This window comes from Schistocerca piceifrons, chromosome 2 (assembly GCF_021461385.2).
Source record: "Schistocerca piceifrons isolate TAMUIC-IGC-003096 chromosome 2, iqSchPice1.1, whole genome shotgun sequence".
NCBI classification, from domain to species: Eukaryota; Metazoa; Arthropoda; class Insecta; order Orthoptera; family Acrididae; genus Schistocerca; species Schistocerca piceifrons.
Window position 1 is genome coordinate 289677086 of NC_060139.1, and position 249147 is coordinate 289926232.

General features: G+C 42.7%; 1 protein-coding gene and 1 pseudogene across 1 annotated transcript; both read left to right on the plus strand.

Annotated features, from left to right (window-relative positions):
- The first annotated feature begins 63714 nt into the window (after positions 1–63714).
- Positions 63715–230352, plus strand: LOC124777977. The gene is made up of 2 exons (XM_047253540.1): positions 63715–63812; positions 229868–230352. Exons 1-2 carry the CDS (start codon positions 63733–63735, stop codon positions 230106–230108), a joined length of 321 nt encoding a protein of 106 aa, XP_047109496.1. The 5' UTR covers positions 63715–63732; the 3' UTR covers positions 230109–230352.
- Positions 154417–154534, plus strand: LOC124778364 (annotated as a pseudogene).
- Positions 230353–249147: the final 18795 nt, after the last annotated feature.

The following is a 249147-nucleotide window of genomic DNA, read 5'->3' on the forward strand; positions in this document are numbered from 1 at the left end:
GCTGCCATCATGAACAGAATACCACGGGGTGTTTTCTATCGGGATAACGTTCGCCTACATACCGCTGTCATAACCTAATATGCTCTACGGAGTGTAGGCATGTTGCGTTGGACTCCTCGATCACCAGATGTGTCTCCGATCGAGCACATATGGGGCATCATCGGACAGCAACTCCAGCGTCATTCATAACCAGCATTAACTGTCAGTATATTGAACAACAGGAGTGGAACTCCATCGCACAAACCGACATCCGGCACCTGTGTTACGAAACGCATGCACGTGTGGATGCTGGCGTTCAACATTCTGGCGGTTACACAGGTTATTAACGTACCAGCATTTCAAAGTTGCAATGGCTTATCTCGCGTTTACATTAACCTGTGATCTTGCAATGTCAATCACTTACATATGTTACCTAGATACGTGAACTACCAAAATTTCACTACTCTACATTAATTATTTTTCCGCCATTGTAATTGAGGACTACTCTCAGATCAAAGGGTTTGGCACGGGATAGGAATTCTTGGTGGCTGGCATCAAACCAGTTAGAAGCCTGATGGCCTAACCAAGGATGTGTACTGCGGTGTCGTCGATAGTTGATAATTCGCACCGAGGTCGACCACCGCAAATATGCTTCAAGTCCAAGCAGTATCTTCGACGGCGCCCATCCGGATGAGGCTACAACCGCGTCTCTCAGAGTTACCAGGCGCCACCGCAGCGCACCTGTTACGAAATATGGCCTCAGGGGCCAGGAGAGAGAGAGTTCTGCGCGCTTTTGGACTTGGGTTACATCTCCAGTGAATATTCTCTTCCCGCCTCCAGAGTAGTCATTTCATCGCTCGGCCGAGCTATTGGCAGACTTGTGTTCAGAGAGCGTGTCAACTTGTGTCATACGGACAAGTGGTGCGGTAGTTGTATTCAGACACTCAGACTGGTTATTTTACACAGCTCTGTGCCTACGGCTGTTTCTTGACTATCAAGAGTTGTATTTATATATACTGTTCCACGTGTGCTTACTCCAGCCCCAGTATTGGAGATTGATAAGTTTCATTTTATGCTTCATAAAGTGTCTTGTTGTTTGGCTGTTGGTGTTACTAAGCTTATTTTGCTCTGTGTTCACTTTCGTATACAAGTACACATTACAACATGTATGTAAAAAAAAGAAAACACAACGTTGGCACTGTCTGGACACCACTACCTCACATCATTGTTTTGTCTACGAGTGGTTAGGATATATCTTCTCAGTCTGTAACTTCGCCACTATATTTGTTTCTTTCTGAAATTTAGCCCGACTTTACCAAATGGTTCAAATGGCTCTGAGCACTATGGGACTCAACTTCTGAGGTCATTAGTCCCCTAGAACTTAGAACTAGTTAAATCTAACTAACCTAAGGTCATCACACACATCCATACCCGAGGCAGGATTCGAACCTGCGACTGTGGCGGTCTCGCGGTTCCAGACTGCAGCGCCAGAACTCCCACTCTATAAAAGTTTACATATTACCAAAACTATGTCCCCACAAACTGTTATCCAACTGAAACTCGTGTGCTAACCTTTGACTAAAGAGAATCTAATTTGAGCTGAACTGTAACCGATCAGAATGTAACTTGTCTTTATATTAAATGCACAGCTGAAATGAAACAATTATCTGGCCTTAATCAGAATTTCCACTTACCTCGCGTCTTGACAACATCGTTGCAGATTTCTCGAAAGCACAACAGCAAACACCAAGCAGGCAGCGGTTAAGATAGATATCTGTTTCTAAATACATATGCAAACTATTGCATGTGATAATGTGTACTGATAAACAGGGGGGTGGGGAGAGTAACCTTTCCTATGAAATGATATTCCAAGACAACGATTTTAGAATTAAGTATGTATTCAAAAAGACAGAGTGAAACTTCGCTTGATTTTCACACAAAACATTGGTTTGTACAACACTATGCTTAACAAAATGAGCAATGACTTGAAAAAGGTACAGTGTACAGTGTTAGCAGAGAATTTCTATAAAAATCAAACAGCTTAATCAATTAATATGCAAATCCAAGACTCAGGGAAGTAGGGTGGTCTTTCTCTCAGCTCTGAGCAATTTAACCAGCTGACAAGACTGTTTCAGACTGCGCAGAGGCAAAGATTGTGCCACGACAAAGACCAAAGATTGTTTAACAAAAACGTAACTTGCTCTCTCTGTGATCTGCACATCGATGACATACAAAAACCAAACGACATTACCACCTTACAAGTCCTTCACGATGATGATGATGAGATTGTGGGGCGCTCAACTGCGCGGTTATCAGCGCCCGTACAAAGTCCCAACCGTTTCTCAGTCCAATCTTCCACTCACATGAGTGATGATGAAATGATGAGGACAACACAAACACCCAGTCGTCTCGAGGCAGGTGAAAATCCCTGACCCTGCCGGGAATCCAACCCGGGACCCCGTGCTCGAGAAGCGAGAACGCATCCGCGAGACCACGAGTTGCGGACAAGTCCTTCACGAGTAGCTCAGCCTCGTATACTGCATCACTCATATTATCGTTTTAGGTTTTTCGTTGTGTCCCTAAATCAGTGCAAGCAAATCCAGGAATATAGAACGAAAGTAAATGTGAGGATCGATCTATATGTATGCCTAAAGCTGGCGTACACCGCCTCACAATTCGGCGCGCATGGCCTCCTGTAACCCAATCCAGCAGAGAGCGATTTCAAATGCGTCGACGTACAGAGCGACAACTGGTTCTTACTGGGGGCACTTGGACTCCGACGCAAAAGAACTGAAGAACGAATTCCGAGAAAACGTCTATATGGCTCCCGATTTTAAATTAGGACTCTTCAGTAAACGCAAACTCAAGTACATTCACCAACCAAGAGCTGGTCCACCTGTTGTGCTCCGTCCTTTTTGTGCTGTTACGGCTAGCGAAATAGGTTGTATCGTGGGTAAACAACCTATTTCCCGACCTCTCCAAAAGATAAGTGCGATGATTCTCCCGGTGAAAGACAGTCTCGGTTTCATAATCCCTGGAATTTACGACGCTCCTGGTCAGTACGGGAGCAACTATTCCTGTCAGACCGTCCGTACAACTTCACAAGGAACAGTCCCCTTCTAATACTAGAAGGCCCGTTTCACCTTTATGGCATTAATATGGTGGTCAATGCAATTTAAGAATCACACGAGATGTTGTACTTTATTTTACAATAAACTTCCTACGCCACCGTAGAATAATGTAGATACGGAGAAACTTGGAAGAGTGCTGAAGAATCTAAGCAAACAAAGCTTAAATCATCTACATATTCAAGAAATGACTCAGATTCAGTCTTGCTAAACACAAAAGAATGATTCTAAATTAAATGATCCGCACTGGCTGTAAAATACATTTTATTAAATACCACCCGCTTCGCGTCAGTCCTCAGGTGATAGAGATTATTTTTAACAAGTCATAGCGGAAAGATAACTGCCTTAGAGCCTCTCCCCGTCTTTCGCGTCAACTTATAAACAATTAGCGCGCTAAAAGCGGTAGTCCGTGGTCAGCTATTTGTTTATAACTTGACGTGAACAATGGGGAGTCGCTCTTAGGCACTTATCTTTCTGCAATGACTTGTTGAAAAGAATTTCTGTCACCTGAGGATGCGTCTTGAGTTGACGCGAAACCGGTCGCGACTTATAATAAAAAATATTTTACAGTCAGTGCGGATAATTTCGTTCAAAATGTGGAAATCTGGCTGCGATTACCTGCAGTTTAAAATTACATGCTCACAGAAGACTGAACCTCATAAACCTCGAAAAGAATCTTTTCACAATACACTTTATAAATGTAAGAGGCGAGCAAGACTGAGAAGAATCGAAAGGCCCGCCGTAGCACAGTTGCCAAGGCTAGAAACTTACCTGTAAACAGCAAGAGTTTTGTCACAGATTAACGCGAGGTCAAAGCCAAGCTGAGCAACAAAAGCTGGATGAAGCCCAAATTAGCGTAAGGAGAGCCATGCGAGAAGTGTTCAAGGAACTAAAAAGTACAATTCTGCCGACTAATTGACAAAAGAAAGGAAAACAATATCGTAGGAAGTTTTCCTGTTAAGTCAAAATATGGTTCAAATGGCTCTGAGCACTATGGGACTTAACATCTGAGGTCATCAGTCCCCTAGAACTTAGAACTACTTAAACCTAACTAACCTAAGGATATCAAACACATCCATGCCCGAGGCAGGATTCGAACCTGCGACCGTAGCGGTCGCGAGGTTTGAAGCGCCTAGAACCGCTCGACCCTGTTAAGTCAGTTAATGGATCAAAGCCATCTATTGAATCGCCCGGTAACTGTACTGGCTCCGAACGGAAGATGACAGTGTCGAAATATGGAACTCCATTTTCCGAAATTGTATCATTTCAGAGGATTGTACGTAATGTGTTTCTTCGATTTGATCATCGTGCGAACGCTGAAATGGCAGATATTGAGATAAGAGGACGGAAAATCAACCAAAGCGGCCCAGCTGTGGAGAGGCATCTGCATCAGGTCACATTTCTCTGCGGTTCTACATAGACTATGCCACCTAGCAATAGTTCATCGTAGGCTGCTGAAGCTACGACCGGTTGCAAGTGGTTGGGAGAGAAGCGAAGGTCGTTCCCGTTTTCTAGAACGCACGTTATTATAGGTCTGTATCACTGACGTCAATCCGTTATGGAATTACACGACACGTTTCAGGCTCATGAGCTATGGCGTTTTCGTAAAAATAAAATATCTTCTGTAGGACTCAACATGGATTTCATAGACAGGGGTGTTGCGAAACCCAGCTCGCTGAAGGCTGAGGGCTATCTACACTACTGGCCATTAAAATTGCTACACCAAGAAGAAATGCAGATGATAAACAGGTATTCATTGGACAAATATACTATACTAGAACTGACATGTGATTACATTTTCACGTAATTTGGGTGCATAGATCCTGAGAAATCAGTACCCAGAACAACCACCTCTGGCCCTAATAACGGCCTTGATACGCCTGGGCGTTCAGTCAAACAGAGCTTGGATGGCGTGTACAGGTACAGATGCCCATGCAGCTTCAACGCGATACCACAGTTCATTAAGAGTAGTGACTGGCGTATTGTGACGAGCCAGTTGCTCGGCCACCATTGATCAGACGTTTTTAATTGGTGAGAGATCTGGAGAATGTACTGGCCAGGGCAGCAGTCGAATATTTTCTGTATCCAGAAAGGCCCGTACAGGACCTGCAACATGCGGTCGTGCATTCATCCTGCTCAAATGTAGGGCTTCGCAGGGATTTATTTATTTATTTATTTATTTAAATGTCAAGTTCCGTAGGACCAAATTGAGGAGCAAATCTCCAAGGTCATGGAACGTGTCAGTACATGAACTTACAACATAAAAAGTAATAACAGATAAAAACAAATGTTCATGAACCTGAAAGAAAATCGGTCCATAAGTTTAAGCAAACGCTATCAGCAATACAATGAGAATGATCTTAATTTTTCAAGGAACTCCTCGACAGAATAGAAGGAGTGACCCATGAGGAAACTCTTCAGTTTCGATTTGAAAGCGCGTGGATTACTGCTAAGATTTTTTAATTCGAGTGGCAGCTTATTGAAAATGGATGCAGCAGTATACTGCACACCTTTTTGCACAAGAGTTAAGGAAGTCCGATCCAAATGGAGGTTTGATTTCTGCCGAGTATTAAGCGAGTGAAAGCTGCTAATTGTTGGAAATAAACTAATATTGGTAACAAGAAACGACAATAATGGATATACATATTGAGAGGCCAATGTCAAAATACCCAGACTCGTGAAGAGAGGTCGACAAGAGGTTCGTAAACTCACACCACTTATTGCCCGAACCGCCCGTTTCTGAGCCAAAAATATCCTTCTAGAATGGGAAGAGTTACCCCAAAACATAACACCATACGACATAAGTGAATGAAAATAAGCAAAGTAGACTAATTTACGTGTCGAAATATCACTCACTTTCGATACCGTTCGAATAGTGAAAATGGCAGTATTAAGTCTTTGAACAAGATCCTGAACGTGGGCTTTCCACGACAGCTTACTATCTATCTGAACACCTAGTAATTTGAACTGTTCAGTTTCACTAATCATATGCCCGTTCTGTGAGATTAAAACGTCACGTTTTGTTGAATTGTGTGTTAGGAACTGTAAAAACTGTGTCTTACTAGGATTTAGTGTTAGTTTATTTTCTACAAGCCATGAACTTAGGTCATGAACTGCTCTGCTTGAAACCGAGTCAATGTTGCACAGAACATCCTTTACTACCAAGCTAGTGTCATCAGCAAACAGAAATATTTTAGAGTTACCCATAATACTAGAGGGCATATCATTTATATAAATAAGGAACAGGAGCGGCCCCAACACTGATCCCTGGGGCACCCCCCACTTGACAGTACCCCACTCAGATCCCACATCATAGCCGTTATCAACATTGTGAATAATGACCTTTTGCTGCCTGTTGCTTAAGTAAGAGGTGAACCAATTGTGAGCTACTCCCCTTATTCCGTAATGGTCCAACTTCTGGAGCAATATTGTGTGATCAACACAGTCAAATGCCTTTGTTAAATCAAAAAATACGCCAAGCGTTCGAAACTTTTTGTTTAGCCCACCCAGCACCTCACAGAGAGAAGAGAATATAGCATTTTCAGTTGTCAAACGAATTCTAAAGCCGAACTGTACATTTGATAGCAAATCGTGTGATATAAAATGATCAATTAACCCTACATACACAGCCTTTTCGATAACTTTTGCAAACACTGATGGCATAGAAATAGGTCTAAAATTATCTACATTATCCCTTTCTCCCTTTTTATAAAGCGGCTTTACTACTGAGTACTTTAATCGCTCAGGAAACTGACCATTCCTAAAGGAAAAATTACAAATATGGCTAAATACAGGGCTAACATGTGCAGCACAGTACTTTAATATTCTACTAGACACTCCATCATAACCATGAGAGTCCTTAGTCTTCAGTGATTTGATTATTCTCTCAATTTCCCTCTTGTCTGTATCACAGAGGAGTATTTCAGACGTCAATCTCGGAAAGGCATTTGCTAAGAAATTTATATGATTTCCTGTAGATACTAAATTTTTATTTACTTCACCAGCAATGCTCAGAAAACGGTTGTTAAATACTGTACATATATCTGATTTATCAGTAACAGAAATATTATTACTGCAAACTGACTTTATATCGTCAATCTTGTGCTGCTGACCAGACACTTCCTTCACAACTGACCATATGGCTTTAATTTTATCCTGTGAATTAGCTATTCTATTTGCATACCACATACTTTTTGCCTTGCTAATAACATTTTTAAGCACCTTACAATACTGTTTGTAATGGGCTACTGTAGCTTGATTGTGACTACTTCTAACAATTTGATATCATTCCCGCTTTCTTCTACATGATATCCTTATTCCACTGATCAGCCAACCGGGCTGTCCATTACTGCTAGTACCCTGTTTAGAATGTTCTAATGGAAAGCAACTCCCAAAGAGCATGAGAAATGTGTTATGGAAAGCATTGTATTTATCGTCTAAATTATCGGCACTATAAACATCTTGCCACTCTTGTTCCTTGACAAGTTTTGAAAAACTCTCTATTGCTGTTGGATTAACTTTCCTGCGTAGTTTGTAATTAAATACGACATTGGTTAGAGTACAAAAACCTTTTAGTGTTAAAATTTGTGCATCATGGTCTGAAAGGCCATTCACTCTTTTACTAACAGAATGCCCATCTAGTAATGAAGAATGAATAAAAATATTGTCTATGACTGTGCTACTGTTCCCCTGCACCCTAGTTGGAAAAAACACAGTTTGCATCAGATCATATGAATTTAGGAGATCTACTAACATCCTTTTTCTTGCACAATCATGTACAAAATTAATACTGAAGTCACCACATAGAACTACTTTATGGTACTTCCTACAGAGTGAATCAAGAACTCTCTCTAGCTTAAGCAAAAATGCTCTGAAGTCGGAGTAGGGGACCTATAAACAACAGCAATTAGAAGTTTAGTTTCACTAAATTCAACTAATGCTGCACAACTTTCAAATATCTGTTCAGTGCAGTGTCGTGATACGTCTATGGACTTAAATGAAATACTGTTTTTTACGTACAGAGCCACTCCCCCACCCCGCAAGGAACTCCTTGAGAAACAGCCAGCTAATCTATAGCCTGGTAAAGGAAGCCTCTGAATGATCAAATTATTCAAGTGGTGCTCTGATATACCAATAATTTCAGAGTTAACATCTATTAGCAGTTCACTAACTTTATCTCTAATACCTCTTATATTTTGATGAAATATGCTAATTCCTTCTCTACTTGGAAACATTACATCCTCTGGAGGTGAGCCCTTAGTTAGAGGCACTTCCTTTAAGCAGGTATACCTATCAGCTGACTTCAGTCTAAAAAAGGTGCAGCTCTAACACCACCTACTATACGAATTTTTCCATGAGTGATACCACTACCACCACCACCACCACCACCACCACCCACTACACTGTCACCTATAAGCTTATCCAGCCTCCCCTTCCCATACCTATTGAGGTGCAGGCCATGCCCAGTGAAACCCCATCTACTGATAGACCCAACTGGCACGACTGAGATGTGGTCCATGCCCTCCGCCATCAGTGCCCTCCACAGCCCCACATTAACGCGCCTAACAGCCGCATTAAGGTGAGGCCGATCATGACGCTGAAACAGTTGCACGAAATGCACATTAGTGCCACCAGTTTGACTAGCTATCTTAACCAAGTCACCACTGACATCATATTCCCCGTCCCTATCGAGACTGTTCCCTGCTGTACCCACTATCATCACTACCTGATCCTGTTTCGTAAAATTCTTACATAACTCCCCTATGCTTTCAGTCACTTGAGCCAACCCTGCACTAGGCTTCACAATGCTGGTGACCTGGTACTCACTCCCAAGCACTTCCTGCAACTGCTGGCCCACACCTCTACCGTGGGAACTACCTAGCAGCAGAACCTTCTTTCTGCTAGACTTTGCAACTAACCTAGGCCTCCTAATTGCTGAGGACTGCTGCAAGTTACCTACATCTACGGCTACACGAGGCTCCTCTCCACTCAACTCTGACAGTTGGTCGTATCTATTGCATGTATGTAAAGTAAAACTGTCTGAGTACCTCCTCTTCCTAGCTACCTTCTTGCCAACTACCAGTTCCCATTCCCCACCACCCTTCACCCTCCTCAACCTATCTAGTTCCTCCTTTGCCCATTGTAACTGCACCTGAAGGGCACAGATCTTACGCTCCTGCTCCTCTATTAACTTGTTTCTACTACAGATTCTACATTCCCAGGAGAGGATCTCCCTAAAATGACCACTGGCTTCCCCACTGCATTCCCCCCAATGAAAATACTTTGAACAAATCCCACACCGTAATCCACTACTCACAAACCTACGACAGAGGCCACACTTTTCACTCATGGTAAATTTTACAGTTACTGAAAAAAGCTATACGTCTACGTTACCAAAGTTCAGTTACACCAGTAGAGCTATTTAAGAACTAACAATAATGGTCTCGAAATTCTCTCCCTACTAAGAAAGCAGCTACTTGTATTAATACTACTACAACACAGCCGATACCAATACCAGCAAAACTTCACAAAATTATTAGCTACAACCAAAAAATTAAAACTACCACTGTAACACTAAGCGAAGTTAAAACACTATTGGAAAATTTTACTGAAATATTTCACTAGAAAGAATAATAAACGTCAGTTGAAAACTAAAGCACGAAAATTACTAACGACTTCAACACACAAAACTCTAAAACATAGCGAGCGATTACAAAAGTTTATTAAGTCGTTATTTCGCCACAAACGGCACGCAACACCGCTGAAATAGAGTGAAGGGAAGAGCCACGGGTCGTACCACATCTGAAATGTAACGTCCACTGTTCAAAGTACCGTCAGTGCGAACAAGAGCTGACCGAGACGTGTAACCAATGGCACCCCATACCATCACGCCGGGTGATACGCCAGTATGGCGATGACGAATACAAGCTTCCAATGTGCGTTCACCGCGATGTCGCCAAACACGGATGCGACCATCATGATGCTGTAAACAGAACCTGGATTCATCCGAAAAAATGACGTTTTGCCATTCGTGCACCGAGGTTCGTCGTTGAGTACATCATCGCAGGCGCTCCTGTCTGTAATGCAGCGTCAAGGCTAACCGCAGCCGTGGTCTCCGAGCTGATAGTCCATGCTGCTGCAAACGTCGTCGAACTGTTCGTGCAGATGGTTGCTGTCTTGCAAACGTCCCCATCTGTTGACTCAGGGATCGAGATGTGGCTGCACGATCCGTTACAGCCATGCGTATAAGATGCCTGTCATCTCGACCGCTAGTGATACGAGGCGCTTGGGATCCAGCACGGCGTTCCGTATTACCCTCCTGAACCCACCGATTCCATATTCTGCTAACAGTCAATGGATCTCGACTAACGCGAGCAGCAAGGTTGCGATACGATAAACCGCAATCGCGATAGGCTACAATTTGACCTTTATCAAAGTCGGAAACGTGATGGTACGCGTTTCTCCTCCTTACACGAGGCATCACAACAACGTTTCACCAGGCACGCCGGTCAACTGGTGTTTGTGTATGAGAGATCAGTTGGAAACTTTCCTCATGTCAGCACGTTGTAGGTGTCGCCACCGGCGCCAACCTCGTATGAATGCTCTGAAAAGCTAATCATTTGCATATCACATCATCTTCTTCCTGTCGATTAAATTTCGCGTCTGGAACACGTCATCTTCGTGGTGTAGCAATTTTAATGGCCAGTACTGTATGTTTTATACTCAGTGAGACTAAGTATTGGCATGTATTTCAAACTATTTGTTTGTAGGGAAGGTTGTTAACAATGTAAAACACCATGCGTCTATCTGACACCTCAAACATTACAATCCGACGACCGAGAATTCCTACATTACCTTCCTCTGTTGCAGTGGATGTCGAAGTGACAAATCGGAGAGACGTACAGAATACGGGCATTACCACCCGTTTGATTCAAAGAAGATCATTACTTTGAAAAAGATTTTACGGTTCAAAAGATAAACTTTAGCCTCCAAGAAGGCTTCGTTGCCAGAAGAATGTTTACCTATCAGGGAAAATCTGGTATTAAAGAAGGTTTCATGTTTTGAAGAGGAGTTTTATCTCTCAATTAGATTCTCTGGACTTTGTGAAGAAGCAGTTTATTTATTATTTTCAATCTTTAATGTTATTTCTTGTGAAAACTGGTTTGATTTCATTTAAAAATACGGCACTGAGCTGACTATATATAAGAAGCTGTGGGTTCATCCCGGACGCTGTATATTCTTCTTTTCTTTTTTCACGCAAAATTCCGTGGCATCCCATGTCGAATAATAATATGATGTATAGGGGTAACAGAATCGTGGAGTATCTTTAGACTACTTCCCACAAATTTTAATCCTCCCGCTTCCCGTTCGAAACTTGAGTATGGCGCATTTACCATGCGCGTAATGTAATGTTTTTGCTGTCAACGTACGAACAATGTACGTAAATGATGACCTTAATACGGAAGCCGACAAACTTCTGGAATTGACGAAACGCACCTACGATACCAGTAATTTTAACGAGCATGTCTGCTGTATAAACACCTTCACTTTAGAGCAAACTTGTCATCCTGTCTCGTCAGACATTCTTTTCGTGCACCGCACTTACAGCTTTAAAATATTTATGTCATGAAAGCGAGGAACACAATTACCACGGAGAGTTCATAATGAAAGATTGTACACAATCTTCGAAAATACATCTGTACTATATTTAAAAACAAGTGAAAAAAGTTGAAATCGAGAACTGTTACGAAAGGTAACAGAAGTAGTCATAATCTGTTCCTGTATTCAGACAGAAGAAGGTTCATCTAGATCGTTACTTTGAAGTTCATACCCAAGGGTTCGGCAGAGGGTTCATTAAACGACTTTGAAGGTATTTGTCTATCGTTCCGCTCCCATATAACACGTGGGAAAGATGAACATCTAAATCGTTCCGTGCGAGTTATGGGTTCTCTTATTACGGTGATTATTTCTCCCGATGTAGGCGGGAGCTAAAAAATATTTTGGCATTCGGGGGAGAAAGAATCAGTAGTAAGCCGGCAGAACTCTTAAAACAAATTCAGAAGCCAAAGAAGTTGAAGAAAAATCCAGTGACAACTTCATTCGGCGCAAATAACATTTGAAGACTTCTTATCTATGACAGTGAAATAAATGAAGAGGTAAACAGTTTTTGATGTTGCTAAGCAACAGTCATACAATAATTCTTAAGTGAACACACCGTCATTTAACTGTACTCTTTTTTATTTAATTACGGCCCAAGTTTCGACCTCTCATGCCATTTCAAAGTGATCGAGTTTATGTCATTAAGATATATTGCAGGACATCAAGTTTAGAATTGGCCACAAGCTAAGAAAAATATTCGCTCCCCACGAAATGCCAGATGTAAAATAATAAGCGTGTAAAAAGATCAGTAAATAACAGTGGGAGCACGTCATATTTCATAAAAACAGGTTTACTTTGGGATATAAAAGGATATGTGTTCATATTTTGTTATTATCTATTATTTATTGCTCTTATTACACGACGATCACTTTACATTTTAAGCTTGATCTCCTGCAATATATGTTAATGACGTAAACTCAGTCACTTGAAAATGGCATAAAAGGCCGGAACCTGGGTCGTAATTAAATAAACAACAATACAGTCAACTTACAAAAAAATTGTGAGCAAAAATTGTGTGAGAAACCGTGTGGAAACGGTACACTGAATAGCCACTGATCGAGACACCAACCACACACGCAACAGGACGAAAAAATCTAAGTACAGAAACCCACATAACCTCTATCCATGAAACAGTTCTTCATAAATACGCAATAATTTTCCTCTTGGCTAGTTTTCAGATAACATGCTTTCAAAAAATCGACGAAAAAGAGCACAAAAACCGCTGTATAATAATGCAGTTCATTTAGCGACGTAATTTTAAGGTGAGCATCGAAACAAAACAAAGCAAATTCCACATGTTGTAATTCTTAGGCCTACAATAGTTAAATTATCATAAATTTCATATTGTACTTTACAGAAATAAAAATTTGACCCATAGAAGATGACACACAGGTGTCGAAACATGTCTGGGTAAATACTAAAATAAACAAATTGTGTTTGCTTAAGGCTGATTTTCAAAACAACTCAACTACCCAATCTAAAAACATATGACTTGTAATAGCTATAATTATTAGCCGGTAAATGACATAAATAATGATGTAATGTTGTTCAGTAAACCCTCCTTAATCACCAAAAGAGAATTCTGCATTTATACAAGCTACATTCTGTATATAATAACACAAGTTTTTAAAGTTCTCAGGAATTGCCTTAAATGGAAATTAATGGTTTCTTCTCTCTAGAATAAAATTTAGAAATGTGTTTATGTTATGCAATTTCAGGATAATTAGATTTGGAGTTATTTTGACAGGTGTTATCAATAGCGAGAGGAAACAGCAGTTGTGTGTGAGGGAGATGGGGTGAGGGGGGAGGGGGACGGAGGAGAGCAAATGATATATCACTTGTGACGAAAAGTATTCTCGAATCAGCCCTGTTCTCGATGGTGTAGTTGAAGAAGAGCGGAATGTTAAACAAAACGAAAAGGAAGATAGGCATCTAATTATAAAAGAAAGAGGTGAAGTAAGATAAGAAAGATTCGAAGGAGAAAGACGAAAGTATCTCGAACAAAATGGAATGTACTTACAAAATGCAGTCAAATGCGGAAGCATTCTATCTCGCTACCTGTTAAGGGACTTATCGCGTGAGGTGTGCCAAGAGACGCCGTGGACAATATAGATGCAATGTTCGCAACGAAATAAGAACGATATCAATGCATCACTGAAAGAAAACCTGAACAGCAGCTACGTGAAAATTTCGGAATGCTGCTACGGTGACTTATTTGTGGCTCAGAGAGTGGTCCTGACCGGAAACACAAGTAATTGTGTAACAACGGATTTCTTGTGCTGTCGCTGAGATGGTTATATGGAATTATGTCTACACATCACGAAAGTTGAAACACAGCAATCAATCGTATGGCGCCGTTAAGTGAATAAGCATCGAAAAAATCTTCCGAGTTGCACAATTTTCCTTGCTAACTTATTACTTGTATAACACTGTTATTTGATTTACTGTCCAATATTTTAACGCTTAAGGAATGATCAATTGGCCATGATAATATTTATCTGCCGTTTCGCCACAGCATTACCGAAGACGTATCAGCTTCTATTACCGGTAGTGGATTGCAGCTTTGCTTGGCCGCAGTTTATCCTTACGTTCGAAACATTCAGTGACCTATATTTCGGTAAAGGTCGGATCTTTCCACGCCGTATTTCACGGCAGGCGTAATGTTCTGTGGAGGTAACTCATGCTCCGTATCCTTTCTGCCCTTCGTCGTTTTTACCGGACTTTTGAGATATTGCGTCTTGGATAAGTGCACAAGCAGGGTAATCAGACAGCGGTGCCTGTACCACCATGTTCTTAACCGCCAGTTCACTGGAGGAGAAATTCTTATCGTGTCTCCTCCGCTGTTCTCGTACGAATTTTGTATTCGATGAAATACGAGAGTGACTTCAAAATAAATGCACATTTCCTCAAAGATCCAACTTTGGCTCTACATCTTTGCTAGTCACGGAGGTCATAGAAACGTTTTTCCTGCTTGTATTTAAATTTAGTTCAACCTGTTCCCGCAAGTCGTGCTTTCGTAGCGCAGACTAAAGATGGCTACTGCACTTGATGTTCGCTTGAAGCAACGAGCTGTTACAGAGTTATTGTATTATGAAAACGAGACAGTGACAAACATTCACAAGAGAAGGAAGAAGCTGTAGAGCACTAACTTCCAAAGTGGTCCATATCGACCCACAGGGATCGACTGTAGCTTGCTAGCGGTCCATACTAGCGGGAAGAAAACTGGACGTGCATTAGATGTAAATGGGGCTCCATAAGAGTGGATCCCAAACCAAACTTCTGAATTTTCTTACACAGTTAAAGCTTGGCCCTGTGTGCGTCACTATTCGTCTAATTGGCTACGATAGAGGGCGGAACAACTTTTCATTTTTGCTCTCCTGCTCACAGAATTGAGCGACATAATGAATTCTTTTTCTAGCTCTGCTCTGAAAAGTACCACCCTTGTCCTTCTCCGAGGAGAGGAAACAGTGTTCTGGGGCTGTCTGTGGCGGGCCAGGCATCTCCATGTCAATCATCAAGAGTTGTATTAATTTTCAACGCAACACAATGCGACGTAACAATGGCCGGCAGATTGTAGACTGGCAATAAAGGAGAGGATGGACCCTTGTTAGGCAGGAAGCCAACGAGACAACTGTGAGCGTTCTGCGAATTTCCGAGGGGACAGGTAACTGGCGTCCAGACGTCCAGTCTCTGTAACAAAACAAATTTGTGAAAGCACGAGGCTTTTAGCGAGTTTATGGCCGTTCTTTGGAAACTTCGAAAGGGACGCAACAAGGGAGGTAACAAGCTTTTTATGGAGGGGTGCGGTTCTATCCTGGCCATGTTGTTAGCAAAAGACACGGTGTAAACGAGAGGGAAAGGGGCTGCGAAGCTGAATCTTTTTTCCTTTCCTCCCAGTTAACTTTAATGTCTTTGGTTGGTCAAATCAGTGTATGCAGAGCAAGAGGCGCTCTCCGAGCTTCAAATGCCACGTTCCAGCTCGTAATTGGCTTGTGCTAAAGTGGGGGAAGTGTAAGATGTAAATGGTCTTTTGCTACCGAGCTGAGGAGGATAGCAGACAGTAAGAGAAGATCACTCTTGTACTAGTCTTCGCTAGTAAAGAACTGCAGGTCTCTACCTAAACGGTGAGACTTGTGTCCTTTGCTAGTGTGCCACTTAGAGCCTGTGACAGTCACCTTCTGAACTGTCAGAGTTACTGCTTCTAGTATCACGCACACAGCGAGTGATGCATGGGTGTACTTATTTGTATAGAGTCAGCCGTCTAAACATTTTACATATTCCGTCACACATAGTCGTGGCACGGAGTCAAACTGGTTTGGCAGACCAGCAAACGAGTCTACCTGCACACTGGAATCGACCGAGGTTTCAGAGGCGTTCAGAATTAACCAAACACGAGACCGCGTACCTTCATTTTTCGGGCGCGCGGCATTAATAACACATTGCGGCCGTCCATGGCTTCAGTCGCCGGCCGCATCTTGGTGTACCACCCTGACCAGCAGGAGGGTAAAGTATTCGGTGCTTCGGCGTAGGGCTCCAATATAAGTTTCTCAGCACCCTATTCTTTCGAACCATTTTTTTTTTTTTTTTTTTTTTTTTTTTTTTTTTGAAGGTGTAAAGTATAGATGCTTGATGGTGTCGTAGTTTTTGTGCCATAACCCAGATTCGCGTGTATAAAGTCAGATAAAGCGATTAGTTCAAATGGCTCTGAGAACTATGGGACTTAACTGCTGAAGTCATCAGTCCCCTAGAACTTAAAACTACTTAAACCTGAATAACCTAAGGACATCACACACATTCATGCCCGAGGCAGGATTCGAACCTGCGACCGTAGCGGTCGCGCGGTTCCAGACTAGCACCTAGAACCGCTCGGCCACCTCGGCCGTCTAAAGCGATTAGTGTTCCGGTTAGTGTCGTGTGTCGATCCCCAGCCGATCACTTTGTCCATCATAGACCCCATGTCAGTGAAAGCGTTTGTCAAATAGAAATGTTTGTGTGACGTTTCTTTAGTCATTGTTGTTGTCTTGTAATGTTAAGGATGAATTAATCTATTGTCATTTAGATCATGACTTCTACCTGTGTCCTGATTAACAGTATCTTGCCATTTTTATTAAAGTCCAGATAAGAGTCCTGCTCGTACCTGTCTAGCTTTTTACATCCACTGTACCCTTTGTGATTTATCTCACCTCAGAACAATTAGCATCCTGAGGTAAACTCCATTGCAGCATTCCATCTTTAGTGCGATCTGGTTTACCGGATGAAATCACAATGTTCTCTCTGTTAACCATCGATCGACCATGTCTGACTGCCTCTGTTACGATTAAGAATCAACAAAATACAGCGGGATGGAGGTTAAAATTTTCGCATTGAAATAAGTTCTTCTTTCTTAATCTCCAGTTTCAAATGGTCATTGCCATTCTCTTTAGCAGTCGTCCGAGTATTAAAATTCTGCTACGGTAGGCAATTTCAAACCCCAAAATCGAAGCGACGCCATTTAATTCATCTCTATACACAAAGAGCCGCTACTGCATTGCCGTCCGTATATGATCGACGGCAGCGGATAAAAATGTCAAGCCTTGTTAAGAGCTATATCGGGATAATAATGCCGCGGTGTACTGGGAGAAGGATCTCCGCTAAATCTGGAAGCTGTGGGATAATTACCGTCGCCTTTAATACTCCGGCGCTGCGGTAACGAGCTCGTTTGTGGACGGATACCCGAAAAAAAACATTCCCTCTATATAAACACGGTTTTATATATACAGCGCTTAGGCCGAGGGCCGGACATTGTGCGAGGAGAGGGCTGTTTGCCTTCCTTCCAGTCTGCCCACTTAATGTCTACCCTACGCCCACGGGGAGGGCGAACGTATTGAACGCGAACGTGAACGCGCTCGGGACAAACAGAACGGAGCAAACAGGCGGACGACTGCCATACAGCGACGGGTCTTTGACATTCTGCCGACAGCTCTGACCCCAGGCATCGAACGGAGTCCCGACAAGGCAGCTTTGTGCAAGTACGCCTACCTTCATGTCGCAAACGGGAGTTCCGTAACGGTCGTTATCAGAAGAATTTACGCTGAGGGAAATTAACAGTGGTGCAGCTTGAGTGAGCTTTGTTGATTAAAATTTCACCCTTATGCGAGGTTATTTTCAGGAAAAAAAAAGAAAGCTATCCCTGATGATGAAGCACAGTGTGGCCACTTGAAGGCTGTTGGGTGTCTCTAGCGTTAGTGGAACTTTTCAGGTAGGGATCGAGACGAAGAATGCCCAGCTAATATGTACTTGCAACTAATCGCTATCTTTTGGACTTCTGGAATTGTCGAATTGATGACACGAGGGCACCATTACGAATGTGCCATAGATGCCTACATTTATTAAAATAATAATATTTCAGAATAAAATTCAGTCGTCAGTTGCAAATACATTCTATTTCGTGGAGGTTTCTATCGTCTACGCAACTAACTAAAGGCAGTCCTTAACATCGGTTTGTTGCAGGATTCTAGAACATATTCTCAGTTCGAATATAATGAATTTCCTTGAGACAGAGAATTTGCTGTCCATGCATCAGCACGGCTTTAGAAAGCATCGCTCCTGCGAAACGCAACTCGCCCCTTTTTCACATGATATCTTGCGAACCATGAATGAAGGGTATCAGACGGATGCCATATTCCTTGACCTCCGGACAGCGTTTGACTCGGTGCCCCACTGCAGACTCCTAACTATGGTACGAGCATATGGGATTGGTTCCCAAGTACGTGAGTGGCTCGAAGACTTCTTCAGTAATAGAACCCAGTACGTTGTCCTCTATGGTGAGTGTTCATCCGAGGTGAGGGTATCATCTGGAGTGCCCCAGGGAAGTGTGGTAGGTCCGCTGTTGTTTTCTATCTACATAAATGATCTTTCGGATAGCGTGGATAGCAATGTGCGGCTGTTTGCTGATGATGCTGTGGTGTACGGGAAGGTGTCGTCGTTGAGCGACTGTAGGAGGATACAAGATGACTTGGACAGGATTTGTGACTGGTGTAAAGAATGGCAACTAACTCTAAATATAGATAAAAGTAAATTAATGCAGATCAATAGGAAAAAGAATCCTGTAATGTTTGAATACTCCATTAGTAGTGTAGCGCTTGACACAGTCACGTCGATTAAATATTTGGGCGTAACATTGCAGAGCGATATGAAGTGGGGCAAGCATGTAATGGCAGTTGTGGGGAAGGCGGATGGTCGTCTTTGGTTCATTGGTAGAATTTTGGGAAGATGTGGTTCATCTGTAAAGGAGACCGCTTATAGAACGCTGTTTCGACCTATTCTTGAGTACTGCTCGAGCGTTTGGAATCCCTATCAAGTCGGATTGAGGGAACATAGAAGCAATTCAGAGGCGGGCTGCTAGATTTGTTACTGGTAGGTTTGATCATCACGCGAGTGTTACGGGAATGCTTCAGGAACTCGGATGGGAGTCTCTAGAGGAAAGGAGGCGTTCTTTTCGTGAATCGCTACTGAGGAAATTTAGAGAACCAGCATTTGAGGCTGACTGCAGTACAGTTTTACTGCCGCCAACTGACATTTCGCGGAAAGACCACAAAGATAAGATAAGAGAGATTAGGGCTCGTACAGAGGCATATAGGCTGTCATTTTTCCCTCGTTTTGTTTGGGAGTAGAACAGGGAGAGAAGATGCTAGTTGTCGTACGAGGTACCCTCCACCAAGCGCCGTATGGTGGATTGCGGAGTATTTATGTAGATATAGATGCAGTTTGTTTACTGCCATACGCGTTTCGCTTCTTTTATTTAGGAAGCATCATCACTGGCCTGAAATACATGCTTCCTTTTATACATACAATAAACGTGTAGTGGATATAATATACCGCTGTATTACATTTTGCCGCGTTTTGCTTTTGTTTTATAGATTCGAACAACTTTTGTAGCACAAATTCCGTAATGTGAACTTATCGTTAGGTGTTACTTACGATTTCCAGCGCTGTTAACTCACGTGTGTGGTCCTGGAGATGTATTCGTTAGTTTCCTTACTCTAGCTGGCCGATTTATGGTGTTCTTTCACCTACAAATGTCACGTCGCATATGTCACTTGCACTTTCCATTTTTGTGATCAACATATGTGTGTTTTCAGTGTGAAGCCATCCAAGCTCTGTTTGATTCAATGCCCATGCGTATCAGATCGTTATTACGGCCAGAGGTGGTTGTTCTGGGTACTGATTTCGCAGGATCTATGCACCCAAATTGCGTGAAAATGTAATCACATGTCATCCTAGTATAATATATTTGTCCAATGAATAGCCATTTATCATCTGCATTTCTTCTTGGTGTAGCAATTTGAATGGCCAGTAGTGTAATAACCCACACCATTTCAAAAATAACAGCGAAGTGTATAGCTACAACACTAGATGGAAGGATGATCTTCACAATTCTGGATTCAATCTGACTTTGGCTTAGAAAAGGGTGAATTATTCTGCCACAAAAATCATTAGTCATTTGTCAAATAGCATTAAAGGTCTGACAGACAGTCAACCAACATTGAAAAACAAATTGAAACAATTTCTGAATGACAACTCTTTCTACTCAATAGATGAATTTTTACATATGAAGTAGTAACTGTAAAAAAAATTATTTTTGTAAAGGTAACTTATGTTAAAGCGACACGTTCAACATCATTATGAAATGTCGTATTCATGATTAATGCAACAAGTATTCATGTGTGTATGTATGTTATTTGACACACACACAGTGGTTTCGGATCCTACAAGCCACACCACAAGTTGGGAAACGGGGCCAAATTTCTAGTAGTTTACTGTCGAGGTGAGATTTACTCAAATGTTTTATTCGTATCTTACAGAAACTAGCAGTACGGCAATAAGAGCCTTTTAAACATGCCTCTAACGGCAATCAAGTAATCTATAGCAATACAACAATTTAAAATTTTTTTTGAAAAAAACACAGAAGCTAGCAATACAACAATTTAAAAAAATTTAAAGAACATTAGTAAACAGGCTACTAAAGTAAATACAGAACTTTGTTAATAAAATATGGTGAGGTAGTGAAGCTACCAACATCGCCATAAAAAAAATTAAACGGGTCTCAGCAAACACACGATTAATGGCAATAAAAGGAATTTACAACCTTAGAGGAATTTAAAAAAAAAATTAAACAAAAGTGTCCTGGAATATCATTAGAACATAACAGATATGACGGACCCGTGTAAGGCGGCCACAAATCACACACTCAGGGATGCTCAGGCTAGACAGAATACTGAACAATTTAAATACGCCCGTAGACACAATTGCCACTCTCTGACTGGTCACTGCACCGATTTTTAGCCAGCGAAAACTTGTTATAAGATGGCTTAACGTGCTGACAGAATTAGAGCTAACTTCGTGCAAGGAAACATTACACCACACAGTCCTGAATGAGCGACCACATGATCAACCAACAAGAAGCATGAATTTACTCATAACACACGATAGAATAGCGAAACAATTAAACTGCCAAAACTACACCTCCCATCGGACAGTAACGAGAGGAGGAGGAAAGATCACTGTCTTCAATTACACCGGTGCCGGGGACAGGAAACCCGGTCGCCGGAGGCCACAAGGCAGAAGAGACGCTGGTTACACAAAATTATTACTTAATGATTAAATCTTCCACGAACTTAACTTGCAATTATGCTCGAACAGGCAGTACACGATCTCCGATGGCAAGGATCCACACATCCGACCGCGCACGCGTCGCCAGCGTACCCAACACGCCACGATCACGCGACAACACGCTCTGTCACCGGAGTTCACGTCTTCTCTGCAATGTTGACGCGTGGTGACCGCTCCTTCATGTTAGGTGTCTCCTTTTAAACTCCATTGTTGAAACGGAGGATTTAAAGAAGTTTGTTAACGTCCCATCAAGGCGAAATGAACAGCAACTACTCGTGGGGCGATTCTGTATACAACCAACACGCGGGGAGCTCTTCCGTCAACTCGACCCGCTCGTTACACACAACCGACATACATCACGTGGCGACCCGGTACAACCGACCACGCCTGCTTCGCGCTGGAGAGCCACACAGCCCTCCCGTGTCCACCACACTCTCTGCGCGCAACGCCCCTACTTCCGCGCAACCACACGAGGTTACAACCGGTCAAAGATCTCACTTCCTCCATAGCAGTTTCCCGGAAGCAAAAACGCAGATATCGATAGCAGAGGGAAAAGACAACCAAGCAGCCACTTAATGAAACAGACAACATATCAAACAAACATGTCAGAGGAAGAAAAGGAAAACCAATGCAATCTAAACACAAGGTGTAGCATGAGTCGATACACGGCTCATTATTGTACTTCTGAAACTTAACTGTGAAATTTGTCCTTTCATATATTTATAAATATAAAAACTCTTACTAAAAAGTCTTTTTTGGGGGTCGTGACCACCCCCACCCTCCCCAAGCCTCCTTGCTTGGATTCATGCTCATAGTTGACTGCAGGGCAGTGGGTGCAGAACGAGATGTGACAAGATGGATGCAGGATATCAATATTGCGACAGCTGTAGGGTTGTTCGACTTTCTCTGACGGTACGAACTAAATACCGGCAGAGGTTGCAGGCACGGTATCACCATGAACCGTCGGGAACACATTACTGGAAGCTGGATTGAGATCTCGAGTTGCCATGTATTGTTTGCCGCTGACACCATACCGCGGAGGCTTCCGTGTTGTAGAGCCAGAGTCAGCTGGGACACTGAGAGGCGCGCTGTGGTGTTCAGCGCTGGATGGCGCTTCGGTCTGTGGCGGTCAGAGCAACGCCAACGTGTTTGTTTGTAAACATTCTGGTAAAAGGTGAAAGGCAGCAGCAGCTCTCGATACACGTACCTCTCCAATTCCTGGATTCAACTTTTTTATTGTACTTATTTGGCCTCTATCTGCCCAGCTATGTAACCAGTTACGTTGTCCCTGAAAACGATTAAAAATACGTATCCATTTGATACGTTTACAGTGAAGTTTAGATACATCACACTCTTACTTAAATACTTATTAACACTCCAAATAACAGTTAAAAGCATTCTGTTTATAACAGTCTTATGTTGAGAAAGTTGACAACTGACAATCTACTTCACTCATAAAGTTTTTGGATTTCAACATTGGAGATAAATAACTGATATTGGTGGGAATTAACACTGAACACAAGTAACCGATTATAAATTAAGTACCGAGTATTTCTTCTTCTGCCATAGGTTGTCTGGTATGCACCTGCCGAACCAATTAAGTAATACGGTTGCTGTTGCTCTGTGTGTTCACGTCTTGCAATTTAGAGTTGGTTCTCCGTCTCTTCTTGAATATATCTTACAACATGGACAAAGATTTATTGGCTGTCGGGCAAGCTTCGTGACATTTGTAGGTAGGGGACCTACCAGTTTGATAACTACCTTATAGAGCGTAGCGGGAACAGAAGAGCGGTGGGTGACTCAGATCTGCCATTCTGAAAGACGATCTTCGCAATATGGAAAGTTAAAAATTCGATTCTCTAACATCCGCCTCCATTCCACTTTCTTGCTATTCATGTTGCATGACGTCGGGAATCTCTTAACTGTGAATAGCACGTTCTTTTAGGAATGAATGGTTGAAATTTCGCAAACTTTCACCCACTCGACATGTGAGAGGTTCCCCAGGATCATTAGTATACATCAAGTGCCCATTTAGATACTGTAGTTACAGAGTCCGTGTAAGACATCCCTTCCATTGCTGGTTAGGCGACTATTTTGTTGTCTATGAACCCGGAGTGTTCATTCACCTACAGAAGTCACACTTTTGCTTTGTTCGATGCACTGATAATTAGTTCCAGTACACTGCTGAAGTCATGACATAGGGAGCTATCGGATATGACAGCAGGACTGATCTGGTAATTATTGAAGGAAAACTGAATGCTAACCGTCATGCCAGAGGACCACAGGACATATTCCAGTAGAATACTGGAACACCCTGCACAGCAGATCACACCATGGACCACTGCCTGCCGTGGAAGATCCCATAATATGTCACTAATTGAGCATGTCCTTAATGTGATGGGAAGATGTATAATTTCATACCGCCCTCCAGCCTGAAATCGTCATGAACTGACATGACAGGTGTTTCATGAATGGCAAGAAATTCGTCAACATGACATTCGAAGTCTGTTTGTTTCCTTCACACACGGAGTAAGAGAGTGTATTTCTGTCCAGGTTTTGAAGGACGTCAGTCTCCAATGGAACGAAGGTTTAAACATGATGTGATGAACATCGGGACAAAGTTTGATAATGTCGGACTTATTCTTCATCGTGTAAAACTTTTCATTTCCCTCAGTGTATATGTACAGTTCGTCTTTAATCACAAAAAGGTATTGCTTTATACTACCCACGATAAAACCTCAGACCATGTTGATCCACGTCCAGGTGCTTCGGTTGCTACACTATTTATAGTCTACATAAATCCTTCAGCTGTCAAGCAAAATTTTCAAGATGCTTTGTAACACCACACACACACACACACACACACACACACACACACACATATATATATATATATATATATATATATATATATATATATATAAGTTTGGTTGCAGAGTATATATATATACTCCGCAACCAAACTTACAGTGTGTAGCAGAGGGTACTTCGTGTTCCACCTACTCTTCCATTGGCTAATGGTTCACGGAAGAACGATTGCTGGTGAGCCTTCGTGTGGCTCGAATCTCTCTAATTTTACCCACATGGTCTTTTCCCCAGAGGTACGTAGGGCGAAGCAGTGTATTGGTTGACTCTTCTAGGAACGTACGCTCTCGACGCTTTAACAGTAAATCAGTGCGTGATGCAGAACGCCTCATTTGGAGCGTGTGCCACTGGCTGTTTTCTCACACTCCATCATTGACTGCCAGACAATGGTGTGATCCAGACGTCCATTCTCAGAAATTTCTTCCTCAAATTAACGATTTCTTTAGGCTGGAAATGTCCTTTTCGCGTATGCTAGTTTTATTTTTGTATCCTCCTTGCCTTAGTCTGTGGTTTTTGGTTCCAAACTAGCGGAATTCCTCATTTCGTCTACTTTGTGCTCCCCAATTTTTATGTTAAGTTTATCGCTACTCTCATTTCTGCTACTCCTCATTACTTTCATACTCTTTCGTTTTACTCTCAATACGTAATACGTGTTCATTCAACGTGTCCTACGAGTCATCATTTTCATTGAGGATAACAGTGTCGTCAGTGAATCTTATCACTGATAGCCTTTCATCTTGAATTTTAATCCCTCTCTGGAACCTTTATTTTGTTTCTATTATTGCTTCCGTGATGTTTAGGCTGAACTGTAGGGGCTGCAAGGACTACACGCCTGACGTAGACTTTCTAATACGAGCTCTTCGTTCGCTTTGGGTTCTAATGTTATTTTTGACCCTCGCTCGGCAAACAAGTAACGTATGTATGTACATCAAGACTGCTCTCCACGTGGGAAGACATCAGGCTCCAGCACTGGGCGCTGAACTCAAAACCTACGTCACGGAACATCTAGTTGCGCCGCCTAGTTCCTAGGTCTCCAGTCTTGTGGCACGTAATCAAGGCTAGAACAAAGGGCCGGCGGGCCCTCAGAAAGCGTAATGAGAAGCGGAGGCCGCCCTTTGAAACTGGCCAGCCACGCGCCCTGCTCCAGTGGCCTGCCTCGGGCTGATCTAGCGCTGTGCCGCCGGGGCCGACTCGCCCATTACCGTAGCGCACAGTGGCTGCAACGGCGGCGCCTCTGTTCTTCGCTGCTCCTCAGTGCGGGGCGGCAGTTCTCGGTAAAACGTGTGGCTCTGCTGCCCCCGCACCCCCGTAAAGAGCTACCCCACACCTCACAGTGGCCAAACAGCAGCTAGCTCCCTTGCTGCATCCACTTTCTTATGTGGTGTTTCACATTTCATATTACGGTATTCTAGGTGCTGTAGAGGGTACGTAGTAGGTACAATTTTAATAAGGATCCCACGTTCCATATGTATCGTTTCGATGTAAAATAACTTTGAAGTCGAGATCGCTTTAAAATCTCCTGTTAAGTGGTACCCACACAGCTGACATAATGAGCCAGGACGTGGATGCTCCAAGGGCGTGGCGACCCTCCACCCTGTGCCACAAGGTGTATCACCTTTCATACACACGATCCACAGAGGCTGATGTACGTCCACAGAGAGCCGCAGTCACCCCTCATGATTGCGAATGCTCTTGCAGCTGTTGTTATATTCGGAGGAAAATGGTATGTGATGGATTGAGACGATCAGGAACATGTTCTCCATACAAATCCTATGTAGCTCTACCATTACGTACTGTACCGAGAGCTGCGAAAGTGATTCGATCTTCAGACTTACAAACATGTTTTTATTGGGTCGGTTTCTTCTCTGTCTCTCTGTTCAGCACAAATGTTTTAATTGATTTTAAACTAACTTCTCCATGAGTTAGAGATCTGAAATTTGAAATATAGCTCAGAAGTGGATGACAGTGCAACATTTTGTAGGTCTGTTCGGTAGGGGTAGGGGTGTGGACGGAAAAGGCTGCTAACACCTGAAATCTCGGCTGCTCTGCAGTACGCGTGTGTGTTTTGCGTAATATCAGAATGCATTCCAGGCGGTGTGTGAGCTGATGGGTATGGAAGAGCAGAGAGAAGGAGGGAGGGGGGGAGAGGAGATGGACAGAGAGAGGGGAGGACGAAATGTGTGCAATATATGTTACATAAACAACTGAAGCCACAGATAAAATGCTAGTATATACATAAATAATTATTGAAATAAAAAATATTATATCTTCAAAATGTTTAAAATCCGTTGAGAAATTTCACACATACAAGACTAAAAATCAGGAAATAATTATTTAAATACTATACATGACACTTTTTTTTAAACCGAGTGAGGTGGTGCAGTGGTTAGCACAATGGACTTGTATTCAGGAGGATGACAGTTCAAACCCACATCCGGCCATCCTGATTTAGGTTTTCTATGGTTTCCCTAAATCGCTTCAGGCAAATGTCAGGGTGGTTCCTTTGAAAGCACACACAGTTCCTTTCCCCAGCCTTCCCAAATCCGATGGGACCGATGACCTCACTGTTTGGTCCCCTGCCACAAACCAACCGACCAACCGTCTAATGACCTCGCTGTCGATGGGACTTCTTTAAAACGGACTAAGAAGTACAAAATAATTTCTCCTAACCCCATATAGAATCCTGACGCCACACAGGTAGTCTTGACTATTTGTGGATGTGAATTTTTAATAGTTGTCACAAAACTTGTAAGATTTAAAATAAAAATTGTGGGGTGATGTAATAGATAATAGTAAGGAGTGTAGAGAGTACCCATCATTGAGAGGAAACATGCCACAGTTCAAATCATTTGCTCTGCAATAAAATAGTTAATGACATGTTTGGAAAAGGGTGGTAACACCTGACGTCTCTGTCACACTGCAGGACCAACATGTTATGCAGGTAGTATCAGAATGAATTGCAGGTGCTGTGCAAGTGAACAGGAACAGCTGAGCAGAGAAGAGGGAAGAGGAGACGGACAGAGAGAGGGAGAGGAGGAAATGTGTGCAATGTGTGTTACGCATACATCAGTTACCTGTTGCATGTGCCTCACGTTCTTCAGTTTAAATTTTACAAGTATTGTTATAGCAATGAAAAATTCACAACCACGAATTTTCAAGACTCTTGATATGGAGTTATGAATGTGTATGGGGCTAAGAGAAATTATTTTATACTTCTTACTCTGATTTAAAAACGTTTTCAATTAAAAATTTATTTTTATGTTTATATTTATTTTACATCCACAGAGTACATCTCCGGACAAAACTTCCTTACCAGATCTTTGTCTACTAAGAAACCTTTAGAACCACTAGAAGCCTGTAATAGGAATAGTGAAGTACCTTGTATATCAACAGGTACATGGATATATCGCAAGTCACGTTACGCTGTGTGGTAGAGAGTTCTTATTGTGCCCAATTTCCTGTTCCACTCACGCTTTGGCGGTTGCGGATAAAGACTGTCGGCAAAGTTCTGTGCTAGCTATCTCTTCTAAGAGCGTACACCTCCGTGATGCACACCACCTTTCTACTAGCGTCTGCCACTGGAATTTTGTTGAGCATCTCCGAGGCGCTCTCGCACTGACTAAACTATCCCGCAAGAAACGGTGCCGCTCTGCGTTGGATCTTCTGTACCTCTTCTACTGATTCTGCTTGGCAAGCGTCCCTGAAACATGAACAGTACTCAAGAATCGGTGGAACGAGTGTTTTGCAGGCTTACATTCCATTTTCTTAAGTTATGCTAACGAATCTCTTTCTGGTGTTGTGCTATTTATGTTGATTATTCCACTTTAGGTCACTCTGGACGATCGCTTCAAGGTATACTTCCGATGTTCATTTACATTTGTAGATTTTCTTACATTACGAACGGAATGTTGCGTTCTATCTGCAACGAAATCAAAAATATGGTCACAGTGGGTAAGCTCATATTTTCTTCACTACATCGCAGTGCGGAATTGTATCGCATGCCTTTCAGAAATCAAGGGGCACGGCATCAATCTGTGTACCTCTGTCTACGGCGATGTAAATCTCATGAACGAACAGAGCGAAATTTGTTTCGCAAAATCTCTGTTTGCGGAAGCCATGTCAGTTTTTAAAGAGGAGATTTTCGTTCTCCTTAAACTCTATAATTCGTGACAATAAACAATAAAACACATTTTACGTAATGTGTAGGACGTATCAGGTTTTCAACGTTTCTGATAGTCACGATGAACAAAAGCGACAAGTCTTCACAAGAAACTACACTCACACGAGTAACAGGAAGAACAGGACTTCTGGTCAGAGGAGTACAGGATTAGCAACACAAATTCAATTAGGCCTAATCCAGGGGTAGGTCTAACAATGAATAAGAAAACAGGAAGCTACTGTGAACAGCACAATCAACGCATTATTGTAGGCAAGATAGACACGAAGCCAATACCTACCACAGTAGAAAAAGTCTATATGCCAACTAACACCGAAGGTGATGAAGAGGTTGATCAGATAAAAGAAATTATTCGGATAATTAACGGAATTTAATTGTCGATACTAGAAAAACCAAGAGAAGGAAAAATTGTAGGTGAACATGAACCCGGAGAAACTAATGAAGCCGCCTGGTAGAATTTTGCACATCGCTGACAACTGTTTTAAGAATCATGAAAATTATTTACATGGAAGAGACGTAGCGGCACTCGAAGGTCTCAGATCGATTATATAATGGTAAGGCAGAAATTCTGAAACCAGATATTGAACTGCAAGACATTTCCATGGACGGATGTGGACTCTGATGATAATTTACTGGTTATGAACTACCTATTAAAAATGAAGAGATTGCAAAAAGGTAGGAAATGAAGGAAATGGGACCTAGATAGGTTGAAGGAAACAGAGATTGTTGAGAGTTTCAAACGGGGGGAATTTGGTGGCCAGCGGAAGTTTTTAAACTGAGAAGAGAGTTCCTGGGGCCACTCTGTAGCAATTCTGGACGTATGGGGTGCGGTATTGTCCTGCTGGAATTGCCAAACTCCTTCGGAATACACAATGGACACGAATGGATGCAGGTGATCGTACAGGATGCTTACGTACGTGTCACCCGTCAGAGTCGTATCTAGACGTATCAGGAATCCTATATCACTCCAACTGCACACGCCTCGCACCATTATTGAGCCTCCACCAGCTTGAACCTTCCCCTGCTGACATGCAGGGTCCATGGATTCACGAGTTTGTCTCCGTACCTGTACATGTCCATCCGCTCGATACAATTTGAAAGGAGACTCGTTCGGCCATGGAACATGTTTCCAGTCATCAGCAGTCCAATGTCGATGTTGACAGGCCCAGGAGAGGCGTGCAGTCATCGAGGGTACATGAATGAGCCTTCGGCTCCAAAAGCCCATATCGATGATGTTTCGTTGAATGGCTCACACGCTGACACTTGTTGATGGCCCAGCATTGAAATATGCAGAAATTTGCAGAGGGGTTGCACTTCTGTCACTTTGAACGATTCTCTTCAGTCATCGTTGGTCCCGTTCTTGCAGGATCTTTCCAGCCACAGCGATGTCGGAGATTTGATGTTTTACGGTTCCTGATATTCACCGCACGGAAAAATGCCCACTACGTCGCTAGCTCGGAGATGCTGTGTTCCATCGCTCGTGCTCCGACTATAACACCACGTTCAAACTTTCTTAAATCTTGATAACCTGCCATTGGAGCAGCAGTAACCAATCTAACAACTGCACCAGACACTTGTTGCCTCACATAAGAGTTGCCGACGTTAGTCACATTCTGCCTGTCTACATATCTCTGTTTTTGAATACGCAGGACTATACCAGTTTCTTTGGCGCTTCAGTATACACTTAAGTATAATGACGTCTTTTCTGGAGCTATTTGCCTGGAGTGTAAGCATGTGTGGAAATAAAACGTGCACGATAAACATTTTCGACAAGGGAAAGGAAACCTTCGCAATGTGGTACTACAGAAAAATGGTGAAGATTCAAATGGTTCAAATGGTTCTGAGCACTATGGGACTTAACTTCTAAGGTCATCAGTCCCCTAGAACTTAGAACTACTTAAACCTAACTAACCTGAGGACATCATACACATCCATGCCCGAGGCAGGATTCGAACCTGCGACCGTAGCGGTCGCGCGGTTCCAGACTGTAGCGCCTATAACCGCTCGGCCACTCTGGCCGGCTGGTGAAGATTAGTTGGGTAGATAGAATAACGATTGAAGATGTATTGAATCAAACTGGAACCACAGAAATTAACTAAAAGAAGGAATCGGCTTGTAGGACACACTCTGAGGCATCAAGGAATCGTGAATTTGATACTGGAAGAATGTGTGTAGGCGTGAAAAGTTGTAGAAGGAGACCAAGAGATGAATACACTGAGCAGATTCAGAAGTATGTATGTTGCAGTAATTATTCAGAGATGAAGAGGCTGGGAGTGGATAGAATCTCGAGGAGAGCCACCGCTAACCAGTCTTCGGACTGAAGACCACAGCGACAGTGTTCTAGGCACTCGGGCCGTTCAGTGTATTTTACACCCCTGGCGGTACCCTCGAATGGTAAACGTGCCGCTGACGGCGCGGGGACAATTTCCCTCAGCAGAGTGGCAGTCGGGGCGTTTCCGCAGTAGGGCGCGACACCCCGTATTTCGTGACGCTATCGCCGCCTCGTATTCGCCGGCGGCGGCAAGGGGGCCACGCCCACACGTAGGCGTGGCGGGTTGGCTCCGGCCCGAGCTCTCGCTAATGAAGGCTCGCGTGACGGGAAGCGAAGGGAAGGAAGGGAAAGGCGTCCGAGGCGCGACCGACCAGCGGCTATCGACCGCGCCGCGATGTCAGCAAAGTGGAGGAGCGCGGCCGCCGCCTCCTGCTCCACCTGCTCGGGGTCCGCCGCGTGGCGGGGGCGCTGCTGCCGAACGTTTCTTGTCCGCAGTCGGCAGTTGGTATTCCGAATAACAACGCTCTTCTGCTTTTTCTTCTTCTTCTGCACATCGAGGTGTAGGCAGTTGTGCCATTTCCATCTTCACTTTTAACTCTGGGTGTTTGTGCATCCCTTGATGTAAGAACGTACAACGAGGTAAAGGAAGTTATTGAGATAGTTACGACAGACGAAAATTTAATTGTGATGAGTGGATGGAATTCGACAACGAAAGGATGAAAAGCAAAAATAGTAGGGGAAGATGGACTGGTGGGAACGATTTGATAAGGCGTGGCATGACGTGGGATTCTCTCCACACTCATTCTTTGTAGATTTTATTTTCTTCTGACTTTTCATTAATACACTTCTCGCCATTATAATTGCGACACCAATAAGAAATGCAGATGATAAATGGCTATTCATTGGACAAATGTATTATACTAGAACTGACATATGATTACATTTTCACGCAGTTTGGGTGCATAGATCCTAAGAAATCAGTACCCAGAACAACCAATTCTCGCCTTAATAACGGCCTTGATACGCCTGGGCATTGAGTCAAACAGAGCTTGGATGGCGTGTACAGGTACAGCTGCCCATCCAGCTTCAACACGATACCACGGTTCATCAAGAGTAGTGACTGGCGTATTGTGACGAGCCAGTTGCTCGGCCACCATTGACCAGATGTTTTCAATTGGTGAGAGACCTGGAGAATGTGCTGGCCAGGGCAGCAGTCGAACATTTTCTGTATCCATAAAGGCCCGTACAGGACCTGCAACATGCGGTCGTGCATTATCCTGCTGAAATGTAGGGTTTCGCAGGGATCGAATGATGGGTAGAGCCACGGGTCGTAACACATCTGAAATGTAACGTCCACTGTTCAAAGTGCCGTCAATGCGAACAAGAGGTGACCGAGACGTGTAACCAATGGCACCCCATACCATCACTCCGGGTGATAAGCCAGTATGGCGATGACGAATATACGCTTCTAACGTACGTTCACCGCGATGTCGCCAAACGCGGATGCGACTATCATGATGCTGTAAACAGAACCTGGAAAAATGACGTTTTGGCATTCGTGCACCCATGGTCGTCCATGAGTACACCTTCGCAGGCACTCCTGTCTCTGATGCAGCGTCAAGGGTAACCGCAGCCATGGTCTCCGAGCTGATAGTCCATGCTGCTGCCAGCGTCGTCGAAGTGTTCGTGCAGATGGTTGTTGTCTTGCAAACGTCCCCATCTGTTGTATTACCCTCCTGAACCCACCGATTGCACATTCTGCTAACAATCATTGGATCTCGACCAACGCGAGCAGCAATGTCGCGATACGATAAACTGTAATCGCGGTAGGCCACAATCCGACCTCTATCAAATTCGGAAACGTGATGGTACGCATTTCTCCTCCTTACACGAGGCATCACAACAACGCTTCACTAGGCAACTTCGGTCAGCTGCTGTTTGTGTATGAGAAATCGTTTGGGAACTTTCCTCATGTCAGCACGTTGTAGGTATCGCCACCGGCTCCAACCTTGTGTGAATGCTCTGAAAAGCTAATCATTTGCATATCACAGCATCTTCTTCCTGTCGGTTAAATTTCGTGTCTGTAGCACGTCATCTTCGTGGTGTAGCAATTTTAATGGCCAGTAGTGTATTATAAATGCAGAGTGATTTTTTCCACCGTGTTCAAACCCTAGGGATTGATCGATGAGAGGATATGGAACAAAAAAGGTCTAAATGAACTTGTATCCGGAATAGCATAGTTTTGAAGCTATAGACCATTTATTCAATCATACTTTGTTACAGAGACTGCGGCCTTATACACGCTGTACCATGCAGCCACAGTTGCGGTATGCGTGGTTTCCCCCTAGTGGATGGTGCTCTTCCTCATACGTCATGCCCTAGCGCTCTCTCCTGCCATAATAGCTGGTAATGTGTGTCGATTCACTTCTCTTGCTGACTCACCTTGTAGTGGATGTGATACAGTGTTGAACACAATGGTGCCGTATTCGAATCGAGAGCTTGCCGACAAGGTGCTTACTTACGGTAAGGCAAATGGCAACGGGTGGCGGGCAGCAAGGTTGTATCAGGAGACCTATCCCCGCCGACAACAACCACAGCATTCAATGTTTGCAACAGTGTTTCGCCGTTTGTCTGAGACAGGGTCGTTTCAGGAAGCAGGAAGTCATGAAGGAAGTACCCAAACTGTTCGGGCACCAGACTTGGAGGAAAATGTGATTAACACTGTGGAAGGCGACCGCCGTGTCAGTTCCAGCCAGTTGGCCCGCCGGTACAGGGTAAGCCAGACGACCGTGTGGAACATTCTCCGTGACAATTGTTACTATCCTTATCACTTACAGCGTGTGCAGGCCTTACTATCGACAGACTTTCCACATCAGGAGCAGTTTTGTCACTGGTTTCTTCACCAGGCTACCGCGATTGCAGGATCTGTGTCATCCATCCTGTTCACAGACGAGGCCACCTTTACGCGGACTAGTATCTTCAACTTTCATAACAGTCATCTGTGAGATAGTATGCAGAAATCCCATGGTATCGTGACAGCAAATCATCAGCATCGGCGTAGCCGGAATGTGTCGGCTGAATAATTGGTGACCGTATTTTGGTACCAGTCTTCCTTCCACGTCGCCTAACAGGTGGGCACTATCGGCATTTCTTGCGGGTGACTTTGCCTCCCCTGCTGTAAAAAGTGCCACTGATGATTCGAAGGGGTATGTGGCTGCTACATGATCGTGTTCCAGCCCACATCGCAGTTCACCTCCGGTCGCATCTCAATCGCTTCTTGCCTGGTCGATGGCTCGGTCGAGGGGATCCATTTGCATGGCCTGCTCGTTCACCGGATGTCAACCCGTGCGATTTCTGGTTATGGGGCCATCTCAAAAGTGTCGAGTATGCGGAGCCCATTCCAGATGTGGACACTCTGGGGCACCGTTGTCTTCCTGCCTTTGACACTTTTCGGATGCAGCCTGACCGATGTGAACGTGTGAGGCAGAATATGCTACGGAGCGTTCACACATGCGTTGAGGCACATGGAAACCATTTTCAACACATACTGTAACTGTGGCTGCATGGTACAGCGTGTATTAGACCGCAGTCTCTGTAACAAAGTATGATTGAATAAATGGTCTATAGCATGGGAAACCATGCATTTCCGGACCTAAGTTCATTAGACCTTTTTAGTTCCGTATCCTCTCATCGATCAATCCCCATAGTTTGGGCACGGTGGAAAAAATCACTCTGTATCTAGCTGATTTCCAATATCCTCGTTTCTTAAATGGCCTTCCCTGGTAACACTTTAACTTTTTGAGAAGTCTCATTCCTGCAGTTTATACTTTACTTTGAACACGTCGTCATCACCTTCATCGTTATCTTTGATTGTCTTAAGATTACGCCATTTACGTATGATCTGATTTGAAATTTTACCCACTTGATTCTCATCTCTTACTAATTTCATTTCAATATTCTGACGCTTTCTGCCAATTAATTAACACCTATCACATTTCCGTTTACTCGCGTCCTATTCATCGCCAGTATATTTTGCCATCTCCGGACCTGAGATGCAGCGAATCTTAGTTTCCCGATCTCCCATTACGCTGGTTCATTCCGCCAGGTGCCGGCCCCTCAAATCTACGTTCTTGGTGTCGGTCCCTGTCACGAAAGTATCCGTTCCCATTGTCCCTTTGAAATTTATCATTGTATGTTTTCCTGTTACCGTTCCCCTTATCAAACCTGCTGTTTACGTTCCGTTGATAACTTCCCGGATGTCTTTCATAGTAATCATTCGGACTGTAGTTATGATTTCCACTCTGAAAACTATTTGTCTGCTTATTTGGCGTTTTAAATTTCAACAACCGTTCTAATTTTTCTACAAAGTCCAAAAATTCGTCTGTGGAGTTGCTAGGACTGTGCACTAGATCCCACTGCAAATTTTCCGGTAACCGCCTTTTCTACGTCGTAATTTCAGTAAGCACTCCCAGTGGACGTTTCATATGAATTAATCTCGCAAGTTCACGTTTACAAAATTCTCGGATCGACCCGTTCCCGCATTTAAATGTTAGCCCGTTCAGAAACTCATTTTGGAGTCGCGTTTGCATCGCTTCACTCCAGAACTTGTTCAGTAAACTGCTTTCAAATATTTCGTAGGTAGTGAACGTTGCGTTCCAAAGGATTGGAAAAGAGCACAGATCATCCCCGTTTTCAAGAAGGGACGTCGAACAGATGGGCAGAACTATAGACCTATATCTCTAACGTCGATCATTTGTAGAATTTTGGAACACGTATTATGTTCGAGTATAATGACTTTTCTGGAGACTAGAAATCTACTCTGTAGGAATCAGCATGGGTTTCGGAAAAGACGGTCGTGTGAAACCCAGCTCGCGCTATTCGTCCACGAGACTCAGAGGACCATACACACGGGTTCCCAGGTAGATGCCGTGTTTCTTTACTTCCGCAAGGCGTTCGATACAGTTCCCCACAGTCGTTTAATGAACAAAGTAAGAGCATATGGACTATCAGACAAATTGTGTGATTGGATTGAAGAGTTCCTAGATAACAGAACGCAGCATGTCATTCTCAATGGAGAGAAGTCCTCCGAAGTAAGAGTGATTTCAGGTGTGCCGCAGGGGAGCGTCACAGGACCGTTGCTATTCACAATACACATAAATGGCCTTGTGGATGACATCGTAAGTTCACTGAGGCTTTTTGCGGATGATGCTGTGGTGCATCGAGAGGTTGTAGCAATGGAAAATTGTACTGAAATGCAGGAGGATCTGCAGCGAATTGATGCTTGGTGCAGGGAATGGCAATTGAATCTCAATGTCGACAAGTGTAATGTGCTGCGAATACATAGAAAGATAGATCCCTTATCATTTAGCTACAAAATAGCAGGTCAGCAACTGGAAGCAGTTAATTCCATAAATTATCTGGGAGTACGCATTAGGAGTGGTTTAAAATGGAATGATCATATAAAGTTGATCGTTGGTAAAGCAGATGCCAGACTGAGACTCATTGGAAGACTCCTGAGGAAATGCAGTCCGAAAACAAAGGAAGTAGGTTACAGTACGCTTGTTCGCACACTGCTTGAATACTGCTCAGCAGTGTGGGATCCGTACCAAATAGGGTTGATAGAAGAGATAGAGAAGATCAAACAGAGAGCAGCGCGCTTCGTTACAGGATCATTTAGTAATCGCGATAGCGTTACGGAGATGATAGATAAACTCCAGTGGAAGACTCTGCAGGAGAGACGCTCAGCAGCTCGGTACGGGCTTTTGTTAAATTTTCGAGAACATACCTTCACCGAAGAGTCAAGCAGTATATTCCTCCCTCCTACGTATATCTCGCGAAGAGACCATGAGAATAAAATCAGATAGATTAGAGCCCACACAGAAGCATACCGACAATCCTTCTTTCCACGAACCATACGAGACTGGAATAGAAGGGAGAACCGATAGAGGTACTCAAGGTACCCTCCGCCACAAACCGTCAGGTGGCTTCCGGAGTATGGATGTAGATGTAGATATCTCTGTGTATATTTGCCCACGATTGCGGCTCACCTTGCAAATGTCTTTTCACGAATTTTATCTTCTCTTCGTCGGACATTCCCCTTATAAAACCATCCCTGCATGCTGCTAGAAAATTTACTGGGTGGTATTTCCCACAGTCTCCAAAACATTTGACCGATCCTGATTCCATCCACGGAACACTGATCACTGTAGAGGTTTCATGTGCAACTAAAGAATTGAAGTCGCTTTTTATTTCATTGATTTCCTTTTTAACTATACCATTTTCAGTTTTATTGCCAGATTCTACTTTTTCCTTTATTTTATCTACTTCTTTCTCCCCTCTCCCTATTCGAACGTATAAGTTGCTAGTAGCCTCTGTCGTCTCAGCCATTTGAGCATCTTGCCTACTCATAAAATTTCTTACGTTGCCTCCCAGATCTGCCTGCAACTTCTCCACCTTATCACTGATATTTTTCTCCGCTTGATCTACCTCAGAGTCAAGCATCCCAACTTCATCAGAAATTTTGCCAATTTCTCCCCGAATGTTTAATTTTCCGTCTATCAATTCCTCGATTCCACTAGTCATTTTACCTACTTTGTCTTTCACAACCGAAGCTATTTCGGATTGAACTGAATAAATTTTTAATTTTACGTCAACCATAACGGTTTTTACAGAATCTATTTTGGATCCCAATCATTTTCATTAATTGCGACATCGTGTCTCCCCCAAATTCATCTCATTTGCCTAATTTCGGACTATTTGCCCTGCTAAATTCACCGCCGATCACGCTTTTCTGCTCCGACTTCGGACTAAGCGGCTCACAAGTATTTTCGGACCCAAACAAACTGGCCGACTGCTTAATATTAGCAACGTCTACTATTGGCGATTGAACCACAGAATCATACATAATCTCGCTATCAGCGCAGGTACTTAGCTTTGTCGTGCTGGATCCTTGTGCCATGGTATTACTGCCGATGTTGCAGTTGCAGCCGACGCTGAAGATCTCGTAGTCCCTGCTGTGGTACTGCAACCGCCGCTGCGCGATGAATCGCCGTTGAAGATACCGCTGCTAGCTCGAACTATGTGCTTTAGACGTCGCCTCTTATTCTGCGTTACTTTATTATCACTCGTAACCACTGCTAAAACTCGGTGCACACAACTGTTGCAAAATTTGTAGCTCAGGGCCCCCACGCAAACTGCCTAAACTGCCACAGACTTGGGACCTAGGTCCCAATGTCGTTAACTGTGAAAGTTACAATTGTAATTTCACAACTAATAAAGAAACCTAATATTCAGTTCTGAACCGATCTCACATTTAACTTTTGCGAGAGGTCCCGCCTATCGATGTTCAGATAGTACTTTTGGAAACACTTTGCAAAATTCAAATCAAATTCTAAACTTTCCAGAATTCATATTCCGCAACTAACACTTTCCAAAATCCAATCCTGTTCCAACACTTTGCAAGATTCTAATCCCTCAACTAACACTTTCCAAATTCCTATCCCGGACGAGCACCCAATTGCGAGCTAACATCCCAAAGATGTTCGGTCTCACATGCGGTTCCTCTTCGTCGAAATGTCTTGGCTCAAACTCGTCTAGGAGTTGAACCGCACGTGTCGCATTACACGCCCTAAATTAGACACTTGTGACCCTTTGGTTAACTTGTCTGGCTGTTGGAAATCTTGCGAAATTGTATGAAACAAAGTTAATGTAACATATAATAACAGCAACAATAACATCAGGAACTAAATTAACGACCCCTAAACGATATAGGACACACAATTGCAACTTGGTTAGAATAATGTTTGGTGCAAATGGCTCTGAGCACTATGGGACTTAACTGCTGTGGTCATCAGTCCCCTAGAACTTAGAACTACTTAAACGTAACTAACCTAAGTACATCACAGCAGCTGCTCACCGCTCAGAGACTAAGTCCCGCGATACCACACAACGCGAAATTTTCTAAGTCGTTTCACTTCCTAGCTGCCTAAAGACCGACCGTTCGCTTTCGCGTCTCAATCCGAACTGTGCTCTTTGGTGTCTCCAGCCGAACTGTTCGCTTTCGCGTCTGCACCGGCACTCCCTCTGCCCGTCCCCGGCCGTGTTTTCCGCGCGCCGAATATCCTCGCTGAACTGACTAGGGCAGTTCCCTTTCCTGAAGCCGTCCATCTGATTGGATACAGCTTATTCTACATTATTTTACATTTTAACATATTTAAATAATCAAAGCTTGACCACTTTCACGTACTAAATAAAGTAACAGTAACATCCATTACATAATAAACGTTAAATGGTTTTACATAAAACCAATATAGTTTCCTTCTTACCTTTGAATGTCATGGCCAGTAGCCTTGCAATAATGTGCTTTCTGATAAATAAATGAAGAACAAAAGTAACTATTATGCACTAGACTTTACAACAAATATTCTATTACCTAATGATTCAATAAGCTGTCATGCTGTCGTCGTTCAATGTGTTTTGTGTGGAGGAAATGATGATCTGATGCTCAACTGTAAATACTGATAATTTAAATTTACTATATCTTCTAAACAAATAAAGTTACAGAGTTGATATTTAAAACATTTGCCATTTAAATGATGCGCTTCTATATGAAATGTCGATCGTTAAGATCAAGCAAAGCGTTCAGATTTCAGCAATCAGGTCTTTGTTACATAACTTGTTAATTTTATTTTAACAGTAAATCCTAAACTATTATGGATATGATCAATATTCATATTTTACTAGGATCACCATGAAAATTTAAGGAGCATGGCAGATTAAAATTACTATGGCTTCATTCCCTGCATTACTACAGAATTAAATAGTTTTCATAAAGGTTTCGCTTTATGGCCGATCTTAGGTCCGCCATATTTAACACTGCTACATGCCCCTGTCAAAAAGTCTTCTACTGGGTTTACCTATGACGTAGGTTCTCGTCTGTCTCACTCGCAACTAGAGCGCTTAGGCCTCAATAGACAATAGACGCCTGTGATAATCTGCGCCGTTTGTGGCACACGGTCCTGGACGACAGGGTTCGTTTCACAATTCCTGTAGGCTGACTCTTTCGGCCATATATCGAAATGGGAGAGCAATGGTTGTTAACTCACATCGTCAAAATCCCAAGATGGTTCGAACGGCCTGCCAATAATGCTCCAAACGTTCTCAACCGAGGAGGGACCCGGAGACCTTGCTGGCCAAGATACAATTTGGTGAACATAAAGACAAGCTGTAGAAACTCTCGCCGTGTGCGCGCGGGCGCTGTCTTGCTGTAATATAAGCCCAGGATAACATGCCATGAAGGGCAACAAAACGGGGCCTAGAATATCGTCGACGAACTGCTGTGGTGTAAGGGTCCCATGGATTACAACCAAAGGGGTCCTGCTATGAAGTAAATGGTAGCCCAGACCATTTCTCCTGGCTGTCGGGCCATATGGCGGGCAACGGCCAGGTTGGAATCCCAACCCGCCCCGTTTTATTGCCCTTAATGGCAAACCATCTGGGCTTACATTTCAGCAAGATAATGTCCTCCTGCACACGGCGAGAGCTTCTACTGCTTGCCTTTGTGCTTGCCGAACGCTATCTTGGCCAGCAAGGTTGCCCGATCTCCCCTCAATTGAGAAAGTTCGAAACTTTATGGGCAGGGCCGTCCAACCACCGCGGGATTTTGACGATACAACGCGTCAATTGGACAGAATCTGACACAAAGTCCCTCAGGAAGACATCCGACACCGCTGTCAATCAGTGCCAAGCTGAATAATTGCTTGCATAAGGTCCGTAGGTGGACCAGTGCGTTGTTGACTTGTTGAGTTTGTGAAGCTTTTTCTCTTGAATAGATCAGTCAGTTTTGCTGAAATTGTAATCGTTTGTTTGTACATTTACATCACGTCTACTGATTTCCCCTCGTTCGCATAATTCTTTCGTTCTGTGTCTTTTTTTGTCTTAGAACTTATATTTAGAGGGCGACGATCTGATAATCAAATTTTTTCGATTGTCTGAAAGCACTGAATCCCCTCCAGAGCGACTTCCCAACTCTGCACATTTGTTTCGGTACGTCCTACGATGAGCGCTTCTTGTTTATGTACAGAATACAGTATGTTTTGCCGTGAATCACTCTGTCTTTGTCAACTCGCAGCCATATCTGCCTCTCTCGACGGAACCCTGGGAGGAAACAAAAGAACGACCTATCGCGAGTCTGCCTCGTGTTTCTACTTCTCGAGTGCATGCTCAGAAAATGAAAAGTGGCCTCGGACCTTGCCGGCGAGTTGTGAGTGCATGTTTAAGCGCGGCCCGCAGAGGTTCGCCGTCTGTGATTACTCGGGGGACCTCCTGTGTTGTGGAGACGCGGTTTCCGTCCAGAAAATAAGCAGGCGTGGCGCGGGGTCCACGCGTCCCCCAGGCGGCCGTGCGTGTTTCAGGTGCCGCAGAGAAAACTGCTTTCCCTCGGGATGAAAAGGCGGAACGGACGCGCTTTTTCCACTGACGGTGCATATCTCCTACCAACTGATGAAGTGCTCCAAAAAAATATCATCTCAATTTAATATAATATTTTTCATTCACTTTCGAACTCTACTGAACCGTGCCATGTACGAAAAGGGATTTTTGAAATTTCTTTTCCTTTCCTTTAGCTCCATTCTCTCAGAATGAAGCCTTTTCCTATCCTTGAACTAAACTGTTCTGATCTTCTAATTTTGCTACCTAGTCAACTCTCCAGTCGTGAATTTCGTGACTAAATTTTCTTTTAGTTTTGTGGATAACTTCTGTTATATCTACATCTACATGACTACCGTGAAATTCACACATAATGTGCCTGGAAGAGGGTTCATCAACCAACCTTCAGACTATTTCTCTAGCAAAACACAAACCACAACACATGCTTAGAAGTACAAAAACAAACAGAATACAGTGGTGTGCATAAAAGTGTGTTGTGAAGATTATAAGAAATGCATAGTGCTGCAGAACAACTAAAACTTAGAGCAAAATTATCAGTGTCTAACGCAGAAAAACGACAATGTGCTAGCAGACTGCATTTCCCGATGAAAGCGAGAAATCAACCGAAAATGACCGTAAGTACAAATCAACTTACAATTAACGAACTGGTTTTCGATCTGAAAGCAAATCAAAATGTAAATAACTTAATTACAGAGCACTGATGACGCCTTACTTCAATAAAGAGAAACGCGTCTGGTGAAAATCGACAGAACAAAATACCCTCAAGAATTATTTCTCTAGCTTTCCAGTATCGAACAGAATAGTTTGCCCGTGCGACTTCTGATTTATTTTATTACGATGCTCATTTATTTTATGTATCTTCATTTGTCCCTATGTAATGGCTGTCAACCAAATATTTTCGCATTCGGAGCAGAAACTTGACGATTAAACTTTCGTGAAAAGGTCACGGCACAACGAAAAACACCTTCGTTTTAATGATTGCCACCCCATATCGCTTGTGATATACGTGGCACTCTTCCCTATTTCGCGATAACACAAAACGAACTGACCTACTTTGAACTTTTTCGATGTCCCGCGTCAATCCTCTCGGGTAAGTATCCCATACGACGCAACAATACTCCAGAGGAGGACGGATAAGCGTATTGTAAGCAGTCGCTATAGTAGTTTGTTTCATCTTCTAACTGTTGTGCCAGTAAAATAGGCTCATTGATTCACTCTACCAACGACATTTTCTATTTGATTTCCAATGTAAGTTGTTGCTAGTTGTAGTTCGAAGGTATTTAGTTGAATCCACAGCCTCTAAAATTGTGAAATTTATCTTATAACTGCAATTTAACGGAGTTCTTTTAGTACACATGAGGATGACCTCACACTATTTATTGTTTAGAGTCAACTGCTACTTTTCGCACCATACAGATAGCTTGTCTAAACCATAGTGCAATTCTGTTTGATCTTCTGATGACTTTACTAGATGGTAAACGCCCGCATCTCGTGGTCGTGCTGTAGCGTTCTCGCTTCCCACGCCCGGGTTCCCGGGTTCGATTCCCGGCGGGGTCAGGGATTTTCTCTGCCTCGTGATAGCTGGGTGTTGTGCGCTGTCCTTAGGTTAGTTAGGTTTAAGTAGTTCTAAGTTCTAGGGGACTTATGACCACAGCAGTTGAGTCCCATAGTGCTCAGAGCCATTTGAACCATTTAGATGGTAAACGATAGCATCATCTGCAAACAATCTAAGAGCGATGATCAGATTGTCTCATGAATTGTTCCGTTTATATAAATTAGGAAGAACCGAGGGCCTGTAACACTTCTTTCGGGAACGTCAGATACCACTTCTGTTTAATTCCATCACTTTCCGTGAGTTACTAAAAACTGTCACCTTCCTGACAGGAAATCACAAAACCACATGCACAAGTGCGGCGCTGTTCCCCATGAACACAATTTGTTTAGTAGCCACTTTCGATGAACGGTGTCAAAAGCATCTGGAGACCTAGAAATATGCCATCAATTTGATATCAAATGTCGATTGCACTCACTACTTCCCTTCTTGCTACTTTTTTCCAGCTCTTCCATTTTTTTCCGAAGGATGATCGCTATATTATTGCTAAAAGTTGGACTAGCTCAGCCACAAAATCCGTATAGAATCTTGTAAGTATCCGACAGGGCCATGCAGCTTTGTTCAGTTTTAGCGAATTAAGCTGTTTCTCAAACTCCCTGTCATTAATATCTGTGAAACCGTTCGGGTACATTTTTATAACTTTATATGGACTTTTCTAATGTTATAGTGAGGAATCCACACAAATGTTTTTTTGGAAAATATTTGTGACAACGGCAACTAAGCATCCCAGCTAGCTAGTATTAAGAACGTTACTTACAGAGCCTGGTGCATGCTCAAAATATACATTCTTTTTCGGTTCAGGAGTCATTAATACAAGTCCATATGTGTGAGAAGAAAGCGGAAAACGTTAATTGCGAATTGCTGACTTGACAATTTTACAAAAATTTATTCCTTCATCCATCTACTGTCTTCAGTTTCACACTGCATTACTACTGGTCCACATGATGTACGACCAATGACATTTCAGATTTTTCTCAGAATGTACTTTTTTCTATCCTTTTCCCACAATTTAGTTCCGGTCTCCTTAGACTTTTCTGGCGAGCCAAATGACAGCCGTGAATTTGGTGATAATTTTTTTTTTTTTTTGCTTTTAGGTCTTCTTTTATTGCTGCTATCTGTTTTATTGTCTTAATTTTGTATACTGTGGGACTGATAGAACTCAACATGTCGTAGTTAACCCGGTTGGTGCCATTGCTTAAAATGCTGACGGAATTTTAGCCTGTATTTTTTTATATACGTATACTTTTGCATTCCCTTATTTGCTCTTAGTATGTGTGTCCCTTCTTCAGTGTATTTTAGTCCTACGATTTTCCCGGTAACATTTCGCTCTCCCTTGGATTTTCTTAGCGTCTCTCTTTCTGTTTAAAATGAGTGTCTCAGTCCGATAAAGGCACCTTTCACATTTCACTTGATTTTTTGTTTTGTGACTGAAGTCCCTTAATATCTGAAAACATTTTGTACTGTTTTATTTTTATTATTCATTAACTGAGCAGTTTTAATTAATTTTTGAAGGGTGTGAAATACTATGATTTTGAGTGCCCTATCGTGTACAAGAAATAAGTGTCCAAGGAATAGAAAAGCAACTGGAATCACTCAATAGAGGAAAGTCCACTGGACCTGACGGGATACCAATTCGATTCTACACAGAGTACGCGAAAGATCTTGCCCCCCTTCTAACAGCCGTGTACCGCAAGTCTCTAGAGGAACGGAGGGTTCCAAATGATTGGAAAAGAGCACAGATAGTCCCAGTCTTCAAGAAGGGTCGTCGAGCAGATGCGCAAAACTATAGACCTATATCTCTTACGTCGATCTCTTGTAGAATTTTAGAACATGTTTTTTGCTCGCGTATCATGTCATTTCTGGAAACCCAGAATCTACTATGTAGGAATCAACATGGATTCCGGAAACAGCGATCGTGTGAGACCCAACTCGCCTTATTTGTTCATGAGACCCAGAAAATATTAGATACAGGCTCCCAGGTAGATGCTATTTTTCTTGACTTCCGGAAGGCGTTCGATACAGTTCCGCACTGTCGCCTGATAAACAAAGTAAGAGCCTACGGAATATCAGACCAGCTGTGTGGCTGGATTGAAGAGTTTTTAGCAAACAGAACACAGCATGTTGTTATCAATGGAGAGACGTCTACAGACGTTAAAGTAACCTCTGGCGTGCCACAGGGGAGTGTTATGGGACCATTGCTTTTCACAATATATATAAATGACTTAGTAGATAGTGTCGGAAGTTCCATGCGGCTTTTCGCGGATGATGCTGTAGTATACAGAGAAGTTGCTGCATTAGAAAATTGTAGCGAAATACAGGAAGATCTGCAGCGGATAGGCACTTGGTGCAGGGAGTGGCAACTGACCCTTAACATAGACAAATGTAATGTATTGCGAATACATAGAAAGAAGGATCCTTTATTGTATGATTATAAGATAGCGGAACAAACACTGGTAGCAGTTACTTCTGTAAAATATCTGGGAGTATGCGTACGGAACGATTTGAAGTGGAATGATCATATAAAATTAATTGTTGGTAAGGCGGGTACCAGGTTGAGATTCATTGGGAGAGTGCTTAGAAAATGTAGTCCATCAACAAAGGAGGTGGCTTACAAAACACTCGTTCGACCTATACTTGAGTATTGCTCATCAGTGTGGGATCCGTACCAGGTCGGGTTGACGGAGGAGATAGAGAAGATCCAAAGAAGAGCGGCGCGTTTCGTCACAGGGTTATTTGGTAACCGTGATAGCGTTACGGAGATGTTTAATAAACTCAAGTGGCAGACTCTGCAAGAGAGGCGCTCTGCATCGCGGTGTAGCTTGCTCGCCAGGTTTCGAGAGGGTGCGTTTCTGGATGAGGTATCGAATATATTGCTTCCCCCTACTTACACTTCCCGAGGAGATCACGAATGTAAAATTAGAGAGATTAGAGGGCGCACGGAGGCTTTCAGACAGTCGTTCTTCCCGCGAGCCATACGCGACTGGAACAGGAAAGGGAGGTAATGACAGTGGCACGTAAAGTGCCCTCCGCCACACACCGTTGGGTGGCTTGCGGAGTATCAATGTAGATGTAGTAGATGTAGAAGAAAGTCACCCGGAATGCCTTCAAATATGGTAAGAGGATTGCAACGCCTCTAAGCTAGTCATGGGTAGATTGTACGCGTGCTTTCAGCCCGTCATCCCACTCAGACCTCGGCTGTGCGACGTTTCCCAATCTAGAAGGCTGATATCAACTATTTGACGCTTGAGGGTTACCCATAATTTTCCCCGACATAGTTTTACCGTACCGAAATCGGTGTAATCGCCTATCCCGGCTGCAACAATAATCATTTGCGTGCAAAAAATTGGAAAGAAACAGATGACTTGTTGCAAGAGCTATAGCGACTGGAAGTATAATCGTAGAATTTGGCACATATGATGCCCTTCTGCCCTCCTTACGCAGCTCTGGTGTTTATAGTACTTTAAATTTTTACGAAGTGCCACGATGCTCTTACAGCTACAACGCGCAACTAAGAATTATATCAGCAGTCACTGGAAAAGAATATGTAAACTGACTGTACACACTTTTAACCAATAATCAATCAGTTTCTTCATTATTACGTATTACCGTTACTGTGTAGTGTACTTAGCTTTTTTGGTCCAGATAACTGCTTGTTCTAAATCTACATTTAGCTATTGCAATTACTATTCCACTCCAATTATAGAGCACTTTTAATGAACTTATATACTGTTAGCTGGCCACAAACCCAGCTTGTGATTTTATGCAGATCATATTATATCTGCCAATTTATGAGTTTTATATAAAGGTATTACGTTATGCGTATACCATTCACCTGGTTAAATGGTGGACTCTTGCTGAAGGACAAATAAATAGGTAAATAAAATATTTAGATGCAGTTCTACGTGGCGGATGTTTGAATTGGATCTGCAGCTATATAAATAATTTTCTAGGGCAAGAAGCTCGACCGAACAGTTACAACATTTTTAATTTTAACTGCACGTGCTGACCGGTTTTGGGAACTTACATTTCCATCGTCACTGCCATACAAAGGATTGCCGTTTCCCAACGCTCCAATAAATGGCGCCATAATCCCTTCCCTATAATAATGAATGATTTTTAATACGCCTCGCACATTAATACGATTTCTCCTACTATACTGAACATACGTAATAGTTGTCAGTATGTGAATTTTCTCAGCCACTAATCTCAGTTCTTTTTCATTTCAATATGATTTGGTAATATATTCCTGTAAGCAGACTACTATACATATATAGCTAAAAACGCTGCTCCTTTTGTATATTAGCAAATGGCAGCACTTTTCACACGCTATCTGGATTACGGAACAAATAATTCACCATCTGACTATGCTTATTATTACTAACCCATCATCGTAGTAGAAGATGCATTGCTTTTTGCTGTAGTTAAGTGTCGCAAGTTAATCGCCGTATATAAAACGGAATGTCCTGACTAATACACTGACTCATAATAGCCCAGCGCAAACCGCTACGGCTAAACATTTGAAATTTTGAGTGGGTGTTATTCTTATACTGCAGGGATCGTTTAAGAAGGGATTTTTCGAAATTCCACTCCTAAGGGGGTAAAATAGAGGATGAAAGGTTTTTTGAAAAACGTCGCCATTAAGACGATTTTGAAGCTTGAACTACGAAAACTGTTATTCGGTTTCTCATTCAGAAAGAAAAAAATACGTGTGTCAGCATTTTAGCCTTAATTAGCCTGAAAAGTTTAGGTGTTGCAATTTGTGAACCAAACCAAAGAAAGCTATTTAACAGACTCCACAACAAATCGGCTTTATCAGAATTGTGTAGAAAAAGAAACTGATCTTTAATTCATTAATTTTTTAGCAGGCCTAATACATGTTTATAAAATTATTTTATTGTAATTACTACACAAACTAATCATTACTAATGACAAAATAGATCCTACGTTTAAAAGCGATTCCATATGTAGGAATATCCGTTTGAGATGAGAGAGGTAAGACTGGCTTTAATAACTATAATACTATTTTTCCGATTTGCCTCTTTCTTTTTTTAACTTGGTATATGAAATTACACATTACGGAACACATCAATTATCTAGAGACTGGAAGCTATGTAAAGGGTCACTAACTCTCTTATAGAGTGTAGATTTATACATGAGCAATGGATGGAACAACAAACTAATTCGATCAAAGAAAAACAAGAAAACAAAAGTCTATGCAGACCGCCCAGTCCACGCGAGCAAAGCAGCGGGGCATCAACCTTGATACGGAACGGGTGGTATTTGCGGTTGCCTCTCTTGTCGGTTGTAATTTGCTGTGGATATGCCTTTTAACATTGGAACTTTCGAACAGTGATGAGTTCAAAATTTCAAATGCATCATAGTGTGCCGCTGATGAAAGCTACTATACGACTTGACGTAGTTTGTCATTCATTTAGTCAATTTACCATATAGGAAAAAATATTGTATATTTTTTTACCTTTTATTACTGCAATAACTTTCTTCTTTCTTCCTTTGTACTGCATTGACTATGGAAATATGTTTCCGAGAGCGACCTGAAAATATAGTTCAAACGAAAAAACATTGTACAAACACACATTTCTTTTTTTATTTCAGTCTTGGACGCACATCATTATTTGGTTCAAATGGCTCTGAGCACTATGCGACTTAACTTCTGAGGTCATCAGTCGCCTAGAACTTAGAACTAATTAAACCTAACTAACCTAAGGACATCACACACATCCATGCCCGAGGCAGGATTCGAACCTGCGACGTAGCGGTCGCTCGGCTCCAGACTGTAGCGCCTAGAACCGCACAGCCACTCCGGCCGGCGCACATCATTATTATTTCTAATGTAGACTACGCAGTTCGACTAACTACAGTCACTAGATCTGCCATGCGGCAAAACGTAGAAAAATGGGATATACAATTCTTTCCACGCATTACAAAAATACTTTCGTAAGAAAAAAAGTAACAATGGGATGCATCTTCCAACAGATCACAAAATCGGAGGTGCTCACAATTAGTAGGGTACAGATACAGTAATATACGTGACTAACACACAGCAAATAAATTAAAACATCATTACAGCGTATATCGACAAGTAGTACGCACTCGCACGAAGAGTAGGTGCATACTGACAGTGACGCAATCACCAGTAACAAGGTTGTATGCTTTCTACAAAATACTGTCTGCTTGTGAGCGAACTAAATATAATGATTTCGAAAACTTTCTCCTCGTGTAAGGTGTACTTTATATATCGTACTCAATTGCTAACCAAAACTGACTGTTGTGTGGCCCAGTGTTGCGCATGTGAACAGTGTCGTGAAATACACTGAAGCGGCAAAGAAACTGGTATAGGCATGCGTATTCAAATACGGAGGTATGTAAACAGGCAGAATACGGCGCTGCGGACGGCAACACCTATATAAGACAAGAAGAGTCTGGCGCAGTTGTTAGATCGGTTACTGCTGTTACAGTGCTGGTTATCAACATTTAAGTGAGTTTGAACGTGTTGTTATAGTCGGCGCCCGAGCGATGTGACACAGCATCTCCAAGGTAGCGATGAAGTACGACCGTTTCACGAGTGTACCGTGAATGTCAGTAATCCCGTAAAACATCAAATCTCCGACATCGCTGCTGCCGGAAAAAGATCCTGCAAGAACGGAACCAACGACGACTGTATAGAATCGTTCAGTGTGATAGAAGTGCAACCCCTCCGCAAATTGCTGCATATTTCAACTCTGGGCCATCAACAAGTGCGAGCGTGCGAACCATTCAACGAAACATCATCGATGTGGTCTTTCGGAGCCGAAGGCCCACTCGTGTATCCTTGATGTCTGCACGACAGAAAGCTTCACGCCTCGCCTTGCCCCGTCAACACCGCCATAGGACTGTTGTCGACTGGAAACATGTTGCCCGGTCGGACGAGTCTCCTTTCAAATTGTATCGAGCGGATGGAGGTGTACGTGTACGGAGACAACCTCATGAACCCATTGTCCCTTCATGTCAGCAGTGGACAGTTCAAGCTGGTGGAGGCTTTGTGATGTTGTGGGGCGTGTGCAGCTGGAGTGATATGGGACCCCTGATACGTCTGATACGACTCTGGCAGGTGACACGTACGTAAGCATCCTGTCTGATCACCTGCATCCATTCGTGCGCACTGTGCAATCCGACTTACTTGGGCAATTCCAGCATGACAGTGCGACACGTCACACGTCCAGAATTGCTACAGAATGACTGCAGGAGCACTCTTCTGAGTTTAAACTCAGGCCACCATATTCTCCAGACATGAACATTATTGAGCTTATCTGAGATGCCTTGCAACGTGCTGTTCAGAAGAGATCTCCACCCTTTCGTACTTTTACAGATTTATGGACAACCCAGAAGGATTTAAGGCATTAATGCACTCCAGCACTACTTCAGACATTAGTCGACTCCATGCCATTTCGTGTTGTGCCACTTCTGCGTGCTCGCGGGGGCCTTACACGATATTAGGAAGGTGTACCAGTTTCTTTGACTCTTCAGTGTAAAACATTAAACTTCATGAAAAGCAAGATTTGACGCAAAGAAACTGAATCTACTTGAATGTCAAAGGAAATTAACTGTGTGCTAAATGAAAACTATGTAACTAAAACTCAGCACCAAAGCACATTATGAACAATGCGTCATATGAGATGTAATAATACACTAAAAATATCCACAAAAAATAAATTACCGCTCTACTCGGAAGAAAATAACTGTTTGAAATTACCTACACTGTTCACTGAAGATTAATGTACTTGCTAGCATGACATCTGACAATCCTGATTACACGCTGCACAATAATGCAATGTGAGGCCTGCCCTGAAATAAAAGTGATTTACTTCTCGCTCAGCACGCTGTTTTTCATTTTGTGTCTAGAGTACTGACGTTCTCGAATGCAAATACAAATCAGCAGATGCAGCAACTGAAGACAAATAACCTGCCCTAAATTCCTGTTTTCAGAAACAATCTGCTGCTTCGTGTGGTGCAAGGTGCAATGCAAACACAATAAAAAATTCAAAACTTTACTATGAATCACGAAGGTGGGTTTCACTTTAAACAAAAGCGTTTTTAAGAAAGCAAACTCTGATTCTTAAGAAAAAGACAGCACAACATGAGAAGCCTCTAACAATTACAAAATTCTCTCATTACAAAAATTACAAACATGCCTTTACAATTCCTCCATAATCTATATCGTTACGAAGAACAATAAAATACTTTATACCAGTTTTTCTCTCCATAATAAAAGATTTCAGATAGTTTCTCCCAGATTCACAAATACAGAACTCTTTCTCGGAAGAACTCAGCTGCTCACTACAATACCTCCAATAAGAATGTTTCAGCGCCGCACAACACAACTAACAAGTCAACCTCAGATAAAACTAAACACAGAGTCAAGGATATTACTCACTATGCATGCAGTGTGCTCATTCATCTTTGTCCCAGTACAGTAGAAGTGAATTATGTACAATAGCAGAAAACGTATGAGAACCTTAGAAGGTAAATATTCTACCGCCACCACGTGGAGCTCTAATACTCTCTTTGACACATCACAGATAAATGAAACATGAACACAATGTAAATTAGATTCAAAATATACTGCCATTTTAAGTTAATGTGTTAAATAAACATTAAAATAACGACTCCATATGTATCAATACGTATGCATCTATACATCTCTCGTAAGATTTTGACAAACTAGACATAATATAAGAGAAGTTCAAAGTAACACAGCTTACAGTAAAATGTTGCAGCAACAAACGCAAGACTGCAGACCATAAAGAGAGAAATTGTGAGCCGAAAAAATAGCCAAATAGCAAAAAACGAACAGTAAACAACAAAAATACAATAAAATGCAATAATAAAATCGTAGGCAAAACGACTCCAAGGCAATCAGTGCGTAATCCATGTGGAACCGATAAAAAATAAGGTGGAGGGAGGGTGGAGGGATTGGTCTATTAGTGCAGACTCGTGTGATTCAAATTCCCACAAACTGGTTTATTTACTGATTGGTAGGCCCCTCAAATTACCTGGATTATTTAGAGATTAGTTTGCTTCTCAAATTACCTCTTGATAACATTGCCACTGAATTGCACAGGTAGCGATAGCAAGCAGTTTTAAAAGACGTAATCTATTGAAGTTGTACAGAATGATTCAAGATAAAAGGAAAAGACATGAAAAGCAAATAGCGACTAAAATCAAGTTTATCTCTGTGACGTATAATGGGCTACATTTTCAAGACATTGCGAAATCATTAAAATAAGTTAATTTAAAAGTTGAAATTCGTACCAGTAGACATTTAGGTAACTGATTATTCGTTGTATAGAAAATAATGAAAACAAATTTTCCAAGTCTGGATTGTATAATTTCAAACGCAGAGAATGCGATGAATTTTGTATAGACCAGACCGGTCAGAATTTTGCAGCAACGTATAGGGGGCATACGTACAGGGAACCACTTAAATTCCGAGAAACATAATTTAGATCCTATTACAGACCGCCATAAAATCATACACAAAGCACCCAAAGGCAACGTACTCAAGAATTTGAAAGGAGATATATTCTCAAATAAAAAAAGGGAACTAGCATACGGTTACTATTAAAAATATTGGTCTTTAGACGTCGTCTATGATATACTGTGACGTTTGAATTCCTTAACGAACCAATCCCCCCACCCCCGTATAATTTCATTGTCTCCACAGGGATTACGCACTGGTTGCCTTGGAGTAATTTTGCCTACGATTCAGTAATTGCCTTGTATTGTTTGTTTTCTGCTGTTTTTGAGCTCCACGACTTCTTTCTTTGCGGTCTGTTACATTTTACTGTCAGCTGTATTACATTGTACTATTCCTATATTACGCTAAGTTTGTTAAAATCTTACGAGAGCTATATAGATGCATATGTATTAATCCATATACATCAGTCATTTCAATGTTTACTTAACACATTAACAAAAAAGGAAAGCATATTTTTAAATTTCATTTACATTTTATTCATTTTTGCACTTATCTGTAATCTGTCAAATAGAGTGCGCTATTATTGTGCCTTCAGCGCCACGTAACGGCAGTTGAATAATTTACCGTCTTATCGGTGATTTCGTCACCGCCAGTATCCACCTACATATCGAGAAAAGACGTATTATTTGACGATGTACATTGCGTTGACGTTTTAAAGTATTTGGTACGTATTAGTCATGCACATTACTGTAATTGTATCCTGTTAATTATGAACTCTTCTCATTTTTTGCTCTATTGAAATAATGGGCATCCCATAGTTATTTTATTTTTTACGAAAAATAGTTTTTTAATATGGGGAAAGAAACGTGCATCCTGTGTTTATACTTCTTGTGTCATGATACATCCGATGATGACAGTTTGCCGAAATGCTTAGCCAAAATCAGAATTGAATTTTCTCATTATGAGAATATTGAAGGGCGATCTGTTTTAATTGTTAAAAATCATTCAAAAGCCAAGATCACAGAAAATATTTTTTATTCAAAACAAACATTTTCAACAATCTTAGCTGTTATCTTCAAATCTTAAACAATTTTTTGCACTGTTTTTTCTCGTATGTTGTATCTTGTAAGCCATCATGTGAACTGATGTGTTATTATGCACCGTATGTGTATCGTATAACAAGCGTCTGTAGTGATTTCTGTATGGACATGGCTTTTGGACAAGGTGTTGTGTATTTTTAAATATTTTAGCGATGACAAACGTTTATAATGTGCTGAGTTTTATCCACTTGACATCTTGTGCACGAGGTCACCGTGAGATGAACATGTTTTACTACAAAAAAATATTTAAGACCTGAAGATGACAGCTAAGACTGTTGAAGCCGGTTGTCTTGAATAAAAAATTTTTTGTACGACCTTGGCTATTGAATGGTTTTCAAAGTCAGTAATATTGAAGTGCGACCGAGACAGAAAAGTTTCGTGTGTTTGTCCGTGATTACGCCCGCGGACCTATGCAAAGACGTCGGGTGTCTGCCATTTTGAAAACAATTGTAGCTTCTTCTATGGAGCTTCTTCCCCTATAAAATAAATAAAATAACCAACAACAACATCAACAACGGCCAGGACAATAACCTGCACGTACGGTGACACACGGAGGGAATATATAGCTGTATTAGCGCTATTACCAGAAAAAAGTGTTATCAGTGGGGTATTTGGAAGTTACAGCCCGTAGCATAATGACGTCCGCTATCGCCAAAAGAGAGTGATGAGTGCTGCAGTTCTCCATCTCAGCGCCCGCGATAAGGCGGCAGGGGTCAGCAGGGAGACGCTTGCACATAAACGCGGACGGAAAAAAAACGTTCATTCCATTTCGCTGAGTGCAGACAGTGGCACAACAAATTATTCCCCGAGCGCGCTGCGAAGCTACGTCCTCGAATAACGAGCACGGGTGTGTCCTGAGAAAGAATGAGACGTCTGCTGCCTAATGGAACGAGAGAAGGAAAACTACTGCTGGCGGCGGAAGACGTAGCGGGCGGGAATGGACGGCAACACTCCAATTCTACACCTATCTGTGCAACCGAATGACTGTGAAGCGCATGGCAGTGGCTACTTCCTACTGTACCACGTATCAAGGCTACTCCGGGTTTCATTCGCGTATGGAAGCCCCAAGGAGAGTATGCAGTCCTAAAGCATCGACTGCACCGACCAGCGCAACGCCGCGAAATGGCATCAAGAAGGCGCTGACCCGCGCCAATGGAAAGAGCAGGCAGCGCCACACCTCCAGAAAGCCAAGAGTTCATCGCCCTCTATCAACGCTGACTTAACCGGCCGCCCATCAATGGTCGTCCACAGTTCGGTCGCAGACTTCGGAGAATATTCAGCCTGCGTTCTGCGACTATAAAACTACCTTCATGTAAGAGCCACAGGAAGCACCTCAAGTCACCTCACAACAGGAAATTCAGTTATGCTATTTTCCTTTTTAGAAATAAAGTGTTCTGTTAATTTAAATGTGTTATGTACAGATCATTTTGGATTCCTGCCACCGGCCATCGCAACTTCTTTGTTTATGTCGGTGCTGGTTCCCACTGTAGCCGACACAACATAAATGAGTAATTTCACTGACCCACTTTATGCCACCCACTAAGGCTCAAAAAATGGTTCAAATGGCTCTAAGCACTATGGGACGTAACTTCTGAGGTCATCAGTCCCCTTGACTTAGAACTACTTGAACCTAACTAACCTAAGGACATCACACACATCCATGCCCGAGGCAGGATTCGAACCTGCGATCGCAAGCAGCAGAGCGGTTCCGGACTGAAGCGCCTAGAACCGCTGGGCAACAGCGGCCACTAAGGCCATTTCATGTCGATTCTAAGCAAGCGGTCTATCTGAAACGTTTTCCTCGACCACCCAAAACCGCGTGATTTCAAAGCTATGTGTCGCAGTTTTGACCTCCATGGCAGAGGTGTCAAGAAAAGGGATGAAACGTGGACAAGAGGGGCTGTGACGATCTTCCCATGGTGTAACATGTCCACGGCGGCGTTGGCCAGAACTGTGGTGAAATTTGGTGCCAACGTGACACCATTAACCCACCGTACACGCCACATGAACTTCTGAACTACCGCCTTTTCTTCATATGTGTCAACACCTTGCTGTTTAAAGCGCCGCCTAGCCCGAGGGTGATATCGGAGGGCGCCACGCTTCTGCACCATTACAGAGAAATACATGAAATGTATTCGCAGCTGCGAATATTGATAACCATCAACTGTATAATGGAAGAGCAACAATGAAAACTTGTGCCGTACCGGGCCTTGAACCCGGATTTCCCGCTTATAGCGAGCAGTCGCCCTGACAGGTCCTAATGGAATCACAATTCGATTTACGAACAGTACCCTACGACATTGGCCCCTTACCTAGCTTGCATTTATCGTAAATGTGTCGGCCAGCACAACCAAGCGACTAGAAAAAAGCGCAGGTGACTCCAATATATAAGAAAGATAAAAGAACGGATCCACAAAATTACAGACGAATGTCCCTAACTTCTTTTACCGCAGAATTCTTGAACATGTTCTCAGTTCGAATATAATAAACTTTCTTGAGACTGAGAAGCTTATGTCAACTATCAGCGTGGTTTTGGAGAGCATCGCTAGTGCGAAAAAAAGGTTGTTATTTTCGCACATGATATACTGCGAGCTATGGATGGAGGGCAACAGGTAGATTCCACATTTATACATCCCCGGAAAGCATTTGAAACGGTGCCCCATTGCAGGCTGTTAACGAAGATACGAGCATATGGAATACGTTCGCAGATATGTGTGTCGAAGACTCCTTAAGAAATAGAACCTAGTATGTTGTCCTCGACAGCGAGTGTTCAGTGGAGACAAGGGTATTGTCTGTAGTGCCCCAAAGAACTGTGACAGGACCGCTGTTATCGCCGGCCGCTGTGGGCGAGCGGTTCTAGGCGCTTCAGTCCGGAACCGCGCTGCTGCTACGGTCGCAGGTTCGAATCCTGCCTCGGGCATGGATGTGTGTGATGTCCTTAGGCTAGTTAGGTTTAAGTAGTTTCTAAGTCTAGGGGTCTGCTCTAAGCTCTAAGCACTATGGGACTCAACAACTGAGGTCTCAGATGTTAAGTCCCATAGTGCTTAGAACCATTTGAACAATTTTGAACCGCTGTTATCCTATAGATACAGGATGTATCATAATTAATGGCGTAAACGCATACAGTTGAAAGTGCACGATACTAGAAGCAAAAAGTCTCAGTAGGCATAGGGTCGAAAATGCATACCTGAAGGGCTACGAGCAATTTTTCAGCTTCGATACTGTGAAGCAAATCTCTTCTACTGCAAGCTCTTTGCTTTCCATATTTTGGGAAGTAGTATATGGACCAAAGCAAGAAAAAATGTCCAGTTAAACATTTGCTCTAAAAGCCATACCTTAAAAGTTTCGACCCTATGTTTACTGAGACTTTTTTGCTTCTAGTATCGTTTACTTTCAACGGTATGCGTTTTCACTATTAATCATGATACACCCTGTATATAAACGATTTGGGGACAGGGTTGGCAGAGGAAGAAGAAACCTGTAATGTTCGCGTACGGTATTACTAGTGTCCTGCTTGACACGGTCAATTCGTTTAAATATCTGGACGTAACGTTGCAAAGCGATATGAAGCGGAAGGAGCATGTGAGATCTGTGGTGGGAGGGTGAATGGTCGACTTCGGTTTGTTGCAAGAATTTTAGAAAAGAGTGGTTCACCTGTAAAGGAGACCGCATATAGGACGCTGGTGCGACCTATTCTTGAATACTGCTCGAGTGTTTGGGGTCCGCAGGGGCTCGGATTACCGCGCTGCGAGGTGTCGTGGTTGCAAAGATGGACCTCTCCATGTACGTCGGGAGTGAAGTTGCACTTCATGCAGCCTATTGCGCACAGTTTATGCATGGTAGCTTACATCTTTGGGCGGGTTTAGTGACAAGTCTGAACAGTCAAAGGGACTGTGTCTGTGATAAAATATCCACAGTCAACGTCTATCTTCAGGAGTTCTGGGAACCGGGTGATGCAAATTTTTTTTTTATGTGTGTACAATATAGGTGATGGTGGTCACATTAACCTACCCTCATTTTGTTTGCGAAATTACATTTTTAAAATCGTCGGTAGACATAAAACGTGCTTCTAAATTGTACCGAACACTTTCTCAGAAAATTATTTTGAACAATTAGTTCAGAAGCACTCGACTTCCTAGCAACAAATAATCTTAAGCAAATAGGGAGCATCACGACGGATACGGGGATTAGTGACCACAAGGTTGTTGTAGCGAACTGAATACCGCAACATCCAAACCGACCAAACATAAACGCAGAGAGCATCTATTTAAGAAATTGGATAGAAATTCGCTTCATGCTCTTCTCAGAGACGGTCTCCACTACTTCCGATTTGACTATGTGAGCGTAGACCAGATGTGGTTTGAATTGTAAGAAATACTATCAACGGCAATTGAGAAATATATACCACATAAATTAACAGGAGAGGATACTAGTCCTCTATGGTACACAAAACTAGTCAGAATCCTATTGTTGAAATAACGAAAAAAGCTTACAAATTTAAAAGATTGTAAAATCCCCAAGATTGGCTAAGTTTTACAGAAGCTTGAAATTTGCACGAACTTCAGTGCGAGATCCTTCAGTAATTTCCACAACGAAACTCTCGCCTCGAAATGTGGCACAAAACCCAAAGATATTCTGATCGAACGTAAAATACACCAGCGGCAAGACATAACCAAAACCTTCACTGCACGGTAACAATGGTGGTGTTACTGATGACAGTGCCATTAAAACTGAGATACGGTTGTCCGAAATTCCTTCACCAAAGAAGATGAAGTAAACACTCTAGAATTCGAATCTGCAAACATGAGTAACGTAAATGTAGATATCCTCAGTGTAGCGAAGCAGCATAAATCACTTCATAAAGGCAAGTCTTCCGGTGCAGATAACGTACCAGCAACGTTCCTTTCAGACTATACTGATGCAAAATCTTCATACTCATAATCAAGTACAACCGTTCGCTGGGTAGAAGATCAGTACCCAAACATTGGAAAGTTGTAGAACTCCCACAAATACTGAAGAAATGAAATAAGAGTAATCAGTTGAATTATAAACCCATATCCCATACGTCGACTTGCAGCAGGATTTTCAAACATATACTGTGTTCGGACAATATGAATTACCTAGAACAAAACGATTTGTTGACAGATAGTCAGCAAGGATACAGAAAATATCGTTCTTGTGAAACACAACTAGCCCTTTATTCTCACAGAGCAATGAGTGCTATCGACAGGCCTGTCAAATTGATTCCATATTTTTAGATTTTAAGAAGGTTTTTGACACCATTCCTCACAGGCCACTTCTAATCAAACCGCGTGCCCAAGGAGTATCGGCTCAGTTGTGTGACTGGATTCGTGGTTTCCTGCCAGAAATGCTACAGTTTGTTGTAGCTGATGGAAAGTCATCGAGTAAAACAGAAGTCGAATCTGACGCGCTCCAAGGAAGTGTTATAGGTGCCCTGCTGTTACTGATCTACATAAAAGACACAGGAGACAATCTGAGCAGGCCTCTTAGACTGTCTGCAGATGACGCTGTCATTTACCAATTTGCAAATTAATTTAGATAAGATATCTGGCAATTTGACACCAAATAATGAAAAGTGTTGTCATCCATTTGAATACTACAAGATATCAGCTGAATTTCGGTTACAGGATAATTGCACAAATATGAAGGCTGTAAAGTCAACTAAATATTTAGGAATTACTTTTACGAATAACTTAAACTGGAACCATAATAAGATAATGTTGCGGCTAAAGTGAACCAAAGACCGCGATTTACTGGCGGAACACTTAGGAAGTGCAACAAGGCTACCAAAGAGATTGCCTACACCGCGCTTGTCTGTCTTCTTCTGGACTATTGGTGTGCGGTGTGGGATCCGCATCAGATGGGACTTCTCGGCGGTGTCAGAGATTTTCACCTGTCTCGAGATGACTGGGTGTTTGTGTTGTCCTCATCATCATCATTCATCAAAGTGGCGAGATTGGCTGAGCAAAGGTTGGGAATTTGTACGGTCGCTGATAACCGCGTAGTTGAGCACCCCACAAACCAAACATCATCATCATCATCATCAGATGGGACTAACAGAGGACATCGAGAAAGTTCAAAGGAGGACAGCTAGTTTTGTATGACGCCGAAATAGGGGTGAAAGTGTCACTGAAATGATACACGAATTGGCGTATCAATGATTAAAACAACGGCGTTTTCTGTTGCGGTAGGATTTTCTCGTGAAATTTCTATCACAACTTTCCCCTCCGTTCTATTGGTGTCCATCTATATGGAGATAAATGGGTAATCATGATAAAAGAAATCAGAGTTCACACAGAAATATTTAAGTGCTCGTTTTTCGCGAGAGCCGTTCCAGAGTGGAGCAGCAGAGAAGTAGCTTAATGGTGGTTCGATGAACCCTCTGCCATGCGCTTGACAGGGAATTTCAAAGTAGTCAGGTAGATTCAGATGCAGATGAAGTGTCATCTTTCACCCTAACGTAGATCCCGGGCTATGCAATACAACAGTACATCACAACCCCCAACGTGCATTACGAAGTAGTAATATACACTGGCGGTAAAAAGGATCCCAGTACCAAGAAGGAGTTGTGTGACATAAACGAAAGTTTGTATACGTGTTTCTGCATCTAAAAGAATATTTCTACTCAGACTTCGTGCCTGAAGCATAGGAGCGACACTATGAGGATGTAAATCAGGTTAGCTTTAAATACACGCTGTAACGGTCGTGAGCGCTAGTTGCCTTTGAAATTGGACGTGTTGAGTTGATGTTAATCAAGAATGCGTTTAAGACAATAAAGATGCCATTATCAGAAGCTCATTGAGTTTGAATGAGGTCGTGTGATAGGGGTACGAGAAACTGGATGTTCTTTCTGCAGTATTGCAGAAAGACTCGGCAGGAATGTAGTCACTCTACGTGATTGCTGGCAGTGGTGGTCAAGAGAATGTCGGTCGCAAGAAGACCGGTCTCCGGACAGATACGTGGCACTATCGAGAGGGAAGACCGCCATCTTCAGCGCATGGCTCTAACTCATCGCACTGCCTCTGCAGCAACAATATGAGCAGCAGTGCACCACAGTGACACAGCGAACTGTTACAAATTGGTTACTTCAAGGACAGCTCCTAGCCAGACCCCCTGTAGCGTGCGTTCCACTTACCGACAACCACCGGTATTTGCAATTTCAGTGGTATCAAGCGAGAGCTCATTGGAGGGCCGGGCGGTGGGCTGTTGCAGTTTCTGATGAAAGCTGATTCTGCCTCGGTGCCCGTGACTGTGTGTTGGTTAGAAGGAGGCCAGTCAAGGGCCTGCAACCAACCTTGTAAGTAGGCTGTTTAGGTGTTTATGTTGGTAACGCCACGTAGCGCTCTCTATTAAAATCACTGACTGCGCTGTGTGCAAGCCGCCAGCAGTGGTGTATGTGGGGAGAGAGATGCCAGAGTTCTGAGATGTTAATATGAGCGGACGATCTGGATGTGTGTCCGACATTATATATATATATATATATGTGTGTGTGTGTGTGTGTGTGTGTGTGTGTGTGTGTGTGTGTGTTCGTGACATCCAGTTACACTATTAAAGTAAGTACATTGTTTGTTCTCTTTCAAAATCTTTCATTTGCTAACTATATGCTTATCAGTGGTTTCAGTAGTTAGTGCCTTCAGTAGTTTGAATCTTTTATTTAGCTGGCTGTAGTGGCGCTCGCTGTATTGCAGTAGTTCGAGTAACGAAGATTTTTGTGAGGTAAGTTATTCATGAAGGGTATAGGTTATTGTTAGTCAGGGCTATTCTTTTGTAGGGATTATTGAAAGTCAGAGTGCGTTGCGCTAAAATATTTTGTGTCAGTTTAGTAATGATCAGAATAAGCAAAGAGAAAACTGTCTCAGTACGTTCAGTTTCACTCTGGAGTTTGAAAATCAAGTAACGTAGAAATTTTACCAGCACAGTCATTCTTTTCATTCAAAGGGGAAGTTTCAACCTGTCTACGCCCTAGCTCACTGGACCTGTGGCTGGAGTTATGATGTGGGGTGCAATAATCCCACGCACTCTGATTGCAAATGTGTACGTGAATCTGGTGATTCGACATTTGTGCTACCATTCATGAACAGATTCCATGGGGTGTTTTCCAACAGGATAACGGTCTCCCAAATACCGCTGTTGTAACCTAACATGCTCTAGAGAGTGTAGACATGTTACCTCCCGTGCTCGATCACCAGCACCGCGTGTGCTTTCCGCCAATTCCCTACGCTGGTCTGCAGTTGCTGTCCGAGCTGAAATGTTGTCTTCATAGGCTGCGTTTCATGTGAGCGACGAAAATCAGAGGGATCCAAGTCCGGGCTGTAAGGGGGGGGAGGGGGGGAGGTGATTAAAAACTTCCTATCGAAAACGCTGCAGGAGCGCCTTCGTTGCAGCTGCATTATGCGGCCGAGCATTGTTCTGAAGATGGACACTGCCTGATGGCAACATTCGTCTTCGCTTGCTCTGAATTTCCCTTCGTAGGCGACTCTCTCGAATCGCCTGATCCATCCACTGAAGACGATCATCGGGTTCACACTGGTTTCCCTTGCCGACTGCCTGCACCGTGAACGTTTGTATATCCTGCCTCGAAGTTTCTGCGCCATTGCCGCACTACGCTGTCACGCAAGACAGTTCCGTTATGTGGGCTGCATCAAATCAGGCGGGAACACGCAAGTTAAAAGCAACAGTCGATATCGCAATAACACTTGTTTATTTACTGTTTCGGCAACCGTGGCAGTACGATAAAACCGAGGAGCCGCCAGCACGGGCCATAGGGAGCCTAAAATTCTGAAGATGGCTTTCACGTAAAGTTGGCTGCTCTCATTCGAGTTTTTCATTCTGAGTGTCTCCTAAATTTAGACAACATTGTCTATGGAGTGCAGCGATCTGGTGCTATATTTAGGTTAAAATCAACTGTTGAGATCGTAGTAATATTTGTTTATTTACCGGTTTCGGCTTACGTGAAAGCCATCTTCAGAATTTTAGGCGCCCTGTGGCTCGTGCCGGCGGCTCCTCGGTCTTCTCGTGATAGCGTAATCGTGGTAGTACGATGAGACCGAGGAGGCGCCAGCACGAGCCATAGGGGGCCTAAAACTCTGAAGATGGCTTTCACGTAAGTCGAAACCGGTAAATAAACAAATATATCACCAGATAGCTGCACTCCATAGACAATGTCGTGTAAATTTAGGACACACTCAAAATTAAAAAATCGAATGACAGCACCCAACTTTCATTTGGCTATAGACTCTGTTGCTGTAGGCTTTTTTACTTGTTTACTGTGCGTTCAAAATCGATAAGTGCGACGTGATGCGATCGACAAGCATACTAGAGACACTGTACATCACATATGTACGAAGTTTCATCAGATTTCACTGTGGATTTAATCTCGCAACCGATCCCGATCACGCAAAAAAGAACTTTCTTGTACTTTATACTTATATGGATATGGTGTATGTTCTATCGGACATGTCCGAAAGAACAGACACCAATGATGACCTGCAACCGTCGAGAACGAAATTAGAATTATATATTAATACTTCCAGCTGCTGACGGACGTTGATATATATATATATATATATATATATATATATATATATATATATATATATATATATATATATATCAAGGGGGCAGGTGAAAACGTGTGTCCCGACCGGGACTCGAATGCGGGATCTCCTGCTTACATGGCAGACGCTCTATCCTTCTGAGCCACCGAGGGCACAGAGGATAGTGCGACTGCAGGGACTATCTTGCGCACGCCTCCCCTCCCGCGAGACCCACATTATCACCTTATACGTCCGCACACTACATTCGTAGTGTCCCTACCCAACATACTCATTACTCATTCAGGTGAGAATGTGGGTCTCGCGGGAGGTGTGCGCGAGATAGTCCCTGCAGTCGCGCTATCCTCTGTGCCCTCGGTGGTTCAGAAGGATAGAGCTACTGCCATGTAAGCAGGAGATCCAGGGTTCGAGTCCCGGTCAGGGCACACATCTTCACCTGCCCCGTTGATATATATCAACGCCCGTCAGCAGCTGAAGGTATTAATATATAATTCTAATTTTTTCATGTACTTCCTGTCTTCCATTATCATGCGTCAAAGCTGACGTATGTGTTGGCAGGTTCAGGCCAGCAATTTCGATGTAGTGGAAGAGCGAGGGAAGTGCGCCTTCCGTCCACAGAGGAGCTTTTTCTACGTGCGCGCACGACCTGCCGCAGCCAGCAGCTGTGGCAACAGAAGCAGACGTGGTAGTGGGCGCGGCACTGCGCCGGCGCATAGCGGCAGCGACACAGGGGGCTTCGTGCCCGTGTCCCCAGCAGTAGACAACAAGTAGCCCAGTGTCGCAGCCGAGTTACCATGGAGACGCTGCGGGTGGACGTGGCGCTCGCCGAGCGCTTGTTCCTGCAGGCGTTACTGTGGCTGCGTCGCTACTCCAGGTGGGGCGTTTGTGTGTGTATGTATGTGTGTCGCATAGTCGTCTGGCATGTGTTCGTGGCGTTCCCTGCACTCAAAGTCATCCTTTCTTAAGTATTTCATCGACAAAACAATGATGAATTACACCGGCTGCAATTCATTCGAAGAGTTTAGTTTCATGATTCACTTGTGCTGGCACTGTGTTCCATGTGCCAAGAAATAAGTCAGAACGTGTATCCACAGAACTACATTTATTACGCAAACACAGTTCACAAACAGTCACAATATTAACAAGCTTCAGTCATGTTTTACCAGTGCTGCCAACCTAAATTTCGTAGGCAGTCACAAAAATTGAAGTACTGGAGTTGTAACGACCTACCTCATGCTCAATGCACTCAGAACTACCTGTGACGTCTGTCACAAACCCATACAGGCTAATTTCGTGGCGATGCTACAAACTTTCAAGGATGATTGGGAAGGGTAAATGTGTCAGTCTGAGGTAAGGAAGAACGGTCCGGAAGCGACAGTCTAAAGTTATGGTTCAAATGGCTCTGAGCGCTATGGGACTTAACATCTGAGGTCATCAGTCCCATAGAACTTAGAACTACTTGAACCTAACTAACCTAAGGACATCACACACATCCATGCCCGAGGCGGGATTCGAACCTGCGACCGTAGCGGTCGCGCGGTTCCGGACTGAGCCGCTAGAACCGCTCGGCCACTCCGGCCGGCTCGGTCTGCCATCTTAGTAAAATAAGGTAAACGTAATTTTTACGAAATTTAAAACAACCGTAAAATCATGTGTAAAATGCCTCATCATAAAGGAGATTGTGTGCTGGTTCCAAAGCCCATCTCAGTTTTTACGAGTTCGCAATATCTTCGAAGTCATCGAGTATTTAAGACTGTGATTGCTGTTTTATTGATATTAATTCACTCTGATGAGTTTGTGTTACAATTGTATGTGCAAAACACGAGCTTTTGTTCTGTTGTGTCACTTGAATGAAAATAGTCGTTTAAATGAATTTCATTTTTCTTCTTTCTCTTGGCCCTTAATCTGTATCTTCACGCCCCCCTTAAGCCACACCCCTCTCCCCTCTGTCATCGGGACAGAATTTGTGCACTAAAACTGCATGCGTGTAGTGTTAGCTCATATTACGTGTGAAAGTGTAAAAGCGTTTCTGAAATGTTTGCGAATTGTATAACTGATGGGCGGATCCGATCAGGGGCCAGCACGCCTCCCCGAATCTCGGAAACGGAGTGTTAACGCGCGTGATCATCCGGGCGTGTCTTTTAATTGCATTTTAATATTGCATCATAAATTCCGTCCTTCATACTTGGCACAATTTTGTAATTACCTAAATGAATAGATCCCAGTGAAACCTGTGATGTTTAGTTGCTACAGATCTTCAATTGCCGCGCGGGATTAGCCGAGCGGTCTAGGCGCTGCAGTCATGGACTGGGCGGCTGGTCCCGGCGGAGGTTCGAGTCCTCCCTCGGGCATGGGTATGTGTGTTTGACCTTAGGATAATTTAGGTTAAGTACTGTGTAAGCTTAGGGACTGATGACCTTAGCAGTTAAGTCCCATAAGATTTCACACACATTTGAATTTTTTTTTTTTTAACATTAGATCCTCAATTCATGGTAGCATAAAGGGAAGTGATGAATTTAATTGGTTTCAACATTTGAAAAATGGACTTTTTTACATGAATTCTGAAATACAATTTCAGAAGGATGGTATCGCATCTATGGAAGCACCAAGCATTCAGCAATGTAGTGCTGCTGTTATAAAAGATTAAGGTCGAAGAGTCTGTTGTTACTGGTCGTCATCGACTTTGCTTTAATAATCGGTAGTCCTCTTGTAAAACGACAGCCTATTGTAAAGGGAAGAGACACTTTATTCGATCACAAACACTCGACCGTGGACACATAGGCAGCGGCTAAGATCCAGTCATATTCGTGTTGACAGGAGCATGTGGAAGGCGAGTTTCACACTACACTCCACAAATGATGATGTCTCTGGACTTCCACGGGCCGCTAAGGTGACCCTTCCGTTGGGGAGCACAATGGCTGCTCGTTTCTCATGGCCGCTTTTCGCGCCCAGTCCAAAATTAAAGCTCACCCCAAAATTAATAGATATTGAACCATATGTGTCACTGAAGAGCCAGTAGACTCATTTGAAGCGTAAAAGATGGATGATTACGACTGTGAAGACGCGCCTTCGATATCCACATTAGATTATAAGTTTTTGTAAGTTAAGTGTTGTAAATAGTTCCTGAACTGTAAAAGTGAATATCCTGACAACACATTATCCTAGTGCAAGAAATGAGGTGTCTACGGATACATCTAGTAGAATTGTATGGGACTGTGACAATAGATTTACTGCAATTGCTCATATTTTTAAATGAGAGGCCGAAAAGTGCATTTCGCGCAATTAAAAGCAGCTTTTCTTACTAAATAAATAGAGAAATAGTAAAAGTAGCGGCGGTACTATAAACTTTACATGTATAGGAAATTATTTAACGTAAATTTAAATTGTTTGTTAATATTTACTCTTATAAATCCGAAAACGGAGAAAAACCATAGAAATTACTGTTTATAAATAAACTATCGTAGACACAAGAAAACTGATAACAGCACAATATTTCTGGGAAAATGTCCGTGTGATTTCATGTATTATATGTGTAGAAAAGATTAAAATTAAGAATTTCAGCAATTTTCACGTTCACTAGTGTAACTGACTTCAGTGGTGCTTGACCGATATTTCCTGGGTGAGCAGCGGAAATTTGGAGCAGAGTGTACGTTCGGACACCGTTGGAGGCGGTCAGGCTGTGTTAGCCTGTGTTAGGAGACAGTTTTATCTGATGAGTGATGAAATCGCCGTTAGTTCGCGTATGTGAATTATTCAGAGTTCCTACATAGATATTTTTCAGCATCTGATGGGCTTGCTATTTTTCAGATTGCATGTGACACAAGCCGCACTTTTAAGGTTTCAGTGTGTAGTAATTGTGGAATTTATAGTCTGTGAAACGTAAATGGTTTTCTAAAGATAACACACACAATTAATAATGGTTTATTCAGCCGCCTCCAAGATCTTAAGAAACTCGGTCAGGCTCTAAAATCAGTTTATTGTGAACTGACTCTATTTTTCTATGTTCTTATAGAAAATAAACTCAAATTTGTGAAATTTTAAAATTACATGAGTGTGTATGTGATTTTTGCATAGCAAATCCTGCTTGCATTTCTACTAAATACTTTAATGGAACACTGGGTACATTGCGATGAACGTGAGTTGGCGCCCCATAGACGAAACGTAACCAAACTTGTGAAGTCCAGCCACATTTACGGGGACCCATAGAAGTGTTTGTGTTGTGTAATGTGTGGGTAAATCTTTTCCTGCAGTAGCACATGGGGGCTCCGAGTTGTATAGAAATTGTGAACACTTTAGAACTTTGATTTTCGGCGAGTTGATGAGAGGATGTATTTTATTTCACCATCCACACCAAATGCACGTTCCCATATAACCCGTAGGGTCGCACACTGTGAAACTGTATCAAATGGCGTTGCCCAGGAATATTGCAGACCTGTTATTCATGTTCTTGCGAGAATTGTCGTACTATGGTGCTGGAAGTCGGCGAGAGTACGACGAAGCACCGCCACCTGTCATCATCTGGTGATGACAGAGCGTCAAATTTTCGTGGCAGATCGCACGTGCTCCTGTGCCAAGCGATGCGACCTATGCAGGACAGCCCGCCCCGAGGTTGGAGGGGGGAGTACGGTGTCAGGATAGTTGGCGGCGGAGGGTTCATGAGCAGTAACAGAGCAGTGGAGGCACAGAAATATGTGTCTGTCAAAATCAGTATTTTATTTTCTGCTCGTACATTAGCGCTGTGTCGGTGTAGGCTAGCGACCACGCCCCCCCCCCCCCCCCCCCACTCCACAGGAAGAGGGTAGATGGCTGGCGAGGTGTCTGCTAGCGACAGGCCATGGCCTCACACCTCTGCTCGGTGTGCGGCACGCGACCCCACTGTGTGAGTCACGCCACAGTTACGCGGCATTGTGCTCTGTTCGTCGTAGGAATAAACCTGATGTAAACAAACACAAAAGCGATAATTGGTCAGAAGCCGTAGCACACGTACACTGGGACTGTTACGCTCTCCGAAGTAGATCCCATTTATGCCATTTATGCGTTGGATATCTTATTACTAAGTTAAGTGGAACGAAACTTTACAATATTCGAATGTATTAACGGCCAACAACGCTTTTTCTTAATCACGCTTTAACTATACAGTGTGTTCCAAAAAGGTACGGCCAAACCTTCAGGTAACATTCCTCACACACAAATAAAGAAAAGATGTTATGTGGACATGTGTCCGGAAACGCTTAATTTCCATGTTATAGCTCATTTTAGTTTCGTCAGTATGTACTGTACTTCCTCGATTCACCCCCAGTTGGCCCAATTCAAGGAAGGTAATGTTGACTTCGGTGCTTGTGTTGACATGCGACTCATTGCTCTACAGTACTAGCATCAAGCACATCAGTTCGTAGCATCAACAGGTTAGTGTTCATCACGAACGTGGTTTTGCAGTCAGTGCAATGTTTACAAATGCGGAGTTGGCAGATGCCCATTTTATGTATGGTTTAGCACGGGGCAATAGCCGTGGCGCGGTACGTTTGTATCGAGACAGATTTCCAGAACGAAGGTGTCCCGACAGGAAGACGTTCGAAGCAATTGATCGGCGTCTTAGGGTGCACGGAACATTCCAGCCTATGACTCGCGACTGGGGAAGACCTAGAACGACGAGGACACCTGCAATGGACGAGGCAATTCTTCGTGCAGTTGACAATAACCCTAATGTGAGCGTCAGAGGAGTTACTGCTGTACAAGGTAACGTTGACCACGACACTGTATGGAGAGTGCTACGGGAGAACCAGTTGTTTCCGTACCATGTACAGCGTGTGCAGGCACTATCAGCAGCTGATTGGTCTCCACGGTTACACTTCTGCGAATGATTCATCCAACAATGTGTCAATACTCATTTCAGTGCAAATGTTCTCTTTACGGATGAGGCTTCATTACAACGTGATCAAATTGTAAATTGTCACAATCAACATGTGTGGGCTGACGAGAATCCCAACGCAATTGTGCAATCACGTCATCAACACAGATTTTCTGTGAACGTTTGGGCAGGCATTGTTGGTGATGTCTTGATAGGGCCCCATGTTCTTCCACCTACGCTCAATGGAGCACGTTATCATGATTTCATACGGGATACTCTACTTGTGCTGCTAGAACATGTGCTTTTACAAGTACGACACAACATGTGGTTCATGCACGATGGAGCTCCTGCACATTTCAGTCGAAGTGTTCGTACGCTTCTCAACAACAGATTCGGTGACCGATGGATTGGTAGAAGCGGACCAATTCCATGGCCTCCACGCTCTCCTGACCTCACCCTCTTGACTTTCATTTATGGGGGCATCAAAGCTCTTGTCTACGCAACCCCGGTACCAAATGTAGAGACTCTTCGTGCTCGTATTCTGGACGGCTGTGATACAATACGCCATTCTCCAGGGCTGCATCAGCGCATCAGGGATTCCGTGCGACGGAGGGTGGATGCATGTATCTTCGCTAACGGAGGACATTTTGAACATTTCCTGTAACAAAGTGTTTGAAGTCACGCTGGTACGTTCTGTTGCTATGAGTTTCCATTCCATGATTAATGTGATTTGAAGAGAAGTAATAAAATGAGCTCTAACATGGAAAGCAAGCGTTTCCGGACACATGTCCACATAACATCTTTTCTTTATTTGTGTGTGAGAAATGTTTCCTGAAAGTTTGGCCGTACCTTTTTGTAACACCCTGTATAGTTTCTATTTCAGAAATCTTGTACAGTCACGCTCTCTGTACTGTTGTGCTCTCATTGCCGCGCTATCAATACGCAGTATGAAAATTTCTGAGACTGCTTCCTGCTCCGTGGTGAAACTGGACCGATACGCGTTACAAAATATTAAATCGTGCGCCGACAAGTCAGACGCAAAACGAAGTAAAATGAAAATTGTAAAACTTTAAATTCCAAGATGCTACTCCAGACGGGTGTAAAATGAATGTGGGCAACGGAAAATGCTGAACGCGAAAATGAATATTTGGCCCTGTTTGACTAACCCCTGAAGCAGATCTTATCCGGTTATCCTTCCGGCGTCGCTGCAACAGCGGCCGGCAGCCGCTGTATTGTGCTTCAGCGCTCAGGTGTCCCGACAGTCCGTCTTGGGTTACTTCCTGTGTTAGCAGCCCAACACACCTGTGCGGGAGTTTCCACCCAGGGCCTGAGTTCCGCTGCCGTTTCATTTCCACTGGTGTTCCAACCTCTGCTAGTATAGGCAACCATTCATTACGCCAGTTTGATAATATAGACACTCCATCACCTTTCATGCAGTAAGCGTTAACAACTATCTACAAAGCGTACATGACAATGTCAGTCTTCTTTAAATATTCATATATACGGCGTACAACCTATCAATTGATACCTAATTCAGGTTCTAAATCACGGCAAAGTACGTAGATGAGTGCTTGTAAGGTGCGAAATTATTGCCACCTTACAGGGGAAATTATAGCCACCTTACAAAATTATTGAAAATATCACCCGGGGACTTGGAAAATCCACGTGTAATTAACTGCCAGAACGGTAATTTGTTATGAAACGAAACAATAACGAAGCAAAAGACTTTATAAGATATCTGTATAGAATCTATATAGCAATGTAATTGTTCTTTTACTCGCTGGTGCAAGAAACCAAAAAAACCAGCGTTATTACATACTCTCTCTGTTCTAGCCTTGAAGAAAACGCAAGCTACGGCGGCCATTTCGCATTGTAAGTTGTGAATTTTAAAGAATATATTGTTATTTATGCTAATTGCGCATTTTTCTTTCATGTATATAGTGACCTTTATGCAGAAGTAAAAGTAAGGTTTATTTTTCAAAGTTATCAGTACGCTTGATAAACAACAAGAACGGCCGAACAATCGACCATTCTTGGCAGACGTGTGGATGCCCTCAGACTTTTCGTTACTTAGGGTCAACTGCCAATTTTCGCACCATACAGATATCTTTTCTAAATCGTTTTGCACTGTGTTTTGATCTTCTGATGGCTTTACTAGTCGATAAACGACAGCGTCATCTGTAAACAACCTATGACGGTTCCTCAGATTGTCTCCCAAATAGTTTTTTTATAGATAAGGTACAGCAAAGGGCCTATAACACTACGAATTGTGACCTGTCTGACAGGAAATCACGAATCCAATCATCTGCAAACAGCAAAACGTAGTTTTTATTTTTCTGTGTATTATGCATCTACGAACGGAAATGAGTATATAGCACGTTTTTTGATTGTAACTTATGGCTTTGACGTAGTGTTTTCTCATATGTTCACTACCAGCCGCTTGTGTGGCACAGTGTAAAAAGTCTTCCGAGAACCCAGAAATACGGAATCAATTTGAGATCCCTTGGAAATGGCACTCAACACTTCATGAGAGTAAACAGCGAGTTGTGTTTCACAAGAACAATGTTTTCTAAATCCATGTTGACCGTGCGTCAATAGATCGTTTTCATCATAATTTTCGAACACAATATACACTCCTGGAAATGGAAAAAAGAACACATTGACACCGGTGTGTCAGACCCACCATACTTGCTCCGGACACTGCGAGAGGGCTGTACAAGCAATGATCACACGCACGGCACAGCGGACACACCAGGAACCGCGGTGTTGGCCGTCGAATGGCGCTAGCTGCGCAGCATTTGTGCACCGCCGCCGTCAGTGTCAGCCAGTTTGCCCTGGCATACGGAGCTCCATCGCAGTCTTTAACACTGGTAGCATGCCGCGACAGCGTGGACGTGAACCGTATGTGCAGTTGACGGACTTTGAGCGAGGGCGTATAGTGGGCATGCGGGAGGCCGGGTGGACGTACCGCCGAATTGCTCAACACGTGGGGCGTGAGGTCTCCACAGTACATCGATGTTGTCGCCAGTGGTCGGCGGAAGGTGCACGTGCCCGTCGACCTGGGACCGGACCGCAGCGACGCACGGATGCACGCCAAGACCGTAGGATCCTACGCAGTGCCGTAGGGGACCGCACCGCCACTTCCCAGCAAATTAGGGACACTGTTGCTCCTGGGGTATCGGCGAGGACCATTCGCAACCGTCTCCATGAAGCTGGGCTATGGTCCCGCACACCGTTAGGCCGTCTTCCGCTCACGCCCCAACATCGTGCAGCCCGCCTCCAGTGGTGTCGCGACAGGCGTGAATGGAGGGACGAATGGAGACGTGTCGTCTTCAGCGATGAGAGTCGCTTCTGCCTTGGTGCCAATGATGGTCGTATGCGTGTTTGGCGCCGTGCAGGTGAGCGCCACAATCAGGACTGCATACGACCGAGGCACACAGGGCCAACACCCGGCATCATGGTGTGGGGAGCGATCTCCTACACTGGCCGTACACCACTGGTGATCGTCGAGGGGACACTGAATAGTGCACGGTACATCCAAACCGTCATCGAACCCATCGTTCTGCTATTCCTAGACCGGCAAGGGAACTTGCTGTTCCAACAGGACAATGCACGTCCGCCTGTATCCCGTGCCACCCAACGTGCTCTAGAAGGTGTAAGTCAACTACCCTGGCCAGCAAGATCTCCGGATCTGTCCCCCATTGAGCATGTTTGGGACTGGATGAAGCGTCGTCTCACGCGGTCTGCACGTCCAGCACGAACGCTGGTCCAACTGAGGCGCCAGGTGGAAATGGCATGGCAAGCCGTTCCACAGGACTACATCCAGCATCTCTACGATCGTCTCCATGGGAGAATAGCAGCCTGCATTGCTGCGAAAGGTGGATATACACTGTACTAGTGCCGACATTGTGCATGCTCTGTTGCCTGTGTCTATGTGCCTGTGGTTCTGTCAGTGTGATCATGTGATGTATCTGACCCCAGGAACGTGCCAATAAAGTTTCCCCTTCCTGGGACAATGAATTCACGGTGTTCTTATTTCAATTTCCAGGAGTGTATGTTCCAAAATAGTGCTGCATATCGATGTTAATGATATGGGCCTGTAATTTAGTGGATTACTCCTACTACGTTTCTTGAATATTGGTGTGACCTTTGCAAGTTTCCAGTCTTTGGGTACAGGTCTTTCATCGAGGGAACTGTTGTATATGTTTGTTAAGTATGGAGCTACTGCATCAGCATACTCTGAAAGGAACCTAATTGGTATACAGTCTGGACCAGAAGACTTTCTTTTATTAAGTGATTTAATAATCGTCTTACGGTGTTGCAGTTCTTATGTTCGTGCTTGCTATAGAAACAGGACGAGGAATTCCTCCTTATGCAAGACACTTTTATAGTTTCATATTACCCAGGCGTGTTTCAGCACTTTTTTGCTGTCTTCAGTGGGTTATTTTATTTTCTTACTGTAAAATTGATGCTACATATTAACATTTAGAGAAACTTTTGCTACAAAATATTTTCAGTTCTTTTTGTTGAATGTGAAGTAGTTTTGCTACGTGATGAGCCTGAGTATGGCTGATATTTCTTGCATGTTTGTTGTGGGTATGTTTCCTTGTAGTTGGAGGTTGCTTTCTATGATATCGATGGTTTCCTCAGTTGGGATGTGTGTCCTATAAGTGTTTTAAGTTGCTTCACTACTCTGAGAATACCTGCTTCTACATTGCTCGTGTTGGCAGCTGTTCTTGATTCGAATTCTGGAATGCTTACTTCGTCTTCCTTTGTGAAGACGTTTGGGAAGGCTGTGTTTAGTAACTCTGCTTTGGCAGTACTGGTCACAGTTTGCCTTCCGCTCCACGTGAAACGAAATCCAATGAGATTGAAGCAAACGCGGAAGAATACATGGCGTAATGTTTACATCAGGTATAGCAGCGCACAAAAATGGTCGGTAGCCTTGCTGCAAGAGCCAGGTCCGCGATAGACGGACGACGGTGTGCAGTGCGAAGGCGCTCGCACCGCGATGGCGGAAGACGGGTGCCGTACACGGGATGCGACCTGCTGCCCCCTGGGAAGGAGTCGGGCCGCTGATGGAGTGAGCCCGGAAGGTCTGCTGCGCTGTGGCACTAGGTCAGGAAGGAGGACTTAGCGCAGTACGCTGGCACCGCGACAGAGACCCGAACTCGCGACTGCTGCAAGCGGCTCCGTGCCGTCTCCTCGTCTGCAATATCCCCCGAGTCCTGATAAAACTGCTGAGCTGCGAATGAAACCGCTACGAAAACAGCAGCTATTTATACGAGGGAGCAGCCGTTATACCGATGCGCCGCTTCTAGTCACGTTCTCGGCAATACCATTGAAATCCGCTACGGAGAAATCCGATAGCCTGTGCTGTGCATTACCGCTGCTTTGCACGTGTCACCGACCGAGCCTGGCCTGCCTCGTTATAACTCAACAGCTCGGTTGCTAAAACCAAAATAACAACAGCCTGCGCTAGCCAGCCACCGGCGGCTCCTGGGACATTCCTCCACATATCCTCACAGATTTGCCTGAAAAATGGTAGGAGCATTACAGTAGTGTGTAACAGAGAGAAAAAATTCGCTGGTATCCGATTAGCAACGAACATCTTGAGGACGTAACGTTGTACATGTACTTTGCTGGCTGTTAAAATTATGACATAATCAAAGCGTCATGTAACAAACGTCAGCCTGGCTTGAAGTGTACCCACGTCTCAATAACTATGCAAATGATCAGCATTTCAGCGCAACTACACAATGTATGTACGAGCGTTGGAACTTAAATGGTGCAACTATTTATTCACAACCGATACGAAAGAGTTACACGTTTGCACCTGTTACTGTCCTTCAAAGTAGTCACCAGCGTTCTGTAGAACCCGTTGCCAGCGATGTGGAAGGCGTAGTATACCGTTAGCAGAGCCTGTTTTGTTGATGGTGCGAATGGAGCGGTCTACTGCCTGTCGAATCTCTGGAACAGTTCTGAAGCGAATGCCACGAAGTGGTTCCTTCATCTCCGTAATCAAATCAAAGTCCCAAGGGCTTAAGTCCAGGGAGTATGGTGGATGGTACAGTACTTCCCAGTCCCATCGACCGAACAGAGCAGCCACAGCTTGCGCCACCCGCGCATTGTTGTGCAAAATGATGGGTGGGTGCCGCTTCTTTCGCAAAGCTGATCGCCGGTGCTGCTCCAAAAATGAACCGTAATGCTGTGCATTGACGGTCTGCCATGGAGGAACGCAATGCGTTAGGATAACACCATCACAGTCGTACACGAGAATCACCATAACTCTCACCACACTGGGGCTCTGACGCACTTTCGACTTTCGCGACGACCCATAATGACGCCATTCGTTGGATTGGCGTTTCAGTTTTGGCTCGTACGATGTGACCCATGTCTCATCCAGTGTTACCAAACGGCGTAAGAAAGCCTCTCCTTCGCGCTCATAGCGCTCCAAGTACGTCTGAGCAGCGTCGTAACGCATCCATTTCTGCATTTCCCTCAAGTCATACGGAACCCATCGTGATGCAATTTTTGGTATACCCAGGCTTTACTTCAGGATACGAAGCACAGTCGTATGCGCTAATCCGGTTTCGTGGGCGAGCTCACGAATCGTATGGCAACAGCATGCACTTCTTCAGAGATGCTAGGACGACCTGCCCCATGCATGTCTGCCACAGTTTGCCGACCTTCGTTGAAAGCTTTTACCCAACGTGTTACTGTTCTGTATGGCAATACCGATTCCCCGCACGCCTCTTGAAACTGTCATGCTCTACGACCTCTGGCACATTCAATCTTGAGCCAACTTCGTTGTTCCTGTTTCGAAAACATAGTGACACCGTTACGTTAGACCGCTCGCTCAAGAGTGATTGTTTTTCCGTCGATTATGTGCACTCCGATGACGTGGGACGGGCGAGTCCATTTGTTCCGGGGTAAGGTAGGTATGTCAACAACGTGTGCTATCAGCGAAAATAGAAGATTCCATTTCATCGTGTCTCCACAGCAGTGTTGGCACTATTTAAGTACCAACCTACGTATATGGAATGCCATCTGCATTCTGCATGTATGTAAAAGATGACACAGTGGGTCTCTTCAACAAGAAATTGCATTTGTACAGGTTGTTTCCGACAAGCCTCATGTAAGAAAGAGATACAGCTGCCAGCACGTTTCACAGTTCGACAGTAGCGAGATGGTGGCCTGTTGACACTGCAGTTAATTGTCCTGCGATATTGCTGGTCGCTGTGGTTGGGATCTCACGACTGTCATGTGAACGGTGAATCGATTAGTTTAGGGATCCATACAGCGCCATGTAGGAGCTGAGCGAATCCACGCAACTAGCGTCCGAGAGAGAAGACATATTCCACATCACGAACCCTGAGCCAGGAAAATGGGGTAGTACAGCAACAGAAGTACGGTATACATATGAACAGCGCGATGACGTCACGAGCAGTATGGACTGCCAGCACAACGTCCATTGTTGCAGCCTCTCTTGACTCAACAACACATAGAGGCAGATTTACAGTGGTGTGCCCAGTAATAATACTGGATTCAGCAGTGTCAACACGTCGTTGTTTCAGACGAGATCCAGTTATGCTTACAGCATACGAGTATGCAGCTCCAACGGCAATGAACGTAACCAGATTACATTCTTCATTGTCATACAGGCCAAATATCTGGAGTGATGGTGTGATACTCCAGTGGATATAAGACACTATCACGTCCGGTTCTCCGCTTTTCAAACATTTTGGATCCACAGCTTCCTTGGCCTGAACATAAACAACAGTAATTTCTTTCACACATGCCATCCGCCTCCAAGTGTCGTAAATAAACACAATTCTCGAAAAAACGACTAAGAGTAGTTATTTCGTTATCAACTGTTCGTACTTTGGCGTTGCCTTCTGTCTCGCAATGAGATTTTCAATCGAAAGTTTCTTAAAGGGGCGACGTTAGAAAGCTGCTCATAATATTTAATTGTCGTGACATGGGCGACTGTACCTAACAGTCACTGCTGAGTAGTTGCTCTCTAACCAAACAGCACCACTTATGAACAAAACAGTAGCATCTTTACCTGTGGTTTCTCGTAATTTACGTACTTCGGCTATGTACGGCTCCGTTTGAAAAAGAATAGATTGAAGCAGACATATGGATGAGCCACACATGTCTGCTTTAATGACCCACAGCTGATTCGCTGCAAACAATAACCTGTAGTTATGATCCCGCACTGAAATAGTCCATGCATTGGCTGGAATTGCGAGTTAATAAATTACAAAGAAATACAAAATAAAAGTTAAACGAACAGGTGAAAAAAGGGTTCTATTCTAACGTCAGTAATTCACGTGGACAACGAAGAATTGAACAATGTTGACTCGAGAAAGGTAATCTGAAATAAACGGGAAGTGGTCGAATGATATTTGACTAAAATAGAGACAGAAAATACCCTTATAAAATGCAGTAAAGTTACGTTAGCGTTAGGAGAATGATAGAAAATCCACAGACTAAATTGTAGTCAAACGTACGCAGAAACCAAGTCCATTTCGTGATTACAATGCACGAAATATCCACCAGCACAAAACAGTTCAGAACTCAGTGTTATAATTTACAAATTAACACTCGTGATACATAGAATAGTAACACATTCTATGTCTATCCTCAGTTCTGTAATACAAGCGGAAACAGTTAGAGCCCTACTCTAGAGCACATTTAGACCTCCGTTCCGAACTCAAAGTACAGCAGAGGACGTTTAGCGCACAGAACCTATCGCCCACTCCATCAAAACCACACAATACCAGAGGTAGGTAAGCCTTCCTCCAGAACGAACATCCAAATGTCTTTCTTCAGCATCTAATATTACCTCTATGCTCTGTAACTGTTGGTTGCACATTTTTGATATTGTTTTCACTTCTTCAGAAATACCATTTTTGACTATGTTACAATGATTTCAAATTCGGTCTCAACATGAAACTAATCATTGATTGATTAAAAAAAAGTAAAATTTGCAACTTTGGACTGGTTTTTCATTGTACTGCATAACGTAAAAGTTAAAGTCTCATACCGGCCATTCACCGCCCAGAATCTGCCAACCACACGACCGAATAAAGCGCTATATCACAGGCAAGTCTGCCTTCTTCAGGAACGAACGTTAAAGTGTCCAAAATCGCTCCCTTGACTCTTCACTCGAGAAGTCACGGTGTCTACTTGACTACCGTCGTGTACCACTACTGTCTGCTTTCCCATTGGCTGAAGGACGTCACCACCAAAATTGATCGTTCTTAAGCTCTTAAGACAAGATTTGACTCAACATGATCCGGACTAAATTAATATACTACAACAGTATTTAAATAAAGATATGTTACACATACTCATACTCAGACGATTCACGATAGGCAAACGAGCTAGCATTCTTGTGCAAGTGCGCTCACGGTAAATGACAACAGATTGCCGTTAAATATTGTTTAAACAGTTATTTAGGCCTGCATGTCAGAAGTGTCTTATGACTCAGTTTTACGAAAGTGGCGTCAGCTAACATATGCGACTAACCACTTCCTAAATTATCATGATTTTGTACTATCAATTGTGATTAATATTTAAAGAATGTTGTTGGCAAAATAACGAACTATTCATGCTGTATTCACTTGCTGTGTAATTGTGAAGCGTACGATGCTCTGACAACATTTGTGTAGTAAAAAGATATAAAAGACGTCATAAGTCAATAAGACAGCAGTTGAACGGAATGGACAGTGTCTTGAAAGGAGGATATAAGATGAACATCAACAAAAGCAAAACGACGATAATAGAATGTAGTCGAATTAAATCACGTGATGCTGAGGGAATTAGAAAATGAGACACTTAAAGTAGCAGATGAGTTTTGCTATTTGGGGAACAAAATAACTGATGATGGTCGAAGTAGAGAGGATATAAAACGTAGACTGGCAATGGCAAGGAAAGTTTTTCTGAAGAATGGAAATTTGTTAACATCGAGTATAGATTTACGAGGCAGGAAGTCTTTTCTGAAAGTATTTGTATGGAGTGTAGCCATATATGGAAGTGAAACATGGACGATGACTAGTTTAGACAAGAAGAGAATAGAAGCTTTCTAAATGTGGTGCTACAGAAGAATGTTGAAGATTAGATGGGTAGACCACGTAACTATTGAGGAGGTACTGAACAGAATTGAGGAGAAGAGGAATTTGTGGCACAGCTTGGCTAGAAGAATGAACCGGTTGGTAGGACATTTTCTGAGGCATCAAGGGATCACAAATTTAGCATTGGAGGGCAGTGTGGAGGGTAAAAATCGTAGAGGGAGACCAAGAGATGAATACACTAAGCAGATTCAGAAAGATGTAGGTTGCAGTAGGTACTCGGACATGAAGAAGCTTGCACAGGATAAAGTAGCATGGAGAGCTGCATCAAACTAGTATCTGGACAGAAGACCACAACAACAACAACAAGTCACTAAATGAAACAGATGTAGATGAGTGGTTTTCTAGGATGATAGTTATCATGCAGTGTTACCATCAGAGGTATTGTTTGCTGAAATCTCATAAAGCGGTTAAAAGTCTTTGAGCGAGGCGTCTGTCATCATTGCAGCAAGGTCACGCAAACCTGTTCTATCACCAGCATGCACGTCGGCCACACAAAGTTGTGGCTCCTGCAGTATTAGGTGATCGACGGATCACAAAGACCTCGCCGCATAACTGGACTTCTCCGTTGTTACTGCTGATACACGTGTGCACCAGCTGGGGTTCTCCAAGGTGTGTACCCGTCGGGTTCCTCACCGCCTAATAGAAGACCATGAAGAGCAACCAAGGACCATGCGTGCGGAATTGCTTGAGTGTTGTGAGGCTAATCGTGGCAATTTCTTGTCGAACATTGTCACAGGTCATGAAACATGGGTTCATCACTTCGAATCGGAAACAAAACGGCAATCCATGGAGCGGCGCCACATCACCTTCCCTCCGAAGAAAAAGTTCAAACTCACACCCTCAGGCGGTAAACTCATGGCGACGGTCTTCTGGGGCTCTGAAAGGGCTATTCTGTTTGATGTCCTCCCTCGTGGTGCAACAATCAACTCTGAGATGTATTTTGCCACTTTCAGGAAATTGGAGAAATGACTTCAGCGTGTTCGTCGGCACAAAAATGCAACCGAAGTTCTCCTTCTCCCTGGCAACGCACACAAGTCTTCGCACGCGAGAGCATCTGACAAAATGTCATTGTACTGTTCTTCGTCATCCATCGTACAGTCATACATACTAGAGCCCGGATCTCGCATCTTCCGACTTCCATCTGTGTGGCCCAAAGAAGGTTACATCCTCGGGAAGCAGTATGTGGGTGATGGGGATTTGATTGATTCAGTAAGACCTTGGTTCCGACGTCGACCAGTAAGAGAGGTACCATGAGGGCATACAGTCCCCCTCCCCCCCCTCCCCCTCCCCCACCCAAGTAGCCGAAAGCTTGAGGAATAATATGGCGTATTGTAATCCTGAATAAAATCAACCTGTTTTCAGAACAAAAATGTGTTGTATTACTTACTGAATAGCCCTCGTATAATGGACAGAAAAATATAATCAAAGTTTTCCCTGAGACATCTAAGTCTTATTTTTATTTGCGATAGTGATGGAAGCAGAAAAAAGGAATTAAAAGTGGTACCACGGCCAGGCCTCGAAATGCTAACCACTACACCACCACAGCACTATGACCGATATTGCTGCACGAATTACCCGACCCAAGTACCCTCCTCAACATAAATTTCAGTTCTCATCTTCGGCGTATTGCGCTGTGGAGGTTACTTGAGTAGTTTGTTCAGCAACATTCTGTATAGGGTTGAGGTGGTGTAATAGTTAGCATTTTTGCCAAGTAAACAAGAAGACCCGAGTTCAAGTCCCGGCCGTGCCACATATTTTAAATCCTTTCTTCTCCTTCCATCATTGTCGCGGACAGAAAAATGAAACCGAGACAGATGAAAAAAAAGTAAGTAAACTGTTTATTACTTCAACAGTAATCTGTTTATTTCAGGCACTGTGAGCAAGATGGCCAATGCCTCCATGGAAAAATGTTTGTGGTTGGCTATTGAACCATGATTGTACCCAGGCGTGCACCTCTGCTCTGCAGCAAATGGACGGCCACGAATATCTTTCTTCAGGGCTCCAAAAATTTGGAATGTTCCATAATTCTACAACAGACTGACGCCAACTACATAGGCCTGATGATTGAAAGGAGGGACTGTGTTACGATATTCCGCTTTAAAACAATTTCGGAATACCGAATTCAGTATTTCGGCCTTCTCCCTGTTGCCTTCTGTTTCGACGACAGTTTGGCCACTGAGTGAATGGACCGCGAACTAATTCTACAAAGGGTCCAAACTTCTTAGAGCTTTTACTCATATCGGTTGACCAAATTTTACTTTCAAAGTCATTAAACGCTTCTCTCATCGCTCACTTTACGCTCATTTTTCTCTTCGTTCATCCTTTGTTTGTCAATTAGGTTTTGACTTCTCTCGAATCTGTGATGAAGTTCTTTGTTTACGTAGCAATTTTCTAACACGGCTATTGAACCACGGTGGGTCTTTACCTTCCCTTAAAACGCTTATGTGGATGTATCGGGTCCGCTAGAAATAAAGAAAGCGTAAAACTAAACTGCATCTCGAATAATAATTGCAGTTTGTTTCATTTTAATTGCACGTTTCGAAAGCTGTTGCTTCATATTCAACTACTATACCCAAATATTTCAATCCTTGGTTACGTCCCTGCGGTTTTATGCCCGTTTGAAATTCGCTTATTAACAGTTAGCTATCAGTACAATTTATCGGGGTAATGCGGAAATGCTACACACAAAGAATTCAACATATTTCAGAAGTATCATTTTTTCAGATTTACTTGATCTATGTTCATATTATGGCATTCCTTACTTTTCGCTTGATGATCTTCGATGTCGAAGCATTTCACGAACCTGTATAAGAGCTGTTTAATTAGAGTGACTCCTGGATGCTGTTCTGTTATCCTGTGTGTGTGTGGGGGGGGGGGGGGGGGGGGGGGTATCGGGGGACGGAACTCTGTTGTTTCAAAATGGTTCAAATGGCTCTGAGCACTATGGGACTTAACATCTGAGGTCATCAGTCCCCTAGAACTTAGAACTACTTAAACCTAACTAACCTCAGGACATCACACACATCCATGCCAGAGGCAGGATTCGAACCTGCGACCGTAGCAGTCGCGCGGTTCCAGACTGAAGCTCCTAGAACCGCTCGGCCACCGCGGCTGACAGTCCGTTGTTTGCCACTTTATTTTTTTATGATGTGACCCGCCCTAGTTTCGTCGCCCTTAAGAATTTAGTCCAGAAAATCGTTACCGTGTTCTACGACAATAGGAATTTTGCACCTCGTGAAATTTGGAATCGCCGTGACGAGTTTGAACCCAGTTATTATCAGAATACATTCGTACCGGAGGAAACGAAGTGACGCCAGTTATTAGAAATGAATCTTGTATTGTCCAAAGATCGAACGAGATGAAGCAGTTAAGTATGATGGTGTCCACCCGCGAACTTCATGTAGGTACCCTTCAAGGAGTTAGACATTTTAACTATACCGTCACAATACACATATTCCTAACGACTTTCGTCATAAATAATCCATCACAATTTGAAAGGAATAGTTATGTCCATACCTACAACACTGTCGGTGGTTGAGAAAGGAGTTTAATATGGATAAACAAAAATTTTTGATCATTTGGCCAATGACATAAAATGTCTGAGAGGTAACGAAGAGTGTTATGAATGTAATTTAAAATTTTTATTCTGGACAATGCCTACGGCCTTGTCACGTTGGCAACATCGGTTTCCACCCGATCACAAAGTAAGAGCCTACGGAATATCAGACCAGCTGTGTGGCTGGATTGAAGAGTTTTTAGCAAACAGAACACAGCATGTTGTTATCAATGGAGAGACGTCTACAGACGTTAAAGTAACCTCTGGCGTGCCACAAGGGAGTGTTATGGGACCACTGCTTTTCACAATATATATAAATGACCTAGTAGATAGTGTCGGAAGTTCCATGCGGCTTTTCGCTGATGATGCTGTAGTATACAGAGAAGTTGCAGCATTAGAAAATTGTAGCGAAATGCAGGAAGATCTGCAGCGGATAGGCACTTGGTGCAGGGAGTGGTAACTGACCCTTAACATAGACAAATGTAATGTATTGCGAATACATAGAAAGAAGGATCCTTTATTGTATGATTATATGATAGCGGAACAAACACTGGTAGCAGTTACGTCTGTAAAATATCTGGGAGTATGCGTGCGGAACGATTTGAAGTGGAATGATCATATAAAATTAATTGTTGGTAAGGCGGGTACCAGGTTGAAATTCATTGGGAGAGTCCTTAGAAAATGTAGTCCATCAACAAAGGACGTGGCTTACAAAACACTCGTTCGACCTATACTTGAGTATTGCTCATCAGTGTGGGATCCGCACCAGATCGGGTTGACGGAGGAGATAGAGAAGATCCAAAGAAGAGCGGCGCGTTTCGTCACAGGGTTATTTGGTAACCGTGATAGCGTTACGGAGATGTTTAACAAACTCAAGTGGCAGACTCTGCAAGAGAGGCGCTCTGCATCGCGGTGTAGCATGCTCGCCAGGTTTCGAGATGGTGCGTTTCTGGATGAGGTATCGAATATATTGCTTCCCCCTACTTATACCTCCAGAGGAGATCACGAATGTAAAATTAGAGAGATTCGAGCGCGCACGGAGGCTTTCAGACAGTCGTTCTTCCCGCGAACCATACGCGACTGGAACAGGAATGGGAGGTAATGACAGTGGCACGTAAAGTGCCCTCCGCCACACACCGTTGGGTGGCTTGCGGAGTATAAATGTAAATGTAAATGTAAATCACCGAAATTAAGCAGCGTTGGGCCCGTCTAGTACTTGAATTGGTGAGCGTTGGTTTTCAGGACACGGAAGTCGCCACACTGGCGTTTAATTGAAAGACTTGCACCAGGCCGTTGTGCTACACGACACTGTTTATTGATCTGGACAACTCCTTCTATTCCATTGATGAATATCTACTTCAGAACCAATAGCTAGTAAAAAATACCAAGAAGTGGATTTACTTGAGTAGGACTAAAAATAATAATGTATTCATTAACGTTTAGCACTAATCATGTATGTACATATCCTGTAAACTGAGTCTTTCCACACGACTTCGATAATAGGATCGGAATCGTTCAAATGATTTGTGGAACATCTAACTCACACTGAACTACCTTTGGGCAGAATCGAACTTATATCTCCATACGGCCATTGTGATTCACGTGTACAGTGGACCCCTACAACAGTTCCGGTTAGTCCAGCCTGGCTGCCAAGTGATTTCGACGTCGACTGAGCGTTAATCACCAACGTTCCTTTTTCTTAAAAAAAATAAAGTCAAAGGTCATGTGATACCGCTTTATACAAATTATCTTAAGTGGCGCTGACATCACACTAAAGCAGAATGTGTCATCGGTTCCTGAGCTGACGCGTGTTACGAAATTATGTCTATCGTGACTACGCCTGCTCTGCTAGAGTTGTCGGAGTTTGGGATTATCGGAGTTTGGAAGCGCAAGTATCGAATGGTGGTCGATAGGGACACAGGGTATATCTCACTCCGGAAGTTACATTAAATACTGTAGTCTTTTCCCCTGATCGTAACATCGTTAACGTGTATTTGTAAATGTAGCAGTTGTTTACTTGAAATGTAAGTAAGAGAACGCAGGGTTAGACAACTCGATGAATCTGATTAAAGTATCACCTTTGAGGACGATCCACTACTAGTGTGCCGCAGGTTTCACTTTTGTGTCCAGAAATACCTGTTACTTACTTGCTTAGTTACTTACTTCCTCTCCCAAGATTAAGCTACTAGCCAGATCCAATCACCCGTCCATGTGTTGACCAACATCTACTCTTCTGGCGGGATGATATTTAAGGGCAATGTTCGGAATTCTTATCTTTCTCCTTTCTAAAAATGCACTTTGCCCAGTTCCTCTTGTTTTAAAACTTCTGTCATTCAACACGATTATATTTAGTTGCTGTCACATCTATTCATTCCGTTTTTCTGTCTTTCACTGATCCGAAGAAACGATTTCAGACGATTTTATTTCGTTTCGATACTTGTTTTATATACCCACATGTTTCCACAAATCAATGTTGCTACAGCTATAGACTTACAAAACTGAAGTCTCTTCTCTGACGTTGCTCTTCAGTGCTCGCCAAATTGATCCGTATGTAGATGGAAATCGATGAAGTTCTTTTCCTTCCATTCATCGTCGTTTAAAGATAAATCAGAGCCAAGGTAAGTGAAGCTTGATCTACTGGTTAGTCGGCAGTTAATATACATTATTAATTTTTTAATAAATGTCAGTTGTTTCCGTCACATGTTGAGGAAATAGAACTAATTCTCTTTGTTGATGATGCAGGCATTGTACTGAATTATTGCAGAGATGCATAAACAGAAGTAAAAGTAAACTAAATTTTTACTGAATCAATCTGTTTGTTTACCGCAAACGAGCAATCACAGCATAGAAAGAACGTGGCTCATAATCTCTGTACAAGTCAGGCTACGGCTGTGACAACGGAAACAGAGCGACCAGGGTAGCCTGTACGTAAAGCAGAATTTTCAAAGTTAATGGGCGTGCGCTGTTCCTACTGATAAGAACCTGAACTAGTAATCAGCTATTATACATTTCCTTACAAGCATATATTCAACAAATAGCAAGCCTACTGATTTTTGTAATAAAAAAATCATAAAGCTCATTTAATTTGGGCACCTCCGTCCCTCATTAATTTTGCAGCAATTTGACACTCTCGTAAGCCTCCTTTAGACACCAATACTGTCAGCCGAGTTTACTGATAACAGCGGTACTATAGAATTAGTCTCCAATAAGTTTATTGTTAACAACTCATTAGAACTGGGGAACAAGATTCTTATATTATAAATCTGATTCTACAGAAGGGTTCAAAAAAAGTGGACTTGCATTATGAATGTAATAGATTCCAAACGTAAAATGACAAGATATAAAGCTCTCAGAACATGAAGGAAAAAATAAGTGAGTTATCTCATAAGGGCATATGGGGACAGATAACTAGAAGAAGTAGCAGAGTTCGGAAAAGGAAGGAGCAAACAAGAATTATACCAGTTGTCGGGGACACTGTCTGTACCTAGACGGTCGCAGCGAATGGACGTTTTCAGTGGAAGTGTTAAAGAGATTGCGATAGAAAATGATTTATAGCGAAGCTGGAACTTCCTGTTCTTGAACAATCCGTTATTCCGGCGGCAGCGTGTAGTGTGCACACATCAGACTCACACACACGTGGAACAGGTGGTGGGGCTCAAACAGTAGAGCGTTGTGCGGACAGCACCAGATATGACGCCGCCACCCACTCGCGTGCGCACACATACACACACAACACACACACACACACACACACACACACACACACACACACAGTATATACAAACAGCTGTCCAAATCGCCTCAGCTGCTCCCCCACATCTTTTCCCCACAATGCCGTCGTCATTCACCACCTGCGTTTCTGTCAACACTCTTAACTTTATTAAACTGCGATCTCCGTAGTGCCGAGGCGTCGTGTTCAAGGAAATCGGCTTTCCTCCACACTTCGTTTGATTTTATGAAATATCTTAATGAAGTACATAACTTGCCACTACAGTCATTTAAGTGATGTACACTTTTACGCAATTTGGCGTTTTTAATTGGTCGTGTTCTTGTCTATTTGTCTGTTCGGTACAAATTCTAAAGTTTTCATACTAAATTCTCGATGAAGTAGACTTGAAACTTTCAACATAGTTCAGAACTGGAGCAACTCGCTTTGGCGTCTGACATCTGGTGTGGGGCGGAGGGTATTTTGTGTACCACTGCTATTTCCCCCTTTTCCTGTTCCAGTCGCGAAGAACGGTTACCGCTGAGCCTCCGTGAGAATTCGATTCTCTCTCATTTTTTACGTTACGGTCTTTCCGCGAGATGTACGTACGAGGTTCAAAATGGTTCAAATGGCTCTAAGCACTATGGGACTTAACTGCTGAGGTCATCAGTCCCCTAGAACTTAGAACTACTTAAACCTAACTAACCTAAGGACATCACACACACCCATACCCGAGGCAGGATTCGAACCTGCGACCGTAGCGGTCGCGCGGTTCCAGACTGTAGCGCCTAAAACCGCTCGGCCACTCCGGCCGGCTACGTAAGAGGAAGTAATATATTCGTTGACTCAGAAACTGAAATAAACCTGACGTTTACCACGCGTCTCTGTTATAGTCTCATCAAAATGTTTGAACTTGGTTGAAAAATTTCACACACGCGAGACTAAAGGAGGAAATAATTATTTAAATAAAAAACTTTTTAATGTAACACGTTTTTAAAACAGTGCAAGAAGTATATAACAATTTCTTCTAGCCCCATACAGATTCCTTATTCCATACAGATAGTCCTGAAAATACATGGTTTTGAATTTTAAATAGTGATGCAATACTTGTGAAATTTAAAACGAAAAACATGGGCCACATGTAACAGATAATAGAAATGAATGTTGAGGAAAATCGCACGACGGTTCATATCATTTCCAATGTAATAAATTTGTTAGTCATCAGTTATCTATAGCATGCACCCCGCGTTCTTCGTTTTAAATATTACAAGTATTGTTACAGCTACCAAAAAATCAAAAGAACATATTTTCAGGACCATGTGCGTGGCGCACTATCTTGTATGAGGGACAACCGCAGCCCTAAGCAGACACCTTGAATAACAGGAGCCAACCGGTTATTATTCAAGGTATCTGCAGGGGGTTTGAAATCTGTTTGGGACTGGGAGGATTTATTTTATCCTTTTTAGTCCGTTTTAATTCGTGTATAGTAAAAAAAATATTTAAATAATTATTTTTAAAAACTGGATAGGTGACAAGCACAAATTTAAAATATATACCTACCAGCGGATAAATTATCCTACTGGAGCAGAAAAAAGGCGAATTTCCTCCTGTTTAAAACACTTTGAAAATTGGGGTACCTTCTGTCTCATTCTACATTCCTCAACACATACGAGGGTCACTCCAAAAGAAATGCACACTATTTTTGTAGAAATACAGTTTTAATTCTGCATGTGTGAAAGTTTTACAGTGTGTAGATACATCCTTCCCGCTTGTTTTCAGACTTAGTTCAACCTGTTCCCGCGAGTGGCGCCGTCACAGCATGTCTTCAAGATGGCTGCTACACTTGACGTTCGTCAGAAGCAACGTGCTGTCATAGAATTCCTGTGCTGTGAAAACGAGACAGTGGGAAACATCCACAAAAGGTTGAAAAGGTGTATGGAGATGCTGCTGTCGATCGCAGTACAGTTAGTCGGTGGGCAAGCAGGTTACGTGGGAAAGCGGGCACGGCAATGTTGAGGATTGTCCTCGCAGCGGCAGGCCTCGTACTGCACACTTTCCAGACAATGTGCAGAAAGTTAACGAATTGGTGACTGCTGACAGACGCATCACAGTGAACGAATTGTCACGCTACGTTGGGATAGGGGAAGGAAGTGTTTGCAGAATATTGAAAGTGTTGGCGTTAAAAAAGGTTTGTGTCAGGTGGGCTCCCAGGATGTTGACAGTGGCTCACAAAGAAACAAGAAAATCGGTATGCAGCGAACTTTTGGAACAGTACGAGAATGGTGGAGATGAATTTCTTGGAAGAATTGTGACAGGTGATGAAACATGGCTCCATCATTTTTCACCAGAGACGAAGAGGCAATCAATGGAGTGGCATCATGCAAATTCACCCAAGAAAAAAAAATTTCAAAACCATACCTTATGCTGGAAAAGTTATGGCTACGATGTTTTTCGATTCCGAAGGACTCTTGCTTGTGGACATCATGCCAAGTGGAACCACCATAAATTCTGATGCATATGTAACGACTCTGAAGAAACTTCAAGCTCGACTGAGTCGTGTTCGACCACATCGGCAAAAGCAGGATGTTTTGCTGTTGCACGACAATGCACGGCCACATATCAGTCAAAAAACCATGGAAGCGATCACAAAACTCGGATGGAGAACACTGAAACACCGACCTTACAGTCCTGACCTGGCTCCATGTGACTATCATCTCTTCGGGAAACTGAAAGACTGTCTTCGTGGAACAAGGTTTGAAGATGATGACTCCCTTGTGCACGCTGCCAAACAGTGGCTCCAACAGGTTGGTCCAGAATTTTACCGTGCGGGTATACAGGCACTGGTTCCAAGATGGCGTAAGGCAGTTGAGAGGGATGGAAATCATGTGGAGAAATGAAAATATTGTTCCTAAAGGATGTAGGATAAAAGATGGATTGTAAAAAAATAGTGTGCATTTCTTTTGGAGTGACCCTCTTATAAAAGTTTTACCAAATATTTAGGCATGCGATCATGTTCGCGCTTTTTGTAACATGCAGCTCACCTCTCACTCCCACTAGCTACCCTAACTATAACTCGCTCACACCCACTAGTCCATCGCTTTAAGTCGCTCATTCCCAGCCACTCCCACTTGCCCATTCTCACTCATTCATTCAGCCCATCTCTTTGTCATTATCTCCCTGTGTCTCTCTAAGTGCCACTGTCTTCTGTCTCACAGCCGCCGTCTCCCTCGTTCTGTCCTACTACTATCAATGTCTCCTCTCGCTTTCACTGTTTCCCTCTTGTTCTCTCGTACTGCTACTATCTCATTCATTCCTTCCCTTTGCTGCTGTCTCTTCTCACTGTCACTATCTCTCTTCTTCGTTCTCATTGTCATAGAGTCTGTCTCTCATCACTGGCTGTCATCCACTTCCCCTTTCTCCTTCTCTTTACTCCTCTTCCACTGGCACTCTCTCCTTCAATCTCTTCCTTGCACTGTTCTGTCACTGTCAACTGTGTTCCACTGCTACTGTGTCCCTCTCATTCTCCCACACTGCCATTGTCTCCTTCGCTCTTTCTGTACCACAACCACTGCCTTATATCGTCCAATATTTACTAGTTTTCTGTCCCTTTCGCACTACCACTGTCTCCTGCTCTCTAAGCATGAAAAAGTGCCAGTATATTAGCATGCCAAATTTTCTGGGAAAAGTTTTAAAGTTGCTGAAGAAGGTTGAATGTGGTAGCTGGTGTCCCATTTCTTTCAGAGTCTTTTAAACAGGAGTGTATTCGACATTTTTGTGCTCCGATACGATAATTTTTCCGCTGGTTTCCTTCTTTTCCCTTCCACAGTAGGGCATGTTATTCATACCAAAAGAACTTTACGGATCAGTAAAATTTTCATAGTTTGCTTGCGTGAAATTGAAATAACGCAAAATAATTTTGCACCTAAAGCCGGTTTTTAAGCAGACTAAAATGTTGCATGTGCTTCAGAATTTCAAGATGGAGTTCACGGAACCCTCCTGATGTTAACGGAGACGCTTTACAGCATATTTTTCTGTGCTACATAGCTTCGTACACTACGTTTTCGCCTCACGCCATATTTTATGTGCGTATTTTACGTGTTCAAGTAGAGTAACGTTGAACATTTGCACCTCCGAAACTGATGAAGGCATCCAGAAAATTTTCAGAGTTGTTCGTGCACGGGATCTTAGGAATACTCGAATATCGAAAAAATTACAGCCATTTGCTGTGCATAGCCTTCTTGGAATCTGCGGCTCGGTTTTGGTACCCAAAATCCAGGTTTCTGGGTTCGTCGATAACAGATAATGATTCATAAAACGGGGAGATGGTACTTCTAGATAAATGCGTGGAGATACAGAATATAACGATAAAATCTGAGCAATTTGCTGCCGTTATTTTTTATTTAAATTTCGCCTCACGTCGGAATTTAAGTGCGTATTTTACGTGTAGGAGTAGGGTAACTTTGGAGCTCAGTATCTCGTAAACGGATGAAAATATCAATAAATTTTTCGAGTCTCTTCGAGATCGGGATCTTCGGAATACATCGTAAAAATTTTAGCCATTTGGTGTATATAGACGTCTTTGAATCCGCGTCTCGATTTGGTACGAAAAAATGGCAAAAAACGCTTTTTTGAGGTTTCTTTGAGGAATCTCTGTTTCTCGGAGGAATGCCTATTTCTCGGAGTCGTATAATGCTATCAAGACAACCTTCAAGGTTATTCGAGTTCGGGCTATTAGGAATATACCGTAAAAATGTCAGCCATTTGCTGTGCATGGTCGTCTGGGAATACGCGACTTGATTTTGGTATGAAAAATAGTAAAGAAACAGTTTTTTTGAGGTTTTGTAAGAAACTGCACGTGAATTAATGGTGTCCCCTATAAGCCCCTTAAGGCCCACTGTAGACCAAATCGTCCGCAGCTCGTGGTCGTGCGGTAGCGTTCTCGCTTCCCGCGCCCGGTTTCCCGGGTTCGATTCCCGGCGGGGTCAGGGATTTTCTGTGCCTCTTGATGACTGGGTGTTGTGTGATGTCCTTAGGTTAGTTAGGTTTAAGTAGTTCTAAGTTCCAGGGGACTGATGACCATAGATGTTAAGTCTCATAGTGCTCAGAGCCATTTTTTTGTAGACCACATCAAATTCAAGGAGAACCAACCGACTTGCTCAATTTGCCTAAGATAATATTCATCCTTTGACCATGTACTGTACTATAGTGACACTAAGACCATCATTGTGTTGGGTACACAAATGGCCCCTAGGCCAAGAGTTATCCAAAACACTTGATCCTACCTTTGCATCATTAACAGTAGCCCAGGTATGAGCCACACAAGACTCCCGTTTTTATGAGTGGCATTTTGGAACATAGTTGTATTTTGCCAGTGTTGCAGAGAAATTTCAATAAATTATTGTCAATTTTTTAAGTTTTCCTGTGAAGCAGCTATTTCAGACCAGAGATTCAGAGACATATGCATGTTATTATATTTTCCATCCTCAGGATGCCACGAACTCTTTCTTTCTTATATTAAATCTAAAGATAGATTTCACTGAGACCGTCTATGTACTGGCGTACTGATTTCAAAAGATCGGCTCTCTTCGGTCGATTTCGGTCGTCGGCGGGAAATACCGACGTCACTGCCAATGTGAGCGCAGCTTTCGAGGGTCAAACAACAGTTTACACAAGTTTGTTTGTCTCGAGCCATCGGTGAAATCGACAGAAACAAGCGAGAACGTCAACATCATTCCTCACAATAACGACGCCAGCTATAACTAAGCTCCACAAACAATCGTTTATTTCACGGTGTTAAAGTCGAATTAATGTCTCATTTATCACTGGCGACTTCCTTTTGATGACTGTGAAACGAAAACGCGTCGAAAGTGGTTTTCATCATCTCAAGGAGCTACTGAGCCCTTCGAAGACCTCGTGTTTAGGGTACCAACAATAGAGTGAAAAATGTATTTCTAGGCTTGCTTCAAAGCAATACAAAGAGTATAAATTTTTGCTACGGCGTAAAGTCAAGTGCCGGCACGCCAGTCGGAAACGATAAAGAAGAGATGGCTGTGAGAAGACGTCAGCCAATCGCACGCTGACTGACCTCTCTCCAAGATGACAACGCTACAGCAGCTGCCTCTATGCGAAGAGGACATTAGCGCTGCGACCGACTGTTGACGGCCCAGTTCAATAGCAGCTTCAGATTAGCGGCTTGGATAGAAGCGTCAGCTGTAGCCACTTAGCTTGTACCCTCTATCTAGCCCTGACTTGGAATTGTTTATACCGAATGAGATTGTTTATTTTGTATGTCACCCTTTGCTTGCAACACATCTGTGTAAATGGCAGCCGGCCGCTGTGGCCGAGCTGTTCTAGGCGCTTCAGTCCGGAACCGCACTGCTGCTATGGTCCCAGGTTCGAATCCTGCCTCAGGCATGGATGTGTGCGATGTCCTTAGGTTAGGTAGGTTTAAGTAGTTCTGTCTAGGTGACTGATGACCTCAGATGTTAAGTCCCATAGTGCTTGGAGCCATTTGAACCATTTTTGTAATTGCCAAAGTTAAGTACTGTATCTTTTCATTTTGTAATAAAACTCATTAACATGAATTCTTTGAATGTTGTCTGGCGATCCGAGAGAGCAGGTTTCCTAGGAACCACAATTTTGAAGACAAACATGTTAAGAAATAATATATAACAAAAAGATGTTTACGTTTAATTAATCTTGCAAAAGTTTTTTTAAGTCAGCCTTCATATTGCTTGGCTCTGCATGTTGTGTTCGAATTCCGTGCGTCTCATATTAATACCAAGAGTTTTTTTGATGGTGCCCGTTATGCTTGTAGATATGGCTCTGAGAACCTAAGTTTGCTTAAAAGTAAGCTTCAAAGTTTGATAACTAGCTTAAGCAAAAAGTGCCCACGTTACTGGCACTGTGTGTGTGTGTGTGTGTGTGTGTGTGTGTGTGTGTGTGTGTGTGTGTATTGTGCGCGCTCCAGAACGGTCGGGAGCAAAACTTAGCGCCCTTCATGGGAGAGCTGTTTATTTCAGGCTTCCGTGCCACGAAAACAGCAGCCGTTGTATTCCTCCCAGTTCGCAGAATGGCAGTTCGTGGAATTCCTCTCGCAGACGCTGTCAACTTTTCGGATGTTAGGAAAATGTACTTTCATCACAGCCTGCCATCTCCTTCAGAGATGGAGAGAAAGATAAAAAGAAAAAAAATCATACACACACATTTTTCCCTACAATAACGGATTTTCATCTACATGGCGTGGGTAAAATAAGATTCAGGCGAGATTACCGATAGTTACAGTTTTCATTCGCTATAGAGACCGTTTCGCGCCATTTTGAAACTAAGTTTTGCACTGTGAAATTTGCTTGAGCCTTACAGAAAAAACTTAAAAGGGTCTGAAACTATTGTGAAAACTGTTCCACACACACACATTTTCCAGGTACTGTGCTATGCATGACGCTCGACAATGAACGTTCGCTGTTTGTCGTGGCCACCACTTACAGTTAGTGTTGCATTCAACCGGTCCCTAAACACATCTCCTCCTCTCACCCACCCAAACGAAGCATTCTAGACCGGGCATGCGTGCGATAGGTGTGAACTGGCATGTGACAGCGATTGATTGGTACACTGAAATCACGGTTTCCAGCATTGGTGTGATGGGCAGTTCTCCTGCTCATTAACAAGGGACAGTTCTTACATCTACATCTACATTTATGCTCCGCAAGCCACCCAGCGGTGTGTGACCGAGGGCACTTTACGTGCCACTGTCATTACCTCCCTTTCCTGTTCCAGTCACGTATGGTTCGCGGGAAGAACGACTGCCGGAAAGCCTCCGTGCGTGCTCGAATCTTTCTAATTTTACATTCGTGATCTACTCGGGAGGTATAAGTAGAGGGAAGCAATATATTCGATACCTCATCCAGAAACGCACCCTCTCGAAACCTGGACAGCAAGCTACACCGCGATGCAGAGCGCCTCTCTTGCAGAGTCTGCCACATGAGTTTGCTAAAGATCTCCGTAACGCTATCACGCTTACCAAATAACCCTGTGACGAAACGCGCCGCTCTTCTTTGGATCTTCTCTATCTCCTCTGTCAACCCGACCTGGTACTGATCCCACACTGATGAGCAATACTCAAGTATAGGTCGAACGAGTGTTTTGTAAGCCACCTCCTTTGTTGATGGACTACATTTTCTAAGGAGTCTCCCAGTGAATCTCAACCTGGCACCCGCCTTACCAACAATTAATTTTATATAATCATTGCACTTCAAATCGTTCCGTACGCATACTGCCAGATATTTTACAGACGTTATTGCTACCAGTGTTTGTTCCTGTATCATATAATCATACTATAAAGGCTCCTTCTTTCTATGTATTCGCAATACATTACATTTGTCTATGTTAAGGGTCAGTTACCACTCCCTGCACCAAGTGCCTATCCGCTGCAGATCTTCCTGCATTTCGCTACAATTTTCTAATGCTGCAACTTCTCTATATACTACAGCATCATCCGCGAAAAGCCGCATCGAACTTCCGACACTATCTACTAGGTCATTTATATATATTGTGAAAAGCAATGGTCCCATAACACTCCCCTGTGGCACGCCAGAGGTTACTTTAACGTCTGTAGACGCCTCTCCATTGATAACAACATGCTGTGTTCTGTTTGCTAAAAACTCTTCAATCCAGCCACACAGCTGGTCTGATATTCTGTAGGCTCTTACTCTGTTTATCAGACGACAGTGCGGAACTGTATCGAACGCCTTCCGGAAGTCAACGAAAATGGCATCTACCTGGGAGCCTGTATCTAATATTTTCTGGGGCTCATGAACAAATAAAGCGAGTTGGGTCCCACACAATCGCTGTTTCCGGAATCCATGTTGATTCCTACAGAGTAGATTCTGGGTTTCCAGAAATGACATGAAACGCGAGCAAAAAACATTTTCTAAAATTCTACAACAGATCCTCAACAGTCTTATAGATAAGCAGACGGAAAAATTGTAACACCAAAAATTAATTAATGTAGAGTAATGAAATATGGGGAATACATTTGACTAGATAATGTACACTCCTGGAAATGGAAAAAAGAACACATTGACACCGGTGTGTCAGACCCACCATACTTGCTCCGGACACTGCGAGAGGGCTGTACAAGCAATGATCACATGCACGGCACAGCGGACACACCAGGAACCGCGGTGTTGGCCGTCGAATGGCGCTAGCTGCGCAGCATTTGTGCACCGCCGCCGTCAGTGTCAGCCAGTTTGCCGTGGCATACGGAGCTCCATCGCAGTCTTTAACACTGGTAGCATGCTGCGACAGCGTGGACGTGAACCGTATGTGCAGTTGACAGACTTTGAGCGAGGGCGTATAGTGGGCATGCGGGAGGCCGGGTGGACGTACCGCCGAATTGCTCAACACGTGGGGCGTGAGGTCTCCACAGTACATCGATGTTGTCGCCAGTGGTCGGCGGAAGGTGCACGTGCCCGTCGACCTGGGACCGGACCGCAGCGACGCACGGATGCACGCCAAGACCGTAGGATCCTACGCAGTGCCGTAGGGGACCGCACCGCCACTTCCCAGCAAATTAGGGACACTGTTGCTCCTGGGGTATCGGCGAGGACCATTCGCAACCGTCTCCATGAAGCTGGGCTACGGTCCCGCACACCGTTAGGCCGTCTTCCGCTCACGCCCCAACATCGTGCAGCCCGCCTCCAGAGGTGTCGCGACAGGCGTGAATGGAGGGACGAATGGAGACGTGTCGTCTTCAGCGATGAGAGTCGCTTCTGCCTTGGTGCCAATGATGGTCGTATGCGTGTTTGGCGCCGTGCAGGTGAGCGCCACAATCAGGACTGCATACGACCGAGGCACACAGGGCCAACACCCGGCATCATGGTGTGGGGAGCGATCTCCTACACTGGCCGTACACCACTGGTGATCGTCGAGGGGACACTGAATAGTGCACGGTACATCCAAACCGTCATCGAACCCATCGTTCTACCATTCCTAGACCGGCAAGGGAACTTGCTGTTCCAACAGGACAATGCACGTCCGCATGTATCCCGTGCCACCCAACGTGCTCTAGAAGGTGTAAGTCAACTACCCTGGCCAGCAAGATCTCCGGATCTGTCCCCAATTGAGCATGTTTGGGACTGGATGAAGCGTCGTCTCACGCGGTCTGCACGTCCAGCACGAACGCTGGTCCAGCTGAGGCGCCAGGTGGAAATGGCATGGCAAGCCGTTCCACAGGACTACATCCAGCATCTCTACGAACGTCTCCATGGGTGAATAGCAGCCTGCATTGCTGCGAAAGGTGGATATACACTGTACTAGTGCCGACATTGTGCATGCTCTGTTGCCTGTGTCTATGTGCCTGTGGTTCTGTCAGTGTCATCATGTGATGTATCTGACCCCAGGAATGTGTTAATAAAGTTTCCCCTTCCGGGGACAATGAATTCACGGTGTTCTTATTTCAATTTCCAGGAGTGTATTTAAGTGATTAACGTTCCAGGAGCGCGAGATAAGCCATTGCAAATGTGAAATGCTGGTGCATTAGTAATCGGTATAACAGCCAGTATGTTGAATGCAAGCAGGCAAACGTGCATGCAGTGTGCTGTATGGGATGGAGTTTCATGCGTGTTAATGGTGTTTGCGGATGACGCTGGAGTTGTCCGACGATTTCTCATACGTGCTCGATTAGAAGCTGATCTCGTGATCGAACAGGCAAGGCAACATGTCGACACTCTTCAGAGCATGTTGGCCTACAACAGTGGTATTTGGGCGAGCGTTATTCTGTTGGAATACAGCCCCGGGAATGCTGTTCACTAGTGGCAGCACAACAGGGCGAATCATCAGAGTTACGTACAAATTTGCAGTCAGAGTGCGTGGGATAACCACGAGAGTGTTCCTGCTGTCATACGAAATCGCACCCCAGATCATAGCCCCCCATGTAAGTCCAGTGTGTCTAGCACACAGACAGGTTGGTTGCAGGCTCTCAGCTGGCCGTCTTCTAATCAACACACGGCCATCACTTGCCCTGTTGCAACTGTCAGTAGGTTTTGGTAAGTCGAATGCGCGCTACAGGGCGTCTGTCTCGGAGCTGTCCTTGGAAGTAACCGATTTGTAACAGTTCGTTGTATCACTGTGGTGCCAACTGCTGATCAATTTACTGCTGCGAATGCAGTACGATGCGTCAGAACCACACGCCGAACCCGATGGTCTTCCCTCTTGGTAGTGCCATGTGACCGTCCGAAACGCGGTCTTGTTGCGACTGTACAATCTTGTGTCCACCGTTACCAGCAGTCATGTACAGTGGCTACAAGCCTGCTAAGTCTTTCCGCAATATCCTAAAAGGAACATACAGCTTTTCGTAGCCCTATTACAAGACCTCATTCAAACTCAGTGAGGTATTCATAATGATGTCTGTGTCACCTTAAAGGCATTCTTGATTAACGTCAGTCACCCACGTACAATCTCTAGACCGTTACAGAGTGTATTTAAAGCAAACCTGATTTTCATCCTCATAGTGTTGCTAATAGTTCCTCGCTCATGCGACTGGGCCGAAATCTGAACAGAAATACGTTGCAGAAACACGCCTGTCAACTTTCGTTACGTCGCGCCACTCCTTCGTGGTACTGTGACTTTTTTTTTTTTTTGACGCTGTGTTTTCCAGACGAGTTCTGTTTTGGCCACCTTGTAGAAACTACAAGAAGAAGGTCAGTTACACTGAATTTGTATACCTATCTGGCCAGAGATAAATTAAAATAGTTATAATCGCCTGGCCCCAAACAAGGTCCATGTATAGCGTATTGCAACTGTGTTTTGTCGTTCTTTTCTTGTTTTGTTATGTGTAAACAGTTTCTCCGTGAATGACAGCTGGGACCGGAGTCTTCACACGTTCGCCATGTGGCGCCACCCACTTGTCTTTCAGTAAAAGAATCGTTCAGATGACCTATGGAACATGTAACTAACTAACCAAGGAGATTTATCCCTGAAATACAACTTAACGGCAGCAGGTATAGATGTACTACCTAAAGCGACATATGAAAATTTGTGCCAGACGGGGGACTCGAACCCCGATTTCCCGCTCATCGCGAAGGTCACCGTACAACTTAGGCTACCTGAGCACCCATCGCGAAACTATCATGTCAGACACCTATCTATTTTTTCTCATTGATTATGAATTCATTTTCCCGTACTCGCAAATCTGATGATGCCTGTGCAGGTATTTAGAATCAAGAAAATCGAGCTGTGACGAAAATGAGAGAGATAGTCTACGACTTCTCATTGTCTTGATTCTAAAAACTTGTATGGGAATCGCAAGATGAGCGAGTGTGGGAAAAAAAATTAATAATCTACGAAAAGAAAATGATAGGTGTTTGACATGGACGGGTTTACGGAGCGTGATCGGATAGACTAAGAGGTAAGGTCGCCGCTGGTGATAAGCTGGAAGCCGGGTTCGAGTCCTGCTCCGGCACAAATTTTCTTATGTCGCTTTAGGCTGTACATCTGTACCACTGCAGTTAAGCTGAATTTCATGAACAAATTTCAATATTTGAAACTGTAATTACTCATAAAATGTGAGTAACTAAAGGGAGCCATTCCGTCTGCAAGTCGCACCCAACCTGGATTGTAAACGTCCCAGTATGCGTGATGATCGGGAAGAGGTTCTGGAAACTCCAAGAATCCCCAACAAGCGTTTCCGGCAAATGACATACAATCATTACACGAACCCGCGACTGTTGTCACTGGTCGATAACACTGTACGTCTTGACTTCTATTTTTATTTAAATTATACACTTCAACCTGTTCCGGCCGCACCCGTCTGCAGAATCAAATATGCAATCTCTGTACACTGTATCTTGTCAGTTTTCATGCACACATGCACAGTAGACTGGTTTTTTAAATTTGTTTTTAAGAAAAGGTCAGATACACGTTTTTCTTCGCCGTAAATGACATTTACCTTACTTCTGTAGTTTATCATCCTTCTTGTCCTATTCTTCACACGGTTTTTCTGCATCTGCCCGACTAGTAACTTTCTGTGCTTCAACAGACTTTTGCTTTTGAATAAGCAATAAATACGTATAGATTTTTTCCTGTATATGTTCGCCAGGGGACAGCTGTAGAATCAAATCCTTGTAGCGAAAATTCTCGTAACTTATTACTAAACGCCGCGCGGGATTAGCCGAGCGGACTAGGCGCTGCAGTCATGGACTGTGCGGCTGGTCCCGGCGGAGGTTCGAGTCCTCTCTCGGGCATGGGTGTGTGTGTTTGTCCTTAGGATAATTTAGGTTGAGTAGTGTGTAAGCTTAGGGACTGATGACCTTAGCAGTTAAGTCCCACAAGGTTTCACACACATTTGAACATATTACTAAGCGCAGTTTTTGGTTTCTCTGAAGTTCCTTGAACCTAACAAAATTTCCTACTAGCATCTTTATCGTTCGTCTTCCTCTCTCTTCGTATATGTATACGATACACACCTTTACTTTATCAATAATTGCATTTAAACTGATACTCCTAAAAATGCTCATTTCGTTATCGAGTTTATAAAGTGAAATAGTCTTAAAGTTTAATGCAGATTTATTAGATTTCTCCACATTTCTATATCGAAATACCAAATTAAACGTGTCACGCACTTGGTCATTGGACCAAAACATGGTGCGGACGTGACATGACGCCAACGTCGCATAAATCTACGACTGCGTGTCCTCATCCGTCTTAGACGTCACATCAGAACGTCACAGTTATTAACGAGAATCGTATTATTATTTATTCAAAGCCAAAAGTCTGCTGTAAGCTGATAAAGTTAGTAAATGCGTAGAATTATAAAAGTATGTGAGTAATGTACTTCAAGTTACTGACCCGAGTTTGCTCTGGTGTTCCTTTGTCAGGACTGGAACGCAAGAACAATGATCTAGTATTTTCAAAAATAAAGTACTTGTCATTTACAATGAAGACAAAAAAGTATATGATGTTCTGTGAAAAAGGAACCGAATGTAAGATCTAAATAAAGACTCCTATATCGCACTTCATGTCGGCTTTGGACTTTTTTTCTAGATTTGAGCATCTCTGTTATTATCGATCGGCTGTAAGGCCAGCCTTCCTCGCACCTAACGATGTTGCATTAATCGTCCGCGGCAACAGCATAATTATTCGGCCACTGTATGTGTGTGGGAAGAGCGTTGGTCGTACAGGCCTAATTGCCAGGAGACGCTGCGGTTATTTAGAGATACAGATACTTTATGTTGATCCAGTCTGTGGTGCAAGTGTACATGAGAACAGGTGTCATGCAATGGCTGGAGATTTTAAAATGGTATTGAATATTACTGCGGCCGAAACGCCTAAGGTGCATAATTAAAAAAATAAAATGGCGCTGAAGACGGACAATTGTTAAATCGCGAAAAAACACAAAATCCAACCATGCTGTTCTCACGTACCCCTGTTGGAAAAAAATTCGAGAACTTGTATTGAAACAGAGTGTGTGACCATTATGCTGCAAGCATCGGATATCTCGCGTAGGGACCATGAGGTTAAGAGTGATTAGGACGTAAACCGGGACAGTCACTTTCCTCGCTCATTACGCAGATAGAACAGGACGAAAATCACAAATGTTGGTACGCAGTGTGGCTTGAGAAGTTTATATGTAGATTTAGAGTCAACAGGGGCTCTGGATAAACCATCCAAAGTTTCTCTTGATAGCACATCCACAACTGTTGTGTGGATTATTCACAATTGATAAGATCCCCAAACAGTTGTACTGAATTTAGTTTCCAATAAAAGGAAAGCACAACCAGATTTCAGGACATCAGTCCCATCTTCTGGTGCATCAGAGAAATTACAACTAAATGTGACGATTATACACATTGTCAAAGTATAAGAAAACCAATAGAGCTTGCAGTAACATTCTAAACAGGATACGACAATATGTACAGAACATCTGTAAGAAGCAATCAAAAGGAGGTAAGATAATGATTATGTGGTACGTGGTATGTCAGCAGAAAATACCGCGCGGCAAACCACTTGTAGAAATGGGCCTACAGAATATATACCCTTATACAAAGGAGCATAACCACTTCGAACACACACAATACAAAAAGCCAATGGCTTTCCATCGTCCAAATAAATTCGCACCTGCGTAGAATAGAGACCTAGCTGGAGCTTCTTAGAGAAGAGAGGTGGCTTTTTATACTGTGTGTATGATGTACGGTTAGAGTGCGCGTTCCCTGGAGTAAGGAGGTACATTAGATTGTACAAGGGGGAGGGGGGGGGGGGGAGGGGGAGCATCTCAGCACAGTTGACCGATTCTTATATCATGCACTCACTCGGTTTGTGTTGGTTGCAGGTATTCCTGTTGGAAGTCCACCTTCCATCAGTATCGTTTTTTTTTACGTTGGTTCCTAATATATCGTTTTTAATTTTGCTTCTACTGATGTTGCTATCGTATCAGCGATCTATGTAGTATGGTGGTTTTAATAATTTCTTTTAAGGTTTTGGTCCAAGAGGTATTAGTTTTCCGAAAGCTCAGAATGGGTACACCTTTCTGAATTTTTTCGTGTATGCCGTCGGATGGTAGTATCTGACTTTATGAGTGGCCTTATAGAAGGTAGAACCACGTACTTAGTTTTGGGTATAGCTGTTACTGTTGCAATCGGTATACTGCAGGCGTTGTTATACGTAATAATAGTGCGCCTCTCGTGCATGAGAAGAGTTAGCTAGATGGTAGCGCTGCTAAGTGGCGATGTTTTAGATATAATGGTAGCGGGGATAATAGCTTAGAGCATAACCATGAGATGGTGCCCGCGGCGCACTTGCTTATGTAGCGGCAACACCTGGTGTTTCAACGTCGGTGTGCGGTTGGTACGACAATCGATGGCCGCGTATGCAGTTTTGATAAGACAGAACCTTTTCATAAAGGGGACGTTTCACGCATACAGTGACGTCGTTAAGTGCAGAGACCGTGATCGTCCCTTTTTCTAGTTTCGGTGTGCGAATGTCTGGTTACCTCGCCTATTAGTGGCAAGCTTAACTCCGTACCTTTGTAAGTTTGTACTGGTATTATGGGTTGTTCGGTCGTTATTTCCTTATGTTTTGAGTACGCTCTGTTATATGAGGGTCGTTCCGGAAGTAATGCCTCCTATTTTTCTTCATGGAAACTGCAGGAGATACATAAATCACAGCAGCACAGCTAAATAGAGCAATATTTTCAGCTACAGACTGTCATTCCTCCACATCGACGCCACCGTTTGTTATGCACTTCAGCCGACAATGAACCAGAGGCTGCATGCCGCGCTTGTAAAAATCGGAACCAGCTGAGGCTAACCGCTTCCTTACAGCTTTTGCAACAGCATCTGAGTCTTGAAAATGTCTGCCACCTAGTCTATCTGTCAGAGGCCCAAAGAGATGGAAGTCTGAAGGCGCTAAATCGGTCACAGTTCTGCGACTGCTTTTCCGCGCGGCCGGCCGGAGTGGCCGTGCGGTTCTAGGCGCTGTAGTCTGGAACCGAGAGACCGCGACGGTCGCAGGTTCGAATCCTGCCTCGGGTATGGATGTGTGTGATGTCCTTAGGTTAGTTAGGTTTAATTAGTTCTAAGTTCCAGGCGACTGATGACCTCAGAAGTTAGGTCGCATAGTGCTCAGAGCCATTTGAACCATTTTTTTCCGCACGTCGTATGAATTTTCTGCGTGCATGCCATGCACCAGAGAATCTGTATACTTCGCCTTTTAGTTAAATCGTGTGGACGTTTTCTAAGCACTGTGATTTACTCTTTAGAATTTTACTACAAGTCTTGTTGGTTATTTTAGGGTTTGACAATATGTATAGTCGTCACATTTAGTTGTAATTTTTCAGATGCATTGGAGATGGGAGTGTTGTCCGGAAACCCGGTTGTGGCCTGCTTTTATTGGAAAATGAATGTAAAACAACTGTTTGTGAATGTCATCCATCGCAAATAAACCTGCCCCGTTTTCGTAACGGTGCAACGTTGAGGAAGGAGCTAGGTTACTCGGTCGCGATTCGGATGTTCAAATGGCTCTAAGCATTATGGGACATCTGTTGTCATCAGTCTCCAAGAACTTAGAACTACTTAAACCTAACTAACCTACAGACATCACACACATCCATGCCCGAGGCAGGATTCGAACCTGCGACCGTAGCAGCAGAGCGGTTCCAGACTGAACCGCCTAGAACCGCTCGGTCACAACGGCCGGAGAGTCGGATGTCAAGTGATCGTTAAATGACTGCCTCCGCAAGAGAGACTCAGGTTTTCCGTGTTGCGAAACACCGTCCGGCATGGGCGAAGTTCGCACTGTCTCTTCTCCATTGCATTAACGCCAGGGTACGAACTAGCGATAAAGAGCTGTAGCCGAGGCGTGGCACAGAGACTGCATGTGTGTCAGTGAGGACGGCGTGGGTCATCCGGTGCGGTGTCCGACACACTGCGCGGCGTCTGCTGCGGGTCCGTCACCGCGGGCTGACCGGCGGCTGATCGCTGACGGGCACTGCCGGCGTCGTTTCGCAACCAGCAGCTGCAGCAGCGACAGCAACACAAGCGGAGGACATGCGCCGGCGGCGTGGCCGTCAACAAGGCTATGTCGGCGGACTCCTGCTGAGGTCTGTCTGTGTGTCTGCGTGCGCGACCGTTGGCCCCTGCCGGCGCAGCCCTAGTGTGCTACGCCGGCTGTGGGGATTGGGACGCCTCGAAAGTGTATGTCGTTTCCGACCCGGACCTTTCGCTCTGCAGCGCATTGTACACTGGTACGAAGCTCCCTGACAGGATACAGCCGTGCGTCAGAACCTCTTATTCTTCCCGACCGAACTCTCTAGGCATGTCTCACAGTTCCAGCTGTTCCACTGCGATCTTAGCCTCACACAGGCTGTCCTCCACTCTGCATGGGAGAGAAATGTACTATGAGGAAGGACGCATGCTCACTCGGGAAGAGCATATTAGCCGAAAAATTCGAGGGCTTTGGTTTGAGTACCAGGAAGGCATAGGGTTGTATTCTGTCAGATCTCACTAACACATTCTCGTTTGGGTGTGAGCTGTAGCTGCAGTGGTCTCCATGCACAGACTAACTTGTACATATTTACCTGCACAAGTTTACCTGCACACACATACCTGTGCAGTCTTCCATGTGGCGCTTTACATGCACATGTTTACCTGCACATTTTTACCAGCACTAGTTTACCTGCACACGTTTACCTGCACTACGTTGACTGCAGAAGTGAAACTGAACAGATTTGGAGCTCATACAGACCCTACTGGTTTCAACTGAATAAAACGCATTGACTGTGGAAAGTTTATTACTTGCTCCTTTTCATCAGTTGTGTTTAACCAGCTTTAGAGTTCCATCAGTTGTGGTACTCCTTGCGTTTTTACTTTCTATTAACAACATTTCCACTCATAAATTTCACTGAATTTGTCAGTTACCTGACAGAAGTATTTGGAGTACAAAGACCTCACAGACAAGAGTGCATTTCATCCACGGTTTTATTTATAATTTTCTTGCCGTCGTTGATATGTACACTTTATACTTATATTGAAGGGCCGGCCGAGGTGGCCGAGCGGTTCTAGGCACTACAGTTTGGAACCGCGCGACCGATACGGTCGCAGGTTCGAATCCTGCCTCGGGCATGGATGTGTGTGATGTCCTTAGGTTAGTTAGGTTTACGTAGTTCTAAGTTCTAGGGGACTGATGACCTCTGATGTTAAGTCCCATAGTGCTCAGAGCCATTTTTTATATTGAAGGTGAGAAATGTTGGAAACAGCAACATTACAGTTAATGCATATGCAGGTGCTTTAACTAGAATAACGAAACATTACGTTGAATTAATACAACCAAACCACATTTTAGAAAATTACAGATTAACATATGTAGCAGATTACGACACCCGCATGAGGCATAGCATGACACAGCGACTGGTAGACATCACTTGGGCCTTCACGGCCTGGCGAGGGGCTCTTAATCGTAATAATCTGTAGCAGATATTAACATAAGGAATGGAAAAGTACTCCCGTCAATCAAACACCTAGGTACACATCCATTCGATGAATGTGATGAAATAAAGTTACTTACCATTCCATTTAGAAAACGCATCAGTCAGTTCGTAAACGAGAAGCCAGAAGTAATTGCATAGAAGGTAGGGGCAGCCTTGTTGCTGTTCCAACAAAAACAGCAGAATGTAAAATTTCGTAGCCACTTTATTAAGACATGGTACATACCACTTATACTTCCCCTGAAAAACGAATTTATTGCCCGAATAAAAGTATATAGCATGGTTTCTATGTAGAGGAACGCTCTTCCGCGTGGCCAGAGAACAGTTGACGTTGCGATTGTAGTAGTGTGGGCTACACGTGATAGACTACTAACACAAATCGAGAGCACTCCTTGAAAGAAACATTCTTCATAGCAGTAGAGCCTGCGGATACAGCGGGACTATTCACGGAAGTCTAGGACATGTATAGAGAAACTGGGTCACACAGGCCAATACCGAGGGCCATTTCCATCTCTATTAAATATGTTCATCAGGTTGCAGAGAACATGGAAACAGGAAGCAAACACAGTACAAAGACACTGTACAGAAATTTTATCGCCAGGTCAACGAGTTACGTCACGCATTCGATTTGGCTCAAAAATGGCTCTGAGCACTATGGGACTCAACTGCTGAGGTCATTAGTCCCCTAGAACTTAGAACTAGTTAAACCTAACTAACCTAAGGACATCACAAACATCCATGCCCGAGGCAGGATTCGAACCTGCGACCGTAGCGGTCTTGCGGTTCCAGACTGCAGCGCCTTTAACCGCACGGCCACTTCGGCCGGCCGCATTCGATTTGAAGTCATGTATGTGCTCTGGTAGAATACATGGAGAAATCTCTCTGACCAGTGTATAGGTTCTGACGTGCACTCTGATCCACGCATGTTCATCAACGGTGTTTCACCCATCGCAGAGCGACGGCAGACGACACACCTATACTGTCAATACTGCCATATGGGAGACACCGCCATACACAGACTGACTGAACTTTCGAAAACTGAGGATCTTAGGAAAGACTCAGTAACAGTGCGAATATATGCTTCACAAGCAGCCCCAAGACCTATCGAAAAGGAAGCCGATTTACTTAGATACTCGAGCCTTCCGTGTCCAAAAACTGAACATTAAGATGGTTCATTTTCAATTACATATCATATCTAATAAGAGGCAATGAAACAACTCTTAGAGATTTCCAGAGCCAGCTAAGGAAAGAAAGATATAAAACAGTAATAAATCCTAAACTGGAAACATCGCTGGCCACTAGAACTTAGAATTACTTAAACCTAACTAACCTAATGACATCAGACACATCCATTCCCGAGGCACGATTCGAACCTGCGACCGTAGCAGTCGCGCGGTTCCGGACTGAGCGCCTAGAACCGCTCGGCCACCGAGGCCGGCACTGCGCAGTCATCAGCACCCGTGCAGTGTCCGAATTTGATACAGTTCAATTTTCTTTACACAGTCCAATCTAGCCTTTGTCACGAATGAAGCTGATGATGATGAAATTATGAGGACAACACAAACACTCCGTTCCCGGGCAGAGAAAATCCCCAACCCGGTCGAGAATCGAACCCGGGACCCCGTGATCCAGAAGCAGCAAGCCCGACCGTGTGCCACTGGTAGAAAAAAGTGGCAGTCAGGTGGAACGTCTGCAGAATACGGCGGGTGGAGTAGGACTTTCCATTTCGACGTTTCCAAGTATTTAGGATAAGAAGAACTTCTTAGCCGAGTTCGCTATAAAAACTTTGTTGTACATAACCGGTTTCACTAAAACTAAGTTACCATCTTCAGACCTTCATAAAAGTTATTACAAACATCTTGTGTCAACTACACAAAAAATCTTTGAATTTAATTTCCAGGTAAAAAAACATGAAATGAACAATGCGCTGGCATGTCAAAATTAAAATTACTATGTACAGCACAATTCACCACAACATCGTTCCCATAACATAACGCGTCATGCCTACCAGGGCGGCTCAGGACTAACTTGTGCCGCCCTGGTAGGCCGATCAAATCCTCCTGAGTGTGGTTAATGGGCTGTTTCCCCCAGCTCTTTTAGGCAGATGCTGGGCTGGTCCCCTGTCGCGAAATAAGTCATGGAATGAGTGCGAAGCGGTGATTAGTCGAACATTATTTCACTCCAAAGGTTTAGAGACTTGAAATGGCTAGAAAATTTCTTACTTGGTAAAGATACGTTCTCAATCCTGTGCATGAATAAAAGGTAATATCTTATTACCAAACATTTGTGCTTTACAAAAGCATTGCCCTTAAACGCCAAAGATGGTACAGCAATTAACAGATTACTCTGCTATGCAGAATAAGGGGCTACTGCCAGGGAGTTTCATTTTTCTCATTCAGTAAATGTATCAGCATTTGCATATCTTTCTTCATCTCACAGAGTATTAGATACACTCCTGTCAGTTACAGGGAGGAAATTAACTTCCTGGTCATTTCTTGAATCTAGGTAACTGGTTAATATTTACGAGTGGCTAATAAAACAATGATTTTATTTCTCTTTTGAAATGTTAATGATTACCAGGTTCTTGTTTTATTTTAGATCGGAACTTGTTGAATACGTCTGCACTAGAGTATATAACTCTGGTCTGCACCGTAACGATGAAGCGAAAGCGCACACGAATGCCGAACGAAAAATTAGACTCAGCCGAAGGGAAACATCCTGGAAAACCAGTTTGGCTTTAAGAAGGGTAGCAGTACGGTGCAAGCAGTGAAGTACTTAAAGGACCAGACAGAAGACAAACTGAGGTACCAAAGAGGGAAGTACTATGCAGTCTTCGTAGATCTTAGGAAAGCTTTCGAGTCAGTAGATAGAGCGCAGCTAATGGACGAATTGTAAGGAATGACCAGAGAACGAGACCGGCTAGTGAGAACAATAGAGGAATAGAGGCATGCCTTCAACGAAATCTGATACAAAGAAACAACACTCTTGAAATCTCAGAGAAAATTATGCAGACGAATAGACTTCTCCAAGGAGACCATATAATTCCAACCCTGTTCAACGTCTGTACAGCTGGTGTGACAAACGTAACAGAGGAAGACTCTAAAGCAGAAATAATTCTGTACACAGACGACATTCTAATAAGGTCCGCAGCAAGGGCATAGGGACGACCCTACGAAGAATAGAAACTTGGGCAAAGGAAAGTGACCTAAAAGTAAACCAAGACAAGACAGTTCATTTAGAAGGGAACGATAAACATCGCACAAAGACAGTACGAGTACAATAGAGACAGTGAATCTCTGCAAATAGTAGGGGAATATAAATGCCTGGGAATTGCATTACAGTGAACAGCAACATTTTTCTGGATGCCTATTCCGGAAAGACCAGCAGCAGCCATCCAAGCCTCATACAACGGCCCTAACGTAACCACTCTGTCGCCAAATACACCGATGACACTACTCAAAGCCAGTCATAACATACGGAATCAATAGGAGAAACATAAGGTCGGCGACATGAAAAGAATAGAAAAAATCAACAATTAGGAAATTGGGAGAAAGATATTACCTTTTAATCAAGCACAGTATTAAGAACATGTCTTTATCAATTGGGAAATTTTCTAGCCATTTCAAGTCTCTAAAACGATGCAGTGTAATAATGTTCGACCAATCACTGCTTCGCACTTTTTGATAATGCAGATGGTCTAGGCAAATGAAACAAGACAGTGTTGCATGAATTAATTAACGTGAAGTTTTAAACATCTTTTGTTCGACAAACTCCTCAAGAGTTCACTGGTATGCATAAAGGAGTGTTCATGAAACAAATAAAAGGAGTGGGAAAAATAACACCATCTCGACTTACAGAAGAAAGAAAACTATTTCATAGGCGACATCAGATTACGACACTAGCTGCCTTCCACAGGACCGTATCAGCGACTAACTGACATCATGGGCCGGAAGAAGGAGGAGATAAACCTGCAGTTGTACAACGCAGCCGCCGTGCTGTATGACAGTTCCGCCAGAGAATGCAGGAACCAGAGACGTGTCATTGCAAGACTCGCAGTACATGGGTTTCATCGTACAATGTGTACCAACAACAAATTCGACGAACCGAATGAAGAATGTAAACGTGTGATGTGCGGATAAGGATGTAAAAAATTCCACATTATAACGTGTACGAAAAGAACGAAAGTTATAACGCACTACAGCAAAGACAAAAAAATGTATACAAAAAAATGGTTCAAATGGCTCTGAGCACTATGGGACTTAACATCTATGGTCATCAGTCCCCTAAAACTTAGAACTACTTAAACCTAACTAACCTAAGGACATCACACACATCCATGCCCGAGGCAGGATTCGCACCTGCGACCGTAGCAGTCGCGTGGCTCCGCACTGAGCGCCTAGAACCGCGAGACTACCGCGGCCGGCAAAATGTATACAACTTGTATCATGTTGTTGTTGTTGTGGTCTTCAGTCCTGAGACTGGTTTGATGCAGCTCTCCATGCTACTCTATCCTGTGCAAGCTTCTTCATCTCCCAGTACTTACTGCAGCCTACATCCTTCTGAATCTGCTTAGTGTATTATCTCTTGGTCTCTCTCTACGATTTTTACCCTCCACGCTGCCCTCCAATGCTAAATTTGTGATCCCTTGATGCCTAAAAACATGTCCTACCAACCGGTCCCTTTTTTTTTGTCAAGTTGTGGCACAAACTCCTCTTCTCCCCAATTCTATTCAATACCTCCTCATTAGTTATGTGATCTACCCATCTAATCTTCAGCATTCCTCTGTAGCACCACATTTCGAAAGCTTCTATTCTCTTCTTGTCCAAACTATTTATCGTCCATGTTTCACTTCCATACATGGCTACACTCCATACAAATACTTTCAGAAAAGACTTCCTGACACTTAAATCTATACTCGATGTTAACAAATTTCTCTTCTTCAGAAACGCTTTCCTTGCCTTTGCCAGTCTACATTTTATATCCTCTCTACTTCGACCATCATCAGTTATTTTACTCCCTAAGTAGCAAAACTCCTTTACTACTTTAAGTGTCTCACTTCCTAATCTAATTCCCTCAGCATCACCCGATTTAATTTGACTACATTCCATTATCCTCGTTTTGCTTTTGTTGATGTTCATCTTATATCCTCCTTTCAAGACACTGTCCATTCCGTTCAACTGCTCTTCCAAGTCCTTTGCTGTCTCTGACAGAATTACAATGTAATCGGCGAACCTCAAAGTTTTTATTTCTTCTCCATGAATTTTAATACCTACTCCGAATTTTTCTTTTGTTTCCTTTACTGCTTGCTCAATATACAGATTGAATAACATTGGGGAGAGGCTACAACCCTGTCTCACTCCCTTCCCAACCACTGCTTCCTTTTCATGCCCCGCGACTCTTATAACTGCCATCTGGTTTCTGTACAAATTGTAAATACCCTTAAGCTCCCTGTATTTTACCCCTGCCACCTTCAGAATTTGAAAGAGAGTATTCCAGTTAACATTTTCAAAAGCTTTCTCTAAGTATACAATTTCTAGAAACGTAGGTTTGCCTTTTCTTAATCTTTCTTCTAAGATAAGTCGTAAGGTTAGTACTGCCTCACGTGTTCCAACATTTCTACGGAATCCAAACTGATCTTCCCCGAGGTCCGCTTCTACCAGTTTTTCCATTTGTCTGTAAAGAATTCGTGTTAGTATTTTGCAGCTGTGACTTATTAAACTGATAGTTCGGTAATTTTTACATCTGTCAACACCTGCTTTCTTTGGGATTGGAATTATTATATTCTTCTTGAAGTCTGAGGGTATTTCGCCTGTCTCATACATCTTGCTCATTAGATGGTAGAGTTTTGTCATGACTGGCTCTCCCAAGGCCGTCAGTAGTTCTAATGGAATATTGTCTACTCCCGGGGCCTTGTTTCGACTCAGGTCTTTCAGTGCTCTGTCAAACTCTTCACTCAGTATCATATCTCCCATTTCGTATTCATCTACATCCTCTTCCATTTCCATAATATTGTCCTCAAGTACATCGCCCTTGTATAGACCCTCTATATACTCCTTCCACCTTTCTGCTTTCCCCTCTTTGCTTAGAACTAGGTTTCCATCTGAGCTCTCGATACTCATACAAGTGGTTCTCTTTTCTCCAAAGCTCTCTTTAATTTTCCTGTAGGCGGTATCTATGTTACCCCTAGTGCGATAAGCCTCTACATCCTTACATTTGTCCTCTAGCCATCCATGCTTAGCCATTTTACACTTCCTGTCGATCTCATTTTTGAGACGTTTGTATTCCTTTTTGCCTGTTTCATTTACTGCATTTTTATGTTTTCTCCTTTCATCAATTAAATTCAATATTTCTTCTGTTACCCAAGGATTTCTACTAGCCCTCGTCTTTTTACCTACTTGATCCTCTGCTGCCTTCACTACATCATCCCTTAAAGCTACCCATTCTTCTTCTACTGTATTTCTTTCCCCCATTCTTGTCAATTGTTGCCTTATGCTCTCCCTGAAACTCTGTACAACCTCTGGTTTAGTCAGTTTATCCAGGTCCCATCTCCTTAAATTCCCACCTTTTTGCAATTTCTTCAGTTTTAATCTACAGTTCATAACCAATAGATTGTGGTCAGAGTCCACGTCTGCCCCTGGAAATGTCCTACAATTTAAAACCCGGTTCCTGAATCTCTGTCTTACTATTATATAATCTATCTGATACCTTTTAGTATCTCCAGGATTCTTCCATGTATACAACCTTCTTTTATGATTCTTGAACCAAGTGTTAGCTATGATTAAGTTACGCTCTGTGCAAAATTCTACCAGACGGCTTCCTCTTTCATTTCTCAGCCCCAGTCCATATTCACCTACTATGTTTCCTTCTCTCCCTTTTCCTACTGTCGAATTCCAGTCACCCATGACTATTAAATTTTCGTCTCCCTTCACTATCTGAATAATTTCTTTTATCTCATCATACATTTCTTGAATTTCTTCGTCATCTGCAGAGCTAGTTGGCATATAAACTTGTACTACTGTAGTAGGCATGGGCTTCGTGTCTATCTTGGCCACTATAATACGTTCACTGTGCTGTTTCTAGTAGCTTACCCGCACTCCTGTTTTTTTATTCATTATTAAACCTACTCCTGCATTACCCCTATTTGATTTTGTATTTATAACCCTGTATTCATCTGACCAGAAGTCTTGTTCCTCCTGCCACCGAACTTCACTAATTCCCACTATATCTAAATTTAACCTACCCATTTCCGTTTTTAAATTTTCTAACCTACCTGCCCGATTAAGGGATCTGACATTCCACGCTCCTATCCGCAGAACGCCAGTTTTCTTTCTCCTGATAACGGCATCCTCTTGAGTAGTCCCCGCCCGGAGATCCGAATGGGGGACTATTTTACCTCCGGAATATTTTACCCAAGAGGACGCCATCATCATTTAACCATACAGTAAAGCTGCATGCCCTCGGGAAAAATTACGGCTGTAGTTTCCCTTTGCTTTCAGACGTTCGCAGTACCACAACAGCAAGGCCGTTTTGGTTAGTGTTACAAGGCCAGATCAATCATCCAGATTGTTGCCCCTGCAACTGCTGAAAAGGCTGCTTGCTGCCTCTCTTCAGGAACCACACGTTTGTCTGGCCTCTCAACAGATATCCCTCCGTTGTGGTTGCACCTACGGTACGGCTATCTGTATCGTTGAGGCACGCAAGCCTCCCCACCAACGGCAAGGTCCATGGTTCATGGGAGGGAGGACACATTCAAATAACTTCGGCTAAAACAATTTATTAGACGTAAATTGTGAGTGTATAATCATCTGTGGAGACAAACTGTGCTGAAAATAAACTAGGAAGTCGACAGCTGCCGATAGTTAAGGAGTAATTTTTTTCAAAATTCTAGCAACTGTGGACCCATTTTCAAAAAGAAAATTACTGGAAAATATTTGTGTTTTACTGCTATGAAAACAGTACTGGGACAGGCAAACGTGTACCTTGTCAACACAGTGAAGCTGTCGAGAAGGGTAATGTTAATTGTTCGTTTATCTCTGGCGTCAGGAAACACGACGGGCGAGTGATGGGAGGATGGACGGACACGCCACGAGAACAAAGAACAGGATGCGTGTAACGGGGCTGTAACGAAAGACTCGATTCTGTGCTGTCAGTCGCCCAACAGAGGGGCGAATGCTTTACGTAGGTCCTCGTCTCCTGACAGCGGGACTCTGCACACAACGCTACGACGTTATCTCCTTCGCTCTCAATTCCCATCACGCTTTATGGGCGCTCCGTACCGCCACATGAATATCCTGTTGCTGTCAGTCGCGATAGCAGCACGCAGTAAAACGACGGAAGTTATGGGCCGCCAGTAGGGTAGCCAGCATCCCGTGAAAGATGTACTAGATGCAAAGCGCGGTGTCACTTCTTCTTGCTGGAATTTTGCGGAAGCCCTGGAAATTGTGCAAGCGAACTGCAGGAGAACAGACGTTTATTTATCAGGTTTGTAGCTCTGAAAGAGAATTATAACCGTAACTCTCTGACACGGAAGAGAGGGCGTCAACAGGAAAGAGCCCTGTATTGCACCATCAGTCATCATCCAACTGCAAACGAATTACATATGGTGTCCCACACGATTCATCTTACGGCTCTTACATTTTCTTGTCTATATTAATGATACCAAGTATTTTTGTTTGGAGATGATACATGGTGACACTTACTGAACTACATGAAAAAATTGTAAATTAGTTACAAACTGCGGCATGCACACACTTTATTCAACACGTAAATGTCACTACAGATATTCGGGTTTAGGTTATAGACATGTTCGATGTGCCTGCCATCACTGGCGATGATGTGGCACGGAGGCACAGTGAAATTCTGTATGACCAGCTGAAGTGTCGGAACATTGATGCTGTCGATGACCTCCTGAATGGCTGTTTTCAGCTCAGCAATAGTTTTGGGGCTATTGCTGTTCACCTTGTCTTTAATATAGACCCACAAAAAGGTGTCCCATATGTCCAGGTCCGGAGAATATAACGGCCAATCGAGGCCCATGCCAGTGGCCTCTGGGTACCCCAGATCCAGAACGCGGTCCCCAAAGTGCTCCTCCAGGATATCAAACTCTCTTCTGCTTCGATGTGGTCGAGCGCCGTCTTGCATGAAACACATCTTGTCGAAGTCAGGGTCACTTTGCATAAAGGGGATGAAATCATCTTCCAAAACCTTCAAGTACCATTCGGTAGTCGCCGTGCTATCAGGGAATATCGCACCGATTATTCCGTGACTGGACATTGTACACCTCACAGTCACCCGTTGAGATTGCAGATACTTCTCTATCGCGAAAAGCGGATTCTCAGTTCCTGAAATTCGCCAATTTTGCTTGTTGATGAAACTATCCAAATGAAAGTGGCCTTCGTCACTAAGCCAAACCATGCGTATGTGCATACTTATTCCCATCACGCCGTGCGGCCAACCGTGGAGTTTTAACTTTCTCTCAAACCGTTCAGAAGTTATGACGATCTTATTTCTTATAGTTCAAGAGTTGTCACCCTGTACAAACATTACAATAAATAGCAAAGTACAGTTTAAGAAAGATCATTTAATGAAGCTTTTATGGACATTGATAAGCCGCTTTTAACCAATTCGTTTTAACTAAACGTTCAGAAAACATGTTAAAGGTCTTTATGTACTTATTCTACGTACTAGAGGACTACGGTCTACGGAAGGGACATTAGCGCCTCACCATTTTATATAAAGCAGGGGACCTGTGCGAAACTTCCGTACTTGTATAGTATAAATAATGACAGTATTTGGAATAAGTGTAGTCGTTGGGAGAAGAGTAGTTGCGGCAATGAAGAGAAAATATCTTTAAAAATGATCCGAACGACGTGAAATAATAATCAGGAATTTATTATACACCCTTCCATATACATTTCCACGCGTCCAAAAATGTGTTTTGCATTGGGAATGTTTGTTCCAGCTTATACGACTGGAAGAGAGCAGCGACTACCACAGTGGTAACGGTTATTATCTATGACAATGCAGCATACAAGTTATCCAGTTAATAAGCACTCTACAACAAATAATATAGTATTTGCAATAAGATAATATGAAAAGTGAGTCTCTTATTCGTGATTAATAAGATAGCTTCGTAAAATACGGGTATGAAGCTGCTTTTGCCTATGATGGTTAAAATTCTTTTGTATGTTAAAAGTTTCCACAAACATTAAGTTTTAGCGCAAAATCGGTATGCAATGTCAGAAGCCAATTAAAAAACCGAGCAGTGTGTCAGCGGTGCGCAAGTAGCAGCGTTACTGCATATACTAGGCAATCTCGTATTTTAATAACTGTTTAAATTTTGTGTCGATTTGTTTGCGCTCTCTGTACATAAGTTCAGACGTTCTTTGCACAACAGTTTTTAGCATGGATAGGGACTGCAACTGCTGTGTTCGGATGCAGGCTGAGTTGGCATCCCTTCGCTCCCAGCTTCAGGCAGTGTTGGCTTCGGTCACACAGCTTGAGGCTGTTGCCAATGGGCATCACTGTGGGGGTCCGGATGGGGGTTTGTCGGGGACGGCCAGCTCGTCCCACGCATCCCCCGATCGGGCTACGACTGTGGCTGCCCGGGATACTGCCCACATTGAGGCTGATCCCTCACCTGTGGTAGAGTGGGAGGTCGTCTCGAGGTGTGGCAGGGGGCGAAAGACATTCCAGGGGGCTGAACGGAAGGCCTCTACAGTTTGTCTGACGAATCGGTTTCAGGCGCTGTCTCAGGCTGATACTGATCTTCGGCCGGACTTGGCTGCTTGTCCTGTTCCAGAGGTTGCCCCTCAGTCTGCAAGATCCGGGTGGTCGCAGAGGGTGGGCTTACTGGTAGTTGGGAGCGCCAACGTCAGGCGCGTAATGGGGCCCCTTAGGGATATGGCAGCAAGAGAGGGGAAGAAAACCAATGTGTACTCCGTGTGCATACCGGGGGGAGTCAATCCAGATGTGGAAAGGGTCCTTCCGGATGCCATGAAGGGTACAGGGTGTACCCATCTGCAGGTGGTCGCTCATGTCGGCACCAATGATGTGTGTCGCTATGGATCGGAGGAAATCCTCTCTGGCTTCCGGCGGCTATCTGATTTGGTGAAGACTGTCAGTCTCGCTAGCGGGATGAAAGCAGAGCTCACCATCTGCAGCATCGTCGACAGGACTGACTGCGGATCTTTGGTACAGAGGCGAGCGGAGGGTCTGAATCAGAGGCTGAGACGGTTCTGCGACCGTGTGGGCTGCAGATTCCTCGACTTGCGCCATAGGGTGGTGGGGTTTCGGGTACCGGTGGATAGGTCAGGAGTCCACTACACGCAGCAAGCGGCTACACGGGTAGCAGGGGTTGTGTGGCGTGGACTGGGCGGTTTTCTACACGGGTAGCAGGGGTTGTGGGGCGTGGACTGGGTGGTTTAGGTTAGATGGCCTCGGGCAAGTACAGAAAGGGCAACAGCGTCAAAGGGTGCGGGGCAACGTCAGGACATGCGGGGACCAAGCAGCAATCGCTATTGTAATTGTAAACTGTCGAAGCTGCATTGGTAAAGTACCGGAACTTAGAGCGCTGATAGAAAGCACCGAAGCTGAAATCGTTATAGGTACAGAAAGCTGGCTGAAGCCTGAGATAAATTCTGCCGAAATTTTTACAAAGGCACAGGCGGTGTTTAGAAAGGATAGATTGCATGCGACCGGTGGTGGCGTGTTTGTCGCTGTTAGTAGTAGTTTATCCTGTAGTGAAGTAGAAGTGGATAGTTCCTGTGAATTATTATGGGTGGAGGTTACACTCAACAACCGAGCTAGGTTAATAATTGGCTCCTTTTACCGACCTCCCGACTCAGCAGCATTAGTGGCAGAACAACTGAGAGAAAAATTGGAATATATTTCACATAAATTTTCTCAGCATGTTATAGTCTTAGGTGTAGATTTCAATTTACCAGATATAGACTGGGACACTCAGATGTTTAGGACGGGTGGTAGGGACAGAGCATCGAGTGACATTATACTGAGTGCACTCTCCGAAAATTACCTCGAGCAGTTAAACAGAGAACCGACTCGTGGAGATAACATCTTGGACCTACTGATAACAAACAAACCCGAACTTTTCGACTCTGTATGTACAGAACAGGGAATCAGTGATCATAAGGCCGTTGCAGCATCTCTGAATATGGAAGTTAATAGGAATATAAAAAAAGGGAGGAAGGTTTATCTGTTTAGCAAGAGTAATAGAAGGCAGATTTCAGACTACCTAACAGATCAAAACGAAAATTTCTGTTCCGACACTGACAATGTTGAGTGTTTATGGAAAAAGTTCCAAGGCAATCGTAAAATGCGTTTTAGACAGGTACGTGTCGAGTAAAACTTTGAGGGACGGGAAAAACCCACCGTGGTTCAACAACAAAGTTAGGAAACTACTGCGAAAGCAAAGAGAGCTTCACTGCAAGCTTAAACGCAGCCAAAACCTCTCAGACAAACGGAAGCTAAACGATGTCAAAGTTAGCGTAAGGAGGGCTAAGCGTGAAGCGTTCAGTGAATTCGAAAGTAAAATTCTATGTACCGACTTGACAGAAAATCCTAGGAAGTTCTGGTCTTACGTTAAATCAGTAAGTGGGTCGAAACAGCATATCCATACACTCCGGGATGATGATGGCATTGAATCAGAGGATGACACGCGTAAAGCTGAAATACTAAACACCTTTTTCCAAAGCTATTTCACAGAGGAAGACCGCACTGCAGTTCCTTCTCTAAATCCTCGCACAAACGAAAAAATGGCTCATATCGAAATAAATGTCCACGGAATAGAAAAGCAACTGGAATCACTCAACAGAGGAAAGTCCACTGGACCTGACGGGATACCAATTCGATTCTACACAGAGTACGCGAAAGAACTTGCCCCCCTTCTAACAGCCGTGTACCGCAAGTCTCTAGAGGAGCGGAAGGTTCCAAATGATTGGAAAAGAGCACAGGTAGTCCCAGTCTTCAAGAAGGGTCGTCGAGCAGATGCGCAAAACTATAGACCTATATCTCTGACGTCGATCTGTTGTAGAATTTTAGAACATCTTTTTTGCTCGAGTATCATGTCGTTTCTGGAAACCCAGAATCTACTCTGTTGGAATCAACATGGATTCCGGAAACAGTGATCGTGTGAGACCCAAATAGCTTTATTTGTTCATGAGACCCAGAAAATATTAGATGCAGGCTCCCAGGTAGATGCTATTTTCCTTGACTTCCGGAAGGCATTCGATACAGTTCCGCAGTGTCGCCTGATAAACAAAGTAAGAGCCTACGGGACATCATAACAGCTGTGTGGCTGGATTGAAGAATTTTTAGCAAACAGAACACAGCATGTTGTTATCAATGGAGAGTGGTCTACAGACGTTAAAGTAACCTCTGGCGTGCCACAGGGGAGTGTTATGGGACCATTACTTTTCACAATATACACTCCTGGAAATTGAAATAAGAACACCGTGAATTCATTGTCCCAGGAAGGGGAAACTTTATTGACACATTCCTGGGGTCAGATACATCACATGATCACACTGACAGAACCACAGGCACATAGACACAGGCAACAGAGCATGCACAATGTCGGCACTAGTACAGTGTATATCCACCTTTCGCAGCAATGCAGGCTGCTATTCTCCCATGGAGACGATCGTAGAGATGCTGGATGTAGTCCTGTGGAACGGCTTGCCATGCCATTTCCACCTGGCGCCTCAGTTGGACCAGCGATCGTGCTGGACGTGCAGACCGCGTGAGACGACGCTTCATCCAGTCCCAAACATGCACAATGGGGGACAGATCCGGAGATCTTGCTGGCCAGGGTAGTTGACTTACACCTTCTAGAGCACGTTGGGTGGCACGGGATACATGCGGACGTGCATTGTCCTGTTGGAACAGCAAGTTCCCTTGCCGGTCTAGGAATGGTAAAACGATGGGTTCGATGACGATTTGGATGTACCGTGCACTATTCAGTGTCCCCTCGACGATCACCAGTGGTGTACGGCCAGTGTAGGAGATCGCTCCCCACACCATGATGCCGGGTGTTGGCCCTGTGTGCCTCGGTCGTATGCAGTTCTGATTGTGGCGCTCACCTGCACGGCGCCAAACACGCATACGACCATCATTGGCACCAAGGCAGAAGCGACTCTCATCGCTGAAGACGACACGTCTCCATTCGTCCCTCCATTCACGCCTGTCGCGACACCACTGGAGGCGGGCTGCACGATGTTGGGGCGTGAGCGGAAGACGGCCTAACGGTGTGCGGGACCGTAGCCCAGCTTCATGGAGACGGTTGCGAATGGTCCTCGCCGATACCCCAGGAGCAACAGTGTCCCTAATTGGCTGGGAAGTGGCGGTGCGGTCCCCTACGGCACTGCGTAGGATCCTACGGTCTTGACGTGCATCCGTGCGTCGCTGCGGTCCGGTCCCAGGTCGACGGGCACGTGCACCTTCCGCCGACCACTGGCGACAACATCGATGTACTGTGGAGACCTCACGCCCCACGTGTTGAGCAATTCGGCGGTACGTCCACCCGGCCTCCCGCATGCCCACTATACGCCCTCGCTCAAAGTCCGTCAACTGCACATACGGTTCACGTCCACGCTGTCGCGGCATGCTACCAGTGTTAAAGACTGCGATGGAGCTCCGTATGCCACGGCAAACTGGCTGACACTGACGGCGGCGGTGCACAAATGCTGCGCAGCTAGCGCCATTCGACGGCCAACACCGCGGTTCCTGGTGTGTCCGCTGTGCCGTGCGTGTGATCATTGCTTGTACAGCCCTCTCGCAGTGTCCGGAGCAAGTATGGTGGGTCTGACACACCGGTGTCAATGTGTTCTTTTTTCCATTTCCAGGAGTGTATATAAATGACCTAGTAGACAGTGTCGGAAGTTCCATGCGGCTTTTCGCGAATGATGCTGTAGTATACAGAGAAGTTGCAGCATTAGAAAACTGTAGCGAAATGCAGGAAGATCTGCAGCGGATAGGCACTTGGTGCAGGGAGTGGCAACTGACCCTTAACATAGACAAATGTAATGTATTGCGAATACATAGAAAGAAGGAACCTTTATTGTATGATTACATGATAGCGGAACAAACACTGGTAGCAGTTACGTCTATAAAATATCTGGGAGTATGCGTGCGGAACGATTTGAAGTGGAATGATCATATAAAATTAATTGTTGGTAAGGCCGGTACCAGGTTGAGATTCATTGGGAGAGTCCTTAGAAAATGTAGTCCATCAACAAAGGAGGTGGCTTACAAAACACTCGTTCGACCTATACTTGAGTATTGCTCATCAGTGTGGGATCCGTACCAGATCGGGTTGACGGAAGAGATAGAGAAGATCCAAAGAAGAGCGGCGCGTTTCGTCACAGGGTTATTTGGTAAGCGTGATAGCGTTACGGAGATGTTTAGCAAACTCATGTGGCAGACTCTGCAAGAGAGGCGCTCTGGATCGCGGTGTAGCTTGCTCGCCAGGTTTCGAGAGGGTGCGTTTCTGGATGAGGTATCGAATATATTGCTCCCCCCTACTTATACCTCCCGAGGAGATCACGAATGTAAAATTAGAGAGATTCGAGCGCGCACCCCGCGAACCATACGCGACTGGAACAGGAAAGGGAGGTAATGACAGTGGCACGTGAAGTGCCCTCCGCGACACACCGTTGGGTGGCTTGCGGAGTATAAATGTAGATGTAGATGTAACGTACATCAATTATGCCTGTACGATTTGTATATGTTGAGACAAGACAATGTTGAGAAATAATGATATGTATGACATTCTTGTCTAATAACGTGTTCTACATCCTTGACAGTCTTTTCACTACAGATCTTTGGAAAAAGTATATCTAATGGTTCAAATGGCTCTGAGCACTATGGGACTCAACTGCTGTGGTCATCAGTCCCCTAGAACTTAGAACTACTTAATCCTAACTAACCTAAGGACAGCACACACATCCATGTCCGAGGCAGGATTCGAACCTGCGACCGTAGAGAATATCTAATCTAATATATAAGAGCATTCTGAGAATCTCAGTGAAGTGCGCGGTGGCGGGCATTTTTCGTGGACCTTAGATTAGGGTTCCTTCCTATTACATTCACAGGTGGAGCTGCTTGTGTGAGGTGTTGGTGCAGTGTGATTTTACGTGCTCGATCTCTAGGCGGCAGGGTAATGGAGACTGTTCGCAGTTTCTTGTGTGATACAAGGTTCTCGAAGTTCTCCAAGTAGGTTCTCGCGAGATGTGCGATGCCTAGTAAACATTTCTGTTGCATTCTGTCGTCAATTAAACAAGCCTGTGACCATTCGCGTGACCAATCTCAATATATGCACCAAGACCCACTTAGTCCAAAGTGATATGGACCCCAAACACTTCAACAATGTACGGTTATGGGCCGCAAAAGTGTTTCGTGTGCAGTCTCTTCCGTCTACAAATTGCAGTTTCCCAGTATTCTACCAGTGAATCGTGGCCTTCTATTTGATTTACCTACAGCTGAACCCATGTGACCGTTCCACGTCCTGTCATACGTACGCAAGACATGACTCTAGTTGTCACGCGTTAATATTGTAAACAAAGGACGTTTCGTGCTCGAATTTTTTTAGGGCAGACAACTTGATTTTCTCTAAATTAAGAGCAAATTCGCAGTCATTAGAACGGGTTGATTTTTTTTTGTTTTGACGTCTAATGTGATATTACAGCAATTTATTCCTGATAGAATTTCCTATTGTTCTTTTTGCGGCTTTCAGACCGAAGACTAGTTCAAGTTGTGCAAGTCTCTTCGTCTCTGTACAACCAGTGCAGTTTACATACACTTGGACGTCCTTACTGCATTCAAGCCTTGGTCTCCATCTCCAATTTTAGCCCCCACCACACTTCCCTCCATTTATGCCTCAGTTGTGTCCTGTTAATCGAGCCCTTCATTTGGTCAAGTTGTGCCACAATTTTGTTTTGGGCCTGATTTTGTCTAACATTTCTTGATTGTCATCCGATCTACCCATCTGTCTTCAGAATTCCTTAGCAGCCTTTCGTTTGGAATGTCCGTTCATAACAGTGAAAAGTGTGAGAATGAAAGTAATATCACGCACTAAGTAATTAATGTACGAGGGTTGCGAAGAAGTAATCCACCGCATTTTTTTTTTCTTCCACAATTATTTATTGACATAATGAGAACTACACACGCGAAAGAAAGGTGTTTTATCTACACACTCTATTTTCCCACGTATCTTCATACCGTTCTATGGCCTTCCTCCAGCGCGAAACAAGGGCGCGTATGACCTGTCGGTAGCAATCCTTATCCTGGCGGCGGAGCCAGTGCTTCACTGTGTGAATCACCTCCTCTTCGTCCTCAAAATGTCTTCCACGAATGGCATCCTTTAATGAACGACAATATCAGCTCGGTGCAACATGTCAGGTGTGACAGCCGTGGATGGTCTCCCCGACCGCTGCAAACCGTGGAGCTCCGCCGAACCGCCTTCTGATGACCTCACCAGTGCCCAGCGACTAATTGTACTTCTGTCGACAGCAGATGCTCCATAGACTTCGCACAAGCGTTTGTGTATATTCCCCAGTTTCTTTCTCTGCAGAGATAAATTCAATGACGACTCGTTGCTTTTAACGTTCATCACCTACAGACGCCATTTTGAAACTGTACTGCAGCTGTGCTGTCGTAAGTGACGGAAACTTGGACCGCTCACTCAGGAGATTTCAACTAATACATACTAACATTGCGCATTCTAAGCATTGTTCTTGGCTGAGAAAAAAATGCGGTGCATTACTTTCTGGGCAACCCATGTATAAAACGAACAGAAACGGTCGTATTCCCTAGCTGTGTAAACCAGATATTAGTTCTGCGTTTGTGGACGACTCTCCACCCAGCATAAGGCGCTGTTTCGCCCTTCGTCATATTTTCGATCCAGTCGCAGACTTGGTTAGATTTACCTTGCGAATAGACGCTGCCGAAGTGGCTCGCCTGCCTCGGCGATGCAGACAGCCGTACCGTTGGTGCGACCGCTGTCCGTTGAGACGCCAGACAAACGTGTGGTTCCTGAAGAGGGTCGCAGAATGACACGGCTGCCGGTCAGCACTGCGCGGTCCTCTGGGGCTTATCCGGAAGTTAACATTTTCTTTATTTTTTTTAAATCTGTTTTGTAGCGTTCCCTGCCGCACAAACGGGACCCATGTAGGATCGCTTCGTTGTTCGTCTATCCGTATCTCTGTCTGCCCGCCCGACTGTTAAGACCCCTTTTTCTCAGAAACTGCCAGACGTATAAAGTTCAAATTTATATCACATACTAATGTCTACGGTCCCTTGGCGGTGTAAGGAGCCTAAGCTTCTAAGTCTATGCAGTCAGATATACGGCCATTTATGTCACATATTTCGATACTCGCAAACTCACTCATCAAAACCTCTAGGATACTTGCCGTAGACTAAAACTGTGAGATTTGGCAAAAAGCAAAGTTTGACAGTACAAGTAAAGCAAAAATCCTAAAATTGTTAGTTTGTAATTGTTGTTGTTATTGTTGTAGTTTCCAGTCCAGAGACTGGTTTGATGCAGCTCTTCATACTACTCTATCCTGCGTTAGCTTCTTCATCTCCAAGTAACTACTGCAACCTACATCCTTCTGAATCTGCTTAGTGTATTCGTCTCTTGGTCTCCCTCTACGATTTTTACCCTCCACGCTGCCCTCCAATACTAAATTGGCGATCTCTTGATGCCTCAGAACATGTCCTGCCAACCGATCCCTTCTATAAGTCAAGATGTGCCACAAATTCCTCTTCTCCCCAATTCGATTCAGTACCTACTCGTTAGTTACGTGATCTACCCATCTAATCTTCAGCATTCTTCTGTATCACCAAATTTCGAAGGCTTCTATTCTCTTCTTGTCTAAACTATTTATCGTCCATGTTTCACTTCCATACATGGCTACACTCCATAGAAATACTTTCCGAAAAGACTTCCTGACACTTAAGTCTATACTCTACATATAATTTACTCTGTATATAAGTTGTAGTTATATCACACGAAACAAAATATTTTTTTTTTTGTCCTTCGTTGTGCTACTATCTGTCCATCTGTTAAGTGTCGATATGGATGACATGCAAAAATCGTCCAGGTTCTCGATTCCCTGGGTGGATGAACATACTGGTAATTAATTTTGTACGGAAACCTCAGGTCGCGAGTCTTACTCGCATTTCTCCTTTTTTTTTTTACGAGATAACGTATATTCAGTCGTGGGTCGAACGTTCTGGAGTGACAAAATACCGTCAGATTTGAGTCGCTAACAATTAAGAGATAAAAATGCGTAAACAATGGTTGAGCCCAGATCATGTGGTACGTGTTTGTCGCGCAGCATTTGTGATGTCATCGTACTTTTTAGGCGCAGTAGCTTTGTGTAAAATTATAAACAGGTGTAGCGTGGAAACTTGCTTATCTAGGACAATGATTCGGGTGTCGTGAAGAGCTTCCGCAGCACTACTATGACCAAAAGTGAGACAAAAATATTATCAGGAACACAATTGAAAGTTGGTATTAAACTGAAAGTTCAAAATAATGAAAGATGTCGACTCAGATGACTCGTAAATAGGCTCGGAATTACAGAAAACGAAGTCGGAGAAAAGCTCGCGTGAAAGAAATCCAAAGTGCAGAGCGAATGTCAAGGCCACGCCAACGTCGAAAAGGAAATGGGAATCGGCGCAAACCGATTACGTAGCTGGTCAGTAGCGTATACAGCGGCCAGCCACAGCTCAAATTTGCGGTTTTTCTGTTCTGTTACCATTATACTAATCTCTGTAACCATTGCATTAAAGATGTTGTTAATGATTAAATTATATATTTATACCAGAGACGTCTTATGATTTTATTCCGGCGTATACACGATATAAATATACGCCGGAGTCCCGAACTGCGCAGACAGACATTTTCTTCTTCTTCTTATTCTGTGCTATTTTTTTTTCTCAAGGATCACATATGTTTCCAAAGTACGGCCGTTAGCTGCAAACACCAGCTTCAAGAAGGTGCAGGTCACACAGAGCAAATTTTTACGTTCTGCTACCGATGCTGCCCATTCTCATCCATACTCTAAGACAGATACGTAACTTCTTATCCGTAAATTTCCCGCAGTCCTTCAATAGGCGTCTTGTCACGGTCTGCCCGGCTTCCCCCGTCGGAGGTTCGAATCCCCCCTCGGGCATTGGTGTGTGTGTTGTCCATAACGTAAGTTAATTTAAGTTAGATTAAGTAGTGTGTGGGCTTAGGGACCGATGACCTCAGCAGTTTGGTCCCATAAGACCTTACCACAAATTTCCAATTTTCCTTCAATAGGAAGCCCCTAGCTTCTACACCAACACTGAATCTTCATCGTGTCATCTGACCCAAGCCACAACTGACATCCTACTCGAACCCTGGTAGAAATTTCCATCACTGATCCTGAACACCCATTAAAAGTCCCAATTGAAGTATTTTCTCACGTCTCTCTCCATTTATTCTGTTGGGGAATTCTTCGAAAAAATCGACCGATTTCCAGAGTCATACTATTTATGCTTGTATATATTCAGCTGTTTGTCGCCTGTACATTTTATCTGTTATTAGCTTCTATGGTATGGTCAACTACTGACTCCTTCCACGACTATTAAGATTTGCTCTTCAGTTTGGTCCTACGGAACTAGACGTATAATTTTTTTTTAAGTCATCTGTCATCTGACTGGTTCGATGCAGCTCGCCACTAATTCCTCTCCTTTTTCCGCCTTCTCATCTCAGAGTACCACTTGCAGTCTACGTCCTCAGTTATTTGCTGCATGTATTCTAATCTACTTCTCATTAATTTCGTCTTTCTTCGATTTACTCTCAACCCATGTTCTCTATTGATTAGATTGTTCATTCCATTCAACATATCCTGTAATTCTTCATCACTTTCACTAACGATAGTAATTTCATCAGCGAATCTTATCACTGACATGCTTTCAGATTGAATTTTAATTCCTCTCTTCAGCCTTTCTTTTATTTCCGTGATTTCTTCTTCGATGTATAGATTGAACAGCAGCAGCGAAAGACTACCTCCCTGTCTTACATCTGCTTTTATCCGAGCAATTCGCGCTTGATCTTCCAGTCTTGTTGTTCCCTCTTCGTTCTTGTGCATATTACATATCCTATCACCGTGAATTTTAATTCCACTCTTCAACTTTTATTTCCATCATTACTTCTTCAATGTACAGATTGAACAGTAGGCGTGAAAGACTACATCCGTGTGTTACTCCCTTTTTAATCCGAGCACTTTGTTCTTAGTCTTCCACTCTTATTGTTCCCTCTTGGCTCTTGTACATGTTGTACATTACCTATCTTTCTCTGTAGCAAACTATTTTCCTCAGAATTTCGAACATCTTGGATCATTGTCATCCTAACTGCACCTAAACCTCTCCCCGTACCTAAGGAAACTAAACTAAGATAACTATAAAGGGCAATAGTTCGAGCGCCAATACTTAAGGACGCTAGAAATGAGAGATGTGAGATCCCATTAAGTATTAAACAAGTTTTTATGTATTTATTTATTTATTTTTAATTTTTTATTTTTATTTATTTATTTATTACTTTTTGTTTTATTTAATTTTCTTATTATTTCCGTCGGTTGACTTGTACATGTTGGCACACCATATCATGGAAGGTGATCGCAGATACATCATTAAATGGGGAGACGGGGCACCCCCATAGATAAGTGATATAAGAGGTCCGTGACACCATTTTATTTATTTTTATACATATAATGTAAAATAAAGTTATGTCACGGACATTAAAACACGAAGGTACTTGAAAGTCTCCTGTTGCTCAGTTGGTCGCAATCATTGCTTGCGAAATGAACTTTAACGGGTACAGGTTTGATAGCATGTCAGGTGAAACAGGAGTGTGGAAGGGGCAGACAAGTTAATACGTTCTGTGGTCGGAATTATCGAGTTGACTGATTGGACAACATGTAACGCGGTCACAGAACGCCGCAAGTGTCAGGATTTGACGAGTACAATTGCTCGCACAACGTCGCAAGCACTACTGAATTTATCAAAGAGTTAATGTAATTCTGGCTTCTCCTTCTGTCTCTCACTTTGTTAACGTCGTAACGTCGGAGCCTCGCAAAGTCCATGAACGCACGTCTGCGGCAACTAGTTGGATGCTTCGGTATTCATTACCGCCCCGGCGATGCACAAGCGAAATCAAGCCGCTTAATTTGAGACCACATTTACACCTGTTACCACTGTATTGACTAATACGAGGGTTGGAACTTAAATAGTGGCAATTATTAATTTACAGCTCGTACAAAATTGATGTGTTTCAAAGTTTTACTGGCCTTCAAAGTAGTCACCAGCATTGTGTATAACCCGTTGCCAGCGACGTGGAAGTCGTAGGATACTCTTAGCAGTGCCAGCTGTGTTGACAGTTCGAGCGGCGCGAGCTGGTCGTAGGTTGTGTTCCAAAATCACAAAAATTACGTAACACCCATCGCAACAGTGAGATTCCGTCAGTTTATATTGCGGCTGCAAATACCAAATCCCGATTGCAGGTTGCTTACATAACGACTTCCAGGGGCAACAAAAATTTGATTTTCAGGACTTGGTGATGTGCCGGCCGGTGTGGCCGAGCGGTTCTAGGCGCTTCAGTCTGGAACCGCGCGACCACTACGGTCACAGGTTCGAATTCTGCCTCGGGCATGGATGTGTGTGATGTCGCTAGGTTAATTAGGTTTAAGTAGTTCTAAGTTCTAGGGGACTGATGACCTCAGATGTTAAGTCCCATAGTGCTCAGAGCCATTTGAACCATTTTGAACTTCGTGATGTCATAATCTACTCATTAAGAGGTGTAATCCTACATCAAAAGTTTAACATAGCAGCGTAAACGACGGTGCGCTAATTACCCATATTATATTCATCGAGTATTCGAGAATGAAAGCACTTAGTGAATCAAAACAAACTTTACGTTTGAAGCCTTTTCTCGCTGGAACTCCCCACAAAATAGTGAAAATGAAAAACTTGATACGTTACTAGGCATTTTACAGGCAGGATCCATATATAACACGGAATGTGCCTGCAAAATTATATCACTGTGCGACACATACTTAAGGAGACATGACCGTACGATGTCATAAAAGTTTAGATGCGTGAAAAACTAGATTTTCTTAAAGCGTATTGTACTCGTCCAGTGTTCGATAATAAGAGCACTTAGCGACTTCCGACAAACTTTAAATATAATTTCAAACGTTTTCTAAACTTTCTCGTCCTTGCTCACAGGCCCACAAAGTAATGAAAGGAAAAGAGATTACCGCTTAATAAACGTTCGTTGTTCATTTGTCTATGGGTGAGTAATCCGAAACTTATAAAATCAAAGACAGTTCGGGTTTTGCAACTTCAGCTATAAAGTTTTTACTTAAATTTATCCATACAATATGGATTTTATTTCAGGGCTGCGACTGTATTGTAAGATTTCTATGAAACTACATACATCAAAAAAGTTTTGCATCGCCTCAGTCCCGAGAGTTGCAAAACCTGTGCAGCAAATTGGAATAGAGATCAACATAAACATCATTTCCGCCATTTTTATTGCTCATGAAAACCACACATCGCATGTTGCACCACCATACAGCGAGACCTTCAGAGGTGGTCGTTCAGATTGCTGTACACACCGGTACCTCTAAGACCCAACAGCACGTCCTCTTGTACTGATGCGTGTATTCGTCGTGGCATACTAACCACAAGTTCATCAAGTCACTGTTGGTGCAGGTTGTCCCACTACTCAACGGCGATTCAGCGTAGTCCCTCAGAGTGGTTGGTGGGTCACGTCGTCCATAAACAGCGCTTTTAAATCTATCCCCGGCATGTTTAATAGGGCTCATGATGGGAGAACATGCTGGCCACTCTAGTCGAGCGATGTCGTGATCCTGAAGAAAGTAATTCACAAGATGTGCACAATGGGGGCGCGAATTGTCGTCCATGAAGAACGAATGCCTCGCCAATATGCTGCCGATATGGTTGCACTATCTGTCAGAGGATGGCATTCACGTATCGTACAGCCGTTACGGCGCCTTCCATGACCACCAGCGGCGTACGTTAGCCCACGTAATGCCACCTCAAAGCAGCAGGGAACCCTGCTGCACTCGCTGGACAGTGTGTCTAAGGCGTTCAGTCTGACGCGATTGCCTCCAAACACGTCTCCGACGATTGTCTGCTTGAAGGCACATGCGACACTCGTCGGTAAAGAGAACGTGATGCCAATCCTGAGCGATCCATTCGGCGTGTTCTTGGGACCATCTGTACTGCGCTGCATGGTGTCACGGTTGCAAAGATGGACTTCGCATGGACGGCGGGAGTGAAGTTGCACAAACTTTGTATCGTAACACGACGTCCTGTGGCTGCACGATTAGCATTATTCAACATGGTCGCGTTGGTGTCAAGTTTCCTCCGAGCCATAATCCGTAGGTAGCGGTCATCCACTGCAGCGTAACCCTTTGGCGGCCTGAGCGAGGCGTGTCATCGATAGTTCCTGTCTCTCTTTATCTTCTCCATGTCCGAACAACATCGCTTTGGTTCACTCCGAGACACCTGGACACTTCCCTTGTAGAGAGCCCTTCCAGGAACAAAGTAACTATGCGGACGCGATCGAACCGCGGTACTGACCATCTAAACATGGTTGACCTACAGGTAACACGGGCCGTGTACCTCCTTCCTGGTGGAATGGCTGGAACTGATCGGCGATCGGCTGTCGGACTACCACCCCCCGCCCCCGTCTAATAAGCGCTGCTCATGCATGGTTGTTTACATCTTTGGGCGGGTTCAGTGACATCTCTGAACAGTCAAAGGGACTGTGTCTGTGACGCAATATCCACATTCAGCGTCTGTCTTGAGGAGTTTTGGGAACCGGGTAATTCAAAACTTTTTTGATGTGTGTGTAAATACAGCAACAGTCACGTGTACTAATAATTTATTAGCACGACGCGTTTCGGCAGCATGCTGCCATTATAAGGTGCCTGTGGGGCACACTGACCAAAAGCAAAATAACCTTACTTCGTATTAATTACAATGTTAAGGTGAATGTAAATTCACGTGATGATGGCAGCCTGCTACCGAAACGCGTCGTGCTAATAAAATATTAGTAGAAGTGACTGTTGCTGTATATATTATTTCATAAAAATCGTAAGGGTTTTATATGCTTGATGCCATACATTTAACGTACACGCTAAGGCATAAAAAAGTCACACCACAGAGGAATTATTGAACAGGGACAGAAATCGTTAGATGTAATGTACATGTACAGACAAACATAATTACAATTTCAGAAAATGGAATTCTTTATTCGAGAGACAGAGGTTCACAAATCGAGCAAGTCAATAACGCGTTGGCCGGCCGGAGTGGCCGAGCGGTTAAAGGCGCTGCAGTCTGGAAGCGCACGACCGCTACGGTCGCAGGTTCGAATCCTGCCTCGGGCATGAATGTATGTGATGTCCTTAGGTTAGTCAGGTTTAAGTAGTTCTAAGTTCTAGGGGACTTATGACCACAGCAGTTGAGTCCCGTAGTGCTCAGAGCCATTTGAACCATTTTTTTGAATAACGCGTTGGTCCACCTCTGGCCCTAATGCAAGCAGTTACTCGGTTTGGCAGTAACTGATAGAGTTGTTGGATGTCCTCCTGAGGGATATCGTGCCAGATTGTGTCCAATTAGCGCGTTACATCTTCAAAACCCCGAGGTGGTTGGATTCCCCTACCGATAATTCTCCAACCGTTCTCAATTGGGGTGAGATCCGGTGACATTGCTGGTCAATGTAGGTTTTGGCAACCACAAAGACAAGCAGTAGGAATTCTCGCCATGTGCAGGCGGGCATTATCTTGCTGAAATGTAAGCCAAGTAGGGCTTACCATGAAGGGCAACAAAACGAGGCGTGCCATATCATCAACGTATCCTGCCCTGTAAAGGTGCCGCGGATGGCAACCAAAGGGGTCCCGCCATGAAAAGAAAAGGCACCCCAGATAAGTACTCCTGGTTGTTGGGCAATTTGGTGGATGACAGTCGGTTTAGTATCTCACAGCTGTCCAGGGCATCTCCAGACACGTGTTCGGCCTGCGATCTAATTGACTGGAGTAGGATTGTCTTGAGAACTGTATTGAGTGGTGAGTCCCTCTTCGAACTGCGTCCTCAGATTTGTGGGTTATTCGAATGTGACAGTGACCTGATATTGAACTGCATGGGGAGATGAGGGCGGGCATACTCGTTACAAGGTTTCGAACAACACCCAAGTATTATGTAGATGATTCGGGAACTCAAACGGGAGTCACTGGAGGGAGGGCGACGTTCTCTTCGAGGAGCACCATTGAAACAATTTAGAGAACTGGCGTTTCAGACTGACTCGGAAGGGTTCCGCTGCCGCCAATGTACATTTCGCGTAAGGACCACGAAGACAAGATTGGAGAGATTAGGGCTCGAACAGAGGCACAGAGACAGTAATTTCTTGCTCGTTCTATTTGTGAATTGAACAGAAAAGCAACTGAGTGATAGTGGTGCGGGGTACCTTCCGCCACACACCATACGCTTGCTTGCGTAGTGTGTACGTAAAAGTAGATGTAAAAAGCTTCCAGTCGGTCACTGCTGACCACCACGAGGCAGGCTCGCCGTATTGTGCACAACAACATCGTAATCCCTTCACATCTGCGCCTGTTGTTGTTGTTGTTGTGGTTTTTAGTCCGAAGACTGGTTTGTGGCAGCTCTCCATTGCACTCTATCCTGTGCAAGCTTCTTCATCTCCCAGTACCTACTGCAACCTACATCCTTCTGAATCTGCTTAGTGTATTCATCTTTTGGTCTCCCTCTACGATTTGTAACCTCCACGCTGCCCTCCAATACTAAACTGGTGATCCCTTGATGCCTCAGAACATGTCCTACCAACCGATCCGTTCTTCTAGTCAAGACGTGCCACAAATTCCTCTTCTCCCCAATTCGATCCAGTACCTCCTCATTACTTACGTGATCTACCCATCTAATCTTCAGCATTCTTCTGTAGCACCACATTTCGAAAGCCTCTATTCTCTTCTTGTCCAAACTATTGTCCATGTTGCACCTCCATAAATGACTCCATTCCAGACAAATACTTTCAGAAAAGACTTCCTAAGACTTAAATCTACATTCGATGTTAATAAATTTCTCTTCTTAAGAAATGCTTTTCTTGCCATTGGCAGTCTAGGTTTTATATCCTCTCTATTTCGGCCATCATCAATTATTTTGCTGTCCAAATAACAATACTCGTCTACTACATTAAGTGTCTTGTTTCCTAATCTAATTACCCCAGCATCACCTGATTTAATTAGACTATATTCCATTATTCTTGGTTTGCTTTTGTTGTTGTTGTACTTATATCCTCCTTTCAAGACAATGTCCATTCCGTTCAACTGCTCTTGCAAGTCCTTTGCTGCCTCTGACAGAATTACAGTGTCATCGGCAAACCAAAAAGCTTTTATTTCTCCCTGGACTTGAATTCCTACTCCACATTTTTCTTTTGTTTCCTTTATTGCTTGCTCAGTATACAGACTGAATAACACAGGGGATAGGCTACAACCCTGTCTCACTCCCTTCTCAACCACTGCATCCCTTTCATGCCCCTCGACTCTTGTAAATGCCGTCTGGTTTCTGTACAAATTGTAAATAGCATTTCGCTCCCCGTGTTTTGCCCCTCCTGCCTTCAGAATATCAAAGAGAGTATTTCAGTCAACACTGTCAAAAGGCTTCTCCAAGTTTACAAATTCCATAAATGTAGGTTTGCCTTTCCTTCTGCGCCTACTGTCTGTGAACAAGTGATGGCTTCCCTGTAGCATTCTGTGATATCCACCACTACTGGTCAGAGACTACCAGCAACCAGGCTCCACAAGCACTTTCCCATGTGTAGGTTGCCATGAACGCAACAACACAAACGAGTGGTCTGGGGTGGTGCCGTGACAGGAGAGCATGAAATGCTGATGAATGACGTCGCACTGTATTCTGCGATGAATAGCGGTTCCGCACTGCCCAGTTAACCATCGCTGACGAGTATGGCGGCGACCTGTGGAGAAGTCTCACTCTTCCGGTGTCCTGTAGAGGCACAGCGGTGTTACTCCCGGCGTCATTGTGTGCTGAGCCATCGGGTATGGCTTCATGTCAGGGGTGGGAACTCGGACGTCACCAAAGTACGCCACGGACATCCTGCGGTCTCATGTGTTCGCTGTGGTGCGGCAGTATTGTGGTGTCGATTTTCATAAGGACAATGCTCGTTCATACGCGGTACGTGTCTCTATGAACTGTCCACGTGATATTAAGGTATTCTCGTGGCCAGAAATATCCGCAGATCGGTCCTTGACAGACAGTGTGGGAGCAGCTCAGACGTCAACCGTGTCTGAAACGCCTGGTTAAATCCGCAGGACAGAACAGGTAGTTGGAATTGTGGAAAGGGGCCAAAACGAGCGGCTGTCAGTTACACTCAAACACATAACTTTATTTAGCTGCCCAAACATTACAGCGCAAATTTCCGATCTTAACTATCTACTGAACATGTAACACAATCTTATGGCTTAAGGGCACAACCTCTTTAATTTTTAAAACGAATGAAGGCCCATGATCTAAAACACAACTACAATAAATTTTCAAAGGCAAAAGCCCCAAAGCTTAATCCTTAAATAATTTCAAAAAAAGGAGGCTGAAGGCCCAAGCAATCTAAGACTTAACAATAAGGAAATTAAATTTTAAGACGGCTGAAGGCCCATGATTGAAAAACACAGCTACAATGAATTTTAAAAAGGCAGAAGACCCAAAGCTTGATCCAAAAAAATATTTTAAATGATGCTGAAGGCCCAAACAATGCAAGACTTGACAAGTAAGAAATTTTCAATTTTAAAGTGGCTGAAGGCCCATTATTTAAAACCCAACTGAAAGCATACAAATTAAAACCATCGGCTATGAGCCATTAAAATACACAATCAAACACCAATAAGAAAAGGCAGTACAGCCAGAGGCGCTCAGAAGTTTCTGGGGGTCGGTCTGCACTTGAAATATTAACGTTTGCTTAGGGGAGACAGGTAATCGGCCCGACTATATCAGAGCCGCCAGCAACCCAACCAAGAGACAGTCAACGGACCAACCGACAAGACGACTTGCTTCCCACCCGACCAGTACACAAGGAACTCCAAAGCCAAAACGCAAAAGGCGTAACCGTCCACAACCAAGTATGCATAAGCAGTCAAAAGTACACACACGTGTCGGACAGCGACAACACGGTGAGGAAAGGAAACTACCTGAATTTTACGTCAGCAGCCAGGGCAGGTAACCGGAACGCTAACGGCCACAAGGCAGAAAATTCCGCTGGTGCACTTAGACTTCAAATAACCAAAATACAGTTAAACTCCACCGGATGGTGGCCAAACTTTCACCAACTCGAACACTCGCTGTTGCTCACGGTAATACCCCCAACAGCCAACCATGAAAACCAACGGCACAATGTAAACAGACAGGCTTCAATAATTAAATCACCAGTCAACTTTGATGTCCTGGGTCGGTGGGCCACGAACCTCGTAGCAATCGGAACAGCTCCCACACACTCCGACATTGCGTAGAGACCGCCAGCTGGCCCGGCCCAATGCGCTGCGCGGAGATTTCCTGGCTGATCCACACCAACCGATCGACTGCCACACACCGGCTAGCTGGAAAATATAAGCACCAGACCAAAGATAGTACAAGGTGTGAATATCGATACACACCGCTGCTGCCACACGTAGAAAGAGGGAGAACCATGGCATAACCGCAATAACCGCGGGAAACCAAACGCAAAGTAACAGTCAAGGTTCAAACCAATGCATAAGCCGGGGCCAGCACGGCTCAGTGTCCCAGTGGTAACATCCAGGATATCGAGGACCACCAGTTACAACAGTTGTGCATCAGCTCGCTTCAGGAGACGATACAAACGGCTTTATGACATCCTTCCCGAACGAATCAGTACGTGCGTCCAGGCCAGAGTGTGTGCAACGTCACACAGATGATAAGTGAGCTCATACGGCCAAGTTTTTTTGTAATTTGACTATACTGTAATCACTGAAACGACATCACATACCCCCTCAACCTGCGTAGTTTCATTTCGTTTACTCCCCCCCCCCTCCCCCCCTCCTTGTTGTTGCTTCACTTTTTTTTAACGAGCAACGTATAATATGAATGCGAAAGCCATCTCCTTTATTAAACAACTAGAAATTATATCGTTGTTAAACCCAGAGTATCCAACGAGTTATTCACGAAGATATTTTTATTCTTATACGATTAACTTTATGTTTACGCTGAAAAATAAATACCTGATTCGCAAAAACCAGATGATTGAGAAAATCCTGTTGGGTAGCAACCGACAAAAAATGTCAAAGCGAAGAAGCGAGAAATAAACGCTTATTCGACGGTGTAGCCACCTGTAACAACTTGTTTCCTTGCACAGCTTCACATCTGACCATGTTAACGGATATTTGCACATTTCCATGCCTTATGTTATTAAATGTTCACCATCGTAAATAAAGTTGAACAAAATGTGTTCGAATGTCTATATTTTTTGAGTTGTCTGGGTAAAGTATAAGCGATGGCCAGCGTTCGACAAGAGAAATGTAAGAAGCCTCCGAAAATTGTCCGGTAGAATCGACTTTTAACAGGCTAGGACTTAAACAAGGCAGTCCGCATATTTCCTGTGGACGACGTATTCTCGACCTTTAAATTACATTCTTGTCTCTTTTCGTCTCTAACGCTACATTTAGGTCCGTACCGTATACATCTCCACTCGATCAGTTTTTGGGTACTGCTCCTCAATCTGGGCTTCTAAAACAAAATAGTTAATAGGGAAGATCCAAAGGAGAAAGGCGCTTTCGTCACGGCATCTTTTAATAAACACCAGACCCTCACGGAAACATTCGTCCAGCTGCGGATAGGGCTCTTGATAAAATATCGATATTTTCTCTAAAAAACATTGGCATATATCGGCGATATTTTTTCACCAGATGTATCAGCTTAAAAATGGCAATATCGAGTGCCGCTATTTTTATTTTATATTATATTTTTACACAATTTTCGGAAAAAAATATATGAAGTTGTTCTTTTGAAATTGTAGTAGAACATAATTTTACTTTCATTGTGTGTGGGAGTATTACCACTTTTTTAGCTTTCCTCATGTCCAACCCTTCTCTTTGACTGAAGCAAATATAAGTGGCACAAAGGAGAAGTCCGACTGCACTGGGGGGATGGCGGTGTGAATGGAATAACCGGTGTTAATGGAATCGCAAAATTTCCGATGTGAAGAAATAGCACAACAGTTGTGTTAAAAACCAATTTTTAACGCAACTAGTGTGCTATTTCGTCACATCGGCGTTCTTCAAAAACAGTTGCTGAAAATAATGAACAAAACTCTAAATGACAAGATTCATCTTTGCGGTGAGGGCAGATGTGTGAGGAGAAATGCTGACGTAATCGGTGCTCGACGCTACCGCCAGAAACTGCAACGTTTAGCTTCACCACGCAGTTTTGACACAACAACGGTCGCTGGCGTTGGCAGAAAAGAAAAAACAGGAAAGTCGACATGAAGTTTTCCAGACAAATCCGATATGTGACGAAACCGAAACACGGACCCATCGGACTCCTTTTATTGTGTCACTTACATGCGGTTGCTGTTGTCAGCAAAACGGTTATCACCAAACGTGAATGTGCTTCGTTATTCTTTCAGTGCTTGCTCTAAGAGGGACAGGCAGGGTGCCAGCTTGTCGATGTACATAATATCTAGTAATAAATCAATACTTAAACATAGAGCTCTGAAACCAGCAGTATACGTACAATATGCAGCCGATATTTTTATTAGCACGTACGTCGATATTTTTCAGTCGATGTTTTCTCCGTCCATATATCGGGAGCCGATAATGATATTTCTTCGAGTATCGATGTATCGGATTCGCGATATTTTTTTAAAATATCAAGAGTCCAAACTCCGGTGTAAGACGCTACAAGACAAGCATCATCAATCACCGAGCAGTTTACGGCAGCAATTCGAAGGGCGTGTCTTCAAACCAGAGTCGGGTAACGATTTACTTCTTCCTCTCGCACACGTCTAGCGATGAGAAAAACAGAGATATTGGAGCTGATACGGAGGTTCACAGTCAGTCGTCCTTACTACGCACTTTCACGAAAGGAACAGGAAGAGAGGAAAAAAGTATTACAGTATGTGACACAGTTACGAAAAAGTTACGAGCGATGCAGGAAAATATTTGTTTTATTATAGCTCGAGTCTTGGTTCACTATGTTTATTTGTGATCAGGTTATTAATTTTGGTCAGTAATAACCATCTTCAGACCTGTCACGCAACATGTTCTTGCTCACATCTGAAGATGATCATCAGTGATAGAAATTAATAGCCTGATTACAAATAAACACTGTGGTCCAAGACTGGAATTACAATAAAGCGCAAATGGCATTGGCACAAAAAGTACCCTCCGCTACAAACCACGGAGTACAGATACCGACGGAGGAAGTTGAAGATGTTCGGTCTGCAGTAACTTAGTGGAATTTGTCTAACAATTACGAGGTCTAACAGAGTTCAATGTGCCCTGTCGTGTTCACAACACCAAAGCGCATCTCCTCAAAAAAGAAATGTTATTTACTGCCATGCACAGGGCTTTAGGCATGCAACATTCGACCCGCAAACAACAGCGATAACCTAGAAAGCTGCGGTCGGTAATTAAACGCGATGTCAGACGACACGATCTCATAAAGCACACACTTCCTGTCAGTCGGAAAGTATCTAGCTGCATGTTTCACAGAATGTCGCAGCCTGCAGTCACTCCGAAACCATCAAACTGAGAACCTTTTCACCGAAGTGTAGGGGAAATTGATATAATCTTCTATATCAGTACATAATATAACATGGTAATATTATTGACGTTCGTTGGTAGTAGACTTTACACTACTCTAAAACCGCTCTTTTTTTCATTGATGTATAAAAGACGAAGATGAAGTTCTCATATTGTGATATCTTAGGGAAAGTTTGTAACCTCCCCCTCACTTATCGACCTTAATGACAGTGAAAAGTTAAACCGCGTGTACCTAATGGAAATTTGGGAAAATCAATCGTCACCGAAGTTAATCTGTCGGTAAAGAGGGAGGAAAGGGTTACATCTAAATGAAAGGAAAAATGCAAATGAAATTGGTGGAAATTAATTTTGAGAAAAGGGTAAAATTAATAAAGAAAGTAAATGTGCGGTCGTCACTTTAACAATTAATTGGCGTTAATTATCTATTTGAGATTTGCGGAAAATTACGGTCGCCAGTCCAATGGACACCAACTATAATAACTGAAAAAGGAAGGTTATTGCACATATAATTAGCACTAGAAGCGTGGCAACTGAAGGTTGACACGTGTTGTGTGAAGACTGAAAGTTTGTCAGAAGTAATAAGTTTCGCTACACTCTGACTTATTTTAGCAAAAGAATTAATAAAACCGGAAAATTGTAAGTTAGTTTAGTGACTGAAATTAATAGTGAGATTTGTTTCTGAAGCACTACGAAATTCAGTAAAATAAGGTTACTCTTGGGCTACCTCAACAATCATTTCAAAAGCTACTTGAATCTACGCAATTTAGAAATAAGAGATTTAACTTTGAACTTGGTGGTGGTGGTGGTTAGTGTTTAACGTCCCGTCGACAACGAGGTCATTAGAGACGGAGCGCAAGCTCGGGTTAGGGAAGGATTGGGAAGGAAATCGGCCGTGCCCTTTCAAAGGAACCATCCCGGCATTTGCCTGAAACGATTTAGGGAAATCACGGAAAACCTCCCCCCCCCCCCCATGAACCATGGACCTTGCCGTTGGTGGGGAGGCTTGCGTGCCTCAGCGATACAGATAGCCGTACCGTAGGTGCAACCACAACGGAGGGGTATCTGTTGAGAGGCCAGACAAACATGTGGTTCCTGAAGAGGGGCAGCAGCCTTTTCAGTAGTTGCAAGGGCAACAGTCTGGATGATTGACTGATCTGGCCTTGTAACAATAACCAAAACGGCCTTGCTGTGCTGGTACTGCGAACGGCTGAAAGCAAGGGGAAACTACAGCCGTAATTTTTCCCGAGGGCATGCAGCTTTACTGTATGATTACATGATGATGGCGTCCTCTTGGGTAAAATATTCCGGAGGTAAAATAGTCCCCCATTCGGATCTCCGGGCGGGGACTACTCAAGAGGATGTCGTTATCAGGAGAAAGAAAACTGGCGTTCTACGGATCGGAGCGTGGAATGTCAGATCCCTTAATCGGGCAGGTAGGTTAGAAAATTTAAAAAGGGAAATGGATAGGTTGAAGTTAGATATAGTGGGAATTAGTGAAGTTCGGTGGCAGGAGGAACAAGACTTCTGGTCAGGTGACTACAGGGTTATAAACACAAAATCAAATAGGGGGAATGCAGGAGTAGGTTTAATAATGAATAGGAAAATAGGAATGCGGGTAAGCTACTACAAACAGCATAGTGAACGCATTATTGTGGCCAAGATAGATACGAAGCCCACACCTACTACAGTAGTACAAGTTTATATGCCAACTAGCTCTGCAGATGACGAAGAAATTGAAGAAATGTATGATGAAATAAAAGAAATTATTCAGATTGTGAAGGGAGACGAAAATTTAATAGTCATGGGTGACTGCAATTCGAGTGTAGGAAAAGGGATAGAAGGAAACATAGTAGGTGAATATGGATTGGGGGACAGAAATGAAAGAGGAAGCCGCCTGGTAGAATTTTGCACAGAGCACAACATAATCATAACTAACACTTGGTTTAAGGATCATGAAAGAAGGTTGTATACATGGAAGAACCCTGGAGATACTAAAAGGTATCAGATAGATTATATAATGGTAAGACAGAGATTTAGGAACCAGGTTTTAAATTGTAAGACATTTCCAGGGGCAGATGTGGACTCTGACCACAATCTATTGGTTATGACCTGTAGATTAAAACTGAAGAAACTGCAAAAAGGTGGGAATTTAAGGAGATGGGACCTGGATAAACTAAAAGAACCAGAGGTTGTACAGAGATTCAGGGAGAGCATAAGGGAGCAATTGACAGGAATGGGGGAAATAAATACAGTAGAAGAAGAATGGGTAGCTTTGAGGGATGAAGTAGTGAAGGCAGCAGAGGATCAAGTAGGTAAAATGACGAGGGCTAGTAGAAATCCTCGGGTAACAGAAGAAATATTGAATTTAATTGATGAAAGGAGAAAATATAAAAATGCAGTAAGTGAAACAGGCAAAAAGGAATACAAACGTCTCAAAAATGAGATCGACAGGAAGTGCAAAATGGCTAAGCAGGGATGGCTAGAGGACAAATGTAAGGATGTAGAGGCCTATCTCACTAGGGGTAAGATAGATACCGCCTACAGGAAAATTAAAGAGACCTTTGGAGATAAGAGAACGACTTGTATGAATATCAAGAGCTCAGATGGAAACCCAGTTTTAAGCAAAGAAGGGAAAGCAGAAAGGTGGAAGGAGTATATAGAGGGTCTATACAAGGGCGATGTACTTGAGGACAATATTATGGAAATGGAAGAGGATGTAGATGAAGATGAAATGGGAGATACGATACTGCGTGAAGAGTTTGACAGAACACTGAAAGACCTGAGTCGAAACAAGGCCCCCGGAGTAGACAATATTCCATTGGAACTACTGACGGCCGTGGGAGAGCCAGTCCTGACAAAACTCTACCATCTGGTGAGCAAGATGTATGAAACAGGCGAAATACCCTCAGACTTCAAGAAGAATATAATAATTCCAATCCCAAAGAAAGCAGGTGTTGAAAGATGTGAAAATTACCAAACTATCAGCTTAATAAGTCACAGCTGCAAAATACTAACACGAATTCTTTACAGACGAATGGAAAAACTAGTAGAAGCCAACCTCGGGGAAGATCAGTTTGGATTCCGTAGAAACACTGGAACACGTGAGGCAATACTGACCTTATCTTAGAAGAAAGATTAAGGAAAGGCAAACCTACGTTTCTAGCATTTGTAGACTTAGAGAAAGCTTTTGACAATGTTGACTGGAATACTCTCTTTCAAATTCTAAAGGTGGCAGAGGTAAAATACAGGGAGCGAAAGGCTATTTACAATTTGTACAGAAACCAGATGGCAGTTATAAGAGTCGAGGGACATGAAAGGGAAGCAGTGGTTGGGAAGGGAGTAAGACAGGGTTGTAGCCTCTCCCCGATGTTGTTCAATCTGTATATTGAGCAAGCAGTAAAGGAAACAAAAGAAAAATTCGGAGTAGGTATTAAAATTCATGGAGAAGAAGTAAAAACTTTGAGGTTCGCCGATGACATTGTAATTCTGTCAGAGACAGCAAAGGACTTGGAAGAGCAGTTGAATGAAATTGACAGTGTCTTGAAAGGAGGATATAAGGTGAACATCAACAAAAGCAAAACAAGGATAATGGAATGTAGTCTAATTAAGTCGGGTGATGCTGAGGGAATTAGATTAGGAAATGAGGCACTTAAAGTAGTAAAGGAGTTTTGCTATTTGGGGAGCAAAATAACTGATGATGGTCGAAGTAGAGAGGATATAAAATGTAGGCTGGCAATGGCAAGGGAAGCGTTTCTGAAGAAGAGAAATTTGTTAACATCCAGTATTGATTTAAGTGTCAGGAAGTCATTTCTGAAAGTATTCGTATGGAGTGTAGCCATGTATGGAAGTGAAACATGGACGACAAATAGTTTGGACAAGAAGAGAATAGAAGCTTTCGAAATGTGGTGCTACAGAAGAATGCTGAAGATTAGATGGGTAGATCACGTAACTAATGAGGAAGTATTGAATAGAATTGGGGAGAAGAGAAGTTTGTGGCACAACTTGACCAGAAGAAGGGATCGGTTGGTAGGACATGTTCTGAGGTATCAAGGGATCACCAATTTAGTATTGGAGGGCAGCGTGGAGGGTAAAAATCGTAGAGGGAGACCAAGATATGAATACACTAAGCAGATTCAGAAGGATGTAGGTTGCAGTAGGTACTGGGAGATGAAAAAGCTTGCACAGGATAGAGTAGCAGGGAGAGCAGCATCAAACCAGTCTCAGGACTGAAGACCACAACAACAACAACGGAAAACCTAAATCAGGATGGCTGGAGACGGGATTGAACCGTCGTCCTCCCGAATGCGAGTCCAGTGTGCTAACCACTGCGCCACCTCGCTCGGTCTTTGAACTTGAATTAAATGATTCTGGACAATTAACAATAGTAACATTTAGTACGTACCACACTGAGCTGCAGTCACAGGTAAGCTAAGATATGCTAACAAAACTCGCACTCTTACTTTGTGTTTGTGTAATCTAAATATTGTAGCCAGCTATGAATACCTTAACTGAACTTTGAAATTAAAGCAGTGAAATGGAATGATATTACTTTAATGCTGGCGTCTGAATTTCAACGACACTCAGGTTCATTTCGGAAAAGGAAGGGACCCTGCTTGGTAATGCAATTGGGACAATGAGCAACAAAGGTTCATGCTAAGTTGCTGCAATTTTGTGATGCAAAAAAATTTTAAAAGCTGAGGTCTGCCATACAGTTATAAAACTTTACGTGCTTCCAGTCTTCCTTGTTGGTTGATTGAAGGTTTGAAGTCGTCGGTCGAGGAGGTGGCGGCAGTCACTCATTGTCGGCCGTCGCTGTTGTAGAAGCTGGATGTTGGCGCACCTTCTTCTCGACACTGTCACCAGGCGAAACGGGCTCTTGATGTGCGCCAGCTAATGCTTCCCGTCCGCGACACCGTGTCAGAAACTATCATAGCAAGTCGAGCGCAATTACATGCTGCCAAACCCGGAAAGCCCGGCAACTCGCGGGAGCGTCACACAACACACCTGCTCCACCGCCCTACCCCAGCCAGACTCCTCTGCCCGCGCTCCATGCGGCAGAGTTAACACTACCAAAGATCCTAAGCACTTTGGTTCTCCACACGACCTATCGATGTAATCGTTCGATAGCATAGTTTTCCCTAGGCAAGCCCCAGCGTAAAAATACAAATAATATTTATAAAAGAAACCAATTATACATCGCCAAAAATGCATAAATATATATATACAAACAGTAAAACAATTACAATAAAGAGACAGAAATGTCATATCTTCAGGTGACAAAATAAGGAAAAAATTTATAGTACAATAGATGGAAATAGGAGGATATGCATTTCCGGCGTTACAAGTTGTTCATCAAATCCCGTATCGAATTCAGGCAATAAGACCGCTATAAGAAAGATGTGACATTCATGTATAATCGGATACCACACACTGACAGTAAGTAAGGAAACACGCCATTATCCCATGCATGCTGTGCAGATCGCACGCCTGCTTTTATTTCGATCCTGCAAGAAGTCGAATAACGTCACTTAGCTGCAAGGACGTACCGAGATGATTGCAAGACGGGATCCCGCCAAGGACGCCGGACCAGATGAGGCGCAAAAACTGACGAAATAGAGAAAGGATCTGAGTTCTCCTACTGTTTGTATCTTCTGCCTACAAGAAGAAGCCTTTCCTTCCCGTTTGACTGGAAACATAGGCTGTGCGATAGTGTCTTTTCGTCCACGTAGTATCATAAAAGAAACAGACATCTGTGGTTTACAGGGCACTTAGTACACACACGCGCACGTTTACATTGTTCGCTCCTGTTCAATGTTCTTGTTGGTAGTACGCTGTGGTATTGTTGAATCTGAAAGATCGACGAGTGCTGAAGTTAATATGATACTTGATTGAAGGCTTCCGATTTTTCCCTATTTCTCCCGCCTGGGTACCACTAATAATTCTGGAGGAGCAAGTTAAGTGTCTTCTTTATTGTACATCATACTAAAACCAATGCAGCTGCCATAAATAACAACGTATAGATGTTGTCTTCCAATTTTCTTAGAAAGATTATCCATTTTATAATGTACAATGTCGCGTTTAATTTCTTCTTTCCAATACTGACGGTCAATACAGCGCACTTATATAATTTTGTTCAATAGTGCTTCAAAATTACATAAAATTTGGTAAATCTGTTTATAAAAATCCCCGAAATTTAGTTTTAAGGGGAAAGGGGAGGGAGGGAGCGCAGCTTCAGCAGTCCCGCGGATAACTATGACGTGTAATCGAAAGTAAGAGCCGTTCGGTCTTGTTGTTGTTGCTGTTGATGTTGCATACAGTCCAAACAATGTAATACCTCCGACTTGAGCGCATTTTTATGTTTCAGTTTTACAATTTTACTCCTTTAAAGTTTTAAGCCATCTTCAGAGTAGTATTAACAGGACATCAATACACTGTATCTCGTCGAATTTACAGAGTAAAAAGATATCTTGGACTAGCGCTCAGTGCGAAGATTGGTGCGATGGAGACCCCCACGGTAGTGCGGTATATCATGTGAACGTCTCTCAAGCTCCGCATAACTACTGCAAACTACATTCGTTTGAACCTGCTGAGTGTAGTCAAGTCTTCATTTTTGCCCCGCACACTTCCTTCACTAACAAGTTGACGATTCGTTGATGCACCCAGGTGTTTGATAACAGCCGATCCCATCTTTCATTCAAGTTGTGCCATGAAGACATTTTCTCTCCAGCTCTTCATCAGTTTCCCTGTCTACTCATCTAATCTTTACCATGCCTATGTAACACCACAGTCGGCCGCGGGTGGCCGAGCGGCTCTAGGCGCTTCAGTCTGGAACCGTGCGACCGCTACGGTCGCAAGTTCGAATCCTGCCTCCGGCATGGATGTGTGTAATGTCCTTAGGTTAGTTAGGTTTAAGTAGTTCTAAGTTCTAGGGGACTGATGACCTCAGATGTTAAGTCCCATAGTGCTCAGAGCCATTTTGTAACACCACATTTAGAAAGCTTCCTAACCGTTAATTTGAAACCAGATGTTAACAAATTCTTTTTCAAAATGGCTCTAAGCACTATGGGACTTAATATCTAAGGTCGTCAGTCTCCTAGACTTAGAACTAATTAAACCTAACTAACCTAAGGACATCACACACATCAATGCCCGAGGCAGGATTCGAACCTGCGAGCGTAGCAGCAGCGCGGTTCTGGACTGATGCGCCTAGAACCGCTTGGTCACAGCGGCCGGCAATTCTTTTCAGAAACGATTTTCTTGTCAGACATAAGTTTTTCGGAGCAAACCGTTGGACATTGGGTACCTCAGCAGAAGACCCTACATGCTTCCATCGGTGATTTCAATAGCAGTGGGCATTCCGATTCGACCGTGGATCAATGGAAACATGTCGGCTGATCGGCTGATTCGCTTTTCATGTTACCCCAGTGTCCGGACACGCCGTCATCCAGGCGAACGGCTAATCGAAACACGCATGGCGACACGCACGCAGACCTTAGGACCCTTGTTCACGACAAGAAATTTCGCAGAACCGGTGTTTCTGCCGGCCACGGCCAGAAAAAAAAAAAAGAAAAAGAAAAAAGAAAAAAAGAAAAAAAAACTCACGGCCTTGTCCGCGGAGGCGGCGGTCGCGCCAGAAATACTGCGGTCGTGTTGTGTGCGAGAGAGCGCACGGATGTCAGCGACCGACCTCACTTTTACAAAAAGAAGCAGCGTCAACGTAGGAAATGTGGGGTACATCGGTGTGTCGCGAGACTAATTTAGATTTTGTGCCTTCAGTACACTCTATGAAAAACTACGAGAGGACGACACAAAGAATGTTAATTTTTTCAGGATTTCAAAAACTACGTTTCACAAATTATTACGAATGTTACTGACTCATTTGCAGTACAAAGATGTCGATACGCAGAACTGCATTTCTCCTCCTGACGCGAGAACACAACTGAAATTTACTTGTTAGGAAATATTTATTTAATGTGCAAAATTGAACACCAGAGTTTAAAAAAGCTCTTTGCAAACTAAGTGGAACGTCAATGAATAATGTTATCTTATTTATATTAAGATGAAAAACCACCGCTCGTTTTGGAAATACTTCCAAAAATCGGAATTGTCTGAAGCGAAAGATAATCTGGGAGCAGACGTCGTATATGATTCCAAATACGTGTCTTCATTAGATGCAGCACTTGCACCAGTTGAGCGTACATAATGTTCGGCAGTTCCGTACACTGAATAGTTACGACATTAATTAGGCCGTGATGGATAGTACGATGACGCACCACCGACAGTTTGGTGTTCGTGTGACGCATCATTGCAGGAGAACACATGCATCCTTCCGGTCAGCTCTTTCGACATAATTCTTTTAAAAAGTTTTATGACTGCGTTGTACAGATCTACGACACCTTTTTCGTTAAATTTATCTACAGTGAATCCAATTTCCTTAAAGAAAACGTACTTCTGCTTCTAGCCTGTTCAATAGATGTGTCAATGATGGTCATTACTTTCCTGTCCAGTACATTTGCAGCTCCCCTGTCTTTCTGCGGGTTTTCTTTACTTTGGTGACAACCTTCTTCAGGCTGCTTGTCGGCATGGATTACGTTGCAACTGTTGGCAGGCTTATTTGTAGAACTTTTAACAGAAATTGTAATCGCTTATAAAACATGTATTTCTTCTTCTTATTTGCTCCAGAACCGGTCTTATTCTTTTCGTTTAATTTTCTGTGACATTTCACCAAATTGTTCCTGACGTTGGCCCGTTTCTTTTATTACCATGTTTCCTGAAAAGCAAAGAAAACCAAAATAGAATCAAAATAGTATTATTTTTATTCCAGGTACCTTGAAACAGAAAATACTCTCGCCGATCTCCATTGCAGTTTCAGACTGGGAATAAAAACAATTAGTAGAATTGTATGTGAGGCTTGCAAAATGGCTCTGGGCACTATGGGACTTAAGTTGTGAGGTCATCAGTCCCCTAGAACTTAGAACGACTTAAACCTAACTAACCTAAGGACATCACACACATCTATGCCCGAGGCAGGATTCGAACTTGCGACCGTAGCTGTCGGGCGGTTCCACACGGTAGCGCCTAGAACCGCCACTCCGGCCGGCGAGGTTTGCATGAAAGTGTGGTTGTCATTGTGTAACACACATATATGCCCATTACGAAGGAAAGTAACTGGATGAGTATAGCGCGTAAGTTTGAAATTATTTCAAATTTTCCAAACTGCAGAGGAGCAAACTGCAGTTGGTAAACATATCAGGATGATCAAACCAGTAGAAAGTGATTCAATGTTTTTTAGTTATAAAGGCTACTATTCATTAATCCTGACGGTACTGATGGGTGCGAATTGTAACTCAATTTTTGTAGATGGCAAAGATAGTGACTCAAGTGTAAAAAAGAAACACTTTTATGAAAAAAGTTGCAAAGAAACGCAATGAACGTACCTCCTAGGCATTCCGAGATATTACAGTGGAAGAACCTTATGTATTCGTAGGAGATGAAACATTTGCATTGCATAATAATTTAATTCGTCCCTGTGGTGGTTGATAACATGACGTCAATAAGAGTAATTTTAATTATCGCTTAAGCACAGTAAGGCGATTCGTAGAGTGTGTATTCGGCATAATTTTTCACCGACCTTTAAATGTCTCCTCAGATTTTGCGACTGTTCTGTTCCACAAAATTTCATTCATAAAAAAGAGGCACTTAATATTATGTATTCTGATACGACTACGGATGTATACTCCGAAGCACGAGAATTCCCTCGTTGACAAGCAGTATGAGGTGGTGTGTCAGCGACCATTGTCAGAAAACATTTCGGTAATTACGAGGGCCGTTGAATAAATAATGAAACAAATTTATTCTCAGCCAGTTACAGTTGGAAAAATGCGGAATTTGTCGTGGGACATAGTGAAATATTCTCGCTTCAGCCCCTATAGTTTCATGAAGTTCCGATTGATGATGGCGCTATATGTAGTCTTCAAAATGAGGTACCCAGTGCAGTTGCGTTCGAAGCTCAGAGCTGACATTCAGTTTCACTTGGCAGAAAACCAGATATTCGTAGGCACTTGCAGAATGTTTACTGAGACCTAGTATTGAACGAAAGAACGATGAGTCATTTGGCGAGGCGTCTGTCATCATCGCAAAGGAAATATTAAACGTTTCCTGTGGGAGACATATCACGATGTATATAAAGCCCTCTAGTGGTTAAGTTCATACCAGGCGATCATTGTAGGCAAAACCACCCCTTCCTTCCGCCTCCTTGATTTCTATCTCACCATCTATGGCCGTCCTATCGCCCTCACTCCCACCCTTAAGTACCTTGGCTCAACCTGTTGAGAATGGTCTTTCTGATCATGGTGCACAGCTAGTTACAATATATGACATAGCTCCATTCAGCAATACTAAACAGTCCTCCAAAGTAGTACGTTCAGTCAACGCTTTAACAATTGCAAATTTCAGGGAAAGCCTACAGCAGTTAGACTGGGATGAGGTGTACCGTGAACCTGATGCCAATTTAAAATATAATTTATTTCATGACATTTTTGTAAATGCATTTGAAAACTGCTTCCCCAAGAAAATAGTTAAATATACTCGTAAGAAACCTTGTAACAAACCATGGCTTACTAAGGGTATAAAAATATCTTGTAACCGGAAAAGGGAAATGCATCTGACAGCAAGAAAGAGTAGTGACCCAGAAACTATCAAAAATTATAAAAACTACTGTGTTATATTAAGAAAAGTTATTAAAAAATCCAGGAGTATGTGTATCATGTCTGAAATCAGCAACTCTGATAATAAAATTAAAACAATTTGGAATATTATTAAAAGAGAAACAGGTCAACCAAGAGCAGAGGAAGACAGTATTACCATCAAATTGAATGAAAACTTTACGAACAAAAAGTCAGAAGTTGAAAATATATTTAATAACCATTTTCTAAATGTTGTGGATATAGTAGGATCCAGGTGTTCATTAGAAGATGGTAGGCTGTTAATGGAAGAGGCCATACCTATGCAATTTGATACAATTGAAATCTCACCCACTTCTCCCTCTGAAATTAGGAAAATAATAAACTTGCTTAAAAGCAAAAACTCACATGGAATTGATGGCATTTCCAGCAAAATACTAAAAACTTGTTCTCAACAGATAAGTAAGATTCTCAGCCACCTGTGTAATAGCTCTCTGGAACAGGGCATTTTCCCTGATAGATTGAAATATGCTATTGTTATACCTTTGCATAAAAAGGGGGATAGATCTGATGTCAACAATTACCGTCCAATCTCCCTTCTAACAGCTTTATCCAAAATTTTTGAGAAAGTAATGTATTCAAGAGTAGCTTCACATATCTGTAAAAATGAAGTACTAACAAAATGTCAGTTTGGTTTCCAGAAAGGTTTTTCAACAGAAAATGCCATATATGCTTTCACCAGTCAAATTTTGAATGATCTGAATAACCGAACACCACCCATTGGGATTTTTTGTGACCTCTCAAAGGCTTTTGATTGTGTAAATCATGAAATTCTGCTAGACAAGCTCAAGTATTGTGGCATGAGTGGGACAGTGCACAAATAGTTTAATTCGTACCTAACTGGAAGAGTGCAGAAAGTTGAAATAAGTAGTTCTCGTAACATGCAAAGATCAGCACATTCCTCAAACTGGGAAACTATCAAGAATGGGGTTCCACAAGGGTCAGTCTTGGGTCCTTTGTTGTTCTTATTATATATTAATGACTTGCCATTCTATATTCATGAAGAGGCAAAGTTAGTTCTCTTCGCTGATGATACAAGTATAGTAATCACACCTGAGAAACAAGAATTAACTGATGAAATTGTCAATACTGTCTTTCAGAAAATTACTAAGTGGTTCCTTGTAAACAGACTCTCACTGAATTTTGATAAGACACAGTACATACAGTTCCGTACAGTGAATGGTATGACGCCATTAATAAATATAGACCTTAATCAGAAGCATATAGCTAAGGTAGAATATTCAAAATTTTTAGGTATGTCCATTGATGAGAGATTAAATTGGAAGAAACACATTGATGATCTGCTTAAAAGTTTGAGTTCAGCTACTTATGCAATAAGGGTCATTGCAAATTTTGATGATAAACATCTTAGTAAATTAGCTTACTACGCCTATTTTCACTCATTGCTTTCATATGGCATCATATTTTGAGGTAATTCATCACTGAGGAATAAAGTATTTATTGCACAAAAGCGTGTAATCAGAATAATAGCTGGAGTCCACCCAAGATCATCCTGCAGACATTTATTTAAGGATCTAGGGATATTCAGAGTAGCTTCTCAGTATATATACTCTCTTATGAAATTTGTTATTAACAACCAAACCCAATTCAAAAGTAATAGCAGTGTGCGTAACTACAATACTAGGAGAAAGGACGATCTTCACTATTCAAGATTAAATCTAACTTTGGCACAGAAAGGGGTGAATTATACTGGCACTAAAGTCTTTGTCACTTACCAAATAGTATCAAAAGTCTGACAGATAACCAACAAGTATTTAAGACGAAATTAAAAGAATTTCTGAATGACAACTCCTTCTACTCCATAGAGGAATTTTTAGATATAAATTAAGGAAAAAAAAGAAAAAAACCAAAAATATTAAAAAAAATAATAAAAAAATAAAAATAAATAAAAATAAAAAATAAAGAAAAACAAAAAACACAAAAAAATTGTTTTATTAACTTAAGTATGTTGTTAAATTAACCTAATTATGTCATGTATTGGAAAATTCGACTCGTTCCACATCATTACGAAATATTGTATTCATGATCCATGGAACTAGTATTAATCTAATCTAATCTAATCTAATCACCCTCGACCGTCGCCTCTCCGGATACTCCAAGCCAAGGCACGCTCCCGACTCAGTCTCCTCAAGCTCCTCCCTGGCCGTACGTGGGGTCTGGACCCCTCCACCATCCTCCACACCTATAAATCCCTCATCCGCCCTATCCTTTGTTATGCCCATCCAGCTTGGATCTCCGCCCCTCCTACCTTTTACAGATCCCTCCAAATCCTTGAACGCCATGCTCTCCGCCTCGCCTATCGCATCCGTCTCCCCTCCCCCACGCGGATCCTGTACGATCTCATCCCCTTCCCCCACCTCCTCCTTTTCCTTGAAAGGATACGGATCTTGTACACCTCCCGTAAACTCGATCCTCCTCACCCGCAAGTCTCCCCGATCCTCTCCCACCCCCGCCCGCTGCCGCATCTGTATTCCCACGTCCCACCCGTTCTCCATCTCTCCACCCTCCTTACCCTCTCCCAAGGTGGCTTCCGCCAGCTCCCCCTCCCTGATGATGTCCTCCTCCCCTCCATCTACCCCTCCTATCAACTTTGATCCTCCCCCCCTTCCTGTGTCCTTTCCTTTAGGCACCCTCCCTCCCTCCCTCCCTCCCTCCCTCCCTCCCATTCCCTTCTCTTTCCTTTCCTCCCTTCCTCCTCCCCTCTTCCCTCGGGCTTCCCCTCCCCCTTCCCCCTCCCCCTCTCTCCTCTGCCCATGGCATCTCTGCTCTCCACTCTCCCATTCCCCTCCCCCTCCTCCTCCACATCCACTCTTGGCAGGTCCCCGGACTCGTACACGCTCAGTGAACATTCGCGCGCCGGAGATCGTCGCCGTCAGTGTTTCGTGTGTGTGCCTTCGTTTGTGTGTAGTGTTGTTCGCCGTCACGCCACCACCGTTCACATGCCGTCGCCATCATCCATGTTCTGTGCACCGTGTGCACAATAAAGAAAAAAAAAATTAAGTTCTTACGATCGGTGCGCGCCTACATAATATCCTAGCGGCCGACCCAACAGAGGGCGCTGATCGTTGATCTGTCTTTTTCCAGTCGTCATATAGACATTTTATCTTTCATACGCAATTTATAGGCTGCTACAGGCAATGTATTACGTACATTAATTGTTGACCGTAAATTCACCATAAGAAGGGTCGGACCTATTCTCGTCATATATTTCGCTTTAATAATTTTATATGGGTAACTGTATTCGTCTTTTACTGTATCACAATTGGTTTCTATGATAATTATCAATTTTAAAAGTCTGCTACATGTATTTTACCTAATGTGTCTTTATCAGATTACGTTTTTTGCGTAAATGCTGACTACATCTAAGACCACAGAAGTGACATCTATGGAGGATGTAGGCAAACAGATTTCTGGTAGCTACTGTACTTCAGTAGCCAGTTGCAATAATGACTGTGTGGACTATGTGGCCTATTCTGCACCTTATTTTAGATCTATGTGACGATGGTGTGCTGATTATATTTATATGCTTTGACGATGTCATAATGGCCTTATCACTTTAGGACATGATGTAAAAAAGGTACGTTTCGCCCCATTTTATCTGTACATTTCCCTCGATGATTGCAGGTACTAGTAGATGGGAACAATAGCAGGAGGGTGTCCACAATGAGGAAATCAAAGAAAAACTGGGAATGAACTCTATAGATGTAGCAGTCAGGGCGAACAGGCTTAGATGGTGGGGTCATGTTACACGCATGGGAGAAGCAAGGTTACCCAAGAGACTCATGGGTTCAGCAGTAGAGGGTAGGAGGAGGCGGGGCAGACCAAGGAGAAGGTACCTGGATTCGGTTAATAATGATTTTGAAGTAGTAGGTTTAACATCAGAAGAGGCACCAATGTTAGAACTGAATAGGGGATCATGGAGGAATTTTATAAGGGGGGCTATGCTCCAGACTGAACGCTGAAAGGCATAATCAGTCTTAAATGATGATGATCATGACGATTTCCCTGGTTGTATGATAGTATATTGTGATACGTATTGCTGTATTGTGTTGAAAGACACACTGATCGCTAGGTGTATATATTTGTATACTGTAGATCTGAGGATGGTCATTACGGACTGAAATCGGTCATCTTCTGAAGAATTGATACTGTCATCAAGGACTGGAATAAAAAACATTTGACAGTATTGGATCACTGTTTGTATACGCGACCATGTGGCGGTTGGTGAACCCGTTCCCAGCTGAGAACCCGGCGCACCGTCTGGTCTAAGCCGGAGCTACATCCGACGGTCGAGCCGGTTGTTTTTCCGTGGCGTTCCGTGGACATAAGTTGCAGTAGGGAGCCGGCGCACCTGTCGGACCTGCAGACGGCGAACATTCTTGCCGCAGACAAGCCGCTTACGTAGAACATTCACCTGGGATCCCGTGGGACCTGGGGTGCTAATCGAAGACAGTGTACGGACCACTGCATCTCTTCATACTTGTACTCTTCCCCAACAGGGATGGCGTCTTCCATCAGCATATGTCCGCGTCACAATCGTGCTACAATAGTTTCATGAGTTTAATAGTGAACTCGTGTTCATTTGTTGGCCACAAAATTCGACTGATCAAAGCCGATGCAACACATTTGTGACGCTATGTACTTCCAGTTCCGCTCCCACAAACCAACGGCCCATAATTTACGGGAATCACGTGATCTGTTCGTAGAGCTTTGGTGCCACCTCGGGAAACCTACCAGCGACTTCTCAAATCTGTCCCTAGCGGAAACGCTGCTGTATTGCTCTCCAAAGGGGAACTAGCAGACTATTAACCATGTGCTTATAATCTACATTTACATCTACACAAATTCTCAGCAAGCCACCGTGCGGTGTGTGGCGGAGGGTAACCTGTACCACTACTAGTCACTTCCTTTCCTGTTGCACGCGTGAATTGAGCGAGGAAAAAGCGACTGTCTCCGTATGTGCCCTAATTTCTCTTATCTTCGTGGTCCTCACGCGAAATGTGTGTTGATGGCAGTACAATCGTTCTGCAGTCCTCAAACGGTATTCTCGAAACGAACATCGCCTTCCTTCCAGGGATGATTCCCATCTTCGCTCCCGAAGCATCTTCCTAACAACCGCGAGCTATTCGAACCTAACGGCAACAAATCTAGCAGCCCGCCTCCGAACTGCTTCGATGTCTTCTTTCAATCCGGCCTGATTCCTATCCCAAACACTCGAGCAGCACTCAAGACAAGATCGCACCAGCCTCTTATGTGCGGTCTCCTTTACAGATGAACCACACTTTCCTAAAATTTTTCCCAGTAAACTGAAGTCGACCATTCGCCTTCTGTACCACAAACCTCACGTGCTCGTTCCATTTCATATCGCTTTGCGACGTCACGCCAGATATTTAAACGATGTGACCCTCTCAAGCAGGACACTACTAATGCTGTATCCGAACATTATGGTATTGTTTTTCCCACTCACCAGCATTAATTTACATTTTTCTACATTTAGAGCTATCTGCCATTCATCTCACAAACTAGAAATTTTGTTTTGGTTCATCAGTTAAATTTCCCAGTTGTTCGTTGAATTAAACAACAATTAACGTCTTCCTATACTCAACTCTACACGGGCAACGGCCTTGCTGCAGTGGATACACCGGTTCCCATCAGGTCTCCGAAGTTAAGCGGTGTCGGGCGTGGACGGTACTTGGATGGGTGACCATCCGGGCCGCCATGAGCTGTTGCCATTTTTCGGGGTGCACTCAGCCTCGTGATGCCGATTGAGGAGCTACTCGACTGAACAGTAGCAGCTCCAGTCAAAGAAAACCATCATCACGACCGGGAGAGCGGTGTGCTGACCACACGCCCCTCCTATCCGCATCCTCAGCTGAGGATGACACGGCAGTCGGATGGTCCAGATGGGCCCCTTGTGGCCTGAAGACAGAGTGCTTTGTACTCAACTCTATAGAATGTCATCTATGGCAGAAAAGCAACTATACTTTCAGAAGTTTGGGGAAACATTTAAACTACATGTACAGCAGCTATAGTTAGCAATTTGTCAAAAATTGGTAGTACAGTAGTTCTTCTTTACAGAAGTATCCAGACTGTGACGTAGGCGATTTTAATACACTGCAAGAACGGTATCACTTTGTATGAACTTTACACGCATCTTTTTTTTTTTCTTTTCCATTCCTGAAATGTGTATATTGGGTGACAGTTTTGAACTATATGAAAGAAACTTAAATTATAAACTATATCGTATACACACTTTATTCGACATGTAAACATCACTACAAGTATTTGGAGTTAGATTATGACATATTCGATATGCGTGCCATCATTCCCGATGATGTGGCGCAGACGAACAGCGAAATTCTGCATGAGCCGCTGAAGTGTCAGAACATCAATGCTGTCGTTGACCTCCTGAATGGCTGTTTTCAGCTCAGAAATGGTTTTGGGGCTATTGCTGTACACCTTGTCTTTAATATAGCCCCACAAAAAGGAGTCACACGCCTTCACATCCAGGAAATATGGCGGCCAATCGAGGCCCGGGCCAGTTGACCTCTGGGTACTCCAGAGTCAGAAGCTGTCCCCCAAAGTGCTCGTTCAGGGCATCAAACCCTCTCCTTCTTCGATAGGACATGTTTCATCTTGCATGAACCACATCTTGTCGAAATAAGGGTAACTTTGGATAATGGGGATGAAATCATCTTCCAGAGCCTTCACGTACCGTTCGGTAGTCACCGCGCCGTCAAGGAATATCGCACCGATTGTTCCGTGACTGGACACTGCACACCTCACAGTCACCCGTTGAGGGTGAAGAGACTTCTCGTCCGCGAAATGCGGATTATCATTCCCCCAGATGCGCCAATTTTGGTTATTGAGGAAACCATCGAAATTAAAGTGGGCTTCGTCGCTAAACCAAACTATGGATGCGCATACTAATTCCCATCGTGCCCCGCTGCCAACCGTGCAGTTTGAACGTCCGAACGCAAACCGTTCAGAAGTTATGACGATTTTATTTCATATAGTTCAATGAATGTCACCCTGTACACATGTAGGGACCATCCGTTTGCGCAGGAATGCCGTTTTAGAGGAAAAAAGATATTAGTAGAGGTCCACTTCTGCAAAAGTTATTTTTATGCTGTTTTGCTTGATATGCCAAACACGTTTCGACGCAGTCGTGTGACCATCATTATTTAACGAACTTTCATTAGAATTTAGTGTCTGAAACAGTATGACTGCCGTCAGGTATTCTTGTGATTTCACTGTTACCTGCAAAATTTCTTTGTAGCCTATCGTGATTGCAAAAGAACCGACTGTTAAATAACTGTGAGCTTCCTTGCTCACGATGTTTCTAACTGGGCATGATTTTTCACGTGTTTTATTTTCGGACATTGGAAAACAAACGACGAAATTGATGTAGTTTTTAACACAAAAAAACCAGATGAGATCTTGCAAAATTGCAAAATATCCTGACGAAAGAGAACCAGCGTCGACAGAGCAAGACACAATTTCGCCGAAATATAATTGGGACATTCATCATCATCTTCAGCGTCATCATGAGCAATTTGAAATGAACTACTAGATAGAGGCCTTTCTTAAATTGTTCCATGGTTTACAGTCTACCTGCTTCCTCACGTCAGGTCGTCGTCCCTGTCTTTCCTTGCCTCTTGGTTATCCAGCAGATTGGTCGGTCTGCCATTCATTTGTCTGGTACATGTCCCTCACTGCGATCATAAGTACATCTTCCACTCCACTGAGTTCCGTGGTATATATCTCTCCTTTCCTCGTCTCTCCTTCAGGTAGCCAAAGCAGCCAAAATTAACTGCCCCAAAAAATATTGCACAGACATTAAGATAGGGAACCCACCATCTACAGATGGGGCGGATGGAGCAAGCTGCGTTGCCTGTCTTGAGGTACTTGAAATACACTGACGAACAAAATTCGAGGACGAAAGTAGCTTTGACAGGGTGTGTCACTGCCAAGAATATCCATCATATTATAAAAATGTATGTATGTATGTATTTATGTATGTTCCACGTCTCCTCCTAAACCATTGGACCAATTTCAACAAAACTTGGTGCACATATCACTTACTGTCTGGAGAGAATCGCTGTGGAATAACATCTACATCTACATCTACATCTACATGGTTACTCTGCAATTCACACTGAAGTGCCTGGCAGAAGGTTCATCGAACCATTTTCATACTACTTCTCTACCGTTCCACTCTCGAATGGCGCGTGGGAAAAGGGAACACCTAAATCTTTCCGTTCGAGCTCTGATTTCTCTTATTTTATTACGATGATCATTTCTGCCTACGTAGGTGGGTGTCAACAAAATATTTTCGCATTCGGAACAGAAAGTTGGTGCTTGAAATTTCGTAAATAGATCTCGCCGCATAGAAAGCCGCCTTTGTTTCAGTGACTGCCACCCCAACTCGGTATCATATCAGTGACACTCTCGCCCTATTGCGTGATAACACGAAACGAGCTGCCGTTCTTTGCACTTTTTCGATGTCCTCCGTCAATCCTACCTGGTGAGGATCCTACACCACGCAGCAGTATTCCAGCAGAGGACGGACAAGTCTAATGTAGGCTGTCTCTTTAGTACCTGTTACAAGGGCGGAGGTGAGGGAGAAAAGCTCCTCTTAAACCTCTGGATCAATTTCAACCAAGCTTTGATCTGGAAAGAAGTACTGTGGGGGTAAGAACCAGCAACCTACTATTGGGGTGGGGGTGATAATGTGGTGACAGGAGAAGCAAGAAGAGATGGACAGACGGAGGTGGAAGGAGGATATGGACACAGATACGAGGGAGGAGCACATGGACACACATACGAAGGAAGAGTTGATGGACACGGTGAAGGGACGGAAAAATGGACAGAGATAGGGAAGAAGAGGAGATGGACAGAGAAGGAGAGGAGGAGTTAGAAGGGCGCGATGAGAAAACAGAAGGGCAGAAGGAGATGGATTCTAAGGGGCAGGAGGATATGGACTGAGGGGAAGGAGTAGATGGACAGCCGAGGCAGCAGCAGACAGACGTAGAAAGTCAGGAGGAGGAGGAGGTGGACAGAAAGAGGAAGGGGAGAAGAAGATAGACGGAGAGGAGGGCAGTAGGACCGAGGAGAGGGACAAACAGTGTGGGATGGAGGAGGTGAGCCTAATGGATTAAATATGTACCTGAGGAAAGCCGGATACTCAGCTAGTAGTTGCACAAAACATGGACCATACATAGAAAGAACTGTTACAGTATAGTACAGAAGATAACAGAAAGAAATGTGCAGTGAGACGAACAGAAATGAGAATTCTATTCGGAAACAATAATTACAGTGAAGTCACCGTGATGTAAGATTCCATGGACGATAGAAGAGGCGGGACATGAATCTTAATAGTGTGTGATCACCACGGACGGCAATGCATGCCCTGCAGCGTACTCCTGTGCTGGCCTCAAGGTTGGTAAGCAATTATTCTTGAAGGGCTTTCCGCTCCTCCAACAGTATGGCTGGTAACGCTCCCCAACGCATCTCACAGGTTCAAATGGTTCACATGGCTCTAAGCACTATGGGACTCAACATCTGAGATCATCAGTCCTCTAGGCTTAGAACTACTTAAACCTAACTAACTGAAGGACATCACACACATCCATACCCGAGGCAGGATTCGAACCTGCGACCGTAGCAGCCATCTCACAGGTGCACAGTGGGCTTTAAGTCGGGGGAACAAGTAGAGGGTCACAATGATATTGGACGGTGAATGCACCGTGTCGAATGTTTTGCGATGGTGCCAAGAGCACAGGGACTGCAGCAACGTGGAGTGGAAACGCGTGCTCTTCTCGAGATGAGAGCAGACTCACTATGAGCAGCGATTCTGGACGTTCCTTCATGTGGGGAGAGGGGGGAGCAAGTAAGGCACACAGGTACATTGTCGAACATGATGATTTTGGTAGTCCAAGTGTTACATACATACTTACTGTCCGTGTGCAGGCAAGAACATCTAAATTCTATTCCGCCAAAAATCTGCAGATTTAATGACCTTACGCTGTGCAAACAAACTCCATCTCTGGGCACATGGGCCGACGTTCAATCGTCTGTGTTTCTGGTCATCGTCAGAAAAGCCCCACCTAAACGTGTTTACTTGGCGTTTTGCAACTCCTGTTATTAATCTATGCAATACTCTCCATGTAGTATACTCTAGTTGCTGCCCTTGTGTGATTTCCTCTTTGGGGTCCAGGTTTGTGTTTTACAGAGAGTCCAACCATAAAGACAGTCGGTGGGTCTCAGGTCGACCTGCTAGCGATACTGTCCGTTGGATGAAACTTTTCCTTGGATTAAGACGAGTTGGGAATGTTTGGTGGATGCACATTAAATCTCGTGGGTGTGTTTACTGCTTTTTGCTCTCTATGTCACAGATATTTAGGGGTGCTATGGCCGCAAGTGTGTAGATATTGTTGACATGCGAATGCCACAGGCATCCAAAACAACCTGGAAGTCCCATTTAAAGCGAGTCTGCGTAAACCAGTTGTTGGCCACTGATGCATCGTATATCTGGATCGTGATAACCCCTCCATCAACTAAGGCCGGAAGACGGTCCATTGAAGCCCTGAAGGAGCCTCCACGAATTATTTCCGTATAGCGTACACAGTCCGGTGTACCCTGGAAACGTCGAACTAGTGTCAACGACTGATCCTTCTGCCACCGGGAAAACATCGCAGTTCACGTGCTACGGAGCGGGAAGGCATAACATTGCTTATCGCACTGACAGCCAGATCTTCGAACACGCTATGCACAGCGATCAACTTTACCGTGACGCTGTACAGCATTCAGGGGTGTGTTAGGCCCTGGTTTCATTTTTATGCATGACAATGCAAGACTGCATCGCAGCTGGAGGAGTTCTTGCAAAGAAGTGACGCTGGGCAGAAGGACTGGCGTATCCGTTCCCCCGACTTAAAACCCGTCGATCACCTGTGGGACGCATTGGGCAGACAGAGTGCAGCATGTCCCCACGCACCAACGCCATACAGCAGTTGTCAACCGCGCTGGTGGAGGGCATGGACTGGCACCCGTGGTGATCACATTCCCTATCGATTCCCGACCGGGTTGGGGATTTTCTCTGCCTGGGGACTGGGTGTTTGTGTTGTCATCATCATTTCATCATCACAATCATCATTCGTGACATTGTATGGATTGGACTGTGTCCAAAAATTGGACTGTGTAAAAAGACTGGGACTTCGTACGGGCGCTGATGACCGCGCAGTCGAGTGCCCCACAAACTAAAAGTCATCAACAAACCAAACACACCCTATCAACAACCATTGTGATGTAACAAGATAAAAGTGATGTTATTCAATGGAAAAGTTGGAAATTGAGATTTCGCTTACTGTTTTATCAATCACAATTGGCGCAAGAATCATGGATTGACCATTGTCATAAAATATTGCATTGTGAAACGTGAATAGTCTTTACTTGCAGTTTCGCGTGGCTTGAAGCAGTCACAGCTAGCGTGCTACTGATTAAGAAATTGCATTATCGTCTTTCTAATTACGTCATGATCGTAGATGCGATCATACCCGGCCGTGAAGTTATTGTTATGAGAAAACAATTTCCTAAGGGACCAGAAAGTTCTTAAGGGCGCAAAAACAACTGTAACATCACACAAAAGGGAAATTCAATATTAAAGCTGATGCAAGAAGACAGTAAAACAGTTTTCGTTTTGTCAGTGTAACACGCACATTGAACTGCTGATCTCGGCGTCTGTAAGCTTAGCAAAATGCGTAATTAAAATGAAAATAATACTGAGGAAATGATAGGAATGAGCACTGCTAAATGATTCAATATTTCCAGAACAAATATTTATTATAACTAAAACATATATCGTACCCTATGCTTAGTACTACAATGACGGTAGATTTTTATGTCCGTTTCATGTCCATTGAGCGCTCTTTTATATAGCCATTGACCTTTTGAGTCGCCCGTGCGTCGTCACGATAAGTTATAACAGTTCTTCTTTTTACACCTCACTCAAATTTAGACGTAAAACGTTTTTATACATTTAGTAAAAATTAGATCAGACTGCCACAAATCTGCGTCGGTCTTACTTAAGAAAACACTACAAGTGTTTAGCGCTCAAGGCTTCATTTGTTCTCCGGCGAACAAAATGGTGAAGGATCGCATATCTATCCGTATTCTTCTGTGTATGTTGCCGTCCAAAGACGACAAATTACATTATTTAGGAAATTCCCCCATCGCTATGCGACGCCTTATTATACAGTAATCATTCTTTATAAACAAGTATTTGCCTTCTTGCTGAAAGTATTAACTATTTGCTGTTTTAATGAAGCCAAAAATAGCGAATATCACACCATGTGCCGCCGTTTGTGTTATATCCTAGCCAGTAATGCCACCCGAGCCCGCTGCCAAAAGGTTGGCAGCATCAAAGTCCGGACGCCATCCGCATAAGCAGCGCCAGCGAGAAGGAAATCGCCGCAAGTCTGCGCGCGCCACCGCTGGCTTCTGGCTTCTTAAGCGCTGGAGTCGCGAGCGCTAGAACAGTTCTGTATTCGCCGCTCAGTTGGATACTCGCCACCGAATTGTGTACTTGCTAGTCAGTTGTGTGTTCATCGCAGCAGAGTTGTTGTTTGTCGTCAGCCGACGCTGACCTAGCCGCTCCGACTCGAACTAGACAGATTTCTGTAGACACGGAGTTCACTACTGTGTTTCTGTATCTTCGTTAATAAAGATAAGTACCGACTTTTATTTAATCAGAGTGTTTGGCTTTTCATCTTTCTGTTCACTGTTCCAGCGGACCGGTCGGCCCGCTATTAAAAGTGTGGCGGTGACTTCGTAAGCCGTTTCTACAGCGAATTGTTTGTCGCTACGAACGCCGCCACAAAAGTTTGTTATGTAAGCGAACCGTCTTAAATAACGATGACTTCAGTGTAATTATTGTCTTTGAATAAAAGAGTCATTTCTGTCCATTGCATTGTGCATTTCTTTCAGTTACCTTCTGTACTGTGCTCTAGCACTCCCTTCTACGTATGATCCAAGTTTCATCGAACTATGTTGCTCGCCATTGACACCTGACACGAAAGTTACTTTCGTCCTCACGTTTCGCACATCGCTGTATTTTCCGGGCCAATTCTACGTTGTCATCCTGTAGTAATTCTCATCAACGTCTCTACATTAAATGCTCAAGGAGCCTCAGGTCTGGAATAGTTTTCGCTTTAAATGTCTATGTCTCACCGCCATAAGTCGAAAATAGTCATACATACTAGTAAACGTTCCCTTGCAGAAACATTGAAAGCTTAGTTTTGAAACATCATTTAGTTTATCGAAAGCACCCCACGCCATTTTTATTTTGTTTACAACTTTTCCTACTCGTCCAGTAGTAGTTTTGAACTGCTCCAAATACGAAAACGCACCAAGTACTTCTATGTCTTCATTGTTAATTTCTTCTGTTTTCTGTTCGGTGTGTTTGTTCCAAATTTCTCACTAGCAACCATTTTGATTCTTACTTTCACATTTATTCAGCTAAGATCTTCCATTCGCGTTTGAAGTTCATGTCCACTAAAGAAAATAATACGGTGTCGTCAGTGAAACGGAAGCGGGTCGGTTGCATTCCATTGCATTCCTCCTTGGAGGCCTGAGTTTAACGTACTGAAAACATTTGTTTTGGAGCGCTGCGAATATTTTTTGACGTATGGAGCTTCCTCGCTTGATTTATCTTTGAATGCTCTACTTTTCATTGTTCTGTTGACGTTTAACGGAAGCTTTATTTGTCACATATATCTTCATGAGGGGTGACAACACAAAAGTCCAAATACAGCAGTCTCCTGATCATCCCGGTCAACGCGTATTCTATACTGCACGGGTAACCTAAAATCACGGATAATACAAAATTTCAGCTTTTTTACCGTAAATTGCTATTTACTGTATTTACAAAACGTGCTACATACCACAAATGAAATCCCACTGCGTTACTTACGCTTTTTTGCCAGAAACTGACAACGTATTTACAAAATAACATATAAAATACTGAGCATTTTGTATCACCTTCTTTCATTTCATCTTCGGGGAACTGTTGTCAAAATTTTCCTGTTTCTGATTTTAATTCACTTTTTTGCATGACGACGGTCCTCATGGTTTGATCACTAAAAATATTGCTACAGTCAAAGGAATTTTGTCCTGCATATTCTAATAACATGTCAATGCATTTCAGTGCATCTGTGTCTTCGTTATCTTCCTCATCCGAAGATACTTTGCTCATTGTATCCACCTCACATAGGCATTCTTATTTGATCATTCGCCAATGTTTTCGTCATCTACGTCTTATCAACGAGAAATTGGTGTTCTAAACGAAAATATTCGCAGTAATTATAACAGAAAATTCCAAATTTTATTTTTTTTATGTCTTTCAACTATGAACCGTTAATCCACAGGAGAATAATTAGTGCTTTAATAAAACTCATATATTTCTATCCAAGAAACATAGAAATGGAATAGGCAGCTAATCACAAAAATAACTGTTACTAAAAAGCGATCTGCAAGCGGCTGTCGCCTCAGGGTCATCTCACAGTATTACAGCACTGTCAGTTGTTGATAATTTCAAATGTTAGTAAAAATACCGCAAAATATATATCTCTATTTATAGTCTAGAGTATTGTACACAGCAAAATACAATTCTTTCCAGCTGCTACAAAAAAAAATAGTATAAAATAAAATAAAAACTAATGTCATAAGAAATTTTGAAGAATATTTTTTTTTTGCTTCAACTTATGGATGAAACAGAACCACTGACATATTTGGACTCAAAATAATACACACATAAAAAAAAAAGTTTGCATCACCCCAGTTCCCAGAACTCCTGAAGAGGGACGTTGACTGTGGATATTGTATCACAGACACAGTCCCTTTGACTGTTCAGAGATGTCACTAAACCCGCCCCAAGATGTAAACAACCGTGCATGGGCAGCGCCTGTTAGACGGAGGGGGTCCGACAGCCGATCAGTTCAAGTCATTCAACCAGGAAGGAGGTATACGGCTCGTGTTGTCTGTAGTTCAACCATGCCTAGACGGTCAATACCGCGTTTCGATCGCGTCCGCATTGTTACTTTCTGCCAGGAAGGGCTCTCAAAAAGGGAAGTGTCCAGGCGTCTCGGTGTGAACCAAAGCGATGTTGTTCAGACATGGAGGAGATACAGAGAATGAGGAACTGTCGATAACATGCCTCGCTAAGGCCTTCCAAGGGCTACTACTGCAGTGGATGACCGCTACCTTCGGATTATGGCTCGGAGGAATCCTGACAGCAACGCCACCATGTTCAATAATGCCTTTCGTGCAGCCACAGGACGTAGTGTTACAACTCAAACTGTGCGCAATAGGCTGCATGATGCGCAACTTCGCTCCCGACGTCCATGGCGAAGTCTATCTTTGCAACGACCTCACCATGCAGCGCGGTGCAGATGGGCCCAACAACATGCCGAATGGACTGCTCAGGGTTAGCATCACGCAAATGTCTTCAAGCAGACAATCGTCGGAGATGTGTTTGGAAGCAACCCGGTCAGGCTGAGCGCCTTAGACACACTGTCCAGCAAGTGCAGCAGGGTGGAGGTTCCCTGCTGTTTTCCGGGTGGCTTTATGCGGGCGCCGCTTGTCGTCATGGAAGGCGCCAAAATGACTCTACGATACGTGAATGCCATCCTCCGACCGATAGTACAAACATATCAGCAGCATACTGGCAAGGCATTCGTCTTCATGCCCCCATCGTGCACATCTTGTGAATGACTTCCTTCGGGATAACGATATCACTCGACCAGAGTCGCCAGCATGTTCTCGAGACATGAACCCTATCGAAAATGCCTGCGACAGATTGAAACGTGCTGTTTATGGACGACGTGCCCATCATCAATTCTGGGGGATCAACTCCGAATCGCCGTTGAGGCGTGGGACGATCTGGACCAACAGTGCCTTGATGAACTTGTGGATAGTATGCCACGACGAATACAGGCATGCATCAATGCAAGAGGACATGCTACTGGGCGTTAGATGATAATGATGTTTGGTTTGTGGGGAGCTCTACTGCGCGGTTATCGGCGCCCATACAAACTCCCAAACTTTACTCAGTCCAATCTCGTCACTTTCAGGAATGATGATGAAATGATGAAGTCAACACGAACACCCAGTCATCTCGAGGCAGGTGAAAATCCCCACCGAGAATCAAACCCGGGACTCCGTGCTCGGGAAGCGAGAACGCGACCGCGAGACCACAAGCTGCGGACTGGGTATTAGAGGTACCGGTGTGTATAGTAATCTGGACCACCACCTCTGAAGGTCTTGCTGTATGGTGGTACAACATGCTATGTGTGGTTTTCGTGAGCAATAAAAAGGGCGGAAATGATGTTTATGTTGATCTCTATTCCAAATGGTTCAAATGGCTCTGAGCACTATGGGACTTAACATCTGAGGTCATCAGTGCCCTAGAACAGAACTACTTAAACCCAACTAACCTAAGGACGTCACACACATCCATGCCCGAGGCAGGATTCGAACCTGCGACCGTAGCGGTTGAGCGGTTCCAGCCTGAAGCGACTAGAACCGCTCAGTCACACCGGCCGTATATTCTAATTTTCTGTACAGATTCCGGAACTCTCGGAACCGAGGTGATGCAAAACTTTTTTGATGTGTGTACATGAACATTCTCAAAGATTATAGATGCATGTCATACATATTTATCGTGAGAAACGTGAAAGTATTCAGAGATAAAAAATAAAATACCGTGAGGGGAAGGAAAATCTTTGGCCTGTGTAACGAAAAATGTCATCACTGATGAAGCTGCATTCTGTTGGACTTTGTAGAACCTTCCAGCGAGAAAATTGTTAAGAAAACTATGAAATAAATTTTGATAACATCACAGTTATAATTACTGTATCGTGTCACGTACGAAAGCATTACGAGAGACAGCGACAGCGCGCAAGTATTTGTGTTTGATGACAATGCCTACCTAAAGAAAAAATTTTATCTACATCTATGATGTACGCTATGCAAAAATAATTGCAGGGGCTTTCAGGCCAATATTTCCGTTGAAGTCGAGCAAAACACATTTTTGTTTATGGTTTTGTGAAACCTTTGTTTTATGGATGTATACTACAAGGCTACTATCCTCAGCACGCAGTAAATGTGTTGTAGACAAATTTTCCTTCTTGCTGCTGCAATGTCTCTGGATTCCATTAAAAAATTTTGACCATTATTATAATTTCTGGATCAAAATCCAAGTGTGCGGAGGTGTCCGAGCCAAAATTACTGATTTTACTACGGAGATCGCTGTATTTTTCTAACCGTTGGATACTCTCTTTGTCATAGTATCGAAGTACAGTTCTACGCACTAACTTTCAGTCAAAATCGTCATATTCCGTATCTTACGTTTTCATTTACATCACATCTAAATATTCTTCCGATGTTCCTGCACTTTTAATTCGGAAATAAAACAAGGTAAGCGCACGCAAAATTTATATTATGCTTAGCTATATCAGTAAAATATGTTCAGTACGTTCGATACGACAGTTTAAGATAGTTTTTGAATGTCTTTCTGCCCCTTACGCTCACCAACTGTAGTAGCAATACACAAGGGCCCTTGCTGCTGCATGTCGCTCACTACCAAACACAGGTCAATGCACAGTTCCGCGAAAGACAGAAACAATACATGAACACGTTACAACGCACGGAAACACGCAACATTCAGCCGTCGCTGACCTGCACTGTTAACACCGTACGTGCGGCAACGAAGCTGTGAGGCGGGCGAATCACAGCGCTTAGGCCGGTATTGCACTACCATATTTCTTTGACAAAGAAATATGATCAAACATTCGTCAGATTTCTTTGACAAAGATCTTTGACATGGTGCTAAAAATGTGTACTACACTGTGATCATATTTTTTCGTCAGATTTCAAGAGGGCGGACAAAAACTGTGCGCTGCAGTTGCTTGTACCACAGTTGCCTTGTGTGTGCATTTCGAAGAGAAGCGGCGGAAATGAAAGGAAACATACTTGGGTGAGGTCGTGTGTTTTACGTCGACATAATAAAAGCATTCAGAAAAACTTTTTACGAGAGCTGCAAGTGGAGAACGTAAATGTTATATAAACTACTTACGAATGGATGAGAGTGCATTTAAGTATTGGTTCAGTAAAGTGGCTCCTCATATTACAAAACATAATACTCAGTTCAAAAATGCTATACGTGCACAAGAGAATATCCCCACAACACAGCGATTTCTTGCTGCAGGAGAGAGCTATTCTAGCTTGCAATGCAGCACTCCAATACCACATAGCATATTAACCAAAACAATTCAAGAATCGTGTGAAGCCATTTATAAAGCAATGAAGGAGGAATATTTGAAGGTAAATAAATGTTTAGGACACACGACATGGACAATAAGAACTATTTTTATTTTTTCATAATTTAATGTAATTAGTGTTCCAACAACTACAAACTTAATAAAAAGAACGAAACAGATGAAGCACTTTTTAACTTGTGGCATCCAGAGTTCAAAAATAGACAAAGTAGAATAGAGAGCTAAGATATTTTTTATTATTATTTTCGAGCGTTTCCTTCTTCTCTATTTCGGTTTGTTGAAAAGGGCCCTCGAAGATGCTAGATGTAGAGATGGATGGCTGTAGCTGTGATTGTGGATTTCAAGCCGCCTGCAGCATATCCCACCTTCCCATCAGCACACGACAATAGCGTACGTTGTACGCCTCCCCCTCCCCCTCCCCTCCCAACCGAGTCAAAGCAAGGTTATTAAAAAGAGTCGAAGGAACACACCAACCAAATTTTTGCAGCGGACCAAGCGGTTACAAATCACATTGCAGTGAACAGAAGACGAACGACTTTTCTGATCAAAATTACGGCGAGGCCCTAGATTTGACCATATTTCTTTGACGAGAGGTGAAATGGTTCAAATGGCTCTGAGCACTATGGGACTTAACATCTGAGGTCATCAGTCCCCTAGAACTCAGAACTACTCAAACCTAACTAACCTAAGGACGACACACACATCCATGCCCGAAGCAGGATTCGAACCTGCGACCGTAGCGGTCGCGCGGTTCCAAACTGCAGCGCCTACAACCGCTCGGCCACTCCGGCCGGCTGACGAGAGGTGATATTTGACAAAGTTCCCTATTAAACTATCAAATTTCTTTGATATAAATATTTGACATATAAACTTTGACAAAAAAATGTGATAGTGTGATACCGGCCTTGGCGCCGGCTGAATGCAGGGCACTCTATCTGCCTTGACAAATGAACTTAGCAGCTGAGAGTTGCTCGCGCTGAAGATGACAAAGTGCTTTAAAGTTCGAGTGCGTGCGATTTGACAACGAGTAAACAAGGCATAGTGGTGTTGCGTAATGCGCTCTGCGTGTCAGATTGGCGCCGGGAGTCTGCGCTCCTGCCTAGTCACCTTGCAGACGCGCGACTGAGACGCACCAGCTGACTTCCGGCTCACTCCGCGCTCTACGCAGCACGGCGCCTACGTAATTGGCAGGTCGGGTGCGCGGAGTGTGATGGACGAGGCGGGAAGTAATGAGCGCGGCTCGTGTGACGACTGATCCTGCAGATTACACACCCCCGCAGATTTATAAGCCCCTAGTATTACGCACAGCGCTAGGCGCAGTTCGAGCGTTGACCCCGACGCGCCACTCTAGACAAGCAGCTTGAGTACGCGATCGTGTTCTGTTCACTTATCTTTGCACGCGCGTGCATGTCCCAGAGCGGGTCAACGAATCCGCGTAACCGGCAAATACAGGGTGTCCAGAAAAGGGCTCCCTGATTTCAAAATTAAATATCTCTAAAACAAAGATCGATAGAGGAATGCAGTAAACGGTATGTTTATTGTGAAAGCTGTAAGAAGTTTATACAGCAGTTTGAAATAATAGTTACAAAAGCTGCTAACAGATGGCGCTGTATGCTGTACAGCTCAAATCAGCATACATAAAGTGAAATAATCGTATGAAAACAATCTTTGCAAACAATCACATCACAATGTTTTCAAAATGTTCACCATTGGCACTACAGAGGTGGCGCAAACGAAGAATGAAATTCGCCATCACATTTCGTAGTGTCTCAACCGAAATGGATTCACATGCCACAGAGATCGCTGATTCAAGCTCGTCCAGCGTGGAGGGATGCTTCGGGTAGAGCATGTCTTTCACTGTGCCCCACAGGGAGTCAAATCCGGCGAATATGGAGGCCAATCCATGACTGCACCAGTAAATTTGGGATATTCCAAAGCAATGACTCGATTCCCGAAGTATTCCCCAAGAAAGCGAAACACTTGTTCAGTCCGATGTGGTCGGGCTCCATCTTGCATAAACCATTCAGTACCTGGTCGACCCTCTAACGCTCGCTGCGTGGCGACAAATTGTTCCAAAATTGCAACGTTTCTCGAATGAAAAAAGGGCCAATAATGCCTCTGCTGCATACTGCAGCCCACACAGTAACTTTAGGAGAATACAGGGGTTTCGCTTCACACCATTATGGCTTTTCGGAACCTCCAAATCGCCAGTTCTGCTTATTCACGTGTCCATTCAGGTGGAAGTGTGCTTCATCTGTAAACCAGATGCAGTCAACGTCAAATCCTTCACTATCAATCATTGTGAGCTTCTGATTAGCAAAGGCAACCCTTTGTTGCACAGCTCGTACGGGTATGGCCTGGTGCGTTTGAATTTTAAATGGAAACATGTGTAGGCTCTTTCTCAGTATTTTCTGCGTGATGGAACGCTTCAAACCAGTCTCAGATGCAATTCTACGGACGGATTACATTGGATTTCGCTGAATAATTCCAGAAATTGTGGCGATATTTTCAGGCGTAACTGCGGTTTGCTTGCGGCCAACATGCCCCACTAGATCATCAGTTACGCTACCTGTTCGTTGAAATTTTGCGAAGAGCGTACGAATGGATTTCGCATCGGGTCCTTTTGGAACATTAAATCGAGCCTGAAAACTTCGCCTTGTTGCCGTAGGACTCTCTTCTAACCTGTGGTACTCTAGCACCAGAAAAACGCGTTGTTCAATGGAGTACATGGTTTTAATCTCTTCCTTCGGTACGCTAACCTCCTTTCACGTTTCAATAGTGGAACTGATCGCTCTGGGCTTCGGATCACTATTTATACTAGGCATTACGTATGGCGATTACAGACCCAACTGTTAGCAGCTTTTGTAACTATTATTTCAAACTGCTGTATAAACTTCTTACAGCTTTCACAATAAACATACCGTTTACTGCATTCCTCTATCGATCTTTGTTTTCGAGATATTTAATTTTGAAATCAGGGAGTCCTTTTCTGGACACCCTGTAAATAGGGGAAACTACCGTGTATGGCCCTTCTTTCGACTTACTACAAACATTCGTGTAATATATGTTAATGCTTTAACCAGCTGCCGCGCATTTATTATTTACATAGGCTGACCAGATGTTAAAATAAAAAAGAAAAGCCGGACCCTTGTGTCCATACCTTCTACTTAATTTTATTACTTCCCTTACGCTTACCTTTCTTGTCCGTTATCGTGATATTTTGAAATGAATAATACGGCTCTGACGATGCAGCTGTTGAACACTCATAGCAAGAATGTATCTTCATTTGGTGAACTAGAACGGAAAATCTAGATACATTACACATAAATGAAATTCTTCTGTTCAGAAACAAAATTGTTGATATACGCTTTTTCGTTGTAGCCTGGATATATTTTCTGTTTTGCCAATAACTATTTTAGACAGGTGCAATTTGTTAACCCTAAAACCTGTGTAATATTACCAATCACTAGCCAGATACAAATTATACATTTCATCCTAAGATGAATTTATCAGAAGAATGAATTGATTCTAGTGGTTCCTTGTTAGAAACAATAATCGTAAAATGCTGTGCAAAATAGACTGAAGTTGAATTCTCACAATAATAACAGCTGTCATTCGTTCTTTAACGTTTTATGAAATGAATACTTCCCCCTGGGAATTTTCATCTGATGTCACACTTTCTGAGTTTAATATTCACAGTCACTAACTGCTAACAATAGTACGTAGTAACTTTGGCTGCACAGATCATCATCCGCCGACTTCCACTTCTGAGTCATAACTGTTGTCAGGTGTTCCAAAAGCCGGTAGCAAAAGTTTTGTCACTGAGTGAGTGAAATCTGCCAACAATGCAGATTTGATTTCAGACTGTTAGGGCAAGCGTGCGCGCACACATGCCAAACAATACTCAATAAGCACTGCTAACACGCGCTGCATCGCTCACATTCTTCACAAATTTAGCTACCATGTGGCTGCAGTCTTGTCAGGAAAAATTGTTTAAGTGAACCTCCATTATATCTTATTTTGTTGTACTTATCTCGAGGGCTGGGGACAGGGGTAGGTAATACCTGTTTTTGTTTTCAATATAGCTCTTACTATTTCTTCAGGCATAAGGCGAGTTAAGCCAAATGCGGTATGTACGTGAAAATATGTATTTCTATAACATTCTATTTCTAAGAAATGTGTTATTCACAAATATTTGATTAAATAAGAAATATATTGCACGTATTTTGTTTCTCCATTAAAAACCGGTACAGTTATGGATAAACGAAATCACACAGTTTCAGAGACTTTACTAGTCTCATACAGATAAGATTTTATGTATTTAGATTGAAGCAGCGAGTGAAAATTTGTACCAAAGCCGGGAATCGAACTCGAGTCTCCTGCTTATTAGGCAGGTGAGCTAGCCACTAAGCCACCATGGCCCGTCGATATACATTTAAATAATTATGCGTCCCATATGATTTTCCCAGAACACCGCGACATTTATGTGAAAACCGGGACTGTCCTGGCAAAACCGGGATGTCTGGTCAGCCCATATTTCCAGATACGTTATAGTCAAGAATAACATTCCTAAATGAGGGGCCATCAGTTTTCTTTACAAAAAGGACCGCTAGATGGCACTATAAAGATGGAGACATTTCTGTTGTTTTAATATTTGTAATTTGTCATTGTTAAGACGGTGGTAGCTCCAACACTGACAGGGTAGTCCGCTTACAGTGAGCATTTAAACACACATTATGTTACTTTAAATCCGTCTTGATTGCAAATGTGACGTAGCATGTGAAAGTTGCTGAATTGGACGGGTTACTCCTGTAACTTAAATATCAGATCTGAAGATGGTTCTGAATGAACCGAAACCGGTCATATGAATAATAAAAAAATTTGCAATCAAGACGGATTTAAAGTAACATTATAAAATCACTGATTGCTGTTATCCCATAAGACATTATGTCTGTTTTTGTAAACACACATTGTCGTGAAAGAATTAAAATTTCATCCGAAGGTTTTCGTTGGATTATTTTTTTAAAGGCATAATTCAACAGCAGTGCCTCGAACCCCTTCTTTCTACTTTCAGTTACTAACCAGTGACCCCTTCTGCCCAAATTCTTTGAAGAATCTAGCTCCCATATATGGAAATGAAAAGAGCGTTTGGCGTCATTGGCCGGAAGGCCCCTTACTGGACAGGTCCGGCCACCTTGGTGCAGGTCTCATTACATTCGACGCCTCACTGGGCGACCTGCGCACCGGATGGGGATGAAATGATGATGAAGACAACACAACACCCAGTCCCTGAACGGATAAAATCTCCGACTCAGCCGGGAATCGAACCCGGGCCCGCAGGACGGCAATCCGTCACGCTGAGCACTTTTTTTTCACATATATAATACAGATGCAGTATTTATGATGTCACATCTCCCGAATTGTGAGTCTCTTACAATTATATAACTGTGCAGATACATTCAGTTATGTACGTGGATACTGTCTGCAAAATGTGTTGTCTATAGAGTTAGTAGTAAGAAAGTAATAAATTAAAGCGTCATACCTAATGATGAGTTTTACTGAGTGAACAGGAAAAAGGTAGTAGGCGATAAACTTCCTTTTCCCTTCAGTATTTTATGGGGAGTGTGAGGGAGGAAAAGTTTCGTTAAGGTTTGAAATTATGTGTAAAATTTGTTGGAAATCGCTAATTGCTCTCATTCTCAAATGAGGGATGGATATAATCTGAGTAATTTCCCCGCGTAAGTTATGCTGCCTCGTGACATATATGCAATTTCTGATTTCGTTATTTGATTTATTGTATTAAACTTTTAACGTAAGGTGGTGACTCTTCACGAGTAAATTATGACAGCATTTTAAATATTTGTATTCCGGAATTTGCACATCATTACCACAACTGGATGTCCACTGAATGGTGACATATGATCGTTGACATTCATGGTGAAAACCTTCAGCTGTCTTTCACACTGACGAAAAAATAAATAAATAAATAAAAACGTAACACCAAAAAGGAGTTGTGCGACATAAACGAAAGTTGGTAGGCGTACTTCTACATCTGAAAGATGAAGCCTTTTCAGATGTCGCGCTAGTCGTATAAGAGTGCTGCTAGTAGTGCCACTATTACGATACGAATCAGATTTGCTTTAAATATACGTTGTAACGGTCGTGAGCATTAGTTACGTTTAGATGGGACTTAGCGAGTTGATGCTAATCAGGAAAGCCTGTAAGGTGACAATATGAACACCTCACTGAGTTTGAACGAGATCGTGTGACAGGGCTACGAGAAGCTAGAGATGTTCCTGCTCCGATACTGCAGAAAGACTCAGCATGGGTGTAGCCACTGCACACTGGTCACGAGAATATACGATCGCAAGAAGACCGGCCTCCGAACGGACACGTGGCACTACCGAGAAGGACCACCATCGTGTTCAGCGTATGGCTCTGGCGCATCGCACTGCATCTGCCGCAGCAGTGTAACCAGCAGTTGGCACCACAATGACACAACGAGCTGTTACAAATCGGTTACCTCAAGGACAACTCCGAGACAGACTCCCTGTAGCGTGCGTTCCACTGAACCCACACCACCATCATTCGCAATTCCAATGGCGTCAAGCGAGAGATCATTACAGGTCTGTTCTGTTTTCTGGTGAAAGCTGGTTCTGCTTCGGTGCCAGTGATGGCCGTGTGTTGATTAGAAGAAGGCCAGCTGAGGGCCTGCACCCAACTAGTCTGCGTGGTAGACGCATTGGACCTACATGTGGAGGGCTGCGATTTCATATGACAGCAGGAGCACTCTCTTGATTGTCCCACGCACCTTGACTGCAAATTTTTACGTCTGTCTGGTGATTCGACCTGTTGTGCTGCCATTCATTAACACCATTCCAGGCAGGGTGTTTTCCAACAGGATAACCCTCGCCATATACCACTGTTGTAACCCAACATACTCTACAGTGTGTCGACATGTTGCCTTGGCCTAAATTTTTAAACAACATAGTTGCGTGGAGATAGCAGCGATTGGGTTACTTATAATCAATCAATCAAAATGACAGTCACAATCGCGTTATTTATTTTGTCGCCAACCGGTTTCAACCCGCGATGGGGTCATCTTCAGGGCAATTTACACCGTTTGATCGCTCGCTGGAGTTGTCGCCCTGCCTGTGCACGGTTGGTAATTCAACCAACCGTGCACAGGCAGGGTGACAACTCCAGCGAGCGAGCAAATGGAGTAAATTGCCCTGAAGATGACCCCATCGCGGGTTGAAACCGGTTGGCGACAAAATAAATAACGCGATTGTGACTGTCATTTTGATTGATTGATTGCCTTGGTCTGATCGATCACCAGATATGTCTCCAATCGAGCACATGTGGGACATCATCGAACGACAACTCCGGCGTCATCCACAAACCGTACTAATCGTCCATGTATTGACCGACCATGTGCAACAGATATGGAACTCCATCCCACAAACTGACATCCGGTACCAGTACAACACAAAGTATGCACGTTTGTACGCTTGCATTCAGCATGCTGGTAGTTACACCGGTTGTTAATGTACCAACATTTCATGTTAGCAATGCCTTATCTCACGCTTACAATGTTAATCACGTAAATGTGATACCTAGACAAACGTATTCCCGAATTTTCAGTACTCTACATTAATTATTTTTGGTGTCACGATTTTTTCCCCGTCAGTGTACTTCGCACAGTGGAACTAGTTTCGGTCATAGACCGTTTTCAAGCTTAGGAGGCATAAATGGCACGAATGTTATACCATGACGTAAATGATTAGAAGTTGCTGTTTCAGGCCTACCATAGTCAATAAAATTATCACCTTATAGTAACTGTACAGAGCACGTGTCACCAGAAGGTTTATTCAAATCGAAAGTCAAAGTTTTGTTAGAATCGGCCTGCTACTTATCTGGCAGAAGGTATAAAATGACGGAAAAATGCAACAGCAAACCACTTCCGTATTTGCTAAGGAAATATGACTATCCACAAACGGCAGGAGAAGTGCATAGCACCGGATGTGCTTAACAGACTACAGAAAAGAATTTGACCGCGTATATAACTCAAAAAAACATGGGAAGTACTAGTTTTCTGCAAATACTAGTGTATCTTACATAGCTAATCAGAAATTTGTACAAAATCCAAGAAGCAGCATTAAAAGTCCAACAATAATGTACAAAAACTTTTGAGATAGGTATAGGAATCAAATAAGACAAATAAGATGTATCTTTTCAATTTGTATGGTGAATATGTAATCAGGACTCCAGGTCTAACAGATACGAAAACTGGAATTACAATTCTAATTTACTTAACAACTTAAGATATGCCGGCAACTTAACACTTATACCAGGCAGTGAAGAAGATATTAAAAGTGTACTGGAAAAAATACGAAAATAAAGTGAAGAAGTTAGCTTAAGGCTGAATTTTAAGGTAACAAAAACTGTGACGACAGGAATCGAACAAATATAGTTGGTTGTTGGTTTGTTGTTTTGGGGAAGGAGACCAGACAGCGTGGTCATCGGTCTCATCGGATTAGGGAAGGATGGGGAAGGAAGTCGGCCGTGACCTTTTAGAGGAACCATCCCAGCATTTGCCTGGAGTGATTTAGGGAAATCACGGAAAACCTAAATCAGGATGGCCGGACGCGGGATTGAACCGTCGTCCTCCCGAACGCGAGTCCAGTGTCTAACCACTGCGCCACCTCGCTCGGTAACAAATGTAGTGATAGACGAAGAAACAATTGAGGAAGTCGATAAGAAGACATTTTTAATATATATTAGGAAAAAAGAAGGAGGACATAACTTGAAGAAGAAGGCTACAACTTGAAAAATCCGCTGTAATTCATTTGTTAATGTTTAAGAATCTTCAAACCGTCTTTTTACTAAACATTTCTTATCAATTGGAAGCCGCTTTATAGTCATATATTGGGAACTACTTAACAGCTAAAGCTGCTGGAAGAGTCTTCATTCATTTTGAATTCCATCAACTCATAAGAACGTTTTTAGTAAAACGAGGTTTGAAGATTCTTAAATATTAACAATGTACTTTAACAACTATGGTGGCACTATGTAAAAAATAATACGCTATAATTAAGGTAAGCAAGTGGCTAAAGAAAAGAGAGCTGTCACTACTCAACAAAACAAACAGGCTGTAAGTTTTATCTTTCCAATAGTTTTCTGCGGATGAGAGCCTTTGACAGTGGAAAAAATTGTATCACAAGAAAATCGTCTCATTTTAACTGAGGGTTTCATGGACTGAAAAATTAGAAAATTAAACAGTCCTGGAAAAAATTAAACCAAAGATATATCTGGGGGCCAAAATACTACAGATAATATTAAAGTACTTTTGGCGTATCAGAAGAGCACAAGGCTTACTAGAAAAGTCGTAACACTCGGACGAACGTGAGGTCAATGACATACACGAAAAGCAAGGAGATGCTGGATAGACGGCATCAACGAAAGACCGAAATGACCGCAGAAGAACTGAGGATCAAAAGAGTGTCCAGAGTGCACAGAGTGACAATGTTCATCAGATGACCAGGACTCGGAGGTCACTTGATGTACCATTACAACAACAAACATTGTATCACTAAAAGGCAAGCACACCGAACTGCTGTACTCACACAATCGCTGAGCCCACCGCTACCGCCTTCTTCTCGCGCGTAAAACTGTAAATTTGGCGACAGCCCTTTCACCATTTAGTTTCATCGCCTGGTCACTGTGCGTTACAGTGGAATTCCTCCACGCTCAGCGGGTCAGCGCGACTTTTCTGGAGCAACAAGTGCTGGTGGGATCCGCACGCAAATCCACTGGCGCCGTCCCGTCATCGCCGGTGTATCGTGGCGTGTCTCACGCAACCCCAACCCCAGATGGCAGACAAGGAAATTGCGAACGACTTTTCTCTCTCCTAAATTGTCTGAGTCATAGCCTTCCTTGCTGTCGCTCGCGGAATTCTTCGGTATGTTCGGTGGCTTCACCACAGCCATTCTACCTGCCTGTCGCAAATCCCTCTGAGATAACATGAGCACATGGCCCACTGGCTCTGGCTACACAGTAGTAATCTGTCACAGTAATAATCTGTCTGTGTTGAAACTTACTGGGGAATTAAAACCGTGTCCAGACCGGGACTCATTTGCCTTTCGCGGGCAAGTACTCTGCAACAAATTACAAAGGTCCCAGGTTGGAGACCCCGTCCATCTCAAATCTGTAATATGCCTGGAAGTTTCGATTAACGTACACTCCACTGCAGAGTGAAACATTCATTCTGGGACCTCTCATGAACTTCGTTTTAGTGGCTGTATACATACAGGAAATAGGACGCCAGCGCTTCTTTTCTGAGAATCGACTATTTGAGGTATAAAATCTTCATTGACGTAATCTACATGCGTATCTAAGCTCTGCAGATCACTGTAACGTGCGTCGTAAAGGATACTTTTCGACCCGTGTTGCTCCTTGTTATTCTGCTCCATTATTAGTCTTTGCCCCACTTACGTTCACATGTTATTAATGTGAATCTGCCCCTCTTACGTTCACATGTTAACGTGGCGCGGCTCACATAAGGGTGAGTGACGTAAATGCACTATTCTCGGGTTGTCGGTCGAGTAATAGGCCCGTCGTGCTGAAATGTTTCAGTAAGGCTTGAACTAATCTTCATTGACGTAATCTACATGCGTATCTAAGTTCTGCAGATCACTGTAAAGTGCGTCGTAAAGGGTACTTTTCGACCCATGTTGCTCCTTGTTATTCTGCTCCATTATTAGTCTTCGCCCCACTTAGGTTCACATGTTATTAATGTGAATCTGCCCCTCTTACGTTCACATGTTGTTAACGTGACGCAGCTCACGCAAGGGTGAGTGACGTAAATGCACTATTCTCGGGTTGTCGGTCGAGTAATAGGCTCGTCGTGCTGAAACGTTTCAGTAAGGCTTGCGCTCGTCATCCACAGTAGTCGTGATTTCGATTTAATATGCCGAGCAGAAAACTTCTGGAAACGTTGTATAAAGGCAGCCCAACTACTCGGCAACCAAAGGATACTTCATCGGTGAAAGTCAGCGAGAAACCACTTACCGTCATATTATTGTGGCATGTCCATTAATGTCTTGTCTTTGTTTCTGTTTCAGGTAAGTCCGTACGCTGGCGCCACATTTAGCTCGTCACTCTGTGCGAGGATTCCGAGATGTGGCTCTCAATAACGTAAGTACCCCACTGCACGGCAGCTTCATAAACTGGCAGTATGTCATCGTTTCAGAACCATCCGTAGCGTGATTTGGAGTCATGAGCCATGTTTGCAGTTCAAATGCAAACCAAAACAGAATCTGTCGAACAAATTTTTTTCAGGTCAGCAGCGACTCTTTGAACACATATTAATAAAGAACGATAATTCAGAAATAATATTTCTACACACATGACCACTCAAAGATTTTGTAAACAAAATCTGGATGACAGGGCGCGCAAATGTTTATGCAGCCTACCAACACTACACTCTAAGACACAAAAAAAAAAACGATGCATGACGGAAGAGATACCCGAATGGGTTGGTTGGTTGGTTTTGGGGGAGGAGACCAGACAGCGAGGTCATCGGTCTCATCGGATTAGGAAAGGAAGTCGGCCGTGCCCTTTCGAAGAACCATCGTACCCGAATGGGACGGAACTCGGTACATGTGATGTACATGTACAAACAAATGATTACAGTTTGCATGGGGGCTTAATTAAATATTATGCAAATATTTTTTAATTTTTTAGTAGCTGTCTGTCCGATTACGAAGTCTCGTAAACGGTTGGCCCTGACTAGTTTTAGTACGCAATCTGACTGCATAGAATAACAACAAAGAATGAAAGAAAATTTCCGTTAACACAATTAATTAATTAAGTCCCCAGCAACTATAAAACATACGAAACCAAAGCACAAGTGTAACTGTTCTGTGTGTGGAAGTGTGATTCAACGTACACATCTGGCACGGTTCTTCTTCAATAAGACAAGAAATTTTAAATACCATTTATACTGAAGTAATTAAAAAAATAGAAATACTATAATTGCGCAAGAAAACCAGAATTACATTCTAATACAAGAACACGAGCCAGATGCTTTGTTGACTGAACCTGTAATGACGCATTATTTAAGACATTGAAATAATAAAAAGAAAAGGGAATTTTTTTACCTTCATATATATTGAGAACGAAGTTTTTCGCGGCGGCACTTATGTATAAAATATTCTCGGTATTCTTGCCACGTCAGTTCTGGATAAAATCTCGAGCTTTCGACGATTACCTCCATCGTCATCGTCAGGAGCTGACTGTCTCTACTGCTGCTATGGTAGCCTCTATATAGCCCGAAGACGGCTTCTGATTGGTCGGATTCTGATTGGTCGGCGATTACGTGCTGCTGTCTCAGACGGTGTCATATATATTGACGAAAAGCACTCTGATCATTACAATATCTCCATTCGAACAACATCTGCTGTCTAGCCCATCAAACAACTACATAAAACATGGAACAAGCACTCCCTACTACAACATCTCAACACCGACTCACTACTACCACACCTCGATAAGCACTGACTACTGCCACATCTCGACAAGCACTGCCAGTGGAGGCGGCGGAATAAAACTCTTTGGCTCAATCTCTGGCGCTGTGGCTCAGTGTAGCCACCTTTCATATGCCCTTCCTCCACGGGCCAGAATTTGATGGTATTTTTGCCAGCATTGGTGGTGAAAATACCACCAAATTCGCCCACAAAAATACAAACAAAAATAAAAGATAATATCAATACGTAAATATCACATAATTAGATAAAATTTTGGCTTTGCACAGACCTTTCCATAACCTAATATATAAAATACAGTAAGCAATACAAATTCTTTCATACATGTGACTTTACATAATAGTTTACACAATACACAAAAAATCAGTTTATACAAATGTTCACATAAAATGCTTTCAATGATTCAAAAAAACAAGTAGTTGATAGTTCCAGCAGTAGCACACAGCAATGGTCAACAGGTGCAAACAGCAAGAAGTAACATCATTTCAGTAGAAACAGTTCCAACAGTGGCACCCAGCAATGTTGAGTAGGTGCAGACACCGACAAGTGACATCATTTCAATAGAAGCAGTTCCATCAGTTGCACCCAGCAATGTTGAACAGGTGCAGACACCAACAAGTGACATTATGTCAGTAGAAGCAGTCCATCAGTGGCACCCAGTAATGTTGAACAAGTGCAGACACCAACAAGTGACATTATTTCAGTAGAAGCAGTTCCATCTGTGGCACCCAGCAGTGTTGACAGATGCAGACAGCAACAAGTGACATCTCATCAGTAGAAGCAGTTCCATCAGTGACACCCAGTAATGTTGACAGGTGCAGACACCAACAAATGACATTATGTCAGTAAAGCAGTTCCATCAGTGGCACCCAGCAATGTTGACAGTTGCAGACACCAACAAGTGACATTATTTCAATAGATGCTGTCCATCAGTGGCACCCAGCAATGTTGAACAGGTGCGGACACCAACAAGTGACATCATTTCAGTAGAAGCAATCCATCAGTGGCACCCAGTAATGTTGAACAAGTGCAGACACCAACAAGTGACATCATTCAGCAGAAGCAGTTCCATTAGTGGCACCCAGCAATGTTGAACAGGTGCAGACAGCAGTCCATAATATTCACTATCACTAATCACACTGTTCATCAGAGTTTATCAGCAGAAATTAAACATGTCCTAGTGGCAGCAATCATGTAGAAAAAGTGCACGTAACAGTCCATAATATTCACTATCACTAATTACACAGTTCATCAGAGTTTATCAGCAGAAATTAAACATTTCCAAGTGGCACACATCAATGTTGAACAGGTGCAAGCACGAACAACAGTTTGAATGCACACACAATTGCTTTTACAAAATTATTATCAATGCTCTTACACTAAACATACAGATTATAAGAAACACACAAATGATATCACATAATTGTCATATTAACTATTACAATACACAAATATCAGTAAACCTATAATATTTATGGGTGTCAGTGCAAGCCACAACAAACAAGAAAATAATATTTAAGAGATAGGTCGGTACCAATTATTTGGGATTAGAAAAGGAAAACACACAAAACAGACTCACTCATCTTTCATCCACATTAAGTGCTACTGTGTAATTGAATAGTGTTAACTGTGTAAATACAATTCTGTCAAAGATTTGATGTACGACATGTGTATCAAGTAGTAGTGGCAGCAATGTATAACAGTCAATAATAGTTAGTCAACGTCATAGTCATCATGTCAAGAGCAATGTTTGCCAAGCCATATCAAATGTACTGTTGCTGAACAACTGTCAGTGTGCCAAGATATGCAAATGCTTCCTCTCTCCAAAAAAAAGTATATACTGCTTAGTGATTTAACAAAGTGTGTGTGTAGACTATCTTCCTTCTACTTGAGTGTTCTAGTCTGCCAACTTCATCTTCCTTGTTCCATATAAACCAACAAAAATAATATGCTCCTCACTTACTTTACCTCTTATCCACCAAAACTCCAATAATCATCAGCACCACATAATCTTAATACTTCAATAATACCTCTTACGTCGATACATATAAATCTTATCATCAATATCATTTACCTTACCTCTCGTCCACCAAAACTCCAATAATCATCAACTTCACACAATCTCAATACCTCAATAATACCTCTTCAATACGTCGATACATATAAACCCTAGCACCAATATCATTTCACTTCCATAACAACTCTTTCCTCTAGTCAGTCTCCTCGAACAAGTACAGATAAAATCCTAGTGCAAACTTCAGTTCATCATCCCATACAATCCGAAGACACACACAACCTCTGTGTAATCCATCTGACCCAAATCTTCTACTCATTATGAATTATAAGATACATTTTAGTTACCTTGTCCATCATTAAACAAAAGAAAGGCATACATGACCTCTAACAGCCTTTAGTTTGAATACCTTTCAGTAAGTAAGTACGAGTACGGAGTGTGAATGATCAAAATATTTCACAGTGTGTACACCACTTCAAAAATTATGGCAAACAGAAGCAAACATGTGGAGTATTTTTGTGTCAAGTGTCACTTGCTATTTCAATTGCTCACGAAGAATGCAGTGTAATAACTGTCAATGGTCTAAACCTAGTGTTAGTATGTCATGTCATTAGCTTCCTTCCTATTAGCACAAATTTAAACAGCTTCCATAAAACCTCCCGCTCATGTGACTTCTATGAAGTTTCTTGTACTAATGTCGTTCGTCGGATTATAGCAGTTCATTTTCTTATCTTAAAAATATAAGGCACTGAGCGTAAGCAAAACATGCAATAGCGAGTAAATATACCAGTGGAGAACACAATGTCAACAAATGGATGTACTACAATCCCTACAACGAGGCTCTGCCAAGCGAACAATCTATAATTAATACCATAGTGTGACCTAAACTCTATGTTCGTACACCGTATATCAGCATTTCTATATACCAACTTAAAGAGTAGTTATGACAACAAAACAGAAATGTGTAAATATGCAATCCATACGCAAAGCAGCAAATATATATCTTACATAATAAACAGGTCATTAGCATCATATCAGCATAAGCAAATAAATGTTCATTTGTAATCTTAATAAGTAAACATGAAGGCGCAAGCAGATAACTCACAAAGTATAACTTACATACATAACCATATCAGCACAATTAATCACGTGACAATTATAATTTAAATAAATAAGCACAGCAGGTACATAAAAATAATAATGTGACATCAGTGAAAAAGCATAGCAGCCAAGCGATGCATAATATACATATGTAACAACCCTGTTCATTAATCAATCATTGTCAAAATCAGATCACGAAGTATGAATCACGTAATCGCGAGCAGCAAATTACGTCTAAAGTACGTACCAAGTGGAAATATGTTACCTGAAAAATAAACTCAATTAATAGTTACCTTTTTAGTTTATTACTTTCTTCTTCGAAATGACATTCTTCCTGAAAATTTCTCGATAGCAAGTCCTCTTAACGTCGGCCACACACAGAATTTACCTGAAGTTCTTAAATATTTTATACAACCGTATCCTGAAAAATACTGAACGTTACTAACATAATTTATCAAGTTACTATAGCTTTATACTGAATTTATTCGGAGAAATTACACTGTGTATTTGTTTACGGCTGTCAGTGCATTCGCACTGAGCGCTCTATCAGCTGTAGGTACGCGTGACGTAGGAAGTAAATGTTTGCGGTCAAAGACTGCCTTGTGCGGCGCGCAGACTTGACTGTTGCTTTGAGTATGTGCCGCCGCCGGAACACGGCGCGGTAGCCTTGTACTCTCCGTGTGTTTACGTACAACTGTTAGTTTCTCAAAAGTATGTCATTCCACAAAAATTTTAACGTTAGATATATGATGTATTCCCTTAGAGCGTCGAAATTTAAGAGTTTCTACTTCAACAGTGTTATCATGAATAATTTTGCGAACTCTATATGGACCATTATAAAGCAGAAAAAATTTGCGACACAAGCCCTTTCCTTTGTGAGACAAACGGTGAGACTTAATTAACACTTTTTGACCAACTGACAAGATTTTTAAACGACCAGGACGTTTAGCTGATTTCTCTCTTCTAGCAGCCGCAGATGCAATATTTTGTACAGCCAGGTTCACAACTTCAGAATGCCGCAGTTTCCGTGTAGGCGGAAAAGGAACGATTTCAGAAATGCGATTTGTCGGTGCTTTATTTTTTAATATCAATATAGGCGGTAAAGAAGTTGAATCATTAGGGAGTTCATTCAGAATGTTTTGAAAAATATGAAGATACTGATCCCACGTTCTGTGATTCTGATGACAATAAAGGCGACACAATTTATTGATTTCCTTCATCCATCTCTCTGAAGCGTTAGATTGAGGGTGAAAAAGTGAAATGAAAATTGGTTTAATCTTACGACGCCGTAAAGTACGAAGCCAAATTTTAGAGCGAAACTGTGATCCATTATCTGATATAACCTTATCAACATGACCCACTTCTTTAAGAAAATGTTTGATGAAAGCATTAGATACTGAACGAGCTGTTGCTTTGCGTAAAGGTGTAAAACACACATATTTTGATGTCAATTCCACTCCTACCAAAATGTACGCAAAACCATTAGTATAACGAACCACTGGACCGAACAAATCGACTGCAGCCATCTCCTTTAATTTCGCTGGAATGATAGGAAACAATGGTGCTCTGTGAGAAATAGTTGGGGGCTTAGCCTTTTGACATAATTTGCATTTGGCAAGAACAGATCGAATACGTTTTTCCATATTACTGAAGTAGCAATTTTCTCGTAATTTATGAGAGCATTTTCTGGGACCAAAGTGTGCATAACTGAAATGTGTATACTGAAAGCCCATACAACAGCCAAGGCTTCAAGTTCTGTAATCGAATAATTCTTTTCTGATTTAGAGAGAACACGACTTCCAAATGCAATTGTTTTCTGTACTACAACGCCGTCTTCTTCTGTCTCTTGAAATAAGTGTGCACCTAGGCCTTTGTATGATGAGTCCGTCGCCAAACAAAAGTCTTTAGATAAATCCGAATGTGAAAGAAGTGGAGCACCAACTAAAGCATCACGAAGTTGTTCAAATTCTGACTGAGCTTCCTCATCCCAACAGCAATTAGAATTCTTTCCAGATAGTTCACATAAACGAGGTGTGGCCAAATTGTCCAATCTAACAAAGCGTCTAAGAAAATTACAGACACCAAGGAAACTACGAACATCACGTTTTGTGGTAGGAACAGCATAATTACGAATAGCGTCTAGTTTCGCTGGATCAGGAAGACTGCCTTCTGTAGAAATAATATGACCAAGAAATTTCACCTGAGAACGACCAAATTCAGATTTTTCCAAGATCACTGTAATGCCAACTCTTGCAAAAATACGTAATAATGAATCCAAAATTTTGTTGTACGCACTCCAAGAACGTTTAGCAATAAGAATGTCGTCAACATACGAAGTAATATTGTCACGAAGATAAACAGGTAAAATTTCGTTTAAACTACGAATGAATGCTGCAGAAGATACAGTAAGTCCAAACGGTAATTTCCGAAATCTCTTTTGGGTAAATTAGTCATATCCGGTTATTATTTACCGACTCTCTAGATAGATTGATAGTCGAAGAGTTGTTTCGATAGATACAAAGAATAGTAAAAGAGTAGACAGCGGTGCAGAAAACTAAAAGGGAAATAGCACCACTACAGCTCGGGGCCCTGTGCACACTACGGCACATATTCACTTTGTGTAGTGAATCCCCTGAGGACTTTAATAGCCGCACATAATTTCCAGTTTGTGACTTAGTGGCCAGTTTCGTGGAAGTGCGTACATAAATTGGTCTAACCATGAACATAGATGTATGTCATTCTTAGAATTGCGAAAGATCTTAAATTTCCGAACAGTTAAGAAGTGTTTATAGTCAAAGTTTTCTCCTCGTAGCGACAAAGACCTACCGCGTCTGTCCCAGTCCGAATGTCGATTATTGTCAAGTTCGCGCGCCTGGCGCTCTCTTGTTGCATCCCGTAAATGAAACAAATTATTTTCTTCAAACCCCTCAGCTATCTGTGATTCTAAATTTCTTCTACTGTCCTTTCCTACGATTTCGCTTTCTATTTGTTTGACTTGCTTTCTTAATGCCTCCAATTCCCTTTTAACGCGTTCATTAAATTTTCCCTGATTTTCAACACGTTTATTTATGATCTGGTACTTTTCTGTTTCTGCAAATGGCAATGGAGCTGTATCATCTGAATCTCTATCCCCATTTAAACTAAGATCTGTCAATTTATCTGAAATCTCCTCAACTCTTTCCGATAAGTCACCTATTTGTTCTTTCTGTTTATTTACGTCTTCCGTAAGTGTCGCGACTCGGGTTTCAGTATTGACACATTTAGTAGTTAACTGTTCATACTGTTGTGTTAGGTTATTTAATCTGTCATTTGGTACAGATTCCTCGATTCTCTCAAATATTTCTTCCTTATCGTGTGCACGTTGTAAATTTAACTCTGAAAATTTTTGCACTATCACGCGATCTCTTTCTTCCTGTTCTCTATCCTGTTCCTTTTGTCTAATTTCTATCGAAATTAATCTATTATTGTGAGCATTCAAAATCGGTTGTACTTCTTCTCTGATTTCTTTCTTTAATTCATCTTTCATATTTTTGAAACATGTCCCTATTCGTGAGTCTAACCATGTTTCCATTGTTCCCATCTCAGTTTCTAACCGTGTTGCCAAAGTTCCCATCTGTGTTTTTAATTCAGATCTTAGCTGTGTTTCCATTGTTCCCATATCAGTTTTAATTGTTCCTATCTCAGTTTTAATTGTTCCTATCTCTGTTTTTAATTCAGATCCTAACTGTGATCCCAGTGAGTCTAACCGTGTTTCCATTGTTCCTATTTGTGAGTCTAACCGTGTTTTTAATTCAGATCCCAAATTTAATATTACACCCATCAACTGCTCCATATTAACTGGTTCAAAATTCTTTTCGCCCCTAACATTTCCCGCAAAACCAGTTTCCTTCGTCATAGCTGTAAAGCCATCTGTGTTCAATACTATTCCAGAATCTTCTGTCATTAATCTCGTATTCTGAAAATTTTTTGATTGTGAAAAATTTTGAAATGGTTCCGGACTATTTTCCCGACTTATTAAATTGTTTTCAACTTCATTATTCATCATCCTGTTCTCCTGTGTTGGCGAGTTCGCCATGTTAACAATTTCGTCATTCTCACTATCCATCATTTTTGCCTTTTTCATCGATCGCGTAATCATTTACAAAACATACAAAACTCGTCACTATACGAAAATTACACACAATGACTCTTTATCTCCAACAATACCATTCACACGAAATGTTTCCCTCAAACACGATTAACGAACAATTGAAATAATTGCACTAAATTGTCAAACCCGTAGACAAGACAACAAAAATTAAATTCTGCAAAAAAAAATACCATTAGAAGAATGACAATTACCAAATCTACACATGCAATATAGACTACAATTACTAAACTACAATTACTACAACAATACTACTGTCTGCTATTTTTACAATCAGAAGATTTCCAAGGGACGATCCGAAGCAGCGGTCGCCACGTGCATGGGGGCTTAATTAAATATTATGCAAATATTTTTTAATTTTTAGTAGCTGTCTGTCCGATTACGAAGTCTCGTAAACGGTTGGCCCTGACTAGTTTTAGTACGCAATCTGACTGCATAGAATAACAACAAAGAATGAAAGAAAATTTCCGTTAACACAATTAATTAATTAAGTCCCCAGCAACTATAAAACATACGAAACCAAAGCACAAGTGTAACTGTTCTGTGTGTGGAAGTGTGATTCAACGTACACATCTGGCACGGTTCTTCTTCAATAAGACAAGAAATTTTAAATACCATTTATACTGAAGTAATTAAAAAAATAGAAATACTATAATTGCGCAAGAAAACCAGAATTACATTCTAATACAAGAACACGAGCCAGATGCTTTGTTGACTGAACCTGTAATGACGCATTATTTAAGACATTGAAATAATAAAAAGAAAAGGGAATTTTTTTACCTTCATATATATTGACGAAAAGCACTCTGATCATTACAATATCTCCATTCGAACAACATCTGCTGTCTAGCCCATCAAACAACTACATAAAACATGGAACAAGCACTCCCTACTACAACATCTCAACACCGACTCACTACTACCACACGGCGAGAGTTTCTATTGCTCGTCTTCGTCCGTGCCAAACCCTACCTTGGCCAGCAAAGTCGCCGACCCTCTCACCAATTGAGAACGTTTGGAGCATTATGGGCAGGGCTTTCCATCCAGCTTGGGATTTTGACAATCTAATGCGCCAATTGGTCAGTGTTTGGTACGGCATCCCTCAGGAGCACATCCAAGAACTCTGTCAATCAATGCCAAGCCGAATAACTGCTTTTATAAGGACCAGAACAAGTCCAGCACGATATTTACTTGCTCAATTTGTGAAGCTCTTTCTCTTGAATAATTCATCTGATATTTCAACATTTGTAATCATTTGTTTGTCTGTACATGTCCATCACATCTACCGATTTCCGTCCCATTCTGACAATTCGCGGTGAGTTATTTTTTTTCTTTTTTTGTCTTAGAGTGTATTTTCGTTTGAGATAAAGTGGGGGTGGGATATTAGCCAAAGAATGGGCAATAATTACTGTTTCAAACTTTCGCACATCTGAAATTGTTAACTAGTCTCACTGGAGATGTGGCAGTGCAGCAAAAAGCGGTGACTGGGGAATCAGAGGTTATCGGGTCGGTGAGACAAGTAGGGAGTCTCGCAATTGTATCATGACGCACCGTCCTTCGTGACAGATATCCTTACCAGGTGAGAGTCGTAGGATTTGCTGCCGCAAGAATGTCAAGAAGGAAGAGGATGTCCAGTTTTTGTCAGGGATAGCCAAAAAAATTCCATGCTTAGAAAGTAAGAATAGGTTGAACTAAGAACGCCTCAGGAGCTGATGAGATACCTGTGTAGATGTCATTGTATTTGATGCGTACTGAATGTTTGGGTTTAACTGACAACTGTCCGAACCTACCGTTATAGCGCACTGAAATTCACAAACACTGTAGTGCTTACTGTTTTGGCTCAGTTGAACCGTTCTTCAAAACTGGGACCTATCACAAAAATCCCCAGCTCTACATCTGTATTCAGCAAGCCACCTTGCAGTGTGTGGTGGCGGGTACTTTGTATAACATCGTCGCATCTCCCTTTCCTTTTTCTGTCTTGGAAGGTTCGCGCGAAGAACGAGTACTGGGTAAGCCTCTGTGTGGGCTCAAATCTCTGTAATTCTCTCTTCATAGTGTTTTCGCGAGATAACGTAGGAGGAAGCAGTATGTCGGTTGACTCTTTTAGAAACATAAGCTCTCGGAACTTTAAAAGTACACACCGTCATGCAAAACGGCTCCCTTGCAGCGCCTGTAACTGGAGTTGATTGATCATCATTACATTACATTTTATGTTTTCCATGGACCCCTTGGAGAGGAGTCTCTAAGATGTGGAAAGAGTCAATGTTCTTTTTTAGATACTTTTTTACTCAGATACATGGATATTGTACAATTCTAATGCAGACAGAATTATGAGTTATAATCCGTGCGAAGATATTCATCGGTGGAGTAGCAGGAGTTGGCCAACAGGAAGTTCTTTAATTCACTCTGAAACCGATCTTTATCAGTTACAAGACCTTTGATATGCTCTGGTAAGTTACTGAAGATACGAGTACCCATGTATTTGACTCCTTTTTGTACTATTGTTAAGCTTTTATAGTCCTTATAAAGATTGTTTTTGGTTCTAGTATTATAATCATGTTTTGCACTATTTTGTGTAAAAAGAGACATGTTGGAAATGACAAATGACATCAGTGAGTATATGTACAGAGAAGTAGTAGTTAGAATACCAAGTTTCTTAAAGAGGTCTTTGCATGATGATCTAGGACTGACACCAGATGTAATTCTAATGACTCGTTTCTGAATTCTGAAAATGTTCTCTTTGTGAGAGGAGTTTCCCCAAAAGATGATTCCATAACTCATTAGTGAATGGATGTAGGCTGAATAAACTAACTTCTTCATTTTTAAATCACCTATTTCTGCTATCATGCGTACTATAAATGTAGCTGAACTAAGGCGTTTCATTAAGCCTAGAGTGTGAACTTTCCAGTTTAGGTTGTGGTCAATTTGTAGCCCTGAAAATTTGACACTGTCTACAGCTTTAATTTCATTGTTTGAATACGTTATACGTATATGGTCAGGTATTCTTTGTGAGGTATTAAACTGTATGTATTAGGTCTTGTCAATATTCAGTGACAATCCATTTCCTGTGAACCGCCCATTGATACTTACAAATATTTTACTAGCCGATTGCTCCGTGAGATCACGGGTACTGTTTTTAATACCAACACTTGTATCATCTGCAAACAAGACAAAATTTGCATTTTGTGACAGTGCATATGGAAGGTCATTAATATATAATAGGAACAACAAGGGACCTAAAATAGAGCCCTGGGGCACACCTTGTCTAATGGTTTCATATTTTGAATGACTATTGTTTTGTTGTAAGCCTGATACAGATGCACACTGTTTTCTATTAAAAAGATAGGATGAGAACCATAAGCCTGCTACTCCAGGTATCCCATAATATATTAACTTTTGTATAAGGATATCATGCTTAACACAATCAAAAGCTTTAGCCACATCACAGAATATTCCAAGTGGTAATAACTTTTGATTTATTGATTCTAATATATCATCTGACAATCCTTTCCAAAATACAAACTGATTGTGAATGAGAATATTTTTCTTTACTAAGTTTTTATAAAGTCTATTGTACATAACCCTTTCAAACACTTCTGAAAATATTGCCAATAATGAAATGGAATGGAAGTTTTCCACTGATGATTGTCTCCTTTTTTGTGTAATCATTGTGACTCTTTCCTGCTTACTAAATCAGCATGAAACGAAGCGCGCTGCTCTTCTTTGGATATTCTCTGTTTCCTGTATATCCTACTCGGTAAGGGTCCCATACGAACATTATTCTAGTATCGGTAGAAAGAGGGTTTTGTAAGTTACGTCGGCTGCGGTTGGTCTACATTTTCTGAGCGTTTTCCAATGAATCACAGTTTGGCATCTGCCTTACGTCCGATTACGTTCGTGCGGCCTCTCCTCTTTAAATCGCTCCATACGTGTACCCTTAAATATTTTATGGATGTGATGTCTTCCAGTCATTGTTCTGCAATCGTGTATCATACGATGATGAGCCTTCCTGTCTATGTATTCACAATACATTACATTTGTTTATGTTGAGGTCAACTGCAAGTCCCTGCTCCAGGCGTCAATCCTCCGCATCTCTTAATGTTTTTCCCTACAATTTTCTAGCGTTGGGACTTCTCCCAACAGCATCGCCCGCATCCGACGTTATCCACAAGGCCGTTTGTATGTATTGTGAAAATTAATGGTCGTGTGACATTCCCTTGGGGTACTCCCGAAGATACTGAAAACTTCTGTCCGTTGAGAATGGCATACTGTGTTCTGTTTAATAGAAACTCTTCAGTCCAGTCACACAGCTGGCCTGGTATGCCGTGCGCTCGTATTTCGTAAAGCCATACGCTCGTATTTTGTTTATTAGGCGGCAGTGTGGAACTGTATCAAATGCCTTACAAAAGTCAAGTAACACGATGAACAGAGGAAGCTGTTTCCACACGGTCGCTATTTTCGGAACCAGTGTTGGTTCCTACAGAGGACTTTTCGGTTTCCATAAATGTCATAATATGCGAGCATAAAACATGTTCGAATATGCGCAACGAATAATTATTTTGAGTCTGACTGGGGACATAAATTTGCATTTCACGGCCTAACGTCGCGTTATTCCTACAACTCGCTCGAGACGCATAATAAATTCATAACTGCAAAGGGGAAAGATCTCAGTCTCAGAATAAAAATCACTCCCTGAAAATATCCCACTTTTTTAAATGAAAGGAAAATAGAACTGAAATTTAAGACTGGATCACCATCCAGCTACTCAAATACTCTCAAGCTGTAAAAGGAAAACAGTGAATTGCTGAACAAGCAAGTCTTGACTGTATTCTGAAAAAATTGGTACACTCAATGCACCTTGTAAGATATACGTGTCTCGTATTCGGAAAAACATCTATACACTCAATGCGCCCTGTAATATTAGTCATATTTTCACTGACTGAGATCCAGTGAATATCAGATTCAATAATTTATTCTGGCCTGACGCAACCAATAGTCAGACTATAACATTTTTGTAAATATGATTGTAATGTTCCAAACGTGTTTGCAATGTAATCTTAGACTGCAAATTCTCTAAAGTGATTTATGCTGCAGCGCCCCAAAACCCAGTGTGACAATACAGCTCTCTACTGATACTAATACTTACAACTTAGTAGCTTTCCCTCTTCTGTGAAACTTTATTACGTTGGACTGAAAATGGTAACTTGCAGCCTGTTCCATGACCTTAATAATTAGTGATTTGGACATTTAAAGTAACTGTCTGCGCAACACATTATTGAGCAACCGGTGCTACAACAACAAACACTACGTGCAGATACCGATGCTGCTTTGGAAGCACACAGAAACAGATAAACCTTCATTGTTCCCTAAACAACCCAACAACGCTTTGTCATGGGCCTGGTATTATAACTTTCCTGCGCAACGAAGATCTGTACTGGTCTGCAATACTACCTGTAATGAAGCACTCCTTGCACGTTGGCCTGAAATAAGTCACGATGCTTTTCCAGTGCGCTGGCATTCAATAGTTATTAAAACAGCTCACACCAAAGTACAATGCGTGCTCAGAGATTTAATAACACTAATCACGCAACTGTACGATGTATGTATAGATAGATCGTGCTAGTAAGCTCTCAATCATTAAGAGGAAATACGTAAATTCTGGATCAAGTGAATTAAATACCTGTTTCAATTTAGTTCCTATATTTTAACTAAGAAAAACATGGTCAAACTAAAAGTTAACATCTGAAAATAAGTACTAGTCTCTTTTAAACAGTGTTGACAGCAATAATCACTTGAACACAAGCGCGAAAAAAGAAAGCTATGATGATACATCAGACAATTTTTACGAAACATTATGTCTACATTACCCGCATTTAAAACGGTAAAAAGTGATGTAACGATTTCCAGAACACATGCATGATAATGGTGAAATAGCTATCCATCCAAATTTTGCTAACCATGAATTTGACTGCCACGTAATAACTCGCGAAATTAATAATTTGCTCCACGCGTATTGCATCAGTGATTCCAGTCGGAGCATAATGCAAAATTTATGACACATGTTACCTAAATCCATATACGCAGACAAGAAAAAACCGCATCCCAATACTCAGTCTCCGTACACCATCACTGCCCACAGCACAGAGTTACCAACTTGGCCGGTAAGAAGCAAAAAAATGTTCAAATGTGTGTGAAATCTTATGGGACTTAACTGCTAAGGTCATCAGTCCCTAAGCTTACACGCTACTTAACCTAAATTATCCTAAGGACAAACCCACACACCCATGCCCGAGGGAGGACTCGAACCTCCGCCGGGACCGGTAAGAAGCAAGTGACGTCATCCACACGTAATAACATCATACAGACACCTTAGAAGGCAAATTATTCAAATGTTTACTAATCTATAAACAAGCAGAAAGCATTATTTGGCTTAAGAATGTCCCTGAAATAGCAGTATACGCATCCCCGCATGTGTTTGTACTACATGTTTAAAACGAAACAAAAACCTATTTCCTCGTACTGAATTTTTAATAGTATTTTAACACAAAATTTTAAACATTAAAAAACAGTTTTAGCTTCTCGAATTAAATCATAGCAATATTCCACTCTGCAACTGCGGAAGCAGCTTATATTCAATAGGCTGTTACTCCGTAAAATGCACGCCAGTCTCACGAAGTTATCAGCAGTCATTAAGGAATTTGGATATCCTACTGCAGCAGTAATTAGTTACGAGCTCATCAAAATCTAAATCTTTATATAAGTAAAAGTTTCATCCCTATTTCTTTATATTTGTGTCTTACTCTAAAACACTCATTTTCGTGCCTTACGGAATAATAATCACAGAACACACAAAAAAATGTTTATTCTCTTTCCTTTAATTAACTAAAAACATTATTTTGTGACAGATATAACTGCTTAGTAGGTTTTCATGACAATTTCACAGTTGGTGTTTTTCGACTTTAGGATACGAAACATGACTCAAATAACCTTCCTGTTGTCAGAAATTTCAGTTACTCCTAACCTTTTTTCCAACTGCAATTTCCTCTCTGAATAGCATGCTTTCTTTCTGTATCGGTCCCGTGAGATCATTAATAGTTTTTCATACGCCGCGAGATTTCAGCCATCAAATCAGCACGGACTATGACGTTCACAATCATTCCAGAATCTGTTTTTCTTTTGTTACGATCTTAGCCACGCATCCCTGAATTCCTTCGACGTCTGTTGTGATCCCAACTTATAGGCGATTTCCATTATACACTATGTGATCAAAAGTATCCGGACACCTGGCTGAAAATGATTTACAAGTCCAACCTATAGGCGATTTCCCTTATACAGTATGTGATCAAAAGTATGCGGACACCTGGCTGAAAATGATTTACAAGTTCGTGGCGCCCTCCATCGGTAATGCTGGAATTCAATACGGTGTTGGCCCATCCGTGACCTTGAAGACAGCTTCCACTCTCGCATGCATACGTTCAATCAAGTGCTGGAAGGTTTCTTGGGGAATAGCAGCCCATTCTTCACGGAGTGCTGCACTGAGGAGAGGTATCAATGTCGGTCGGTGAGGCCTGACACGAAGTCGGCATTCCAAAACATCCCAAAGGTGTTCTATAGGATTCAGGTCAGGACTCTGTGCAGGCAAGTCCATTACACGGATGTTATTGTCGTGTAACCATTTCGCCACAGGCCTGCATTATGAACAGGTGCTCGATCGTGTTGAAAGATGAAAACACCATTCCCGAATTGCACTTCAACAGTGGGAAGCAAGAAAGTGCTTAAATCACCAATGTAAGCCTGTGCTGTAATAGTGCCACGCAAAACAACAAGGGGTGCAAGCTCCCTCCACGTAAAACACGACCATACCATAACACCACCGCCTCCGAATTTTGCTGTTGGCACTACACACGCTGGCAGATGATGTTCACCGGGCATTCGCCATAAGCACACCCTGCCATCGGATCGACACATTGTGTACCGTGATTCGTCACTTCACACAAGGTTTTTCCACTGTTCAATCGTCCAATGTTTACGCTCCTTACACCAAGTGAGGCGTCGTTTGGCATTTGCCGGCGTGATGTGTGGCTTATGAGCAGCCGCTCGACCATGAAATCCAAGTTTTCTCATCTCCCGCCTAACTGTCGTAGTATTTGCAGTAGATCCTGATGCAGTTTGCAATTCCTGTGTTATGGTCTGGATAGATGTCTGCCTATTACACATTCTTCAACTGTCGGCGGTCTCTGTCAGTCAACAGACGAGGTCGGCCTGTACGCTTTTGTGCTGTACATGTCCCTTCTCGTTTCCACTTCACTATCACATCGGAAACGGTGGACCTAGGGATGTTCAGGAGTGTGGAAATCTCGCGTAGAGACGTATGACACAAGTGACACCGAATCACCTGACCACATTCGAAGTCCGTGAGTTCCGCGGAGCGCCCCATTCTGCTCTCTCACGATGTCTAATAACTACAGCGGTCGCCGATACGGAGTATCTAGCAGTAGGTTGCAGCACAATGCACGTAATATGAAAAACGTATGTTTTTGGGGGTGTCCGTATACTTTTGATCACATAGTGGAGATGGATTGCATTTTTCTACAACCATTCCACCAAATCTATGTCTTGATTGTCTTCGCTAACAAGATTTACGTTATCGTCTCGTTTTACATTGCCGGAAAAAAAGAAAAAAATGGAACACCCTCAAAGGCTGTGTTTGGTGGCAGCAAGGTATAAAAGGTGCGTACTGAGAAGGCGATCAAAGATTTTGCCTGAAATTTAGCAACTTCACTGATATGAAGCAATCGCAAAACTGTACGAGATTAAAGTAAAGCACGATTTTCATGTATTTTGTTGTTATTGGTCTGGTGAATCTAATAAAACATGTCCCAGACGTGTATCTGCAGCAGTTTTTCAGAACATCCAGAGAAGCAAAGATTATTATACAAGTAAATATGTTTACTTTCCATTAAGAATGTAGAAACGTTTATGTCGTTGTTGGCAACCGTTAGTGAGTTGTTTCAGCCGTTTCCTAACCTTGAAACGAGTTAGTTTTCTATATTTTTCAGTGAAAGAACGTAATAATAACAGTCAATACACGTGAGACATCATTTACTCGCATTATGAATGCAATAGATGAAATTAAGAACAACCCTGTGAAACTGAAACGAGCAACAAAATCTGTTCATACACGTGCAACTAAATGCATTCAACGCAGTGGAGACATTTTTGAACATTTATTGTGAATGTATTGTAAAATTGTATGTACACTCTACAACTTTAACACTGAGGTTTGTCTTTTCCGGTTTAACATGAATTCACGTGTGCTAATAATTAATAAATATTAATAAAAGTAGATTATCTGACACATTCATACAATTTCAGTGAACGTTATTAACATCATTTTTCAAAAATTAAATTCTCTATAACTACTGTTGAAAACTTTGTGCAGTTGTCTGCAATTTAAAAAACAGTTGGGCCAAGTACTCAATAAATTAAAAATTTTACCTAATTACTTCTTTGCTTCTATGGATGTTCTGGAAAACTACCGCAGATACACGCCTGAGACATGTTTTATTAGATTCACCAGATCAATAACAACAAAGTAAATCGAAATCGTGCTTTACTTTAACCTCGCACAGTTTTGCGATGGATTCATATTAGCGAAGTTGCTAAATTTCAAGCAAAACCTTTGATTAGGCCTAACTCCGTAACTAAACATTTGCGGACCTATGTTCATCTGAATTTTTTCTTTAGTTTCACTTTTAGAATAACATATTAAAATATTTGCATGTCTTCGTGAATCACCCTGCATATGGCGTAGATCTGAGAGTTTCCTATCCCAGAGTGCTCTCTCCCACGTCAAGGGTCTCATTGTGTAGGGAGGGAGGGAGGCATCAGTCACAACTGGCGGTCACAATTGATCTTCCTGCAGCCTAATGTAACCAGTGCCCCCTACACTACACAGGTTGTTATCCCTGTGCTACTGCCATTTCTTCGACAAGAAGGTGACGTGCTCTTTCAGCACATACGGCTGCTGCAACGTAGCTTGCTCTTAGTGGTGTATAACGGCTGCCCTGACCAGTACGATAGATTTCTTGCCAATCAGCGTAAATCACTTAACAGAATCAAGTATTCCGGTCAGAATGTATACCAGTTAGGTTCCTTTCAGAGTATACTGATGCAACAACTTCATACTTAAGTCATATACAATCGCTCGCTTGACGAAAGATCCGTACCAAAAGACTGGGCCGGCCGCGGTGGTCTCGCGGCTATGGCGCTCAGTCCGGAACCGCGCGACTGCTACGGTCGCAGGTTCGAATCCTGCCTCGGGCATGGATGTGTGTGATGTCCTTAGGTTAGTTAGGTTTAATTAGTTCTAAGTTCTAGGGGACTGATGACCACAGAAGTTAAGTCCCATAGTGCTCAGAGCCATTTGAACCATTTGAACCAAAAGACTGGAAAGTTCCAAAGATGACACCGATATTGAAGAAAGGCAACAGGAGTAATCCACTAAATTATAGGCCCATATCATTAACGTCGATATGCTGCAGGATTTCGGAACATATATCGTGTCCGAACATTATGACTTACCTCGAAGAGAACGGTCTATTCACACACAGTCAACACGGATTTAGAAAACATCGTTCTTGTGAAACACAAATAGCTGTTTACTCATACGAACTGTTGAGTGCTACTGAAAAGGGATTTCAAATCGATACCGTATTTCTGGATTTCGAGACTGCTTTTGACACTGTACCACACAAGTGGCTTGTAGTGAGATTGCGTGCTTGTCGACTATTGACTCAGTTATGTGACTGGATTCGTGATTTCCTGTCAGTGGTCACAGTTCGGAGTAATTGATGGGACGTCATCGAGTTGAACAGAAGTGATTTCTGGCGTTAGACAAGATAGTGTTATAGGCCCTCTGCTGTTCCTTATCTACACTCCTGGAAATTGAAATAAGAACACCGTGAATTCATTGTCCCAGGAAGGGGAAACTTTATTGACACATTCCTGGGGTCAGATACATCACATGATCACACTGACAGAACCACAGGCACATAGACACAGGCAACAGAGCATGCACAATGTCGGCACTAGTACAGTGTATATCCACCTTTCGCAGCAATGCAGGCTGCTATTCTCCCATGGAGACGATCGTAGAGATGCTAGATGTAGTCCTGTGGAACGGCTTGCCATGCCATTTCCACCTGGCGCCTCAGTTGGACCGGCGTTCGTGCTGGACGTGCAGACCGCGTGAGACGACGCTTCATCCAGTCCCAAACATGCTCAATGGGGGACAGATCCGGAGATCTTGCTGGCCAGGGTAGTTGACTTACACCTTCTAGAGCACGTTGGGTGGCACTGGATACATGCGGACGTGCATTGTCCTGTTGGAACAGCAAGTTCCCTTGCCGGTCTAGGAATGGTAGAACGATGGGTTCGATGACGGTTTGGATGTACCGTGCACTATTCAGTGTCCCCTCGACGATCACCAGTGGTGTACGGCCAGTGTAGGAGATCGCTCCCCACACCATGATGCCGGGTGTTGGCCCTGTGTGCCTCGGTCGTATGCAGTCCTGATTGTGGCGCTCACCTGCACGGCGCCAAACACGCATACGACCATCATTGGCACCAAGGCAGAAGCGACTCTCATCGCTGAAGACGACACGTCTCCATTCGTCCCTCCATTCACGCCTGTCGCGACACCACTGGAGGCGGGCTGCACGATGTTGGGGCGTCAGCGGAAGACGGCCTAACGGTGTGCGGGACCGTAGCCCAGCTTCATGGAGACGGTTGCGAATGGTCCTCGCCGATACCCCAGGAGCAACAAACAGTGTCCCTAATTTGCTGGGAAGTGGCGGTGCGGTCCCCTACGGCACTGCGTAGGATCCTACGGTCTTGGCGTGCATCCGTGCGTCGCTGCGGTCCGGTCCCAGGTCGACGGGCACGTGCACCTTCCGCCGACCACTGGCGACAACATCGATGTACTGTGGAGACCTCACGCCCCACGTGTTGAGCAATTCGGCGGTACGTCCACCCGGCCTCCCGCATGCCCACTTTACGCCCTCGCTCAAAGTCCGTCAACTGCATATACGGTTCACGTCCACGCTGTCGCGGCATGCTACCAGTGTTAAAGACTGCGATGGAGCTCCGTATGCCACGGCAAACTGGCTGACACTGACGGCGGCGGTGCACAAATGCTGCGCAGCTAGCGCCATTCGACGGCCAACACCGCGGTTCCTGGTGTGTCCGCTGTGCCGTGCGTGTGATCATTGCTTGTACAGCCCTCTCGCAGTGTCCGGAGCAAGTATGGTGGGTCTGACACACCGGTGTAATGTGTTCTTTTTTCCATTTCCAGGAGTGTATATAAACGATTTGGGAGACAATGTGAGCAGCCGTCTTCGGCTGTTTGCAGATGATGCTGTCGTTTATCGTTTATCCACATGAGTGCTACACGGAATTCGTTAAACTTCAATTACACAAAAAATCAATAAAATCTAAAGGCCGTAAATTCAACTATATACCTAGGAACTACAATTACGAAAAACTTAAATTGGAAAGAACGCGTAGGAAACGTTGTGGGAACTGCGTTTTATTGGCAGAACACTTAGATCTACTAAAGAGACTGCCTACACTACGCTTGACTTCCTCTTTTGTATTACTGCTGCACCGTCTGGGATCCTTACCAACAGTGATTGACGGAGGATATTGAGAAAGTTCAAAGAAGAGCGGTACGTTTTGTATCATCGCGAAGTAGGGGAGAGATTGTCACTGGCATGATACAGGATTTGCGGTGGACATCATTAAAACAAAGGCGTTTTTCTTTCTTTTTACGAAATTTCAATCACCAACTTTCTCCTCTGAATGCGAAAACATATTGTTGACGCAGACCTACGTACGGAGAAACCATTATCATAATAAAATAAGGGACATCAGAGCTCGCACGGAAAGACATAGGCTTTTGTTTCTTCCGCGCGCTGTTCGAGATTGAAATAATAGAAAATTGTTGTGAAGACACGTAAGTCTGATTTGCAGAGTATCTATGTAGATGTAGATATAGATGAATCAAACGCCTATGGGACGTGATGAAGCTGGAACTCACTCAATCTCCAGTGTCTTCAACAACCATTGCCGAATTGCAACGAAAGACGCAAGATGCTTGGCACAGTCTGTACCAGGATGCCATTGGGCACCTCTGTGGTCAGCCGCGCGGGATTAGCCGAGCGGTCTCAGGCGCTGCAGTAATGGACTGTGCGGCTGGTCCCGGCGGAGGTTCGAGTCCTCCCTCGGGCATGGGTGTGCGTGTTTGTCCTTAGGATAATTTAGGTTAAGTAGTGTGTAAGCTTAGGGACTGATGACCTTAGAAGTTAATTCCCATAAGATTTCACACACACACACACCTCTATGGTCATTTGTATGCGAGAATACACCCCTGTCTTGCCACTAGAGAGGGGTACACTCTGTTTGATGCGACTGTTCGAGCAGCCTTTCCTGTGACATGTGTGTTTCATTTGGTCTCAGTTTGTTATCATATGTCCCTACAACGATAAACTACCTATTACCTCACTTGTCAATAAAATGGCTTTGTTCTTGGTGGTGACTTTTTTTTCTGGCAGTGGATATCGCTTCATAATATTATGTTATGTTATGTTAACTGGGGACGTAGAAACGACGGAGAGGCTACGTCCATGCCGCAGCCGCAGTGGTCTGCAACCCCACGACGACTACCGCAGTCCGCTTCACCCCTCCGCCGCCCCACACCAGGGTTATTGTGCGGTTCGGTCCCCGGTGGACTCCCCAAGGGAACGTCTCACACCAGACAAGTGTAACCCCTATGTTTGCGTGGTTGAGTAATAGTGGTGTACGCGTACGTGGAGAACTTGTTTGCGCAGCAGTCGCCGACACAGTGTAGCTGAGGCGGAATACGGGGCACCAGTCCGCATTTGCCGAGGCAGATGGGAAACCGCCTAAAAACCAACCATCCACAGACTGGCCGGTTCACCGGACCTCGACACAAATCCGCCGAGCGGATTCGTGCCGGGGACCGGAAAGCCGTGCCTTAGACCGCACGGCCAACCGGGCAGGCATTTCATAATATTACCCTAAACAGGTACGCAATTTGTTGTGCCCAAGATCTTGGGAAACAAGAGTAAACAACTGTGAGTTGATGTGAATTCTGGTCACCACGTTTCATCTCCCAGAACTGCTACTCGTAGCACAAAACTCGCTTCAAACCAACTATGCGACTGTAAACAGAAACGAACAGTGCAATGTGACAATTGTCTGCCGTTTGTATTGCGTCTGAACGCTTGTCAATAGACTGTGTTTCCACTACGTATACACGGAAGAAAAGGCTTCAAAAGAAACTGTTGATACTTCCGGGAGACTGCCGCGAAAGCGAATCTGCACCTGGACTGTTGCTAGCGCGCTTAATGCCCCCACACAAGTGCGCACAAGCGCCGACGTGACGGCTTGTCAGCTCGTCAGCCTTTCTGTCCGCTGACGAGGCAACGTCCCACGCCGGATGCCTGTGTCTCCGTTTGCTTGTACACGCTCTCTCTGGCAGTCAGTGCCGCAGAGACAACCGCAGCGCGCTCTTGCGCAATACGCTATGCCTCCGGAAATGAGTCGTTGCTTTGTTCTTCCGTGGGAAGAGTTCATCGACAACGAATGCCTGATAGAGGAGATCCAGAAACGGCCTCCTCTGTACACGAAAGAGGGCGCAGAGTACACGAATGCGGATTTGAAACGGAAACTTTGGGAGGAGGTTTGCGAGTTGCTCTTCCCCGCGACGTGGGATAAATTAACAGCAGCACAGAAAACAAAGACAGGTATGGCAGTGCAAATTAATGTTCTTGAATTCCTCACTAACATTTGACATCCACAACTCCACAAAGGTAATCTCTACCCTTTTCAGTGTCTTGCTGTCTTTACGGCGATACGTATGCGTGTTGCCGATGATTGTTTTCTAATGTTATTAATCCATCTCCCAGTACAGCATTGTCTCGCCCTTGTCTTACCTCCTGGAATTCTCCATTTATCATTCATTCGCCTGGCTACATGTCAACCCAACGCCATTTCATATTCATTACAGTGATAATGGCGTTTCTCACTCTTGTCAGTTCCATAATTGATTTGTTTCTTTTCGTGTATCACCCAACAATTACGAAAAGAATCTCGTGCTTGCTCTCTGACAAACCGTCATTTTTTGTATGGTTTTCACGTCAAAAGGCAACGTATCACCGTTCTAAGTACGTTGCAGATGTATAACAGAAAACAAAGAGTAATTTATCTCCTCAAGCGCAAGAAATTGTACTTTCAAAGTGGAGAACAGTAACACAAGGTGTTCCTCAAGCCTCTAGTCTCCTGCTGTTCTATGTTAAGGATTTTATCATTACTGCCAGCGCTCCATCAGTTCTTTTTACACATAATGTATCTGTATTACGTAACTGACTCCCTGACTGCAATATTAACACACTCGATTGCTTAAAACTATGCTTCAAAATAAACAGTTTGACTCTGAACGTTTCAAAAAATATTTACATCATTCAGGACCCAACAGTAAAATGTCGAAAATTAAAGTAAGCTTTAAATATAAGGGCGTAGCAGGATTTCCAGGACTAAAGTTAGATAAGACTTCTGTCTTGAAATTTCAATACTGCGTACATACGAAGTCAATTGTGTATTTTGGCAGTTGCTTTGCAAACATTATCCTGTGCCAGTGACATTGACAGATGAAAAACTGGATACCACAGTTATTTAGAATCACTAATGAAGTGTTGTTGTTGTTGTGGACTTCAGTCCAGAGACTGGTTTGATGCAGCTCCCCATGCTACTCTATCCTGTGCAAGCTTCTTTATCTCCCAGTACCTACTGCAACCTACATCATTCTGAATCTGTTTAGTGTCTTCATCTCTCGGTCTCCCTCTACGATTTTTACCCTCCACGCTTCCCTCCAATACTAAATCGGTGATCCCTTGATGCCTCAGAATATGCCCTACCAACCGATCCCTTCTTCTAGTCAAGTTGTGCCACAAATTTCTTTTCTCTCCAATTCTATTCAGTACCTCCTCATTAGTTATGTGATCTACCCATCTAATCTTCAGCATTCTTCTGTAGCACCACATTTCGAAAGCTTCCATTCTCTTCTTGTCTAAACTATTTATCGTCCACGTTTCAATTCCATACATGGCTACACTCCATACAAATACTTTCAGAAATGACTTCCTGACACTTGTGTCTAACGAAGTATGATCGTCTTCTTTTTTTTTGGGGGGGGGGGGGGCAAGCTCTAGTAATAAATCGCGTGTATTGAAGCTCTAGACAAAAAGTCGTTCGGAACATGTATGCTGCACATCCAAAGGAATGGTGTCGTCGATTATTTAAAATATTGGAAGTTTCAACACTCAACTTTCTAAACATCTACTAGATAATAACCTTCTTATGTAGTAAACTAGAATAAATCATGTAAAAACATTGTGATAAATTATATAGTACAAGAAATAAAGATAACTAGTATCGCAAGTTGTCGGATTCGAGTAATTGTGCGGCTGTCATAGAACTGTGACTGCGCATAACATGGTGAACGATCACGCGTAGGAGTCATTACATCTGATCTGTGATACAAAATGTCCTGTACCTTAAACTCCACGTAAAACTGTGTCTGAAATTGAAGCCTCAAAACTGACCGTAGCAAATGCTGCATTGTAGCTACGAATATCATAAAATAATTCGTTGAGTTCTATTTAACTGCTCGATCATTTGAAAAAAGTCTTTGATACAATGCGCTGAAAAATAAATTTTGTGTTAACGGCAGTAAATTAACTTTTCCTTTATGACCAGTCTCAAAATTATTTGGAATTACGTTCAGTGCACATTTAAATGTGTCTATCAAAATAGTAATAAAAATATCTACGTCAGTGTCCACATAATTCCTATTACTTTGTCTACGAAAAAACTGCCTCTCTCTACCTCTTTGTCTTTCTATCCGACCCGTTAGTGGTCTTCTTCCAGGCATACCTTAAAGCAAACATAGTTTCCGCATAATAAGGGAAAACGTAGCTATTCAGAATGAAGGAATTGAAAATTAGGAACTTACTTCAATTTTGTGGTAATAGCGACAAATGTTAGTTCAACTCACTCTTAGACAAAAGTAAGCGTCAAAACGACGCCAATAATCAACGTTAAGTACAATCTGTGTTGATCCGAAGGCTCCCTTACTACATTTTGTTTTCCACTACTGACAACATCAACGACCCAGTGGTTCTGGCACTGTTGCTATCCGGTATGCGTGTGTTGCTGGAAATGAACCATCTGCAGCATTTAAAAATTAACGTCCCTAGAATCCGACTTCAGGAAACGTGGTTACTTTCGTGTGTCATTTCTACCACAGTACGTGATCGGTATGCGGGGAAGAAATTGGTAGCCGTGTAAGAGACAGAGGAAAATTTTTCTCCTTTTGACTCTCTTAATTGCTACGCAGACACATGATTTTTCTTGTTTGTACACATCTGTCTTTCGGTTTATATAAGTTTCATTGGTCTCCTTGTAACTCCATGTTCACATATTAATATTAGGGTTAGTTGCTTCCTACTGAGCGATTAAAACTATATGCAAAAAATCCCCATATATGGAAATGAAAATCTTCACCAGGTTGAAAGACAAGAACATTCTGAACATGAAGTTTGCACTTCTGAAAAGGAAGCTAAATTATAGTGTCGTACATAAAATAAGGTCACTACCTAGTGGAAGTGTTCATGAAGGGTGAACTGCTAATCTAAGCGTGATGCTATTGATCATTAGCTTTATTGTGTGAATGTAATTTTTAATTCTCAACAAGGTATTTATTAACTTTATAATAATGCACCATCTAATTAGCTATAATTTTATCTCAGAGAATTATATTTCAAATTTTTGACTCTCCTATATCATTGAAATGCGGTAGGGAGCTGGGGTTGAGTAGAAAGGTACTGGGCCATAATGAATTTATTTACGTTTCTAAAAACACTTATGAATTTATTTTTAAAAAGCAGAAATCCAAGAATAATATTAAAAAATTGCCTCCAGAACTGAAAAGACTAAATTTCAATAACACAACTGATAACAAACACCTCGCAACAGCAACAGCATAAAATCACTTCGTTTTAGTAAAGAACATTGAAGGAAGTAAAAATACATGTACATTACGAACAGCAAAACGTATGGTCAAATGAATATGTCACAAATATCAACCATCGGCTATTGCCTTCGAAGTAGCCAAAATGTCTGGTTCAAATGTACGATGATAGAAGCGGTGGCAAAGGCAACGCCAGTAGCAATAGTTCCTCCTTCTCTACTAACATAGGACGGTGGTTGCCGCTATCACAGTACTAGAAAACTTCATTAAAATTTTCTTCAACTAGACCACAGTTAACAAGAGATACAGTCACCTATCCTGTGACACAGAGACAACTAGTTAATTATTTAGTAAAATTTAAACATACTACAAATGCAGGGAAGTATGGACATTATGCAAACAGTTTAGTGAACAGCTTGAGCACGTGATACCAGCCAACAGGTAACTATAGACATGCCTCAGAAATAAAGTAGATAGAGTAAAGAATTTTCACTGACTATAAAGTACAATTCATAAACCAAAAGAATTACATCTGCATTCTATACCCTTAGATTCTAAACCATTGACAAACGCTTGCTTAGAGAGCGCCGAGAGAAGGATGCAACGAAGATTACTCGTAGTCGGAAACCCACGAGTATCATCCAGGAGACGCGATAGCGTCCAGTACTTGCAAAGGTCAGACCGGACTGCAACCCGGCACCACAATGTACACAAGCTGCTTACAGCGTCAGTAGCAGAGGACACGCCGAATACTGTGCGTCCTGTCGAAGTAGCTTTTAACGAACAGTGTTCACGGCTGCGACTAACACTCGGCCCCGCCAAACCCGCAGTTAACGAAAGTACCACTCCTCTTGCCAACGGACCATGGCAGACTCTTGGCCACAACACGTCGTCGGAGTCACACTCTCCACTTCTCCAGGTCGCCGCAGAGCTCAACTACCTTCTCCTCCGACCTGCCCTCTGCCGGCGACAGTAACGCTCCATGCGCTCTTGCGGCCAGAGGGATTCCAAATCCGCGCGAAATTAAACGCGAGTGCATGGCACAATCATGATCATATGATTAATGCATGTATGTTATGAGACGAGTGAGTCTCTAATCACTATTCACTATGCAGCTCTCCATGCTACTCTACCCTGTATGTCTCCATCGCTATTTCAGCCTACATCAATTTGGACTTGTCTAGTATGGTCAGGTCTTGGTCTCCCTCTATAATTTTTACCCTCCTCGCGTAGCGCCCTCCCCCCCCCCCCCCCCCGCCCCCAAATTCCCTCCATTACCAAATTGGCTTCACTTTAATGTCCCACCAAATTGGCTTCTCCTTAATGTCCTGTAAATAATGGTTACGTAAGTTATTGTAACGAGTATTTCTGGTTTTTGCATTTCGTGTTTTATAGCTTTCGGATATTGTATGAGAGACATAATTACGAACACCGTAGCTGATACTGGAACTGTTCTTTATTTTCGCGACAAGTATCAATCTGAAATTATCCTCATATGGTACGATCAACATCACTGTATTACAGAGCATCAGCTGTTCAGCACACGGCCTCATTGATCCACGAATTACTGTCAGGCGACTTAACCCTCTTGGCGATTAGGCTTTGACACGTCCCCAAACAAAAATAACGATAAAACCATGCTGTGCTACATATTACGATATCGTAGGTGATCCTTGGTAATCCCCTGATGTACGCTTTACAACGTACCCTTGTTTTCTAATTAGGAACCGTGATTTTGATTATAGATTCGCATCGGCCGCGAGTGTGTTTGCTCTGATATTCGGTTTTATAGCGGACACACTACAAAAAATACTGACAATATAAATCGAATACCACTAGGATTATATTAGGTAAATTGCTGGTTTATTGCCGTGTCAAAGGGAATGTCTTACATGATTAGGTGGAGACGGTAGTCCATCGCATTTTTAACTGATACCACGCGTAGGCAGCAGAGAGCGAACAAGCGCTATCGAAACACATTCCCCCACATGAGCACTTTACTACCATCACGCATGCACGTAAGTCACAAAACCAGAAACAATATAGAAATACTACAATAAGAATACCCTTTCAAAAGCACTGAAGTAATGTATAATAACTGTGGTGGTTTTCTAATTCAAGTTAAAGTAACAATCATTTGTGTGGAAAGATGTCACTGCGTTTTTGAGAGTTATTCTAGTGCCAAAACGTGAAATTTGAAAGAGAGCGCAATATTTTTCACTTGTAATTGCTAAATGACTGCGTAAATTCTTTCACAGGCACGGTAACTCTTTCACAGACCAGGTAACGAGTTTCACTTCAATAAACTACACACAACAGGTACTATTTATTACTTGCAGACGCCTGTTCTTGGTGAGCATTATATGTGATCGATGCAGATCGTTACCTATTTGAACATTATGTAGACTTCCATTGCGCTGCACACAGATATATTATTGCTACTGGTTTAGTTTACTGTCTTACTATATCATCTTTTTTCTTTTTCTATTTTTTTTTTTTTACCTAAAGAAACAAGTTCGGTTTTAGCTGTGACATTAATGGCTCTCAGTAATAAAAAATGACCACCATAACGTTAGGATATAATAAGCAAGGAACCGACAGCAAACATTTTATATTGTTTTTAAAACTCGATGATTAACAGCTTTTAAATATTTTGCAAAAATCATAATTTGGCAGAATAGCTTCTTTACTGGAACACTACCAACTTTAGTCACAACATATCATCCCATGACATTAACAACAACATTAATTTCAAGTCAAGTGTCTAAAGATGATCGTTTGTACAGAAATCACTGTTATCCACTCATTGGATCATGGTTGTAAGGTTAAGGAAAGCGTCAGTCACACGTGGAGCAATACATTATCAAGGCGAAACCCAAGACTAGACCGGGTCTATAATTTTGATACAGCTAATGCATGACGCAGATTTCATTACGAACGATCATGTTTGGACAGATGACTTGTAATTAATGCCGCTCTTAATGCCGCAAGGTGATCTGTTCTTTGTCAGAAACTCTAAGTGTTTCAGTAATGAAGTGACATAGTACTGTACTATTGTGACAAATCATCATATCTTGATAAATGTTACACACAGTTTAATATTAAGTTTTTTTTCGGAACGAAAATAAAGAGTGCCATCTACAGAATACTTAGCTGTGTTTCCTCGTATGTCCATTGTCAGACTTTCACAATTCCAAGCACATCGAGAAACAATTTCCGTACCGAGAGCTACTGTGTACCGCTTTCAGTCTCTGAATATTTTAGCAGCTGCTCTGTTCTTCCTTTTAGGCTGTTTCTTGTATCGATTTAAGTAGCTGCTGAACCACGGTACTACGCTGGTTTATCGATACAGCACGAGCCCGTCACACGCCTTCTCGCCTCAGCTGTCCACAATACGACTGCAACATAGAGCTCTTTGCTCTCGCAACAATGAGATATCTCTGACATACGACATAAGACCAGCTTTTTCAAAGCCAACAGTCTTATAGCACATGTTAACAGAAATTTTACAGTAAGTTCTTTCGGTTGATAATACACATTCTACTGTGAACATTACGGCAAATTTTTAAATAAAGCATAGCTGTTCACAGCCGAAAATTCTAACGGGTATAGGAATTACATCTTCACACGATTGCAGATTGCCTATCTAAAGGCTTCTAGGTTTCATTTAAATAAGTATTGACAGAATTTAAAAATTTTGAATTCTGTCACAATCATCGCATTAAAAGGTACAATATTATGTTAAAGTTTTAGTACAATAAATGAAGTATTAGAGTTAGGAACTGTGTATACGTGTTAAGGCAGCGTAACTCACGCGCACTTAGCGACTCCCAATAGACTTTTACACACAGTTTAGAACCTTTACGAAACTTTTTCTCGGTGACAACAACCCAAAAAATGATGAATGGAAAAAATTATCGCTTCCTAGATTTCCGCTTTTCGTGCAGTAAAACTCCAGCACAGGAGTGTCTTTTTATTTTATTAATTGTTTACTACTTACTCCATTCACAACACATTTTGTATGCGGTATCCACATACAGCACTGAATGGATGTTCAAAAGTACATCACTCTACGACAAAGAGTTCAGAGGATATTACATCATAAACATTGGGATGCATGAAAACCAGCTTCCCTAGAAACGAAGCGTAAATTACCCAGACTGTAAATGGCACTCATCCATTGTTTGATAATGGGAGCACTTAGGGGCTTTCGAAGAACTTCAGCCATAATTTCAAACCCTCCCTAAACATTTTTTGCTTACAGGTGCAGAAAATAATGGAAGCAAAATAGATAACCGTTTAATAAATTTTCTTTGTTCATGCGGTAAAACTTCAATCATAACATTTTGAATTATTTCTTTACTACTAACTCCGTTATCTGGTACGCATTTTCCAGACAGAACCCATTTGTACCACCGAGCATACCTACAAAATTATATGATTGTACGACACACAGTTCAGCCACCATATTTCTTTAAAAAAATCGAACTCCCATGAATGAAACATCTTCAGACATACGATTAGTGTACAGATGAGCTGTGTTGTGCGTGGGAGTTCGGCCACTGTCAATTGGGCAGGTGGGACCTGCCTACTGACTCCGCTGTGCAATGAATGAAAAATTACTTTATACTGGATTCGTAAAAATGAAAACAATGAAAAAATATTTAGAAACATTTAAGTTTGATCACAGTGCCGGCACAGCTTGTACCTTCCGAAAGTTGTCGAGCACAGCTACTAATATACATCTGTATCTACAAGCCAGCTCACGGTGTGTGGTGGAGGTTACTTCTGGCGGGTTACCACTGTAATTCCCTCTCTTCCCTGTTCCATTCGCGAATGATTTGTGGGAAGAAGGACCGCCGATAGACCTCCATTGCTTTGATGCAACCCGCCACGCATTCCTCTCCTGTGCCACCCTCTGCATCTCTGCGTAGCACTTGCTCCCTAAGTCCTCAATTATCTGCTGTCTTCCTCTACAATTTTTACCCTCTACAGCTCCCTCTAGTCCCATAGAAGTTATTCCATGATGTCTTAGCAGATATCCTATCATCCTGTCCCTTCTTCTTGTCAGTGCTTTCCGTATGCTCGTTTCTTCACCGATACTGAAGAGAACTTACTCATTCCTTACCTTATCAGTCCACCTAATTTTCAACATTCTTATGTGACATTTAAGTTTACACGCATCTCTGCGAATAACACAAGATCTTTAATGCTTCAATTTGACACGGGACAAAACAAGAAACATAACAACTACTGAACTATTTCAACATGAAAGGAGTTGTAATCTGAAAAACAATTATTCCACCTTTACTGTGCGTGCTCTGAATGTATGCCACTCTAATATTAAAAGTGTGATATTCTACATACAGCAAATAAAGGCAGAAAACCAACAGTACTGGAAATTCTGTCTATCAAATATCAATCACAGAACTATGACTTAGTCGTTAATGATCAAATACAGTTCCATTATTCACCCTTCCTAAAGCACCAGCAGCCAGTTAACATGGTTTTCACACTAAGATAACAGACATGGTCTAAATTTATAAATGTTTCCCACTTCTCACACTGCATTGACTTCTTCCTCACCTGTACCCCAGCTCATCACATTCACCAACCCGTGTACTTTTGCCTATATACCATTCCAGTCTGGGTCGCTACACACTTGGGGTACTGTTTCACCAGTTATATATATATATATATATATATATATATATATATATATATATATATATATATATATATATATATATATATACTTTTAATACGTGAAACAATGGAAAGTCCAGGTGGCAATATCAACAATGTAGGAAGAGACAGATTGTTACTTACGGTAAAATGGTTCAAATGGCTCTGAGCACTATTGGACTTAACATCTGAGGTCATCAGTCCCCTAGAACTTTGAACAACTTAAACCTAACTAACCTAAGGACATCACACATATCCATGCCCGAGGCAGGATTCGAAACTGCGACCGCAGCAGTCGCGCGGTTCCGGACTGAAGCGCCTAGAACCGCTCGGCCACAAGCCCCGCACTTGCGATAAAGAAGACACGTTAAGTTGCAGACAGGCATAATTAAAAGACACTTGCACGAAGCTTTCGGCCACAACCTTCATCAGTTAAAGAGAGATACACATGATTCATACACACAAGCAAGCACATCTCCTGCACAAATGACCGGCAACTGTAGCATCTCGGGCTGGGCATACGTTTTATTCGTATATATTCTTCTCTGTCTGTGGTTTCCAGATTTATACTCATATCTATAGAGTCGAAAAAATTCAGTATATCATTACAGAACATTTGTTGTTTTCTGCCTTGTGTAATTGAAGCATTACAAATTTTGTGTTTTTCGCAAAGATGCATAATCTTTCAGTCTCACATACGAGGGTCACTCCAAATGAAATGCACATTATTTTTCTAAAAATACAGTTTTAATTCTGCATGTGTGAAAGTTTTACAGTGTGTAGATACATCCTTCCCGCTTGTTTTCAAACTTAGATCAACCTGTTCCCGTGAGTGGCGGCGTCACAGCATGTCTTCAAGATGGCTGCTGCACTTGACGTTCGTCAGAAGCAACGAGCTGTCATAGAATTCCTGTTCTGTGAAAACGAGACATTGGGAAACATCCACAACAGGTTGAAAAAGGTGTATGGAGATGCTGCTGTCGATCGCAGTACAGTTAGTCGATGGGCAAGCAGGTTACGTGATGAAAGCGGACACGGCAATATTGAGGATTGTCCTCGCAGTGTCAGGTCTCGTACTGCACACACTCCAGACAATGTGCAGAGAGTTAACGAATTGGTGACTGCTGACAGACGTATCACAGTGAACGAATTGTCACGCTACGTTGGGGTAGGGGAAGTAAGTGTTTGCAGAATACTGAAAGTGTTGGCGTTAAAAAAGGTTTGTGCCAGGTGGGTTCCCAGGATGTTGACAGTGGCTCACAAAGAAACAAGAAAAACGGTATGCAGCGAACTTTTGGAACAGTACGAGAATGGTGGAGATGAATTTCGTGGAAAAATTGTGACAGGTGATGAAACATGGCTCCATCATTTTTCACCAGAGACAAAGAGGCAATCAGTGGAGTGGTAACATGAAAATTCACCCAAGAAAAAAAAATTAAAAACCACACTTTTTGCTGGAAAAGTTATGGCTACGGCGTTTTTCGATTCCAAAGGACTCTTGCTTGTGGACATCATGCCAAGTGGAACCACCATAAATTCTGATGCATATGTGACGACACTGACGAAACTTGAAGCTAGACTGTGTTGTGTTCGACCACATCGGCAAAAGCAGGATGTTTTGCTGTTGCACGACAATGCACGGCCACATGTCAGTCAAAAAACCATGGAAGCGATCACAAAACTTGGATGGACAACACTGAAACACCGACCTTACAGTCCTGACCTGGCTCTATGTGACTATCATCTCTTTGGGAAACTGAAAGACTCTCATCGTGGAACAAGGTTTGAAGATGATGACTCCCTTGTGCCCTCTGTCAAACAGTGGCTCCAACAGGCTGGTCCAGAATTATACCGTGCGGGTATACAGACGCTGGTTCCAAGATGGCGTAAAGCAGTTGAGAGGGAAGGAAATTATGTGGAGAAATGAAAATATTGTTCCTAAAGGATGTATCTACACACTGTAAAACTTTCAAACATGTAGAATAAAAGATGTATTTTTTAAAAAAAGTAGTATGGGTTTCTTTTGGAGTGACCCTCGTATCTTTGGAAATATCAATCGTTGTACAGCTAGAAGCTCTCACTGACGGAGTGTAGACTGTCTGATCAGTCTTAAGTTTCTGATGATGGCCTAGAAAGCCGAAAAACGTAAAAAAATATTATTGTGGAAAATTTAATACTGCACATTTCAATAAAAGAAAGAGAGTGTTGCAGTAGTCTCAGAGGTAACATACCACCAACCCTTTCGTGTCTCATGGAGTTGTTTTGATTATATTGTGATGACAGAAACGGCATCTTAATTTGTTGTATCTGCATCATTCTTGGAGTCATGTTTGTAATTGATGCATTGAAGTCTAGGATCATCTGGGATGCATGAAAGTTGAAGTTTTAGGTTCTCATTCTTGTGTTGCAAATCAAAATGTAGGTCTCAAAAATTTCTTATTTATTACTTTTACCAAACATCTTTACAACTTCTTGCTCTTGATGAATTCCAGCTTACACAACTTTTTACTGTGATTTCTAAGATGTGCCATAGTCAGTTGACATTATCCGTTTTAGTTTACTATAAATCGGGTTATCTTGATCGAAATATATAGTCAGATCACCAGTTTCAGATTTTGAACAAACATTTCAGAATTAAGACCTCTGATCTGAAAATAGTTGCTCCACTTCTAAAACCTGATTATTCAAATGCTTCTTTAGATTGCAATATATATATATGTGTGTGTGTGTGTGTGTGTGTGTGTGTGTGTGTGTGTGTGTGTGTGTGTGTGTGTGTGATAACCGTACCGTAGGTACAGCCACAACAGAGGCGTATCTGTTGAGAGGCCAGACAAACGTGTGGTTCCTGAAGAGGGGCAGCAGCCTTTTCAGTAGTTGCAGGGGCAACAGTCTGGAAGATTGACTAATCTGGCCATGTAACATTAACAAAAACGATCGTGCTGTGCTGGTACTGCGAACGGCTGAAAGCAAGGGGAAACTACAGCCGTAATTTTTCCCAATGGCATGCAGCTTTACTATATGGATAAATGATGATGGCGTCCTCTGGGGTAAAATATTCCGGACGTAAAATAGTCGCCCATTCTGATCTCCGGGAGGGCATTACTCAGGAGGACGACGTTATCAGGAGAAAGAAAACTGACGTTCTAAAGATCGGAGCGTGGAATGTCAGATCCCTTAACCGGGCAGGTAGGTTAGAAAATTTAAAAAGGCAAATGGATAGACTAAAGTTAGATATAGTGGGAATTAGTGAAGTTCCGTGGCAGGAGGAACAAGACTTCTGGTCAGGTGAATACATGGTTATAAATACAAAATCAAATAGGGGTAATGCAGGAGTAGGCTTAATAATGAATAAAAAAATAGGAACGCAGGTAAGCTACTACCAACAGCATAGTGAACGCATCATTGTAGCCAAGACAGACACGAAGCCCACGCCTACCACAGCAGTACAAGTATATATGCCAACTAGCTCCGCAGATGACGAAGAGATTCAAGAAATTTATGATGAGATAAAAGAAATTATTCAGATAGTGAAGGGAGACAAAAATTTAATACGAAGGAATAGTAGTAGGTGAATATGGAATGGAAGTAAGGAATGAAAGAGGAAGCCGCCTGGTAGAATTTTGCACAGAGCATAACTTAATCATAGCTAACACTTGGTTTAAGAATCATGAAAGAAGGCTGTATACGTGGAAGAGGCCTGGAGACACTGGAAGGTTTCAGATAGATTATATAATGGTAAGACAGTGATTTAGTAACCAGGTTTTAAATTGTAACATTTTTCCAGGGACAGATGTGGACTCTGACCACAATCTACTGGTTATGACCTGTAGATTTAAGCGTCAAGAAAATGAAAAAAGCTGAGAATTTAGGGAGACGGGACCTGGATAAACTGAAACAACCAGACTTTATAGAGAGTTTCAGAGAGAGCATTAGGGAATGGTTGGCAAGAATGGTGGAAAGAAATACAGTAGAAGAAGAAAGGGTAGCTTTGAGAGATGAAACAGTGGAGGCAGCAGAGGATCAAGTAGGTAAAAGGACGAGGGCTACTAGAAATCCTTGGGTAACAGAAGAGATATTGAATTTAATTGATGAAAGGAGAAAATATAAAAGTGCAGTAAATGAAGCAGGCAAAAAGGAATACAAATGTCTCAAAAATGAGATCGACAGGAAGTTCAAAATGGCTAAACAAGGATGGCTAGAGGATTAATGTAAGGATGTAGAGGCATATATCACTAGGGGTAAGATAGATACTGCCTACACGAAATGCAAGAAACCTTTGGAGAAAAGAGAACTACTTGTATGCATATCAAGAGTACAGATGGAAAACTAGGTCTAAGCAAAGAAGGGAAGGCAGTCATATGTGCATGAGATGTGCTTGCTTGTGTGTATGAATCGTGTGTATCTCTCTTTAACTGATGAAGGCTGTGGCCGAAAGCTTCGTGCAAGTGTCTTTTAATTATGCCTGTGTGCAACCTAACGTGTCTTCTTTAGCTTAAGTTTCTACATTGTTGATATTGCCACTTGAAGTTTCCATTGTTTCACGTATTAAAAGTATATATATATGGAAAGAGTATACAGAGGGTCTACGCAAGGGTGATGTACTTGAAGGTAATATTATGGAGATGGAAGATGACGTAGATGAAGATGAAATAGGAGATATGATACTGCGTGAAAAGTCTGACAGAGCACTGAGAGACCTAAGTCGAAACAAGGCCCCGGGAGTAGACAACGTTCCATTAGGACTACTTACAGCCTTGGGAGGGCCAGCCATGACGAAACTCTACCATCTGGTGAGCAAGATGTATGAGACAGGCGAAATACCCTCAGACTTCAAGAAGAATATAATAATTCCAATCCCAAAGAAAGCAGGTGTTGACAGATGTGAAAATTACCAAACTATCAGTTTAATAAGTCACGACTGCAAAATACTAACACGAATTCTGTACAGACGAATGGAAAAACTGGTAGAAACCGACCCTGGGGAAGGTCAGTTCGGATTCAGTAGAAATGTTGGAACACGTTAGGCAACACTGACCCTACGACTTACCTTAGAAGATAGATTAAGGAAAGGCAAACCTACGTTTCTGGCATTTGTACACTTAGAGAAAGCTTTTAACAATGTTGAGTGGAATACTCTCTTCCTAATTCAGAAGGTGGCATTGGTCAAAACAGGGAGCGAAAGGCTATTCACAAAAGCAGATGGCGGTTATAAGAGTCGAAGGGGCATGAAAGGGAAGCAGTGGTTGGGAATGGAGTGATACAGTGTTGTAGCCAACCACGATGTTACTCAATCTGTATATTGAGCAAACAGTAAAGGAAACAAAAGACAAATTTGGAGTAGGAATTAAAATACATGGAGCAGAACTAAACCTTTGAGGTTTGCCGATGACTTTGTAATTCTGTCAGAAGCAGCAAAGGACCTGGAAGAGCAGTTGATCGGAACGGACAGACTCTTGAAAGGAGGATACAAGATGAACATCAAAAAAAGCAAATCGAGGATAATGAAATGCAGTCAAATTAAATCAGATGATGCTGAGGGAATTAGGTTAGGAAATGAGATACGTAAAGTAGTAGATGAGTTTTGCTATTTGGGGAGCTAAATAACGGATGATGGTCGAAGTAGAGAGGATATAGAATGTAGACTGGCAATGGCAAGGAAAGCTTTTCTGAAGAAGATATATATATATATACAGTGGCGGTCGAAATAATAGAGCCACCTCTATTGACGAGATTAAGAACTAGGATATCTATTAGTTCGCGAAATCGCCACGAGTGCCGTGTTGTCAGTCCCTTGTAGACAACATCAGGGAAGACGTTGCTGCTATCTTTAGTCGTCCGAAAGGAAGCGTTTGAGCTAGACGTGTGAAAAGAGGCATAAAGGTAAGAATCTTATGGGTCAAAATAATAGAGCCGCTTTACACATGTGCCTTTAAATTGATTTTTATGCAGTTGTTTTGTATGTAAATTGACGTGTGGTTTTGTTTACATTCGTCTAGATGGGCAGAGCAAAGCATACCAGTGAAGATGAGCGTATAGTAATGTTCCGGATGTTCAAAAGTGGGATGTCCATGAATAAAATAGCCAATGTCTTGCACGTTTCGCGAAAACGAGTCCAGAACGCCATGAGACGGTCAAAACAAACAAAGCCGCAGGTGGAGAACAGAGGGCGACCTCGTGTAACTACTCCTCGCGTAGACAGACTCATCACTAGGGAAGTGAAGAAAGACCCATTTTTGTCAACACCACGACTGAAAGCCATTTTGTTTAGCGACGAACATGATGTTCAACCACCAACCTCAACGATTCAAAGACGACTGAGATCTGCAAAATTGAATGGGCGCATTGCAAGAAAGAAGCCACATGTTTCACAAGCTAATGTTCGGAAAAGGTTAGCCTTTGCCCGGAGAAATGAACAAAAACCTAATACTTGGTGGAGGAACATCCTTTGGTCCGATGAATCCAAGTTTAATAGGTTTGCCTCAGACGGAAAAGTCTGTGTGCGCCGCCCACCAAACCAGGAATTTAATCCCTAGTACACTTTAAAAACTGTGAAATACGGTGGCGGAAGTGTTATGGTATGGGGATGTTTTTCGTGGTACGGCATTGGTCCAATACACCGTATCAACGGCATAATGAACGCAGAAATGTACAAAGACATCTTGGCAAATGTGATGCTGCCTTATGCTGAAGAGGAAATGCCACTGAAATGGAAATTTCAGCACGATAACGATCCAAAGCATACTGCAAGGATCATAAGGCAGTTTGTTCAAGAGCACAATATCGAAGTATTAGAGTGGCCACCTCAGTCCCCTGACGCATCACCCATTGAGAACTTATGGGAGATCTTAGACACGAGAATTGACCGCTCAAAAGCTACATCGTCAGAAAAACTGTGGGAAGAAATCCAGAGAGCCTGGTATGCGATCAGTAGTGACGAATGCAGGCGTTTAGTAGACTCTATGGGTAAGAGGTGCAGGGCAATCCTCAAAAATAAGGGTTACCCGACGAAGTACTAATGCAGTCCTATGCAAAAAAGACTGTTCCTGTACGTTTCATAAGACTGAGATCACGTACAATATATTTGTTTCAATTGGCTCTATTTTTTTGACCCTGTGGTCTGGTATTCTTTTGAATATTATCGATTATTACTGATTATTTTGTGTTGTGTTATCGATATAACTGACTATAGTACAATGTGACTCGGTTGTAATGGTTTCCATCATAGTTCAAACATGTCAAGTAATAAATGTGCACTTTATTCCAAACCTTTGCCAGGTGGCTCTATTATTTTGACCGCCACTGTATATATATATATATATATATATATATATATATATATATATATGTGTGTGTGTGTGTGTGTGTGTGTGTGTGTGTGTGTGTGCGTGTGCGCTGTCTGATTTGGCAGACAAATCTGACAGAAGAGACAGCACACTTATACTGGGTGTAATGGGTATAAGTGCAGATATTTTTATATGTGGTACCCTAAATTTTCACAGATCAGTATGCTAGTTCTTTCTGCTCTGCGTCAAACAGTCTTTCCATACGCATTTCACGTTATTTACTACCTGATGTTGGCTGCACGTGTCTATCTGCACTGCTAAGTGCACTACACCTGTCGGTGTACGCTATGCGTTTTGCATTAACGTGTCTACACTTCTACACCAGACTTGCTGCCCAGGGGAAAATAGGCATTCATGTCTTGCTCTTGCCACATGTCCTTGAAGTTACGAACTATCCTAAAACCATACTACTTCTATACACATAATAATTAGTCTGCAAATGAAGTAAATGCCAACGGCCTTGTCGCTGTGGTAACACCGGTTCCCGTCAGATCGCCGAAGTTAAGCGCTGCAGAGCATGGCTAGCACTTGGATGGTTCAATGTCCAGGTCTGCCGAGTGTTGTTGGAAAGCGGTTTGCACTCAGCCCTTGTGAGGCCAATTAAGGAGCTACTTGACTGAGGGGTGGCGGCACCAGTCACGAAAACTCAAATGGCCAGAGGGGCTGTGTGCTGACCACATGCCTCTCTCTATCCGCATCCGATGACGCCTGAGGGCTGAGGATGACACGGCGGCTGGTCAGTACAGTTGGGCCTTTAAAGTCTGTTCGGGCGATGTTTGTTTTGTTTGTAAATGAAATAAATACTGATGTAATGTCATTCAGTATGAAACGTCCCCTTAGAACAATTATACATGACTGTGCTTAAACTGACACACAATATTTTTTTAGCGCAACGCAATCTGACTTTCAAAAATCACTACAAAAGAATGGCCCTGACTAACATTAACCTATGCGTTTCACAAATCACTTACCTCACAAAAATTTTCGTTACTCGAACTACTGCAATACAGCGAGCGCCACTACTGCCAGCTAAATAAAAGATTCAAACTACGGAAGGAACTAACTACTGATAGGCATAGTTAGGAAATGAAAGGTTTTAATAGAGAACAAACAATGTATTTACCTTAATAGTCATAATATATATAGCAGTTCAGACATCCATTCTGTACTCAAATATCCACCATCTCATTTCCCACATCCACCACTGCTGGCGGCTCACCTCCAACTGCGCAACGCTATGCGCTGTTCACATCCAGCTGCCCAACACTACAATGGCAGACAACAATGCAAACTAGCCACAGACTGCACACAGCACAGCCAGTAAGGCGTTACCAATATAAAAACCTGAACAGCCTACTTACATAGCCCCCATGCTCCCCAAAAAATTTTACAAATTATTTTGGGCAGTGGCCAATAATGATTTGGTAAAATTTTTCATAATTACAATAACAAAGATATCAAATGCACACACTTATTGATACAATGTTGGTCAAAAGCTAAAATTTTCTCACAGTCCATAAAGACAGTCCTGATCATCCATCACAGTAAAATTGCAGTGTTTTTTTTTTTTTTTCAAAGGCTCAGCAGTAAAGAAAATGCACACAGAAGTAGTGGATTTCCATGCTGTCTTGAAGAACTAGTGTTGTCCTTCCAACGGAAAGACAGTGCTGACTCTTGACATGCAGGCAGGTAATTGGCCACAACAGAGCAAACCCACAGCAGAGTCAGTCGAAGTTGAAGGATATTGGTAGGTAGGTCATCACAGAGCAGACCAACTGTAGTCCTGGTAGAGATTACTGTATTGGTGGGCCACCAGAGGTACAGACTCAGTGCAGTCCTTGTAGAAATAATGGTATTGTTGGGCCATCAAAGATGCAGACCCACTGTAGTCCTTGTAGAAATAATGGTATTGGTGAGTCATCAAAGGTGTAGACCCACTTTAGTCCTTGTAGAGACGGCCAGCAGCCATCTGTTGCGACTGTGCAGGTACACAATCACCATTGAAGAGTCTTGCAGACAATATGGCAAGTCCATAAACCACCACTTGTGCAAGAACAAAGTTTTTTGGAATTGTCCTTAGAACCAGCAATGCTGTTATCCAGTCCCTTGCTGAATTATTAACACACGTGCAAACACTAACAGTCCCTACTTCTCACATATTGTCCATATACTATGACCAACAGAAACATGTGCAGTGAAATGTAACTTACAAGTTACTTAATTTGATGAACTAGTGTCACAATTTTATAACATAAAAATGCAATAACAAAGGTACAAAATACATCATTAAAGAACATAACAATACAGATAACATTTGAAGTACAGGCTTTACAGAAGAATCGAAATAACATATACATCAGTGTTACAGGAATTATGACATAAGTACATACATAAAAGATCAGAATAACTTTTGAAACATCAACTTCACACATGAGCATTAAAACAGAACAGAATAAATAATGTCTAACATCTTTACAAAGTAAATAACATATTATTAATGCAAATTATATTTGAGGATAACAGTAGTCCTCATCATAGTGAATGTAGCTTAGTACTAGAAACATTCTACAACATAAGTCTTATCAGATAAACATATTAAGACAGGAAAAACATAAATACACAAGGGTCCACAAACACTTTCTTTACTTCTCAGAGATCTCCCTTCATTCTTCATTATTCCCAAAAGGTCCTATCTATACCTGCTTTCTGTACTTTTTTCGTATAACTTCTCAATGCGTTTCTTCCAATTCATCGCAACTCATTCTCTTATATAGTCTACCCCCTCTTAAGCTAACTTAAATCTACTGAGCTCAGATGCTAAACTAAGGGATGAGGAAATGCAGCAGCATAAAACAATTAATACAAACAGCAATGAAAAAAAATGGAAACTGTCAAAGCAAGCAGCAGTAAAATAAATTAGCAGAGCAATATTACAACTAATATAAGGCAATGTGCAGCAAACAAACAAAAAACAAATCAGTAGTAAATCTGGCTTCTCAGAGTAATACAAAGTCAAATTCAGTAACACTATGCCTGGCAAGCAGCAGCAGCAGCAATGCAAAAACTTATATCTAAACATGACATAGCTCCAGCAGAAAAAATAGTACACTAAAGACAACAATGCAGATAAGGGAAATGTCTATTCACATCTTAATATCTAAGTAATGAAAGTGGCGCACCACAACTATTTCTACAAAAGAAATTACCAAGTACTTGAAAAGAAAATTATGAATGCAGTTCCTGTGAAGGTAAATGTCTTTTTTGTGCTCCCTCATTTTTTTGAAAAAAATTATTATTTACTCGATCTGTAGACAGAAAATATTTATATTAGTACATCTATAAAACTTTATTTTAACCAATGCTGCAGTGCAGCTAGAAACTAGATATTAAAAAAAATAGGCAAAGCAAGGCGTCAAACGTCATTCACTAGCCATATGGCATTTCATAATGCAGTAAACAATCTTTCAACTAACAAGACAATAGACATAAAATGTTTCTCATCATTTCATTTCAGTAAATATCATAAATTAAGAACTCTACAGTGTAATCATGTTTTCAAGTTTGAGGGAGTCGTATTTATGATGCTTTCTACAAAGGAATGTCGATAGCGAGGATAATGGCCTCCCCTTTTTTTCTACCACCTAATGGCTTTTTCTCAAGGCGGCTGGCACACCTGGCCGCTCACAACGAATTACGTCACGGTCACTTACCTTTCTTACCGAAATATTTACGACAGCAGTTTTCGCTACAGTGACAGTCTCATATAAAAATTTCACAGGTCGAAAATTTGCGTTACAAATGTGTAGAAACAAAATCCTGTAAATATAACAGCGTCCAAAAAATTTTCGCCAGCATTGTGATACATTCACGCATATACACACATTTCATAACTCTTAAAGTACGATTCTTGGTATCCAACAACCTTTTTCACAAACCAGAGTCCCTAACCACTACTCATTATTCCTTACCTTATTCGTCGACACTTCTTCAATATTTCATCATAACGCATATGTAGCATAATCAAATAACTCATATAGCATCAGCTTACTGATCATAAACATACCACAACAGCATAATACACATAGTTATCGTAATAATAACATCATAACACCTCAGTCAACTCTCAAAATCGTCGTAGCTTCCTCCAATAATTTCAAAACCTAAAAAAATTCTCTGCTCATGTCAAAAGTGTCATCTGCCTCAAACGTACTTTAAAATCATGATCCCATACCAAATACATCATTTAAAGCTCTCATAATATCACAATGGGTCTGAAAAAATATGAACACTTCACAAAGTACAGACAAAATACAGTTTCATAAGTGTGAAGTTATCCAACTGTGTAATTGCGTAAACATCTGTCACTGACGTAGTAAAAAGAATGTTTGTTTCTCTGTCAAATAATCAGATAGCTGTGTAATTCTGTGTTAGAGAAATATGGTACCGATGTGTAAAGTTGTATAAGCAAATACCATATTAGCTAGGGCTCCTTGTGCTTGCCAAACACATGGTACACAAAGTAGGCGTGTACCCCCCTGAGGATTAATGTAATTATACCCTCAGGTGTTACAGATTACAACAATGGAATGAAATGTATCACGGAAAACCTTTGTATCTTTGTACTTCAAATATCTTTAAAAAATAAATGTTTCAAGTACAAAATTAATCACTCAAATACGTGTACTGTAGCGCTAAACTGTGCGTCATGTTGTAAGATAATCTCTGTGGAAGTGTCGTAGTTATCGTCCTCTGAAAGCTAAGTTCTGCAGAAGTCAATGTACTTACCTCATCATAAACGAAAGTGAAAATCTTTGCGTATAGATATCGTAGTTATTACGTACCTGACCGTAATCAAGAAAGTACTATAATGTAACGTATTGTTGTGCTACAGAAAAGGCTGTCTCATTGTAGCTATACCACAAAAGTTACTACTAAAACATGTTTTACTTTCCAGAATAATACATAAAACTGTGCAGACATCAAACAGAAACACAGCAAAAGCAACATTGTAAACTGTCACTCATTAGTAGCGTCGTGATAAAATCGTTTAGCTGTTACATAAACTAATCACTGTGTCATCTGGTATCTCACATAAAGTACTTTAAATCCAGAATGTATTTTCAAGTAAACCAAAATGTTGCATAACACCTCAGTCAAATGTCATTAGCAGTACTGGTAAATGTTCTAAGTATGTGAGCCTTATAGTCGTTACGTAATCGTGCAACTAACAAGCAAGAATGTACACACACAATAACACTGTGTCGTCTCTTCACAATAACAATGCATTCGTAATTACTGTTTAAATAAGTTCTCTTGGTTCTTGACTGGATATTTAACTTCAAACATTGTTGCATGTTAACAGATTCTAAGTCTGACAAAGCATACTAGAAATGTGAAGTGAAAAATTTTATGGCAAAGACTAAGTTATAAAGCAGATTATCTTTCAATAAACGGTTTTACATGTGAAATGTGGTGCAATCCTTTACTCTTCCTAGTACGCAGAGTTTCAACTTCAACGCAATTATCATGTGGTATACGTTGGATTCTGTAATGCATTTTCATGGCGCGAAAAAATAGGTTGGAAATGCTCACAAATTTGTGTTTTTACGTCATTACAGACTTTTTGACATTTCGATTCGATGTTATGTAACTCAGTAGTTAAATCTTCACGTGTTTGTTCAAGCGTGGTGTGAAGATTTTGTTCCATTGCGTCTAACTGTTGCTGTGTTTGTCTCTGGTGTTGTTCCATTGTGTCTAACTTTTGAAGCTTTTGCTGTGTTTGTCTCTGATTTTGCTCCATTGTGTCTAACTTTTGAAGATTTTGTTCCATTATGTCTAACTTTTGAAGCTTTTGTCCCATTTGTTGCATTAATTGTAATAACAATGCACTGGTGTCTGAAACATGTTCCTCAGTGCTATTCGGCAATGCATTTGAACCAGCAATATTCGCAGTTTGAAAAGCAGAAAATGTGTCTTGACTTGTTTGAGAAAACGGTGAGGACGCAAAACCTGAATCTACAATATTTGCAAGATTGTGTCCTGTCATTTCTGATTCCTGAGGCAAGCTGTTGCCGACCGATCGATCGATAATGCTTCCCTGTTCACAAATTGTTTCACTGTCTACACCATTGTTTGCAGCCCGCTCCATTTCCCTATGCACAATTACCAAATTACTACTTTGAACATCAGTTAATTCATTACTCGGTGGCGCTAACACACTGTTTTCCTTTTCACTGTCATTTCTCAGTTTACTTTGGAGCCTAGTATTACGTTTTTCACACGCCATTATTGTCACAATATTTCACACAATAACACAGAAAAGCACAATTTGAAGAGCAAAATAAGAGAACACATTAACATAACACTGAAAATAATATCTAGTTAATTGCAGCTGCGAAATACTTGGTGCAAATCTACATGCATGCCACAACTGTTTTACTGTACAACAATGAAAGACTGCAACTACAAAGGAGATTTTCTCTACAATTAGGCGCTAGCAATAAACAAAAGCGACACTAATTACACAAACTACAAGAAAAAAATCAGATGATTCCAGTGAGGTATCCTCGGCTAAGGGTCGACATATGAAACGTCCCCTTAGAACAATTATACACGACTGTGCTTAAACTGACACACAATATTTTTTTAGCGCAACGCAATCTGACTTTCAAAAATCCCTACAAAAGAATGGCCCTGACTAACATTAACCTATGCGTTTCACAAATCACTTACCTCACAAAAATCTTCATTACTCGAACTACTGCAATACAGCGAGCGCCACTACTGCCAGCTAAATAAAAGATTCAAACTACGGAAGGCACTAACTACTGATAGGCATAGTTAGCAAATGAAAGATTTTAATAGAGAACAAACAATGTATTTACCTTAATAGTCATAATATACACTCCTGGAAATTGAAATAAGAACACCGTGAATTCATTGTCCCAGGAAGGGGAAACTATTGACACATTCCTGGGGTCAGATACATCACATGATCACACTGACAGAACCACAAGCACATAGACACAGGCAGCAGAGCATGCACAATGTCGGCACTAGTACAGTGTATATCCACCTTTCGCAGCAATGCAGGCTGCTATTCTCCCATGGAGACGATCGTAGAGATGCTAGATGTAGTCCTGTGGAACGGCTTGCCATGCCATTTCCACCTGGCGCCTCAGTTGGACCAGCGTTCGTGCTGGACGTGCAGACCGCGTGAGACGACGCTTCATCCAGTCCCAAACATGCCCAATGGGGGACAGATCCGGAGATCTTGCTGGCCACGGTAGTTGACTTACACCTTCTAGAGCAAATTGGGTGGCACGGGATACATGCGGACGTGCATTGTCCTGTTGGAACAGCAAGTTCCCTTGCCGGTCTAGGAATGGTAGAACGATGGGTTCGATGACGGTTTGGATGTACCGTGCACTATTCAGTGTCCCCTCGACGATCACCAGTGGTGTACGGCCAGTGTAGGAGATCGCTCCCCACACCATGATGCCGGGTGTTGGCCCTGTGTGCCTCGGTCGTATGCAGTCCTGATTGTGGCGCTCACCTGCACGGCGCCAAACACGCATACGACCATCATTGGCACCAAGGCAGAAGCGACTCTCATCGCTGAAGACGACACGTCTCCATTCGTCCCTCCATTCACGCCTGTCGCGACACCACTGGAGGCGGGCTGCACGATGTTGGGGCGTGAGCGGAAGACGGCCTAACGGTGTGCGGGACCGTAGCCCAGCTTCATGGAGACGGTTGCGAATGGTCCTCGCCGATACCCCAGGAGCAACAGTGTCCCTAATTTGCTGGGAAGTGGCGGTGCGGTCCCCTACGGCACTGCGTAGGATCCTACGGTCTTGGCGTGCATCCGTGCGTCGCTGCGGTCCGGTCCCAGGTCGACGGGCACGTGCACCTTCCGCCGACCACTGGCGACAACATCGATGTACTGTGGAGACCTCACGCCCCACGTGTTGAGCAATTCGGCGGTACGTCCACCCGGCCTCCCGCATGCCCACTATACGCCCTCGCTCAAAGTCCGTCAACTGCACATACGGTTCACGTCCACGCTGTCGCGGCATGCTACCAGTGTTAAAGACTGCGATGGAGCTCCGTATGCCACGGCAAACTGGCTGACACTGACGGCGGCGATGCACAAATGCTGCGCAGCTAGCGCCATTCGACGGCCAACACCGCGGTTCCTGGTGTGTCCGCTGTGCCGTGCGTGTGATCATTGCTTGTACAGCCCTCTCGCAGTGTTCGGAGCAAGTATGGTGGGTCTGACACACCGGTGTCAATGTGTTCTTTTTTCCATTTCCAGGAGTGTATATAGCAGTTCATGACATCCATTCTGTACTCAAATATCCACCATCTCATTTCCCACATCCACCACTGCTGGCGGCTCACCTCCAACTGCGCAACGCTACGCGCTGTTCACATCCAGCTGCCCAACACTACAATGGCAGACAACAATGCAAACTAGCCACAGGCTGCACACAGCACTGCCAGTAAGGCGTTACCAATATAAAAACCTGAACAGCCTACTTACAAGTACAAACTGTCCTCAGTCACCAATAAAAATATGTCCACTTTACCCATTACATACTGTAGGCCTGTGTAGTGTATCTGAAGACGTGACTGCCTTGATAACTTCAGTGCAGATGCACAAGGGAGTTAGTGCCTCTTGTAGGAATACAGGACTCACTGCAAGCAAGTAGGTGTGTAGACAGTGGACGCCACTAGCGTGTGACAAGCTGTGAATTTGGATCGGATTGCCGAGTCAATTAAGGCAACTGTCTACATTAAATGGGTGACCCGAGTTCGAGTCCCAGTCTGTCACAAATTTTCAACTTTCTCTGTTCAATTATGTCGATGCCCGACTGCGGCTGGAGTCGGTCTCTTGTTCGAAATTAAAGAAACGTATAGCCAGTTTTTGCTGTGAGCTCTATATTACGTCTTTTCGTCATGTGCTCTGCCTCACATTTTCACTTCAATAAGTAACACCATCAAAACTGTTTTAAATGAGCCCGTACCTTGACTGGATAAAAATTGCGAATACTATGCAGAGTTTATCTGTGAAATTCATCTACATAAGTTGCTTATTTTCAATACACTTGTGTTATTATCTTACAATAGAATTGTTTTACTCTATTATTTTCCTTCCCTGTTGAATAGGTTTCGCTAACTTTGTTTTCCCACTTATTTTTTGACTAACTGTGTAACTGCAGTGACTGACGTCAGCATTTACATTTTGAGAATAATAACTACAAAGTGTCTAATTGAACGATATGACGATATAGATTAGATATAGATTATCCCATTCCTTTCCATCAACAAATGACGAAAATAGTAATATTTATCACTAGTCATCCGTTACAAACTTTTTTTATTCACGTAAGAAATATTTATTCATTTTATCACAAAGTTATTCTCGATTGAACACGTCAATGTGTAGGTCCAGTTCTCGTCATTTGCGGTAAGTTTTCATTATCTGCTTTAACGTAATCTGTGACTGAGGCTCAAAAAAGCTGGGTAAGACCTGAGGCGAGACACTTATTAATGAAAGAAATTGCAGGTAATTGTTTCAGCGCTTCAAAAACGGTGATTTTGACGTCGAAGACTGCCATGGCACTGGAAGGGAGCAGTTTTTCGAAACTACTGAAACCGATGGAACCCATCACAGGAGATCGTTACCGAAAGCAGCTGATGCATTTGAGAAGAGCACTGAAAAACGAAAGGCCACAGCACAGCGGTAGACATAAAAAGATGATTTTGCATCTTGACAGTGCTCGACCCCATGTCGCAAAATCCGTCAAAAGATACTCGGAAACGTTGAAATGGGGAGTCCTATCCCACCTGCTGTCTTTCACAGATATTTCTTCCCACTACCACCTTTTTTTATCAATGGCGCATAGCCTGTCATGAACATGTACAAAACTAGGTCCATTCATTGATCTCCTCAAAAGGTGCCTAGTTCTTCCCTCGCTGGATTCCTACGCTGCTAAGATGGGGGAAAGTAGTGGCCCGCTGGCCGGAGTGGCCGAGCGGTTCTAGGCGCTACAGTCTGGAGCCGAGCGACCGCTACGGTCGCAGGTTCGAATCCTGCCTCGGGCATGGCTGTGTGTGATGTTCTTAGGTTAGTTAGGTTTAATTAGTTCTAAGTTCTAGGCGACTGATGACCTCAGAAGTTAAGTCGCATAGTGCTCAGAGCCATTTCAACCATTTTTAAAGTAGTGGCCGGCGATTGCCAATACTTTCAGTCCTAAAGCTTCTGCAAGTTTTTCACAATAAAACCTCGAACTTCGAGAGAATCGGCGGAAGCGAAGTTGTAAGCCTAATAAATTAAAGCTAAATTGCAGCACGGGTCTCATTTCTTCTATATGCATCACATTTTCACTGTTAACGGTGTAACCTTCCCGTATAAATAAAAAAATATATAAAATAACCTCGCGATGGTGTCGCCGGCTAACGCTGTCTGTATATCTGCTCGTAAATGGCACAGCTTAGTGGAGTGCTGGCCTATCTACTAATACTGGATAACATTTGTCTGAGATTTGAATTATTAGGAAAACTGACTTTACTTAGTGACACAGCTGCACAGCTGGTCGTCTGATTACTAAAGAGCACATGACTCTACACAGCTGCTCGTCTGATTACTAAAGAGCACTTGACAATGATCTGACAAAGATTCTGGAATATTTTAATTTAGATAAATGACTGGATCGGGACTGTCAGTGACTTAAGGGGAAATTATACTTTTTTTATAGCTGACTGGTAAAAACAATTATATTCTGAAATGTTTTACGTTATTGATAAAGATCTACAATCCATTACACGGGAAAATTGAATATATTACGAATCTGGGTCAACTGGTGCTGACGAATCACAAAAGAAAAGATTGAAACCAATTCATATTAACATCTCGACAAGTGACTTAATTACGCGCATGTCAATAAGAAAATAATAAAATTTACAGTACAATAGATGATTGACTTAATTACACTGTTGATTTTTCATTATATTAATAACTATTCATTTGTTCATCATAACCTCATTCCATGGTATCATTTAGCTCTGTCGCTGATCACAATTATTTTTCAGTTCCATATAATAAAATTTTACAATTTGTTCTGCACTGTGACTTTAACAACTATAAACTGCGCTGTACCAGCGACAGACTACAACTACACTGTAACAGCGAGCGACTGCAACTGCGGCAGAGACTGCTCTGACTTGCGACTCTATTGCAGCTCTCTTTTAAGAGGGGCAAAGATATTTTATGACTCAGGCAGCGCCTATGAACTGTCGTTCTAGGAAGTAAGCAATACATCGAGATTACATTTCCTCCAGCAGGGTGGAGAACCCCTTACAACGGGTGTTTTAATTACGTGCCAAAATATCGACAGCCTGTAGTAATCTTCCCGATCCGGACTACCATTCTTTAGTAACGTACGCTGTCTATTACGTCATATTCTACAGCTCAAGGTAAGTGATAACGTATTTGCGTGCTTCTGTTCTCCTTCGCACTGTTTTACGCACCGACAGGGTAGGCTGTTTAAGTCCCATTTGAAATGGTGTAGGTTACTGAACCATCGTAACGTGCATCAAATTCCTCCTCGTTTTATGCACAGCTATGCCGTTTGTATACGCACAACCTTAATTACTCCTGTTACAATTCTCGCTCCAGGCTTAGGATGCCATAAGACATAACGCTGACGTCTACGTCTGTAATCAAGCTCCTGGAAGAGTAAACAAAAATTTTAATCGCTCTTTCTTTTGTCTCATTTCAGTGCGATATGTCCGACAGCGATGGTGGAATATCCGTACGTGTTTCACGCGAGAATTGAAAGCGCAGCAGAGCATTATGTCTGGGCAAGCCCCGCAGAAGCGGAGGAAGTACATATACTTCGAGAAACTGCTGTTCCTCCTGCCAACGATGGACTCGCTGATCGCTGGTTCAGACCCCGCCACCGCAGGAGACGATGTGTTGGTAATTTCCCACAAGGTACAGACGCCGAGCCGCCCGCCTGACCAGAGGGACAAATCGAAACCGAAGGCGGTGAATGCTTCGTTGGACAAAGACAAGACGATAAGTGCAACTGACGGGGAAATGAATTTCGCACTGTCTCTCGTGCCGATGCTACAGTCGCTGAGTCCAGAAAAGAGAATTGCTGCCCAAATTGAAATACTACAGGTATTTCAGAAATTCGGCTGTGGCCAGAACTGAAGAGCAGAGAACAAAATGCGAGGGTACTGAAAATTCCAACGCGAGACAAGAGCCAAATTTCAGTATTTCCGAGTGAAGTTTGAAAAAAATTTCACTTCAGAAGAGCACGTCACTCATAAAAAAGTAACGTGTATGCATTATAAATTTTTACTATGATGTAATAAAAGCTGGCAGTAAAATATTCTAATTATTTTAATTAATTTTGTTGCGTTATTATTTTCAGTTCACTGTCACTGCAAGTCAGCCTAGTAGAGAAATATCTCTAATTGTAAGAAGAGGAGGCCACGACGTTGCGATCACAGATTTACTCCAGATTTTGTACATCTTTAGTAGGCCATTAAAACAACATAATCTGCAAGAAGTAAGGTACACTACTCTGGCAATTCCAAGAAAATCGCAAGAGAAGTTTTATGCGTCTGTGATGTAGCTTATGTATCTGTGCATAGGTGCTAGACGAGAAAGCTCATGGTGGTCAAGTGGGTAGCTCAGCGTGTTCGGTCAGAGGGTTAGCTGCCCTCTGTAATAAAAACCGAGTGAACGGATCAACGATGAACTTGAATGGAGATCATGTGATGTCCGCCTCGAACAAATGCAACGAGCCATAACGAACAAAATGAGATTTAAAATAAAGAAATGGTTAGCGTCAGAGCTTCGTAAGACGAACGCGTATGAGATGACGATCCCACTCTTGCTCGGACATAGTTTTTAGTCTATATTTTCTTCAACGCTAGTCATATTGTTCAATTTATGACATTTGAGAGATAATATAATTTTTAAAAAACTACGTGTATTTCCATGAAGTTTTAGCGAATTTCATGTTATCTGACTACTTACTATTTTTACTTAAATTTAATTATTACAACAAACATATTTCGAATCATCAACAAGTGAACGAAGAAACGCATAGAATTTTTCTGAAAATGTATGTCGTGATTTGCGAAATCCTTCATACATGCAATCAGCTAAGGTACCAGGCACTACTTCGCACGTCGGCGCTTCGAGCTGCAGACAAGAGGCAGGTCCCATTTGACAGTTAACCAGCGTAGCGGTAAGACAGTGCTTGGTTCAAATGGCTCTGAGCACTATGGGACTTAACTTCTTTGGTCATCAGTCCCCTAGAACTTAAAACTACTTAAACCTAACCTAAGGACATCGCACACAGCCATGCCCGAGGCAGGATTCGAACCTGCGACCGTAGCGGTCGCGCGGTTCCAGACTGTAGCGCCTAGAACCGCTCGGCCACTCTGGCCGGCTGAGACAGTGCTAATGTAGCAAGAATGAATAGTGTAGGTGTAAAATTTCTGAATGTCACAGAATTTACCCTTCTACTACAAAAATGAAGGTGACTCCCTGTTCTTCGACTACTGCAGATAATGAATGCCATGACGATTCGAACCGTCGCCTCGTCCATCACCATCTTACAAAGCGCAAACGCTAATCACTTTTTTTGTTTTGATCTCATTTTGTTCTTTATTGTTCGTTGCATTTGTTCGAGGCGGATGCCCGTTTAAGTTAAATGCCCCGGGCGAGGACCGAACTCACAACCTTAAGATTTGAGACTTAAGCGTTGCGTACTTCGCTACCAAGGCGTGGGATTGCCCACACTGACTTTTTACGGCCGGCACCTTCGCAGATCACTTACATAAGAGACGCGTAAAACTTCTCTTGCGATTTTCTCGAATTTCCAGAATAGTGCATCTTACTACTTGCACATCATATTGTTTTACAGCCTACTAAAGGTGTGAAAAGTTTGAAGTAAATCCGTGATCCCAACGTCGGGGCCTCCTCTTGTAAGATCCAACTTCTATGATTTTGCCCCCCAGTTTTCGTTAATGACCATGTCGTTCTTTGTTTACACACAGATAATTTTACAGTTATATTAGATGTGCCATTGTAGTGCAGCTATAAAACATAAATAAAATAACACTCAGTCGTACATGCACGCACGTAATTACTGATCTAATCTCATCAAGCCTACGAGTGTAAAAACTATAGGTTTGCTTATAAATATATTTTCTGCTGCCAGTCATGATTTTCATTTATTTATATTTTACACGTCGCATTTTGGGATATGTTTCCGATTTTCAAGTTTTTTTCTCTACGCACTATACCATTTTTACAATGTTGTTGATGTATGAGTTAGTGCGTTATTCTGTTGTCTTTAATACAGTATATAAGAACGCGAAATTTTTAGTTGTGTATCGATCTTTATATATGTAGAAGAACTTTAACTTACAGTTTCCTGGTCCTTTTGTGCAGAGTATCACACAAATTAAACATGACACACAATTTTCTGTACTTCGAGAACAACAAACTTTCATAAACAAAAAGTTACAAAGATGTTGTTAGATTTAGTCAACAGAGATAATGCTATAGGTCGTCCACAGAGTATAGTATAATTTTGTACAGAAAGTATTTATTTTAACAATATGGATCATTATTTCCTTATATCTATTTACAAAGGTGCCTATCTCTGTGTATTCCTATTTTTATTTAAGTATGCTGTCGAAGCATCTGAAGAAGTTCATTGATCCACATTACAATTTCTCGTCTAATATTTTATCTTCATATTTTGTGTAATGTGAATATATCTCCAGTTTTTCTACCGGATTCATTTTACGGGCTTTATTTACTCGGTGGAGAACTTTAACATTTTGCTCTATTTTTTCAAATGGGTGTCTTGTACTGCATTTTTGTATGCTATTGCTGATGTGTGTCTGTTATGTGTAGCCTTTAACGTGCTCTGTATACCTGATGTTAAAATCACTGCCTGTTTTTCCTAAATAGGGTATGGAGCATTCTTGGCACGTTACATTCCAGATTTTGGCGGTGGGTCATGATTACACTTTATGTTACGTATTCTACGGTCGCAGGTTCGAATCCTGCCTCGGGCATGGATGTGTGTGACGTCCTTAGGTTAGTTAGGTTTAAGTAGTTCTAAGTTCTAGGGGACTGATGACCACAGCTGTTAAGTCCCATAGTGCTCAGAACCATTTGAACCATTTTTATGTTACGTATTAGTTTTTGTGGTATTTTATTAGATGTAGTAAACCTAGTTTTTACTTTGTGATTTTTGAAACTATCTGCCATCTTCTGTGATTTGTTGCCAATGTATGGGATGCCACATATACATTTGTTTTTGTCTTTTTCATCTGAGTTTTTCTTCACTTGGCTAGTACTGTGTGAAGTATGGAAGCAGTATAATCATTGGCAACCGCAATCTGTTTCACTATGTACGATCTCTTGTCGTATGATTTTTTAGTTCAGAGGTATTTAGTTGCCCTATGCAGAACTGACCTGTATGCTGCCTGGTAATGGATGTTTGGGTGTCATGAGGTCGCAGGGATTGTGGTGTCACTTAATGCATTTTTCCTACAAATTTTGAATTTGCATTTGTTGTTGTGTCTTGCAACATCTATATCCAGATAACTGACGCTTTTGTTTCGTTCATGTTCCACTGTAAATGTAATTTTTTATGTAGACTACTGAGGCAATTTAGAATGCCTGCTATGTCCTTGGTATACCCTTTCACTAGCAGTAGTGTGTCAGTTACATATTCTATAAAATTCAGTTTTCCTTAGGCAGGATATTTGGCTGTTAAAAATTTTTTGTTCCAAATGATGAATGCATGTCAGCTATGGTACAAGATATACATGATCCCATTGCTAGTCCATCTGACTTGTTATAAGTGTTGCCATTAAAAGTAAAGCAATTGTAAGTTAAGGTTAGCTAGAGGAGCTCCATGAATTCAACAATCCTTGTGTATGGAAGTTTCATGTGTTTCATAAGGTCCTTTCGGATTACCGTTGCAGCTTCTTGGATAAGTATGATTCAGTGAAGCCTGGTAATGCCACTTGATGAAAACTGAGCGTCATGGGGTGATAGAGCTGTTTTTATTGGCTTTTAGTTCTTCACCTGGTGTCATGCTGCTTTTTATAGAATACAGTGTTTCATATGTATAATTTTTCAACAGTATTTTATCAGTTTCTGTGGCAGTTTGTATGTGGCGGTACTGAAATTGTGTGTCGTGTTTAATGTGTGAGAGACTCTATACAAAGGAACATAATAAAAGTTATTTCAAATTTCGCCCCTAACTGTTTACTGTATGAAGATCGGTAATCAACTAAAAAGTAGACGTTTTATATATGGCAGTAAACGCAACGGAGCAATGCAGGACTCCATACATGAACAATGTCACGAAAAAATGATGCAGTACACACAGAAAAACGCACCTGAAAATAGAAATCGTCTCCAAAACACATCCTGTAAAATATAAATAAAAGAAAGTCGTCACTCCTAGCACAAAATTTATTTATAAACAAACCCATTACTGTCCAGTTTCACGAAGGCTTACATATTGTGTATAGTGCAATTCTTTATATGTACACTTGCAAGAAAGTGAGCTGGAAGTGTGAAAATTAATGCCACACTATTGATTTACATATCTTCTCCCTGTCCCCCCTCTCTCTCCCCCCCCCTCTCTCCCATTTTCTCTCCCCCTCTCTTCTCACTCTCCCCCTTTCTCCCCCCTCTCCCCCTCCCCTCTCTCTCCCCTCTCCCCCTCTCCTTTCTTTCCCACTACCTCTCTCCCCTCTCCCACCTCTCCCCCTTTCTCCCCCTTTCCCCCTCTCCCCCTCTTGCCACTCTCTCACCCCCTTTCCCCCTCTCTCACCCTCTCACTGCTCCCTACACCCCTCCCCACACACACCCTTCCCCCCCCCCTCTGCCCCTCTTCCCTTCTCCCTCCAATCACCCTCCACCCTTCCACCCCATCTCTCCCCACTCCCACCCCCTATCTCCCACTCTCCCTCCCCCACACCACCACCACCCATCTTGACGATCTCTTGTCGTATGATTTTTTAGTTCAGAGGTATTTAGTTGCCCTATGCAGAACTGACCTGTATGCTGCCTGGTAATGGATGTTTGGGTGTCATGAGGTCGCAGGGATTGTGGTGTCACTTAATGCATTTTTCCTACAAATTTTGAATTTGCATTTGTTGTTGTGTCTTGCAACATCTATATCCAGATAACTGACGCTTTTGTTTCGTTCATGTTCCACTGTAAATGTAATTTTTTATGTAGACTACTGAGGCAATTTAGAATGCCTGCTATGTCCTTGGTATACCCTTTCACTAGCAGTAGTGTGTCAGTTACATATTCTATAAAATTCAGTTTTCCTTAGGCAGGATATTTGGCTGTTAAAAATTTTTTGTTCCAAATGATGAATGCATGTCAGCTATGGTACAAGATATACATGATCCCATTGCTAGTCCATCTGACTTGTTATAAGTGTTGCCATTAAAAGTAAAGCAATTGTAAGTTAAGGTTAGCTAGAGGAGCTCCATGAATTCAACAATCCTTGTGTATGGAAGTTTCATGTGTTTCATAAGGTCCTTTCGGATTACCGTTGCAGCTTCTTGGATAAGTATGATTCAGTGAAGCCTGGTAATGCCACTTGATGAAAACTGAGCGTCATGGGGTGATAGAGCTGTTTTTATTGGCTTTTAGTTCTTCACCTGGTGTCATGCTGCTTTTTATAGAATACAGTGTTTCATATGTATAATTTTTCAACAGTATTTTATCAGTTTCTGTGGCAGTTTGTATGTGGCGGTACTGAAATTGTGTGTCGTGTTTAATGTGTGAGAGACTCTATACAAAGGAACATAATAAAAGTTATTTCAAATTTCGCCCCTAACTGTTTACTGTATGAAGATCGGTAATCAACTAAAAAGTAGACGTTTTATATATGGCAGTAAACGCAACGGAGCAATGCAGAACTCCATACATGAACAATGTCACGAAAAAATGATGCAGTACACACAGAAAAACGCACCTGAAAATAGAAATCGTCTCCAAAACACATCCTGTAAAATATAAATAAAAGAAAGTCGTCACTCCTAGCACAAAATTTATTTATAAACAAACCCATTACTGTCCAGTTTCACGAAGGCTTACATATTGTGTATAGTGCAATTCTTTATATGTACACTTGCAAGAAAGTGAGCTGGAAGTGTGAAAATTAATGCCACACTATTGATTTACATATCTTCTCCCTGTCCCCCCTCTCTCTCCCCCCCCCCACTCTCCCATTTTCTCTCCCCCTCTCTTCTCACTCTCCCCCTTTCTCCCCCCTCTCCCCCTCCCCTCTCTCTCCCCTCTCCCCCTCTCCTTTCTTTCCCACTACCTCTCTCCCCTCTCCCACCTCTCCCCCTTTCTCCCCCTTTCCCCCTCTCCCCCTCTTACCACTCTCTCACCCCCTTTCCCCCTCTCTCACCCTCTCACTGCTCCCTACACCCCTCCCCACACACACCCTTCCCCCCCCCCTCTGCCCCTCTTCCCTTCTCCCTCCAATCACCCTCCACCCTTCCACCCCATCTCTCCCCACTCCCACCCCCTATCTCCCACTCTCCCTCCCCCACACCACCACCACCCATCTTGACGATCTCTTGTCGTATGATTTTTTAGTTCAGAGGTATTTAGTTGCCCTATGCAGAACTGACCTGTATGCTGCCTGGTAATGGATGTTTGGGTGTCATGAGGTCGCAGGGATTGTGGTGTCACTTAATGCATTTTTCCTACAAATTTTGAATTTGCATTTGTTGTTGTGTCTTGCAACATCTATATCCAGATAACTGACGCTTTTGTTTCGTTCATGTTCCACTGTAAATGTAATTTTTTATGTAGACTACTGAGGCAATTTAGAATGCCTGCTATGTCCTTGGTATACCCTTTCACTAGCAGTAGTGTGTCAGTTACATATTCTATAAAATTCAGTTTTCCTTAGGCAGGATATTTGGCTGTTAAAAATTTTTTGTTCCAAATGATGAATGCATGTCAGCTATGGTACAAGATATACATGATCCCATTGCTAGTCCATCTGACTTGTTATAAGTGTTGCCATTAAAAGTAAAGCAATTGTAAGTTAAGGTTAGCTAGAGGAGCTCCATGAATTCAACAATCCTTGTGTATGGAAGTTTCATGTGTTTCATAAGGTCCTTTCGGATTACCGTTGCAGCTTCTTGGATAAGTATGATTCAGTGAAGCCTGGTAATGCCACTTGATGAAAACTGAGCGTCATGGGGTGATAGAGCTGTTTTTATTGGCTTTTAGTTCTTCACCTGGTGTCATGCTGCTTTTTATAGAATACAGTGTTTCATATGTATAATTTTTCAACAGTATTTTATCAGTTTCTGTGGCAGTTTGTATGTGGCGGTACTGAAATTGTGTGTCGTGTTTAATGTGTGAGAGACTCTATACAAAGGAACATAATAAAAGTTATTTCAAATTTCGCCCCTAACTGTTTACTGTATGAAGATCGGTAATCAACTAAAAAGTAGACGTTTTATATATGGCAGTAAACGCAACGGAGCAATGCAGAACTCCATACATGAACAATGTCACGAAAAAATGATGCAGTACACACAGAAAAACGCACCTGAAAATAGAAATCGTCTCCAAAACACATCCTGTAAAATATAAATAAAAGAAAGTCGTCACTCCTAGCACAAAATTTATTTATAAACAAACCCATTACTGTCCAGTTTCACGAAGGCTTACATATTGTGTATAGTGCAATTCTTTATATGTACACTTGCAAGAAAGTGAGCTGGAAGAGTGAAAATTAATGCCATACTATTGATTTACATATCTTCTCCCTGTCCCCCCTCTCTCTCCCCCTCCCTCTCTCCCATTTTCTCTCCCCCTCTCTTCTCACTCTCCCCCTTTCTCACCCCTCTCCCCCTCCCCTCTCTCTCCCCTCTCCCCCTCTCCTCTCTTGCCCACTACCTCTCTCCCCTCTCCCACCTCTCCCCCTCTCTTTCCCTTTCCCCCTCTCCCCCTCTTGCCACTCTCTCACCCCCTTTCCCCCTCTCTCACCCTCTCACTACTCCCTACACCCCTCCCCACACACACCCCTTCCCCCCCTCTGCCCCTCTCCCCTTCTCCCTCCAATGACCCTCCACCCTCCCACCCCATCTCTCCCCACTCCCACCCCCTATCTCCCACTCCCCCTCCCCCACACCACCCATCTTGCCCCCTGTCTCCCCCATGCCCCAATCCTCCCCTTCCCTGCTCACCCCCTTCACCCTCCCCCCTCTCATCCTCTCTTTCCCCCCTCTTTCCACCCCTCTGTCACCCATCCCTCTTTCTGCCCCCACCTCTCTCTCTCTACCTCTCCCCCCTCTTTCCCTCTTTCCTCTGCATTTCCATTATAGTACTTGTGCATTCCCATGTGTGCCTTGAAACTTAGTCACCATTACTCCATAACGAAAGAGATGATGTGCTTAGCAAGATGTAAGATACATGCTTGAAAGAGTACTATCTGCACAACTCATCTTGTAACATATGCTCCACAAATATTAACAGTGAACCACACTATCATGCAAAACGCTTCGCTCGGAATTTCTGCCACTGGAGTTTAACTGACATCTCCATCACACTGACTAAAATAACCAGTGACGAAACATGCTGTCATTCTTTTAATTCTTTGCACCTCCTCTGTTTATTAATACTGCTTCTGAAGGGTCGCAGACTGGAGAGTAGTGCTCCAGAATTGGTCGAACAGCAGTTCGATGCACATTGTGATACATACTCTGTTAGTTTTACCGAATTGTTGCTATAACTTGAAGCTTTTTACAGTCATTCTACAGTCTCCTATCTAAGAATCAGGGGCAAGATTTATGACGCTCTACTCAAAGCACGCTCCTGTCAGACCACTCACGGTTACGTTATCTGTGGATTCGTTGAACCAGTTCGGCGAATGCTTGTTTGGTTTCTTGCACAGTGCACGGTGTCCTACTTCCTCCCATCTTTCCCAAACTGTACAGATGAGGCTATAACTAACTGGCTGTAGTTAACATATAACATATTTAGAACAAATTTCTTTATTTCCGTCTATGACCAGATTTTTCCTGTCTCGAGATGACTGGGTGTTGTTGTGTCGTCTTCATCATCATCATTCATCCCCATTAGGGTCGGAGGAAGGCAATGGCAAACCACCTCCACTAGGACCTTGCCTAGTGAGGCGGCGCGGGTGTCCCGCGTCGCTCCCCTACGCTCTGTAAAGGGGTATGGGACTCATCATCATCATCATGACCACAAAATTGTTAGAAATTTTTTCGGTTAGAAATGACCATTTCACATTTGTTTTGAAAACATGTCCTAATCTTGGGGCATATTTTTAAAACAGATGTGACCGAAACAGGTAGTCTAAGGACCTAACAATTTTGTGATTGTAGTCGGAAATAAAGAAATTTGTTCTACACTTTCTAGGTCACTGATCTATTCGCGACATGTCTCAGCTTGTATAAAACATTTGTTGGTCAAGACCGTAGAACAGTGGCCATCCTGTTCTTTTTGTCACCGAATGACCGGCCGCAGCGAGTCGCATCAAACCAGTCAGAAAACTGATGAATCAAAAAAAAAGGCCAAGTAGAGAACTATTTTAAACACTTGAACAATTTGGCTGCAACCATAATTTCGTTATGAAGTTTATTAAGAGACTTTAGTTTTTCTTTATTTGGTTCTAATTATTAGAAGTGTATAGTTTCACAGCTGATTTGGGCATCTATGGCCAGTTTGAAGTGATTAATGCGTGAAGATAATTCAGAAAAATGCACATGAACTCTGTCTGCGCACTGAACAACCAATAACGGAAAACTAGCAGAAATTTGGAACGGGAATTTGAAATTCAGAGAAGGCAAAGAGTTTGCGAGATCAGTCGAACGGGACGGACTAAACGTAAGCACCGCTCACGGATGAGGCATTAGGCCAGTTCCGACTGCTGCCTGCAGGGTAGTGCGAGCAGCGATCTATTGCATGGTTGGTTGATTTGGGGGAGTGACCAAACAGCGAGGTCATTATTCCACTGGACTACGGTAGGATGGAGCAGTAAGTCGGCCATGCCTTTTTAAGGAACTATCCCGGCCTTTGCCTTAAGCGATTTAGTGAAATCACAGAAAACCTATATCAGGATGGCCGGACGCGGGTTTGAACCGACCCGAATTCGAGTCGAGTGTGCTAACCACTGCGCCACCTCGCTTAGTCATCGATCTGTCGTCGTGGGACATTTGATCGGCATGCCGCCAACTGTTCCAGTAGTTATTGCCACTAGATGCTGCTGCTGCTTCTTTATTGAATCAACTCATCATTTGGTCTCAAAAGGCCTGAGTGGTTTCCGTTCCAGACCTCCCTACCTCAGGAAAAAAGAATCTGAGAAGGTACCGGGAATCGAACCTCGTCCTTCCGTAACGAAGGCAGCGAGACAAACTATTCGGCTACGGAACGGATAGTGCCATAAAAAGAGCTCGGAAGATGGACATCGATAAAAGTAAAATAAGAGTAGAGTAAAAGAAGCTGAGGGAGCTACGTTCCGAATGAGTCACTGAATGTAGTGTACAAGTCGTGCACTTTTGGCAGCAAAATAAACGGCAACAGTAGAAGTTAAGAAGGACATGCGCTGTAATGAAAGTTCCTGGCAGATTAAAACTGTATGCCGGACCGAGACTCTAGCTCGGGATCTTAACCTTTCACAGGTAGGTGCTCTATCGACTGAGATACCCAAGCACGACTCACAAGTTCGAGTGTCAGTCCAGCACATAGTTTTAATCTCCCAGGAATTTTCATAAATCATAGTGTTACGAATTCTTTCCTAAAAGTTAGTTGTTTGCAGTATAGCTTTATAAGGAAGTAAACCAAATAACGTCTTCACTTATACCAACGGAATTTCAAAACATTTCTGAAGATCATATGGGAGAATGATATAACTAAAATCCAAGTCCTGGAAGGAGCGTACTTCAATAGCATACGAGATACCAGCATCCAACGTCAGCTACTGCGGTTGCGACTTGTCAGCAGTATGGGTGACAGCTAGATCTCCTACCGAGTTGTTTGCACCCAACAGAACTCTGTTTAGAGATCTCCTGAAGCCCCCCTCCCCCCCCCCCCCCCCGCCTAACCCCTTACTTTGTGAAGATAGCCCAGCTAAGCCCTCAACCCTCTCAGGAGAGCAGACCGTAAATGTTGGCACCAAACCATTTCCACAGTCGTCCCTGCATCTGGAGAACAACATCGCAGACAAAAATGGTTCAAATGGCTCTAAGCACTATGGGACTTAACATCTAAGGTCATCAGTCCCCTAACTACTGAAACCTAACTTACCTAAGGACATCACACACGTCCATGCCCGAGGCAGGATTCGAACCTGCAACTGTAACATCAGCACGGTTGCGGACTGAAGCACCTAGAACCGCTCGGCTACAGCGGCCGGCCATCGCATACACGAAGAGCCAAGCAACAAGTACGAAATATTCGCCAAACTCGGCCAAGTCCATCAGCATGTACCCGGTAAACAACACGTGGACGCAGATTTCACGCGGACGTTGATCTGCGCCGTCAGGTAAGACTCTCTACCACTGTTAGCAGCACTAGCAACAACAACAGTAACAACAACGACATCCGTTTGACATCTACTGCTGGATAAAGGCTTCTTCTAAGTTCTTCCACATATTACAGCCCTCTCGGCTTAACAGATGTAAGGTAACTGAACTGATTGTAGTAAAATTGAAAATGTTTGAACGGAGACACGAATGACGACTGCCGACGATAGCAGTAATCTCAGGCTTTTCGCAGTTGATGCTGTTATCTCTAATGAAGTACTGTCTGAAGAAAGCTGCATTAAAATTCATCTATATTTACTTCTACATGATTACTCTGCAATTCACAACTAAGTACGTGGCAGAGGGTTCATCGGACCACCTTCAAGCTCTTTCTCTACCCTTCCACTCATGAACATCGCGCGGGAGAAACGAACACTTAAGCCCTTCTGTGCGAGCTCTGATTTCTGTTACTTTTCTATGTTGATCATTCTTCTCTATGTATGTAGATGGGTGCCACCATCATATCTCCACGCACTGAGGAGAAAGTTGGTGAATGAAATTCCAAGAGATCCTGCCGCAACGAAAAATGCTTCTGTTTTAATTATTGCCACCCCAGTTCACGTACCATATCCGTGGCGTTCTCTCCCCTGTTCCGCGACAGTACAAAACGAGCTGCCCTTCTTTGAACTTTTTCGACGTCCTTCGTCGATCCAATCTGATGCGGATCCCACACCGAACAGCAAAACTCGAGAAGAGAACTACAGGCGTAAAGCAGGCAGTCTCTTTAATAGAACTGTTGCATTTTCTCAGTGTTCTGCCAATAAATCGTAGTCTTCGGTTTGCTTCATCCACAACATTACCTGTGTGATCGCTCCAACTTAAGTTATTCGTAACTGCAATCCCTTAGCGTTTAGTTGAATTTACAGCCTATATATTTGTGTGATGTATTGTGTAACCGATATTTAACCGGTATCTATTCGTACTCATGTACACTTTTTTTTTATTTAGAGTCAGCTGCCACTTTTCCACCACACAGGGGATCTTGACTAAATGGTTTTGCAGTTTGTTCTGAACACATGTTGACTTTATTTGACGGTAAATGACAGCATCACCTGCAAACACTCGAACAATGCTATTCAGATTGTCTCCTAAATGCCGGCTGGAGTGGCCGTGCGGTTCTGGGCGCTACAGTCTGGAGACTAGCGACCGCTACGGTCGCAGGTTGGAATCCTGCCTCGGGCATTGATGTGTGTGATGTCCTTAGGTTAGTTAGGTTTAATTAGTTCTAAGTTCTAGGCGACTGATGACCCCAGAAGTTAAGTCCTATAGTGCTCAGAACCATTGTCTCCTAAATAGTTTATGGAGATCAGAAAAAGCAGAGAGCTGTAACACTTCCTTGAGGGACACCAGACGTGACTTATGTTTTACTCGATGACTTACCGTCGATTACTACGAACTGTGACCTTCCTGACGGAAAATCACAAAACTAAGACGATAGTCCATAGGCATGAAATTTGATTAGAAGTCGCTTGTGAAGTATGGCGTCAAAAGCCTTCTGGAAACCTAAAAATACGGCATCAGTTTGACATCCTCTGTAAATAGCAGTATTTTGTGTTAATAAAGAGCTGGTTGTGATTCTCAAGAACGATATTTGCTGAATCCGTGTTGGCTGTTTGTCAATAAATCGTTTTCTTAGAGATAACTCGTAATGTTCGAACATAGTACACGTTCCAAAATCCTACTGCAAATCGACGTTACCGATATCGGCCTGTAATTCAGCGGGCTACTCCTACTTCCTTTATGGGTTTTAATGTGACTCGTGCAACTTTCCAATCTTTAGGTATGGATCTTCAAACGAGCGATCGGTTGTACATGATTTCTAATATTGTATCAGAATACACCGAGAGGAACCGGAGATCTTGCATTTATTAAGTGATTTAAGCTGCTTTGCTACACCTAGGATATCTTCTTTTAAATTACTTATGTTAGCTGTTGTCCTTGGTTCGAATATATACTTCGTCCTCTTCGGTGAAGGAATTTCGGAAAACCATATTTAGTAACTCTGCTTTACTGCCGCTCTCATCACTAACATCACCATTGTTATCGCGCAGTGATGGTACTGATTGTGCCTTTCCGCTGGTGTACTGCAAATGCGAGCACAGTTTGTTTTGGTTTTCTGCCAGATTTCAAGACAGAGTTTCGTTGTGGAAAGTATTAAAAGTATCTCGCATTGAAGTTCGCCCTACATTTCGAGTTTCTCTAAAACTTCGCCAGTGTTGAGGGTTTTGCGTTCTTTTAAATTTGGCATGCTTTTTCCGTTACGTACACATCATTCAGTTTGCAAAGTAGAGCAAAGATCGAATACTTACTTTCACTGTTCAGAAAATTGTAATTGTGCACTTCAGACAACGTGATAACATAATATCCTGCGAATACAATATCAGCGAGCCACAATTAGAGTCGGTGAACTCATACAAATACCTGGGTGTCATAATTTGTAGGGATCTGAAGTGGGAGAAAAAAATGGTTCAAATGGCTCTGAGCACTATGGGACTCAACTGCTGAGGTCATTAGTCCCCTAGAACTTAGAACTAGTTAAACCTAACTAACCTAAGGACATCACAAACATCCATGCCCGAGGCAGGATTCGAACCTGCGACCGTAGCGGTCTTGCGGTTCCAGACTGCAGCGCCTTTAACCGCACGGCCACTTCGGCCGGCGAAGTGGGAGAATCACATAGGCCTAGTCGTGGACAAAGCAGGTGTCAGACTTGGTTTTATTGGTAGAATATTAGGAAAACTGGACGACCAAGAAAGAAGTTCAAAAATGGTTCAAATGGCTCTGAGCACTATGGGACTTAACTGCTGTGGTCATCAGTCCCCTAGAACGTAGAACTGCTTAAATCTAACTAACCTAAAGACATCACACACATCCATGCCCGAGGCAGGATTCGAACCTGCGACCGTAGCGGTCGCGCGGTTCCAGACTGTAGCGCCTAGAACCGCTCGGCCACTCCGGCCGGCGAGCAAGAAGGACTAGCACTGGTTGAAAGGGCATTTCTGGTCAAGAGAGATCTACTGGTGTCAAACATAGGCCTCAATTTGAGGAAGAAGTTTCTGGCAATGTACGTTTGGAGCACAGCATTTTATGGTAGTGAAATATGGACTGTGGGAAAACCAGAACGGAAGAGAATCGAAGCATTTCGGATGTGGTGCTACAGACGAGTAGTGTGTGATAAAATACGGTCTGATAAAATAGGGGGTGAGGAGGTTCTGCGCAGAATCGGAGAGGAAAGAAATATGTGAAAGATACTGAAAGGAGAAGCGAAAGAATGATAGGATATCAGTTAACAAATAGGGGAATGACTTCCATGGTACTAAACGGAGCTGTAGAGGGCAAAAACTGGTAGAGGAAGGCAGAGATTGTAATACATCCAGCAGATAATTGAGAACGTAAGTTGCAAGTACTACTCTGAGATGAAGAGCTTGGCACAGGAGAGGAATTAGTGGCAGGGTGCATCAAACCACTCAGAAGACTGATGACTCAAAAAAAAAAAAAAAAAAAAAAGTAGGAAAACGCTCTCCGTCTACAAAGGAGATTGCTGACAAAATACTCGTGCGACCCATTGTAGAAATTGTAGAACATTGCTCAACTGTGTGGATCGCATACCACATAGAACTAACTGGGTATACCGAACGTATAGAGTGTCCCAGAGACGTGGGGCATAGTATAAAGATTGCGAACTGCATGGCAACCCATGGCCGCGAACGTCAGGGGTAAGTGGAACCAGATCGGACAGGAAACGAGAGAGTGATTCATTTGAAACATTTACTGGACATAATGTGTACAGTATAATGTTAAAGCTAGATATAGTCTGAATTAGTGAAGTTCGGTAGCAGCAAGAACAAGACTTCTGGTCAGGTGAGTACAAGGTTATAAATACAAAATCAAATAGGGGTAATACAAGAGTGGGTTTAATAATGAATAAAAAAAAACAGGAGCGCAGGTAAGCTACTATGAACAGCATCGTGAACGCACTATTCTAGCAAAGATAGACACGATTTTCAAGCCTACCACAGCAGTATAAATTTATATACCAATTAGCTCCGCAGACGACGAAGAAATTCAAGAAATGTATGATGACACAAAAGAAATTATTAAGATAATGAAGGGAGACGAAAATTTAATAATCATGGGGGATTGGAATTCGGTAGCAGGAAAAGGAAGAGAAGAAAAAGTAGTGGGTGAATATGGAATGGAGTTAAGGAATTAAAGAGGAAGCCGCCTGGTATAATTTTGCACAGAGCACAATTTAATCATAGCCAACACTTGGTTTAAGAATCATGAAAGAAGGTTGTGTACGTGGAAGAGGCCTGGAGGCACTGGAAGCTTTCAGATAGATAATATAATTGTAAGACAGGGATTTAGGGTCCGCCTGCTTAGCTGGGTGGTAACGTGCTTGCCTCCCCTGCAAGCGGGCCTGGGTTCGATTCCCAGTCGGGTTGGAGATCTTCTCCGCTCGTGGACTGGGTGTTGTGTTGTCCTCATCATCATTTCATCCTCATCACCGGCGCGCAAGTCGCCCAATGTGGCGTCGACTGAAATAAGACTCGCACTTGGCGGTCGAACTTTCCCGAATGGGGCCTCCCGGCCCACGATGCCATACGCTCATTTCATTTCATTTCAGAGGTTTAGGAACCTCAAATTTTAAGACATTTCCAGGGGCAGATGAGGACTCTAACCACAATATATTGGTTATGAACTGTAGTTTAAAATTGAAGAAACTGCAAAAAATTGGGAATTTAAGGGGATGGGACCTGGATAAACTGAAAGAACCAGAGGTTGTACAGAATTTCAGAGAGATTATTAGGGAACGATTGACGAGAATGCGGGAAAGAAATACAGTAGATGTAGAATGGGTAGCTTTTAGAGATGAAATAGTGAAGGCAGCAGAGGATCAAGTAGGTAAAAAGACAAGGTCTAGTAGAAATCCTTGGGTAACAGAAGAGATATTGAATTTAATTGATGAAAGGAGCCAATATAAAAATGCAGTGAATGAAGCAGGCAAAAGGAATACAAACGTCTCAAAAATGGGATCGATAGGAAGTGCAAAATGGCTAAGCAGGGATGGCTAGAGGACAAATGTAATGATGTAGAGGCATATATCACTAGGGGTAAGATAGATACTGCCTACAGGAAAATTAAAAGGACCAGCTTACAAGGAAATAAGGTGAATATTTTGACAGCACAAGCCAAAGTTGCCAGTTTCCTTTTGCACACTGATGCTTTATCAACACAGGTTCGCCGGCCGGTGTGGCCGAGCGGTTCTATGCGCTTCAGTCTGGAACCGCGCGATCGCTACGGTCGCAGGTTCGAATCCTGCTTCGGGCATGGATGTGTGTGATGTACTTAGGTTAGCTAAGTTTAAGCAGTTCTAAGTTCTGGGGGACTGATGACCTCAGATGTTAAATCCCATAGTGCTCAGAACCATTTGAACCAACACAGGTTCGTTACATACTAAGTTCTGTTGTGGGTATTGGTTTCTATATGAAGTCATTCAGGGATAATTACCTCAGAAGGGATGGAATCAACTGCCTGATCTGAACCCAATGTAACACATCTGGACGCTATGCGGCGCTATCTCCGCGCCCACAAGCCGCCAGCTCGCAATTTACGGGAATAGCGTGGTCTGTGCCCGGACATGTAGTGCCATGTGCCTCTGAAACTCTACGAAGAGCTTGTCGACTCAATGCAGCGCAGAATCATTGCTGTATGCTATTAACCAAGTCGTATATCCGTAGACAATGGATGTAATCCTCTGTGATGAAGAGGTTGACACAGGAGAGAGAGTCGTGGCGGACGTATCAAACCAGTCAAAGACTGATGACGCAAGAAAAGAAAAGTGAAACGTGAACCAAAGCGACAAGATAGAGCTTTCTAAGTGGCTGGGCGAACAGAACAGACGCCGTATTGGAATATAATTACTGTACCTGCAGTGCCATATTTTGCCGTTCCCGTTTTGGAGCTTGCGTTCTATGAGTATATTACTTCAAGGCACCCATGCGTTAAAAAACACTTCGTATGAGGTATGATTTGTTACAATAAAACATCGGGAAACGGCATGTCTGTGGTTAAAAGTGCTGCTGTGCTTTGATAGGGCACTGCCTCATTTGCCATGTCAGTTTTCAAGGAGTTTTGGCCAGAGATGTACAGGAAGTTGTGAATTTCATAAATGTACTCAACCTCCGTAGTTTCGGTATAACCACATTCTTTTAAGTCTGTTCCCTGAGGCCACAGATGTTGGTCAGAGAGGTTACTTCTTTTCAATACAGTATCAAGGAATGTGTATTAAACAGTCTGGCTATGTACTCGGTTTCAAAATAATAGACGCTGGCCTGCAGTGTAGTGGAGGCAGAGTTATTTAAGAAGCACTTTTTACTAACATGTTTTGAGTAAATAAAATGTGATTATACCAGTAGAAAACGGTGAAATGGGAAATTTCAAGGTAATTCAGTTTTTTACAAATATACTCGTAACAGTGTAATTTCTTATTGTTGATATATTTAGTATGGTTGAAGTTTACTGTTGAAATATTATAATGCAACATATGGTTTTGTCTTATAATTGAATCAAGTGTCAAGGAAAGTACTTGTGCACAGGAAAATTGTTAAGAAACATTTTGCTAACTTGTTGTGAGAACTTTATGAAAGGGTGTATTGTTGCTATGGCCTAATGAAGCGTAATTATACTTGTAATCTTTGTTCTCATTTATCAGTTGTTAAGTTTAGTTTCTCAATTTTCATTCTTTACCCTCATGAATGTGTCCGTAGACATTGGCTGTAACTGCCGCTTTGTGATGAAGAGAACTCTGCGACCACTGTATTCAAACAAGCTCTGGACGGCTTCACTTCAAATCGTCTGTCCCTCAATGTTAACAAGACTCCGTTCATTCAGAATCAAATAGCAAACAAAACACTGGAAAATAATGAAGTAAATGTGGTGGCAAAGAACTGTTGAGAGTTGAGTCTTCCAAATTCCCCAGATTACACACTAACAACACTCTAAACTTGTCAGTTCACATCGGCGACACTGAATTCAGCAGCATTTGCCATTCACCCTATTTCATATATTTCTGACTTGGAAATAATTAAAGCTGCATACTTGGGGTATTTTCATTCACTAATGACATATGCCATCATGTTGTGTGGAAAGCAGTCACTAGCAAATACAGTCTTTATTGCACAGAAGAGAGTCATCAGAATTATAGATAGAGTGCGCCCTACATGCTCTTGCAGAAATTTATTCAAACAACTGGGGATTCCTACCATGACACACCAATACATTTTTTCACTAAGGTGCTTTGTGAACAATAATCACACAATTTACATAACAAACAGTGAATATCAGTATCATGATACAAGAAGTAAGTATGAATTTCACAAAGATGTAAAAAAATCTCAGCGTGGTA

Excerpts from the sequence above, each read along its gene's own strand:
- LOC124777977 (XM_047253540.1), top strand. The coding sequence starts at position 63,733 with ATGGAGACGCTGCGGGTGGACGTGGCGCTCGCCGAGCGCTTGTTCCTG. Across the intron at positions 63,813-229,867 it reads TGGCTGCGTCGCTACTCCAG|TGCGATATGTCCGACAGCGA; the intron begins GTGGGGCGTTTG and ends GTCTCATTTCAG.